We start from the raw sequence: 288,358 nt of genomic DNA on the forward strand, positions 1-288,358 counted from the left end.
CCAGAGAATCTAGTTTAATGGGTGCTGTACAGGAAGACTTTATTCTACAATACATTCTGGAAACAGCTGTCAAATGTTACGTACAGGTACTGTATAAAATAGATAAGTTTTATTGTATACATCGTGGTTCTTGGATATTATAAGTAGGATATTAAGAAATACATAGGAATGTGTGGTGGAGGGTGAACAGTTTTTTGTTTTTTGTTTTTTTACAGAATAACCTAAATCTAATGAATAGCTTTGTATTTCACTGCAGTTCAAAGCCGTCACTGCTGTACCTTCATCAGGCAACAGAGCAACCATGTAGTCACAAATACTGGCACATCTGTGTATGGTACAATAAAAGAGTGAGAATCATATTTCTCATACTGGTCCTTCTTGTGCTTCATTTTGGCTTTTATCTGTACAGTAATACTCTCTGTGCTTATTTGGTCCATGCAAAGCAGTGTACTGTGTGCGTTATTTGTTAAATAAAAATGAAATTCAAATTAGAAGAACACTTGTATTTTAGATAATTTAGGACTAATAAAATAGTATGAAATTAAACTCTGATCATAGCAATGAGTGGGTCTTGTGCTGTTTTCTCTGTGGAGTCCATCCTCCTAACTTGAGACAAAAATATTATTTACTTCAGTGCTTTTTAAGCGATGGTTGTTAGCATCCATAATCTACGTACAGTACCTTTGTTGAGTTGTGAGCTGAAGAGGTTGGCAATGGCTGTAATTCAAAGTTACAGCACAAATTTGGAAAGTTGGAGCCAACAAAAAAGTAAAAACAAAAAAACAAAAAAAAGGCTCTGAAACTGGCACCTCTTATCTACAGACATCTATTATATCAATAAAAACAATTTCACTCTAGAACACAGAACACTGCAGCTGGTTTGGAATGGCAAATTATGCATGTTTTCTACTGTCACTTACAGGATTCAATAGCTTACTTGAAAGGAAAATGCTGCTGTTTTGCTGCGTTGTAAGCAGTGCACATATTTGCCTGTTATACAGAGAGATTTCCCATTAAAATAAACTTTAAAAGAAAATATACCATGGGAAACAAACTGCATATTCAGTGAAATATCAGTGGCACCAAACGTATCAGTTGCCAAAACGTACGATGCTGCAGTTTCAGTCTATACAGAGGAGAGGGGATCTGTCTTCATTCAAACATTTCGTAATGACGCGTTTGCCTTACACGTGGGACCATATCAATAAGCAACCTGCAAATAAAAGCACAAGTGAGTTTAGGTCGAGCTGTAAGGGGAAAGCATACAGTTAGGGGAGTTGTATTAGGCACTCTCATGAAGGAAGGTTTATCTCTTCACTGCTGATCAGAGTGAAACCAGGCCCAGAACCAGCCCTGCCCAACCTTTAAGAAGCTGTGGGGAGGTGGGTTCTCCCTCGGAAGCATTCGAAATACCGGGTGTGCTTCTCTGTACTTTAGAAGATGTAAACACAAGGGGCTAGGTTATGGCTTAAAGCCACAGCCCAGTGTGGGAGTGGTGGGGGTGAGGAGCAGGATAGTGCTGCAGTGAGAGTCCCCTGGAGGAATTCTGGCTGAATCAGGGTTGGCTCTGCCAGCCTGGGAGAGGATGTATCCCCCTGTTAACACCAAGACTGCTTTGGAAAAAAATGTTATGGTGGAGGAGAATGGCAGAGACTGCACCCTTAGTGCAATCTGCTCATTGGCCAGAACTCACAGCAAGGCTTATCCCTCAGTGGCATGAACTGCCCCAGAAAGACATGGGAGCTTGTTAGCACTTCCCCCCAGAAGTGAGAATGACTGCGACCTGGCAAGGCAGTGCTCGCAAGCTGTACAGATGGAATCTGCTTGGAGTGCTGACTGGCCATGGCAGATCCTGGCCATCCAAAGCACTAGTGTGGATTTTTTTTTTTTTCACCACAAGGTCACCTTTCAGTGACTAGAAACTTTGTTCTCCCATAGAGTGCTATAGAAACCACACCATGGCCCACCTAGAAATTAGCCTCTCTCCCATCCACTTGAGGAGAGCAGGTTCTCAAACAATTAATAAACAGCATTCTTATCTTTCAGACACTGTTGCCTTCAATAACTAACAAGCTCTTGTGGTAACGTGATATGAGCTGCCATGCTACAAGGTCCCAGTGCAGGAGCTAGCTGCCAGAAATGTGCAGGTATGCACACGCTTTCCAAATGAAGACACACATTCTAAATGAGGATTGCTCTTGTTCATTAACGGGCAGGACATTTAACACTGTAGATCATGATGAATCACATGAATGTGCTTGCTAATGCAAATTACAAAAAGAAGAAGTTTAACTCACTTGACTCCATAGGCAAGTATTGTAAGTCCCATTAAAATTCCTATACTGCCATCCAGGTACCAGACAGAAGCATTGTGCTTAAAAACTTCTGCACTTAGAAGGATGGAAAATCCCATTACTCCACCTACAAGAGAGTTGAAACCTGGAAGAGAAAAAATAAGCCATACAAATCAAGGGGAAGCACTCAATCTCTTAGCTTCAGCTTAATGGCCTCAATTGTGAAGAGACTCTGTGGGGACAAAAGCCATTATACTGCACCTCGTAGCACAGAGGGCAGAGAGTCTCTGCGACTGTAGAGTAGAGGCCATTTAATGCTGTGCTGCATTGAGAAAGAAGGCACAGGTCTCTAGCACACACTCAGCCACAGCTTACTATGAGGCTCTCATTTGGGGGGGGGGGGAGGAAAATCAGAGCTGTAATGTTCAGTATGCCTTTATATCCTAGGACCTGGTGGTGCTTTTCATTTCCAGTATGAATGAGGTAACGTCCATCTCTTGCCATCGTCTCTCTTGTGCAGTCATCAGCCACCACTTTACATTCCCCTTTTAGTTTCCATTCTAAATCCTATTCATTGAGTCTCTTTCCTTGAGCAGCTTTGCCACTTTCAAAATATCTGTCAAAGGGTCATTCTATCTGAAAAGTGATCCTTTCTTTTAAAGGCCCCCTTATGGTTCTATATAGTTATTGTTTGTTTCTCATCAGCGTCCAGATTACTACTGGAAAAATGAACACACACAAAATCTTCTTTCTAACTTCACAACTTGCAAGCTCAATGTTTCAGGCTGGCATCTGTCTTCCTTTCATAATACCATGGATAAAGGTTCTGTAGGCCAAATAATACTCTGACAACTGTCTAGGCCTGTTGCTAAACATAGATGCCCTTAAAAACACACGTACAATCTCAGTGTATTCAATAGGTGTGGGCCTGTGTTAACTGGTAAGACATTAGTAAGTAACTTAATCAATAACATGACTCCACCTCACTCTCCCATAGTGTGTGCTGTACTTCTGTGACTTCAAGGAAGCAGAGTTGTCTGTGAATACACACTTGGAGCAGATCTGATGAGTATGAAAGTTCCATTTTTACATCATAACTTCAGAGAATTGCACTTTAAGATTTGTTTTTCTTTTGATCCATATATCCTGCTTTAATGTATATTGGCGCTTCGTCTTACAGCTGAATACATAAGAGAGTGAGTCTGCTCAGACTATTCCCCATACACATCAAAAGATCTGCATACCTGTCACTCCCAGTCAGCAGCTTTCAGGCTTGATAATGTACTTTTCAATCCAAATTTTTTACTTTTCTTTCTTTTAATGTACCAGGTTAGCCCTTCAAAGACCTTTCCTCTTTTAGGGCGTTTACTGTCACTCCTTGACATCCTGCTTTTTAAAAGAAAAAGTCCTTCCTCTTGCTGCATATTTGCAGTCACCTTTTTCCTCCCAGACTCACACTTCACTGTTTCACCCTTTCACGGTCGGTGGTTTGTTTTCTGCTGAACAGTGGCCTTCCACCACCAGCCCTCAAAGGCCAACTCATCATTCTATAATTTCCCACTGTTAACAAGGGTGTAACTGCGCTGGTGGTCAAAGTGTCTGTATAGATCAGATGGTGGCATCTGCCAGCACTTTAGATATCATTTTAGGCCTGCTTGGAGCAAGATTCGAAGATATATTGCTTTAAGTGCTCTAGTATTAGGAACAGTGGGAAACTGTAGGAAAAATAATGTGGTTCAAACACAGCCAAAGGCTCTATCTCTCTGCCTGCTGAAGCTCTTAGCCTAGTCTCTACCTGTTTTATATTGCACTAACTGCTATGACATCTGGGTGCCAACAGACCATAGTATCTAATACTCCCTGTCTATGGTACTCATATGGGTCCCATCTGAGTGCCTCTGAATCTTTATTGTATTTATCCTCACAGCACCCCTGAGGAAGGGAAGAACTATTGTCTCTTTTTTACGAGGAAATGAGGAACTGAAGCACTGGGGTCCTGATTTTCAAAGGTCTTTCAGCCTGAGAGACTAAGGGCACGTCTGCACTACAATTAAAAAAAACCATAGAACTGAGTCTGAGCCTTCATCATCTGACTTTGGCTTGGCTGTGGGGCTAAAAATATCAGTGTAAACATTTGGGCTTGGCTGTAGCCTGGGCTCTGAGACCCAACCCATTCATGAGGTCTCAGATCCTGGGCCACAGTCTGAGCCCAAATGCTTACGCTGCTCTTTTATAGCCCCACAGCCTGAACCCTCAGAGCCCTGAGTCAGCCAACCTGGGCCAGCCGTATCTCTGCGGCGGGGCTTTTATTGCGGTATAGACAATACCCTAAGTGACCTGCCCAACATCACACAGGAATTCTCTGGCAGAGCAGTAAAGTCTCAGGCTTGTCCCTAACTGCTGGGGCATCCTTTCTCCCCTTAATTTTTTGTTCATTCTCCTTGTTAATTTCCAAGGGCAAAAGGGAACTCTGATTAAAATTCTATGGCATGAGATAGCCTTCCATTTGGAAATGCTGCTTCCCTCTCAATAGTAAATAAACCCCAGTGCCTTGTATCTATCTCTCAAAGGAACCTGAGCAGAGTGGTTGTTAAGTGATGCTCTCTTATTATTAGAAATAATAAATGCTGTACAATGTAAAGGTTTTTTCATCACAGGATCTCTGAGCACTTTCAAACCACTGGCTGAAGCCTCACAACACTCCTGTGGCTGAGGTAACTGTTATAACCCCCATTTTACATATGGATAAACTAAAACATAAAGGTACAACTTGCTCAAAGGTCACACAACAAGTCTGTGACAGAACCAGGAACAGAACACAGGAGGGGCAAGCCCCATTCTCCAAACACTAGACTATCCTGTTTCTCTTAGTAATGGCCTTGCAGTGGAAGACCAATACTCTCAAAGAGAGGAACTAGGATCTGGGAGTGTTTTAGCTTTTGGACAAAGGATTTAATTTTTCTTTTGACGTTATCATTGCAGCCCTTTCCCAAGTAATGCAAGATTGTTCCCTACAAGCCATTTTCTAGTGTTTTGTCCGATCTATCTTTGAGTCCCAAGCAATTCAGCTTTCACTGGTTCCTTCTGGGAGACTGTGCCACAATCTAACACATCTCAGAGCCAGAGAGTTTTCCTTAAACATTCACTCTCTAAATTTCATCCCATCACTCCGCAGTCTACTATCCTATGTTCCATTCTTGTCCTTGTTTACAACCTTCAAGTATGGGCAAACTGTTAGGCTAATAGAAGATTGAAGAGAACATCACTACACATATTTAGCTCTTTAAGCTCTCCTACATCAGTCCTTCCTGCCACATAATCATTTTTGTTCTTTGAGCTTTCTCTTATTTCTCAGTGTCTCTCTGGTAATGTGTGGAGAGGGAGGTGAGATGGAATCAGTTCGAACTCTAATGTTCCTGAGGTTTGAGTTCTCAGTAGAATACCATTTGGGCTAACTGTTGTTTATTTGTGTTCACACAGATTTCAGCAAGACTGTGCTAGGTTTAAAAAAAATAGCATTTCCTAGTTCTGAATGTTCAGAGGTGGGATTTTCAAAAACGCTTAAGTGATTTAGGAGGACATGTCCCACTGACTTTCTCCTTTGTGTCAGGTACTCTGAAGTCACTTAGGCACCTTTGAAAATGCCTCCCATTGTGTTTTTGAGAATATGCTTGACAATGCTGACCAGATCTAGTTTACCAACACTTGGGGTCCGGACAGGAAGAAGCAAGCTAGGAAAAAAATGGTTGTTAGAGAACATCAGTGATTGTTCTTCATGACTGTAGCCCACATTGGCTTAGTAGGATTTATAGTATGAACCTGGAGCTAAGGAACTTTTAGGCCACAATTCTGCCCTGAGATCTGTAAGCCTCCAAATGGAAGGTGTATGGATATTTGAGGGGACAACTGGCTCCTTGGAATGTAATTGCACTTCGGAATTGGTCTGCTCTCTCAACCACAATGGCAAGGACACTGGAAAAAATTCACCTAAATGAAGAGAAATATAATTTGGACAATTCAACCCATGGCTATACCCAGAAAATATTCTGAAACAAGGCGCAGGTCTACACTACAGCCAGGATCGACGCTCTGAGATTGATCCATTGGCAGTCGATTTAGCAGGTCTAGTGAAGATCCGCCAAAACGACAGCAGATTGCTCTCCAGTCGACCCTGGTACTCTACCCCCAACGAGAAAGTAAGGTAAGTCAATGGGAGAGTTTCTCCCATCGACCCCCCACAGCAACTCAACCTAAAGTACGTTAACTCCAGCTATGTTATTCATAGGTCGACTCACCGCGGTAGTGTAAACATAGCCAAGGACACTTTTGCACAGACCTATATTGCCATGAACTCTATAGAGTGTACACGGAGTAGGAATTCTAATCAGAAACTCCCCTCTACTCACATCCTGACAGACTCATCTTACTGCAGAACACTGGTGCTCCTCCGTGTTGAATATACAGCAAACTTCCTATCCCACAGAGAGCTGTGAGGGTGAATACTCCAACCAGCTATGTGCCATTCTGTATGCACACAATTTGCTCTGGGATGATGATGTTGCTGACTACAGTTCTTGTGTCTGGTGGTTCAAGCTTTGTCATCTAACAGAAATACATGGAGAAGGAACTTGCTTCTCAGCATAAGGGAGAAATAATGATCCAGGGGCAGGATTCAAAGAACTGAAGATGTAAATAATTGAAACCACATAATAGAGAAAGAATTAGCCCTTCAAAAAAGTGAAGATAACAAATTAACACAGACAGGGTTTTTTGTTCCCTCCACAGGTTGTAGCCTGAGTTTGAGTCTTATATTACAGACAGTTAAATACCTCTCTGAAGTACATTTAGTATTTAGCGAAGAGACTCTTCTGAGTCTTGAGAAGAACTCTGGAGTGTCCAATGATCAGCTGCCAGATCATGAAGGTTGTATTAAATACTTCCCTTGAAGCACATCACTAGCTCACAGCCTCCTCCTACTAATACCTCAGGCATTTGAAAAGTCAGGCCTTGAGCAAATTGGCTTGTTAAACCTGTTGAGAAATGGATTTTTTTTTCATGTAAAGCCCTTCAACACAAAGTTAGCCATAGAAATGAAATCTCTCTATGCTCAGAACAAAGGTAGGTACTGTGACAGTTTAATCTGACATCCCTCACATGGATTCTTTCAAAAAAAAAAAGGAGGACTTGTGGCACCTTAGAGACTAACAAATTTATTTGCGCATAAGCTTTCGTGAGCTACAGCTCACTCTTGATAGAAACAGTTGACATGTCCCTCGGATAAATGATCTGCCTAACATTATGAAAGACTGACATGTCCAGCCTGTTCTCAGGGGGGGAAACCCAGCGTTTCTTGCCAGTGACTGCCATTCACTGTCAAACTCTCCCTTCCTGGGTAAGATTATTGTGTTACTGGTGGCAGAAGCACCAGATCACCACTGACCTCTGAGACAATTCTCAGTCTAGCTTCAGGCCAAGCCATAGCACAGAAACAGTGCCAGTCACACGCCTTACCAGCAGCAAAACAAAAACTGGTGAGGTAGGAGGAGAACCAGAAAGGAACAGATACACACAAGCCAAAGGAGGACAGGATTTTTGAAAATACCTTCTTACTGCCTGGAGTGGGGGGAGGGACTTTGACAGATAGCAGAGTAGGACAGAAGTCCAAAACACGTGTGGCAGGTAGGGGGCTCTTGCCCCTTCCAACTCCCTTTTGGTTCTCTGATTAGCTATCTATTGGCTGGGAAAGGGGGATGGGGCTAGTTGATTGGCTGCTGTCTGCCTCTCCTTGCCTACTTAAGCTGAGCTAGGGCTTTTCAAAAGCCTCTTCGTGTATATTTACACTGCAGTAAAAGACCTGCTGCATGGCTACAGCTGGCCCAAGTCAGCTGACTCAGGCTGATGGGGCTCGGGCTGCAGGGCTAAAATTGCAGTGTAGCTATTTGGGCTTGGGCTGGGGTCCCAAAGTTCAGGCTCCAGCCCAACCCCAAACATCTACACTGCAGTTTTTAGCCCAGCCCAACTCAGTTGACCCAGGCTCTGAGACTCTATACCAGGGGGTTTTCGTTGCTGTTCGGCTGTGCCTGGAGAAAGCATACATGTGGGCAACATTGCAAGAATCATGGGACCAGAGCCAGCACATGGAATCTTTTAGGTTCCCAGCTCCAGGATGCCAGGACAAGGAAGGCTCGAGGTGGCTTCTACAGCCAGGCGATGCAGCACCCAGAGGAAAGGTAGGCACTGTGGGACCACCCCTTCCTGCTTCTGGGGGCGCACTCTGGTAGAGAGGTCTCTAGCCTGTCATGGGGGTCAGACACTTGGTTCCCCGACCTAAAGGCACAGCCTGCTCAAAAAGTAGGAGCCCTGCAGGGTGGGTGGGTATTGATGCACCTTGCTTCCAGAGCTGCAGAAAATTCAAAACAGAGGAAGCTGCAGGGGACTCAGCAGTGCACCATTGCCCCTCCCTGCTGCTGGGAGACAGGGGCAAGGATGTGTGGGGTGGCTGCTGCTGCCATAGGAACATCCTGCTGCCAGGACTGTCCATGGTGCTGCTGCCCTTTTCCTCACCCTGCTCATGGGGGAGGGGGTTGGGGCACACGGGAGGCTGCTGATGGTGTGGCAGAGGGCATTTCAAGCACCATTCTAGGAGACATTCAGCTGGGACCTGGCAAGATGCTAAGTCCCCTCCTTTCCCTTATCTCATGGGGGAGGGTGTTGAGGTCAGGGGACAGCATGGGCCCTGCTCTCCACCCTCCACACCCCACCCCGCAAGGGAGGCAGCTCAGGACTGCAGAAATAAGGCATGGGAGGAGGATTGGGGCAGCTACTGCAGGGGGGAGGGGCATGGGAGTGGCCAGAGGCCTTAGAAGGGGTTTCCTCTCCTGTTCCCTTGGGGGTGAGGGCAAGTCCAGCCCTCATGGAGAACTGAATGGCAGCCTCAGAGATGGGCAAAGATTACTTTATGCCACTTTGTCAAGCAATCATGGACCTAAGGTCACTGCCCCATGGGGGAGACAGATTGTCAGTCTTCCAGGACTTCAGAGTGGATGGGGACCACTGGCAAGGGAACAGTGGTGAGGAGGGGAGCTGGAGGGGGACACTCTCTAGCCTGGATTGAGGATCAGAGTAGGACAGAGATTTCAGTGGACAGTACCCAGGACCTTGGCTGGGACCATTCACCTTGCAGCTGGCGGACAACAGATTCCAGGATTTTGCCCTGTTTGCCAACAGAGATCCACAGGTGATGCCCAAGCAACTGTGGACCCTTGGCTGCTGACAGTCACAGGAGTAGTCAGGAATGCAGTTGCCCCAACGACGGCCTGTGTGGTGTACCTTACTGAGTTCACGGAATCTAAAGCTCAGGAAGGACTCCAGCATCTGTGACCCCTCCCTTAGCATCAGGTGGTGACAGACGCCATGTCCTTGGTGCACTACGGGTTAGCTCCCTCTACTATATCGGGTCAAATAGTAGGACTGTCCTATTGGTGTAAGCTAGGTTTCCCAGGCCCATGTAGAGATTTCCTAGAGTGGAAGCTTTTGGTCCAGAGACCAAGGGCAGAGGAGGGGTGACAGGATCTGCATAGCCACTGATATTCTTTCAGAGTTACTAAATGGTTTGCCCAGGATATGCAGTGCTGTGAGGGAGGCCATTACATTCACGGCAGCATTTTTTGTGGCCGCCTTTGGTGCTTTCAGGGTAGCAGTGCCGCAGACAACGACAGACAGGTCCAGGTGGGCAGTTTAATTACCGAAGGTACAGTGTCACTTGTGCAGTGTTGCTGCATTTAAGGTTCTCTGAAGTAGATCACGATGGGAATGAGGCCTCAGTAGTGATATGGAAATATGCAGATGGATGCCTGTGCTCTGTAAGGGCACTCAAAGCTTTCCCAGCCAGATGGAACCAGGAGCCAGGCCCACGGTTTTTGCACGTGATGGTAGCTTCCTGACAAGACACCAGTTTGCTGCAGTAACAAAAAAAAAGCTTTGGCCTGCTGCAGTCTCAACCCAGTTAACTTTAGCTCATATTCTTTCAGGACTGGGGCAGTAGCATCAGCGGGCTTTGACTTTTGTTAGTTTCAGGCTATAGGACGCTAGAAATCAAATTGTTACAGAACTTTTGTCCACCCCTGGGGAAAGGTTGCTGGGACTGGCATTAAGTGTAACTAACCCTGTCTGTTTCTGAACCGAGGAGATATCCAAAGCATAGTCGATGTTTGAATTTGCAGACACTCTATAGGGCAATGGGCCTGCAAGAAGGTAGCCAGGTCAGCAGATGGATCACTGCTGGGCTTCCAGGCTGAAGCGGTACATATGCAGTGGGTTCAACAGGACAGGCATGCTGTGGGAGCAAGCTGCTTTTGGTATGGCAGATGGGACATGAGCTGGTCTTGGCACTCATTGATGCTGCTCGTTGATGATGGGTTGATTAAGCATTTGGGGCTGAATGTTGGTCAGGCAGCAGAGCAGGTGCATCATAATTGCACTGCAAGACTGAAGCCATTGGCCTTTGATGGTATGGCCAACAGGGCATGAGCTGGTCCCATCACTCATTGATGCAGGTAGCTGATGTTGGATTAAGCAATTGTGGCTGGACATTGGCCAGGTCAGCAAGTGGATTGAAACTAAGCTGCAAGGCTGAAGTCGTTTGCTTTCAGTGGTGTGACAGATCATGAAGCATGAGCTGGTTTCAGCACTCGATAGCCAAGCTACAGCCACTTGATGTCCTGATTATTCACCTGGACAGAAATAGTCCAGGGGACTGCACAGGATTAAATTTAGGGACTAGGATACAGAGGGTTGTGGAGCTCTTCCTACAAGGCACTTAATTTGTCTGGTCAGGGATGCTTGCAAAATGAGTTTGGTGCGGGGTTATTGAGCCAGCTCATGTCAACACAGCAAGAAAAAATGTGAACTATGAGGTAGCTGTGATCATTTTGAGAGTTTGGAGGTGGTGGGGTGCTAGCACCTAGTGATATCAGATACAATAGACCTGAGCTCTCTAGGAAGGGGATGGAGTTCATCTGTCAGATGCTGGGGCTGACATTTGGCTCCATGACCTCAGGGATTGGGTCAGGCAGGAGATGCACACCAGGAAGGAATATACGTTCTGAGACACAGACAGGAAGAGGTTATTAGGGATCTTTGATAGAGTGATTTTTGTTGACAAAAGGAAAAATCCAAATTTGATAACATCAGTAGACTTTTATCCTCTACACAGGCAGCTACTGCAAAAAAGAAATGCTAGCATAATGGTAATGTTAAGGTTGGCATATCAAACACTCAAGTCAGCAAACTACTCCAAATGCTCAGGTAGCTCTAGCACTGTATATTTCCTATTAATTAATATGATTAAGTATACAAGGTGTGTAAGGTGGATGAGTTAATATTGAGGATGAATCCCAACATTTGCCTTTTGAGTGCTTGATCTCACCATGCTGAATTAATACCAGTTCTGCATTTAATAAAACACAATATGCGCAAACATTTTTGTACATGTTCAACTTCAAGGGCTCGGTCTTGCCCTCAGAAATATGAACATGACTCTCACTGTAGTTGATGAGAACTGTGTGTGAGAATTTGATTCAAAAAGTTTGCTTGGCGAGGTTCCTGGAATATCCTACTAGATAGTGTGTTGTGATGGTAGAATGCCCCTGGTGGTGCTACATTTTGCATTATAATGTAGAAGAAAACAATGCATTCTTGATTGGTGATGCAGCATGATACATATTAAGTCTGAGACTACTGCTTTAGAAAAGTACCATCTATGTACTGTCCCACATGAAATATAGACCTGAGCTGTAGCTCACGAAAGCTCATGCTCAAATAAATTGGTTAGTCTCTAAGGTGCCACAAGTACTCCTTTTCTTTTTGCGAATACAGACTAACACGGCTGTTACTCTGAAAATAGACCTCTGAGTTATTTTCCTGAGCTGGCCACAAGATGTCACTCTTATTCCACAAAAATCCTGTACAACTGCATTCGTTCGGTGGTTGCATATAATATTTACCTGTTGAAGAATTAAATTTGATCTTAAAATGTCTCATTGTTTTCATTCTGTATTTTGCTATGTAATTTATCTCTTAAAAGAAATGAATGAACTGTTTTAAATGTCTGCTGGTGTTTTGTTTGTTCTGTTCTAGTCTTTGGATTTAGGAGTTGTTATGGTGGGAGCATGGGGCTGTTTGTGTTGGCTGGGAAAGAAATGTTTTCAGTACATGTCACTGTTTCTTGGTTCTATATTTTGTAGTTCAAAATCTTTAATAAATGCTAATGGAGAAAAAAATACAATTTGAGAATGAGTTTCCCTGAGCTCCGTAGTGGAAGTGTTATTTCCAAAGTCTCTGGGATGAAGACTTCACAAACTATATAGCACATACCATGTTTTCTCTACACATCATTTGTATTCCACTGCATGGTAATAAGACATTCAATCCCCTGTCATTCATCACCAATGAAACATCCTATGACAGTTAGGAGCTGGTGATAATAACTTCCCTCATATTGCCAGTGCTGAAGATGTGGATAATTTGTAATAATACTCCTATCGTGTCTTATGGCATTTCTATCACATCCATCACCATAGGGTCTCTAGACGCTATATTTTTTACACTAATACAATCATACTTTATATGGTGAGCTGCCCTCCTCTATACCTGTAACATGGGTGTTATCTTTGACCCAGCCCTCTCTGTAGATCATCATATCCAGGCTGTGTCTAAATCTTACAGGTTCTTTCTGCATAGCATCTCTAAAATTTGGGCTTTCCTATCCATCCATGTAGCTAAAACTCTTATCTAGGTCCCTCATCATTTTGCATCTTGGCTACTGCAACGTTTTCTTCTCTGGCCTTGACGAATGCAACCTTGAGCCACTTATATCCATTCAAAATCTGCTATAAAGATCATTTTTCTGGCTCCTCATGTTGATCATGTCAACCCTTTCTTTGCATTTTCAGTTGGTTCCCCTTTCTCCACCACCTCAAACATAAGCTACTTGTCTTCACTTACAAGGCCCTTCTCATCGTATCTCCATCCTACCTAGCGTGTCTCATACTTGTTAAATTTTCAAACAACCACGTTAGTGTTTCCTACCATGCTCCCCCTCATGCTCGGGAAGGGCAAAGTTACCTTGCTGTCTTCCTCCAAATCTCTCCTTAAAACTCTCCTGTGCCATGATGCTAACAAAATCTTGATATTGCCTGACAGGCTAGTATGCTGAGGCAATTGCCTGTCATACTGAGCGATATTGTCTCATTCTTTCCTTGTGCTCCCCCGGTCTGTCACATCCAGCTCTTGTCATGTACGTAGATTGTAAACTTTTGGGGGCAGCATTCATCTTTTTGTTCTGTGTTCATACAGCGCCTAGCACAGTGGGGCCCTGATCCATGCCTAGGGCTCATAGGCATTACTGCTATTCAAATAATAATTATAATATAGAATCATTCACCAGAGGATCCCAAAGCATTTTACAAACAATCATTTATACTCAAAAGAGTGACTCTAGAAATGGCATTGAGGGATTACATGTTTCTCAATGACTCAGTAGCCAATTACTGAGTTTACAATTGTAAAGCTGTCTACCAGCACTGCACACATGTTACTGAGATCTGAAAGTCAAACTTTGTTCTTTCTGGCTCACACATCTGCCTCGGTGATAAAGATTCTGCAATTTGTTAAAAATTCAGATGATGTGCAAGCCAGACAAGAACACTCTCCCATTGTTATGCTGACTAAGCAGTGTCAAGAGGAATTTAAAAAGGGGGGGTGGGGGCTGGGGGCAGTAAAAAATTTATATTTGTAACTAATTTTAAACAGATGTAACTCTAGAAACAGAAGATCTGTGGATGAAAATGGGGTTATTTTTACCTAGTTATTTTTTTCTCACTATAATTGTTCATTAAGATTCATGGGATCTCTGTATTAAATGCATTTCACAGATGAGAAAACTAAATCACAAGAGGATATGTACTTGCACACAGCATTTCAGTGGCAGAGCTGAGAATACAAACAAACTTATTGTTTCAGTCTACAAATAAGAGTCAAAGGACCATAGTTAATTACTTGTATGGAGGTAGAATCTGGAGGCCTCCATCTGCATCAGGCCCCCACTGTGCTACTTGCTATACAAATATAGAAGCAGAAATGCAGCTTACTCTGCTAAGCTTACAGTGTAAGAGCCTGTCTTGGCTACATGGGAAAGTTTCACCAGTTACACAGGTATAATTATACTGATATAGTTAAACCTCTATAGTTACATTGGTATAACTCCCCATGTGGGCACTCTTATTCCAGAATAAAAGTGTTATTTTTCAGTTTAGTTTAAACTCCTTTCATATGACAAGCTAAACTGAAAGAAACCACTCATACTAAGAGTGTCCACTGGTATACTGGTAAGTAATACTATATCAGTGTAAAGTCACACTTCAGCTTATATTGGTGTAACTTCCCATGTAGAAAAGCCCTAATTTGAAACAAGATCCATCAACAGAATGTAAGACACAACAGGATGGAAATGGGTAGGGAGCAGTGGGAAGACAGTAGCTTGCAGTTAGTAGTTAGATGGTTCCAAATCTGAAAATGTTTAACTAAGTAAATGAAACCCTCTGCCCCTGACTATCATTCAACCAAAGCATCCTTCAGTGCCTGATTTCTACAGGCATCACTGCAGAAGTGGATGTTGCGGGTGAAAATGGTAGTGGCCTTGTATATTAATTCAGAAAGATCATTCCATGCAGCATGAGAGAGCGAGAGAGAGAGCGCCCAATCCTGAGAGGCCACAGGCTAGGATCATCTGGGTGTATATATCACCAAATCAATTCCCTGCCATTGCAGACCCTCAGGCACTGATGGCACCATAGTCCCTGCTGATCACTGCTTGTGGTACTCTACAGTGTAGTCTCCAGAGGGCTGTAGTGCTTTGGTCTAGTTACGATTGTTGGGCTTGTGCAGGGGTATTTTGTGGCCTGTGATATATGGGAGGTTGGACTAGATGATCTAGTGGTCCCTTCTAGCCTTATACCAGTGGTTCTTAACCTGGGGTGCACGCACCCCTGGGGGTGCGAGATGCCCTTTCTGGGGGGGTTGAGACATGCCAGATTTTTTTAGAAGGTAGATCATCGAAAACACAAATTAAGCACAGGCACGTAAGTACAACTTCATCAGACCTATGTATTTATTAACATTATACATTTTTTAATGATTACTGTAATATACAAACAAAAATATATCTAGGTTTAAAGAACTGACGTACTTCAACGATTTTTGACAAGGGGTGCAAGAACATATTTTGATTTTTGATAAGGGGAGAGAGAACATATTTTGAGAACCAAAGGGGTGCAGGCTGCAATCAAGGTTAAGAACCACTGCCTTATACTCTGACTCTATACAGTATCAGGCCACTGGAACTCACACAGAAATCAGCTGGAGTTACAGGTCTGCACCTCGTCTCTGAATTTGGCCCATGGCATTTAAGCTCTTCAGAAAAGGCATCATGGCACCCAATCTGTTTTTAGTCTGCAAAGGGCTTTGCACACCTACAATATTTTGCTGGGTAAATAGTAATCATTTGTCTTGCTGGCATTGAATGAATTTAGATTTTAAAGAGCTATGATTATCAAATCTTACAATTAGCCTTAATAAGGAGCTACACCTCTGAGAGAGATTTTGCTGTTATGAAGAAAAAAAACGTTTCAGAAAGAAAATGACAGGTTCCCTTTGCTCTAATAAAGATGCCTGTGGTTCTACAGCATGTCATAGCAGGAAGTAAATTAGTAGGAAACAGAAAACTGCTAACAACTGACAAGCAAGGAAAGTGCTAAATCAGTGTCTCGATTGATGGCTAGCACTGTCTCCCCCTCATTATTTATAAATTAAAAATAGTCATCCTGCTGAAGATGCAGTTTAACCATACCTGCAATATCAACCTGCTACATTTTCTAAAATCCCACTAAAAGAGACAGAGACTGGGGAAATTATAGTTTGGTCCCCAATTCTTCTAATCAAAAGATGAGCAGGATCCAAATCAGAAGCAATACAACTAACACAAGGATATAATTTGGGGTAAGAGAGACTTCTGTGCCATTTCTGCCACGCAAAGGATTCATTCAAGACCAGGCTTCACAACAATTTGTCAGAAAATGACTATTAGTGAAAACCAGAAGTTATTGTGGGAAATTCAATGAATTTCCTGTTTTGAAATTAAAAAAAAAAAAAATAAGTTTCCATATTGTCAAAACATCCATTTTCAAACCAAAATGTTCCATTTTTGGTTTGAAACAACTTTTCATCTTAGAAAACTAAATTAATGTATGCGAAAAAAATTTAAAATGAAGTCAAAATTTAAATGAAATTTTTCTAAATTATTGAAACAAAATGTTTTGATCCAATCCCCTTAAATTGGGAGGATTTCTGATTCATTAAATTTTTTGAGATTTTGACTGATTCAGAACAGGATATTTTCCCCTAAATCTCAAATCCTCACAGGACAGGAAGACCGATTCTAATGCAACTCTGTTCAGGACTCTAACTGTAAGGATCCAAATTAAAGAGAGAGAAAATGTCACCTTTATATATATATATATGTGCAGGAAGCTCTGAGTTCCTGTAGCTCTGTGACTGATCCCAGAGACCATATGGAATGAATTCCATTGGCTTTAAGGGCTTTGAATATCTCCTTCCGTTTTAAAGTCTGTTCTATATCTGGGTGAGGCAGTTCAGGGAATGTCTACACTGCAAAAAAGAAAACCCGTGACAGTGAATCGATTGCTTTGAGCTTGTGGGCCTTGCACTACAGAGCTAAAAATAACAGAGTAGATGTTCCCTCTCAGGCTCTGAAACCCACCGAGGGGAGTGGTTAAAAATAACCCTGCACCAAGTCCACACTAATGCTTCCACCATTGCTAGCATTACTGAGCCTCCACAATGCTAGGCCATTGATAGAATATTTTTTATATAGACTTTGTGTCATGGCCAGCTCATGGGCAGTCAAATCCAGTAGTGGGAGTCAAAGTCTGCAGTCATGAGAGAGGAGTCAAGAGTTTGCTCAGTCAGGATGCTGGAGGATCAAAGGCAGGAGACAAACTGGAGATCAGAACCACAAGTTGATAACTAGATTCAGGCCTCATCAAGATATCAGGGGGTCAGAGGCAGGAGACAAACTGGAGGTCGGGAACCACAAGTCTGATGCCAGCAGTCAAGCCAGGTTAGAATGCCAGGAAATCAAGCCGTGGGAGAGGGAGCAGGAGCAAATGTAAGGGGGCACAAGGTACACACTCCAGAGCAGAGTGGAGCCCAGTTGTTCAGAGAATTTCCTGTTCCTGTTGCCAGTTTAAGTGGGCACAGCAAGCCAATCAGCTGCTCCAGGACTCTGGGGATGGAGACCTAGGGATGGAGCTTCACACTGGAGCTGGGCTATTGCCAGCAGTCTGCCAGGTGGAGGGTTGGAGCATGGCCGCTCCCATGAATCCTGCAGACCCAGGTTTGAGAGCCGTGGGCCATGACACATTGTAGACACGGTTGCACCTGATACACCTTAGTAAACCCAGAGTAACATCATTTACTTCAAACCATTTACCTCCAAGCAACGAGTTTCAGTGGAGTTCCTCTGGGTTTGCACCAGTGTGAATGAGATTAGGATCTGGCCTGTTGTATTGAAAATATTTTTTTTAAAAGACAATACAATTCTAAGTCCTCATTTTGAAAGACACATAGATGTGAACGTTCTGGGACAAGAGCCTTTTATCTCATTCATGTAAAACTCCCAGTGATCTGCCATCCATCTTTCATCTCACGTGCTTCCCAATGGGTGTTTCGGATGAGTAAAGCAAACAGGATTTGGCCTTTCATGAATGAAAATCTCCTCAACATTAAGACAGATGAGAATTCTATTTGCATACTAAGAATAAGCACTCAGTGGCTGGGGAGCTCATATGCTATAAAATAGACCATTGTCAAGGCTGTAGTTCATACTTTTGTAAGAAATGTAACATGCAAGGGACACGTTGCCTGTCAAGCATATAATATCACTGAAATAACTTAATTTGTTTACTCATTATAGACAGAACAGTATCCGAATCCTGTGTCCCTCTTGTCTTTCAATTGCTTCCTATGCGCCTAAGTGCCTTTGTATGTCACTTAAAATTAAGGGAAAACAGAGACCGTTTGCTTAAGTATACAACCGACTGCATTGTGAAAGTTGTAACCTATGGCAACCCAAATAATTATTTGGTATAGCAGCCTGAAATTCAGATTCTAAAGACTCGTGTAGTAGTAGAAAATGAAATACTTGTTGAATCAACTTTGACCAGAGACACCATAATGGTATGGTCTGGGGTCAAAGATGTGGGTTCTATTCCCAGCTCTGACTCTAATTTGTATGATTTGGGGAAACGAACTTACTGGTAACATGTCTCAGTATCATCATCTGCAAAATGAGACTAACACACACCCAATCAGAGAGATTAAGGCTTATTTCTTTTTTGTTTGTAAAGAGCTCAGAGATCCTCAGTGGAAGGTGCCATAAGATTAATACTACAATGTGAAATCTATAAGGAGCAGAGACCTTAACAGATGATGCCTATAAGAACTTGTCTGAATGACGAAGGCACATAATGCTCCCCTCCCACTGACCCAGTAGCTCCTTCAACGCCTCCCAGGATGTGGTTCCTTTAAGATTTTACATAGGAGAGACAGGTGGCCAGAAGCTGCTGAAAGCCACACCAGGGGGCATGACTTAATAACCTCAGCGGTCCCCATGACTTCATAGTTCTGGATTCAGTGAACAATCCTAAGGGATGTTAGGAGGGAGGTGTCTGTAGCAGGTCTGGGAGGTCAGAGTCAGGTGGGAAAGGAAGTAGTTAAGGGGAAAAAACATTCACAAAAGTGAGACATGGGTTAGTTACCAGGGATGAACTGGAGATGGATGGGGAGAGCTAAAACCAACCTCTAAATGGATAGGGGAGGGTTGCGGGGAAAACACAGAATGGAAATTAGCTGGCTGGAGTGGGATGTGGGGTGGAGGGGCGAGGGAATCCGTAAGACTAAAGTCTCCAGAGACAAGTGAGGCTCAACAGAAAGCTCCCGTACCCATTTAGGCCCACTAGTCTGTCAGTGACATTCAAGGTCAGTTTTTTCCTAATATCTAAACTACATCTCACTTGCTGAAGAGTAATCCCTCTACTTCTTGTCCTACCTTCAGTGGACATGGAGAACAATTGATCACCACCCTCTTTACGACATCCCTTTGCATATTGGAAGGTTGTTATCAGGTCCTCTCTGTCTTTTTTCAAAACTTAACATGCTCAGTTTTTTTAACCTTTCCTCAGAGGTCAAAAGAAAAGGAGTACTTGTGGCATCTTAGAGACTAACCAATTTATTTGAGCATAAGCTTTCGTGAGCTACAGCTCACTTCATCGGATGCATACTGTGGAAAGTATAGAAGATCTTTTTATACACACAAAGCATGAAAAAATGGGTGTTTACCACTACAAAAGGTTTTCTCTCCCCCCACCCCACTCTCCTGCTGGTAATAGCTTATCTAAAGTGATCACTCTCCTTACAGTGTGTATGATAATCAAGGTGGGCCATTTCCAGCACAAATCCAGGTTTTCTCCCCCCCCACACACACACACGCAAACCCACTCTCCTGTCAGTAATAGCTTATCTAAAGTGATCACTCTCCGTACAATGTGTATGATAATCAAGGTGGGCCATTTCCAGCACAAATCCAGGGTTTAACAAGAACGTCAGAGGAGGGGGGAGGGGGTAGGAAAAAACAAGGGGAAATAGGTTACCTTGCATAATGACTTAGCCACTCCCAGTCTCTATTCAAGCCTAAGTTAATTGTACCCAATTTGCAAATGAATTCCAATTCAACAGTCTCTCACTGGAGTCTGGTTTTGAAGTTTTTTTGTTGTAATATTGCAACTTTCATGTCTGTAATCGCGTGACCAGAGAGATTGAAGTGTTCTCCGACTGGTTTATGAATGTTATAAGTCTTGACATCTGATTTGTGTCCATTTACTCTTTTACGTAGAGACTGTCCAGTTTGACCAATATACATGGCAGAGGGGCATTGCTGGCACATGATGGCATATATCACATTGGTGGATGTGCAGGTGAACGAGCCTCTGATAGTGTGGCTGATGTTATTAGGCCCTGTGATGGTGTCCCCTGAATAGATATGTGGGCACAGTTGGCAATGGGCTTTGTTGCAAGGATAGGTTCCTGGGTTAGTGGTTCTGTTGTGGTCAGGTTTTCTAAACCTTTTATCATTTTTGTTGCTCTCCTCTGGACTCTCCAAGTTGTCCACATCTTTTCTAAAGTGTAGCACCCAGAACTCAACACAGTATTCCAATACTCCTCACCAGTGCCAAGTCAATGGAACAATTACCCACTGTTACTCACATATGATGCTCCTGTTAATTCACCCCAGAATTATATTACAACTGCATGACGTTGCCTCATATTCAATTTGTGATCCACTATTAACTCCCAGATCTTTTCAGCCTACCCAATCATTTCCTTTTTTGTATTTGTGCATTTGATTATTCTGTTCTAAGTGTAGTACTTTGCACTTGTCTTTATTGAATTTCATCTTGTTTTCAGACCAATTCCCTAATTTGTCAAAGAATTTTGAATTCTAATTCTATTAGCCAAAGTGCTTGTAACACTTCCCATCTTGGTGTCAACTACAAATTTTACATGCATATGCTCCAGTTCATTATCCAAGTCATTCATGAAAATATTGAACGGCACTGGACCCAGGACAGACCCCTGCTAGACCCCATGAGATGTATCTCACTTTGACAGTGAACCATTGACATTTCACAGAGAACTACTACTTGAGTATGGCGTTTCAACCAGTTTTGCACCCACCTTATAGTAATTTCATCCAGACCACATTTCCCCCATTTGCCTATGAGAATGTCTGTGTCCCCCGATGAGGGACTGTGTCAACTACAGCTTCCCTCCTATCCACCAGGCCAGTAACCCTCTCAAAGAAGGCATTTAGGATGATTTGGCATGATTTGTTCTTAACAAATCCATGCTAACAAATCCATGCTGGCTATTATCCTTTAGCTCCACACAAATTGACTGTTTAATAATTTATTCCACTATCTTTTCAAGTATTGAAGTTAAACAGACTGGTATATAATTCCTTGGTCCTCTTTGTTCCCCTCTTTTAATGATAGGTTCTATGTTTTGCCCTTCTCCGGTCCTCTGGAATCTCACCTGTTTTCCAGGAGTTCTTGAAGATAATTGCTAGTGATTCCAAAATTACTTCAACTAGTTCCTTGAGTATCCTAGGATGATTTTCATCAGGCCTTGTTGACTTGAATATGTCTAACATATCTAAATATTCTTTAACCTGTTCTTTCCCTATTTTGGCTTGTGTTCCTTCACTACAATTGTTAAAATTAATTGTGTTAAGTACCTGGTCCCCATTAACCTTTTTAGCGAGACTGAAGCAAAACAGGCATTAAACACTTTAGCCTTCTTGAAGTCATCTGTTCTGTATTGTGTAAGATACTAAATAATACCAGTGAATGGTGTTAGATTTCAGGTACCTCATTAGCCATGTGCTTTCATTTCAATATTTTGCCATGCATAGTTGCCCTTTTTTTCCTGAATCTTCAGCCAGTTCTCAATCCACATGATATTATTTGAATGATTTTGTATGAGGAATGAGATATTTTCTTACTCACCATCAGTTACCAGTGCTCTGCTTGTAAGGACCTTTCCCAACATAAATTTGATCACTGCCAAGATAGAGCAAAGGATTCCACTTAGAATGGAGACACTAAACAGAAAGTCATCCTGCAAGAGAAGAGGGTAGATATTAGTATGTCTTTCACACCTAGTTGGCCTGTATATTAAATGCCAAATTCTATTTTGAAATAGCTGACTTATCCAACAACAAAAAAGACTTTGAGTTATGATTTCCATTCCACCCTTTGCTCGCTCTGGTGTGCCTAGTTGCTTCATCACACATGGTTAGTGATGGGCCCAAGCACAAACTTTTGGCTCTTGAGCCAAACTACTCAGAGTTAGGGGATATTTTGATCTGGGTTTGACTGGAGGTTACTACTCATACAATGGTTAGACAAAGAAGCAATCTGTTAACTGAGTTACAAAGTCATACTGGCTTCCTTACTTTGGTTGATTTTGATCTGCATATTATTATTTTAACATCATTTCTGGGTGTACAATTTCCTATTAGTTAAAAAGGAGGGGGGCGGGGTGTACTAAGACCAAACCCTGGTGTCAATGAGGTCGATAGCAGTTTTGCTATCCATTATTGTTTTCTGCAGCTGAAGTCCTTGTCTCGCAATCTGCCATTGATTTTGCTTTGGCACTTAGTTTAAGCTATTACGACATCAATACAAATACATGAGAAACTTCTATTCCACACCACAAACAACTGAAATCCTTAGCCCATTGATAACTGCAACACAGTGTTAATAGAACTGTCTTGAATCGTGTGAGTCATCTCATCTCTGCAGCTTCTAGTAGTTCAATGTCAATGGGCCCCTGGTATTATGATAAAAATATTCTGGCACAAACCCTTACTGACAGCAACAGGATTTGGCATCAACTTGATGCATCTCACCCATGTTATCAGCAGAGGTAACTACCATGATGGAAGACATAAGGAAAGGGAAAAGGGGCTTTGGAAGGTACAATGGGCATTGGGAACAGAGCATAACATCTTTAAATAACTCACTAAGTGTAGTTGGGAATCATATAATTTCTATTCTATTTAGGGCTCTGAGATCGATCCACCGGTGGTCGATTTAATGGGTCTAGTAAAGACCCACCAAATTGACTGCAGATCGCTCTCCAGTCTACCCCATACTCTACCCCTGACAAGAAGAGTAAGGTAAGTCGATGGGAGATTTTTCTCCCGTCGACCTCCCGCAGTGTAGACCCCGTGGTAACTCGACCTAAGGTACGTTGACTCCAGCTACATTATTCACTGGAATAGACTCATAGACGTTAGGGCTAGCAGGGACCATTGTGACCATCAAGTGTGACCTTCTGCATGTTGCAAGCCACATAACTTCACTCACCCCATTCAGTAATAGACCCCTAACCTCTGGCTGAGTTACTGATGTCCTCAAATCATGATTTAAAACTGAGAATTCACCATTTACTCTAGTTTAAACCAGCAAGTGACCTGTGCCCCATGCCGCAGAGGAAGGTGAAAAACTCCCAGACATGTCTCCTGCTCCACCCACAAGCTGGCCTGGGTGGCAGTGGTGGCTCCAACTCCCAGGACCACTTGCTGCTTTGTTACTGTAAATAAGGTATGTGTTTAACATCTGTCAAACTATACACTGGACAGGGACTGGAGTGGAAATAACTGTTTTGTGATTTGTGCCGCACCGGTCAAAAAAGTCACAAGTCACCACTGCCTCCCAATGATTGTTGTCAGTGGAAATCCTTGTAGCGCTTATATCATAAAATGGGTTGGGGGAGACTATGTGAGGGTGGTCTGACTATATGACCAGCAGCATATGATCAGCTCTCAAGTAGCACAGCTCCACCAGTGGGAGTGAGAGTGTAGATTGGCCACTGGTATTGTACCCACTAGGCTGACATCTGTCTTTTCTCAAAGTAAGATTACACAGGATGTAAAAATGCCAGCAGGTGTCTGTATGAGAACTCTCACTGTTGCCAGTGCTGGGAAAAGTGTAATGAGGACAAGGCCTGCCAGGGTTTCAGCACTTCTCCCTGGTCAGTATGATACAGGGGTCTTTTCTGTCAGAACTACATATGCTAGAGTCTACAGCATGGTTTGACTGGCATCACTCTCAGCTACCATCCCTATCCATGGCAGTCAGGGACGCATGTTTAAATAGTTCTGATCCCCATGTGGGCACAGCCTAATTAGTTCTAAATGTTAAATTTAAACAGAAATGTAATCAAATTAAAAGGGGGCTACCAGTGTGCTTATGGTATGCCTTGGATTTCTTTAGAGATGAAGGAAATTTTCCTTATATATTCTGGGAGGAAAAAAAAACCCTTCAGCTGCTGATCCTAAATATAGATTGATATTTTCACCTCTATATATGTGCATTAATTATCATTCATTCTTTGATTAATTTCGTCAAATGTCCTGATGCTCAAGAAGAGAATAAACCAGATCTTATTTCTCCATTAAGGAATCTACATTCTTCAGAGAGTGAAATGTGCCCTAGCTTTGTGAAACTTCATCTACAAATGCAAAGAAACAATTCACTAAGCACTCAGTGGAGCAAATGCCGTGTCTCTCCTATATCACGCTCACCAAGGTAAGACCTAGGGCTGAGATAACACAAGCTTGCGTAACTGGAATTTTTTGAGGTGGGATTTAAGTTTAGTAGTTTGCTCAAGCCTAGGGCATCAAGGAGTTTTAGGAAGCTAAATCAGGTGGGCATGGCTTTGGGATACAAGATAGAACTTTAACGGGTTAAGGAATGGAAGGTCTTTATTTTTCAGGGCTGGGGCTGAGGTATCCAAAGTCCAATAGTCCCACATAGTCATTTTTAAAATCTTCTCATAATTTTAAGAGCTCTTCCTCTGTGTAGCTCTAAAGCTTCTCTTTCTCTCACCGCAGAAGTTGGTCCAATAAAAGGTTACCTCACCCATCTTGTCTCTCTTATATCCTGGGACACGGCTGACAACAATGGACGATATAATTTTAAGGACAGTTACAACCTTTTCCCACATAGGCACATGTTCCACAAGTGACAGATTTACTTGAACTGTCAGGAAAATATTTCAGTTACATTGTGGATTTCATGATCACCAGCTATGATCCTTTCAAAGACGATATACTTCCCATTAAAGCTTTATTGTGGAAATCAGTGAGTCCCTTTGCTTCTGTAGCTTTCTGAGGTTTTAGTAAGTGATACATTGTTTGCATGTCCTTGCTGCTTTTTCCAGCATTTGGGAGAACAGTGAACTTCAACAGTGCAGATCAACCACTTAGTACTTTATTTACAAATTCAAATGTATAATGTGTAATAATTTGCCACTGTATAGTCACATGACATGCTATGGCATAGGGTGCTATATTTATTCTGTTTCTGCCTTATTCTGCCAATTAGTGAGGAATATGATAAGAAGACATTTTTCTCACTTCAACCAGAATTCTTTCAATCTGGTAGTCAGATTTATTCAGTTTAGGAGTTTGTAGAAGTTATATCTGTCTGTTGAGAAACCTGCATTACATTTATATGTTATCCATGGATTCCAATAAACTGGAATATTACCGTGGTTTGGTAATATGACTCCAAAGGATTGTGGGATGTGACTGCAAAGAATGGTGGGATTAGGTTCACAATAAACAAGCGTGGCTCCTTTTAAGGATCTCAGGTGGCGAGAATCTGAGAATTCTTGGTCCAGGAGATATTCAAGTCTAACTATTCATTCAGAATCTTGAAAAATGTGTGTCTGATTCCTTCTATTATAGTGTTTGTTTTGTTCCTTCTGTGTCAGACCTGTTCTGAGAGAGGCTATGATTTGATGCTATATGTGTTTTGCAACATAAGGATGTGTAGCATAGGTTTGTGTCCTGAAATTCAATTTACTTTTTCTATGTTTTGTCATATCCCTGGTGCCTAAAATGTATTTTGCCATTTGTTATGACTGCCCTGTTGTGAGTTACTAATGTGATTGGAATTTGTCTAGCCAGTTTATTGGAATCCATGGATAACATATAAGTGTAATCCAGGTTTCTCAATGGACAGATATAACTTCTACAAACTCCTAAACTGAATACATGAATGTATTATTTCTAGGGGTTTCAGAAAAAATATTTCTACATACTTTATTTTTGTTATTGAACTATAGAACACAACTTAAGTACGGTTATAATTATTCACATAGTGCAATAGGGGATCTGATGACTGAGAAGAATTGGGATGTGAATTGGGTGACCAGATATGTTCTTCCAGCTCTTATTTTTATGGCAGATGTACAAAGTGAAAAATAAAAAACAGAGTTCCTGTTCCAAAGAGCTTAATTTAAACCCATAAGACACTAGGGACCAGATTTTCAAAAGAGCACAGTTTGCATATCAGTACCTAAATGAAATATGATAGTAGATGAAAGTTTTAAACAATATCCACAGACTGGCATTAGGTACTGTGGCAACTGAGTACTTTATAGATTAGATAGGTAGACTACAGAGAGAGGGGGCAATTTTAAAAAGTAAAAGGGTTTCCAATTCTAAATCCACTTTCCTTAATCCCTTAAAATGCTCCCTGATTTTCCAGGTGCACAATACCTAGAAATAGGAAGAATGAGGCATCTCTTGGCTCAGAGCTAGCAGGAGGGTTTGGCAGGTGGAAGAGGAGTCCGCTCAGGGCACCTATCTTGTAGATAAGACTGAGGAAGAGTTTGGCAGCTAGGATGGGAGATGAGAGTGCCAGTTTTGGGTCAGTAGGTGAGAAGGTAGCATGAGGGGAGTCAGCTCAAGTTGCTTGCTGGGAGATAGGTTGCAGTAACATTCAGAAGCTAAAATAAGGTGGGTTAAGACAGTTGACAGAGGATGGCAGGAGGGTTATGAAGCTGCTTTATGGGTCAGGGAGATTGTGGTAGGGTTTGGCAGTTGGGAGAAGTCCAGTGGAGTGATTTGGAGGGGGGTGTTAAAATGTTTGGAGTTATTGGCACAAGGAGGGATTCTTGCAGGTCAGTTGCTTTGGGGGTAGGGATATGAAACTGATGCATACTCTAATATGTAGTATCACAGGGACCTAAGAGTTAAATGTGTCACTCTATGGCTGTGAAATAATTCTCTTGCTAAACTAACTTGTCCTTCTCAGAAATGACTAGAAGAGAGACAATAATGGAGATCTAAATTAATAAAATAAGTCTGACCATCTGGCACCATGTCCCTTGGGACCTTCTCTCATCCCCACCTTCTTTGTACCTCTTGCCTTAGCATCTGAAAATCACAAAGGGGGGAGCGTATCTATGCAGTCTCACTGTTCATTTTCTCTGTGTTATGTTAATTAAAGCAATAGCAGTGAATAGTAACAGATTAAATTTTAGATGCTGAACATTCTCCATACAATGGAATCTTGTCATCCTGGTAAATAGAAGCTCTTTCCTTTTCCTCTCCCCTTGCTCCTATGTTGCTCTCCATTTTGTGTGTCTGTACCCACATCTCTTATATTTATTTAGAGAGAAAGTGAGTGAGCACATATCATTTCATATTTAAAATATCAGTGCACGCTTAGTCTGGTTCAGTGCTGGATGGCCATTCTCCAAACCACACAGGTGCAAGCCACACTGAGCACATTATAACAGTGAGAATCCTGTACAAAACAACCTTGTGCTGATGTATAATTGGAGTGACCCAGTAGCTGCCTTATAGGACATGGTTAGAACACTGATTCAAGGCTGGTTCATAAGGGAGGATATCTGAGTGCATTTCTTAGGGTACAGCCACACTGTAGCTGGGACCATGCTTCCCAACACAGACACTTGCCACCTCTATTCAAGCGAGTGCACTAAAAATGTGACTGTGTGGCCAGGGGTAATATGGACAGCAGCTCAGGCTAGCCACCAGAGTACATTCCCTAGGAGGCCAACCCAAACTATCATGCTAAGCCCCCCTCCACGGACACTACTATTTTTAGTGTGCTACTTGAGCACACATCTATCTGTCCACCCATGCTTGGGACGCATGATCCCCGCTGCAGTGTAGATGGACTGTCATTTCGGCATTTTAGAATTAATATTAACTTCTTTTAAAACATTGTGCTCTTTAAGTTGTCAGAGAGAAATTATTTCTAGGAAAGGGGAGCACTCAAGTCTTGCCCCTTGATAAAGCCATCCAGCAGCCCCCTATACTTTAACCAAGTGCACTTTGACCACCGGAATAGGTGAGAACAGGATAATGACAGTTGTGTGTCCACGCTGCATTTAGTTAAACTCAAACAACCTTAACAGTGACCATCTGTTAATTAGCTTAGTCCCTGCAACTTAAGCAAGTTTGCCTGTTGGGGGATTAGCTGTATCTTTACTCATATGAGAAGGGAAGAGTCTGAAGGAGGGAATGGATATAGCCTCAAGATTTCATTTCATTGTTGTTTGTCACTAGAGGGATTCCTTCCAAATGTTTTCAATGGGTCAGACCAATATGTCACCTCCGATGTTTCACTTCTGAGTAGCCTTTGGATTAGTAGTTGGAAGAAACTCCAATACAACCCCCCAGCCCCGTTTCTAAATTTAAGCTATTATTTATTTGTAATATTTATCTTTTCTGCTTCTCTCTAATTCCAGGTGTGATGAAGTGGGAATGTTCTTAATGTTTTCTCTGAATACTGTGTGGGTGTCTCAATTTCCCCTAGGCATTTCTTAATTATCTAGGTGGTGGAATAAGGGGATGTGATTGTGGCAGAGCCCTAGAGGGCCAGTGTGATGCTGTCTGCACAGAGAATGGTCGACACCCTGTCTCCTGGAAACTGATGGCCTGGGCCCCACCTTTGTAAAGGTGCCAACTGAAGGTGTTGGAGAACAAAGAGATCAGGTGGCCTCCTGGCCTGGGAAAGAGACAAAGGCCAGAGGAGGGGCAAGAGAGTTTCAATTTGGAGCTGGCTGGGGAAATGGAGGGAGGCCCAGATGGGGCTCTGGGCTCCCTGCCCCCCAAGATGGACCTGACTGAGGGGTCCTGTTTCCGGTACCTACAAGCTCTGTTTTAGACCGTGTTCCTGTCGTCTAATAAACTTTCTGTTTTACTGGCTGTCTCAAAGTCACGTCTGACTGCGGAATTGGGGTACAGGGCCCTCTGGCTTCCCCAGCAGCCCCGCCTGTGCGGACTCGCTGTGGGAAGTGCATGGTGTGGAAGGGGATGCTGAATGCTCCAAGGTCAGACTCAGGAAGATCGAATCTGTGTAAGCTTCTTGCCCTGGAGACAGTATGCTCACAGAGAGGAGGCTTCCCCAGAGTCCTGACTGGCTGCTCGGTGACTCCGTGACACCAGGCTACAGAATTTCTACCAGTTGCTAGTCGCTCACGTCTACACAATTGGAGTAAAACAGTGGCTGCCTTGCAGGGCACAGGTTTCTCTCCCCACTTTACTTTCAGTCCCTCCCACTCATTCCTGTCTTTGGGGTGTGGTGAGGGACTTCCAAGATCCTCATTTCACTCTCTGCTTATTAGTGTTGGGCAAACAGACCATTATTTGTATTTGGCTAATATTTATGTTGGGGGGAAGGTGTTCCTCTTGTTTGGACGATGTACAGACCACCTCCCTCTCACCTCCCCAAATAACATTGAATGGTGAAAGAACACCTTCTTCCCTCCAGCAGTTGGGTGTCTCATCATATAGAAGGGGTGTCAGGAGTAGGACAATCTTCCCCAGCCCCCTGGGATGGGTCAGATACACTGGGGCTTGGATCACCTTTTGCCAGTTCCTCCTGCAGTTGGAGTGCCAAGACCAGAATTGTCTTCACTGTCCCTCCCCGCACATGTGTCTATATATACACACACACACACACACACACACACACACCCCCACACACACCCACACCCACACACACACCCACCCCCCCCAATGGGGCTATTGCTTCTTTCTCCTTCCCCATGAGCTATGGGTCTCACCTCCTTTCTCCTCCTCATGAGGAGGCAAAAAAGAAAAGATAAGATTGAGAGGCATCCTGGTGGCAGTAGACCAAGCACTAGGAGCACATCAGCTCTGCCAGCTAGGGGAATACAGATGCTGCTCTTGATCTTATTCTTCTATTTTGTTTTTCCCTCATGAGGAGAGGAAAGGGGGTGAGACCCATCGGAACGGGCACTGGGAATGCTGCTGGCAGCACCAGTGGGGCAAACAACCTGAACTGAGCTGAATTTGTGGAATTTATTCATTCAAAATTCAGTTTGCCCATCGCCACTGCTTTACACACACACCCCTACTCCACCTGGTTGACCTTCCCTCACCTGAGGAGGGTTGGACATGGCTCCTTCAGGGGCCTGTCAATACAAGACAGCAGGACTGTTACAGGTAGAGCAATTTCCTTATGTGTTTATATTATTTTCGGCCTGAATGGTACATAAGCTCTCCAGCAGGGAGATGTGATAGATGTGAAACCTGGAAGTTCAAAAGACTGTATCGAAAATGTGCCAAACAAGTATGGACTTCTGGGACAATAAGTGTTAAGTGGATTTCCTGGGGAATTCCTAGGCAGAGATTATTAATGCAGATTTCCCCACCTCTCGTTATGCAAAAATCCAGCCTCTTGAAGCCTAAGGCAAGGGTGATTATCTGTTACAGAAAGCCAAAATCAAAGGACTGACCTGTATAAAGAAACAGCTGATCTACCCACCCTTCTTTCTGGTCTGAGATGGATATGAACTTGTAACCCCGGGGAAACCTGTAAACTTCCAGATGCTTGGTCAGAGTTGGAGTGATCTCTGTTAGCTTTTTAGCATGCATGTAGCTTCTTTTATTGTTTTAATGCTTTCCCCTTAAGAATAAATGTGCTTGTTTAGAAGGAGTTATGTGGTAATTTATAACTATGGACAATACACCAGTCATAGCCCTTGGCAAGAAAGCAAATCGCAGGCACTGGCCTTTTTAGGCTGTCTGGTGATATCACAGTATAGATCAGGGAGCGGTGCAGCCTTAAAATCCCCAGTCAAGATGGAGTGAGAGACAAGTGATGGCTGGGACCCAGAAGCCTAAAGTACATGCCCTTTGTGGACTATGGTGGGGGAATACAGGTGCAGTTGCACTGAAACTGTGACAAGGGTCACCAAACTGTTCCCCACCCCATCCTCTCCCTTTGTCCCCGTCTCCCTCCAGTTTTCTTTATTGCTAGCCCTAATCCCCTATTATCTGTAGATCTGACACCACTGCACAACTAATAACCACTCCATATAGAGTACCAAGAAATAAAAACACTACTGCTTCCATTTCAAAGACCTGTGGGTTTTTATGTATAAATAGTCATCAGTTTTCAATGCAAACATAAAAAAAACCCCAAATCCCAATCAAATTTTCACCCAAATAATAAATGGTTTCCACAAGCTCTCACTAATCAGTCTGGAGGGAGCTGCTGAGAATCCAGAGGGTCTGTCTCACAAGCTAACTTCAAAAGGAGAAGGAATTTTAATCACTTACGTTGTCAGAAAACAATCTGACAGTCCAGTGTCTGATTCAAGGAGGAGACGTGCATTCTCTTCACACAGAGATAGAATAATCTATTATTAGTACAAATATTATCTTGAGGTTGTCCAGACTTGCATATGTACTGTTGAAGTGCTGAGATGGGGCAATTCCATAGAATCAGAATATTCATAAGAAATAATACAAACATAATGTTCTGAATGCTGCTTTCAAGAGATTCTGTGGCCCAAGCCATAAATTTAGGAGCTACAAAGTCCAAGAAAAACATTTTTAGAATGAATTTAGGACTCATGAAAAAGGCTTAAAATACCTAGAGAACAAAATCTTCAGTTCATGAGACATGGCACTCCAAGCTTCCCCACTTTGCTAGGGTAACTCACCCATGGTCTATACCTTTTGACTTCAAATGGATATAAAATGCCATTTGAATTAATGTTTGTCTTTATATAAAGGGTCAACTAGTTGTCCAGCTGAAAGTGGATTGAGACCATCAATTCATTTCACACAAGCCACTAAACAGATCCTAACTTTTGTTTGCTTTCAGCATGGTCAGATTAGATCTGAAGTGTAAGTCTCCATATGCTATTATCAATCACTTGAGCCATCCAGTAATCAACATCTAGGAGAAATCTAAACCAGTCATGATTATTTATCAATAATGTTCTCAGTGCTTTACAGATGTGCAAGAAGTCATGGTCCTTGTCCCTAAGAGCTTAAAATCTACATAAAATACTTTCAGAAAGTTACTTGTGACACAAAAAGGGGAAATTCAACCTAATAGGCCAAACTTCTCTGTCAATCAAGAAATTACTTCCCTAGCTTCTATCCCAAACCTGGGGTAGAGAAAAAAAATTTGTGGTACTCTCTCCATGTACATAGAGCTGTATATATCTATCTCAATAGGCCTTTTCCTTCCTGGAAATCGGAATCCTTCTTCAACTTGTCTGATGGTCTTTAACCAGCTGGCTATCCCTGCCCATTGATCAAGCTACAATATTGCTGGCCTAGCACTTGTGATCTGTTGTTGAAGGAGGCTGAGTCAAAGTAGCATCCCAATTTGTTGGAGTTTACTCTGGAGATGGAGCAATCCACCCATTAAAGCCTCTACATCACTCCTATCTCTGTTTCCAACCCTGTTTGAAAAGTTTAACTGCTTAAACGATAAGCCTAATCCTTATCAGTTTCTGTTAATGATTAAACTCTGTCCAGGGGCTCTGCTGTCACCCCATGCAGAGTCCCAGGGATGGGGCTGGAAGCTGGGACCTCCAGGTGCGGGGCCAGCAGTCAGGACCCCACCTAAAACATGGGGGTGCTGCAGCACCCACCGCACCTCTAATTTCCCAGTTAAACATTTAACCGTGTAACCGATAGAATTTTAATCAGTTACATGGTTATTGTTTTTACATGTTATTTACATCCCTAGCTTGAATCAGTTTCTGCACTGGTGACAAACAAGTAATAGGAAAAGGAATTTCTTGCCTCCACATTTTTTTGGTTGCATCTATGCCAATAACCACCCATCTTGCTATTGGCCTTTGACGAGCTTAAATATGTCAACGTCTCAATGTTTAGGACATGTTTAGGTTAATCTGTTATCAGGCTGTAGACACAGTTCATCTTATGGATTTTCTCAAGGAGAAAGTTAACTTGAGAGGGAAGTACTAAATGCTACAGGAGGCCAAAAATCCTCCATGATTATCATTTTCCTGAATGAAGATAGGGCACCAAATCAAGAGGCCGCTCTGAGGGAAACCAACTCACGGACTGCCTACAAAGAAGGATTTGTCATACGTCAGCTAGATGACTGGATAATTTGATCCTACTTCTTCCCAAGACTGCTTTGGAGTCTCAAAAAACACCCCCAAGAGCACCCCGTTCCCCCCCCCCCCCCGCAAAAAAAAAACAACCAAAAAACCCACAGGTAGTTGATGACTTAAAAATTAACAGGGAACTGATGTGACTCTGTTCCAATGTGAGGATTTTAGTAATGATATGTGATCCTATTTATTATATACAAGTTGTCTGGACTTGGTCAGCCAAATAAAATGTATTTGTCAGATGCAAGAGCAGGAGAGGACACATTATTACCCCTTTTCAGAAAGCTACTTTGAGATCTATGGATGAATAACAATAGATAAAGGACAGGCAAACCAGTCCTGAAAAACACAAACCCAAACCTTCTGCTCAGATTGGTTACTATAAAAATCTTCTTCCCACTCCAAACTTAAAACACACACACACTTTCACCTCACCCTTCCAATACCTCCTGAACCTCTTCCACCCATCTCACCCTCCAACAGACTCCACCGTCTTTGCTCTCTCTCTGCTTCTCCATATTTCTGGAAGTGCTGAAATGCCACAAGAAAAGCATTTATGTTTATCAGGATGGCAACTTAACTCACTCATTCGCTCTCTATTTAGACACTCTTATGACCAGCACCACAGTAGCTACATGCCTCCCAAACATTAACAATGTTGTCACAACACTCCCAATGAACTGGGGAAGTATTATCATTGTACCACCTGGGCAACCTTTTGAGGTTCACCAGTCATTATTTTGAGAACTAGTCCCTGGGGACAGGTGTTAGGATTTTAGTTTTGTAACAATATTTGTTAGTTACTGTAATACAAAATATACTTTGAACCTTTTATCATTTTTAAATGACAATAACAATCCACACTTTTATCTAGTGCAGTGCATTTTCCAAGCACATTACAAATATTATCTAAGTCACCTTCGTACCAACCGTATGAGGAAGAGTAACTGTACTCTGGATTTTACAAATGGAGAAACTTAGAAAGAGAGAATCAAATTCAGCCCTAGCATAAGGAGGTACAACTCTCATTAGCTCAGAAAACATTGCTTCAACTTCTGCAACAGCTGAATTCAGCCCAGAGAGATTAAGTGAATTTCCCAAGGCCACACAGCAAATAAGTAGAAGAGTCAGAATTAGAACTCAGGAATTGCAGGTCTTTGGTCTACTACATTATTACTACCTCCTGTTCCTCTTTCATTTTTTGTTCAGCGGTATAAAGCATAGTTAGGAGTTAACTACTCCTACAAATGAATATTCATGTACTAAAATACAGGGGAGGAAAACAATTCTGATATGACTTACATGCCTTTTGTGTACAAACTGGATTATTTCTCCAATGTGCTATAGCAAATGACAGAAATATTGACTGATAATTGCTTACTCCTGCAAGAAGTTATCCTTTGCCATACTGATAAGGACATACACTAAATTTCATTGACACTACATGTGTTACACTATTATCTGGGAAAATGCAAACACTGACAAGTAGTAAATGTAAATTGATTCACAACCCCAGGTGAAATTAAAACAGTCTCTTCGCTAGTCCTTTTAGCCTTCTTAACAGACAAGAGTGTGTGGTATCAGGTCAAGTGATAACCCACTATTTTCCTTATTATTGCATTTTATTTAATTATATTATCCAATAGTATTTAATTATTAAAACAGGGTGACCCTCTCCCCCCAAAAAGACACGTAATTTCCATCAGAGAAGCTCCAAGGTTAAGTGCTAACACATTCAGAGACAGTGTTTCACAGCTCAGATCGAGTTGAGTTCTGATGTTTCTCATCTCATATTTTCAGTTCTAGTAGTTCAAGATCAAGAAATTGTTGCAAACTGAATAGGATTCCAGACACCATGACATCAAAAGAATGGAGTGTCAATATTTTTCCAACCACATAAATGAACACAGCTACTGAGTTTCCTTCTATTCTTTGGAGAGAAACATGGGCCACTGTGTAGGATCCTTCCTAAAGCTTTGAGATGTAATCCTCCTTTCATTAATGACACACGGATGATCACACTTCTATAGTCGGACACAAAAGCTAAAAACTAAGAACTAATGCCAATGAAAGTTAAATGAGGAGTGAAAATCTTTAGGTCTAAACATACGTATTAATTAAAATACTGTTGAGAGAGCATTATATTTATATAGATATATAACATGTCACAGTGATATCCATTTGATAAATTACATAACTCCTCACGTTATATATGTGGAGGTGTTAGCACTGGATAAACTACAAAGCCCTATGATAAATTACAGAACTATAATATGTTAGCACCTCCAGCAATGGTCAGATTTCAGTGTCCTAGGATGGATGTCACATGGACCACATTAGCACAGAACAAAATGTAGTGTTTCATATTGCGGTAACTCCAAAAATCAAAATACAGCAGCACAGGACCAAAACGATACACCAGTGAGCAGATTAAAAATAAGCAATACCTTTTAATAAGCAGCATAAACATATGTACTCTTGTACATATATATAGGCTTGGAAGAATTACATTTTTATCGGTAAATGTCAATTTCACTGTACTCACAACCCGATTGAAAAAACGTAATCAATTTACGAATAGGCAATGTAATAAAAATGCTGCTTGAGAACTTCAGAGTTTGATTTAAGTATATTTGCTTTGTGTATTTTGACATATGTTGACAATTTGTATTTTATCGGTGATAAAACTTTAACTTTTTAAATCTGTGTCTACTGGCATTTAAATAATGGTCTGACTCTCCCATGTAACTGTGAAAATTTAAACTGATAATCAAAGAAAGCTTAAAAATAAACAAATTCTGCCAAGCCTCTGTGTGCATGTATGCACACACACAACAATCTCTAAATCTGCAGAAGTAACTCATGCCTTTCAGTTTGTGCTTACAGCTCTAATAAGTGTTTTGGAGAGTGGATGAACAATACGTAGTAGGATCTGCTCTGGACAGGTCTCATCAACTTACTGTGTCCTACAAGCAGGGGGAGAGACCCGAAGCACACTTTCTGCTGCTCAACAAATTTAATTCCCCTAATAGTAACACAAGGGGCAAATCTCCATTTTGAGGCCATCTGTCACTCACAATTCTACAGTAGTGCTCCATTCATTGTGCCTAGGCCCACCACATGCAAAACTTCCATTGACTGTGATGGGAGCTTCAGCTGCAGGTTTCTGTCTGTTATTTATACCTCAATAACTGGAAAAAACATTCATTATACTACTCACTACATATACTCTATAGCACAGTCCTTGCAAATAGTCCTGGAGTACAAGTGCTTATGTTTTCAGCACTTGAGACAAATTCATTTCTGAATCACTTTTAAACAAACTTCTGTTCCCCAGAATAGTAACAACTTATACATAATTAATTTATTACCCAACTTTCCCAAAGGGCTATGTCATTGTTCAGTGCAGACTTTTTCGTATTATATACAGAACAACATACATTGCCAAGTATCTGAGACACACACACACAAAACCACACTCATTTACCACTTCAAATTCTGCCCTTCAGGCATTTCATAAGTAATCAGCGCACGGTCCCAGGCGCATTAGGTAAGGGAACAAAAAACCAGAAATATAGCATATACCAAGGCTTTGAAATGTTAAAAGTATTGCAAAAAGCCATGACCTCCATGGAAAGCATTCCACTGCAAGCCACTTCATGGGGTTTATTGTTGTTTATTTATCAGCTTTTGAAATCTCTAAATTTGCTTAGGAGTCTCAAAATACAAGTATAAAAATGGGGCAGATCATCCTCCACTGTAAATCAATCTAAATTGAGGATGTGGCACTCAGCACCTTACAAGATGGGATCCTGAAACAGGATATTTGCATTAGCTTATAAATCTGTCATTCTCCGAGGACTCGTTTAATCTTGGTTGGAATTAGCAAAGAGATAACTGAACTCTACGGCAGAAATCCATCATGTAACATAGCTAAAAAAATCAAGATTACATTTCCATCTAATCCAAAGCAAAATGCCACGCACAAAACATTTCTGCATGCGGCTATGTCAAGCAACTGAGGGATGACTCCTTAGTCATTGATACTTTGAAATCCATTTGTTCTTCTTTTTACTTAAAGCACACTATTAATTTTTCCCTTTCTGAAATCTGTTTCAAGAACAGGTCAATCCTTCAATGAAGGATCTTGCACATTCATTCTGAGGAAATGCCTTTTATCTTACTGGCACATTAAAAACTGATGAATGAAATGACCCATATTATACATAGCAGGAAATGCTAACCTTATTGCATGTATAATATGGGCATGACCCATATTATACATGCAATAAGGTTAGCATAATTATTTCAGAACAATTCAGAGGGGGCTGACTACCCTTTGAGGCATTTAACCAAGACAGCTTATAATTAACAAATTGATACATAATTATTTGATACATTTCTCATTCAATACTTGTTCATATCTTCAATTATTTGTTCTAAAAATTATGCAAATTGGAGTTGAGCTCAAAGAAATTATATCTGCCCCCTCCACTTTGTATATATAATCCTGACAAAGTCTATGTAATTTACCGTGTATATCAAAGATGAAAAATAAAGCTTTGTACTTCCAGCAATGGTTCAATCTACCATTTTTTTTCACACAAAATGCCATGCAAATTATGTCCAAAAGAAAAGTAGGGCTGCACATTCTGAACCTTCCCTGTCTTAAAACAGACTGACAATGATAGTTTTGTGCTCAACATTTGAACATGAAGGGTTGCATTTTCCAGTGGCAATATGGGGGTTTTAGCCACGTGATTCCCCTTGAAATCAGAATCATGCTGCTAAAATTTCACACAATGTTTTAAAAAGTTACCCTCTGCTCTGTATGACCTCTGCTCCAGGCAAGGCAGATCTGAGTATAAATTACACACACACACACACACACACACACACACAAAAAGCCATGCAGTGTAGCTCCCCTGTGCAATTTGCACTGGATTATATAGTCTGGATCGAATTTGGACCTCGTTACACTGGTGTAATGCCTCTGGTTTTTGTGGGGTTACTGGCCCTGCATGTTCTGCTCTCACATCACCACCGTAACTCCACTGACATCAATGGAACGCCAGTACAAGATTAGAATCAGCCCCAAAGATTGTATTCACAGTCACCATCTTGACATGGAATTGGATATTGTGCTGCTGTGCATGAAGGACGGGGCAGATTATGCTGTACCACTCAATACCTTTGCCACTAGAGCTGAGTGAATAATAGAACATTTTGGTGTGACGGCTGAACAGAAAAATCCAAAAAGAATTACATTTCAGGTCAACTCCAACTGGAAATTTTTCAGTTTTTCTTGCTGAAACTTAAAAAGGTAATTTCAGTTTGGGTCAAACAAAACATTTAGCTTGAACCAAAATGCAATTATTTTGAAGGGTTTTTTTAGTTTCATTTCATTTTCAGGTGTGTTTTAACCTACCCCCCCCCCTTTGTTTTAAAACAAATTTAGTCATATTTCAAAGTGAAACATCATTTTGAAACAAAAAGTTGAAATATTGCATTTTTTAGAAGTCTAAACAAAACATTTTGTCTTTTTTAGGTAAGTCAATTTTTGGTCAAAACTGTTCGCCAGATTTGACCCTAATTCTCTAATTGTATCAGGGAACCTAAAATGGCATTTTCCAGCAAATAAATTTTGCCCAAAAATTCACCCAGATCTAGTTGCCATGTAGATGCATACATTATAGCTCTATGAGGTGATAATATATCCACAAAATATAACAATATTGATACTATAAATCAGTCATATAAACTACACGTTAGCTGGTGCTCCAAGGAAGAGCAAACAAAACCTCCTCCTCAGGCATCACTATAGAGATACCAATATAGAACAATCCTCATCATCAGGACATGCTGGTGGGGACAGTTCATTCCATTTAAGCAGGTTTTCCATTAATGGAAGACACTGTTTCATTGTTTTGTTTTGGGAGCTGCAGAACTACACAGAAAACATATCTGTCCCTTGAAAAGGTCCATGCAGTTGGGAGGAGGAACTGTCTGCCCTGGGATAGGGCCTGAGCAGCTAAAGCAGAGCTATTAATATGAGCCAACGGATAGAATCAGTATTAGATTCAGGCACAGAAGAACTAAGCACCACTCGATCTGAAGTGGGGTCCCTATGAAAGAGGAGTAATTGCCACTAAATATTTAGAGTCCTGCAGCCTTTAGGCAAATCGCCCCACTGGAGATTATGGGCAGCAATATCTCTAGTGTAATGTTGTTCTCTCAGTCTCCACACTTTCCATTTTAATTCCTGGATTGCCCATATATTCACTTGACTCCTAGTGCCATGCAAATTCTCAGTGAATTGGTTGTACATGGAGAGCCTGAAATATGAAAAGACTTGCAAAGGAGAATTCCTGCCATATATTATAAATGGCCCTGAACAGTAAGAGAGAAATATCAACAGCATTGTTTTTTTGCATTTTAACAGCAACAGCTTTCCAGGTAAAATTCTTTGGTCTCTCACATTCTGAAAACTCCTAAGTGTGCGTGTGTGTATGTGTGGTGCTTGCCATATTATTAGGTGGCCACACACTCAACCAGCCTAGCTACATTTCCCTGTTGTCACTTTTATCTGTGTGTGTATGTGAATGCAGCACTCATGAAAGGCATCAGACTAATATCGCTAAAGAAGACTAGAATTCTTCAGTGAAACAATTTTTTCTTCAGAAAATGCTGATTCACTGAAATAGAGACAGACCGTCTGATTCCCCGCCCCCAACAGCTGGTGATTTGGGTGCTCGGCCCCAGGCACAGCAGGGACTTGAACCCAGATCTCCCAAATCTTAGGTGAGTGTCCTAACCAGGCTATTGGCTATTCTGGGGTAGGTGTGTGTCTAGTGTTTTCACTCCAATGCAAAACAAATTTTAAAAAATCACATCCCCAAATGTTGGGAGATTCATCCCTTTAGGGCACAAACATTTTACAACCCCACTTTCAAGATTCCTTATTTCTGATGTAAAGAAGTTTCAAAAATAAAAGCGAGGAGACACCAAATTTGTATGAATGTAAGGAACTTTGAGACTAATATAGGTGACTTCCCTTGAACTGAGGCCCATTTGAGAGAGATGACCCTAATCTAAAAGCATTACTTCTAGTCTGTGTGATTTCCATGCCAGTTCACTCTTTGGGCTCTCTTATCTAATTGGTTTTTATACTGTAGACATTTGCCCACAGAGAAATATGCTAACCCTTCCAAATTCATTTGCCATAGACCGCTATACTGCCATAAGATGGTTATTCTGCCTCTTACAGAAGCCTCCCTGCATGGCTTGCTGCTGTTACGTACATCCAGGAGCATATATTTAGATGTGAATATTCTTTCTAATTAAAGGAAATATAATACTTAAGCCCACCAGGGCTTGCTCTACTCTTGATGAGTATGTAACTCCCAATAAAGTATTGCATGTAGACTTTTAATTTAGTGGTTTTTGCCCAACCACAAAGAAGTTTCCATAGAATAAAACCCCATGTAGACCACTTGTGTTTTTAAAAGTGTGGAGAATAGTTTGAGATTGTATTTTGTAGTTTCCAGGCCTGCCTCTATCTCCTAGTTAAAGCAGGTGGCCAGGGTGCTGATCTGATGATGTGGGGGGAGAGGAGAAGTTGGCAAAGAAACGCCCCGGGCAAATTTTTAGAGTAACATTGCACATGTCTATGTGCACACCCACATTGCATGTGTGCAGGGTTGGAAGCACCCAAATCAGGTGTGTTCAGAGAGCTGTGTGTGCACCCAATCCTAACTTGAGCATGTGCACTGGGCTGTGGGCTTGTTCAGCTGTAGATATTTGGGCCAGTAAAGGCTAGGAAAGCTCTTCTGCTGATAGAAATGGTGCCCTCCGGCTCTCCCATTGAGCAGCCAGTTTGGACAGACAGGGATGTGGGGGACTGACTCTGAGTGCTGTTGGAAGGGAGGAAGCACTGAGCTGAAAGAGAGGGCTGCTGGCAAAGGTTGCTCTGATAGGCTGGGCGGGCTTCTGTAGCTGCACTGAAAGCAGGGAGGAGGAGAAAAGCTTTTGCGATGCCCATGGTGGGACAGCTAGAAGAGCCAGCTCTTTCTCCCAGCGGAAGCTAAAGCATGCTTCCCTCACCTGTTTCTCTCCTGCCACCTGCACGTGTCTCTGGATGTGGAGGCAGGAGCTGCAAAACAAAAAATGCAATCCCCAAATATTTTTCCACTTTAAAAACAATACACCCAAGTTGGTTGGGTCTTGCGCTGTGGAAACATTCTCCTCATTAAAAAATGTACCTAGGCTAGAGAGACCTCACTTGAATACCATCATTAAGGTCCAAACCTACTCACTTTACATCAGCTCCTACAGCCCTCAACAGGAGCTTTACATGATCAAAGTGAGCAGGATTTGGCCTGTAATGTTAATGTGGGTCATACTTGTACCTCAGCAGGAGATTATACCTTACAGTATGGAAAAAATATCACATTAAGACCATGACCCTACAATGGTGTCTACACAGGCAGGCCCCTTCCCCTGCTGGAGCTCCACTAAATATAATAGGAATTCATGAGGGTGCAGGGTCTGCCGTCCTGCAGCCCATTGCAGGACTGGGAACTAGGAGAGCATCATAAAGAAAAGAATGGTCTTACCACTTCTGGGAGCAACTTCATCGCAAGGTCATGGATGGCTTTGACCACTATACATACAGCTGAAAGAAGAAATATCACACCCAAGATGACACAGGCTCTGAAAAGAAAGAAAAGTTGAGAGCTTATTTGGAGCTTTCAGACCTTCTGATTAACAACACAATTAATGATCCTTGATATGGAGGAGCTAAAGAATGAGGGTTTGGATTAAAGGCTGGAACCAGAAGAGAATCCCAATTCCTTTTCACTTCTTAAATGCTGGACAATAGTTGGAAAAGATTTGGCAAGAATAGCTCTGACTCTGTGTGGACAGGCCTCTCCAGTCTAAATCCCCTTTCTTACTAGAGGATGATGGGAAGATATTTGGAGGATCTAGATGGTAACATCACAGGAACCTGACACCTGAGCTGCAGTTGTCTCTTCTCCAACTTGAAGGAAGAGAAGATTATGAATCCCAACTGGTAACCAGAAGAGCGATGTTTCAGGTTTTATTATCTTACAGGATGTCCATGGATCTAGTAATGCCTAGAAGCCCCAAACAGGGATCAGAGTCCTATTGTGCTAGGTGATGCACAGAACTAAAGTACAAAGGCAGTCCCTACCCAAAAAAATACAATCTTGTTGTATGCCAAAACAAAACAGGTGAAGAAGGCAAACAAAGGGAGCTAGAGGGATGAAGAGAGAATGAGGCAACAGTGAAACAAGCACGTTTTGAACAGGAAGTAGTCATAGTTCAGACTTACAATGCACACAATGGCCACTCCCAATTTCAAAGCAAGAGCAGAGACAAAACTCCTATTTCTGATTCAAAAACACAGGGCCCCACCTCTTTGAATTGGAAGAGACTCGCCTTCTGCAGTTAGTAGTATAGGGCATGGACACACAGCTGATTCCTTCCAGTAGAGGAAAGTGGTGCACCCAAATACTAATCCATCCATTACAGTATCAATACATTTATAGCAATACTCAGTTTGATTCTCTTGGTAAATCTACTTTATTAGAAGTATTCTGTAGTCGGTACATAAGAAGTATATAAAATACAGCAACAGCAAATTTAAAACAGTACAATATTTAAAACGCTAAATATTTGTAGAAATCGGATTGCTACAAATATATTTTTCTTTAAATTTTGCTAAAAGAAAGTAGCAATTTTCTTTGTCCGGTATTCAGTGTCTTGGCACCTATCTGTTAGAACAATCTGAGGATGCTATAATTAGAACAGCACTGTGCTACTATTTTTAACAATTTAGACATCAGCCCATCTGGCAGTTTGGCAAAACATGTTACATTCACATCAAGCTCGGTTTAGGGACTGCAATGTGATTGCATTGCTCTGCTAAGGTCAAGAAATGCAGGTGCAGCAATGGGGTAGATGCAGCATTCCAGCACTTCGTTCACTAACATAAGCAGAGGGCCAGATCCTGAAGTGCACTGAGGCCACTTTCCACCACCCCCTTGACAATCTCTGGCCACTGAAACTTTGAGTAAAGAATGCAGTGAGGATCACCTTTATGCCAGGATGCTCCTGCAGTGGTCCAGCGCCAACAAAGAGGCTCGTATGTCACGCATCCTTCTTGCTGATGGGGTAACAGGGACTTGGTAACTGGAAAGGAGGACACAACTTTGCTACACTAGTCCTGGAGTAGGTGTTCGGCTTTTTCAGGTGTTTGCAGCCTGGGGTAAGTTGAGCAGGCCCTCTTAGTGTGCTCTACCACAGTACATGGTGGAAAGTGTACAACTGGGCGCTTTACCCCACCTTTGCACACCACTCCCAGACGTCTGCTTTGTGCATTTTAAGAGTACCCAAGATCTGCCAGTAACCTTTAGGTAGAGGAATAAGCAAGTAGGATGGATTCTATGCAGATCTGGAGCACTAGGTGGTCATCAGCCTGCATGGTTTTACACTGACAAGTCTGATTTCCAGAGGAGATGTAATAATGAAAGCAAAGCAGATCATTTCCGAAGGGGAGTGAAGACTTGCAAAGGAGAAAATAGAGGGACAGTGAGACATCTCATCACGGGTTTTCTAAAAGCTCCTGGTTCAATAGTTGATTAACTCTCCTAGATTGATAATTTCACTTCATCGGAATGAATCAGTGAAAAGGAATATAATCAGGACCTTCTACACTCAGTATGAGGTGGAAAAGTTTTTTTATTTTCAATATCACCTTCATGTGTAGTTTTAGATATTTTATTTCATAATTTAGCATTGATGTAAGGTGTCTCACATTAAATAAATCCAGGAGGTAGGTACCATAAGTGTGATTGTTCACATTTCATGGATGAGGAAGCTGAGACCAGGGACCAAATTCTACTCACATAGGTGTAAAGAAAGAGTTGTGTCATTTATTGAGAGCAGATTTGGCCCACAGAGATTGAGCAACTTGCCTAAGGCCACCCACTGAGTCAGTGGCAGAGCCAGGATGGCACATCTTTATTTCATGCAGGACCATGCTGCTGACTTTTTATTTAAAACAAAAGTTAGGGGGAAACTTTTATTGTTATTCCTGACAGGTTAAACCCCAGCCAATATAAATGCATGTGCTGGAATCAATTTGCCCCTGCTACTCTAGACTGTAAATTACACTTCCCTGTATCAATAGGCACTGCTCCACCCTAGGGGATTCTCCCTCAGGGAAGGGGATATATTGTTTCTACCATGCCTTCCCTTAGTAGTTCTGGGGAAGGCACTTTTAACTGACACCAAGGGCTCCACAACACAGAGACTGCCTAGCGGGCTCACTGAATCAGTGCATGCCTTGGCCACATTAGCTGCATCTTTTTCTTGGCCAGTGTTGCCCAGTTTGGGGTTGTTCTGAACACTGCAAGTACTCTCACCCCAACTCAGCAAACCCAACTCCCAGTGCCTTGTACCATTGGTTATACCAGGAGAAGCAAACACAATGTAATCTATCCTTGAGCTGTTTGTCTTGCTCCCTGGAAAACCTGTGACCACTGGTAAGTGGTGCATGACTTGGGATCTTAACCAAACTGTTTTGAACACATATAAAGGTTCAATTGAAACTGTGTCTAAAGATTTGGGTTGGTTATGATTGTGTCATAAAAGATCCCTCTGCTTCTACTTAAATTGAAACAGTAAAAAAGAAAAGGAATACAAGGGAGAAATAGTGGGACAAAATGGGTAAGAGATGTTAATGACATAATAATTAAAATGTCAGTAGCAGGGAGAAATGTAGTTTTGTCTGTTGGTTTGAGTCAGCATTCAGTCATCTTATTTTGCAAAGATAGTATATCGGCTGTGAGACTCTGCAGCCATACAAAATTCATGAGTATCTTTACGTGTATAGTACAATACTTAATGGCTAAAGTACACCTCTCTCTTCTTCCTGAGTACATTAATTTGTCTGCAACAAAGCTATATCATCTTCTTTGAACTACCCATTTGCCAGGAAACAAAATCTTGTCTAGACTAGAAATCATACAAAATTCCACTTAAAGAAAAAAATGTGCAAAATGAAGAAGCCTTGAAAAATTAACACAAATTTTTAACTGTAATACAAAATAATAGTACTGTAATTTTACTCGTTTACTAGCTTTATATCTATTTTCAAACCATCCAAACTATAAAAACTATAGTACATGTTAACTCCCATCTGCTAACAATTATTTGACTACTTTGCAACTAAATAAAATGTTTCCAGATACTAGTGCAGTCTGCTAGTACTAAGGTGCTAGGCAAATACAATTTCATTGGTTCTCTATTATGAGTCTGGATGAGCCAGCTCACATTACTAAATAATTGCAAGCCAGATGGGAAGTTGTCTACAGAAGTACATATAAAAAGGTACGTCTACGTGGCATTCTCTTTTTGGTTGTGTGCAGAGTACATATATGGCTAGCCCCACTAGCATGGATATAACTAGCAGTGTAGATGGTGATGCACCGCTTGGGTGAGTAAAGACACTGCTGAATCCTCTGGGTGTATGTACCCTACAGGATTCTCTACTCACATAAGTACTGCCTGCCGCAACTACACTGATACTTTTAGCAGTGTAAAAAGAAAAGGAGTACTTGTGGTACCTTAGAGACTAACCAATTTATTTGAGCATGAGCTTTCGTGAGACTAACCAATTTATTTGAGCATACAGACTAACACGGCTGCTACTCTGAAACAGTGTAGTGTAAACAGTCTTTAGCAGTGTAGTGGCACACTGCCTCCCCACTGCTGGAGTCTTTCGCCACCACAGGGAAAGACTCCAGCAGCTGGGAAAGACGCCATCACCAGGGAGACAGCAGGGAAGGACAGGCAGTGAACCTTTCCCTGCCACAATGAAAGACTCCGTCAGAGGGGAAAGGTTCCAGAAGCTCCCTGCAGTGGGGAAAGTTACACACCACCCTGTGGACAAAGTCTGCATTTCACTGAAGCATGTAATTATCCACACCCTACACACTGCCGCAAGAGGCATGCAGTGTAGACATAGCCAAAATGTACAAAGGAGGATCACTGCAGTTCTGAGACTTGATTCAAAACCTACTGAAGACTTTTCATGGGAGTTTTTCCACTGACTACAATGGGAATTGGACTGGGCCCACAGCAAATAGTAGCGCTCTCTCTTTCTCTCTATGTGAATGCTCACAGAAATTAGTATATAGCGTAGTGATATTGCCCAATGAATCTCATCCATAGCTAGTGTACATATTCCCCAGCAAAACAACTTTAAGAGTGGGCAAAAGTTCTGAAGAATTGTCGGTTACTTCAGAGAATCACCTCATTTAGAATGTTGAATTTAAAAAAAAACTTTTCAACCATTTGAAAGGCAGGAAACTCGGAATTAAAGTTCAAATAAAAAAAAATGTTGGAAAGTCAGAGCATTCAAGATCACCACCACACTGTGTGGCTGACGTGGCTTTATTTGTATTACATCTGATTTTTGAATCTTTGAATTGTCTCCCCTTCTTCATGTGTGTTGAGCGAAATGCTTAACCATTCTCCGTGATATATAGGAACCATTTTCCTCAGAACTGATCAGTGTAGTCACCTCTGGGGAAGGAGCGCAGCCCACACGTCACACCACTTGATGGAAGTGCAGTGAAAAAGCATACCATATCTAGCTGAATTGCCAGGAGAGCTGAAGAATTGAGGGTAATGAATTAGCCGTGCTGAAATTCTGCCCTGTTACTGGGATTAATGCTGCTACCTTTCTTGCTGACATTAATGCTGCTACTCTTCTCAAGAGTGTCATGGCATTTTTAAGGACCTTAGTTTTTTCTCTCTTCTGTAATAAACTACCAGCAGCATAGTGCCCTGCTCCCACACTCAGGTATTAGTTCTGAACAGTAGACACTCAGAGGAAAGAGTTCAATTTACTGAATTGCTAACATTACTTCTTGCAGCACCTATTTTCCCTCAGAAATCTTCCATCCAAATATTAACCAGACATGAACCTGCTTAGGTTGAGGTGTGACAAAAGGATTTTTAGAACATTGACATTTTTTAAAAGTAGCAAAAAAACATTGCTCTAACATTCTTCCACCTATCTACTACTCAAACCAATAGCTCTGTAGTGGGAAATGACTTGAGTGTAACAATGGCAGGAGTCTATTATGATATTTAAATATATCAGATGTGAATAGTGATTGAAAAGCATCTTCTTTCTTGTAAAAAGTCCTTTACCATATATTGATGAGCGAGATTCATGGAAGTCTAAGGAAACCATGAGGGTCATTTGAATCAATAAGATGCATTTTACAAATTCTTTAAGTCTTTAGATTAAAAGTCAATGAAGTATGGTTTTATTTGTTCCTTTTAAACAAATACATAACGGAAATTCACACAAGGCAAATTAAGTTTAAAAATACATTCAAGGCCAAAAAAAGCAGGGTGACTATTGTAAACTGTATCCATTAAAATATGGACACAAGGCATTTGTCTGTGCAAGTTACACAGTGTGAAATATGTCACTGTCCCCACAAATGGGTACTTATGTTTACAATTCCCAGTTTAGGAACTGATCCTGCACGTTTTTTCTTGAGCAGAATTCCTATTGATGTCAACAGAGGATCAGTCCTTTCGTAGGTGTTGCACAAGCATGGCTGCATTTTAAGAGGTCAGGTCTGATATCTGGACCCTAGAAGTCCTACTTAGCAGGATAAAAGTCTGGACATTCAAAGGTAAGTCTGGGAATTCTGTTTTTAATGTGCTGCATTATCCTTAAGTATTGCAGTTGTCTACAAACAAGAAGTGATGCTCATTACCATATGCAGGAGTTAGAATTCCAGGATATAATGGAATATATTAAGGATGGAATTTCATCCTTAACTCCTGATTTTATTTGGTGTTCTTAATTTGTTTCATAGAATCATAGAATATCAGGGTTGGAAGGGACCTCAGGAGACCATCTAGTCCAACCGCCTGCTCAAAGCAGGACCAAACCCCAACTAAATCATCCCAGCAAGTGCTTTGTCAAGCCTGACCTTAAAAACCTCTAAGGAAGGAGATTCCACCATTCCAGTGTTTCACCACGCTCCTAGTGAAAAAGTTTTTCCTAATATCCAACCTAAACTCCCCCACTGCAACTTGAGACCATAGCTCCTTGTTCTGTCATCAGCTACCACTGAGAACAGTCTAGATCCATCCTCTTTGGAACCCCCTTTCAGGTAGTTGAAAGCAGCTATCAAATCCCCCCTCATTCTTCTCTTCCGCAGACTAAACAATCCCAGTTCCCTCAGCCTCTCCTCATAAGTCATGTGTTCTAGTCCCCTAATCATTTTTGTTGCCCTCCGCTGGACTCTTTCCAATTTTTCCATATCCTTCTTGCAGTGTGGGGCCCAAAACTGGACACAGTACTCCAGATAAGGCCTCACCAATGTCGAATAGAGGGGAACGATCATGTCCCTCCATCTGCTGGCAATGCCCCTACATATACATCCCAAAATGCCATTGACCTTCTTGGCAACAAGGGCACACTGTTGACTTATATCCAGCTGCTCGCCACCGTAACCCCGAGGTCCTTTTCTGCAGAACTGCTGCCGAGCCATTCTATCCCTAGTCTGTAGTGGCGCAAGGGATTCTTCCGTCCTAAGTGCAGGACTCTGCACTTGTCCTTGTTGAACCTCATCAGATTTCTTTTGGCCCAATCCTCTAATTTGTCTAGGGCCCTCTGTATCCTATCCCTACCCTCCAGTGTATCTACCTCTCCTCCCAGTTTAGTGTCATCTGCAAACTTGCTGAGGGTGCAATCCACACCATCCTCCAGATCATTAATGAAGATAATGAACAAAACCGGCCCGAGGACTGACCCTTGGGGCACTCCACTTGATACCGGCTGCCAACTAGACATGGAGCCATTGATTACTACCCGTTGAGCCCGACAATCTAGCCAACTTTCTATCCACCTTATAGTCCATTCATCCAGCCCATACTTCTTTAACTTGCTGGCAAGAATACTGTGGGAGACCGTGTCAAAAGCTTTGCTAAAGTCAAGGAACAACATGTCCACTGCTTTCCCCTCATCCACAGAGCCAGTTACGTCGCATCCACAGAGCCAGTTACCTTGTCATAGAAGGCAATTAGATTAGTCAGGCATGACTTGCCCTTGGTGAATCCATGCTGACTGTTCCTGATCACGTTCCTCTCCTCTAAGTGCTTCAGAATTGATTCCTTGAGGACCTGCTCCATGATTTTTCCAGGGACTGAGGTGAGGCTGACTGGCCTGTAGTTCCCAGGAGCCTCCTTTTTCCCTTTTTTAAAGATTGGCACTACATTAGCCTTTCTCCAGTCGTCCGGGACTTCCCCCGATCACCATGAGTTTTCAAAGATAATGGCCAATGGCTCTGCAATCACATCCGCCAACTCCTTTAGCACTCTCGGATGCAGCGCATCCGGCCCCATGGACTTGTGCTCATCCAGCTTTTCTAAATCATCCCGAACCACTTCTTTCTTCACAGAGGGCTGGTCACCTCCTCCCCATGCTGTGCTGCCCAGTGCAGTAGTCTGGGAGCTGACCTTGTTTGTGAAGACAGAGGCAAAAAAAGCATTGCGTACATTAGCTTTTTCCACATCTTCTGTCACTAGGGTGCCTCCCTCATTCAGTAAGGAGCCCACACTTTCCTTGACTTTCTTCTTGTTGCTAACATACCTGAAGAAACCCTTCTTGTTACTCTTAACATCTCTTGCTAGCTGCAACTCCAGGTATGATTTGGCCTTCCTGATTTCCCTCCTGCATACCTGAGCAATATTTTTATACTCCTCCCTCGTCATTTGTCCAATCTTCCACTTCTTGTAAGCTTCTTTTTTTTGTTTAAGATCAGGAAGGATTTCACTGTTAAGACAAGCTGGTTGCCTGGCATATTTACTATTCTTTCTACACATCGGGATGGTTTGTCCCTGTAACCTCAATAAGGATTCTTTAAAATACAGCCAGCTCTCCTGGACTCCTTTCCCCCTCATGTTATTCTCCCAGGGGATCCTGCCCATCAGTTCCCTGAGGGAGTCAAAGTCTGCTTTTCTGAAGTCCAGGGTCCATATTCTGCTGCTCTCCTTTCTTCCCTGCGTCAGGATCCTGAACTCTACCATCTCATGCTCACTGCCTCCCAGGTTCCCATCCACTTTAGCTTCCCCTACTAATTCTTCCCCATTTGTGAGCAGCACATCAAGAAGAGCTCTGACCCTAGTTGGTTCCTCCAGCACTTGCACCAGGAAAGTCATACTATTTGATGTAGGCTGGCAAAGTTACAATATTGCTCTATAATAACTGGATATGTTTGCTCAGAAAGGCTGGAGTGCTAAATATTTCTCTTTCCCCTTATTTTTAAGTCTCTCGAAAAGAAATTAAAATCTAAATGCACCATATTAAATGGTGGAAAAAACAAACAAAAGTGCATTTTCTTGTAAAATATGGGAGTAAATCATATTTCTTATTTGGTATGTTAAAATTTAAACTCTTCACTTCGTTTTACCCAAAAATAAAGGTGTTATTCCTTTGACACAGCCTAAGTAAAGAGACTGTGCTGTGTTTATTCTGCAGCCCCTCGTGTGAAAGTTAATATATGAGCAGCTCACTGAGCAGTCAACAAATCATTATGAGCCCAGGATAATTTATCACTGCAGCTGTGTCAGGTAACGGCAAAGATCTAATGAAAAACCCATGAAGCTGAGTTAGCTTCATGTGGTCTCTGTGGCCTATAGAATGTAGAATTCTGAAAGGCTTGGATATGTTCTAAATTGGGGACACAGAGTGCAGGGACACAAAGAAACAGTTTAAAAGAAAATGCACATTCATAGTTTGCCAGGCTGGTTTGCTAAAATGACAGAAAGACAAGTTTGTTGGAGTCTTTTAGGAAACAAAACAGTTTACAAAATAATATAGTTCAGAAAGGACGAGCCAAGAACTACTCTCTGAAACGCCAATTTATGGTCAGTTTTTCTGCCAATTACAGCTCAGGAGAGGTTGAAGTTAGGGCTGTCAAGCGATTAAAAAAATTAATCGCAATTAATCGCACTGTTAAACAATAATAGAATACCATTTATTTACGTATTTAATTTAAATAAATTAAATATTTAAATTTAATTTAAATAAATATTTAAATCTTCATTTAATCTTCAAGATAATATAGCAATTTTCCCTTCTAAAGTACCTCGTTATATTGTTGATCACTTACTCAAATGAGTAGTCTCATTAGAGCCAATGGGATTACTCACTTACATTAATAGTGTTCAGTGAGACCTGCAATGATTTGCTACAATTTTGTAAAGACTTGTAGATACCCCCACAAGGAAACAGGCAAATCCTGCTATAAATTACACCAGAGTAAATTTGGAGTAACTACTCCAGTGTAAGTGAGAGCACAAATTTATCTGATATAGTCTGACTGCTGTGAAACACCTATTGCAAGACTTTTCCCTACCTAAATATCATCCCACTGGCTTTTTGGCAAATTGAATGCACTGACACAGTGCCTAACAGGGTATATAATGAAGCCCTTGGTAATTACTATTCACAAAACATTTGCTTTGATAGCAGCAGATGTGTTGCAACACAATTAAGGTTTCAGAAAAAACGTAGCGATGCATCTGAATGCAATCTGTATAAATGTTTTACTTTAAACTCGCCAGTTCATGGATACTGTTTTAGTTTTTTTTCTCCTCATGTACTGAGTAAGATGTCTTTCATATACTGGAATCAATTTTATCAGCATTCTTCAGGTTCATTAGAATAGTCACTGAACCGCGATGACACCATGTGGAATAAAACAAGACTGTCGATATCAGTCAAATTACTCTCTGGCTTAGTTAAAATACAAAGTGCCTAAAATGCTATTTTAAAATCTGTCAGAAATACACAATTTTTTTCTACATTCATCAACTGTGTATATGTAAGAGTTACTGCTATAAACAGAAATGTAGTTCATACAAAACACAATAACTAAAATGCTCACAGGGATTTGTTCTGTTCTCTACCAGTTTCAGATATTTGTATTGTATCCTGAGCATTAAGGTAATTCACAGCCTTAAAGACATATCCTAGACAGTTCTGTAGAGCTTAATCCCGGAAATGCCATTTGTTGTGCTTATTACCAGGCTAAGTCTCATTGAAATTACTCCTGATAGTAAATAATGCTCGGTATTTTCTTTATTTCACACACAAAACCATAAAGGCTACACATTCATCATATATAAGAAAGCAGTTGTGAAGAAATAGCCACACTGGATGCATAACCGTAGCAATATCTGATCAATGTGATCACTACATGTTGACTGGTACTGTAGATGTTAAGTCTGCTTCTGCTCTGTACTGGGCACATTTGGAGTTCTGGTGTGATTTACCCTTAATTTTCCTGTCCTACAAGATCCAAAACTTGCTTGCCTTACTTAAGTAAGCAGTTCTATTAACTTTAATAGTACTACTCAAGTGGATATGACAAGCAGAATTTGACTCAAAGTAACTATGAACCACTAATGTTTCAGATAGTATTCTTTTTATATTGCAAACCCTCAGGATAGAGACTTTATCTGACATGTTTGCATGGTGCCTGGCACAAGGGAGTCCAGTTCCCAGTTTAGGGCCTCCCCAATGGCTGCTGTAATACAAACAAGAGAGAACAGTCTTAATTCCACAAGTGCTCGTTTTATTTTATTTTTTTAACTTTCACCAGACTGATTTATTCTTACTTATTTTTAATTCTGCCTGTCTCTTGTTTGTAAGGATGTTCACATTTTGTACTTTCCAGAGAAAAAGTTGTATTTCTAAAACATTTTTCTTGCTTTTGCTCCTGCAGCACAGCCTCGCTATCTCTCCAGGTCACATCAAGAAGATCTTTCAGTAGTAAAGGTTCATAGCCCAAAGAAAGAGAACCGTTATAATCGTTGGGGTGCTGTTTGCATTGCTGGCAGTAAGGATATTGTGTTAAAACTATTACTTTGCAGGGAACTGAAACTCAGCAGTAAAAATGTGCTCCAAGCCAAAGCGGGGAATCGGAGGTCTATGCCCAAGAGAAATATGGGCTTTTTTTCAGCAAAGCTGACCAGATCATTTTTATGTTGAAGGAGTGCAAAAAGGTAAGATGTAGGATTTTAGCTCTCTTATAACCCATTAAAAGAGGCCATGGGTACTAAGAAGAGGAAAAAATGAGAGTTAAATGATGGAACTAATTAATTTGGAAAACAACTAGTATGTATGTATGCTAACTCCTATTTCCATAAACGTTGCAAGGACTTCCATTTTATTTTTCAGATTGACTGAGGGAACATGTGCGTAAGCTACACTAACTCAGCAGACTGCTGAAAAGTCGTCGCCAAAACAGATTTTCATTGGGTCGGTCATTATGAAGACCTTTCTTTTGTGTCAGAGTAACAGCCGTGTTAGTCTGTATTCGCAAAAAGAAAAGGAGTACTTGTGGCACCTTAGAGACTAACCAATTTATTTGAAAGCTTATGCTCAAATAAATTGGTTAGTCTCTAAGGTGCCACAAGTACTCCTTTTCTTTTTTCTTTTGCGTGTCTTCATTTCTGTACTCATTTATCTTTCCAGTTCTGTATCTTTGTCTCTTTTTCTCATTTGTCTTCCATGGCTACCCTTTCTGCAGGAGAAGCAATCTGAACCTCAGGTATTCTGGCAGTGGGAAGTGTGTCAGGTTAAAATAACTCTGGTGATAGTGGGCCAAATTCTCTGCTGGCACAACTCCAAAGATGTCATTGGAGTAAAGCCAGCAAGGTATTTGGTCCAGTGTTGTCTCTATATCAGCTACAACTAAGCCTGCAACACTGGGGCAACTGATCTGAAGTGTTAGTAGACGTCCGGGCTGGCTTTCAATTACCCACATGGAGCTGGAATAATATCTAGCCCCAGCTCAAACACCTTCCCAGCTACATGTGTTTTTCCTCTTCTCTCTTATCATTCCTACTAGATGATACACTGCAGCTCTTCACAGACCTTTTTTTAGCCCTTATGTTCACAAAGACTTTATTGTGCAAGAAGCTGAATTATCATTTGCAAGGTGTTAAGCTGCTTCAGCTTCCAATGAAGGCAATGGAAGTTGAGGATGCTCAAAATCTCAAAGCATCGGGCCCTATGTTTGTATCAGCTGCTCCATTGTTGGCCACTGTGTCCCTCTGAACTATTACTGAATACTGTGTCTGTTTCTCCTTAATGTGCCATTGGTAGGTGCTGCTAATAAGATGAATCATTGTACCCAGCAAAAGACCAGTGAATTCAAGCAGCATATATGTAGCATCAAATGTGAAGGTGCTTATAGATGAGTATTGTATATTGCCAGTTTGTAACACACACAGTGAAATTAAAAATGAATTATGTGAGAGGCAGCCAGCCAGTTTAAAAGACAATGAACCAGTCCTGCAGTTATTATTTAACATTAATATTACAATAGTGCCTAGAAGCTTCAGAAAAGATAGTAAGGTATGTAGTCCCTGCCATGAAGAACATGTGTCAGGCTTTTGTGAACTGCTTATAGAACCACATGTGATTTTGCTAATTATTTTTTTAAAATAGACATGAAAACATGATGCAGCTGTTAATTAATAATCAGTCTTAGCTACTAGTTCTGTAATACTGCACATTGTCTCTATGCAGAGATGATCTATTGCTAGCTATACTCTCTTAGTATGGCTTTTGCAACTGTGAAGGCTGTGGAATCAGTCTTTTAAGCCCAGCTACTCTACTAAAGACTAAATTACTGTGTAATGTTACACATTATGGCAGTGTGTGCACAAGATGATGAAATGTTTGCCTGACTCTGAGTTTCCCTGCTTTTTTCTAATTGTGTCACTAAACCTTTATGTCCTTAACATGTTTTTGTCTGTTTAATTATACAAATACACTGCTTGGTTATGTCTGTGATTTATATTACATTACTGGATTTAGTTACCAATGATGATTTGAAAACCAGCCTACGCAGAATCACAGCGGTTCAGAATTTTTGCACCTGCACGGGAAGTGTTATTAGGGAATAATGTCATTTTAATGTGCATAGGAAATATGTGGGCTTACTATTCACGGTATACGTTCCAGCGTCTAGCTCCAACTGTCAGCGTCTGGATCGGCAGTGTTTCCAATCATCACCACCACTCATTGAAAAATCAAAGTCATGAATCAACATGGACCCGCTTAAGTAATTTTAGAATTAATATTGAAAACATAGAGCTGAAGAGTGTCTTTTTAAAAAACACACCTTCCTTGATATAAAACAGACCGTCTAACTCGTATTATAAAATGGAGTCAGTATAATCTATGGTGCTGACAAAATGCTTTTACAGCATCCTTTAGAAAGTGGAGAGGGGAATGGTATTAATATCTGGGGAATCCAATTTAGAGATTGGCCATGTTGGAAATGTTATAGGCTGTATGTACTTGATTTTTTTATTGGCTCTGTGTTTCTAAATTCCTCATGAAAATGGAGATGAAATAGGGCCATCAGGGACCATAAATTATTAGACTTTTCAGCTATTTACTATCTGCTGATAAAAGCAGAGAAACATTTCTATAACTTAATAAATTTTGAAAAAATCTGTACCGTATTTGCTCATGCCAGATTTGTGCTCTGTATTGTTCTATCTATGGCTAGTCTGCCTTGCAATCAGCTGCGAGGCGTATGAACATCTGCTCATTGTGCCTAACCTTACTGCAGCTGAAAGGGGTAACAAGGGGTTCCTTTCAGATCCCGGAAATTGAATATGAGCCTCATCAGAATTTTTGTAAGATTCTTTTTCACTGAAGGTTATCAAGGCCACACATATATATGAGAGAGCAAAGAAATAACAATAAAACAAATGCAGCAGACCCTGATCCAAACCCTGTTGAACTCAAAGGAAAGACTTCAGTGGGCTTTGGATCAGCCCCCAGTAAATTCCTAGCCAAGTCTACAAGATTTCTAATGCTTCACTTTTTTAAAAATAGACTCTTACGATATATAAAATATTTAATATGTGTTTGGATTTTGTAGCTGTATGTACAGGTGTGTGTGTGTGTGTGTGTGTGTATGTATGTATTATATATGTATCTCTGTATATGAGAGTAATCACATGATGGCTTACAGGTTTTTATTGGCATGAGTAGGAAATAATAGATTAATGCATGAGTGATAAAACAGGTGATCCACAGAAATGCCAATAAAACCTGTGTATACTATTGTGCACCATCATGTATTTTTATGCCACCTATTTAACAGAAAAGATAGAAACTGTGAATAAGTTTTTAAAAAATTATATTGCTTAAGCTAGGTTGAGTCCAACTGTCCAGGCTGAAGAGAAAGGAAAAAGTTATAACTAATATTGTTAAATATATCTTCTGTGAATCAAAGCTCGGTGATTGTAAAGCTCAATATGTTGCACCCCACTAGTGTTAATAATAGATGCTCAGTATAGATAAAAAGCTCCCCAATTGAATAAGATGGGTCTCTAGTCCAACTATGCTGGGAAATATCCTGCTCTTAAGCTAACTATGACATTTGTCGAGAAACAAAAAAGGGAATAATGAAGAGTGGGTAGGTAGGAACTTCTGATTTTGTATTTGTGGGCTCTGATTCTTCAGGCTTTGGATATAAATTGGTCTGCATTACCACCATGAGAAGTCCATTAACATCAGCTGGTCTGTTCACAGTGGTAAGCACTATTCAGTGCTACTGTTTGCAGTTGTGGGTCATTAGATCTTAAGTCAAAGCCACATTCATGGCAATTAAGAACTAGGCAAGAACTGAGGAGTCTAGCTGTCTCTTGTTAGCTATTCTGTTTTGTAGAAAATCTTCATAAATTTGATACTTTTCCAGGTGATCATTCAGCCAGTGTATTAGCTCATTACAAGGTGTTACTCTTCTACACACAGAGATGTGCCCTTAATCGTGGCTGGGTGTGGATTTTGCCATCTGTGCATCACTTGTTTGTCACATGCACAGCACAGCTAAAGTAACCCATATTTTCTGTGGATGAGACAGATATTGTAAATGTTATGATTGAATTTAACTGATTCCTTTCATACAATAATATACAAACATAACTGTTCATTTGTTAAGACTGAAATATATATGATAGACCCAACTTGCAGCTCAAATATTACACATATTGCAGGGTCACTGGAAACTTTAAAATATAGAGCTGGGCATTTTTTATCTCCTCCTAAGCAGAATATGATCCAAAAATTCTGAATGTGTCCCAACCGCTCCGATGTTTTGGGATATTTATTATTTGTGATTTGTTTCATCACATTATTTTAACCAGTTTTCAGTTCCCTGAACATTAAACTGAAAATATAATTAGATCATTTTTTAACAACTTGTCTCCAATTATGTACTTGTCACAAACCTCTCCTTTACCTCATATAAAGTCCTAGTAGGCTGTCAGAATGATATCCGCTTTTCTTCCTGGCACAATAAGCAGGAAGCCAATGGAAAGAAAAATCAGAGAAACAGAGAGCTATTTCTTTGCATATAGGTTGTAGCAGAGCAGGGCCATTGGGGAAAAGGTTCTCTCAAGATCAACCAGCGGTGGGCCCCATGGATACTGGATTCTCATTGGTGACTGCAAATAGTAGATAGCTCTTTTGTGCAGCACAAAAAAAGCATAACAAAATCCAATGGTTGAAAGTTGAAGTTAGATAAAGTCAGACTAGAAATAAGGTGCAGATTTTTAACAGTAAGGGTAATTAATTATTGGAACAGCTTACCTAGGGATCCAGTGAATTCTCCATCTCTTGCAGTCTTAAAATCAAGACTGGACATCTTTCTAAACAATGTGCTATCACCCAAACAGAAGTTATGGGCTTGATTCAGAAATTACTGGGAGAGGATTTTTTGCCCTGTTTTATGTAGGAGATCAAAATAGATGAACATTAGTGGTTCCTTCTGGCCTTAAAAACTATGACCCTACTTGTTCTCTAAAGAAAATCCCTGGGGTAAAGATTTGTTCCAGTGCTTAACTACCCTGAGAGTTAGGAAGTGTTTCCTAATGTCCAACCTAAATCTCCCTCACTGCAATTTAAGTCCATTGCTTCTTGTCCTGTCCTCAGTGATTAAAGAAAACAATTTATCACCCTCCTTTTTATAACAACTTTTCACATATTTGAAGACTATTATCATGTCTCCCCTCACTCTTCTCCAGAGTAAACAAACCCAATTTTTTTCACTCTCCTCACAGGTCATGTTTTCTAGACCTCTCATCATTTTTGTCACTCTCCTCCAGACTTTCTCCAAATTGTCCACATCCTTCCTGAAAGTTGCACCCAGAACTGGACATAGTATGCCTGTTGGGATCTTATCAGTGCTGAGTAGAGTGGAAGAATTACTTCTTGTGGCTTGTTTACAGCAATCCTGCTAATATAGGACTTTATTATGTTTACTTACCCAAAAACACAACCATAAATACTTTATAACGTGATAATGTCATGACAATGCCAGGGAGTCATAGATTTTTACAACCCCAATGGATGATTATGCTCATCTAAGCTTACATCCTACATAACACGGGCCACAGAATGTTACCAAATGATTCCTGTATCAAGCCTATAACTTCTGGTTGAGCTACAGAATATATTTTAGAAAGATGTCCAGTCTTCCTTAAAGACTTCAAGTGACAGCAAAGCCACCACACATCCCTCGGAAAGGGTTTCCAGTGTTTAATTAACCTCACTTGACAAGAGATCTAGATCACTCTGTGGAACTGACATGTCATTATTTACCACTCCACCAATTTTTGTGTCCTCTGCAAATTTTACCACCAATGATTTTACATTTTCTTCCAGATCAGTGTTAGGGATATTAGATAACACAGAAAATGACTTCATTTGTTGACGGTTCCCCATTTACAATAACTTTTTTGAGATCTATCACTTAACCATCTTTTAATCTATTTAATATGAGTTACACTGATTTTGTATAGAACTGAATGCTGGGTGGTACAAAGGCAAATACCTTATATAAGTCTAACATGTATAAGTATATTATGGCAACACATTTAGCTTTTCCTATCTCTATCTGAAAAGATATGTCATTCAGTGTGACCTCAGCTGTGACAATCTGTCTCAAGAAAGAGGTTTTCATTTTGGGAAATAAGCTGGTATCATGCTCACAAATCTGAACCTGCCAAAGTATTCTATCCTCCACTCAGGTCTTATATACTGAGTGATCAGCATGCCAAGTAGTTGTATATATGCCTCTGAAACTATTTAGAAAATGAGATATTAAAGATCATTCAAATCGTGTTTTCTTTGTTTCATTGTCTCCTGAATCACTCTGTCTCCTAGCTTTCCACTTTAAATATACTCCTTTACATCCTGTGATCTCAAGTGCATTTCCATGTGGGAGCTGCTAACACCTTCTCTTGGCCTAACACTAAATAGCTTTTTTTAGCTTAGATCACGCTGTATGGGAAACATTTTTGTTTTATGAAACTAAAGGGATTTTTCTGCCTGATCTTTCATAGCATCTCAGTCTGAGTCACTGAGGGTACATCTACCCAAAACAAAAACCTCAGAGCAGCGAGTCTGAGAGCCCAGATCAACTGATTTGGGTTCATGGGGCTTGAGCTGCCGGGCAAAAAATAGCAATGTAGGTGTTCCTGCTTGGGCTGGAGCCCAAGTGCACCGGTGGCGGTGGGAGTAAGGCTCTTAGTGCTGTGTGATTTCACAGGGAGCTCTGGGATACAAACTCCCTTTTACATTTTAAAAAGTCAAAACAGAACTATATAATAATTGCGTTGTGCCTCAGTTTCCCATTTGTAAAATGGGAACAATAGTACTTCCCTGCCTCACAGGGATATTGTGAGAAGAGATACAGTAAAGACTGCGAAGTGCTCAAATAATACAGTAAAGGGAGCCATAGACCAAAGGTAGGAGCTAGATACATAGTAAGTAGCTTGGAAGGAGCAAAACTAATAAACCGTTCCCCAAAGAAACTAGCTGCTGATGAGGAAGCAGACAGCACGGGCGCATGAGATCCTGGGAAAATAGCAAACTGGTGCTATGCCTCTTTCCCCACAGACCTCCGACCATTTCAGGGGAGGAGGGGCAATAATAGCAAAGTGTGGAGCCCGTGGAGTGGGGTCCTGAGCCAAACATTTCCAACATCAAGAGGAGCAATTGGTTTGAGTCATGGGTGTGTGATTCACTGATTGGGTTGTAAATTCCTGGGTTTTTTTAAAGTATTTATTCAATTACTTGGTTGCACAGTAATAATTTTTCCCTTCTAGTGCTTCAGCTCACATAGGCTAGTATTCCCTAAACTGCTAGTGCAGCTTGCTAGGCACATAGTTATTCAAGCATCTGGATGGAATTGCAGGCTTCTGGCATTCTTTATAGGTGTTCAACTGTATAATATTGGGTCTATCGGCAGAGCAATGCACATATATCCCCTTACCACAAAGCCTATAAGCTAAAGTTGGCCAAAGTACCCTCACTGCCAATGGCTTCATTATACTTTTACTGTCTTGGGCTTAGTTGGCTAGAATTTGAAAGAAAAAGAACTATTCATTTTATTTCCTGGATATCAGCTATAATTGATCCTGAGAGATGCTGAGCACCCTCCATTTCTCTGGACATTTATAGGAGTAGAGGGTGCTCAGCATTTCCCAGGATCAAGCCCATTATCCTGAGATTAATTAATATGAATTGTTGAAGAAGTGGGACATATGTTGTATGAAAGGCATCATTTAGAGTGCCCCACGGGGAATACAAATAGGAGTGATGGACTGAAATTAAGAAAAGGGGAATTTAGAAAACTAAGAAAGGAAAAGGCTTCCCTTGTGGTGAGATCAAGACAGTAAAATGGTCTTGAGAGGAAATGGTGGAAGCTTCATCACCTGAATCATTTAAAGTTAGTACAGACACAACACTGGAAAATACATTGTACGAAGCAATCATAAATGGCCAGAGGATGGAGTAGATGACTTCTGGGTCTTTTCTCTCTCTTACATCTACAATCCTTCAAAGGTTTATAACTGGGGATTGGTACGTTCTAAGTGATGGTCTATTCCCCTTCCTTTCCCTTTTTCCCCTCATGAGGAAAATGCAAGGAATTGCAAAGACCCTTCTTTATCAGTACTTTTAGTCTTCTTGTTTCTTTAGATTACCAATCTTTTCCCACTTAACCTAGTTATTTCAATCCTCTTTTTTCTGTCTTTGACTTCCTGATCATTTGCTTTCTTGATGACTTTTTCAGCAGCTCTAATTTTCCTTGTACGTTTATATGCAGCCCAGCAGGTCATGCTAAGCAAATCAAGAGCTAATGAATCATATACTCAGAATAATTCTAAGACACTCTTCCAGCTGTCTAGCCTTTCCTAGTGCTTGTATCTCTTCAAGATCTATCACTTCTTCAATTAAAGCCTATAAGGCTAGAGCCTAATTAACAAGCTATTTTATCTGACTGACAAACTGGAAAAATGATAAAAGGACTAAACAGCAAAAATGTACCAATCATGGTCCTATCAGATATGCATTTTTTCTCAGTGGTGTGCTGGACAGACTAAAACTCAGTGGCTGATATGGCTTAGAAGCTCATAAATTTAAATCTTTTTGGAAAGACCCAGTTTCTGAGGATACCCACCATATTTGCAAGGTCCCCTGATAGAATTAGAAAATAATTGTAATTTTTTCATTATAATTTACCAGACACACAATGTACCCATCCACCCTTTCCCATGATGATGAAAAAACAAAATAAACAAAGAAAAAAACACTAATGATATTTTATTAGAGGAGAATTTTGTGATGTTGATTACATGCTTCAATTTATCACGCCATCTCTATCACAGCATCTTTAGAAAAAGTAGAATCCAACAGGTAAGTTATACTGCATTAAGCAGCAACTATACATGAATGATTGCAAAGATGTTCCGTATCCATTTCTATTCACCTGTATACCTAATCATTGTTGCAAGAGGTTTTTCTTGTCTTCAGAGAGGAAGTGAACACTGTAGTGGAAAGTGTGAAATCTTCTGAACTAAACTCTGTATGTCAAATTTTAACATCAGTTATAAAACTACAACCCCATTGAAATCAACAGGATTGCATAAGTTTAACACAAAGCAGAGTTTGGCTCAGTAAACAGAAGAAAAATGATAGCCTGCTATTGTTTTTGTTTCGTGCTCTGCTATGGAACGCTTTAAAATTTCAGTAGGCATTGCTTTTCATCTGTCTGTATTTCTGGATTCTTTGATTACACAGTTATTTCATGTTTAATTGTTTTAGTACATTTATTGAATTCCTTCTGAATTATGGCTGGAAGCTGAAGACAGATAAATTCAAATCAGGCAAAAAAAAAATTTTAACAGTGAGAGTGACTAACTACTGGAGCAAACTATCCAGGTAAGTGGTAGATTCTCGATCTCTTGATGTCTTCAGATAAAGACTGGAGGCCTTTCTAGAAGGCTTTAACCAAGTTACTGGACTCAGTACAGGAGTAAGTGGATGAAATTTAACGGCCTGGGATATATATATAGGCATATATATAGGCATATATATATATATATATAGACAATTTAATGGTTCCTTATGGCTTCATAATCGATGAATCTATAAATATGTGCAGGGCTCTTCTCCCTCAGTATTTTTTGCTTATGCTTTTTAATCCTTTGTGTCTTTAATTTGTCTCTCACTAAACAAAAAGTCAGCAAGTTTGGACAGTTGGGACTGGATCTGCCAAACACTGACCACTTGGGTTTGATCCAACGCCTGTTGAAATCAATGGGCTGATTTCAGTGGACCTTGGCTCAGCCAATTTGTACAAGTCTCAAAAACAGTATTTAGACCACATAGAACTGTTTGCTAGCTGCTGCTAAGAAATTCAAGTGAGTGAAGAAGAATCTTCGAAGAGGTCAATACACACACACACACACATTCACCAATGTGTATTTAATTCAATTACTTACAAGAGTAGGTAGAGCTACAAATGGAGGCATGCCAATAAAGGGCTGAATCCTTCTCACTTTACCCAGGAAAATAGCTCAATTCCTTCAAAATATATGCATGAGTAAGGTGGTCAGAAATAGTGCAAAAAGAGTCAAAGAAGTTCTGTGTAGGCAAGTGCCACCCTGGTGAGACACACCTGTGGCTAAGCATGCTTGAACATGAATAATACGCCATATAACTTGAGCGCTCACATGAGTTTCCAACTTTCCTCAGAGGGCGGGGGCATCAACTAGCAGAAGGACATACCTTACAAAACTCAGGAGTCAAATTTCCCTATTGGCACACGGACACACAGAAAAACAATTGCTACTGCTTTTCAGGATGGTAAAAGAACAAGAGCCATTATGAGCGTATGAGGCAAGGGCTATTTATAATAGCAATAAATAACCTGCAGGGCCCCCTCTCCCCAGCGTGGAGGAAAAATCATTTCATACATAATCTTTCAAGATTAAATACAACAGGAAATTAGAGATGTTCCTAGCAGGAAAACCTGACACCCGAGGAGTTGTCTTTGTAATATACAGCTGCAATTGACCCTCCTGCATGACTATAATATGATGATTCTCTGCCAGTTCTAGGAGCTACAGAGGGAAATCACAGAGATAACCAGATCACCCATCCAACAATACAAATGTTAAAGCTATGGCAACGTTCTTTTGCTTAATATTGATGCCATCATGTAACATTAGATGTCTTGCTTTAGAAGGCATGACCAATAATCCCATCCCATTAGTTTGGTTTTAGTTAAAGCATAGGAGTTACCCAAAGGCAAATTAAAAATAAGTATTAAAAAAGCAAAATATATTTGCCATTTTGCCTGTATACATCCCTAGCTTGAAGACATGCTGATTGTTGTTTCATATTGAGGCTTATTTATTTTACAAAGCATTTTATAAGGCATACTACACTCATACTAAAAATTTCTTAGATATGTGAACTAAATACTGAAGGGAATCTCTGAGGATTCCATAAAACCAAGGCATGCCAGAAATGTCTGGGCAATAAGTCCAGATGTATGCAGGAAGATTAATTTTAGTCACCTGTTTCTGAAGGTAACACCTCAAGAAAAAAAATTTATAAGGCTTTTCAACTGAAGAGCTCTGTTTAGATCTAGAGTCCTATGCTGTGCTGGGCTAAGGAGCTTCTGGGGCCCTCAAAAGCCCTCCAAAGAGGATAACTGAGATTTCTTTCTAAGGCCCACTGAAACTGGGTTTAAATTTTCATTGCTTTTTACAGGCTGAGGCTTTTCCGAAAAGCGGAAGAAGAGCCAAAATATACAAACACAAAAAATGCTCTGGCAAAAAAACCCAATAATTTTCTCCCATTTTCAAATCGTCATCTTTCTCTCTCCAGAATATTGTGTGTGAATAATGTTTTGTGTCGCTCTGTTGACACTAAGCAAAGTTCAGTCCTGGTTTAAGTGGGTGTTGATTTTTATGAATATGTACTGCAGCCCTTTGTGGCCTTTAGCTGCAAAAAGGAAACACTGCCAGTGTAGACTTTTACAGCTTCTTTTTGCTCTGGTAGCCTGTCACATAAACTGGAGTTTGTGTATTTAAAGAACGCTGGTCAATACTTATTTAGATGCCTAAGTATGGAGTTAGGAGCCTAACTTTAGGCACCCATTTTTGAAAGAAATGTGCACTATAACTAGTCCATAGGGTGAAATTCTCGCTGATGTGCTGTGTCAAACCATAATTACTTTGTTAATCTTTACTGAATCTTCTGCAATTGTCACATGCATTGACAATGGGAACTCCACATTGTCAGCCAGTGCAGAAGACACAGTGGGAATCATCACTGTGACTGGGTGCACTGCAGATTGGAAAAAGGAACTTTGTCCATACTGTTCATGCCAAAACCATTACATATACACACTTCAAATCCTTACAGCTAGCTACTGCAAATATGCAGGTGCTAATTTTTTTGTTAAAATTACATGTAGATGATGAAAAACGCTTAGTCATCACATCAACAGTAGATGCTGCTAAAAAACAATTTGCATGTGTGTTTGCATAGGGTACAGTAGTTAGATTACATAGTTATCCACCTATCATTTGGCTAACCCAGGCCCAATCTCATCAGGGGTTATGCAACCTCAACTCCTAATGATGTTAATGAGAGTTGAGGGTGCTCAACTCCTGAAAGATCAGACCCCAGTTTTGTTATGGTGAAAAACAAGTATAACATAAGCATCAAATACTAGAAACTCTTCCTAGTGTGAATAATGAGTTGAGTGGGAAACAAAAGATTTGCAAATTCAATGCTGGTTGCAATTACAGATCATCTCACATGATCCTTCAAAGAGAAACAAATAGAGCCCTTATCATCTTAAATGAAATGATGACGTGGAACCATTTTCATGGGGGGAGGTTGGTTTGAGTTCGGGCTGCAAGTTTGTGACCATAAACTGAATAAAAATAAAATGAAAATTTATTGGCATCTCGAATTTTTGTCCTTTTCACTGCTATAACATCACGGCTTCATCGCAAAGGCTCTGCAGTCTTCTGTCAGAGTGAAAAACAGGTAAGTTTACTTACATGTATTCCCTGTGTGCAGAATGTACAGCAGCTGCATTGTTGTAACGCCAGAGAACTATCACCGACGACAAAACGTCCAGGATAGCATCAAACTGAAAAGGATACAGAGTCAATTGCTTTTGTGGGTTATTAAGGTGTACTTTAGTTAAAGCAACGCATCTGTAATCATGCTGCAAGGCACAAAGCAGCTCCAACTAAATCATTTTAATGAAAGCAGGATTTACATTCATTTAAATGATCTTTAGTCTTTTTACTGTGTATCATTACACAATGGTGTATATCAGACAGACTTCACCCAGTCAATCAAGGAAAGAGCTTTGTCACCAGCATGCAGAGTTACTTGGATAAAAAAATAATTCTTGCAATAATGTGGTCACCACAATATTTACAATACTAATATATTTCTTGTATGAAGTCTAAAAGAAAAAGGGCACCTGTCTTTCAGTGACTTTGCAAAGGAATTTCATCTAATTTCACTGTACGCCACATCTTTAGCAAAATCTTCACATTTGCAACACTTAAAAACATGAATTTTTTTTACTGGTTTCTGATACAGTGCCATCTCAGCTCAATACTGGCCCATTAAGCATTTCCTTACTCTCTGATTTGAGTTAATTTATCTTTCTTCTCTATGCCCAGAATAATTCACACACCCAACTCAAATTTTTCACAGAAACAGTCCCACTTTCAAGTTCACAAAAAAAATACAAAATGTTTGACTTTCATGTTGTTTTTCATTTAATTGGGAATGTTTTCTCTGCAGATAATCTCTATTGAGAATATATTAGTGTTCAACTGCAAATTGAAAAATAGTAGCAATTTTTAGAGACCAAAGATCACATCCTGGCTCCAGTGATGTCAATGGGAGTTTTGACATTGACTTCGATAGGGACAGGATTTCACAATTGAAGTTGGGACCTCAGATCTACACCTGCATGAGGGATAAATATGCTGCAGGACCTTGAAATGGAAAATTGGTTCTGGTTTGTAATACCTCTCCCTCTTAGCTTTTTCTATAATGTCCATCAGCATAAGATATGGTTTAGCATTGATATGGATGCCTTCATCTGCTGAGATTGAAAGCAGACCACCCCAACACTTTTACCTATTACTTCAGGTTTAAACAATGATCTTTCCGGTGAGTCACTGATTTTCTTTTACTACACCTTGATGCACTCCTTGGCTAAGAAAAATTACAGTGAGAGTTCAGGTATTGCATGCAACATAACATCTCACTGTGAAACATATTTAAATTGTAAGATTACTTACAGCAAATCCAAATGATGATGCACTGTACCTCATTATGGAGACAGCTAAAAGAAAGAAAATATTATTTAGCATAATTTAAAACGTCTTTTGGGTATTTTCTTTCATCTAAGAGGAGAGTTGCACTTTGAAAAGAAGAAAAATGCACATGTACACAGAAAACAAGTTACAGCATTAATTACCTGCAAAACCAGCTTGCAGGAATAGGCCGTGCTTCTTTCAATTCGCATACAAAGACATAGGGGAGGCCTACAGCGAAGGCACAACATGCTATAGGGTACGGTGTGGTGAGCCAGTAAGTGGTCCTCTTTCTTCCAAGATGGCACTGGGCCAATGCCCAAGTATGACATTCAGGGGCGCTGTGCTGCTGGGAGTGCTGCCCTTCAGATGAGGTTGTGACCAAAGCTGTGCAGGAACCAGAATTTCTGTCCCATAGAAACTTTTGCATTTGCATTTTTTTTAGTTCCAAATCAGAGTGAAAAGCCCCAAATGCACAAATTTTGGCAATAAATCTATTTTAGAAGAACCAAAATAGAATTTTTCCAAAATTTCTGGGCTGGTGGGTAAGCTAGCTTCCCAGCTGGCTGCTGGACCAGCTTGTTGGCAGAAAAACCATGAAGCCAGCCAACCTAGCAGGGCACCCAAGGAGCCAGGGAGCTGGCCAAGTGGGAAACTAGTTGCCCTGCTCCCTGGACAGTCTGAGGAGTCCAGGAGTCCCCAGCCACCCAGCTCCTGGGTACCAAGGGACCTCAGAAAGCTGGGCAACCCATCCACCAGCTTGCTGGTTGGTGGGGAGACTAGTAGAAAAACCACGCAGGCAAGTTTCCATCAAAAGTTGGTGGGTCCCTGTGAAAAGTGTTGATTCCATTGAATCAGCATTTTCCTGTGGAAAACTTTTTTTGGAAAATTTTACCCCAGTTCTAGTTCTGACCACCTGCAGCCTTTAAAGATCACATGATGCTTGTTTCAAGCACAGGCATGTCTGTTAACTCTTGTATCCTGGCCACACTGCAATTTAGGTATTTATATTCTGCCTGACTCCATTCAGTCTGCAGTGGCATTTCCTCACTTTCTGATGTAGAAACTGTTGGGTACTGACAGCAGGGTTGCCAACTTTCTAATTGCAGAAAACCGAACACCCTTGTCTCCCCCTTTCCCCCACCCCTTCTCCAAGGCCCCGCCTCTGCTCACACCATCCCTCCCCTCAATCGCTCACTCTCCTGCACCCTTGTTCACTTGCTCATTTTCACCAGGCTGTGGCAGGGGATTGGGGTACAGCAGCGGGTGAGGCCTCCAGGTGGGGGTGCGGGCTCTGCGGTGGGACTGAGGATGAGCGGTTTAGGGAGCAGGAGGAGGCTCTGGGCTGTGACCGAGATGTTCAGAGTGTGAGAGGGGGCTTAGGGCTGGGGCAGGAGGTTGGGGTGTGGGAGAGGGTTCCGAGCTGGGGCTGAGGGTTGGGGTGTGGGAGAGGGTTCCGAGCTGGGGGTTGGGGTGTGGGAGAGGGTTCTGAGCTGGGGCAGGAGGTTGGGGCGTGGGAGCGGGTTCGGGGTGAGGGCTCCAGGCGGCGCTGACCTCATGCAGCTCCTGGGAAGCTGCGACATGTCTCTCCATCTCCTATGCAGAGGGGTGGCCAGGGGACTCCATGTGCTGCCCCACCCGCAGGCACGACCCCTGCAGCTCCCATTGGCCATGGTTCCTGGCCACTTCCCGGGAGCCACGCAGAGCCGGGCACGGAGTCTGCCTGCCCCCCTGGCACTGTGGTCAACCAGACTTTTAGTGGCCCAGTCAGCTGTGCGGACCGGAGCCACCACGGTTCCTTTTTGACTGAGCATTTCGAAAACTGGATGCCTGACAACCCTAACTGACAAAAAAGTATCTGCTGCATTTCAGTGTTAAGTGATCCCTCTACTCTGTAGTTTATAAAATGTTTCTGGGATCTTTCCAGACGAAATGGAGTAAACAAATATGAAGTACTGTATCATTATTTATTCGTTATACTCTATAAGTAAACTCTATATAGTACTTCCTGTGGACCAATATGCTTATTTAATCATAGAATCATAGAATATCAGGGTTGGAAGGGACCTCAGGAGGTCATCTAGTCCAACCCCCTGCTCAAAAGCAGGACCCATCCCCAATTAAATCATCCCAGCCAGGGCTTTGTCAAGCCTGACCTTAAAACTTCTAAGGAAGGAGATTCCACCACCTCCCTAGGCAACGCATTCCAGTGTTTCACCACCCTCCTAGTGAAAAAGTTTTTCCTAATATCCAACCTAAACCTCCCCCACTGCAACTTGAGACCATTACTCCTGTCCTCTTCCACCACTGAGAATAGTCTAGAACCATCCTCTCTGGAACCACCTCTCAGGTAGTTGAAAGCAGCTATCAAATCCCCCCTCATTCTTCTCTTCTGCAGACTAAACAATCCCAGTTCCCTCAGCCTCTCCTCATAAGTCATGTGTTCCAGACCCCTAATCATATTTGTTGCCCTTTGCTGGACTCTCTCCAATTTATCCACATCCTTCTTGTAGTGTGGGGCCCAAAACTGGACACAGTACTCCAGATGAGGCCTCACCAATGTCGAATAGAGGGGGACGATCACGTCCCTCGATCTGCTCGCTATGCCCCTACTTATACATCCCAAAATGCCATTGGCCTTCTTGGCAACAAGGGCACACTGCTGACTCATATCCAGCTTCTCGTCCACTGTCACCCCTAGGTCCTTTTCCGCAGAACTGCTGCCTAGCCATTCGGTCCCTAGTCTGTAGCTGTGCATTGGGTTCTTCCGTCCTAAGAGCAGGACCCTGCACTTATCCTTATTGAACCTCATCAGATTTCTTTTGGCCCAATCCTCCAATTTGTCTAGGTCCCTCTGTATCCTATCCCTGCCCTCCAGCGTATCTACCACTCCTCCCAGTTTAGTATCATCTGCAAATTTGCTGAGAGTGCAATCCACACCATCCTCCAGATCATTTATGAAGATATTGAACAAAACCGGCCCCAGGACCGACCCCTGGGGCACTCCACTTGACACCGGCTGCCAACTAGACATGGAGCCATTGATCACTACCCACTGAGCACGACAATCTAGCCAACTTTCTACCCACCTTATAGTGCATTCATCCAGCCCATACTTCTTTAACTTGCTGACAAGAATACTGTGGGAGACCATGTCAAAAGCTTTGCTAAAGTCAAGATACAATACATCCACTGCTTTCCCTTCATCCACAGAACCAGTAATCTCATCATAGAAGGCGATTAGATTAGTCAGGCATGACCTTCCCTTGGTGAATCCATGCTGACTGTTCCTGATCACTTTCCTCTCATGTAAGTGCTTCAGGATTGATTCTTTGAGGACCTGCTCCATGATTTTTCCGGGGACTGAAGTGAGGCTCACTGGCCTGTAGTTCCCAGGATCCTCCTCCTTCCCTTTTTTAAAGATTGGCACTACATTAGCCTTTTTCCAGTCATCCGGGACTTCCCCCGTTCGCCACGAGTTTTCAAAGATAATGGCCAATGGCTCTGCAATCACAGCCGCCAGTTCCTTTAGTACTCTCGGATGCAACTCGTCCAGCCCCATGGACTTGTGCACGTCCAGCTTTTCTAAATAGTCCCTAACCACCTCTTTCTCCACAGAGGGCTGGCCATCTATTCCCCATGTTGTGATGCCCAGCACAGCAGTCTGGGAGCTGACCTTGTTCGTGAAGACAGAGGCAAAAAAAGCATTGAGTACATTAGCTTCTTCCACATCCTCTGTCACTAGGTTGCCTCCCTCATTCATTAAGGGGCCCACACTTTCCTTGGCTTTCTTCTTGGGCCTGATTCTTCCATGCTTACTCCCACTGAAGAGCAACATTGATTCCTATTTGCAGAGTAGGTCAATACAAATTAACAGGAGAAAAGGCAGCAGTGTGGGTCCTATGTTAAAAGAAAGTTCCTTTATTCTTTCTAGTTAATATTAACAATAAAGCTAAACAGTGGGACAAATTTACTATTTTTTCTAAACTCCAGTAAGAAATAGAATATATCCCCAGAACCATGGGGCAGGAATTTACATTCATAATTACCATTCACTCTAATGGGTCGTCTTCTCTTGCTGCATGAATATCCAGTGTAAGTGACAATACTTGTATAAGAAGTGTGGGATTAATGGACTGAGCACAGGCCTTAACGCCAGAAGCTCCCGTGTTCTAACCCCAGCACTGACTATGACTTCTCCTCAGCCTGGAGAAAATCACTTGACTTTTCTGCCTCAGCTTTCATATCTGTAACATAGTGTTTTTATTTAGGCTTTTATTGCAAGTCTCACCATATCTGGCATTTGTCTGGCATGTTGTTTGTGAGGTTGGAGGTGGCAATACTGTAATACTTATTGATCTGCCAGAGGGCTCTCAAGGCAGGTTAGTTTGTGAAATATTCTGAAAATTTTAAATTATAACTATTAACAGTGTTAGGAGTGTTAATGAAATTTTAATGATAATACATTTCACAGAAATACCATGCATAATAGTTTTAGCAAAGTAGGGGCACTAGGTGGTTGATTTTAGCTGCATTTGTAAATTACCAAGGCAACTGTCACAAAAATGGACATCAACCATAGAAAAGAAACTTTAAAGATTTGGAATCTTAACATTTTTGCACCAAACATGATGTATGTTTTCTGACCACCAGGAGTTTTAGTAAGGTTATGAATAGCTCTACTGATACTTTACACTGAACCTCACCCCACTTGAAATGTACCTTGGCTTAAAAAGTCAGTGAACTTGTTGTGAGCTATGCTTGCGAATGTTCGGCAGTCATAGACTGTAGTCATTTTCACAGCTTAGAAGAGGGCAAACCTCTCCCCCAGATGACTGGCTTGCCTCATTCCTAGACTAGGCCCTGGGTACAACATCATGGTGTATCTAAGGTAAGAAGGGAATTGTCCTGAGGCTTGCTGGAGGTAGGAAAAGAATAAACAGAGGGTTTGGCCTGCTGTAGAGGGTGGAAAGTTGATTGAGGAAGAAGTGGACAGCTGTGGAGGGTTCCCACTGTAGCTCTGAGCTCATCAAAGGCGAACCTGCAACGGGCCCTGCAAGCTAATTTGCAGCATCCAGCTGATGAACCAAATCCTGCTGCATTTTTATAGTCCTCGTTTTCTTCTGCCGTGATCTCTTTTAAACAAGTGTCTGCAGCATGAAAAGGTAGCTAATTGCCCCTGTGCTATCTGGTCAACCATCAGGAAAGCGTTCTAATTTGTCCAACAGTTCTGAATGGAGTGAAACAAGCTTAAAATGTGTTTATTTAGAAACTGACTAAGCTAATTTCCTTTAGGAGGAAGGAAAACTTCTCAGGATTGTTTGGGGAATAAAATAACTCTGAAGAGGTGTAAGCCCAGCCTTATCAATGACATTTTCACTCTGTGACTTGACACAAAAGCAATACCTAATTTTCAGTATGTCATTAAAACAAGCACTCATTAGCGCAGCACCTGGAAGAGCATAGATACTTTTAACTATTCCTCCCACTAAATATGCACCGTAATTCGGTGGGTGGGGGGAGGTGTTATTTGTAAACACCAATCTGGGTGACTTTTAAAATGATTAAATAGCCACTATTTTTAGATCATGATTTCTCCCTCTACATACTCCACTTCACTTCCTAGTTGAAAACAGGGGCTACATCTCTCCATTATGACTGCTGAGCCAGAACCAGACCAGGGAAGCAAGGCTGACCTGTAGTGGGACACAGTACTGGCAACAAATACTCATTTAATGGTTTTTCCTGCCTGTGGATATAATCTGTGTAATGCCAATGCTTAGGTTACATGAACAAAATATAGGCACACACACACACACACACAGAGTTTTGTAGATGGGTGTGTTTATATTATACAGCCCCAAGCTACATTCATTTCTTTTCTCTGTGCAGTTTTTTTTAACACTGCTCCATGCCTGCAATGATCTTCCCATCCCAGCTGACCAAGCAGGCATCTTCTTATTCTAAATCAGATTTAAAACTAATTAATTCCATGATGCTCCCAAAAAATGATTTTAGGAATTCTACCTCCTATTATCCCCACCTCTGGGATGTTCTGTGGGTCCCTTCTTGTAATCTAGACACAAAGGAGATCTCCAGGACAAGAATTGTGTTTCTTTTTGTTTAGTGTACGGAAATGAGCACATCATGACAACCACAAAATGTATTAGTGTGTGCTTACACTTTTCGTATTGATTTCAGTTTTCTCCAGTTACAACAAGCTCTACGCACATAACAAAGACATAGTATGGAATAAAATAGCTAGCACTTAAGAAAAACCCTTAATAAAATAATTTGGATCTTATAAAAATATTAAAAGTAGACCTCCTGACAACCCTCCTTGACCCAAAATAGCCTCTATTCCATTTATTCCCTGATGTCCTCCCCACCCATACAGGAAAACCCTTGGAGAACATGTAAATCTTGTAGTATGTTTTGAAGGAGATCAGATCCAGGCTCTCATGGCAGAAGAAGAGAATTATTTCCAGAGGCAAGAGGTCCTCACCAAGAATGCCCCTCTGTCTTCATCTTCAGGTTAAAGAAGGGAGCTGTCAATTCGAGACCAAATGATCCTAACTGCAGTGTGGTCTTGTACACAGAGAGGTGTGGTTGGAAGTGGCAAGAGGTGGCAAGTGGCTGAAACCTGAAGAGAGCGAGTGAGCGTGGGTAGGTGTGCGCCTGCCCACCTGGGCATGCATGCTTACAGACACATTTCCATCAAACTTCAGAAATACACGTCATTTTAGAAACATGAAACCATAAGCAAATGAAAACAAACATTAACTCAGGGATGACCATGTTAAAAGCTCCCCTTGCTTTTCTGCTGGAGACAGAAATTGATATACTTCCAGATCTTGGCAGAGCCTGAGGTGCTAAAATGCAGCTGCAGGGTGGAATGCTAGAATAATAAAAGTAGCAATCAACATCTTAAACAGCTGAAAAATATTTTTTATTTTCTTTAATTACTTATTGGTTTTCTAATAGCAATAAAGGCCCATTTGTCATTTTTTCCAATCTAAACAATCAATTAGAGCTAAAGCACCCACAGCTTTGCCTCAGGCCTATTAATACCTCCAGCTGATAAGTAATGTGACCAACAAAGCTCAGCTAATAAATCACCATGGCTTAGTTAAAATGCATGTCAAAGAGTTTAGTGGCTATGGCAGGAATGATAACTTTTGCATTTCCATGTTGTAGATCCAGCAGCAAAGGTAGCCGCAGGACTCCCATTCCATAAAATGGCACAGATCAGATGATGGGTCCTGTTCTGTGCAATGAGGAGGAAAATCATAAATAAATATCTAGTGACGTGCTCGTCAGCTGTGTATTGCAATGGACTGCTAGCTGGGTCATCTCTGTCCCCTTGCCACCAGAGCACAAACAGTTCAACTCCCCAGCCCCACAGATCACACAGGATCCACTGGAGACACAAGGCCATTCTCATAGAGGTTTTGTGCATCCATATTGATTCTGGTCCCCTTTAAGCCCACCTTTCCCCTGGCAAAACAGCTCTTATTGAACTGCATAGCCAGAGAATCCATCACCAGTAGGTGCCCCCTCCCCTCTTCTTTAAGGTTCCCTCACAAGGAGGAGCTTCACACAAAATCAGTCAGGGCTTTTATTTTTAGCACAAATATCCCAGGACGCTAGGAGTGGGACAATGAAAGTATCATGCACCCAGCCCTCCTGGACAGACTTCCATGAGATCTGGGGACATAGGAAGATGGTGTCAGAGAGGTGGCTGACTTTCTCCTGCCACACAGGATGGGGGAGATCTGCCTACAGCAATTTCCCCTTCATGTGTGGATTCTGGCAGGACAATCCCCCCACTATGATTTCTTTAGAATTAGCCTTCCTGGGAGAAGCAAGTAGGTGTCAGGTAAGAGAGGTCCAAAATATAGGTTCTTGCAAAAAGGTTTCTCTACACCTAATGTTCATAGAAATGGGGAGCGTGGCTCTAGCAAGACTGTTGCAGGTAACCTCTGCCCAAGGAAGGTGGGGAACTACTTCAGTAAACTCTGTGGGCTTCTTCACCCTACTCAAGTCTGCCCTGTAGCTTGTCTTGGACCTTGAAGAGCATGGTCACACTTGTCTATATAGATTATAAATTCTTCAGAGCAAGCACCAACTCTCACTATGTATTTGTACACTGCCTAGCATGATGGGGCCCTGAACATGGTTGGAACTCCTAGACACTACTGTAATGCAAACAACAAACAAGATCAAGCATCCAAAAAAACAAACAAAAAATTGGTGTGTAAATTCATTTAGAAAAGCGTTCTTGTTCTTGACATATTTTTGGGACTCTATCTAGTATTTAATAGTAAATTCAAATGTCTTTTCCAGGGCAAACATGAAAAGAGCCAGTATATCCTCAAGAGCTTTGCAGACTCAAGGTGCGGATGAGGAATAAGTGAACTTTAGTGAGTGCTGTTAAGTTTCTCAGGACCATCTTTCATTCCCGGACTTTTGAACTGTTAATAGAAATCTGAAAAAATATTAAAAATATAAATTGTATGGGGCAAATCATCAGCTGATATAAACTGTCATAGCCCACTGAAGTCAAAGGAACTATAACAATTGAGAGTTTGACATCAGCTGAAAATCTGTCCCATCTTCATTACCCAAGCAGTGAATCAGGAATTGGTGCAAAGCTTTTCTCTGAGTCTAATCCAAATAATTCTTTTCAATTCCCTCACATATTAACAAAAAGGGCTAATTATTATTCACTCCAGGATTTTAACTCCTAAATCCTTCATCTGTGTTCCTATTGCACATTTTTATGACTCTGTTTTTCTTGTTTCTTATAGCTGAACATAAATCCTCACCTAATCCAGTTTGAGCAGTATTTTTGCAAGTTTTCAATTTGTTCAATTTGTAGCTGCTGCAGTGAATGATGGTTAAGCGATAGCCCTAGGGATTGAAGTCTAGTTGTCCACAGAATGGTTATCACACAGGTAGCAACAGTGCATTGACTCTCATCACTATACTTCGGTGCTGACCTGAAGTGGCCACCTTAAAGACTGGCAGGTTAGATAGTTCAGTCTGCATATGCCTAGTTAGGTTTTGGTCTCTCTCCTGAGTCTGCTACAAAGAGTGCCAACTGGGATGGAGATTTTTGTGATTTTGACGACTGAAATGAAGTCACCACCAAACTCTTGCTGTTCTTACTTGTTATTTATAGAGCACCAGTTCAGTGGTAGCCACTCTAATCCACTTCCTCTTGATGCAGATAGGGTTAGAATCTTTATGCTAAAAGATGAAATGTTAAGTATGTCTTCTGAATTTTGTTTTTGCATTAACTCTACTTTTGTTTTCGTGATAGCAACAGAGACCAACAGCACTGATTAAGGGCAGGCATAGCTCTGACAGGTGCAATCTTCCATCACCTAGCTCTGCCACTAGATCTTAATCTTTGCTAATCTAATCCTGCTCTTCTTTCAGACAGAGTGTGCAAGGCATCAGATAACATACTGGCTTTGTGATGTGGACTGTTCGACTGAAACCAAAAAACTAATTTAATTTGTGATCTAAATATGGACCAATATTCAGAGGCAAAAGGCTAATGATTTAGCCCATTGTTCCATCTAAAAACTGGAATGCTAATGTATTTAACCATGACAACAACAACTTCTTTAAATAACAGGGGGGATGTTATTGAAATTGTTACCAATCTTGGGGAAAGTGGCTAATACAAGTATCTGCACATCACTAGGTAGCTGTCTCTCACAAGAGACGAACAACAAAGGTCACTGAAATGTTACTATTTATCACGGTAACCGAAAAAGGTCAAGTATTTCCTCTTAACCATAGTCTTTATTTTGCAAAGAAACTAAAGCCTGTCTTCTAAGTGTATTATCAATCCCATTATTATGATATGTTCATTTCTCAATGAATTAAATAACCTAAGCAAAATACCCAACAGATACTCTTCACACCTAGAGGCAAGTTCTGCCCCAGTCAGACACCTACAATGACCCTAACCTAATTAAATACAGATGCCTTCATAAAATGTAATAATTAGATCTGATCAGATGGTTAAAAAAATCAACCCTGATTTGTGAATAAATATGGATTTAGGTGCTTAATTTCTGGCACTCCAGTTGAGAAATTTTGGCCTAGGTCTTCTGATTTCCATTCCTATTCCTTAACCACAAGATCATCCTCCCTCTTTCTAAAGTGAATGTAGAGTTCTTAGTTAAAATTTAAGGGCTGTTAAAAGAATATGATTTACTCAACAAATGTTGCTTATTTTATTTGAGAGCTACCTGCTTATGATGCACTTTTCTCCACCTGCTTATTTAAAATGTTCGAGTCAGAGATTCCTTGCCTCTCCTTGTCTTTCAAGCTGCTATATTTCCATGAGAGAATTTTTGCAAACATGCACAATACATTACTATATTTTGGTTTTGTATTTAACAGTTTGAACAACATATTTTCAATTTTCAGGAATTTCGAAGGCTCTAAACTAGATTCATCCCTGGTGTAATTCACTAGGTACAATATAGCTCTATAAATGAATTTAGCCCCTCATCTCAGCCTGCCCTTAACTGGCAGACATATGCTGTTAAACATTTTTAAATGACCATTGATTTAATGGACATTCAAACCGTCAAGGGGGGTGGGGGAGAAACACAGCAATGGGATAAACCTTCAGCCCAGTCAAGCAAGAGACAAGCAAACATCACGTACAGTACAAAGCAGCGAAGCATGCAGAACCAGTCATAAAAGCATCTAAAAATGCTGAGGTCCTCAGGGCCAACTGTAACTAAAAGATGTCCATCCTTGCTTCTAGCAGGGCTCATTTCAGAAACTTGTTGAGTTGGGAACAGCTCTTGCAAATACTAAAAATAGCGAATTAGTGAGTGGCTAAATATAATGGGACAAAGCCATTGTACAGGCCTTTAACTCTCCTGGTAACCAACCCCTAATCATTCTAAAGAAATAGCATTGCTTAGAGGCAGGAATAATAAATCAATAGTAAGCTTTTTATTTTAAGATTTATATTAACAACCAATTGCTGAATTTTGTGCCTCTAAGATTTATTCTTTCTTCTTTTCCTTTTCCCTCCATTCTACTTTTTCCTCTCCTTTCTATCTTGGTGTGGTTCTTTCATTCTTGTTTTCCCTTTCTCTTTCACTCCTTCAACTCTCATTCTGTCTTAGGTCTACTTCCTACCTCCATCATACACAATCAGCCATTCCTTCCTCCCCAACCAATCTTTTTGCTTATACTTAAGAACATAAGAACGGCCATACTGGGTAAGACCAAAGGTCCATCTAGCCCAGTATCCTGTCTTCTGACAGTGGCCAATGCCAGGTGCCCCAGAGGAAATGAATAGAACAGGTAATCATCAAGTGATCCATCCCCATTCCCAGCTTCTAGCAAACAGAAGCTAAGGACACCATCCCTGCCCATCCTGGCTAATAGCCATTAATGGACTTGTCCTCCATGAACTTATCTAGTTCTTTTTTGAACCCTGTTATAGTCTTGGCCTTCACAACATCCTCTGGCAAGGAGTTCCACAGGTTGACTGTGCATTGTGTGAAAAAATACTTCCTTTTGTTTGTTTTAAACCTCCTGCTCATTAATTTCATTTGGTGACCGCTAGTTCTTGTGTTACTTTTCTCCTCATCCTCCCTTTTACCTGGATCTCTCTCTCCTCTTTCTTTCTCTTCACACCCGAAAAGAGGATGATGTATGTGCAACATAAAGGCCTGGTCTATACTGCTGCTTAAGTCGATGTAAGTTACGTCACTCCAGGGTGTGAAAAAATCATCGACCTCCCGCTGACTTAGCTTCTGCCTCTTAGGGAGGTGGAGTACTGAAGTCGACAGGAGAGCGCTCTGCCATCAACTTATGTCTTATGTTGATCGCAGCAGTGCCAATTTAATGTGCCAGTGTAGACAAGCCCAAAGATTGTATCTGGTGATGGGGGTTGTCTTGGGAAAGGAGGCTTACTGCAAGCTGGTCAGGAATTTTTTGATGAACTGTGTTTTTCACCAAAAAATGCTGATTTGTTGAAATCAAAACTGTTAGCAAAACAGGGTCAGTTCCAGTTAATCTCCAACTCAAACACTGCCTGTAAATTTCAAACCAGAAAGTTTGTTTTTCGAGTCACACAGAGTTTTCATTTTGAAATGTTAGAGAATTTAGCATAAAAAAGGCTAAAGAAAAACAAGTCTAAATTGAAACAGAGTATTTCAAAATTATTGAAACAACATTTTGATTGAGATGAATTAAAAATACTGGATTTTGGTTCGCAAAATTTTTTGAGATTTTGACTTTTTTACCCAATTCAGGATGGGGGACTTTTTGATATCTCAAACATTTTCAGATGGGAAAATTACTCCTTACCCAGATCTAGCATCCTGGAAAATGGGAGGCTGCCAAAGGAAGCAGAGCTGGGTAGAAGTGGAGCTGTTTTAGTTACTCATCTTCTATTGCACTGCCCTAGCGGTCCCGTCCCTGCATCGGCACGTCCCACAGGGGAACAAAACAGATGTGGCAGCAGAGTGGGATGGTGCATCCAAGGTGCAAATCCCTGTACAAGTCTATATCTAGCAATGTAAAAACAAGTTAGTGGATGTGTGCCTGGAAGGTAAATCAATGGCCTGATACAGAAAATATAATGTCAGAGGTCCCATCAATCAGCATGCCAGAACTCCCTCCATATACAAAAAACCTCTTCTGAGACACTTCAGTGGATGCAACATTGAGAAATATGAAGTTGAGTACAGGAGAACAGTAAAGCTTGCATATCAGTCTCTCCAGCACAGCTAGTCTCATCTACATGAAAAGCCACATGTCTAAGGGCAGCCTATTTGAAATGGGACAAGCACAAGGTAGACAGCCCCAAGGCAGCTGTGTCAATAGCAATTTCCAGAGCCACTCAAGAGTTCATAGTTGATGGAGCCAGAGCTGAAACTATTATAGTATGTACAGGTACAGTGAGTGCACTGTATAGGTGATTCTGAGGAAGAGGATGAGCACCTCCTGCTTAATATTCTGCTGTATTTTTCCTCACAAAATGCTGCTCTTCCAGTCTCATAAACCATTCTTCTGTCTTCAAGTGATGGCTGCTGGGAAGGGGAGGGAAGAGAGGTTCAGAGGAAAGACAAGAAGATGGAGCATGTATGCCTTTCAGAAAAGGGCAACAAAAATGAATAGGGGTATGGAACAGCTTCCATATGAGGAGAGATTAATAAGACTGGGACTTTTCAGCTTGGAAAAGAGACAACTAAGAGGGGATATGATAAAGGTCTATAAAATCATGACTGGTGTGGAGAAAGTAAATAAGGAAGTGCTATTTACTACTTCTCATAACACAAGAACTAGGGGTCACCAAATGAAATTAATAGGCAGGAGGTTTAAAACAAACAAAAGGAAGGGTTTTCTTTTTCCACACAACGCACAGTCAACCTGTGGAACTCCTTGCTAGAGGATGTTGTGAAGGCCAAGACTATAGCAGGGTTCAAAAAAGGGCTAGATATGTTCATGGAGGATAAGTCCATCAATGGCTATTAACCAGGATGGGCAGGGATGGTGTCCCTAGCCTCTGTTTGCCAGAAACTGGGACTGGGTGACAGGGGATGGATCATTTGATGATTACCTGTTCTGTTCTTTCCCTCTGGGGCACCTGGTATTGGCCACTGTCAGAAAATAGGATACTGGGCTAGATGGACCTTTGGTCTGACCCAGTATGGCCATTCTTTTGTTCTTATGAATGGCTCAGTCTTCTCATTCCTCGGTTGAATGTCATCAGGATACTGAAAGCATGACTGCCTCCCTCCCTGTCCTGTTGCTTCGTGAGACTGGTCTCTGGAGAACTACATGAAGGATATATATTGCTAAATGGATCTACTGGAGCCATCTCATCCTCAACCCTCAGAAAGTAGAAGTCTTAGTGCTGGGTGGAGAACTATCCCTATGAGAAGCCTCTCACTGCCCCTTGGTATCTTTGTTCACTGAGGAGTTGCTCTAGAAGTAGCAAATCAGGTTCAGAACTCTGGCATCACTTCTGATGAGGCCTTGCCCCATTAAAAGCCCCATGCGTTTGGACATGGAACGAAAGTGCTTTATTTTAATTACTCAATTTGCACCAGCTGCAGTTTCATTTCATCCAGTGACATGTGCCTAAAGACCATCAGGCTTGATTCATTCTCTCTTCTCAGGGCTGCCTTATCACTTGCAGCTTGTTCACAATACAGAATCATACAAGTGTAAGACTGGAAGGGACCTCCAGAGGTCATCTAGTCCAGTCCCCTGCACTCATGGCAGGACTAAGTATTATCTAGACCATTCCTGACAGGATTTTTTTCTAACCTGCTCTTAAAAATCTCCAATAATGGAGCTTCCACAACCTCCCTAGACAATTTATTCCAGTGCTTAACCACCCTGACAGTTAGGACATTTTTTCTAATGTCCAACCTAAACCTTCCTTGCTGCAATTTAAACTCACTGCTTCTTGTCCTGTCCTCAGAGGTTAAGGAGAACAATTTTTCACCCTCCTCCTTATAACAACTTTTATGTACTTGAAAACTGTTCTCATGTCCTCTCTGTCTTCTTGCCTCCAGACTAAACAAACCCATTTTTTTCAATCTTCTCTTATAGTTCATGTTGTCTAGACCTTTAATCATTTTTGTTGCTTTTCTCTGGACTTTCTCCAATTTGTCCACATCTTTCTGAAATGTAGCACCCAGAACTGGACACAATATTCCAGTTGAGGCCTTATCAGCATCTGCGCACTGGTTCAAGCTATCATGGTCACATTATGAAGCATTTAATATGGACTGACTTTAAATCAACACAGATGGTTTTTAAACCCTGATGGGTTTGAATGCTACGTGCATTCAAGGCTCACTCCTTGATTTTCTTCCTGATGGTTATGTGCACTTATCCACTAGTTGCTTTTTAAGATCCCTCCACTGCGTTTGAAGTCGGCCGGCAATCATAGTTTGCTACAGTGTGCACAATGATGTAAAATGTCTCTCCTTCTCGTACTCTCATTTTGTTCTTCATTACTTTTAAAATAAAATCTTAAAGCATTTTTATCCCCAAAGGTGTTTCCAGAAAAACCACAGTTGGACTTGCATTTATTACCTTCCTTTTCAATATCTTTCTTTCCAATTTTGACATTGGACCCCCATCATTTCTTTTTATGTTTGTGTTTTAGGAGAGACGTACTCTATTACAGCCTCTGTTGTTCAGCACACCAGCTTCATGGTGGTGGGGTGCTCTATAAATAACATTATTACTATTATTTTCCATCTGTCCTTTTTTTTTTCTTTCTTTTCATGATACAGGAACACATGGACAGAAGTTGACTCTCTACAAGATAACAGACCTGGGCCCAGAGTAATGGAGTTTGTATATTAGGCATGTACAACAATCTGAGTGAGAGAATGAATAGTGCTAATAACTTGTACAGGGATGAACGTGGTCTGCATCTGAGAGCCCGTATTTCTTGAATGAGCTGGCCAATAAAACTAATGAAACAGCGGAATCTGCTTAATATGACATTTATACTGTGCTTATGTACATACTAATCAGAAATGCAAGAAATTAGTGACAAAGCTGCTGTGTAACTTGTCTCCTGAAAGGCAGGATAGCTGGGTTTTCCCCCTACTAGGGAAAGGCTCTCTAAATCTTTTTATGACACTTAGACCCTGATCATGCATTTAGAATACATGACCAGTTAAGTTAACTACATGTGCATCCATTTTGAAGAGTAAAACCTACAAAAGCATATAACAGACAGTCCATCTCTCCTCTCAGTTACACTGGGACAACCTCAATGATTTTGAATGCACAGGTATAAATAACAGCAGGTGTACTCAGGAGATAGGGTCCCTTGACTTAGCCAGGGCAATGACATTTCAGCCCAGCATACTATTAAAGAAAGTTTTCTTTTGCTCCTAATGGGATTGTGCACTGAAACTCTAGCTCCAGATGCAGCTGTGGCAGAATCCCAGCAGCACTGGAAGTGCCTATGACTTAAATTATTTAGGGCAGGCTCTGTAGTCTGAACCAATGATGAATCATTTATCCAAAGTGTGAACTAAATCCTCCTTTCACATACTACAATGGCAGGCTCTTGTGTCACAGAGGGGAATATATGGTATTTTGCTTTTTATTATCCTTAAATAGAGCAGATTCAGAAAACATTGTTCTATGATGACAAATCTAGGTTGAGAAGGTTTTTGATGCAACAGAAACATCATACATATCGGATCAGTGCCATTACCTACAGGTATCTTCATCTAGGCTTTTAGTTCCAGACTTCTTGATTCAGAGTTCATTTTTTTACTTTGTCCTAACTTCTAATTATGGTTTTAAATGTACCTTATGTGTTAAATATTATTTATATGCAGCACTATAGACACAAAGAATTTAAATAAGGTATCCGCTGTTCTGTTACAAGGACTAAATACTTTTAAAAAATTATAATAATTTCCTAGTGTTCTAAAATCTAATTATCAAATTGTCCACATAATACTGGATATCTCAATGATATAAAAAAGAGAGACAGACTTCTGAAGTGCCAGTAATGAGCCTGTCATTGCTTGATTCTTCAGCTACAGAGTCTCTCAAACTCATGCAAGTGTAACAATGCTGTTTTTCTACAAGTCTATATACAGGGAGCCAAGTTCTGCCATGACTTATATCCTATGTAGCTTGATTGACTAAACGGAGTGTATAGGGTGTAAATCAAGACAGGATATATTCAACCTTGTCATTTACCACATATGTCTGAGTATAATAAAAACCTGCCTTTTGTAGCATGCACTTTGTTTTGATTCTGGAAAGCTAGTGAAGAATACACAGACATATTAATAGAAATTTTTGTCATTTTTAGAAAGCATCTGATGTCCAACCTACCCAACTAGCATGTTCTCAGTCTGTACAACTACTCCCATCACTGAAATCTGTAGGTTCCAGGTTTCATTATGCTAATATTCTGACAATTTTGTACCCCAGATACAGTTCTTTAAATAACATGAGGCCAAATTTAGCTCTGGGGCAAGTCTACTGAGGCTGGATGTCTCCTAGAGTTATTTAAAGGTATCATAATTGGTGGGTTTCTATTGTGTGTAAGAATTTAGATACAGATTCAACAAAACCCTAAAACACATGCTTAAGTGTCATTGATGTCAACATTAAGCATGCGCTTAAGTGCCTTACTGAATTAGGCTCTTGAATGTAAAATCCATAATTTCCCAGTATGAATGGTTACAAACTATATACATCATTCCACTGAGCCCATGGTTATACAGACACCTTTGTAATTAAAAACAAATATGAACATGCCAAGTATTGTGATGCCTTTTATTCGACAAGCATATGAGCTCTAATATATAAACTTGTGATCAAAAGAGTCTCTGTCTTACTATGACCAGTGTGACAATAATAAACATTTTCAAAGGGAAAGGGCAGAGAGTGCACCTATAAAACCCTACAGTAAATGGCTCAGGACTTGGCTACATGAAAGAGATACTCCCCAGTGCTACTGTGACAATACAGCTCAGTGGATCACTCAAGCTAACATCCCCTCTGGTTTAAAGATAGGATACTGTGGCATGGCGTTCTCTCTGAAGAGTCCTCAGAACTGGACTCAGACCCTTTGTTCTGACCAAGCTTGGTCGTGATGACCTTCAGGTGACAAGGCCATTTCTATTTTGCTGTCTTTTTTAGATAGAGCAGTGTGAGAGATATGGAATCGTCTGAAGCTAGATGTTATATTTATGAAGGGCTTGACTCAATGGGGATTGTACATTTGGAGGGATGTGATTCACTTTGAGGAATATCAGCTAGTCTTTTTTTAATTGATATTTATTCTTTAGTTGTGTATATTTCAATGTTTGCCAAGAATTTTGGTAGGTGCTTCAAAAATAAATCTTAATTATAACTATGCTCCTCATTTTACAGATGAGGAAATTGAGGAACAGAGAGGTTGAGAGATGTGGCAAGGCCATTGCCCATACCATAATTAAGAAATAGTAACAAGTTTCCTGACTCCTAATGCCATGCATTAAGCCACTTGCGCATGCTGCCTCGGAAGAGAGACTGCAATATAGCAATTAGAAAAGGGGATTAGGAGTCAGGACAGTTGTGTTCCATTCCCACTTATTATATTGACTCCCTGTATAAGCTTTGACAACTCCTTTAATATTTCTTTGACTCCATTTCCCCCATATATAAAGTATCTTGAGACCCTTAGGTTCTATATTAGTGGGAAATATTTTTTACCATAAACAAACTAGTATATCTGAAAAGGTGGTCATAGCGCAATGAATGATGGTAGGTATCAATAAAATCCTGCCATTTCTGCACTGTTTGCTTTTACTGCAGTATTCCTTATATTTAAAATAGAGAATAACACAAATACCTTGGCAAGTTTAACAATAATTTGCACTTTTATGATATTTTGCATGTTCAAAGCACTTTTTTCTAACATTTATTAATTAATACAAACTTTAGCTACTGTGAATGGTACATGTCAACATTTTAAACGGTACCCAGTTATAAACCTTAGTGAAATACCGTTCATATCTCAAATAAGAGCAGTTTCCTGGAAGTGTAATTAGGAATGTTCTGCATATTCTTTAAGGCATTCCCATAGCCTAGCAGCTGTTAAGTATCATGTCTTCAATCCTGGAGCATTTCAAAATTTTCTGAAAATCAAAACACGTTCTCCCTTTGATGATGAAATTCACCACTACTTGCATATTTCACTAAGTGCTGAAATAGATCATAAATGCTAAAAATTTATCCTGTTTTGCAGTTTAATTTATGATGTTTGTATAATCAAAACTAAGTGATTGGGAAACAATATGGCAAATGAAATTAAATGTGGATAAATGTAAAGTAATGCACATTGGAAAACATAACCCCAACTATACATACAATATGATGGGGGCTAATTTAGCTATAACTAATCAGGAGAAAGATCTTGGAGTCATCATGGATAGTTCTCTGAAGACGTCCACGCAGTGTGCAGCGGCAGTCAAAAAAGCAAACGGGATGTTAGGAATCGTTAAAAAGGGGATAGAGAATAAGACGGAGAATATCTTATTGCCCTTATATAAATCCATGGTACGCCCACATCTTGAATACTGCATACAGACATGGTCCCCTCATCTCAAAAAAGATATACTGGCATTAGAAAAGGTTCAGAAAAGGGCAACTAAAATGATTAGGGGTTAGGAACGGGTCCCATATGCAGAGAGATTAAAGAGGCTAGGACTTTTCAGCTTGGAAAAGAGGAGACTAAGGGGGGATATGATAGAGATATATAAAATCATGAGTGGTGTGGAGAGAGTGAATAAGGAAAAGTTATTTACTTGTTCCCATAATATAAGAACTAGGGGCCACCAAATGAAATTAATGGGTAGCAGGTTTAAAACAAATAAAAGGAAGTTCTTCTTCACTCAGCACACAGTCAACCTGTGGAACTCCTTGCCTGAGGAGGTGGTGAAGGCTAGGACTATAACAGGGTTTAAAAGAGAACTGGATAAATTCATGGAGGTTAAGTCCATTAATGGCTATTAGCCAGGATGGATAAGGAATGGTGTCTCTAGCCTCTGTTTGTCAGAGGGTGGAGATGGATGGCAGGAAAGAGATCACTAGATCATTAACTGTTAGGTTCACTCCCTCTGGGGCACCTGGCATTGGCCACTGTCAGTAGACAGGATACTGGGCTGGATGGACCTTTGGTCTGACCCAGTATGGCCGTTCTTATGTTCTTATGTAACGTGTAAGGTTATATTATTGAAAATGAATGGTCTTAATATTTCATGTGGCTAATGCAAACCTACTACTGCTCTTCTCACCAGCATGTTCTAAGTTCTTTGCCAAAGCTCATTTTCAGATTGCTGAGCCCATTGTTACCTCTTCAGACCAATTGTAGTGGGAGTGATATGTGCATTGGTCAACACTGTTAAAGCTGACTAGTGATTTTATTTTGGGTGCCTCACTTTTTGCCAACTTGGGATACCTGAAAGGGTCTGATTTTCAGAAAGTGCTCACACCTGCACCCTGCTATTTTATGGTATCTCAGTTGGAGTATCCAAAAGTTAACACACAGAATAACTGCAAAAAAGATCTATTACAGACCCAGCATCATAAAAGTGCAGATTCATGATATGGCCCTCAATAGAGGATATGTCATAGACAGACTGATACTGCACTTAATATTCCAGTTGGATTCTTATGTGATGAGCTCTTTCCTCCCTCAATTTTATCCAAAAATCCCACAGGTGCAAACAGGAAATCTGTCAGGAGAATTTAAGGTAGACTAAAGTCTGAGATGCTTTTGCCCAATACCTCTCTTTGAATAACAGGTATTTGTGACTTGGAAATCCAAGTTCACAACCTAGCTTTGAGCCCAACTGTGACCGGTTTCTGCATAGGTGTGCAAGGTGGATCAGAAAGCACAAGAAGCTCCAGTGAAAGGGACAGCCACAATAGCTGTTCCTCCTAGAGCCCATAGGCAGTGCAGAAGCAGCCAGGTACCATCCATTGGGATTATACAGCAGGCATGCTCCCCCATTTGCCTTGGAGCTCTGGGAATGACTGGTTTCTCTCCACCCCTGGGGTGGTGCAGTTCCTCACCACCTCTTGCACTAGCTAGTGGCTAATACTACAATTGAGTCCTTTGCTGTTGATAGAATTAATGTAACAGTGGTCCTTACTAACACAAAGGCTGACGGCTGTTTGGACATCGTGATGAAAAATGCGCTGAGTTAAATTTACATTTCTCCACAATGCTTTGAGGAACACACAAAGAGTGAAACACAACTCACTAAGAAAGGACCAGAGGAAATTCACTTTCATGACATTTAGCTTCATATTACATGTTAGTAATTATCGGAAAGAAAATATCTCAAGCTTGCACTCTTGCCCTAAATGTCAGTGTCTCTTTTTTCACCTAATCACAAGCTCCCTTCCTGCTTTAAATGGCAAACGAGGAATGCACCCCTGTATTCACATACTACACGCTATTATAATAATCTTTGTACAGAATATGTCTTATAAGGTATCTTTGAAAACTAATAATGTGCTGGTCAATAATATCATGGTGAAATATGGCAACAGTATATGTAAGGTTATGAACATAACCTGAAATCATGACTCAACTGTGTTTACCAGACAGGTCTGGGGAGTGGGTAAACATGTTTCTCAAAGATAAGGACAAGTTAACACCTCTAACCAGGTGCCATAAAAGCTGATGGGCCATCAGCTATCAAGTGGCCATTCTTTGGCATGCAAGGGGATCAGGAACAAACAGATCTGCATCTTATCACACAACAGCATGAAATCTCTTTCACCACCAACCTCCTTGTCTCTGTCCTCACAGTGGGAATGAACTTTAAAGAGGGGTAAGCTCAGAAACATGCATTTCAAAGAGTGACTTAACTATAAAAACGAGGGGCAAATCCACCCCAAGTTCTCTCTCCCTACCCATATGTCTCCTAGGAAGACAAAGGAAACAGCTATTGGACTTTGGGAGCAGATCCTGACCTGAGAGTTTGGTCAGCAATGTTACTGAAACATGTGGTGAGGGACTTCACCTTAAACCAAGTCTAGTTTAAGTTTAGAAAGCAGTTTATCTTTATTTTTGTTGTAACCATTTCTGACTATAATGCCTCATCACTTGTACTCACTTAAAATCTCTCTCTTTGTAGGTAAATTAACTTGTTATATTCTTTAATCCAGTGTTGTGAATTGTTTGGGTAACTCCATTTAAGGTAGAAGACTGTTGTATGTTGATACCCTTGGAGGGGCAATGGACCTAACATATCTGGATTGTCCAGAACATATGTTTTGGGGGCAAAATCCAGGACTGAATGTGTGTTGGGGTCACCCTGCAAGTAGTAACCAAGGCTGCTGCAAGCCAGAAGGTGGCCAGTGTTTCCCAAAAGGCTCCTGGAGTCAGAGCTGCCAGAACAGGGCTGGAGCTATACACAGACGCTCAGGGTATAACCTGCATGCTACTTGGCTGTTTGTGAGCAGCATAGGTTTGGAGCTACAGCAGAAATGCACTGAGAGTTACCCCAGGTTGCAGGACAATTGGTGACACAGCTCCTGGCTGGTCTCAATTGCACCCCGGAATGTCATATGAGTTAATCCTTTTATTTTTTTTCCAAAATAGAGATTTTCTTTGTTAAATATTAAGTATTTTTTAGCTATTGAAAGTGTTTCCACAATCATAAAGAATTTTAAAACAGGATTTTCTTCATATAATAACCCTCAAACAGAACAAGACAGAGACTTTACAACTAGCCTTGAGGTACGGGTGCCCCACAAGGAAGAAACTGTCATGTTTAAAGAGCTCAGACAGTCAAGAATCTGGTCCAGGGATTTTAGTGTTCGAGAGATTGTCTGTGGTCTTGGTAAATCACTGGGTTCTCAGTTTCCTTATCTATGAAATAAGTATATTACTACCATAATAGATAACAAAAAGAAAAGGAATACTTGTGGCACCTTAGAGACTAACCAATTTATTTGAGCATAAGCTTTTGTGAGCTACAGCTCACTTCATCGGATGCATACTGTGGAAAGTATAGAACATCTTTTTATACACACAAAGCATGAAAAAATGGGTGTTTACCACTACAAAAGGTTTTCTCTCCCCCCACCCCACTCTCCTGCTGGTAACAGCTTATCTAAAGTGATCACTCTCCTTACAATGTGTATGCTAATCAAGGTGGGCCATTTCCAGCACAAATCCAGGGTTTAACAAGAACGTCTGGGGGGGGTGGGTAGGAAAAAACAAGGGGAAATAGGTTACCTTGCATAATGACTTAGCCACTCCCAGTCTCTATTCCAGCCTAAGTTAATTGTAACCAATTTGCAAATGAATTCCAATTCAACAGTCTCTCATTGGAGTCTGGTTTTGAAGTTTTTTTGTTGTAATATCGCAACTTTCATGTCTGTAATTGCGTGACCACAGAGATTGAAGTGTTCTCCGACTGGTTTATGAATGTTATAATTCTTGACATCTGATTTGTGTCCATTTATTCTTTTATGTAGAGACTGTCCAGTTTGACCGATATACATGGCAGAGGGGCATTGCTGGCACATGATCGCATATATCACATTGGTGGATGTGCAGGTGAACGAGCCTCTGATAGTGTGGCTGATGTGATTAGGCCCTGTGATGGTGTCCCCTGAATAGATATGTGGGCACAGTTGGCAACGGGCTTTGTTGCAAGGATAGGTTCCTGGGTTAGTGGTTCTGTTGTGTGGTATGTGGTTGCTGGTGAGTATTTGGTTCAGGTTGGGGGGCTGTCTGTAGGCAAGGACTGGCCTGTCTCCCAAGATTTGTGAGAGTGTTGGGTCATCCTTCAGGATAGGTTGTAGATCCTTAATAATGTGTTGGAGGGGTTTTAGTTGGGGGCTGGATTTGTGCTGGAAATGGCCAAACTTGATTATCATACACATTGTAAGGAGAGTGATCATTTTAGATAAGCTATTACCAGCAGGAGAGTGGGGTGGGGGGAGAGAAAACCTTTTGTAGTGGTAAACACCCATTTTTTCATGCTTTGTGTGTATAAAAAGATCTTCTATGCTGTCCACAGTATGCATCCGATGAAGTGAGCTGTAGCTCACGAAAGCTTATGCTCAAATAAATTGGTTAGTCGCTAAAGTGCCACAAGTACTCCTTTTCTTTTTGCGAATACAGACTAACACGGCTGTTACTCTGAAACCTGTCATAATAGATAACCAACTTTTAAAAATGGGACAAGAGAGTTCCCTCCCTCTAAGGATCAGTGTCTTAGCACAACCCAGATCAGTTGCAATTCATTTATTAAAATACTTTATTGGCCTCTGTATTAACAGGCTTGACTACACGATGAAGTTGAATGGCAGTGCTACAGTGGTATACAGGCAGTCCTCAGACTTACGACACAATTGATTCCTTACAATTGCGTCATAAGTCAGAACGTTGTAATTCGGAACCACAATCTACTCCATTGCATGATCAAGCGTCATAAACTCGAAACCTATGGTCGTAAGTCAAATCAGGGTGTCAATGCAGAAGCATCATAAGTGCCATTCATCATAACTCGAACGTCGTAAAGTCGATTACTGCCTGTAATTTCAAAGCAGAAACAATTTTATTCCAAAATAAAGTGTCCACATGGGGAGTTATTCCAGCACAGATTTCGAAGTATAATTATACCACTACAGTTCTGCCAGTCAACTTCTCCATGTAGAGAAGCCCAGAGAAAAATGATATACTATTTATTGTTCTAAGTCAGTTGGTAATTTTATATTTCCATACTATTTCTATGCTAGCTGACCAACAATTTCTAATATTTATGGCATTGCAGAAGCATAGTTCCTTGTCCAGTAGGTCACATTTGACCTGCAGTTCAGGGATCGAATACATTCTTGGAATTACTTTAAATTGTCATCATTTCACTTTGGACTCAAGTGGCGTATCTCGTAGTCCAGTCCAATATATTTACTATTATCTTTTATCAAAGTATACATTTAATTTACATTTCTATTTAAGAAATTAAAATGTACTAATAAGATTAGATAGTCCAAGTAATATCATGTAAAATGTACAGACAAATGTAAAGGAAGATTCAAGTTTAAATATGTAGGCATCAATCCTGCAATTTACATGTGAGCAGATTACTAAACCTGCACATAGGGCTCCGTGTGGCCACAGCAGTCCACTCATGTGTTGTAAATTGTAGGATTGGAGCATTTACAGCTGTATGAAATATTTGTTGCTGATCGCTTGCCAGATGAAACTCATTTTGTAAGGATGCAAAGGTAGCTGGTAAACTCTTCCGATATAAATCTCCAAGACGAGCAATCCTTGACAGTTCCCACTCCTCAGACAAAGCAACCTACCCTTCATTTTTATTATAGTATTGTTCCTGATGGAAGAAGTGTGGGATAATTCTTGTAAAGCAGTTATCACTTTTTGTTCCCTACTATACTAAAAAGGTGTCTGCAAAAGATTTTTAATCTACTGGACTTGTTCCCTCTTTTATGTCTTTATTATTTGTCTTTAAAATATCTAAAAGATGGGGCGTTTTTTTGTTTGGTTTGGTATTATTTTAGCCTGTGTTTTACCTTAGAAATATCAAGAAGTCAGCTCTGGCTTCCTTATTTTTTAGCACAGCTGCTATAATGCAGGAAACAAGCATTTCCAGTTTGCACAAGGTTAATAATGCATTTGTAGACATTATTCATTTAACTAATCCCGGCCACCTTCTATGGAGATAATTAAACAGACAATTACTATTCCTAGACATTTCTGCTAAATTAGTCAAAAGGAATGAGAAGGGGAAAAAAAAGAAATTGCCTGCATAGCCATTTTTATCCATATACAATGAAATATAACTTAAGCTGTCAGGAAAACAGAAATAATCTATCTGGTAGTTGTCAGTTAAATACAATTGCCAGAAGCAATTGCAAGCCCTTCAGGGGCTTCTCTCTCTAACAGTGTTCTAATCTAAGCAATTTAATGGTAAGGGCTGAAATATAGCAACCTGTCATCAATCCTATCTTATATATTATAATGCAGAGATACTCCGCTAACCAGGATCACATTGAGGAAACAGGCACATGTAAAAGATCACAATGCAGCTAGACATAGCTTACAACATTAGAACCAAGGTAGCACAATGAGTTAGCCTAGGGCACTAGTCCATTATGAGAAATTTAGGACAGAATGGAAACCTTCACTCTGAATTTAGTTTGTTCTGTGGCTTTAAATTAGACTCTGGCCAAATTTTCAAAAGCATCCTCTAATTTTCAATCTGAGTCTCTTTGAATAAGATCATCTACAAATCAGAAAAAACAAGTATCTAATCTACTAGGTTAAAGCAAGCAAATGCAGGTTTTGCGCACACATATTGAGAGGCTGCATGCAAATGTATTGCTTGAGATTTTTGTATGTGTTAATAGCTTTGTAATAGCACAGTAATAATTAAAAAATGGAAGACCTCCGTGGAAAAATGTAAGACTTGCCTGTGATCTAAGAATCATTTATGCACTGTAATGGCTGTCTTGCAGCTACTCAGTCATGACAATATCTATTAGTAGGGATCCTTAATCTGCAGATCACAAGACACTATATGCCATAACTGCTTCAGTTAATTAATTACATTTTCCCTAACTAAAAGATAAGCCAAATGAACCACATATCAAACTATACTGTATACTCTAGCTGTCCAATTTAAGCATGCATTCTAAAACAAGCTGTACTTGGCTGTATGTGCTCCATAGTAACTTTGAAAACAAAAGTTAGTTAGGGACCTCATTTATTGTGTTGGAAATTCTCTCACAGGAGGAGTTCCTTCACGTGAAGCATCACCATTTTTCAGACTATGCCGAGATTTCTTTGCTAAACAAACCTGTTATTAGCACAAAAGTGGATGAAGATAAAAATATCCTTCTAAATTGCAGGCCACTGGGAATTTTAAGGTTAACTCAGAATCAGAACTAAAATGAACCAGAGTTGTAATTAAACCAATCTTGCAGTGGGGTAGCGCATCTACCGTTAACACTAATGGAAAATACATCACTGCTCTCTCCAAAATATCCTGCTTTAATTTTTAAGATGAATTTGGGTGCCCAGCTTGAAACACCTTCAAGGTGGCTGATCTTCAAAAAGTTTTGATCACCCATCCTCTGAAAATCTGGTCCCTTTAGGTGTCTTAAGTTGGGCACCCAAAATCATGAGCCACTTTTGAAAAAGTAGGCCTCTGACGACCACCTTGAAAAAGATTTTTGCCAAATAATTAATTCTAAAGTCAGATGGACACTTTTAGTAGTCCTTCGCTGCACACACAAGCCTGAACAGAACTTCAGAATTTTGTTGTCAATCATGTATTTTTAAAAATCATACTATTTTCTCTGATATTAATAACACTTTAGATTGTTAAAAGTGAAAAAAAAATCTAATTTTACTTTCCCCTGCTTGTGCTGCTTATTTGCCCTCTGCATTTCTCTCTCCTTGCCAATGTCGATCGTTTCTAGTCAGTGTCTAGTCACTCCCTGGTTCCAGGCATTAAGGCAATGCTGCAATGTTTCATTTGCAAACACTTCATGGAGATGTTTCCTGATTTATTTTTAAAAAAGAAACAATATATAATGGAATTTTTTGAATCTGTGTTGGAGAAGTTTTATAAAAGCTTGTTTTTACAAAACCTAATTTGGGGGCCTGACAGTGTCCCCTTAAAATAATTACAGTCTAGAAGTGCGATACTGTCATAGTTTTTTATATTAACCAAAGATGTATTGCTTGCTATTCCCACTGTGCCAGGTTCGCTGCTTTCCTTTCTCGGTGATGAAAGGCTTTGAACTCGCTCAGTCTGTTGCACCAATGAGGCTTCAGCCCAAATCCCTCAATGACGTACGCACTACCATCTCTAGTGATTTCAGCTGCCTGATGCTTGATGAAGAAGAGATGGGGTTGTTTATTTGCAAATCCTTCAGTGTCAAAAGAGGTATTTCATATTCAATTACAGCTCTAATTACATTTATTTATTCACTGTTCGGTGACTGCTCCCCAGGTAAGCAGCTCTTAATTGTTAACAAGTTATTATCTGTTTTCCCTTTCTTGTTGCTAAGACATCTTTTTCTTTCAGTTGCATGATATCCTGAGCCCTGGGACTTCTACAGCACTTAAAGAGCAGTTTTTCAGCAAAGAAAAGAGAATATTGAAGCAAATTCAATGAGCCTGATTCTCCTCACACATGCACCAGAGAAAATCAGGAATAACTCCACTGAATTCACTAGTGTAAAACCAACTGAGTGATTGGAAGATAAGGTCCATCAATAATTCTTCACAGGGTCATGGAATTTAACCCTTTCAATTTACACTTCACTATCTGGATCCAGATCCTCAGTCTTGCTCGTGCAGAATCTCTACTGAATTCACCCCAAAATTCGCAAGAAGGGAAAAACACCATGCAGTACACTTTTCTATGATGCCATCAGATGCTACTTGTTCTGGAGTTCACACAGCAGTTTCAAAGGTCTTTAAAACAAAGTTTTAGACACAGGACATAGGACTTTTTTCAGGTGCCAAAAACTCTCTATTCAAGGACATTACCCAGTCTATCATGAACTACCATAATATTACACAGCCTACTATCCTAAACCAAGGACCAGATCTGCAGTCCTTATGCACACAAAACTCCCCTTGGTTTCAGTGGGAATTTTTGCTCCAAAGAGTTACAGGATCAGGCTCTGAGAAAGTGCAGTGGGGAGATGGTATTTTCAGAGGCTTCTTAAAATCATTACTAAAATAAAGAGTATCACTGCCATCTTGTTCAGACACCCTTGCTATAAAGGTAGACACAGATAGCTTCCACCCCACAAGTTCACTTCTCACTGCACAATGGACATTGCGGCCAACACACATGCACACATAAAGTGTGAGAGTGTAGTTGCATCATTTTAAAAGAATTTCAAGAACAGTATCTCAGGAAAAACTTCCTAACTGTAAGAACAGTAGGACAATAGAACAGACTACCTAGGGTGGTTGTGGAAGCTCCTTCACTGGAGGTTTTCAAAAAGAGGCCGGATATCCATCTGTCTTGAATAGTGTTTAGACAACAAATCCTGTATCTTGGCAGGGGGTTAGACTAGATGACCTTTGTGGGCCCTTCTATCCTGATGATTCTATGATTTATAACAAATAACATACAAGGTAAGAGGCCAGAATCTCAGCTGCTATAAATCAGCATAGCTCTCTTTACTCCTGGGGGGATTCTGCATCACTTCGCATATGCAGAAATTATGTCCCTGCAGATTTCTTTGTGTCCCTGCAGAAAAATGACTTTCTGACAGGGAAGCAAAGGGAAGCAACAAGAGCGGTCATGCGACCCTCCCCAGCAGTATGTTTCGGGTGCCCAGGGCAGCCGGCAGAGAGGTAAATCACTGTGAGGGAGGAGGTGAGGTGCGACTGGGGAAGATCTGTTGGTGGCTCCTACCCTGTGCCTGGCTCAGTTGCTAGCTCCGGCTGGGCAGGACAGGACGGGACTTCCTCTTCCCCTGCACGGCATCTGAGGCCGGGTCAGACCCACCCCCAGATTTCTCCCCCAGCTGCAGGAAGCTCTGCAAACCCCGCCCCCTATGCCCTGGTTTCCTGCACCCATCGCTTCTCAGCTGGTAGTGTTTCTTTGTACATGTGAGAAGGTGGGCAGTGGTATCAGTGCAAATGGAATGTGGGGAGCTGGGACTAATGGAGACTAAATAGAGAAAGGATCTGCAAAAGCTAAGACAAGATAAAAATCACACCTGTGACTGAAAGCCCTTAAAATAAAGAAGGAAAGTGTCATACTAAATATAAAATATATAAACTAGGATTTTCAAAAGAACCTAAGTGAATCTTCATCCTTTTCCCATCCCTTATGCTCCTTACAATATTGCAGACTTAGTTTATTTTTGCAGCGCAGACAAAAAAGAGAACTGTCTGTGTCTTCCAAGTCTGTATCACTACTCAGAGCCAATCACCGAGTGGACTAGAATGTACGCTCTTCCTCATAGCCATGCATTTTTCCTTTGTAGTAATCTACTGCACTATCTAGCAAGACATCAGGTTGGCTAGCACAAAGTCTAGGAAAGGAATATGGGCAGGAGAAACCTACATGGCAACAAATCTCTCATCTGTGCTATTCAGAATTCTGGTCCACAAGCAATATTGCTTCTAGTTCAGATAACTGAGATGATGGTATATTGACTACAGAAACCCCACTCTGACAGCAGGCTCACAATAAAGTTCTGCAAATGACCTCAGCTGCTACTGAGCAAATTGGTTCAAAATGTCTAAGAACCTGAATTTTAAAAAAATGTAAGGACCCCTTTTATAATAAGGATTTTTATTTGTTGTTTGTTTCATATATACTACTTTACCCAAAAAAGTAAATTCTCTTCTCCTGTTGTGACAGGGTCAGGCCAGGTGGCTACAGGAGAGTGATAGAAGGCAGATATATTAGCCCCAGGTTAAGTAGGTCCCTTTCCCCTGGGTAAGGTAACAGGGAAGGTTCCAGAACTATCAGGAACTTTCTGGAAACAATTAAGGCAGATGGGCTGATTAGAACACCTGCAGCCAATCAAGAAGCTGCTAGAATCAATTAAGACAGGCAGGCTAATCAGGGCACCTGGGTTTAAAAAGGAGCTCACTTCAGTTTATGGTGTGCATGCGAGGAGTTGGAGCAAGAGGGGCAAGAAGTTGAGAGTGAGAAGGCATACTACTGGGAGACTGAGAAGTACAAGCATTATCAGACATCAGGAGGAAAGTCCTGTGGTGAGAATAAAGAAGGTGTTGGGAGGAGGCCATGGGGAAGTAGCCCAGGGAGCTGTAGCTGTCACAGGAGCCACTGTAGACAGCTGCAATCCACAGGGCCCTGGGCTAGAACCCAGAGTAGAGGGTGGGCCCAGGTTCCCCACATCCCTCCAACTCCCTACTTGATACTGGAGGAGTTGAACTGGACTGTGGGTTCCACCAGAGGGGAAGATGGATCAGCAGGCACTGCAGGGAATTGTTCTTTTTCCCTTTCCCCATGCTGGCCAGTGATGAGGCTGACCAAGTGAACGGCAGATTTGAGCCACGAAAGTGGCCAAACTGAGGGCTGCCGTGAACCTCTGAGGCGAGCAAATCCATCAATAAGCGCAGGACCCACCAAGGCAGAGGAGGAACTTTTTCACACTGTGTATAAGTGACCATGTATTTGGATTTTTTTAAACCATATTCAATAACAGAAAGAGAATAACAGCCCCATGACCTAGCTTGCTATGAAGTATAAGTAATAATGACACTGCTTCCTCTTCACCATAAGGACTTGTTCTGGTATAAATGGCCAGCCGGTTCCAAATCTTACAGCTCGAACCATGGTAAGCTTGCTCACTCAGATGATTCTTGCTAAGGAAACTAAACTGTACATATAAAATGATGGGGTCTAAATTAGCTGTTACCACTCAAGAAAGAGATCTTGGAGTCATTGTGGATAGTTCTCTGAAAACATGCACTCAATGTGCAGTGGCTGTCAAGAAAGCAAACAGAATGTTGGGAATCATTAAGAAAGGGATAGATAATAAGACAGAAAATATCATATTGTCTCTAACTAAATCCATGGTACGCCCACATCTTGAATACTGCGTGCAGATGTGGCCACCCCATTTCAAAAAAATATATACTGGAATTGGAAAAGGTACAGAAATGGGTAACAAAAATGATTAGGTGTATGGAATGGCTTCCAAATGAGGAGAGATTAATAAGACTGGGACTTTTCAGATTGGAAAAGAGTCGACTAAGTGGGGGACATGATTGATGTCTATAAAATCATGACTGGTGTGGAGAAAGTAAATAAGAAAGTGTTATTTACTCCTTCTCCTAATATAAGAACTAGGGGTCACCAAATGAAATTAATAGGTAGCAGGTTTAAAACAAACAAAAGGAAGTATTTCTTCACAAAATGCACAGTCAACCTGTGGAACTCTTTGCCAGAGGATGTTGTGAAGGCCAAGACTATATCAGGGTTCCAAAAAGAACTAGATAAATTCATGGAGGATAGGTCCATCAATGGCTGTTAGCCAGGATGGGCAGGGATGGTATCCCTAGCCTGTGTCTGCCAGAAGCTGGGAATGAGTGACAGGCAATGGATCACTTGATTACCTGTTCTGTTCATTCCCTCTGGGACACCTGGCATTGGCCAGTGTTGGAAGACAGGATACTGATAGATGGACCTTTGGTCTGACCCAGTATGGCCACTCTTATGAAAAAATCTCCCCCCCCCCCAACTTTCTGTCCTTTGTGCTATATTATGTTTCACTCATTTTAGGTCACAATTCTGCAGACAAGTCCATGTGGCTAGACCCTAACTTTCAAAGCATTCAGCACACAGACCTAATTGCATAGATCTAATTGTAGGATTGCAGCCTTAGTGTTTATTCGAAGTCTACAGTTTGTTTTCTTTCTAAAAACAAGGTGACTTATGAAGGATTCTTTAAGAGATATATAACCATGCAATGTAAAAGAGCTACTTGCCCTTTTTTCAAGAATCCACATAGGGTTTCAAGAAAATCTCAGTCAAGAGAAATCAGTAGCTCCCCAGTTATAAAGTCATCTCAAGAATCCATCTTACAATTTGTCAAATCAGCTGGGAAGTCAATGTTCAGTATTGGACTGTTCTGTATACTTTGTATTTCTCCAAATTTTATGTTGACATTCCCATTTCATAATCTGGTTTTGCCCCAATCCTTTCATGAAGAAAGAAAAAGAAAGAAAGAATGCAGATTGCCAAGAATATTCAGGAGAAAATTAATTTTAATCAAGATTGCTTATTATTCTTTGTACTGTAGTGTCATGATTCAGGGTTAGTTGCACCTTTGACCCCTTTTTTGGTGTTTCATGGGGTGTGAATACAACTGACTATCTAGCGAGCTCACATTCTGGAGCCATGAAAACTGCAGGCTGTACAAGCCTACCTGGAACCCTGGGTTATTACTCATGGAGCTAGCCCATACTGCAGCATATACTGCCATGGATTCACTGCCTCGTACGTGAGCAAGCTAGATTAAAACTAGCTCAGTTATGTGTACCTGAGCTGCAATCATACCCTATGACTGCAGTACAGACACCTTCTGAGTCCACGTTCCTCAGGTCTCAGGCGTCATATCATTACCTCTCCAAGAGTGGAACCTTGTGATTCTTCCATATCAAACCAGGTTCTGGATTACAGTATCCTGTGCAGTGACTGTGCTTACCCAGCAAGTCCAACTGGGCGTATCGCCTGTGGTTCTTCCCTTTGGGAGCTGTAACCAGCAGTGAACACAGTGACCCAAAACAGTCTTCTTAACACAGAATTATTCACAGATACACAGCATCCAAGCCTCAAAAGGGACCACTGTGTTCATCTAGTCTGACCCTCTCTAATACAGGCCACAGAACTTCCCAAAGTATTTCCTAAAGTATTGTTTAATCTTAAAGCATAACAAAAGAAAAAAGGATTTTCAAAACAACAAAAGGTCTACATAGATGTTTGTTTTACCTAAAGGCTTGCCATCCCTTGGCAGAGACTCGAGGCAGGTCTATCTTCCCAGACACCCCAACCTCTGGGATCTCGATTCATTTTAGTTCTCTCTCATTCCCATCTTCACCCCTATCCTTGAGGGACTTCCTTTTTAATACAATAGAACCTCAGATTTACAAACACCTTGGGAATGGAGGTTGTTCATAACTCTGAAATATTCGTAACTCTGAACAAAACGTTATGGTTGTTCTTTCAAAAGTTTACAACTGAACCTTGACTTAATATATTTTTGAAACTTTACTATGCAGAAGAAAAATGCTGCTTTTAACCATCTTCATTTAAATGAATGAAGCACAGAAAGAGTTTCGCTACCTTGCCAAATCTTTTTTTTGAACTCCCCCCACCCTTTTTTTTTTTAGTAGTTTACATTTAACACAGTACTGTAGTGTATTTGCTTTTTGTTTTTGTTTTTTTGTCTCAGCTGCAGCCTGATTGCATACTTCTGGTTCCAAATGAGGTGTGTGGGTGACTGGTCAGTTCATAACTCTGGAGGTTGTAACCTGTAACTCTGAGGTTCTACTATACAGACAAATTTCAGCATGGTAGTTCTGTTAGTCTGTATCAGCAAAAACAACGAGGAGTACTTATGGCACCTTAGAGACTAACAAATATATTTGGACGTAAGCTTTCGTGGGCTAAAACCAAGTGGGCTAAAATCAGATGCCTGGAGTGGAAAAAATAACAGTAGGCAAGCGTGTGCGTGTGTGTGTGTGTAAAGTACATGGAAAGATGGGAGTTGCCTTACCAAGTAGGGGGGTCAGTGCTAATGAGACAATTCAATTAAAGTGAAAGTGGGCTATTCTCAACAGAAGAATACCAAGGGAGAAAAAATCACTTTTGTAGTGGTAATGAGGCCAATGTAAACAGGGTGGCCCATTTTAAACAATTGACAAGAAGGTGTGAGTAACAGCAGGGGGAAATTAGTATGGGAAAATTAGTTTTTGTAGTGACCCATCCACTCCCAGTCTTTATTCAGGCCTAATTTGATAGTGTCCAGTTTGCAAATTAATTCCAGTTCTGCAGTTTCTCGTTGGAGTCTGTTTTTGAAGTTTTTTTGTTGAAGAATTGCCACTTTTAAGTCTGTTACTGAGTGTCCAGGGAGACTGAAGTGTTCTCCAACTGGTTTTTGAATATTAAAATTCTTGACATCTGATTTGTGTCCATTTATTCTTTTGTGTAGAGACTGTCTAGTTTGGCCAATGGACAGGGCAGAGGGGCATTGCTAGCACATATCACATTGGTAGATGTGCAGGTGAACGAGCCCCTGATGGTGTGGCTGATGTGGTTAGGTCCTATGATGGTGTCCGTTGAATAGATATGCGGTCAGAGTTGGCAGTGGGGTTTGTTGTAGGGATAGGTTCCTGGGTTAGTGTTTTTGGCATCACAGACAGCTGCAAATGTACCACTTGCCTAGAAGCCTCAGTCATGAACTACTTGGACCACATTGTGCTAGACACTGACTTCATTCTATCTAACCAACCAACCAACCCACCCTTTACTATGGGATGGATACTACAGAATCTTATGTGCTTCCTGGGAAGAAAATAGTTGAGAATGACTTGCTTCAACCTATTGTTTCATATTAAATGCCAACCATGTTTTTGTTTTACTACTATCAGCCAAAAGATAACTTGGACTCTACCCAATCCTTACTCAGGCAAATCTCTCACTGAAGTAAAATTTTGGAGGGATTAAACTATTGCCTGAGTAATCACAAAGGGCCCAACTCCATCATCAGTACCACTGATGCTCACAAATTAGGGTATTTCTCAATATGAATAAAAGCAGAAGAAAGAATGAACATGGGTGATAGTTACCTATGTTCAAAATTACCCACTTTAGTAAGTTTCATAATGATTTTTGGCACATTATTCCTTTTGTTAATAAATTTAATTTTGTGATGGCAAAATACCATGTTAAGAGAAAAATGCACTTTAAAATGTTATCCCTAGTAATACAAGCTGAACAGCATGCTAAAGTTCAAAGAAAGTTATGAATGATGTTTGGTGGAAATGCTATACAGCAATCAATGGAAATGATTTTCACTTCTTTATGTTATCATTAGTCTTTGTCATGAAACAACATGCTGCAGTAATTATTTGACCGATAGCTTTTCTTTTCTTTAATAAATTCTGCATTAAGTATTGTCAGCTTTATGCTGACACAAAGGAATGAGATGAATTCTTAGGTTTTTCTTTGAGAGAAATTGTAAAAACAGGTGTTGACATTTGCGAGCTATAATATTGAATATAAACCAGATGATTAATTTCAGAGCTAACTGTCTCCTCAGCTGCGATATAATACAATCCCAAACATAACATTTCATTAAGACAGATCAAAGGCTAGGAAAATATATGTATGAAACAAATAAAAATAACTTCATTGATGTTCACCAAAACTAAACATGTGCAATTAACACAAATTAAACTTCACTCTAACCATGTATTCCACTCCAGCTTCCAGAAACTTCCTCATCCCAGTCTACCCTACAAGGATTATTGCCTTTATATGTCCAATATAAGCTGCAGACATCCGCTCAGTCAGGCCGTTGAAGAAACACAGCACTACAGATTTCAAATTCTACAACAGGTAATTAATAGTACAACTGTTTTGTTTGTTGCGATTCTAGCGTCTGACATCAGACATCTTACAACAATTAGGCATCTAACTGCCACATCAAGATACACTACAGGAATCATTCAGATATATGCACAGATCTCAGAAATGTCATTTCAGTGTGGTTGCAATTTTTAAAAGTTCTCTCTTGCAGCCACTCTGCAGTGGGCATCAGTTGGGTTTTATTTATCAAAGCTGTGTTCACATCCAACAACATTCACACAATTCAGAAAAAATATACCTTATGTTTTAAAAAAACTCAGTGGAAAAAATTTAGACTTTAAAATTACTGGGTTATTTTTACAGTCAAGATATGGGGGTGGGAAGGAACCTTGTATAATCAAGTGTATAATTAGTAAGACTGGTCTGTTGGGATTTCTTTATAAAATATTACCCAGTCACCACCACCTTCTCTAGGTCACTAGCAAAGCAAGCCATGTTAACAATGACAGTGAAAGATCAGTCACCCTATGCTGCATCATGATATTTGTGTCATGAAGTTGCATCAGTATGTAATCATGTTGAGTTGCAGTGACTCAGTGTCCTACCTTATGGTTGCAATAACTTGATCAGAACATAATAATGTAATATTAAGGCATGGCACTGCCATTATTTTGTGACTCTGCTCTTCCATCCAGTGACAAAGTGGCTCTCTTCAAGGTTGAATATCACCTCTCTAGCTTATTATACCTGGTAATGCAGTGCACTTTGTGAGCGCATTCTGAGCCTTATCCAATACACATTTAAATCAACGTGACTATTTCCATTCACTTCAGTGGGCATTGGACCAGACACACAGCATATACCAGAAGCTTTTTTTAAAATTTTCAATTTGCAAATGTACTCTCCAGGTCTGACTTGATTCTATATGTTTTTCAAAATGTATTAAAACCCTTGCACAGTGAACTAACTGTTTAATTCATAGCTGAAGGCAATTCACTTTGAAGCCCAGGGCTTAAAGGTCTTCAGTTGAAGAGTCATAATTAATGTTATGGAATTCCATAAGAATGTGGAAGCACTTGACTCTTTCAGTATTACCCAACCTCTGTGTCTGGATGAAATAAATGTTTTAGTTATTTACCACAATCAGAAAATTCACAATTGGACAGAACTTCTGTTTTTTTAATAATAAAATAATAAATTAATAATAATTTATAAAATGACACCCAATAAGGCAGTTGGAGTGCTGTACAATATAGAGATTGTAAAAACTTTACAAAACAATAAGACAGAGAAATGTGGATAGAAAGGTCTTACTTAGAGGAAAGGCAAGCACATTTTCCAAAGACTTTTCAGGATTAATAATATGCCTATTATATCATGCCAAATATGAAGGTCTCTTTTGCGGGGGGGGGCATGCTTTAGTGTAAATGAAACCTATGCAGATGCAACTATGTAATTAAAGATATATTAAGACTGAGGTTGCCTGCAGAGTCTGTCACAGTATGTGCGTCATCTCCAAAGCCATTCGGTAAAGCCAGACCAGCCAAGTTCTTTCAGTCACATCAGGGCAAATCCCACTGTCCCAATGGCTTTACTAGGAATATAGATGGTCTTAAGGAAATACAACAACATGAACTTCACACCAAATTGTAACAAGGTCAGGTTAATCCTTTGTGTGAATCTCTCAAGAAAAACCCAGTTTAGAGAGAGAAAGTGAGTGAATTGTGTTAGCAGCAGGTGGAAAGAACAAAACTAAACAGAAGTTTATATTTGTTCAAGGACACATCTTCTCATTTTTTAAGAGACATCTCTGCAATGTCCTACATGAAACAGCATATACAATAAAAAAGGGCTAATCCTGCCGTGGATTGTATGGTGCACTAGAAGAAACAAAGGAGCGGACCCATAACAGCCGATGTGAAGGAAAACAGTGCAGGGTCAGACTTGTCAATTTTCATCCTGTCAAAATTCTGCATGCTCCTTTTTTACCATCCTTCATTTCCCAGGTCTGAGCCTTGTGCCCTTAGGAGGAGGGTGCTAGTTGTGGGCAGAAAGCAGATGTGGCTCTGGACAGGCCTCATTGCACCTAAACATAGTCCTCAAACTCTATCACACAACAGCCGTCCTGGGCACAAGCAGTACTACCTGGCCAGCTGTTGGAAAAACATAAGCTGGGCACCAGACCCAACTAGTAACGAGCAGGATGGGGGAATAAGATTGTCAGCTGCTTGGCTGAGTCTCCTTTGCCTCCTTCACATGCATATTTCCTCCTGTTTTTTAAATGAAAATGTCTCTCTAAATGAAGATGTGACTAGGAGAATAAGACACTCCTAGCTCTGACTCACTGAAAAACATGACAAAATAATACAGTAGATGTCAGCTCAAGCTTGGGCAGACCTAAGACTTCCGCTCCGTCCATTTATTACAGATCTCCAGCAGTTGCCATGACTACACTGCATTAAATGACGTTTGAGCACATTCTGAACTGCTCTTAGTTTAAATATGTATAAATCTTTTATATTCTTCATGCAGCTATTGTTTGTGTTTTGGGTCCAGGGTTCCTGTCACAAATGTTCTATCAGACAAATACTATAAGATTCAGCCATGCTGTATTAATAGAAAAAAATTAAAGATTTCAACAGCCATGCTCAGTTTAATGTCAATGTTTTTAGGAGTAGTAGAAATGGCCAGAATTGATATACAGTGTGATATTGAGTCAGGGAAGAGAAATCATGACAGGTTCAAGTTCAAGCTTGAGTTACGGAGGGCACATTGTTGAGTTGAGAAAGTGAGCTGACAGCTTGAGAAAAACATTGCTGGAGATAAGTGGCTCCTGCACTGAAGGAAAATGTGTCATCAGCTCATGTAGAGCACTTTGCACTGCTGAGAAGGCCAAAGGAGGCATTACCATGAGAAGTGGAGCAGTAGTGACTCAGAAGAATAAGAACAATAAACAGGATGACTGGTCTTGTGCCCTTCATTTCACAAAACTTATTGGGCTACATTTTTAACTCCATTATGCTCATGTTGGCCTTGGTTTGCACTAGTGGTGGTGAGACCAGAAGCTGCTCCTCTAGTTAATAGTTTTCTCTTGCACTTACCACCGGCTGAGCTTTTAGTAAAATTAAAACTTCACAGAAGTAGGAAAAAAATCTGACTCTTCAACAGTTGCAAAAAGAGCAACTTACAATTCGATACTATTGAAATTCTGCTTGCTGTATCACAGGCTCATTTGGAACAGTACTGTAAACAGCTCAGAAGCAAGGCAGAACTTATACTCATTTCCACTCCTTGGAAAGCAGTTTGGCTGCTCAGATATCCCTTTCTCTGCAGGAGCTGGTGTGTACAGTAGTAGGTTAGTTCCAAAACTTCTTTAACCAAATACTGTAAAAAAAAAAAAATTTAAAAATCAGATCTCTTTATAGTGAGATCTCAAATGCCATTTGTAATGAAGAAGTGAAATCCCTAGAAGTCCCTAGAAGTAAAACTTTTTATTTCTTGTCAGCCTTTTCTTGTCATTTCCAAAACAAATAAGGATTCAGATGGCTGATCAGTCTGCTCATAGGAGGGTTATGCCTGAAAAGGCAAGGTTGGTGTATGGAACTCTATGTGAACTCAGATACTGATAGCGGTGACAGCAAGTTATCATCAAAAACAGTTCTCTAAGCTGTAAGGCAACCGGACATGAATGAGTTTTGAGTTAGCATGATCTTTTCTTCACCTCAGTAGAAAATGATAAAGTATAATATTAGACCCCTCTGTATATTTAGATACATACTCATGTCCATTGGGTTAATATATTGATCCTCTGATCTGACTTTGTGCTTCAAATTTTCCTTAAATTATTTCATGGTTCTTAAATTTTAGAAATGACTGTAACTGATAAAAAAAGTGATTAAACACTGATGTGGGGTTTCCACTGACTTTGCTTATACTTCTCCAGATATAATTCTTGAATTTAATTCAAGATATTATTCAACAAATGCATTGTTTGGGTAAACATTTTCTCTCAGGCATGTGGAATTTGCATTGAAATGCATCGGGGTAACCTGGGGCTTGTGGTATGTGAAGAACACTATACTGCCATGTTCAAAAATTAGTTAGAATAAGGCCCAAATCACGGTCACTACACCAAGGTCAAGGAAAACTAAGAATAAGAGGACTTGCAGCTGTAAGAGGGTAATGGAATGGAATCCTCCCTTCACGGCTTGGAAGGGCAAGCCTGAAGAATGCAGTAGCCTCTATCAGAGTTTCTCCCACAAGGTGGGGTTAGCTGGTGGATCTATGAAGCCATAGATACACTGGTGACAGCCACAAATTTCCAGTGTGTGCCAGTGACGAAAGAGGATGGTTTCATAGTGCACGGAGCATGTGGACCTCCAGTGTGGACTCCCAGTGCCATGGCCTTTTCCTCCCGCATAGAGCAGAACTGCACCAGCGGTCTCTCAGGTGGCGATTGTCTGCAGACAGCGGAACCAGGCTATGCTCCCAAATGCATTATATTTAATTATGTCTCATACTGAATACGTGCATCTTCTGCTATATGATCCAGAGTAAAAGGCAGTGTAGGATGATGAGTTTTTAGCTAGCAAATATAAAGTAATGCTTGCTGTAAAACTGCAAAGACAGTACATCAGGTAAGATTATGCTCATGTTTAATTCTTCCCTGTGTTTTTTTATTCTGTTTTCCCTCCAAACGTGCTTTCGATGGCTGCTGTAGCATTTTAAGTAGACACAATCAATTCCCTCCAGAGCAAAGGCAAGTACTATAAACAGCACTGCATGGCTCAAGGGATGTTCAGCAAATGTGTTCAATCAACACTTGCGCCTCCTGGAATATAGGGGATGTGTCTTTACATCACATTCACATTTACATCACACACAGAGGGGAATTTAATGTGGTACAGGTAACTATAAGAGCAATGGGATGAAATTTAAAAAAGGGTAAATCTGTGTGTCTAGTGTTTGAGCAGCATGGCAGGCTCTTGCTATGCTACACGGTGGTTTGGGGGTATGGGTAAGGGGCAGACACATTTTAAACCATATTCTGATATCTATTTTTCCTACTACTTAGTTTACACCAGAAAACTTACAGCTACTTTAAATGTTCAAGTTACAGAGAATGATTGTGTGAAACTGGACATGATTGTGGGTACGCAACTTTAATTTCCTGTGCCAGAGCTCTTAATTCTATAAAATTATGTAAATTACTCTCAATGGCATAAAGTTTTCACTGATTAAATGAATACATTTTTCTATTTCATAACATGGATCTCTTCTTCCTGTGGATGAATAAAATATCAAACTTAATTTAATTATAATTGAAAATACCAAGCTGCTTATATGCATAAAATAAATTAGTACAGGGACTCACACACTGCTTAAAAGGTAATGTATCAGCATAGTGCTGGACAACTATTCTAGTTCCAAATATGCATTAAAGATTAGGATCCTTGCGAATGTGGCCAAAAAATATATTTGAGCTATGGTCCCAATCCTGCAAACCTTCATGTATTAGTAATTTTATTCATGTGAGTAGTTCCATAGACTTCAGTGAGACTACTGGAGTGTGTGTTTGTACGATTGAGCTCTTAAATTGTAAAAGTAAATACCCACTTCAGTAATGAGGCTGACAAAAAAAGAAAGATGAGAAAGGCAGTGGTTTATTGTCTGTATTGTGTTAATAATTGAATTATTTGGGTAAATATGGATCAGTTGTAATAAACTGATAAATGAGCCCAAAACTAAACCTCAGATCTAAATACCCGTTACATTTGCATAAATTTGAAATCTAAATCAGAATTTACAAATGTTAGAGGAAATATAATAGTACCTAAATCAGCTAGTCTAGATGATCTGCATCCTACAGAATTAAGGGAATTAGCTAGTGAATTTACTGTACCACTGACAAAGATTTCTGAAATAGGTAACATTTAGATATCATAATGACAAATGCCTTAGATTAGCAAAACAGATACAAAAAATTGGGGAGATATCAAAAGACTGAAGAAAACCAAATGTAATGCTTATTACTAATTTAAAAAGAAAATGCATACTTGGATGTATACTTGGAGTAATTAATACCTAGCTCTTATATAGGATTTTCAGCCATAGATCTCAAAGCACTTTACAAAACAGGTCAGTATCATTATCCCCACTGATTTTAGAGATGAGGAAACTGAGGCACAGAGAGTTGAAATGACTTGCCGAAGGTCACCCTGAGGCCAGTAATACTCATCTAATGCTAACATTGCAATGTTCAAAATAATGAAACATATTAAGAATAGGAAAAAAACCCACTAAACCTCAGAGGGTAACTGAACCAGGAGCAGATATATAAGGAGGACAGAAATTCTGTTTCACAAGGATTTTTGAGTTTTGAAATTTGGCTTTATTCCAAATCTGAACAAAAAGCTAAAATTTCAAAATTCTCTGAAAGAAAATTTAAAAAAAAAATTCATTTCAGATCTATCAAAACATTTTGTTTAAAATTTCATCATTTAAAAACAAAACATTGAAAGCTTGCATTCCCAAAATGTGAAAACAGGACATTTTGATATTGCTGTAACTTTTCACTTCCCCACCCTAACTTTTTTCCTGAAACAAAATTCTAGCAAAATCAAGTCAATTTCACAAAGCATTCTGATTTCTGGAATATGGCTTCCATTGAATTTTCTTTGACCAATTCTAACCACGAGCAATAAACTGTAAAGGTTACAAAGAATATACCTGGTGAATCAAACCTGTCTGCTTTTTTTTTTTTTTTTTACATAATTAGTGGGTGACAGGAATACAGACATCATATGTTTGCATTTTAATATAGTATTAAACTATTTTGATAGTCTGTGTTCCAAAATCATACTTGAAAAATGTATCTATGTTAGTTTGGATAGGAATGCTACTGCATGGATTGAAAACTAGCTAAAAGAAGGGAATCTTGAGTAAGGGGGAAGAGAATCTTATTTTACCTTTATTTGGCACTCGTGTGACTGCTCCTACAATACTGTGTCCAGGTCTGGTGTCCACAATTCAAGAGAGATGTTGATAAACTGAAGAGGGTTCAGAGAAGAGTTGTGAGAATGGTAAAAGTATTAGAAAATATGCTGTATAGTGAGACGCGCAAGGAGCTCCATCTATTTAGCTTAACAAAAAGAAGGTGAAAGGATGTCTTGATCACAGTTTATAAGTACATGCCTAGGGAACAAAAGTGTGATAATCATCTCTTCAATCTAGCAGACAAAGACATAACAAATCCCAGAGACTGGAAGTTGAAACTAGGCTGTCATGGGGCATATAGACCCCATTCAACCATAGCCACTAAAGCGTTAACAGGTAGACTAGCTATCTCCTCAGCTGTGGTTAATTGCTGGACCAACAACAGTGGGAGGATAAGAACCTTCAGATCAGAGAACAGAGATGGCTGCTAGAGAGACTACTGAGAGAAAACTCCCTCAGCAGCAGACTGGAAAAAAGCTGACCAGGAAATCAGACTTCCAGAGAGGAAGAATCAGAGAATGCAAGTCTGGAGAAGATCCTCAAGAGAGGTGAGGTAGGGAGCAGCAAAGGATTGTGAGAGAACAGTTCCAGCCGCTTAATGCAGGGTCCCGGAGCTGGAACCCAGATGAGTAGTAGGTCTGGGTTCCCCAACCATCTCTAGTAAAGTGGATAGTAAAATGCCTTAGAACAAAGGGGTCAAGACCACAGGAGCCTGGCATTATTTAGCCTTTGCTAGGGTCACAGGACTCCTGACCTATCAGACCCTTTATTGCCCCAGAAGGGGAGGGACTATAAATGACATAGCTGGAGGGCTGGGGTCATAGAGAAAGCCACCCAGCACAGAGCCAAAATGACTGTTGATGGAAACTGAGGCAGAGTCACCATGAAAACACACAGTTACAAGAGGGCATTGCCTAGCAAAGACTGGATTTTAGGCATGCATTTTTAACGGTGAAGGTAATTGACATATTGAGTTGCAGGAGATTCTTGGTGAGGTACTAAAATTATGTCCAGTCTTATCTGACATCTTTATTAATAACTTTGAAGGTCAACTGGCAGATGATAAACTGGGAGGAGTTACAGCCTCCACTGAGAACAAAGAAACAATACAGAGGGGCTGGAGAGATTAGAAACATGGGCAGAAAATAACGAAATGAGATTTGATTTGGAAAATTTAAAACAAACACATATGAGAAAAAGTAATCTGCAATTCAGATACTCAATAGGAGAAAGGAACTTGGGGAGCAGCAACACTGAAAGGGACCTAGGGAGATACTAGAGAGTAACTTAGACACAAGTTTTCAGTGTGACGTGGCTGACAAAAAGCCAGTGTAATTTTAGGCAGCATAGGCGAAGACATCATGTCAGGAAGCAGAGATAATAGTCCCTCTACAGCTTTTGTGCGAGTGCAACTGGAATATTGTGAGCAGTTCTGGGCATCACATTTCCTGCGAGATCAAATCATTGGAGAGAGTTCAGAGAACAGCAACAAAAATGAACTGGAGGGAGTGACCTATAAGGAACTAAATATTTACTGCTTCGCTAAACTGCAACTATGGAGGATTCATTATAAAAGTCTACAAATAACAACTGAAGGGCGTTACCATCAAGGACAGAGGAGAATTTAATGTGGTACAGGTAACTATAAGAGCAATGGGATGAAATTTAAAAAAGGGTAAATCTGTGTGATGTTGCACTCCATATGCTTTATGAAACTATGCCTATGAATATGACACAACTGGAATATGCTTTATGCTAAATACCCCTTGAATGGTGTCATTAGAAAGCTTGTAATCTACTAAGTGTGTTCATCCTATTTGTTTGCATGTATTATTTCTATATCTGGAGTTAGGAGAATAAGATATAAACTCGTATCACTAATGTAAACATATTAAGTGGAGGCCATTAAGGGTGCTCCAGAAACAGTCAACTGTAAATGGCCTTAGCTACTTGAAAGCCTTCCTGTGTACATGTGGGCCAGCCCATGGGAAATGGAGACTAGGGATCTACAGTGACATGTGACCATGTCATCTGATAAGGAAATCCATCTTAAATATGGTACTTTTCTATTTAGAAGGAGGGGTGGGGACCCAGAGAGACAAAAGATTCCCGCCTTGGGCCAAAGATATAGAAGGGGCTGGAGCAGGACAAAAGGAGCTGCCAGTCATGAGAAAACCCCTGCTTACCACCCAAAATGTCTGCTGGATCTAACAAAGACTGTACCAGGGGAAAGGATTGGACCCAGACTAGGAAGGAGTCTAATCTGTGAAAGAAGCTTATTGGAACATCTTTAAGGGTGAGATATTACCTGTAATCAGTTTCTTAATGTATTAAGCTTAGCCTGGCGTGTTTTGTTTTATTTTGCTTTGTGACTTACTTTGTTCTGGCTGTTATTACTTGAAACCACTTAAATCTACTTTTTAATACTTAATAAAATCACCTTTGTTTAATAAAACCAGAGTAAGTGATTAATATCTGGGGGAGCAAACAGCTGTGCATTTCTCTCTATTAGTGATATAGAGGGCAAACAATTTACATATTTACCCTGTATAAGCTTTATACAGAGTAAAACAGATTTATCTGGGGTTTGGATCCCATGGGGAGCTGGAGACAGATAACCTGTTGAGCTGTTTTTAGTTAAAGTCAGCAGCTTTGGGGGCATGCCCCAGATCCTGGGTCTGTGTTGCAGCAGGCTAGCAAATCTGACTCAACAAGGGAGGGTTATGGAGTCCCAAGCTGGCAGGGAAAACTGGCTCAGAGGTAATTTCAGCACATTAGGCGACAGTCCCAAGGGGATCTCTGTGACCAAACCCATCACAATCTGGGCTTATAATCAAGAAAATCTTCCTGACAATTAGATACATTAAGTTGTAGGATAGTCTCCTTATGGAAGTACTTAAAGACTGATCACACAAGATTCCAAAAAAATTAATAGGTTTCCCACACCCCCAATCTTCAACTTCTGTTTCTATTGCTGATATGGGACTCCATTCTACACATACCATCATTAACTAGCCAACAACTATTTTTTTTAAATCTAAATAAAGTCTCCACTATAAGGAGATATGACAAAATAGTTTATTTTATTAACCAGCATTACTTCCCTTTAAACTGGCAACAGCTTCTTCCCAAAATGTTACCTGTATTCCCTAATACCATCCCAACTCAAAAACAAAACGGATAGGTCATTTTTCTTCATTCATCTTGTATTTGTTCAACTATCTTTCTCTGTCTCATTATTTTAGTGGATTAGGGATTAATTATCACAGGATCTGAGCCCTGCTGACCTATCACTTTACATCCCTGAAATCCATTAAGGATATTTGGCACAGGGCCATTCTTACACCCAGGTACTTATGCTGCTTTTATTTCTCAGAGCTGAGTCTCATTTATGTCTCAAATTTCTCTGGTAACCTTCCACATTTGCAGAAGATATTTGCTGCTAATCCCCAGTAGTATTTCAGTAAAAAGGAGTAGTACATGACAAAACCAGTAGAGTACTCTTTTGGTAGACTCTCCACACACGCCAGGTGTCTGGCAATACCAATGCATAGAGATTTCTCATTTCCTCAGTAGCAATAATTCAGCTATTTAACCAGAGATATATAGAGAGAGAGATGTGAACACAACATACACTTATCCACATGATGCAGAGTAACTCTTCTGCTAAAATCTAAGGCATGCTTACTGTGATTCCTTTGCTAGAAATGAAGTAGTATCTCTTCTATTGTTACATTCATCAATTTAATTGTGAACTTATTAAGCGTGATATATAAAGATACAAAAGCTTGTCTTTGATGGATGTACAGCAAACTTCTCTAATATGTTTTTACATGGTGTGGTACATAGGACATTAGATCTGAGCAACTAAAACTGAAGTCATAGACATTGAAGTCAATGGCAGTTGCAGGTGCTCTTCCCCTTTCATAATCAGACCAGTAGGGGCCTAATTGAAAACTCATTGAGGTCAATGAAAAGACTCCCATTGACTTCAACGGGCTTTGAATCAAGCCTGGGGAAACATACTGCAGTCCTGAAAAGGGTGTAGCTTACTTCGTTCTGTGCATTCAACCAGCTACACTGGCCAGTACACCAGGGAAGGAGAAGCCATGGCTTTGCCTGCTCCAGATACTAGACTGATCCATATTGTCCATTTCCTCACATGAGTAGTCCCACTGGAGTCAACGAACCACTCATAGTATGTAATGTTAAGCTTGTGCTTAAGTCTGTGGACAGCTGGGGCCAAAGATTTCACTGACTTCAATGGGAAATTGTGTTTTAAGGATATGTGAGGAATCTGAAAAAACAAAAATTCTGTATATTCATCTGGAAGGAGAAATGTTTAGCTGGGAGGAAGGGAGGCTGACTCTAAAAGGGGGGAAATATCCCTACAAATAATAGATTCATAAGATTCTGGTAAAAAGTATTGATCTGTTACAAAGACTGTAACATATCTCAGATATTTTGTTATTAAAATCTTAATGGTTGCAAAGACACCGTAAATGCAACTACTCTACTAAAATATCATTGAGTCAACATGCAGTTTTTAAAAAAAACTGCATTAATCAAAATTATTCTCATTTACACAGACATCTCAGAATTTACATCAGAAAAAAAACTGATCACTCTTTGGTTAATATTAAGGGCTGACATTTCAGTCACTTCCAAAATTGTGCCTGCAAAATTTTGCAAGTGTACCCTGTTGTGCATGCCACGACACGCTGCACAAAATTTGTGTGTGCAAAAACTCCTATTTACATGCATCAAGCAGGTGGTGAGGTACATAACTATGCTATTTAAGCATGGAAACAGATTCACTAATGAGTTTGCTGGGTGCATTTTTCGGGGGCCACCTAAAAATCGGATACTGTGGGTCTAATCTACACTTAAATATGACAGATATATATTCTTAACTCTCCATGGTCCAAATGCAGAACACAATTGTAGAATGCTGACCCAAAGCGGCAGATCCTACCTGCTTTACACAAGCAAGTAACCACACTGGCTTCAGCAAGTTACTGAAAGCACGATTTGTGCAAAAATGGAGAAAATGAAAAAAAATAATCAGTACAGGAAGCTTAAAATGATGTTGGTTTCATTTCTTGAGAATTATTTTTTTCAATTGCCACTGTTTCATTACTCAATATTTCAGATGTAAATAATGACAAACATGAGAGAATTCTACATTTGCAGGGACAGAGATCGAGGTAAATTTCAGTCTAAATTGCAGGGAGTCCCTTTAATAAGTAACATTTGAAAAGTATATACCTGCACAATGTGTTATATGCAACAGGTATATGTGTAAGGCCCAGTTCTACAAAGACTTCCACAAATGCTTAACTTTTTGCACTGGGAGTAGTATTGCAACAGCAGTGCATACATTTGACAATGCATAAACTACAGAGAGAGTGTGTGTGTGGGGGGGGGTATCGGAGCCCTTTCTAACTATTATCTCTTATTATGTTATTCAGCCAGACTCCACAACCCACATTATAATAACTGGCACCTTACTCTGCAAGAACTTCCACTGAATGGGACCATTTTCAGAGTAAGGTACTTCTCATTGTGAGCAAAGGCAGCAGATTGGCTCCTCCCTTACATTTCTACATTACATTTGGTCTACACTTAAAAATTAGATCAACCGAGGTACCCTGCTCAGAGCTATGAAAAATTTTTCACTTTGTGCAGCATAGTTAGGTCAATCTAACCATGATGTAGATGCAGCTAGGTCAACAGAAAAAAATTCTTCAGTCGTCCAACATACCATCTCCTGAAGAAGTGGCTTAACTACATCAACTGAAAGGCCCCTTCCATGATGTACGAAGCATCTACGCTGCCACACTACAGCAGCACAGCTGCAGTATCATAGCTCTCCTGATCTCATGTAGACATACTCTAGGAGTCTGCTCTTTGCAGAAGCAGGTGCCATTTTGTGAAGCAGAGCTGATGCAACATGTTACAGGAAAAATGCACACTTTGTTCTCTCTAAGAAACTTTTCTTTGTCCTTTTTCAACTGGTTGTTTTTCCTTCATCTAATATAAAATCCATTCAGACAGAATGTATGTTGTTCATTTTTACATGGGAAAATGTAACGGGAATAATGTGTAAATTAAACATAGACTTTCGATCTAAACTTTCCATATCTTGGTTTTGTCTTGAAGCAGACACAGAATTTATTGTAGCTGTAAATTCTCAGTTTTAGAAAAGCAATAACAAAAAAAGCACAATAGTTCTAAAAATGTTAAAGTGAATTATTTATATTATAATGGATCTTTTAGAAAAGTTGTAGCTTATTATGCAAATACATATTTACATCATGTTCAAAAGCGTATATTATTTACATGGTAGACTATAATGACTTATTTGGAGCCATTAAAGTGCACTCTCTAGACCAGATCCTGCCTCAAATACCACAGCCCTACAATTTCCACCATTAGCATTGATATTTGTGTACACATAGCCAAGATCAGAATTTGGCCACTTGAGTTTTTACCCAACAAAGGACCGCGGTTCCTTCAGAGCCATTCATTGTACACACATGAAACATTGTAACCATTTTTTCATTCCAATGTCTTAATAGATCAAACACATTTCTGTAATTTTTATATTATATATATTTTTCAGGCCACACCATCACCTGGAGCAAATGATAAACCATGGAAGAGAGGAGTTTAAAAATGGAAATGCAGTACTAAGGCTTATATAGTGCACATATGGAAACACAAAGTTGAATGGGGGAGGAGGGTTACAATAAATTAAACACGAGGCTTGGAGCTTGTCTATGCGGGGACACTTAAGGTACATCTACACAGGGATAAAAAACCCACAAACACAGCCACTGCAGGCTTGGGTCAGCTAACGCTGGCTCACAGGGCTTGGGCTGCGGAGCTAAAAATCACTTTGTAGACATTTGGGCTCTAGTTGTCTACACAGCGATTTTTTTCAGCCTCTGAGCAGAGTTCCGTGAGCCTGAGTCAGCTGACCCAAACCAGCAGTGGGTTTTTGAATCATGTGTAGACATAGCCTTAGGAAACTTAATCCAAATTAATTAAAGGTGTATATTTAAAGTTGATTAGTTAAACAGCTTTAAACCTGTGTGGACACTCTCATTCAGAATTAAAGTGGCCTTAATTAAATTTAGCTACATGTGCATTAAGCAAAACTTTAAGACACTTTAATTCTGAATGACAGTGTCCACACAAGGGTTCAGTGTAGTTTAGTTAATTTGGATTAATTTTCCTAAATCCCCATGTAGACAAGCCTGTTGTCCTTTGCACTGAACAGAAGTAAATCTCAAGAGTGTCATTCTTGTATTCAAGTTTTAAAAGTTGGGATGGGGAGAGAGAATGGGTATATTTAAAAAAAAGGTCAGGAGTAAGCACAATACATATTATGCTATTAACTGTTTTGTCAGGTATTTTCTTCTTACATCTTAATCCCGCTGCTGAGTAGCAATAACTGGGTAGCTGCTCCACAGCATGCTTATTAATGCAGGACACCATAAAGCTTAAGTGTATTGACCAAACGGATGCCTGCTTTTAAATAAGCTTTTCCCTAATTGCTTGGATTTGCTTTGGGAATGCTGTAAATACACCAATGTACTGCCCACATTCATTACAGCCACACAATATGCTCACATTTATTCACCATCTGTAATATCCACAAGATCATGAAGGGCAATGTTAAGTTATAAAAAAAAAAAAATCTAGTGCCAAGAAGGTGCAGAGCCTAATCCACTCTTACCTAGCACCCTGTCTTTTGCAAACATGCAGAAAAGTGCAAACTCACTCTCATACATCCATTATGCTGATGTGAAGGAACTGCTTTGAAAGAGAGATTTCCTCCCTCCCCCAGATGTAAAAGATGAGCCCCAAAAAGCCAAGGGGGGGGGGGGAAAGGTGGTAGACATCATGTGGAATTGCTGATCAATATCCTACTCTTCCTTTAACTTTTATAAATGTTTCTTTTGTGGGTCTCCTAAAGTGATATTGCCAAGGACTGATGGTAATCATCCTGAACATCATCTCCACACTCAAAGTGAACATCACTAGACTGACTCCTGAACATATTTAGTTGAGCCCTAGATGTCACAGAAAATAAATTCATTGTCACACATAGTTACAAATGGTTTTGTAAGTTCAGTATCTATGGTGCCAGGGAGTTACCTGTCAGTATTCTACATTTCACAGAACCAGTGCAGGGATTTCTGAACACGGTGTCGGGACCAGTAGCGAGAGCACTGAGTCACACATTCCAGCCATCAGCCATAAAAGCTCTAGAGCCTATTGCTAAATCAGGAGACAAAACTGTCCCCTCAAGTCCATAGTATGTCATTAGTGCTCCTCTATTCTAGTCTCCTAATTTCCTGGACAGGCCCTTAGGATTCAATATGTTTGATGACCACAGCCACTAGTAATAAGAGAGAGATTCCATTAAACATGGAACGGTACAGGAGGTGGCTTCTCCAAAGATAATATGAGGCTACACTGTGGCCAAACAACCACATGGGAACCTTAAGGGACTTTCAACATCAAAAACTTGGAAGGAGGAGGAAAAAACTAGGGATCATAAATCTTAAACATGGGACCCTAGCTTGCCAAAACAAAAGACTTCCTATTTTACTGCAGTAGTTGAGCATGGACACAACTGTGGTCTTAAAAACTGAGTGTGACATCCTTACCCCACTTAAGTCAATGGAAAACTCCCATTGACTTCAATGGGGCCAGAGTACTTGCCTGCATTTGAGCAGTTCTTGGTCCTCCTGACAAAGCCTTTGAAATGTTGGTTGAGTGAGAGGAATGAATTAAAAAGACATTTTCATGAGTTTCCATGTCTGGCCATCTCTCCATAACATATGTCAACAGAGCTCAGATAAAAGCCCTTCTGCAGACCATCCCAGTTTTTCTGGATGAATAATTAAGTCTTTTTGCTAAGCCAAGGTCTATAGCACTCAATGTTCTCAGCAGTGCTTAAGGCAGAAACTCTTATGGAGGTGAACATAACCCTCAATGTGGAAAAAATTAAGCTTAGAGGGAACACTTGCCTTTCTATAATCATATTTGCATCTTTTGTATATACTGCCAAACTTCAAACTATTGCAAACAGATAGAGAGGTTTGGGTTGTTTTACACAAACAATGCATCAGGTCTGTGCAATGAATATAACACAAATTATTTTCTAAATATAAATGGGTGTCAGCCCTTCATAGTTTTCGCTTCAGTATAAATTAAAACAGATTGATGGGGGGAAATATTCTGCAGCGAGATAGTAAAGGATTCTGTGTTTATTGGTTGGACTGGTGGCTAGAGGTCAGGACTCTTAGGTTCTATGGCCAGCCCTTCCACTGACTCACTGAGAGACTTTGGGTATTATCGATATAAAATGTAAACCTTAAAGGGTCCCTACAAATCTTAAGTAAGGCTAAGGGATGGCCCCCTTCTTACATGACATCACAAGGGAGGGATGAGGAGTAAGGAATATCCTCCTCCTCCCTAGAATGCTTATGTAAAAGGGGGACCAAAATTGTAGCTACTACATTTAGGGGAGTGCAGGAGCTATTATCAAGTTGCTCCCCACAAAAGCAACTTGGTGAAAAGAGGGAAGATGGAGTGGAAAATATGCAAAGCTGGCCTGCTATATGTGTGCAGCAGGGAGGGGAGTATATATTGTAATGGGGAGGGGAGTATATATTGTAAGCCTTCAACTGTTGCATATTTCACTCACTGCAGTGCAGATGGGGAGTTTCAGGAGACACTGTAGGCTCAGTGCTACCCTAGAGCAGTGCAGCTCCCCACACACACGCACAGATTTGTCAATAAATGCCACAATTTAGTCCAATGATTATAAAGTACTTGGAGGTCTCTACAATTGCTGGTGCATTGCATTTTTTTCCATTGTTGTACAGTAAGAGAGTTATTTTGGGAGATTGTGTGTATTTATACAAAGTGCGTGTGCACACGCATACACACAGAGGCTTGGCAAGATTTTTATATAAACTGGAACTACTGATGTTTATTTTTAAACATTTTTTCAATTTTAATCAATTTAAATTTTCATACTTGTGCAAAATTATGCAGGGAGGATCAGACAATTATTTAATGACTGTAGACATTCAGATGCAAAAATTAAAGCTTCATAATCATTAATAAATTGTCAGCATCCAATGTCAAAAAAAGTAAATATACTTAAATCAAACTAATAAGCAAAGGAAGAAAAATGCTGTTTGATATTATTGATGGCAATATTTTTGTTAATTTATGTGTGTATAGTGAAATTGATATTTACCCAATATTTACTGATAAAAAAATTAATCTTCCAAACTTATAAGTACAGCAGTGGCCATTCTGTCTGATGTCTACTGAAATACATTTAAGTGGATTTGGAACTTATTTCTGAGATTTTTTTAAGTTAAAAATAATAAAATGAACAGTGAAATGAAATAATGCAGTGGAGACATGAGGAGAATAAAATCAAGACGTTTGAGATGTAATCCTTTCCTACAGGTCAGATCACTTTAGCTGTTCCATGTCCTTTATTAGCAGAGCAGTTTTCAGTTTCGCTGGTTTACTAATTACTAGTCTTACTGCAAGATGCTGACAAACTAAAACCTAGAAATAACAGTAAGATAGCACTAGTGTCTCAGGAGACCAATAATGTGTGTTGATGCATGATTCCAACATGAATAATTCAGAATCTTCCTGTCTGAAAACACTTTTTTTTTTTTTTTAAGATAACTAAGAACGAAGGAAGATTGTATTAACAAAACAGGATTAATAAGGACAACTGTAAATTCTGGGGTTTGTTATCCTGGTTCGAACATGAATTCTTTCTAGCTAAGAAAGGATGGCCATGTACTTAAAGGAAAGGGTTGGAATATCTGGGTTTGGTTACCAGTTGTGCAAGTGAGGATTAAATAAAGCAATTAGGAAAACAAACAGCAACTCAACAGACTAAAAAGGCAATTTGTTGTAAGTGGGATTCTAAACCATCCATTAGACCATCCAGTGTGGTGCTCCATTTTGTGCCACTCCACTGGTGAACGTGGCCATAAAACTGGTATATCTGGCTCTGGGAGAATGGCCCCAAAAGAAAATGAATGAGGAGCCAGGGCAGGAACTCTTACAATAGCTGGTACACATTAGTGCTGCCCTGAGGCCTCTTTGACTTGTTCCAGAGGAGTGGCCCGGCTCATACTAGCCCCAGAGTCATGGGATTACAAAAGAGAGCTTTACACCACCCTTACCACACACCTTTCTCTGCCTGCAGTTCTACTAGACCCTACATTCTGCCCCCATACTATGAAATTATCTACTATTTACAGTCAGCTGAGTGTTATTGCTGGGTGTTGGAAGATTGCTGTTTTTCCTCTTTAAATAGTTTTGTTTAGAACTGAAGGCACTTCAGAGCTTCTAGAGAATGACCTCATCTATGGAAACTACATTAATGGCAGTCAAAGCACTTTAAACTGGAAAAGAAATATCCTATAGCGTTTTGTAAGTGATTTCTTTAATGTTATCATGAGACTAAATCAGCCTTACTAAAATGATTGCTGTGCCTTGGCGGCTCTTTTTCCTATGAGTTATTTGTTGTTTAATCACTATTTAATGGTCATATAAACCAGTGTAAGACACCTCAAAGGAACTTACTGTGATTCTTGTTGTTTCAACAACACACACACACCTCATCCAGTTGACATGCGAGGTATGAAATCTGCCTATGTAGAATTCTGCAGTGGTAGCAATATTATGCAAAGCACCTTTTGGTGCTGACACAAGCAAAGCATTACCCAAGATAATTTGTTTGTTTCTGCAGCTCATAGCTACATTTAAAAAGCCTGGTGTTTTGAGATGGCATAAACTTAATTCAGGGTGAAGTGTGAAAGAATGTCTGATTTCTTAGTTAGGTTGTTTCAAAGCAGGTCTATACATATTTGTAATATTACTCCTGAATTAGTGAAAAATACTTCTTTTAAATTATTCTGTGACTGTATTTTTCTTATTTTTTTTTTTAGAAGTGATTCAGGGAGAGGACTAATATTTAGTGAACTCAATTACAATTTCTTATTGGAGGGGCCCATGAGGGCTATCATCAACTTCTAGGTCTCTTTTTTTTTTTTTAAATATAAATTACTATTTCATTACACTCGTTGATCAAACAAATATGTGCGTAAGTCAGAGTGCAAAGGAGACATTGTGCATAAATATAATATTTTTGTAAAGGATTCACCCTCTTTTTCAGCTGCACAACCAGCTTCTTATCTTAGACTATAACAGGAGGTGCTAAATATAATACTTAGCTCTTCTCTAGCACACTTCATCCAAGGACATAAAAGCATTTTACAAATATTTGTTACATAAGCTCCTGGTCTTGCACATAGCATTTGCTAGAACTCATACCAAAGTTCTACATGTGGAACACTTACAGGCTGAGCTGCAAGTCTCACAGCACACCTGTGGAAAAGATAGGCACCATGACACACATTTACTCAGCATTCCCAATACCCAATATTCAAAAAATCATAAGACTGGCTTAAAAATCGTGAGATTTTTAACACAAAAAAAAGTTGGGTTCTTTTTACATGTCTTCTGGCTTTAGTTTTTAGGATTCATGCTTTTCTCCACGACTATTAGGGAAAGAAGGAAAGATTTGCTTCTTACATAATCACGTGACTCCAGCAGATGAAGCTTTAAGGAACACACCAAATATTGTGAGAATCATGATAAAACTCATGAGTTGGCTTGGGGCACAGAGAGAGGTAGAGGGTTTCTTAACCACAAATTGGTGGCAGAACCATGACTAGGTCTCAAGAATCATTATTCCCAATATATTTTCTTTAATTACACCCTTCCTAGTGGCACTGAATAGTGCATATAATCTGAGTCTCAAAGGAACTCACTCACTCACTATGCAACAAATGAAAACATAAAGGACAGACAAGACATAATACAGACTTGAGACCTGATTCTGTAACCTCTGCATGCACGTTCCTGTCCCTGGGGAACTCCCCAAATGAAGCAGGAGCAGAGTCAGCTGCCAAAGGAACAAAAACGAGGTGATTAATTTGCCATTAAATGGAGATCATCAGTGCTCAGCCTCCGGTACGCACATGTGCTATTCCATTGACGTCAATGGGAGTTGTGAATATATATTAGAGGGCAGGATTTGACTAAGGATGGTGGAAATAGAATAAAATGTACTATAGAGACTACTGTTAAAAATTCATATAGGAGTTTGCCCTAAGCATTTGAATAAGGCAAAGACTTGAAAAAGGGAAATTGCAAGTCTGAGACAACGTAAATACTTTGTGTAGGAAAATAAGAGATGGTAGGAAATACCATATCAGGCAAGTATGGAAGGAGAGACAGAAAGAGAGGCAATACAGAGTTTTGTGGTTTGGGCTTGTTTTTGTTTTGTTTTGCTTCTAAAATAGTGTCCTGAATGATTACTCTAAAAGGATATTCCTTCCCAAGGGAAAAATCTTTTCATAAACAGAGAAAAAGATTTAGGCCCCAAGCAAAGAGGCACTAGGTATGTCTATACAGCAACTGGGAGGGTGATTTTCAGCACGGGTACACAGACACATGCTAGTGCACTAACAATAGCAATGTGGCCATGATGGCCCAGGCTGCCTGAAAACATACCAGAGGGCATTGATGGGATTGAACTCAGGTAGCTAGCCTGAGCCGCTACCCATCCTGCCACAGCTACAGTACTAAAATAGCTCAAGCAGAAATATGGTGTGTGGCTGGCTACCTGCACTGAGAAATGCTCTCCCAGCTGCAGTGCAGATATACCCACAGTGTCTCTGTGCCTCAGTTCCCCATCTGTAAAAAGGAGGATAACAACACTTTCCTAGCTCACAGGGTGGAGGGAGCATACGTGCCAAGTTTCTAATGTGCCGGGGAGGAGGGAATGGTGCTCCCCCCAGCCCTGCCACAGACCCTGCCCCCACTCCACCCCTTTCCCCAAGGCACCACCCCCACCTTGCCTCTTCCCACCCCATCCCATAACTGTGCCCAGCCCTCGCTCCTCCTCCCAGCGTCTCCTGCGCACCACAGAACAGCTGATCTGCAGCAGGTGGGAGGCACTGGGGGGAGGCGAGGGAGAGGCACTGACCAGCGGGGCTGCCAGCAGGAGGGAGGCACTGATAGGGGGGCTGCCAATGGGTGCTAGCACCCACCATTTTTTTCCCCTATGGTTGCTCCAGCCCTGGAGAACCCACGGAGTCAGCGCCTATGCAACGGGGTAGTGTTAGGATAAATATAATAGAGATTGTGAAATCCTCAGATACTACAGTCAACAAGCATTCTTCTCATTAAATTCACTGTTAGAGATAAGACTTTGATATATGGATGACAGGAGTTAACCAGATTTGGGAAGTCTTTTGCTAATAGGCTAGGATACAAAGACCCCAATATTAGTATTATAGTATTTTTGATTATCCTGTGCGTTTACTGGTTTCATTTCATTTTGTAATGTCTATGCAACAGTAAACTGGAAGACATAGCCTGATCAAAGATGTTTTTTACAATTGGTTATATAGCGTGTGGATTTTTTTCAAGCCTAACACTATAAGCAAAATAAAATCTTCCTGGTCATTAATCTATCCTGCGTGCAAGGAATTCTTATTGATTTCAGTGAGGATTTTGCATGCTGGGCAAATACCAGCTTGAATCCTTGATCAACATCTCCTGCAGAACCAGTACATTGACCTTGCCTATCTTGATTTTTTTTTCCATTGTCTTAAGACTTATGCTGTAGGATTGGACATGAATGTCAATAAATATCAAAGCCAAGCACTGAGAATAAAGCCCAGTTCCAACTTAAGGAACACCAGTTGGAATCAGAAGCAACACCACTCAAGTCAAGCATTTCCACCATGCTGAGATCAGAATCAGACCTAAAGACCATGAATAGAATACATTTTATTAATCTACTCTAGAATTGGGTTGCATCTTGCAAAAAAATTTAACTATGTTCAATCTGAACAAGCCAAAAATTAAAATAATTCCGTATTAAAGTTTACAGATGCAGGAAGTAAGTTAGAGAATATGTACTAATTGTGTTCTTTCATAAACAAATCTCATAGAAGCAGATATTCAGGTTAAAGACCAAGCTTCTGCTGCTTCTTTAAAATAAAGATGCAGTGTGACTGTGACAACCTGTTTGTACGCACAGGTGCCAATATTGCTTTTTAAATTACATTTAACTGTGAAATGTATCAGTTGAGTAACAGTTAAATAGATTCATTACAAGCAAGGGTCAGATCTTTATGTATCCTACACAGCATGATGAATAACCTATTTATACTTGCATGAGAAATTCTAGAATAGGACAAAGCTGAACAAAATCAAAAGCAACTGGAAAATGCAGTACTTTGCCCTTCTACAGGGCCTTTTCTCTGAAGATCTCAGAGCACAGTTCAAATGTTAATAATGCTTGGAATAATACTGCACATTACAGAATAGATTCTGTCCTACATTAGGGCAGCTTTGTGCCTCTCCACTGGCCCTCAAGCTCCCTTATCCAGTCATAGAGTTGAGGAATCCTTAGGTGGAGTAGAGCCCCAGCAGCTATTGTCCCAGGGGGAAAAGAGGCCAGGGCACTCCCCGATCGTCTCTTGCATTGTGCTGGAGTGCAAAGCCCCTTTTGTACCCCTCTTCCCTGAGCTGCCCAACCACTCCTAGCTGCAATTCAGGATCTAGTCCTGTACCTCCAAATATTAACTACTGTAAATTAATCCTCACACCACCCATATGGGGCAGTTAAATATTATTACCCTGATTTTACAAATGGAGAACAGACTTACAGTGGTAAAGTGACTTTCCCAAGGCTACAGAGAAATACAGTGACACAAACAGGATTAGAACTCTCAAGTTCTTGGAGCAAATCCACAGGCGGCAGGTGGCAAGGGCTAGAGTGGGGGGGCTCATCCGACCCAGCTAATCTCAGCCATCCTGCCACCCATGCGCACAGCCCAGCTCCGCAGGTGATGCCCTGCCCCCGGCAGTGCCAGGGCCATCTTGGCACCAAGCTGCCTGGCTGTCCAGCAGCAGGACACGCAGGAGTGCCCCGGCAGCAGGCAGCGGTGGCACAAGTCCACAGGGCCCCAGCATGGTGCTGTGGGCAGAGTCTGTCCCCACTCCCAGCCCCATTCCTAGTGCAGTGGCAGTAAGCAGGGCTGGGGCATAGGGACTGTGGAGAGAGAGAGAGAGAGAGCGCAAGACACAGGGAGGGGAGATGAGGGCTGTGGAGGAAGGAGCTATACCCAGCCACAGCCAACTGCAGCCATCAGCACTGCCACACAGCTCCCTGTGCTTTTCTCCCTCCCACCCCTCAAATAACCCCCAGTCCTCTGCTACCCCCACAGCCCCCCACCCATCTGACCTCCCCACCACACCAACTCCCTTCTCCTCAAACAAATCCATCCCCGGTCACAAAAACCCCAGGAAACATCACCCTACCTAAACCCTCCCTCCACTTGCCAAACCCCCACTATTGCCACCCCAAATCCTCCCCCACCACTGCTCACCATTCCCCCCAAGTCTCTTCCCCCCGCCCCCAAAATAATAAATCCACATCTTAAAACCTCCCCCACTCTCCCATCCCCACCGTCCTCAAACCACTTTCCTCCCCCTAGCCTCCCTCTCCTCCCCTGCCCACCTCACTGCTTGGCCATCCCTGCCCCTGACACCCAAGTCCATCTACCCTACAGATCAGCTCAAAAGCCCCCAATTCCTGGCTGCACCAACTCCCCTTTCCCTTCTTCCATTGCTCCAGTCCCCTAGGGCTCACCTAGGAATCCCTCGCCCCTTTAGCCCTGACATCAGCATCCCATCTTCATTCTGAAGTATTATGTGGGGCTGATGACCTTTTTTCCTCTTCTCCTCCTCATCTTCTTGGAGTGGTCAGCTGGCTAAAACCAACAACCCCATGGGGAGGAGCCCCAAACAGCATCTGCAAGCAGTGAGAATCGATTAGCTGGAGCAGAGAGCCAGGCTCAGCCCTCCTGTGGGGTGAGTGTAGGGCAGACTTGCCCTCCAATCTCCCCTCCCCTCCTTGCACCAAGCCACCCCTCCACACAGGGCCAGGATAGAGACAGCAACCCACATACACACATCAGAGAGTGGGGCCTGTCCGTATTACTCAGCCCCCTCTTCCTGAATATTTTCACCACTTGCCTATGGGTCTCAGTGAGTCTAGGTGGAATATGAGTTGATACAACTTACATTTTCTTTCCATCCCTTTAAGATGTATGTTAAACCAGTTTAGACTCCCTCTATTGGCTTAGACATAGACCTCTGAACAAATAAAAAAGAAGAGGAGAGCAGCAAGAAACACAGCTAAAAAAAAACATGTAAAGAAGGGTAAGCTAAAGTAGACTATATCTTTTAAAACTTACCTTTTTTCATCATCACCTGGCTCCCCTACATGTTAAATGACACTGACTAATTCTCACAGGGGTAGCTTCACAGTAGTCAGTGGACCTATGCAAATTTAAAGACCTGGTCCACACTTGAGGTGTAAAATCTAAGGGAGTTTTTGCCTAAAAGGGTCTATACCATGTTATACATCACTTCTGAATTTGACCCTTAACTCTAAGACTTTCACTAGACCACACCACCTCTCTTTAGGCAAATATGGACTAGATAATCCAATGCACAGCTCTTTATTAGAGACAGGCAACAAAGTTACAGTTGTGTGCAGTCTTCTCCAGTGTTCCTTGGGACTCCCAAACCACACAAATCAGATTATTCTGCTGTTAGCATCTGCAACTACTGAGATCTTCATTCAAATAGAGAATCCTTTCATGTACTCAGAAAGAGAATGACAGTATTTATACATTCAGGAGCCCGTATGGTAGTGAGCATTTAACAAATTTCATTACAACTAGGGCTGTCAATTAATCACAGTTAACTCACGCAATTAACTCAAAAAAAAGGAATTGCAATTAATCGCACTTATAACAATAGAATGTCAATTGAAATTTATTAGATATTTTGGATGTTTTTCTACATTTTCAACATTGATTTCAGTTACAACACAGAACATAAAGTGCACTGTGCTTACTTTATTATTTTTTATTACAAATAAGCACTGTAAAAACGATAAAAAATATTTTTCAATTCACCTCATACAAGTACTGTAGTGCAATCTCTTTATCGTGAAAGTGTAGCTTACAAATGCAGATTTTTTTTGGTTATATAACTGCACTCCATTATGTAACCAAAACGGTGTAAAACCTTAGAGCCTACAAGTCTACTCAGTCCTACTTCTTATTCTGCCAATTGCTAAGACAAACAAGTTTGTTTACATTGACGGGAGATACTGCTGCCTGCTTCTTATTTACAATATCACCTGAAAGTAAGAACAGGCATTCACATGGCACTTTTGTAGCCAGCGCTGCAAGGTATTTACATGCCAGATATGCTAAACATTCGTATGCCCCTTCATGCTTCAGCCACCATTCCAGAGGACATGCTTCCATGCTGATGATGCTAAAAAAAATAATGCATCAATTAAATTTCTGTCTGTACTCCTTGGGGGGAAAATTGTATGTCTCCTGCTCTGGTTTACCTGTATTCTGCATATATTTCATGTTATAGCAGTCTTGGATGATGACCCAGCACATGTTCGTTTTAAGAACACTTTCACTGCAGATTTGACAAAGTGCAAAGAAGGTACCAACATGAAATTTCTAAAAATAACTACAGCACTCAACCCAAGGTTTAAGAATCTGAAGTGCTGTCCAAAAATCTAAGAAAGACGAGGTGTGGAGCATGCTTTTAGAAGTCTTAAAAGAGCAACACTCTGATGCGGAAACTACAGAGTCCAAACTACCAAAAAAGAAAATTAACCCTCTGCTGGTAGCATCTGACTTAGATGATGAAAATGAACATGTGTCAGTCCACTCTGCTTTGGATTGTTATCAAGCAGAACCCATCATCAGCATGTCCTCTGGAATGATGGTTGAAGCATAAAGGGACATCTGAATCTTTACTGCATCTGGCATGTAAATATCTTGCAACGCCAGCTACAACAGTGCCATGCGAATTCCTGTTCTCACTTTCAGGTGACGTTGTAAACAAGAAGCAGGCAGCATTATTTCCTACAAATTGTAACCAACCTTGTTTGTCTGAGTAACTGGCTGACCAAGAAGTAGGACTTGTAGGCTCTGAAGTTTCACATTGTTTTATTTTTGAATGCAGGGGTTTTTTTGTACATAATTCTACATTTGTAAGTTCAGCTTTCATGATAAAGAGATTGCACTACAGTATTTGTATGAGGTGAATTGAAAAATACATTTTTTTTTGTTTTTACAGTGCAAATATTTGTAATAAAAATATAAAGTGAGCACTGTACACTTTGTATTCTGTGTTGTAATTGAAATTAATATATTTGAAAGTGTAGTAAACATCCAAAATATTTAAAATAAATGGTATTCTATTGTTGTTTAATAGGGATTATTTTTTTTAAAATCGCTTGATAGCCCTAATTACAACCATTATCTATGGTGTCAAAGTTTATCTTGTTGGCCTGTTTCTTGATTTTGGGGATTTTTTGATCATTTCTCTTTCTTGTTATATTTTCTTGGAAATATCAAGTCCTTAAGTAAAAAGATATTGAGAGTTTATTATTCATATCTAATGTCCCACACAGAAAAGCAAACAAATATGATCCTTTGTGTACTATTGGTTCCACATAGTTGAACATCATAGTCTGATAAATGCTGGCTGCTGCAGCAAGTCATGGTACAGTGAGGCCTATCAAGTCAGGAGGTAGACGTTAATCCTCTGAGTATAAACAGCCCTCATTCATTATCTACTTATGAAACAACAATGGTAGGACTGGAACCTTTCATCCACTCCACCCCTCCCCACACAGGCACAGACTAATTGATTACTTATGAAATAGTGCTGGTAAAGGATTTCTTATTCCCTAATGTACCGCTTAGTGGCTTTCTCCTAACCATTCTGTAAATGGGAGTTTGTCATTGACTTCAGTGGAGCTAGACTGGATCCTCAATTGTAGTTAAAAGGTAGGCCTACCTTACTCTGAATCATAGTGTCCACCTCTAAAGAGGAGATAGATAGTCTTCAGAGCTTGGAAAAACTATGTTCCTATGATTAACCCAGCTCTCTCTTGAATGTGAACAGTAGCAACATTCAAACAGCATAGCCCTGCTACTAAAAACCCCAAACCATTGGTTGCTTTGGAAAGGCAGTGTTAACCTAGTGGATCAGAAACAATTCTTCTGGCCAAAGCACAGTACATTCTAAATATACAATTTAAAAAAAATTCCAGACAGGCACTTCCCTTTCTAATACCAGACTTTAGCATTTATAACTGCATTTTAACAAAGCTTTTTATAGGCCCTGTACAATGGTAAAACATACAAATACTTATGATTTCCCCAGCTGCATTTCCTAGCTGACACTGGAAGCTGCATTTGCATTCTATTAAATCTCCCACAGACTGACAATAAATCTCTTTTCCTAAAATTTGCAAAAATAAATATTTTTCCAGGCATTTTGATTCTTCATCCACAAGATGTTTAATGGAAAATTGTGAGACCCCAAAAAGAAAACCAAATGGAATGAGGAGATTGAAGGTAGGTCCACATTTTCTTCACCTTGCTATATTAAAAGAGACATTACACTCAATAATTCACTGATGCACAAACCTTAATATCGGGAGGAGAGATTCTTTGTTTAGAAAATGGAAAGGGCTTTTGTTCTGCAATAGCTCTTCTCAGTACTCATGGCCTCAATGTAGTTTTCTGCATTTGAAGCAGCAAATATAATCTTTCCAAAAAGGTAAATATTGTGCATGCTGCAATCCGCAAAAGCAACTTATACGAACACTGAGCCTTCTGCAGTTGTAACTGACAAAAGCATTGCTCTTTGACTGGCCATTTGGTAGACTAAACCCCTCCAATAGCCTCAGTCTATCCAATCAAAAGGATAGCTGGCTTACTCCAGTCACCGGTTACACAGTTCACCCTTTTCAGGCTGAGGGCTGCTTGGTCTGCTTCTCAACATTGTGGGAGTAACTAGTTATTCCCTTTCTTCTCTGCTTCTAGAGGAGAGAGAAAAGGAAGGGGGCTCTCCTGGGAAGGCAGAGGAGGAGAAAGGTGGCCCTTGTTCTTTTCACTGGGAAGGCCTTGCAAGCGAAAGTGAAAATAAGGGATTAATAAAAGTTCTCATCTTTTCAAATCAAGAGATTGCTTCAAATTTTGGTCAATGGTTTATGATTGTTCTGATCTTATACAAATCCGTTTGCCCAGTCTTATTGGCCCAGCAGTGTGAGAGCCTGAGATCATGCTACCTTTTATAGTAAAAGGCTGCCTCCATAGTTATTTCATGAGTAAATGGGAATTTTGAGTCTATAATGAGGCTCACACCCTTAGAAGCTTATACTGGGTACCATCACCCCAGAATGAAAAGTTAGTACTTTTGTCTATTTTATTATAATGACATTACACTTATGTAATATATTTCATCCGGATGAGTTCCATGTTTTATAAATATTTAGTCACTGATTACATAATCTATATATACAGATTACTGCACACCCCAAAGAAACATGCCTACCACTAGAGTGGAATGCAGCAGATGTTCACCGGTATATAACACTGTATAAGAGTTTAGTACGTGTAATGATGAAGACTAACTTATTCAACTGAAATAATCAAGGGTGAATTTACAGAGATGGATTATAACTTGCCAAATTGTACTCTGCCACAAGACCACTATTAACATGCCTGCTCTTCCAAAGGGTGCCATAATATGTAATGAGTACAAGCGGCCAGGACATTAGTTTTGTGTTTCTATGTAGAGAGAGCACCTCCGGTAGCACAGTGACCTTGGATAGAATGTCAGGACATTAGACTCAGAAGGAAGAGTGCCACCCACTGAACCAGCACCACCCCTTGCTACAGCATCTAGATTTTCCTCTACAATTACTGCAGTAGCATTGGTGCAGCTTCATTGGTGTTGGCAACAGTGGAAGCACAGGTGTAGACCAACCACCAGTATTTTTACCACGGTCATCTAAATCTGCTTGAACCGCAGACATTTTAAAGAGGCATATAATATTTTCCTGAATCCTTGCTTGGGAAATTCCTCTGCTATTCATTTGTAGCCCACATACAAAAAACCCGTTTAACTTGCAAGTGAAATACTGTGCAGGGTGAGTATTAAAGTCCATTTGGCCAGAACTTCAACTGAAAGAGAAGTTAATTCAGTACTGGAATTGAAGAAATTACACACTAAAAAAAAAATTCACCAGTGTCAAATTATATAATGAATGTTCTCAACAGACTCTGTTATGCAAAACAGCTACAATATTATTATTAATTTCAAATGAGGTAATAGTCTTTACATCTGAGGGTCTAATAAGTTCAGCTAAATCAAATAATATTTTAAAGTTCCTGGTATATTTTAAGGAACGTAAAACTGAAAGACAGCCATGACTTTCATTTCCATCATTTTTAACACTTCACTTTTGAAAAGTTTCAGAGTAACAGCCGTGTTAGTCTGTATTCACAAAAAGAAAAGGAGGACTTGTGGCACCTTAGAGACTAACCAATTTATTTGAGCATAAGCTTTCGTGAGCTACAGCTCACTTCACCAGATGCATCTCTGATAGTAAACAGAAGTTATAACTTTATGGCATATAGCAGGAAAATGTATAAGGAAATCAAGTCTGATTGACATATCATGAATTCATAAGGAAATCTACTTCACATGGTAGCTTGGTCTGATGTAGTAGAGTTATTAATTTGTACTGTCAATATCATGTCGATTGTTTGATTTTTCTACCATCTTTAGTACAAAACTGGAACCAATTACACTTCTAATACAGGTGTGGTTTGCTGTTCTTGCTTTTTATTGGATATTGTGGGTGAGTAGTTCTACATTTGCCCTTTGAAGAAAAGTAATTTCAAATGCCTAGTTATTTTAAATTAGGAAAGTCATTACTGCAATAAGCATGTTTATGAATTTTCCTAAAGATTTGTATGTAGTATTTTAGTCAAAAATGCACATTTTGTCCCCCAATAGCATAGTTTAACTGTGTAACAGATATGAAAAAGATGTATTATTGTACAGGTGCAGGAATTTACACCAGCCCAATTACTGAATTATCTGACATTTGATAGGTATGTATCTTACTGCATAAAACTCCAACCCTGTAACTGGACAAGCACGGTTGGACCCTTTAGCCCACACAGGACCTCATTGTCTTCACTGGGGCGCCACCATCAGAGGCCTAAATTTATGGAGCCCATAAAACTGCACATAAATATATACGGTTATTAATTAACTGCATTACAGTAGTCTGCTAGCATAGGTGCTGGAACTAGAGGTGCTGGGGGTGCTGTCACACCCGCTGGCTTCAAGTGGTTTCCATCATATACAGGGTGTACAGTTTGGTTCAATGGCTCTCAGCACCCCCCTTTATACAAAGTGTTTCAGCACCAATTTGTTAGGCACCTTACAGACATATAGTAAGGGACAGTTCCCCAAACAGCTTACAATCTAAATAGATAAGATAGACAAAGGGTGGAAGAAGGTATTATTGGTCATCTTCTGGACAGCACATGACAGCTGTTCTCCAGGATGTGCACTGGTTTTAAGCATTGGTTTTGACCTAAACAATCAAATGGACTCGGACCAATTACCTGAGCTTCGTTCCTTATGATATGGAGTTGTGACCAGCAAAAGTGCTGATGTTAGATCTCCCTCAATATTGGATGCCCATCTTAGCTGCAAAATTCCTTGGGACAAATTCTTGTCGTCAGTGGGGTTTTAAGGGCTGTAATATTATTGCAGAATTTGGCCCAGAGAATGACTGACCTTCCATTTTCTATGTAAAGACACACGGGGACTTATGTTTTAAAGGCTGGCATCTGAACCTGAAATGTTTGTTTGTTTTAATAAGCTCCTGCCACAACCATAAACTTTCAACTTAATTTTTGTTTTCATTTTAAGAACATAAAATCACAGGCATCATGATGTGGCTTTTTTTCTATTTCACAGACTAGATTACTGGATACCAACTAGCTATATTTTATTGGACAACTTCAAGAAGGTTGTCTGATGTGTTACACAAGCAGAATTTGGCCCCATGTTTCTATTTAGCTCCTACCATTGTGTGCCTGCAACATTTACACGTTTTTCTTCTCCAACTAAAGTCACATAGAGTTTTGTATGCATAAAGACAACGGGCCCCTTACTGGCCTCTCATTTTATTTTCACTTGAGTGAAAACCATATTTTGTTGTTACTATAAAAAGCCTCACTACACTGTAAGGCCATCTTTTGCTGCTGCTGCACATGTAATTCATTTGTCCTTTAAACCCTTCATATAATATGGTTGGGGCCAAATTACATTCAGTTACACCAGTGCAACCACATTGAGGAAAGCAGGGTTGCATAGGTATCACTGGCAATAGAATTTAGCCCTTGGAGTTTAATTTTGCTATTTCACTGCCACTTTTGTGAGACTGTGCCCTCTGTCTTTTTATCGTAGATGTAATTAAATGTCCTGTGCAATATGTAAAATCAGATGTTTAAACGCTCACAAGGGATATCTGTTCACTTTTTAACTTTTACATGGTTGGGAAGGATCCTGAATATTAAATGTCAGTATGCGTCAAATGGCTCTTTGCCAATATAAATCCAGGCCCTTAACAATGGGAAAGGCCAAGTGATTTGGTATAGCACCTGGAAAAGAAAATATGAAGGCCAACATTTTCAACAATGACTAATGAATGTGGACGGCCTCCATTTTTGGGTACCCACGTTGAGACATCTTAAAGGGCCTGATTTTCAGAAAGTGCTGAGCATCCACCTCTGAAAATAAAAAGAAAAGGAGTACTTGTGGCACCTTAGAGACTAACAAATTTATTAGAGCATAAGCTTTCGTGAGCTACAGCTCACTTCATCGGATGCATTCAGTGAAAAATACAGTGGGGAGATTTATATACACAGGGAACGTGAAACAATGGGTGTTACCATTCACACTGTAACGAGAGTGAATTATTCACTCTCGTTACAGTGTGAATGGTAACACCCATTGTTTCACGTTCCCTGTGTATATAAATCTCCCCACTGTATTTTTCACTGAATGCATCCGATGAAGTGAGCTGTAGCTCACGAAAGCTTATGCTCTAATAAATTTGTTAGTCTCTAAGGTGCCACAAGTACTCCTTTTCTTTTTGCGGATTCAGACTAACACAGCTGCTACTCTGAAACCTCTGAAAATAAGTCTCCTTTAAAAGGCTCTTGAGTTGGGCATCCAAAAACGGAGGCACCAACAATCATTGGTCACTTCTGAAAAATCGTGGCCTACATTTTTATTATTACAATTAATTTCCACTGTTGGTGCCTTGCACAAGACACCATGCAAACATAAGAAAAAGCACTGACCGTCACTATGTGCAATATTTAAAAATTTCCCTTTCTGAAGCAACAGCTAAAAACATATCACGGGGAAAGAGACGTAATTCATTAATAGAAATCCACTAACTCAGTTGTTTGTGTAGTTTGCCTTTAAATGGTAACTAGTGAAAAGTTATATCAACACATCAGTGTAAATACTCATAGATCCTGATTCTCCTTTCATTTACACCACCGTAAATCAGGAGTAACTCCATTCAAGTCAATGCAGTTACAATGGAGTAAAAATAACGTAAGAGGAGAATCAGGTCCACATTTCCTGTCATTAGTCAGAAATGAAATTCTGTCACTTGCTTTCTAATCATTCTGACCAACAGATTGGATCTGAATCCAGACCTCTCATAGTTTGCAGGTGTTTGGGTGTGGGAGTTTGGAACAAACCATTATAGAGACAGAGGCTGGTATAATATGAAGTTCTGACTCAGCACTGAGCCATCCCGAAATTAGAGAGTATTTAGAGTGAGGGGTTTAGTTTGGGCCCGTCTCTAATCCAAACGTATGAAAGCTCACATTGTCTGTCATTTTCACTATTTAATGTGGAAACAGAATGATTTGATATGGTAATATATGCATGTCAGTTTCTTTCATATTTACATACTGGAGCTAATCTATGAAATCCTATATCAACAGCCTAGTTTGATAAAAATCCTACCAGCTGCAGAATTACCTTTATTAAGGTCATATGCAAAGAACTTCTCAAATAGAATTTGACTTCTCAGAATAGCAGCACATTTCACAAACTGGATTGGATGATTACCAGTGAAGGACCTCAGAGGATGTGTTATCAATTCTACTTTATTTTAATAGCTGTTTCTACAATGCCAAATCCCTAAATCCTTATTCAGTCCTTGTCTGCAAAGGGAGCTTCAACTTCAGAATGTTGACTATACGTTACATTTATGTATTAATATCTCTGCTCTGTTTATTATAACAGTCTTGGCTAATCTAATCAGGAAGACAAATGAACAGACTTTACATTCTTTGAATCATAAGACTAAATTAGACAAACGCACGCCTGGTAAAATGAGAGTTTTGTTTTCTGGCTTTAATGATATTTTAAGAGATCTCGGTCTGCTTGGGAGGAATGAAGCTATTACCACAAAAATCTGTATTTGTGCATTTTTAGGAATGAGATTTTAATAGCACAAAAGGAAAAGAAAAAAGCTATCGTTTTCCACAGCCACGGTCCCACTACAGATGTAATATTTCCTGTTCCTATATACTAAGGTCCCTGGCTTAGTGTGCACCTACAATGGGGCAACTACCTTAGTGAATAATATCAGCTGAGTTACATCAGGGATGAAATTCACCCAAGATAGTAAAGTTGCAGTTGCTGTTATGAAATAACCTTGATTTCCTTGTTGTTTGTGCAATCAAAATCTCACCAGTAAGTCAAAAACACTATGTCAATTCAATGCAATGGTATTTGTTTCTTGCCTTTTAAATAATAAAGGAAATTATGAGTAAAATTTTTAAAATACAGATTCTATAAGTATTTTGAAAAAAAACTGATCCTAATTGTACTTATTTATTTGTACTGTGCCCAGGATCAATTGCTAGGAATATATTACAAAAATTAAAACCAGCTCTTGATTGAACCCACTCCCATCCAAATTAAAAAATGAAGAGAAAGGCAGAATGAATATATTCATCTGGCATTGCTTGGTCTCCAACGGAAGCAAGAGCATTCCAGAAAAACAAATGCCACAATGGGCATGAGTAGTCTTGAGATTGTCTGGAGACCAGACACTAAGGGCCTTGTAGATATGAACCTTAAGGCTTCATTGATATCAAGGGTTTTATAAATTAAACGTAGGGTGACCATATTTCCCAAAAAGAAAACGGGACATCTCCAGCCACTCGCCCAAGCCCACCACCCTCCCCCAGACAAGGCTGCTGCCCATTGCTGGAACCCTGTCAACCCCCCCCCCCCCCGACACACACACACACACACACACCCCTACACCTCCCTCGTGAGGCTGTTGCCCATCAATGGAACCCTGCATGGCCCCTGGCTCCACATGGAGGGTTCCACTGATGGGCAATGGGGGGGGGCCCCACAGCATCTCCACTCACACACACCCCGCATGTTCCTCTACACCACACCCCACTTTGACAAAAGTGGGCATTTGTCATGTTTGCTCTTACCAACTGATCAAGTCGGCAACAGCAAATGGGACAAATGCCTTCTTTTGGGGAAAAAAAGTCAGGGCGGCCAGGAGAGGGCTTTAAAAAGGGACTGTCCTGGCCAAAACGGGATGTATGATCACCCTAATTAAAGTCTATAATGGCTTTATGGGCACTCAAGGCTTTTATAGCTCTACTCTTAGAACCAACACCTTCAACTGCACTCAGAAGCCAACTGGACTGCAGTGGCCTGCGCAGAGCTCAGAGGCAGGAAACTGCATTCTGCAGTAGCTGAAGCTTCTGAACAATCGTCAAGAGTAGGACATCTTTGCATCTGACATCAGTGGAACTACTCTTTGAGCTAAAGGAAAAAGCTGCTTCTATTGTCATTCCTATTTTTCAACAGTCTGGTACACAAAAGAGAAGCATATTCAATGAATTCATTTTTCCCTAGGAAGACTTCCACCCAAGGACCGGGCCAAGCCCTGTTTAGCTTTTCTATCCAGATGAAACCAAACAAACTCAGACAGATGCAGCTTCCCTCTTTCAACCATCCAGATGAACTTTCAGTAGCAACTTACTGCGACTTCTACAATTCATCCATCGCAAGGTACCTATGCTACACTATTACACACCTGTTATGCCATTACTAGAGTTTTATACCTGTAGTTTTAAAATATTATAAATCCCTGTGCGTTAATTCACCATTCACAGCTTAAGAACCCTGTCAGAGGGGTCAAATTAATACAGACATCAGGATCCAATAGCAACATGGCAAATGAGCAAGACATGATGCTGAGGAGTGGAAGCATAGTATTGTGGAGATGTACAGAGATTCTTCCTTCATGCCAATGGTCCATAGGATTTCCAATGTCTTTTCTCACAGCACTACAATCTATATGTGAATTTTGGCTATGCCCACTGCCCCTTTCAACAATAGCCTGGCACAAAGATAAAAGCTGGGCTGCATCATGCAAAGCTAAGCCCCAGCTGCCAGTCATCCTTCCCTAAAAGTACCTTCTTTGCACATGCTTATCACCATTAATGTCAGATTTATCAACCTCCTTTAAGGATACCATCATATCAAAGACTATGCAAATTCTGCAGGCACAAGCTCAGCCCACTGGAAAAGAATGTCTCACATCACACAGTGACCATTCCAGCTGATTAAGGAGCTGCAAAATTAGTTCTGAATGCAGCTCTAGCTAATCCCGGATGGAAGGATGGGGACTGCATTGCAGCACCAAAAAATGGGGATTGTAAAACAAAATTAGAGATTATTTTAGTTGCAACCACTGTCAGCATGCAGGGAACAAATCTCAACTTCCATCACCCTGCCTCCAAACACACACACACACCCCTCCCACAATTTTACCATCCTTCTCATGTCTCTACTTTTACAGATGCAGGTCTCATGCAGTCTCACTGCTGGTCCCCCTCTCTAACAGGTTTTTTATGTGCTACTGCAGTAGTGGTGCAATAAGAATGTACAGGACTCCCTGGGGAGAAAATATTATGAGGACTGAAAGAGAAATGTACAGGGAGAACTTAAGGACAAATCAAAAGGAAGCAGTAGGAAGGCAGGTTTCAGAGTAGCAGCCGTGTTAGTCTGTATCTGCAAAAAGAACAGGAGCACTTGTGGCACCTTAGAGACTAACAAATTTATTAGAGCATAAGCTTTCGTGGGCTACAGCCCACTTCATCGGATGCATAGAATGGAACATATAGTAAGAAGATATTTATTTATACACACATACACACAGAGAGAGAGAGAGAACATGAAAAAGTGGCGTAAGAGGCTAATTAATTAAGATAAGCTATTATCAGCAGGAGAAAAAAAACAAAACTTTTGAAGTGATAATCAAGATGGCCCATTTAGACAGTTGACAAGAAGGTGTTTGGATACTTAACATAGGGAAATAGATTCAATATGTGTAATGACCCAGCGACTCCCAGTCTCTATTCAAACCCAAGTTAATGGTATCTAGTTTGCATATTTATTCAAGCTCAGCACTTTCTTGTTGGAGTCTGGTTTTGAAGCTTTTCTGTTGCAAAATTGCCACCCTTAAAAGTCTTTTACTCAGTGGCCAGAGAGGTTGAAGTGTTCTCCTACCGGTTTTTGAATGTTATGATTCCTGATGTCAGATTTGTGTCCATTTATTCTTTTGCGTAGAGACTGTCCGGTTTGGCCAATGTACATGACAGAGGGGCACTGCTGGCACATGATGGCATATATCACATTGGCAGATGTGCAGGTGAACGAGCCCCGATGGTGTAGCTAATGTGATTAGGTCCTATGATGGTGTCACTTGAATAAATATGGACAGAATTGGCATCAGGCTTTGTTGCAAGGATAGGTTCCTGGGTTAGTGTTTTTGTTGTGTGGTGTGTGGTTGCTGGAGAGTATTTGTTTCAGGTTGGGGGGCTGTCTAAGTGAGAACTGGTCTGTCTCTCAAGATCTGTGAGAGTGAGGGATCATTTTTCAGGATAGGTTGTAGCTCTTTGATGATGCACTGGAGAGGTTTTAGTTGGGGGCTGAAAGTGACAGCTGGTGACGTTCTGTTATTTTCTTTGTTGGGCCTGTCCTGTAGTAGGTGACTTCTGGGTACTCTTCTGGCTCTGTCAATCTGTTTCTTCACTTCAGCAGGTAAGTATTATAGTTTTAAGAATGCTTGATAGAGATCTTGTAGGCGTTTGTCTCTGTCTGAAGGATTGGAGTAAATGTGGTTGTATCTTAGAGCTTGGCTGTAGACAATGGATTGTGTGGTGTGTCCTGGATGGAAGCTGGAGGCATGTAGGTAAGTATAGCGGTCAGTAGGTTTCCGGTATAGGGAGGTGTTTATGTGACTATCGCTTATTAGCACAGTAACGTCCAGGAAATTGACCGCTTGTGTGGATTGGTCTAGGCTGAGGTTGATGGTGGGACGGAAATTGTTGAAATCATGGTGGAATTCCTCAAGGGCTTCTTTTCCATGGGTCCAGATGACAAAGATGTCATCAATGTAGCGCAAGTAGAGTAGGGGCATTAGGGGACGAGAGCTGAGGAAGCGTTGTTCTAAGTCAGCCATAAAAATGTTGGCATACTGTGGGGCCATGTGGGTATCCATAGCAGTGCCGCTGACTTGAAGGTATATATTGTCCCCAAATGTGAAATAGTTGTGGGTGAGGACAAAGTCACAAAGGTTAGCCACCAGGTTTGCCGTGACATTATCGAGAATACTGTTCCTGATAGCTTGCTGTCCATCTTTGTGTAGAATGTTGCTGTAGGGGGCTTCTACATCCATAGTGGCCAGGATGGTGTTTTCTGGAAGATCACCGATGGATTGTAGTTTCCTCAGGAAGTCAGTGGTGTCTCAAAGATAGCTGGGAGTGCTGGTAGCGTAGGCCCTGAGGAGAGAGTCCATATAGCCAGACAATCCTGCTGTTAGGGTGCCAATGCCTGAGATGATGGGGCATCCAGGATTTCCAGGTTTATGGATCTTGGGTAGCAAATAGAATACTCCTGGTCAGGGTTCTAGGCACGTATCTGCACAGATCTGTTTCTGTGCTTTTTCAGGAAATTTCTTGAGCAGACAGTGTAGTTTCTTTCGCTAATCCTCAGTGGGATCAGAGGATAATGGCGTGTAGAATGTGGAGTTAGAGAGCTGCCGAGCAGCCTCTTGTTCATATTCCAACTTATTCATTATGACGACAGCACCTCCTTTGTCAGCCTTTTTGATTATGATGTCAAAACAGTTGTTCCTGAGGCTGTTGATGGCGTTGTGTTCAGCACGGCTGAGGTTATGGGGCAAGTGATTATGCTTTTCCACAATTTCAGCCCATGCACGTCAATGGAAGCAATCTGTGTAGAAGTCCAGTCTGTTGTTTCGACCTTCAGGAGGAGTCCATGCAGAATCCTTCTGTTTGTAGTGTTGGTAGGAAGGATTCTGTGGGTTAGTATGTTGTTCAGAGGTGCATTGGAAATATTCTTTGAGTTGGTGATGTAGAAAGTAGGATTCTAGGTCACCGCAGAACTGTATCATGTTCGTGGACCTGGAGGGACGAAAGGAGAGGCCCCGAGATAGCCCCGGCAGAAGAGTCTGTCCTAAGAGTATAGCTGGAAAGATTAACCATATTGTTGGGTGTGTTAAGGGAACTACTGTTGTGGCTCCTTATGGCATGTAGCAGTTTAGATACTTTAGCAGGAAGGCAGGCAATGTAGTCTGACAGCTATCAAACATCTAGCAGAGCAGGCTCACAAGATGATAGGTACAGTGGAAAGATCGTTCCTCACTGAAACTGAAGATCAGGTCTGTATAGCCAAGACTTTGCCTTTATAAACAAGTAGTAAAAAAAATAGTTTGAATGGGTAGTGAGGAAATAGGGAGGAGGAAATAGCAGGTGTTTGCGAAGGACTGTCAGAGTCAGATGACTAAACTGACAACCGGTCATTTATATCAAACAGGGATTGGCTAGAGCAGTGGTTCTCAAACTGTGGGTTGGGACTCCAAAGTGGGCCGCATCCCTGTTTTAATGGGGTGGAAAATACACTCCATAAATCTGATGAAGTGGGTTTTAGCTCACGAAAGCGTATGCCCAAATAAATGGGTTAGTCTATAAGGTGCCACAAGTACTCCTTGTTTTGTTTTATTTTTTTAATGAGATGGTCAACTGCTGAAACTGCAAAGGACCATATGGAACAGTCAATAATCAGAGTTCAAAAGGCCTTAAAAAGAATATAAAAGACTCTAGTAATACATTTGTTACATGTTAATTATACAACAATTGATCATTTAAACATGCACAAAGATTTAATGTCAAGATTTGTACTGCATCTGCTTCTAATTCTTAACAAATTTGGGATCTAGATACTATGATGAAAGATGTATTCCAAACACCTAAAATAGGTTGGACATAATCAATATATTTGTAATTATTAACTATTAATTGAGCATAAATACAATCACCATCCTGTTAAGACCAAGTTCTGTGCAGAATTGATTGTATTTATAATATGTGGGGGCAAATTCTGCTCTCCCTATTCTTGTCATTTGTCCCAATGAATTAAAGTGAAGGGGCAAGGAGGTGGTCCTTAATTAACATGTTAACAATGTATTACACAAAAAGGTGACCCATTGTTCATTCATTGTAGGGTAGCCAACTTCACTATGAAGATGAATAGTGTTTTTACAATTGTAATGGCATAATTTTTATAGACAGTACCAAATGAAAGTCTTTTCCTGAGATTACGTGTGTGCTGAATATTTACCATAGCTTTTTATTTATTTATATAATATATATATATATATATCTTTTTTAAAAAAAGATTACTTTTACGTGTACGTTCCTAAAGACAGCTGCTCAGGGACTATGTGAAATGAATGCCCTGAAAAACTTACACTCTAAGACCCCAATCCTGTAAACATTTACTCACCTGCTCACATGAGACGTTAAGCAGGTGCCTATTTGCAGGATCAGGGCCTCATTTATGCATTACTAAATACTTTCCAAAGAAAACAAAGGAGATGACTGGTTAAACAAGTAATTAGATGAGAGTTCGTCTTTTACGGTAAACTTTGTTTTCATGTTCTGTCATCACCTCAATCCCACACATTGAACTCTATTTGTTTTTGTCCAACTGATGTGCCCTATCTGACAACTAGGGCCAATTCCTCATCTGGTATAAATAGGCATAGCTCCAGTGACTTCAATGGATTGATGCTTTTTTATGCCAGCTGAAGAACTGTCTCCTCAGTTGTAAGCTAGGTCTTTTTTGTTACTTTCCCATACAGTGTCTAACATAATGAGGCCCTGATACCCAATTGGGGTTCCTAGGTGCTACCATAATCATCAACTTCTCATCCCAAAGCATGGCTCTAGGTCTGACTGACCTTAGTTTGCATTATTTTCTCTGGCATCCTATCATTTGCTTGTCTTCTACAGTGTCCCCACCATCATAATCATACCCACTTTCACATCCTACTCCACCATAATACAAAGAATAAATTATAACCCCCACCACCAGGTAAGGTTTTCAAATAAACTAATTATTCAGACTAACTTTAAAAATCATCATATTTCACAGAAAAATTGATATTTATAGTCATCTGTTTTTGCACTTATGAATGTCTTACAACTTTCATAAATGAAAGCTGTTTTCAGTGAAACACAACAACTTCTTGGTATTTCCTAAAATTAAATTAAATCTCTGAAAACAAGTGACTAAAAATAATATTAGCTTTATTAGCTATATTATAAGTAAGTCTGAATAACCAAAATTATATAATCACCTGATCTATGATCTTTATAAAACTTTCATAAACAAAACTCTTTGGAAGGGACAATAATCAATCTTGTTCTTCCAGTGCCAGTATGAAAAAAATTACATTTTGTTCTGCTTCCTGAAAATTCAGTAAACTCAGCTGTCCTACTTTCTCATAAAATGTTTATATTCTATAATGCATTAGATGCTGCTTTAAAAAAAAAGACATTTAAGTCAACTATTGTACTTGTTTTTCATATAAATAGCTTCAAGTAATATATGCTGAATTTTGCAGAGAACATTTGGTCAGATTCTAATAATCCCTCTTGGGAGCTGATACCAACTTCCAGCAGCAGGTCCAACATTGCAGATTGGAATAATAAAAAACATATGCTGCTGCAGCTCCCAGAAAATACAAGTCTATCTTTTCCAAAATGAAGGATGACATTCTGAGGATCTCAGAAGCCTCGTCTCCTAGCTAGAAGCATGGAGCTTTTCCTTCTTAATGAGCAGTAAACATTCTGGGGTCTAAACAAACAAAAACAAAGAAACAAAGGGAACTATGTTTTGTTTTGTTTTTTATTCACTGCAACATTCAGGTCCCATGATGGGTCTTGTTTTACCCATCAAATTAAATAAAGATCACTGTATTATTACGATAAAAAACTGGTAGTAAATGTGTTCTTTTAAAACAAAAAAAGTGCTGTTTAGTGCATTTAAATAAAGACACTTTTACTCAGCAAAAAATTAAAAAAATAAAAGAAAGCTATAACCCAGTTTTTCACATGATGAAAATGTTGAATTATTTTTTAATTCTCCATATGAAGATGATTACCAGATAGATGTAATTAAATTTGCCTCCCAGAACATAGTCTTATTAAAAAGATTGGGATTTCACTCCCAAAAATTAGCTTTGTGTTAGGGTATTTGACAGCCTAAGAGAAATTATACATCTCCCAACTACATTTCATCTTCTATCTTCAGAGCATTCCAAATACAAGCCTCAGGTAGGTCTAGACTTCTCGTGTTTGACCTCCTTCGCTGAAAGCAATCCACTGTATAATGATTTTTTTAATACTAGTCTGAAAAAATGAACAGATTTCCACATGCACAAATGCTAACGGGAATCAAAATATCCTGTATCTTCCTCTGACCTTCAGCAACCCTTCCTGCTGAAGAAAAAGCTATTTTACTAATTTATAAGCACCATGCAGACCCAAGCGGTCTACAAAGAAGTCACTCTACCAGTAATACAGATAATAAAAGCACAAAGCATCCTGTAGGATTTTGAGAAATTCTGATAGTCAAGAAAAAGGCTTAAAGAGTTTAAAATATTCCCAATACTCACTGAAGGCAGCCACTGCAAGAGCCAGTGTAACAACGATGGAGACCCATGAAACCCACAACGCCTTCTTTCTGTAGCTCTGAGCTTCATGAGGTTTTAGCCTTGTACTGCTTTCTAGTAAACCTGATAAAGGCAATACACAAAGCGGTGTGAACATTACGCCTTTAAAAAAAAAAAAAAAAAAACACACATACGTGTCAATTCAGGACCAAACAGATAATTTTATATGTTGTATATGGTACATTATCAGCCAAATTCTACTCACCTCACTGAATTCAGGTGAATGAAGCTAATAGGAGTGCTTGAGTGACCAAGGAGAATATGTTTTGGCTCTAATGTTTGCATTTCACCTGACAAAGTATTAATTGCACTCATCACCCCAGAAGAGCACTGCAATTTTCAGGTGACTAAAGGAAGGTTCATAGTAATTTCACTGGGTATGTCTACATAGGGATAAAAGCCCCACAAGCATGGCCATAGCTGGCCCGGGCCAGCTGAATCGAGCTTGTGGCGCTTCAGCTGCCGGGCTAAAAATTGCTGAGTAAACAGTCAGGTTAGGTCTGGAGCCTGAGCTCTGGGATCCTCCACCCTCACAGAGTCCTAGAGCTCAGGCTCCAGCCCAAGCCCACAGCAATTTTTCAGCCAGTGCCTGAGCCAGCTAACCTGAGCCAGCTGTGCGTTTTTTTTATCCCCATGGTGCTCACCAATACAAGTACACATGAGGGACTTGATCCTGCACCTATTTAGGTCAATGATAAAACGTTAACGGACTTCAATGGTTGAGGATTTGGCCTTAGTTCCAGAAGAGAGCTATAAGAACACAGGAAAACTTGTTTTGGAGTGTCAAGTTCACCAGGTTCACACACCTGAGAAGTTAACTTGCTAATCCATTAAAATACAGTGCTCGAATGGAGTATCAAAGCAGGAGCATATATACTTTAGGATCACACCACTTAGAGCTGAAAGAGACCTATTAGACCTGAAGAAGAGATCTATGTAGTTCAAAAGCTTCTCTCTCTCTCTCATCAACAGAATTTGATATTACCAAATATTGATATTATCCAATAAAAGATATTACCTCACCCACCTTGTCTCTCTTTTAGAGCATAACGTCTATCCTCCTGCAAAGGCATACAATCCCCACACAGAGGGACATGAGAGGAATTTAGGGCCTGATCCTGCTCTTACTGAAACCAATGCAGTGGGTGCAGAATTGGGTCCTAGATCTTAACCAATTTTTAAAACTGTTTTTGTCTTTCACTATGCTTTCATAAGAACGGCCATACTGGGTCAGACCAAAGGTCCAGAAAGCCCAGTATCCTGTCCTCTGACAGTGGCCAATGGCAGGTGCCACAAAGGGAATGGACAGATAATTTTCAATGTATTTATTTATCATCATCAAGTGATCCATGCCCTGTCACCCAATTCCAGCTTCTGGCAAACAGAGGCTAGGGACACCATTCCTGCCCATCCTGGCTAATAGCCATTGATGGACCTATCTTCCATGAATCTATCTAGCTCCCTTTTGAACCCCATTGTAGTACTGGCCTTCACAACACCCTCTGGCAAGGAGTTCCAGAGGTTGACAGTGTGTTGCATGAAAAAATACTTTCTTGTGTTTGTTTTAAACCTGCTACCTATTAATTTCATTTGGTGGCCCCTTGTTCTTGAATTATGAGAAGGAGTAAATAAAACTTCCTTGTTTACTTTCTCTAGACCACTCATGATTTTATAGACCTCTATCATATCCCCCCTTAGTGGCCTCTTTTCAAGCTGAAAAGTCCAAGTCTTATTAATCTCTCCTCATACAGAAGCCGTTCTATACACCTAATCATTTTTGTTGCCCTTTTCTGAACCTTTTCCAATTCTAACATATCTTTTTTGAGATGGGGCAACCACATCTGCATGCAGTATTCAAGGTGTGGGTGCACCATGGATTTATATAGAGGCAATATGATATTTTCTGTGTTATTACCTATCCCTTTCTTGATGATTCCCAACATTCTGTTCGCTTTTTCGACTGCCGTTGCACATTGAGTGGATGATTTCAGAGAACTATCCACAATGACTCCAAGATCTTTCTTGAGTGGTAACAGCTCATTTAGACCCCATCATTGTATATGTATAGTTAGGATTATGTTTTCCAATGTGCATTACTTTGCATTTATCAACATTAAATTTCATCTGCCATTTTGTTGCTCAGTCACCCAGTTTTGTGAGATCCTTTTGTAGCTCTTTGCAGTCTGCCTGGGATTTAACTATCTTGAGTAGTTTTGTATCATCTGCAAATTTTGCCACCTCACTGTTTATCCCTTTTTCCAGATTGTTTATGAATATATGTTAAATAGGACTGGGCCCAGTACAAATCCCTGTGGGACACCACTATTTACCTCTCTCCATTCTGAAAACTGTGGAACGCTCCCGTCTCCCCCATCCTAATCCCCAGCTAACAATTCAATTTAAATATCAGAAAAATAGTGATAGTTTTCTACTCCCTCTCTCCCCTGCTTTAAAAAGTTATTTTAATTTAAAATAAAAAACACCTTCTCACACACCCCCCGTCTTGTTTTAGCCCTAATTATGATACTCATTTAATTAAGGGCTGTTGTTTTTTTTAAAATATATTCCCTTTCATGAGAAACTGTAAAATCTGATCCAGTTCTGTTCCACCCATGATCTCTGGAATATTTTGTTTAACCAATGTAAAAGCCAGTCAGTCTTCTCCAGGGCTTCTTCCAGGGTGTCTGTCACTTTGTCAGAAAACACACATGTTTGAAAAGGGAAACTACTGTAGGGCTCTGAATTTGTAAAACTAGTGTAAACAAACATGAGAAGCAGCATAGTTTAATGTCTTGGAAATGGGATTGGGCATTAGATTTAGGATTAGAACTAGGAATTCCTATCACTAACTCACTTTGTGCTCTTGGGAAAATCACTTAACCTCACTGCCTCAATTTCCCCATTGGTAAACAGGGATAATATTTGCCTAGGATACCTCTCAAGGGTGTTGTAAGGATTAATTACTTAACGTTTGTACAGTTTTTTCACACATAATTATTAAATTCTTTATGTGCCAAATTTTGCCCTCAGTTTCATACATTCAACTCTAATTATCTTCAAGAGGAGCTGCACACTTATAGGTAAGAGAAGAATTTGGTCCTATAATAAGAGATCCTATTTCTTAATTTTTATGTTTAAATTGCATTTATTTTCAACACACATTTAATGCTTTTCAAATTACCAGACTGATAGCCCTCAAGGCTTTGATTCCTCTGAATACTCACAAACAGGTCTGGAATGGGTAGCAACAATACAAATTTCCCACTTAGTCTGCCTAGAAGGACCATTGCACGCAGATCAGAGGGTAATTCCTCCTTCATATCCATTCAGTACTAGTCTTGTCTGCTGCCACTGCCAACATTTTCAATGGTGGCTTTTCTGGGACTAACACCTAAAAACAGGTCTAGAAATAAAGATAAGATTTCATTATTCTAATTGTATAACCACAGAGAGAACATCTCTCCTTGTTTTTTGGCGTTCTTTTTTCTAGATGCGTTTAATGGTTCTACTTTAATGTCCAAATTCTGTCCAGATGTAAAGCTTTTGGCTGATTTTGGCTCTGAGGTGAAACAAACATGAGGTAGAATGACACATTCTTTAAATACATCATCCAATTCCCAGGTAACAGACAGCTGCAGCCATGAAGACCAAGGCATACAATAGAGGTTTATGAATCATACAGAATCTTAGCTAAATAAAAGGAAAAACATTCACAGCCAGCTCCTTTTTATCGCTAATTGTAATTCAAGTGCCAAGAGTGCTCCCCACAGCATAAGATTCAGCTCCTTAATTTCATAAAATAAAAGCACCCCTGCTATGAGAGCTACACTGTAACGTGTATGTTAAAAATGATTGGAATATTCTTGGTTAGCAGAATGTAACTTTTTTTCTCCTCCCTAAAATAAATCACCTAATTTTATTTATTCACAATTCTCCCCCCCGCCCCCGCCCCAGAAGCACCATCTCATTTTAATGAGTCCTAGGGGACTACATTCATACATACACACATATTCATGCAGCTACCAAACACACAGCATGAAAATCCTTTTACAAAAAATATTAGCTCATTAATTTACATACAGTAAACAGATTCATGAGAGAGAGCTTTTGATCTTTTCACTGCATGTTACAAAACAATGTTTAATTTTAACTGACCACAGCACATTTTGGACCATCTTTAAATATGACCTGCATTGCTACAAAATGACAAGCTTGCATCTATTGACAAGATTTCTCCACCCTGAAACTGAGGTGCTGAATAATTTTGCTGCAAACAATAACTTGATTTAGCACCTAAATATCCCTAAAGTAAAGATGATGCATTTGTTAAATGCATTGAATTTGGTAAATTTTATATTATGTTTCACCACCTAAACATACATAGTTCACAAAAAATTACTACATTAAATAATAATTCCAGAACACAAGATGTTTATGAAGTGATACCACATGCTGATTTAACAGAAGTTTGGTTGTTTTTTTTACTAAAATTGCATTTTAAAATGTCATGTTTGAATTTCTATGGTGGTGGGATTTTTAATAAAAAAAAATAAAACCCTACTGTATGATTACAATGTTAAATCAAGGGCCTGATCCAAAGTCAATTAGCGTCCATGGAAAGACTTTCATTAACTAAGGAAAGCCCTTAAAGAACCATTTCCCCCAAATACTTCAGTGACCTTTTTTGACTTAAAATGCAAAAGGATCCTTATAAGTACTTAAAAAATTACTGAAGCCAACTGCATTAGAGAGTCATACCTATATGACTATGTCTACATTTATGATTCATTGGAAAGAGCCACTGTAAAAAGTGCAATATTTCAACAACATTATAAATAAACCACAAAAATCATACTGAAACTTTTCCTGGAAATACTGGGGACAGTGAGACAGCTTACTTGAGTCTTTCCCCTTTAACCCTACTACAGGCCAATTTAGCTGGGGAGTCTCTTCTCAAAATCTCCCTTGATTTTAAAGGTGCCAGCTCTGACCATTTTATCACAAACCTCGTGACAGAGGGTCGGGGGGGGGGGGGTGCGCAAATTTTAAGTTTCTCTAGATCTCCGAATTCCTGCCAAACTTTTGAATTTTTACCATGGTCAAAATGGTTGATGTTTCCCATTACTTCCAATGGAACTAAAGCCACAAGCTGCCCTCTGTCAAGATGTCTACCATTTTCACATATTATTAGTAGTATTTTATTATGTATTTGTATTATCATAGCACCTAGGAGCTCCAGTCATGGATCAGCCTTTGGCCCTCAAAGCAAGGCACTCCCTAGTAAAGATGGGCACCAATTCTCATATTTTCGCCCAATATGACTGAAGCCCAGATCGACCTCAAGGAAGATGGTCATGCCGTTATACTCTATGGCTAGGGAACTGGAAAGGAACAGTGAAGAAAAAGGAATATGGGGAGGAAAGGGCCTGAGGAGGACTAAGGAGATGGAGGGAAATGTGGGGTACAGGATGGGAACTGAGGAGGTGCAGGGGAATGTGGGGTGCAGACAGTAAAAGGAGGACAGTAAAGGAGGGAGAACGAGAGGAAAATATAGGGGGAAGATGAGGGGCAATACACTGTGTGGGAGCATAGCGAGTGAATGCAAGTGAAGCACGAGTTGGGGCATGGAGGGAGACAGGACAGCGGTGCAGGAGGAGAATAGAGAGGGATAAAATGGCAGCTTCCTACAACCAGAAGATAGGCTAGGGTAAGCGGAGTGCAGTGAAGCCTGCATTTGTGTATGTGTATTTAAGGTTGAATTTTGAATCTGTAAAGATCACACACAGTTTAGAGGTTGGCAGCTTCTCCCAGAGAGTCTAATAAGAGGGCAGGTAAAAAAAAACAAACCACTATTTTTTAAATTTAATGATTTGGGGGGAGATCTGACTCATGATTTTTGAATGGTTTATTGTTGGCAATGGTGAAATTTGCACATTTGGGGGCACTATAGATTTAAGCACGGCCTCATGGCCCACCAAAGACCCCTAGAGAGCCTCCCCTGATGGGCTCTTGGCAGCTGCTGCATCAGCAAACAGCAGCCTTTCAATAGGAAGTAGGTTAGCAGAGACTCCAGCACTGACTGTCCCTCCTTGGAGTCCCCTCATTGACCCCCTCCCTTTTTAACACTGATTTACTTCCTTGAGGTACTTCCCCCCCCTCTCCCATTCATCTAGGGTGCAGCCTCTGGGACACCTCATCTCTGATTCCCTAGGCCTGACTGCATCCTTGGGGATTCTCCCACCCACCCCACTCTGTGATGGAAAGCGGTTAGATTGGCTATATATCTGAGCATCTCCATGACCTGCTTAGGCTGTCTGCCTCTCATCTGGAAAAGAAGTGCTGTTCTGAGGCTGTGGTGGTGGCGGCATGGGGGAAGGCATAGGAACAGAGTATATAGGGTGGGTCTTAGGAAGCTTCTGGGGACAGGCGGTTGGGGTAGTTATTAGAGGGGTTGAGGAGGAGGATTAAAGAGAGGGTTGCAGATACCAACCTTAAGCGAGTTGTAAAGCAAGGGACAGGTGCAGGGGGCATAGGGTGTGTACTAGAAGGGCTTGCAGGGGTGATGAAAGCAAAAGAGTTGTGGGTATTTTGAGGGGTGGGCAAGGATTACTGAAGAACGGTATGTGGTTTGGGGTCCGTTATGGGTGGTTCAGGGTCGGTGGTGGGTGTTAGGAGGCAATTATGATAATGGAGTGTCTGTCGGAGGGAACGCTAGGAGGCTGCAGAGGGGATATGGTGAAGGAACATGTGTTAGAAGGGCTGCAGGGAGTGACTGAGGGAGGGGTAAACATTAGGGAGACATGTAGGGAGTGATGGGGCACTGAAAAGGGGATCATGGGGGACAGCAGAGGTGCCCGCGGGGGTGATTGAGAAGAAAGTTAGATTTGGGAAAGGTTGCAGTGCGGTGATTTAGGACGGGAAAGATTATTATGGGGCTACGAGGAGCGACTGAGGGGAGGGATTCAGGGTGTGATGGGGGGGCCTGCCGGGGGTGATTTAGGGGAGTATATGGGGTGAGGGAGGCCAGGCCGTGGGGACGGGGCTCACCTCTGTCCTCCAGCCCTTCGCTGAACTGTCCGCTCTCCCCGATCCGGAGCTGTTCCTCCTGCTGGTCCCGGGAGGGATAGGGCGGGGCGGTCCTGGGGGGCTGCACGATGGTGAGGTCCGGGGGGCTGGCTGGGTCGCCCCCGGCTGCGGCCGGCTCCATGTCTCGCGGCGTGGGAGAAGGCGGCAGGAGAGCGTGGCAGGGCAGCGCGGAGCGAGCGGAGCATCCAGCACAGGGGGAGGAGGAGACTGGGCTCAGAGCATCAGGGGGATGGGGACAGACGGCAAACAAACTCCCCCGGCGGCTCCCTCCAGCGGCTCATAGCCAGGTGAGGAACCAGAACAGCCGCCCGGCTCTTCAGATGGGGCGGGGGGGAGGCTGCAATCAGCCCCCACCCTCCAGCAGCTGCGGGGAGGGCTGGAATTAGAGGCCCCGCCCAGCCCCAGAGAGGAGCTCAAGGGAGCTGCAGTGGGTGACCCCTCCTAGCGGGGTGGGGGGGTGGCGGCGCTGTAATCAGAGTGTCCGCCCCCCATCCCCCCAGGTCCCGGGCTGCATGGCGAGCGGACACCCGAGGGGAGGGGGTTGCTGCAGGCCATGCACAGCACCCTGCTGAGGGGGCGTCCCACGCGCGGCTGGGACTCGGCACCTCTCTGTGCCGGTGGGGCGCTGGAAAGGGGAGGTATGGGGTGGGTTGAAATCTCTTCCCAGCCCCTCTCGGGGCTGTTCTAAGGCTGTAACGCCCGGCCCGCAGGAGTGGGGTGAGAGAGCTGGGCTTCCCGTCGTTATTCCCTAACTCAAGCACCTGGATTCGAAGCTGATACCAGACTTTGCTCCGGGGCTCTTGGTTCTGTTTCCTTGTGGTGATTTGGTTTGGGGGGAGGGGAGTTTAGGAGCTGCCATTCTTTGGGGGGTCAAACTCAACAGCATTTAGGTGACTTTGCCAGCGAAATAAGGACCCACTGTTGAGGATTTCACGGCAACTGCTGCTGGCCAAGGAGGAAATTATCTGTACAACCGGCCTTCCAAACTTACCTAGACCCTACCCTTCCTCACCCCACATGCTCCCCTCCCCTAAATCATCCCTACAGTTCTCCATGTCCTCCCACAAAACCACCACAAACTTCAGCTTCCTTTTAGCCCTGTGAAGTTTCCTTAACATGTATTTCAGGATTATAATTATTCAATAACTGTTAGAAACCGCAGTCTTTTCTTATCAAGGGCAGAAGCTAATGCTCCTTACATTTTCAAAGCACTATATACATTAACTATTCCTCATAGCATAGTGAAGAAGGGAAGTGTTACTATCCCCATTGTACAGATGGGGGAAAAGAGGCACAGAGAGGTTAGTGCCCACGTTTTCAAAAGTCTTCACTGCTTTTGGGTACTTCACTTTTTAGGTGTCTAATGGGAGCTAGCTGGGGCAGGAGCCCAAAAATCAAATCAACCATTCATGAATGGGAGGGGATGGTATGCATGTATATAAACGTTGCCCTGAAAGACTTCCCCAAATGCACGTGGCAAGTCAGAGAAGAATTCATTAGAATTTAACGCTTTCTGGTCCCCAAGCCTGTGTTCAGTCCACTAGTCAGACACATCCAAGGCTGCAGAGGAACACAAGAAATACTGTCTTTTAAAAACCTCCAAGGAATATGGGGGAAACAAACTTTGCCAAAAACCAATAACTTGGTCATAGCTATTCTGTTTTACTTTTCTGGTTATTAGCAATGACTAAATAGAGATTTGTGCCCAAATAGCATTTTCCTTCATCAGTGCTGGTAATAAACAAATGTTGTGAATATGGAAAGGCAAGTAAGAGTTAAATGAGAGTTGGCACAAACACACACACAGGTTATATTTTAAGCTGCCAGAATCTAAGGGAGGTGCTTCATGCTTGCTGTAGTCAGCACTTTCATTAGAAAGAGAAGTTCTTTCTAATGGTTTAATAGGACCTGTTTGGGAATGTTTACTGAAATATAAATATCCAAATGGCCTAAATCTATATTATATCTCTTAATCCTGGATGCTAATCCTCAAGATGTATTCAACTGTACTTTAAAACATAATTTAATTAAATAGGAAAAGTATATTTCAATAAACATTAAGGGTTGTGATGCAAGCTGATATTTTTAAACTTTCATAGAAGCCTATGAAATTCTATTATTTAGATGAGTTACTTAATTGGTGCTTTTGCAGTATTGTGGGGTAGGGTTTTATATTAGGGGCTGTGGAGAGGGCTTGGTGTTCTTGGTTGTCTGAGCATGTTGTTCCCTTGCTCCTGCATCTATTCCAAGCAAGGTCCTGAGGTCCTGCATCCCTTCACCTTAATCTCCTTTTCATCCTTACTCCCTTGCAGTGCTCTTGCTCCAGTTGTGAGATCTGCATTAATATGCAAGACTGCAAGGCCCTATGTATGTTATTTTTCTCATCAAATGGGTATTTAACATAAAATAGTAACATTTTTATTATTTGGGTTAAAAGATATTCTTATACATATAAAATAGTCTGAGAGATTTTTCTAAACAAATTCAAACAACTTGATACAATGAAAGTAGGTGATTTTTAGAGGCTACGTATGCATACTTCTTAACATTGGAACCTGCTAATGTGAGACACAAACCATCGACACGTACAACGAATGACCAAAATTTAGAATACCTAAATTTTGTAACATCACACCATAAGCAATAGATTGTAATGTTTGTTTTTCATTAAAATCTGTTGTTAAGATTTCTCAGTTCTGCAATGTGCTGATGGTGAGCTGCAGAGGGTTGGGGGACACACCTTGCCCAGGCTGCTTAGGCCTTTGCCAGGTGGAGAGAGGATCCCAAAATGGGCTTCTTGTTGGTCATCAGGAAAGGGAGATTTGAGGAAGGAGTGGTGGTCCTGGCTCAGCTGCCCGCAGTTCAATTCATGCCCCTCCAATTCAAATAATGCTCAGCAGTACAACTTCTGCAGCTCCCTCTATCCTCCCGCCCCAGGACAATTATTTCAGGATCCCCTCCCTACTTCCCTAGTAAAATTAATATAGGCTTTCCCTATCTGCTTGGCTCCACTTCCACGGCTCCTTCTCTATCAGCAGCTCTGGGTCCTCCGCTCCTCTCTTCCTATCCAAGGAGCAGCGACCTGCAAAGGGAAGGGCACAGCTGCCTGAGAGAGGTGCATGATGGTGTTTGGTTGGGGGATGACAGGCCAGCAGCCTAAGACACCATTTTTGCAAGGAAGGGAGCAGAGTTAGGTAGAGCTGCTGGGCCTTTTCTGTTCTTTCCCCTACTGTAGTCTATAGGATGGTTTAGGTTAAGAAATAAATAGAAGTTAGGTTTTGGTCCTAAGTTAGCCTAAGTGGAGAGGAGTATGGGAAATGGAAGTTGCTAGTGTGAGAAAAGTCAAAGATACGTTGGAGACAAAGTTTTATGGGAAAGTAAGAGTTAGCAAGGACACCTCCCAGGGTTATGTTACTGTTATGTTTTGGTGTTTACTAGTTTAAGCAAGGTTTGTAATAAATATTTTTTGAGAATTATGAATTTTTAGTAAAATGTCTATTGAAGGACATTGGTGCAGAAGTTAATTTAAATAATGTGTAATGTAAAGAGCCAATAAGAAGGTGGTAGAAACATAATTATGGTAAAGGGTAGTTTAATATTAATTTGTATTATAATGGAATATAACAGGAATCGTTTTGCTAAATTGTGGGAGAGCTCCAATTAACATCCAAAGGGTACTTTTAGGTTCCAGGATTACAAGGCTGCACAGGCAGTCCTCGGACTTATGACACAATTGGTTCCTGAAAATTGCGTCGTAAGTCAAAACGTCGTAACTCAGAACCGCAGTCCAGTCCGTTGTGGGACTGAACGTCTTAAAGTTGAAACCAGTTTTCATAAGTTGAATCAGGGTGTCAATTCAGAAGCGCCGTGCCATTCATCGGAAGTAGAACATTGTAAAGTCGAGGGCTGCCTGTACTTAACACTGTTGTCACTGGACTGATCACCCATTGATCCACCAATTCATCTTGAGTGTGAGTGTAACAGTAGCATTTGTGTAGGTAGTAATTGCTTGCCTGTTTGCTTAGCTACTCATTTTTTTTTAATAAAGTTTGGTTGTATCATCAAAGTATAACCTAGTGGTCCTCTACTAAATAGAAGAGGACCACTAGGTTATACTTCTATGGTTGGTAGGATGGTTCTAGACTATTCTCAGTGGTAGAAGAGGACAGGACAAGGAGTAATGGTCTCAAGTTGCAGTGGGGGAGGTTTAGGTTGGATATTAGGAAAAACTTTTTCACTAGGAGGGTGGTGAAACACTGGAATGCGTTACCTAGGGAGGTGGTAGAATCTCCTTCCTTAGAAATTTTTAAGGTCAGGCTTGACAAAGCCCTGGCTGGGATGATTTAATTCGGGATTGGTCCTGTTTTGAGCAGGGGGTTGGACTAGATGACCTCCTGAGGTCCCTTCCAACCCTGATATTCTATGATTCTAAATATATTTTCTAGAGGCTCGAGCCTAAAAACTAAGTTGGGGAGGGTTTTTTTGCACCTTTACCTACATAATATTGATTGGGAACATTCCAACATAAAGGTTACACTGCCCATTGTGAAAGATGGTGTTGGCTCGGACTTTCTTCCTCTTTCTAGCCTCCCCTATCCACAATCTATCAGTAGCTCCTCTTTTCTTCACTGGCTTCTATGCTCCTGGGAGAATGGGGCAGGGTGCCCTGAGCTAGCCTCCTTCTCTGACCCTGGCCCGTGCTGCCTGAGAGCACATAAATGAGCTCCAGTGTAAGGTGTACTGTTCAATGCAGTATGTCTGAGAGCTCTGTGTATATAATATTTCTTCCATTCTTAGCCTTGCAGGTGCCTGTTTAACTTCCATCTTTTTGCCAGGGCTATAAATGTCCCTACAGTTCCTCCATCTCTCCTTATCCCCTCCATAAACCAGTAGTTTGTCAGTTTTGTTTTGTACTGGGTTGAGGGGGGTGAGATTCGGTCGGAAGCAGTTTCCTAAACTGCAGACTGAAGGATTTTTAGTAAAAACAGAGAGAGAAATAAGACTATAAGCCACTACAGCCTCTCCCTACAGGTCCTTTTCCCAAGATGCAATATTGCTTTGACATCTACAAGAAATCAGATAAATAGTGATGGAGAAGTACTTAGGAACACCCATCTAATGTAAAAAAAAAAAATAACACTTTGCAGATGATTTGAACCCCTCAAGAACCATGAACTGTACAATAGCTGCCTACTGTAGCCAGTATCTTCAGTATCCTCATTCTCCTTCCCTACTTCCGTTCTTTTGCTAGTAGCCCTCAATTGCTGTTGCTTGTTTCACATTAAGCTGTAAGTTCTTCATGGCAGGGGCTTTGTCTGCCTGTGTTTGTACAGCACAATGGGTCTCTGATCTTAGGGGTGGGCTGTAGGACAGGAAGCTGACAATGGGATGAAAATTTTATTTTAATTGGCTCTCTTGCCTTGATATTTTGCCACTGCACTTCCTACCCTGGGCTCAATGAGAGGGGAGGGGTTGTGATCTATTTTGTATTTACCAAAGCAAAATCCAACACATAAAGAAGCTTCACAGTTAAGTTCCTCTTCTCAAACAAGGCATCTCATTTAAATCATTGTGTATCCAAGCAAGCCATTAGGAAACAGAGCCTGACTCATCACTGTGATTGGGAGCTATTTCCCAAACCATCAGAACCCCTTATTTCTGTTGGCACTTCAAGGACATCATCTCCTCTGGTCCATGGAGGCAGTGTGTTTCAGTGAACAGGGCTTAGATCAGGGGGCTTATGACACCTGGGTTCTGTTCTCAGGTTGGCTGTCAACAGCTATTTGACTTCTGTGAGACCCCATATACAGGGACTGCAAGTTCTTCAGCAAAGGGAAAAGGCTTAACAATCAAGGGAAGGTTTTTTCCCTACTAGCTGTATTATTTAAAGGGCTTGTGTCTTGGCCCTCAAATATTCTTGATATTTCCCCCCATCTTTGCTGGCCATGAAGCAGGAGAATCCAAAAACAATCACAATAAATGAACCAGAAGCAGCCTCCATACATACGTGCCAGATAGACTTTGGGATGGCTTCTCTCTGTGGTTGCTGGGAGATTCAAACCCACTGTGACTACAATGCAGACTGTTTCTTAATAGAACCTTTGTTCACAGCTGGTCTTTCCTATGATCTTAATGGTATTTTGGTGTCCACAATCAGGTGATCTCAAACAGTGAAAGGTCACTTAGGTCCTAGCACAATAGCAACAGTAGCTGAAGATAAATTCTCTTTTTTTATTTAGTTGGATTGTTTGTTGTCTGCATGGGTCCACATTTTCTGAGGTTCTTTTTGGAGTGCTGCTTTCTTTCTTTTTATCCACCCCTTGATTTCATTGAAAGGACAAAAAAGTCTAACTCTTTTTCACTTGGGGCCCAATCCAACTCCCACTGAAGTCAATGGGAAGAGTCTTGCTGATTTTGATGGAAATTGGATCAGGCTCATCATTCCTATTCTTCCTAGAAGCAGACATTTTCCCTAAAAGTGTGAGTAATCTCTTGGCTGTAGAGTGGCCTATATCTCTGAGTTACAGTCTCTCTGTTTCAGTTAGTGTGTGTTCCCATAACACCAAGAGGAATTATAATGTGATGATACATTGTGCCTGGTTCAGAAGGAGAAGAAAGAGTGGAAGCACTTGAGCACTCCTGGTCTTTAATGTAAATAGTTACAGGTAGAACCAAGGGTGTGAACAGCAAAACATGTGCTGGTCTTTCTTTCTGACAATGATCACTACAGAAGTACAGAATGTTTATTATTCTACTTCACTTTAAATGCAGTTGAACTATATCCATCTTAACTGTAAACAAGCCCCAGACTAGCATTATATATTACGCTTGTTCAGGGTTAAATAATTGCATCTGTTCTAGATTTTACAGTAATTCCTTTTCTTTTTAACACAAGTGATTGAACACCTCTGTAGGAATTAGCAGAGCATAATGCTGCATTCAGAGACTCCTGAATGAAGGAGAGTGTGACGTTTGTTTGGCTTTTACTAGTGTTACCTAATAGATGCTCCACACTGCTCTATATCCTGAGTGCAGCATGAGACCACACTTAGGAAAAGTTAAGAGTACTCCACTAAGAAAGTGGATGGACTGGTTCAGCAGTAACAATTTGTGTTTTAAGAGGTAGCAGCAAAGGCAATATTGTTATCATTCAGCCATGTCCGTGTGCAAGGCCACGTCTCATGCATCTCCTAAATTAAGAAAAACTGCTTCTTTCTGGTAACCATGCATCCTATTTCTCTAAGGCATTGTTTTGCAGTATTAGGAATGCAAGTACAAGCTCTGTTGCTTTATTCCTTTGCTTCTGTCAAATGGCTCCAGCCTGACAGTCAAAGGAGAGTGTTCACTTGTTATTTACATCAATATGTCTCTGTCATCGGTCTACAAAAGCAAGTAATGATAGCATAGCCCATTCAATCCTGGAAGATATGTCTGAAGCAAAAACTAAGTATCAGTCCAGTTCCCAATAGACAGGAAGGCAACCATGCTGTAAAAATCACCACCACCACCACAACTGGCACTAATTGCTGTTCCTGTTGGCATGTTCAGTAAACAGGCCAAGGATTGAATGGGCCATAATGACTGATTTATCCTGTTACTCCTAGAAGTAGCCCCTTTGGGCCAAGATTGGGAACAGCATGAGGAAGTTTGCACTGTTGATGCTTATGCTCTTCCTGTTCTGTGGATAAGTAGAAGAGACTGAGGTTGAAATTTTCAAAGCTGTCTTGGGCAGTTAGCTATAGCTTTTCTATTAAAATTAATGGAAGAAATGTGTCTAAATCCCTTTGCCTGATTCAGTCTCCTAGGCCTGTTGGTCTGGCATTTAAATGTCACCAAATTTAAAAATAAAATAAAATTAAAAGAATATTACAACACAGCTATTAATCCCAGAAGCTGCAAAACAGATTCTTTAAATTACCCATTAAGGTTTCTGTGTCTAGATTAAGTTATTTGTTTCCTCCTGTATTGGTGTTGGCTTCAATATACTTAAGGCCTAAAAATTCTCTTTTCTTTGGCATTTCTTTTAATCTTTGCAAATAAATACAAAAGAAGGATGTGTGTTAAAGGAGTAATTGTGGACTAAAAAGGAACAAGTGTCTTTTCCTTCAGGATATGAAATGTTACCTATAACATGCACATCTTGAACTAGTGACCCTATTGGCATGTAGCACACAGTGACCTCTGTGTAAAATTGATGACAACTAATATCAGCTACCCACTCATTCTCCCTCTGTATGATATTGATGCTGCCTCATGCAAACAAAAACACCTATCAAGTGTGAGCCCCAAATACTGATAAATGCTACTGTACTAATGAAGGAAGAATGAAAATGCAAAGTGCCATCATAAAAAGAGCAGAGATCTAATGAATATGGGGAAGTGGCTGTTATGTTTGTGCTGTTTTGGGGTTTTTTTGAGTTTGGGTGTTTAGAAAGTTTATTTAGGAAGCTTTAACGGGTTTACAAATCATTGACATGTAATGTTCAAAAATAAAATATTAATCATTACAAGACTGAGTTTATTAAACATTTTGTTTAAAGAAACATTATGTGGTAATATGGTAATCAAATCTCTCTCTAGCAGGAAGTTACCATATTACAGAGTGAACCTCTTTCCACCACCAGGATTTGTTGCTTCTTATGATTTTATGAAATTGAGTGAAACTACTGGCTCCACTCGTATTTATCAAACCAGATGTGTCTATAAAATGTTAATATTAAAAAAAATTGACAGGTGTGCTGGGTTTTTTTGCAGGCAAATGTACTTTGAGTATTGGATAAATAGTAACCAAATATCTAAGTATCTATTTGTCCTCTGTCTGTTTTGCTGGGTACGTAACTGATGCATTGATTTTTCCATTACAATGGCCCATATTTTTTTGAACTATTTCTCTAGTTTTGGATTTGTTTTTTTTCTTCAGTGAGAGGCTATCAGTACTCTAGCAGTCCTAGCAGATGAAAGCTTAGATTCATTCTTCATTGCTCTGTGTGTGACCATTTCCACTAGGAAGCCCCAGAACAATCATTTGGTAATAAATATCCAATAGTTTGTAGTATCTGGTTACAAATCACACCCCAATACTCAAGAATGATAAGACATGTCCACCATATATGTATAAAATCTCCTCTTTCACCACAATCTCTCCAAAATTTCTCCCCATTCATCTCCCTGTGTTTTTTAACCTGATTGGTATGAGGCACCGTTGAAACAATGTCTTACAGAAATTTCCTTTTATTGTGGTATCAACTAATGTTGCAGGTCCTCTTTTTCAGTTCAAAGCCCTTCCGCCTAGGGTAATTTGTCTATCCAAATTTTTTTCCACTGTATCTCACTTGGACATTTCCTTCATAGGAACAACATTGATTTATATTAAATAGTTGCAATTTTTTTGTTTCCTAACCAACCAGAAACTGTACCATTGGGAGAGTGAGCAAGTTAGTTAGTTTTGAATAATAAATAAGTTAGAAAAGTTTCTTTGGAGAACAGCTGGCCAACTGTATGTATTCCATGCCCCTCCTAATCTTTAAAATACCTTTTTGTGATTTGGGTTAAAAAATCTGGATTATTTGAAATGAGTGTCACTGGCAAATGAAAAGGATTTATATCCATTCTATCCCAAACCCATAGAGTGCAGAAGAACTAAGGAAAAAGAATGAGGAGTACTTGTGGCACCTTAAAGACTAACAAATTTATTAGGGCATAAGCTTTCGTGGACTAAAACCCACTTCATCGGATGCATCCGATGCTTATGCCCTAATAAATTTTGTTAGTCTCTAAGGTGCCACAGGTACTCTTCGTTCTTTTTGCTGATACAGACTAACACAGCTACCACTCTGAAAGAATAACTAAGGGTCACCAAATGAAATTAATAGGCAGCAGGTTTAAAACAAACAAAAGGAAGTATTTTTTTCACACAACGCACAGTCAATCTGTGGAACTCTTTGTCAGAGGATGTTATGAAGACCAAGAGTGTAACAGAATTCAGAAAAGAGCTAGATAAATTCATGGGGAATAGGTCCATCAATGGCTAGTAGCCAGGATAGGCAGGGATGGTGTCCCAGCCTCTGTTTGCCAGAAGCTGGGAATGGATGACAGGGGATCAACCACTTTATGATTACCTGTTCTGTTCATTCCCTCTGGGGCACCTGGCACTGTCCACTGTCGGAAGACAGAATACTGGCCTATATGAACCTTTGAGCCGACCCAGTATGGCCGTTCTTATGAGTAGGCTTTTCTAAAGGATGTGTATACATTTCTGGAAAGTGTGGCCTTTTGTTAATCTGTAGTACCCTAGTAAAGTTTGCACTGCCACAGTTTTCTTGTTCAATAAAGACACAGTGTTTATCTGGATTAGAACACCCCCAAGCAGCTGTTACTTTGAACTATCTGTCTTGATAGCATTTGAAACCGTATACTGTAATATTTGAACTGTGTAATATTTGAAACCGCTAGTACCCCCTGTTTAATGGGTCTGTGTAAAGTATCTGCACTCATTCTCAGTGTTTTCTTATTCCATATAAATTCTCTCTATTTCTGCTAAAGTTATATCTGGGATGATTATAGAAAGATTTTGAAACAAAAAAATTGCCCTTGGCAGAATATTCATTTTGAGTGTGACTGTTCTTCCGAATCAAGAAATTGCATACATCCCCCCGTGCTCCAAATCTTTTTTTCATTTGCTGAAGTTGTGGTTTGATATTTGAATCATACAGCTCTTTTAGGTTGTTTGAGATTTGAATTCCCAGGTATCTTACAGAACCTGTTGCCTGTTTGTACCCAAATGTTTTCTAGAGGGGTAACTTCTCAGAGTCTGGCATATTTAGAGGTAGCAGTTCAGATTTGGAATAATTTACTTTAAAGCTAGTTGCTTTCCCAAAGTAATGGATTCTGTAGATACTGATTTTAGGGAATTGTTAGGGTTAGATAAAAATAATATTACAAGAGTAATGACAAAAATCAATTTCTATCTCTCACAGGAGGCTAAAATACAGGCAGATTTTCCTCAGAGCAGATGCCAGTGCCCTTCAGATTAATCAACTGGCAGGAGACAATTTGACAGGTGAAGCAGGCAACTTCTTTTCTTCCATCTAGACTACATATTCGTCATCACAGTACACCGATATTTCAGAAGCCTGCAAACTGCGAGTTCTGTACCTTCTCTCAAACCACAGGAATCCACTTTGTTTTCACATAATTATTTTAGAGAACATGCATTTTGAGAGATTTTTGGCGTATTTACAAAAAAGCAACACCGTTCGATTTATTGTAATTAATTTTTACAGCCTGACACTCAGACCAGGGAGTCTTATTTTCAGATGTCTGGCTCTTTCCACATAAGTATATCAGTATGTAAATGGGTATTTTGGGGTGCATGGTTACAACCTTCATTGTAATATGACTTGTCAGGTTGCATCAACTTCGAACCATGGTGGGAGCAGAGGGATACTATTTTTGTGGCAGTAAGAAAATAGTTTCTTTACAAAAGCTTCTACATTCAGAAAAGGTCAAATTCAGGAGGAAAGAAAAATCATTTCTAAGCAGGGAGACCTAGATTTCTTTATCATTTCATTTTCCAGGACATCTCAGTTTTACTCTAGCAAATTTTTAACCTGTAAATGTACCATTTCTCTTGAGATACAGCACATTATATAAAAGCAAATGTTTAGTTCCTCTCTTGTTGTTTGTATTAAGTCCATCAGCTTGGTACTGTTATCTTGTTAATTATGATTTTCTCCTCATTTATCTGGATTAACTCTCCATGCCTTTCCCTGCCTTCTCATGATTCAAGGGCCTGATCCTGCTTCCATAGAAATCAGTGAGGGACACATTTTCAAATTATCTTATATGCACACTTATGTAGCGTGTAAGCTCTTCAGGGCAGGGACCATCTCTTTGTTACTTGCCTGTACAGTGCCTAGCACAATGAAGCTGCGGCCTCTAATGCCATACTACAATACAACAACAAATAATGTACAAACACTGAATTGTGTACACTGGATGGTGGCAATACACAAAGATGAATTTGAACTAAGCATGCTGAAAATTTTGCTAGAACTGTGTGCAGCTGAAGTCAGGGCAGCCACACAGATTTTCATTACATGTACAATGCTGGGATTTTGAAATAGAGCTTCTGTGAGCCACTCATTCCTCCACCACTTTCTGAGACAGCTGCAGTTCAGGTCGCACTGCTTCTTCTCCTTCTTTTTCTTAATGGCTCCAGTAAGGTATACCTGTAATTGGGTCCAGATAGCTCATCACCTGAGCATAAGTGGAAGAAACTAAGGGGAAGGGGTGTTGGAAAGAGCTTTGCAGCATCTGGATGCTCAAGAACTAGGAAAACATAAATACTGGAACATGCAGGAGATAAATGGTTTGGCTGAGCCAGTCTCATTAAAATGCACTTTCTTCCTGAATTTTTCTTCCTGAATTACAGCATTTCTCCATGGAGGCCTTCCTATTTGGGCTAAAAAAAAGGGGGGATTGGGATGAGGCATGCTTTGCCATAGACTATCCTTTATTCCAGGCAAGCTCAGAACAGTAACACAACTGTGCTGTGTCTTCCATCCTCTGCACATGTGCTGCTCTGTAACATGGACAGAGGCACCTAAATGAGCTTGGATTGGAACTTTTCAAACATGTGCTGACACCCTGGAGCTGTTGGTGAGGTTGCCACGAGGGACAGAAGTAACCATAGCAAAGTTGGTTTTCCCAGGAACTTCATGACTAAACTAAGGGAGTGGACTGTAGATTTTTACCATCCTACAATACCAGACGAGGGAGAGAAGATCCTAACTTCTGTGCCTGTGGCAACCAGAGTCCTTCCAAGAAGCAACATGCAGCAGTGGCCACTGGTGCCTGAAGTATAACTGTCACTTAGTAATAGATAAATCCAAGAATTTTTTTTACATTGGCTCAAAAGCCTGCTTGGCTCTTATTTTAAATTTTTCTAGCTTTACTGTGGATGTGTGCCATTTTGGCCCATTCGCTTGGGGTTTTCACAGGGATTGCAGATTTGGACCCCTGCACAGCATACAGTCATTTAACGTTTCGTGCATTAAAATATGCTTTTACCAGACTTATTGCACTGTATTCTGTTTATCTTGCTCTGTTGATACTGTTCTGAAGATATTTCTTTAGGAACTCTAAACTGGCATCCTTTTTAAAATCTGAAAAGAATAGCAAGTAACATCATAAGTGCTGATAACACTTGAGAGTGTGATTTACGCACACAACACTCACCCACTGAATCTAATTTGTTATGGCTTAATTTGCACTTAATTTTCATTTAATTAAATGTGAAAACAACCTGAGGTATGTACCTGTGAGGATTTCTTTGAATTAATGAACTTCTAAAAATCAAAACAAGCTGACATCAGCCATGCAGAGGTTTATATCCAAAGCTAAATCAGGGTTTAGAAAAGGTTAGTAAAAATGTAATCTCTGCCTTACACTGATGATGCTGATAACTTACTCATGATGGATAGCACCTTTCTCTGTGGATTTGAACAAGCCTATTAATGGAGTAAGTAACTATTCAGTATGAATATAAGAATCTGGCCCCGTATATGTATCAACAATACATCACAAACCTATGTCATTTGACTTTATGTGTTTGACTCTAAAGATGAAGGCCATTCACTCTCAGATGCCTCAGGAGAATTACAGCGTGTTCTAGTTGGCAAGTCATATCAGGAAATTTCTCTTGAATTCTTTCTTACATGTGCCTGAAGATGCTTCCACTTCCAAAAAATAAATAAAAATAATTACTAAATAAATTAAATCCGATAAAAAACAGCGAGATTCTCTAGGGTCCATTTCACATTTTGCATTTGTAATTAATACAAGTTCACTGAGATGAAAGTTTATATCTGTTTTTGAGAACAAAATGTCCCTGAAATAGACACGCCTTTTTGAAGATTTTTTGGAGAAGTTAGAGAAAGAGCACTGATGTTCATTTTTAAGTATAATTCCGTATTAAAACAGTCAGCTGCCTAGAAGACTAATTAGATCATCAAACCCAGCCTGGACAGCTAGATGGATTCCTTGTATCTTTGCTTGTTGGTTTGCCACTAGATGGCATTATCTATTAACTGCAAGGTGAACTATACTTTTTGCCATGGCCTTAACATCTACAGATTAATAAAGTAAAACAAGGTCCCTGTGTTTGTTTCCTGATAAATGCAGAAGTGAAAGCACTATAGCTCAGAAGTCATTTGACATAGTTATGCATCACTGTAACTCAGTCAAGCCTTAACACATCCGATATGGATTTACTCAAAGCAATGAGAAGAAGTCAACTGTGGCAATCCCAGATGACCCCATATGTAATGCACATTTCCTAATAAATCCCTTCTATCCTCATTATTGCATTTAAGTTTTGGAAAAGAGCATGTTTGATTTCCAGTGCCAAAAGTTTTTACAGACAGTAGCTCCCTTGTTATATGACTGCATTTTAAGCATTAGGAAGCGTTGCGTTGTTTCACATTGAAGTCTAGGTAAAGATTCAGAGTTGAAGATTATCTTTAAATAAATAGCACCAGATATGAGCAGGTATTTCATATTCTCTATAGCTTTGACTTAGGAGGCAATGAATGAATTATCACGGGTATTGTAAATGTAGATGAGAGATTTGTTAGTGGGCAGTTATGTACCTTAACTTTGGTGGGATTGAACCAACGTTAGGGCAAGATTCCCATCCAGCCACAAACCCAACTGCACACTCAGCAGTGCCTACTGTACAGTGCTTCCTTCCCCAGCAAAAGAGGCTGCAAGCTTTATCAGCTGCTGCTTTCTCCAGACAGGAGAACAAGGATACAGGGATCCCCTACTGCATGCAGTTGTTCTTTCCTGCCCAGGGTGGGTGCTCTAGGGCAGTGGTTCCCGAACTTGTTCTGCCGCTTGTGCAGGAAAAGCTCCTGCCAGGCCGGGCTGGTTTGTTTACCTGCCACATCTGCAGGTTCGGCAGATCGCAGCTACCAGTGGCCACGGTTCACTGCTCCAGTCTAATGGGAGCTGCTGGAAGCGGTGGGGGCTGAGGGACGTACTGGCCACCTTCCTTGCATGCATATTTGTGAATATTGCATAACTTAATTAAAGCATTATTTTGCAAAATGCCCTTTGAAACTATGTCCCAACAGCTCTTCTCTAGTAACCTCCTCTCCACACCTTCTGTGGTCCTTTTTTATTTGTACCTGACTCCAACTTCAGCTCATTGCACTGCAGCCATTAACCCTCTCCATGAGAAGTAATGGTCTCCAAGTTCTGTGAACAATGCAAAATGAGGGTAGCTTACTGGGGAAAGGCAGGGATTTTCCTTTAAAAGTCATTTAAATGATGATGCTGTATTTGGCAAGAATAGTAATAAATAGCCTTTTGAAAAGAAAACTTATATCAGTGGGTCATATTCTGCCGACCTGTACAACTCACTGAAGTCAATAGGCTTGAAGGGATGTAACTGAGAATGTTTTGACCCAGTAAGCTAAATTCACACATGGTGGAAGTTAATTAATCTGAAGTCAGGGATGAATCTAGCTCTTTAAATATTTACAGTGAAATCAGCTTTCATTATAGAGCAACCAAGCATTGCAAGAAAGCTGGCACGGGCAGTTACGGTACCATTTCTAGCGGTGCTAATTATAAAGTTAGATACCTTTAAGGTGTGATTAATGTAGCATTATATACTGCCTGATGCAGCTAGTTGCATTAAATGGTCCAAGAGATCTTTCTCTGGACATTAGCTATGACTATTATTCTGTGAAGTAATTGACAATATTAACTGTGTATGTTTTCATAAATAATCTTAATTACCCATTATTGTAAACATCTAACTTCATATTTCTAAATTTATCATCAGTTAAGAGCAGAATGAATAGAAATGCTTAATCAACTTACACACACACACACACACACACATGTGCACACACACACACACAAATGGAGCACTGGGCACCTTAACCTAAGTGTAGAGAAATGAATAGGAAGGAAAATTACCACCGGATTAGCTTTCAGGTTAGCACTTATTAAACTCAAGGAATATTTCCAAAATACCTCTGAACAACATACTAATCCACAGAGGTCTCCCTACCAACACTACAGAAAGAAGGATTCTAGGTGGACTCCTCCTGAAGGTCGAAACAGCAGACTGGACTTCTACATAGAGTGCTTCCGCCGACGTGCACGGGCTGAAATTGTGGAAAAGCAGCATCACTTGCCCCATAACCTCAGCCATGCGGAATGCAATGCCATCCACAGCCTCAGAAACAACTCTGACATCATAATCAAAAAGGCTGACAAAGGAGGTGCTGTTGTCATCATGAATAGGTCGGAATATGAACAAGAGGCTGCTCGGCAGCTCTCCAACACAAGTTTCTACAAGCCATTACCCTATGATCCCACTGAGAGTTACCAAAAGCAGCTACAGCATTTGCTCAAGAAACTTCCTGAAAAAGCACAAGATCAAATCCACACAGACACACCCCTGGAACCCCGACCTGGGATATTCTATCTACTACCCAAGATCCATAAACCTGGAAATCCTGGGCGCCCCATCATCTCAGGCATTGGCACCCTGACAGCAGGATTGTCTGGCTATGTAGACTCCCTCCTCAGGCCCTATGCTACCAGCACTCCCAGCTACCTTCGAGACACCACTGACTTCCTGAGGAAACTTCAATCCATCGGTGATCTTCCTGATAACACCATCCTGGCCACTATGGATGTAGAAGCCCTCTACACCAACATTCCACACAAAGATGGACTACAAGCCGTCAGGAACACTATCCCCGATAATGTCATGGCTAACCTGGTGGCTGAACTTTGTGACTTTGTCCTTACCCATAACTATTTCACATTTGGGGACAATGTATACCTTCAGATCAGCGGCACTGCTATGGGTACCCGCATGGCCCCACAGTATGCCAACATTTTTATGGCTGATTTAGAACAACGCTTCCTCAGCTCTCGTCCCCTAAAGCCCCTACTCTACTTGCGCTACATTGATGACATCTTCATCATCTGGACCCATGGAAAAGAAGCCTTTGAAGAATTCCACCATGATTTCAACAATTTCCATCCCACCACCAACCTCAGCCTGGTCCAGTCCACACAAGAGATCCACTTCCTGGACACTACAGTGCTAATAAACAATGGTCACATAAACACCACCCTATACCGGAAACCTACTGACCGCTATTCCTGCCTGCATGCCTCCAGCTTTCACCCTGACCACACCACACGATCCATCGTCTACAGCCAAGCTCTGCGATACAACCGCATTTGCTCCAACCCCTCAGACAGAGACAAACACCTACAAGATCTCTGTCAAGCTTTCTTACAACTACAATACCCACCTGCGGAAGTAAAGAAACAGATTGATAGAGCCAGAAGAGTTCCCAGAAGTTACCTACTACAGGACAGGCCTAACAAAGAAAATAACAGAACTCCACTAGCCGTCACCTTCAGCCCCCAACTAAAACCCCTCCAACGCATTATTAAGGATCTACAACCTATCCTAAAGGATGACCCAACACTCTCACAAATCTTGGGAGACAGGCCAGTCCTTGCCTACAGACAGCCCCGCAACCTGAAGCAAATACTCACCAACAACCACATACCACACAACAGAACCACTAACCCAGGAACTTATCCTTGCAACAAAGCCCGTTGCCAATTGTGCCCACATATCTATTCAGGGGACACCATCACAGGGCCTAATAACATCAGCCACACTATCAGAGGCTCGCTCACCTGCACATCCACCAATGTGATTTATGCCATCATGTGCCAGCAATGCCCCTCTGCCATGTACATTGGTCAAACTGGACAGTCTCTACGTAAAAGAATAAATGGACACAAATCAGATGTCAAGAATTATAACATTCATAAACCAATCGGAGAACACTTCAATCTCTCTGGTCACGCAATCACAGACATGAAGGTCGCTATCTTAAAACAAAGAAACTTCAAATCCAGACTCCAGCGAGAAACTGCTGAATTGGAATTCATTTGCAAATTGGATACTATTAATTTAGGCTTAAATAGAGACTGGGAGTGGCTAAGTCATTATGCAAGGTAGCCTATTTCCTCTTGTTTTTTCCTACCCCCCCCCCCCGAGATGTTCTGGTTTAACTTGGTTTTAAACTTGGAGAGTGGTCAGTTTGGATGAGCTATTACCAGCAGGAGAGTGAGCCTGTGTGTGTATGGGGGTGGGTTTTTGGAGGGGGGTGAGGGAGTGAGAGAACCTGGATTTGTGCAGGAAATGGCCTAACTTCATTATCATGCACATTGTGTAAAGAGTTGTCACTTTGGATGGGCTATCACCAGCAGGAGAGTGAATTTGTGTGGGGGGGTGGAGGGTGAGAAAACCTGGATTTGTGCTGGAAATGGCCTAACCTGTTGCTCACTTTAGATAAGCTATTACCAGCAGGACAGTGGGGTGGGATGAGGTATTGTTTCATATTCTCTGTGTATATATAAAGTCTGCTGCAGTTTCCACGGTATGCATCTGATGAAGTGAGCTGTAGCTCACGAAAGCTCATGCTCAAATAAATTGGTTAGTCTCTAAGGTGCCACAAGGACTCCTTTTCTTTTTTCACTTATTAAAGAAATTGCTAGAAACCCAGTTCTACTTTGTAATAGAGTTTATGCTTCCTTTGTTGTATTGAACAGCACCTTATTAAGTTATCTTAATACAATGAAATGCTAATAGGATATGCTGAAATCCTTCACTGAATCTCAATTTCAAGTTTTTGCAGCAGCAGTGTTCAATCTGTGACCTCATCTACACTATAGAAAGTTGGCATGATCCAACTTGAACATCTCTAACACACCTTATGTCCACTCACCAGTGCTCCCAATAGCGCACAAATCAACATTTGGATTAGACTTGCTTTGAGCAAGGCTTACTACCATGTGGTCCTCTATGGTGCCATTCTGCAGCAGGATAGGGTACCCCCTTCAGATAGGGGCTAGGAGAGCTCCCTTTTCCTCCTATATGGCATGCAGGGGACCAAGGAGATGGTGCCACAGACAGTCCAGCAGAGGCAGCAGTGATGGCAAGAGGTCTAGAGACATGGAGGCTGGAGTGGAAAAGGCTGCTTATTCGGGAGAGATGGGGGAAGCTAGAGACTGACCTGGAGCAACAGAAGTTTGCTGACCAGGACAAATGCTACTGGCTCAAACAGCAGAAGACTGTTTGTAAAGTCACACCCATGGAACCCAAGAGGAAGGATATAAGGAATTACATACTCAGGAGCTGGTAGGCAAACAGATGAACCCCAGTGCTCTGCTTGTGACCAGAGTCAATATAGGACACCAAAGAAGGTCCTGGGACTCCGACTATGGGAATATGGCAGGAATGTTGGAAATAAAACCGGGGTTTTAAAACCATATTCAGGCTTTTATCCAAGAAAGGCAGAGAGGGTGAATCAAACTCCTTCAGCTGACTCCCAACATGTAGAGGGAGCAGTGAGCCAGAATGCAAATGGGGTAGCTGATAGTAAGAAGTGGGGGTAGGATCCTCCCAGCGGGTAACAAAGTAACCAATTGCTTAGACAGCCAAGAAGGAAAGGGAATTTCTTCCCCCAATCTGACTGCATGATGGTCTGTAAAAATGTAAGAGTCTGAGACTGGTGGGGAAGGAAATGCTGCTTGCTATGACTTTGATGCTTCGTGTGTCAGGAACAAAAGGCCAACACTCTGAGAGTGTGGTTGTGTGTGGGTATAGGTGTAGTGGGGGTTCAGAAATCTTCCTCCTCCCCCCCACCCCAGTAGCTGAGGTCATGCCACAGGGATTCCCAGTCCCTGACCTCCAGAGAGGTGGGATGGAGAAAGGATTTGGGCTATGGGGAAGAAAGTTTATTATATGAATTATAATTTGAAATTATAAAAGGTATTAACTGTCATGCCAGCCAGGGAATGAACCTGTAGGTTCCTCTAGGATGATGATCAAGCACCCTAGTGACATTCACTTCTGTATGGAGGGAGATGTGACCAATTCTGTAATTGCATTCATGACCTTTGGTGACTATATTCTATTAAATCTATGAATGGTTTTGTATGATTGTGTTCTACTCCATGGGGGATGCTTACCACAGCTCCAAGAGGAACTAAAAACAATGGAGGTGATGAAGGTGAATCACTGAAACTAAACAAAGGGGTATCACCCCCTGGAGTGATTTTCATATACTGGTTCAAGCTCAGTTTTCCAGAGACAAGGAGACAGACAGAGCTTTTGGTATAAAAAGATGTGCTTGAACTGACACAAGGTCTTTCTTTTGAACCAGAAAATGGATGGGATCTTCTGTCCAAGATGAGCTTCCATTTGTGGAAGGGTTGGAAAGACTTGGCCTACTAGGGCCTCATGAGACCAATGTGTGACTCCTGGGGATGACAGCTGCAGTATTAAACCTTGAAAATTCAAATTTATAAATATATCTTTAAAAACCCACATAGTTGGGAAGCTCTCTGCTCTGCCTGGTGCCCAGGGCTGTCTTTCTTCAGACATCAGTATCCCCATTTTTTCAGAAGTCCAACCCATGAGTCACTACTCCACATTCAGAGCTAACAACTTGCAAAATAAATACCATGAGCCAAAGTTTCAACTCACAGGGTCCCTGGCAAATGCTCTCCTTGGTGAGTTGGAGTCACAGATGCATAGAGAGCCTGGAACATGTGGGCTTACTCTCAAGGAGACCTTGATGATCAAGGAAGAATTGGAGCCTAATCAGCACTGCCCTAGGAGAATTCATGAAATGTACACATTCCTTTGCACTGTCCTAGAGGCTGTTCTGGAATTTTTCTTTCTGCAACAGCAGCAGCTCAAGTGCAGTATGCTTCCACTGGTCCTTGGTCTGCAATTGCACACTACCTTCCTTTTGAGGCAGGTCAAATCTACAGACCTGAACTTAGTTAATGCTGCTCTGGGCATCATTAATTTACAAGAGCTTTTCCACCAGAAAATGTGTAGGTTTCACAGGGTATGTCTATGCTGCAAAGTAACCCCAGGGTTTTTGGGACTCGAGTTAGCTGACCCTGGTTTACAGAATTCTGGGCTTGAGCATCTACACTGATTGTCAACCCTATATTAAGAATTTTCTAACCCAGGCTCAAATCTAGGGCTCTGGCATCCACACTTCAGCACACAGACCCGAGTCAAACCGGCCATTTCCCAAACTCCCTAGCAGACTCACAAAATGAGGCCACTGTAGCTTTCTGACATGGTGCATTGTGAAGAACTTGGCAGTGCATCCTGCACATTACAGGAAGTCTGAACAGCCCAGCTCCATTCCCAGTTACCAGAACCAGCAACATGGAGGAAAAGTTTTCAAGAACTTCTCTTGCTTTCGCTTTCACTCCTGTGTCCGGAAACAGGCAGCATTTCCATGGGACACTCGTGGTCATTTTGGTGTAATTTTTTGACCCATCAAAGGCACCTGACAGAACTCATGATGGATCAGGAGGAGGAGGCAGCAGAGGAGGAGGAGTACCCGGGCAAGGCAGACTCAAACTGGCTGAGTTTGCTCATGACACTCAGTATAGCTGCTGATGCCCCCGAATAGATTGGCACTTCTGACACAGGGCCACAAGCACCGACTGGTGGGATCACATAATCATGCGGACCTGGGATGACCAGCAGTGACTCCAGAACTTTCACATGAAGAAAGCCACATTTCTGGAGCTTTACAAGCAGCTTCCTCCAACATTTCAGCGTAAACTAGATGCACACATGAGGGCACCCTTGCTGGTCCAGAAGCGGGTTGCTGTAGCCATCTAGAAGCTCAGTAGGTGTAGAATGGTTGTTAAATGTGTTTTTGGCAGATTGAAATCCCATTGGAGAGGTCTACAGACACATTTGGATGCCAATCTCATCAGTGCTGTCTGCACTACCATGGCTTGCTGTGCTCTTCGCAATCTTTGTGAAGCCAGAGGTGCACCATTTCCCTCTGAATGCACCTATGACAGTGAGGGGCTGCTGAATTGGTACACTCAGCCAGAAAGTCCACCTACCACAGCTGGAGTTGGATGTATCCGGGCAACAGAACTCAGGGATGCTTTGTGCGCCCGCATTATGGACTTGCATGGCTCAAGGGAAGAGGGGGAATAATACCTTTATGAATGTGCTTCTGGAGGGGAGAGGATGCTTGAGGAGGGATGGGGGCTTGATTGTCATGCAGTGTACTTATGGATGACTGGCCACTTATGAAATGGGGATGGGGGATGATTCACAGTATGGATTCATATAAGGAAGTGATTGAAGTGAATTGATGTACCTAACCATATAGAGGAATAGTGTTAACTTACTAATTCCTAATTGTCCTTTTTCATGTGTTTACCTTTATTATTTTAAATACATATTATTTTAAATATGATGTGATGCAGTGATAGCAACAAACTTTGTTGGTGACATAAAAAGCTTTGTTTATAATATGTATTAGAAAAGTACAACATTGACCCATTGTTAATGGCAGCTGGCCTACCTACCACACCAAAATACTAGTAACAACCGGGGACGCTGGAACTGGGGGGCCATGGCCCCCTGGCCTCCCACTTTTTACCAGACGTAAGGGTGAGTGATGGGGGGAGGGGACGGAGAGGAGAGAGGAGGAGGCGGAGTCGAGGGATGAAGGGGGCGGCGCAGGGGCTTGAGGAGAAGGGGCGGCATGGGAGTGGAGGTTTGGGGGTAGGGGCAGCATGAGGGTGGAGCCTCAGGAGGGAAGGTGCAGTGCAGGGGGAGGTGCAGTGCTTGTGGTGGTTCGGGCTCCTGTGGCCCCCCCCGGCCCCATTTTTAGGGCGCTTCCGCTTCTCCTGGTAACAACAGAATCTTTCCCCCCAAAAAAGTACATGAACAAGTGCAAACAGTGAAACTGTGTACAAGACAGAAACCCCCATGTGTCGTGGCCTTGATTCTCCTTTCCCTGTCTCCCAATCTCCTAGTACTGAAGAAGGGAGGTGGAGGCATCCATAGGGGAGAGAGTCAAAGATGGAGGACTGCATGGGGCTAAGTTGGCCTGCCCAGCCACTCATGGGGCCCGACTGTATGTCCACCCAGCCAAGCTGTTTCTGGACTGCATCTGATGGTACCATGCCGGGCACTCAGGCTGGGATGTGGGTGCAGCAGAAGCTAGTACTCTCGCAGCCATTAGTGATATCAGCCACTCAAACAGTTCTCTCTGCTGAGCTCTGTCCTCCTCCCTTAGCCACCGTTCCTGTTTCAGGAACTGCAAAGGTAGTGCCTGCTCCCATGCGGAAACCTTGTCCTCAAGCTATGCAGCCAGCCTCAGGCTGTCCTCTTGTCTCTCGCCGTGCCTTTTCTCTAGCTGTAAGTCCTTCTGGTTTTGGTACTGGACCCGTTTGTTGGTCCTGTCAAGAACTTCAACCATAAGTTTATCACAGAAATGCTTCCTCTTGGAACGGTCAGTGAAGCTACATTGGCCCAGCCTTGTACTGCAGTATGGGTGAGCTGTGGAGGTACTGCAGCCAGTAGAGATCACGGGGCCTGGAACAGGACAAGACACAGAGCATTATTGTCTCAAACAGCTCAGTGCAGAAACACGGAAAAGATCCTTATGGAATTTCAAGGATATAAAATGTTACTTTTCCAAGCTGAAATTCAATACATTGTGAGAGGGATGTTTTAGTCCACAGAAGCTCCCAGAACACAGTCTGGTTAATCACAATGAAAGAAGTGCAGAGACAATGGTATGTTAAATATTCAGAGCTGTTTCTTGATTTCTAAAAATTGCAGATCTTCTTGGGTTGGGAGGGACAACTGTCAGTGGCCTTGCTACAAAAGATTTTTCCAGGGCTTCCACATTTTGGAAGATATAATAGTTCTTGTGGTGCTCGATTGGCAAAAGGAGATGTTATTCCAAGCTGCTGGTGAGAAACCGGCAGCATATGCAGCCAAAGTATTCAAATGTATAGTGACTGAATAGCCCATCTGTGAGTGCACTTGCCTGCCTGGTCAGCTACCCAGGTGGCCCTGGAAAATACACCCTTCTCCAAAATGTGTTTCTGCTTCCGGAAAAGTTTGCATCTCTCAGTACGAGGGATTGGGTCAGAATTCATCAGAGAATCAACAGGATGCAGCATTAGCTTTCACATTAGCCAGCTGTGATTGCATGCAGAAACACAGAACTCCACAGCCATCCCCTTACACAACTGCCTGCCCCAGCACATTTCTGGATAGATTTTCAAACCCTCGTCAAATTTAGGACAAATGCTTCTGTCACCTATGGACTGCATAGATTACATGTACCTGAAAGGGGCTAGATTTTTGCATGGAACACATTTCCATCTCCCACCCCACAGTTCACAGTTTCCAGGAGTCTCGTTACGGAGCAGCGTACTTACAAGAATGGCAATGTAAGGTTATTATTTTTTAAGAAACAGGAATGCCCTAACAAAAATCTGTGCCCTTCCAGTAAAAATTCACTTTCAAGGCATTTTTACTGTCTGCATTTCCTGGTTTCCATTTTTAACTCCATGTGGTGGGGGGCAGGGAGCCATGCTGGTGGCATACAATCTGCCATTCGTGGATGCACGCTGCTAGCTGGGGCTTCTAATAACTTTTGCATTGGTTCTTAGAATGGAAATCCCTTCCATTACTGTATTGATAAACATTATAATGGAGCCAGAAACTTACTAGTCTCCAGGTGGCTTCTGTTCTGACTGTGTTTGCTGCAGGCTCCACAGTGGGCTGTTCATCAGGGGAGCATCAAACAGCTCCTCCAAGTACAGCCCCAGGATGTGCTGCTGCTGCTCCTGCTCCTTTGAAACCAGTTTCGGTAACAGAGTCACTTCGCTGACCTCACTTGTTGCCTGCTGCTGGCTCCCATCATGCCCTACGCTGGATCCTGGAGCCAGCAGGGTACCATTCCAGATGATCAGGTCATGATGCAGCACCATTGGTTCCATTCTTAGAGCAGCACCCAGCACTCAGTTAAACTCCTCATAAAACAGGCAGGATGTTGACAAGTTGCCGAAGGTCCAGTTCTGGTCCCTGGCTTTCTTGTACTCACTCATGACACTTAATCTGGTCCCTGCACTGGCCGCTGGTGTGGTAAATTTGCAGCAGTGCCAATTGTTATTTGTTGGTATGCGTGATCATTCCTGGTATTCTTACTGAAGTCCACTGTTTTGCTGGCCTCGCACCTGAGATTTACCAAAATCTGGCTGTGCTCCAGTTACCATGAAGCAGCATGCTTTGAAAAGGGCTTGTTCTAGTCAGTCTCCATTGCCAAGGCAGAAGGCTCTCTGATGGTGTGTTTGCAGCTCAGTGGTCAGAAGACAACGAAAGAGTTAACACTGATTCACTGAGCTGCTGCAGTACACCAAAGGAGGTTGCTTCTGTTTTCACTCTAGTTGATTCGAGATTCTGGGGATAAAGAGGACAAAGGAATCAGGCCCTTGGGATTGTGGGATATTTTTGGCAGACTCCCAGGATGTAAGTCGAAGGGGCTGTGTCTAGACTGCAAAACAATAGAGCTTGAACCCTGGGTCCTGGCTTGATATGCACTCGGACCCTTCACCCCCACAGGACCCTAGGACTGAGCCTGAGTCTGAGAGATTTGTGTGTAGATGGAAGGGGGGGTTGGGTTCAAGCTTGAGTCTGAGCCCAGGCTTACACTGCAGTGTAGACGTATCCACAGGTTTCTTCACCTCGCTACCACTGGTTGAATCTATCCTAGGTCAGTGGTGACCACAGTATTGCCAACCTAGGAGATCAAAAATCATGAGATTAGCCAAAAAAAAGTTTCTTTTTAAACACTATATTGTCTTTTTTCAGTCTGTCTTGATTTTTTACTTCTCCCTGCCCTGCGTGTGTGAGAGAGAGCGAGAGACAATTGGTATTGCCCACTCTCCCAAATGTACTGGAGAAGGTGATTTTGGCCTGCTGAAGGAGCTCTCACCCTCACTCAGCCTGTCCCCTCTCCAGTAATTACGTTCCCCCCTCAGTTCCGCCAACAATCTCAAGCCAAGATCAATTGACACAGTGCCACCAAGAGGATATGCACACCATCATTGCCAGGAGGCGGTGGAGATGGATTGGCCATGTGCTTCAGATGGAAACTGATTCCATCACCAGAAAAGCAATAAGATGGGTACCTGAAGGCAAGCGAAAACGAGGCTTCCCGAAAACAACATGGCAAAGAGCTGTGGAAGCGGAGCTGAAAAACCTGGGGCACAGCTGGGGAACCGTTGAAAGACTTTCCAGAAACAGACAGGAGTGGAGGAGCTTCATTGCTGCCCTAAACACCAGAGGCATAATGGGAACATCATGATGATCAGTTCCGCCCCTGACAACCTCCCCTGCGCACCTCACCTCTGCTCCTCGTGCTGTTCCTCATCCCCCTCCAGGCTCAAGGGGACAGATCCAGGTGCCCTTCACCCCTCTCTGCTGCTCCCCAGGCCAGGTACTACAGGGATGCAGAGAGGTGGGGGGAGGACAGGCGAAGCCACCCTGAGCTGCTGGGCTCTTCAGCTCTCACCTGTGAGAATGGTTCAGATTGTTGAAGTGAGGGGGAGGGGGAACTCCTGTAGCAGCTCTGGTTGGTTGCTAGGCCCCAGGAGGCAGTCAAGTGGGGTAGGCAGCCACTCCGAGGACTCAAATGCACTTGGTCTGGAGCTTCTAGTGTCTTCATGAGCCTGGCTCCAGCCCCAATTGTGTCACTTATCAGAAAATCGTAAGAGTTAACAGCACTGCAACCAAATAGCAGCTGTGTCCTGTCTGAGAGGAGTGGTGCTCTTAGCCCAGTTCTTGGTGAATACATGTCCAGTTCACAGACAGCACTGTCACCATCAGCACCCAGGGACACCCCTGATGGCAACTGCAACAGAGAGGTCAAGGCTCCAATGGAAATGACACCTCAGTTACTGACACTCTCAGAGACAGTCCCCCAGGGCTGTGTCTACACTAGGTGCATTCTGCCAGGATAGGTACAGGCTCCAGCTGGTAGCACCAGAAGCTGCCAAAGCAGAGGCTGCTGTCCAAGGAAGGGGAGGGGGTAAAATGGGACCCAGCCCTCTCCTCAGCACACCCTTGTATCCAGACTGTGCACAGGAGACATGCCACACACACATACACTCTGGGGACATTAGGACCTAGGCAGTAGCTCTCTTCCTTACTCTCCCCACCCCCGACCACTATGTGGCCTTGGGGGAAAACTGCAGAGAGCTGCCAGCCAGAGACTCCAGCTGATAGGAGCAGAAGCAGTCAAAGCAGGGACCTTTGGACATTCCTGTCAAAATTGACTTTCTCTGCCCCATGTCACTTGGCTATTTGCTCCACACCTCCCCTCCCTCCTCATTGTGTTTTCACCTCTGCTTCACTCCAGACCTGCCCGCATTACCCTCTTCTCCCCTCCCCTGTCCTGCCCTCCTCCTTATCAACTTTCCTTCCCTTTTCTTTCCATTTAGCTGATCCCCTACAAACTAAATCCACTCCCCCTAAAATTGTGGCACTAACATGACATTTGCTACCATCACATTGATCACTCTGGTGGCATGTTACATCCCTTCCCTCATCTGGTGTCTGTCTTCTCTATTTAAACAATATTGTCTCATTGTTTCCTTTTAGTCCCCTGTCCATCTATCTATATCCATCTCTTGGCCTTGTCTTATACTTAGATTGTAAGTTATTTGGGGCAGATAGTCATTTTGTTTTGTGTTTGTACAGCACCTAACGCAACGGGGTCCTAGTTGCTAAATTAATACAAATAAATAATAAGTATGGGTGTAGGCAGTGTTGTAGCCATGTCAGTCCCAGGATATTAGAAAGACAAGGCGGGGGAGGTAATACCTTTTATTGGACCAACTTCTGTAGGTGAGAGAGAAAGAGAGTGAGAGAGAGAAGATTTCACAGAGCTCTTCTTGCTTCAGCTCATCTCTCTCACCAGTGGAAGTTAGTTCAATAAAAGGTGTTACCTTACCCACCTTGTCTTTCTAAAAACTACTGGTTATACTTATTTCACATTTTCAGTGTTTTCTCCACTTAATGATGTTTAATGAATGCTCAAATTCTGGAGCACAAATTGGCACACTCAAAATAGAGCAATGAGTCTCCAACCCAGTGTGACCTGGCCCAATTCTAGCCCTTCACATGAATACAAGTGTCAGACAAAGAAGTGTTGACAAGAGACTGATCTTTATTCCCTGGTCTCAATCACATAACGTGTGTCAGTGTTACAAAAGGTTATACCCACAGGGAAGAGGTTGGTACCCACTGAGTCCAATAGCTGCTGCTAGGCTCTGAGAGCTATTTCCACACTCCCTTTGAGATAACCTCTCTGGAACTTGGCTCCAGGCCATCTAGTGGTCCTTGGTGACAGTGTGGCCTAATGAATCAGAGCATTGGTCTAGGACTCACCTGGTGTGTGTGGGTGTGTGTGTGACCTTGGGCAAATCACTTCACTGGAGTGCCTTGGTTTCCCCATCTCTAAAATGGGGATTAAAATACTGACCTTTGTAAAGTATTTTGAGCACTATTTAACAGCTAATTGTTAATGTGCTCTACACTTCCAAGCTTCTCATTGCAGGGGGTACCCTAGAATTCTACCAGATTCTGAGTCTTCTGCAGGCATGGAAGAAGATTTGGCCCTATTAGCAGTAAGCTAACTTCATGGGGAAGGTTTGCCTATTTGATATTGTGCAAAAAATAAAATTCCAGACTCTTGCATTATTTTTAAAGGTGACATTTACAAGATGGACTCACCTCACAGCCTCAGGGACTATGTGGTCTTTGATGACAGTCTCAAAGGACCGATGCAGTCACCGGGAAAGCCAAGAAACAATGTGTTGCTAAGCAACTGCTACCAGCAAGCTATTCTATACTTATTCATTTAATTTCTAAAAGGACAAATTTTCTAAGTAGCCTCAGCTTAGCCACCAACAGTGCACACACTCTTAATCAGTTGCAATGGTCTCCATGTGTGTAAAATAGCTGATTTGTACACACAAACCAGGTAGCTAGACATCAAGGTACTAAATTTTAAGGTGCCAGTAAAGAGCATGCAAAATTGAGGGTTCATTTTTAGAAGCTGGTTTGCAAATTTGGCACAGAGGTCTTTGACAAAGGCCATCCTGTATTTGTGTCTTTTCTTTCAATTTCACTTTTACTGAACGGTTTCAGAGTAACAGCCGTGTTAGTCTGTATTTGCAAAAAGAAAAGAAGTACTTGTGGCACCTTAGAGACTAACCAATTTATCTGAGCATAAGCTTTCGTGAGCTACAGCCGATGAAGTGAGCTGTAGCTCACGAAAGTTTATGCTCAAATAAATTGGTTAGTCTCTAAGGTGCCACAAGTACTCCTTTTCTTTTTACTTTTACTGAAAGTGACCAATCTTGATACTTCAGATGAGTGGCAACACTTTCTCAGCAGTTTGATTATGCATGTTGATGTTCCTGATGCATGAAGATCTTTTGTGTCATTATTCCCTACACATATGCCAACAAATTTCCTTAGGTAATGAAACAAACGCAAAATGGGAATCTTCAAATGCCATATGGAGGATATTGAATCTCAGATCCGAACACTCCTTCAAAACCCTGACTAAACTGCTTTTTGAAAAGAGATTAAGCACAGTAAATCTAATTCTGCTGTCAGGTACAATGATTGTCACTGAAATCAGTGGGATTACTCCAGATTTTTCACCAGTGTAACTGAAATCAGCCCTGGCCCCTAACCGTTGTTATCTGGCAAAGTTATCCTGAAGAAGACTTTTTACCTCAAAGAAGTCATGAATAGAAAAGAAGATTGTGCAAAAAGAACATATGGAAGCTTCCGCATTAATCAGGGGGTGCAGTTAGTTTTTAAAGACTTTATGATGCCTCACGGAAACTTTGAGAAATATTTAGAAACAATTCTGCTTGGACAGTCTGCATTTTGAGTGTTTCTCTTTTCCAGTTTTTTCTTGTTTGCACAAAAATGCAGTCTTTATTCTGTAAGGGTGAAATGCACTCAAGTTCAGAGCCCTCACCCACCCCAGAGTATTATGCAATAACACTTGTTGAGAGTTACTGACCTTGATGAAGTGGAACTTCATGCTCACGTTGGCCCATAATATAACCCTTATATGGTGCATCTTTCCTCTGTACTGGGATGAATTTCACCCGAGAAACTTGGCATGGTGCTGGGGAATCAAGCCCACTGTTTCTCAAAGTTTCCCTTGAGGACTTAGCTGCTTTTTAATGCACATTGCAAACCAGAAGTTGTTCAACAGCAGTTCACCTGTACACAAATTTGACTCCTATAACGTTGCCAAGGTCTCTGAGACCTTTGGCACAGTGCTGTGCTGAGTGGAGCAAATAAAAGGATTCACCATTAAGATACATATAGTAGTCCCAAAGATATGTCGTACTATCATGCAGAAGAGACGCTTAAATATTTAATAGCTATGAAATAAATAACAAGCAGCTCTGAATTACAGGGTCATTTTCCTTTTGGGAAGTTCTGGTGATGTCAAACCACATGGAGGTTCTGAATTCCAGTCCCAAGCTCCCTGGGTTAGCAGAACCTCTCTGCCCCAAGGCCTTATCCTGTTCTCTGACCAGCACTTGGAAGTTGTCAAGATCAGCCCTCTATGATGAACCATGATATGGTGCCTGAGGTAAGCAAGAAAGAAGTTCCTTGACACTCCTCTAAAAATGAATAAATATATCACATGCTTTTTATTAACACAAATGTAAGAAGCTGTACCCCAGCATGGAATTCTAATTCTACAGCAACTTGCATTACATGACACAGAAAGACAGTTGTGATCTAGTAGTTATACATAGCTGTTGAAAAAGCACCATAATTTATGATCTTGTGGTAAGTGGGGAAGTGGGATACTGGGAGGAAACACGAGCAGAAGCAGGCGAGAGGGCAGGGTTCCTGCCTCATACTGAGAAAGAGGGACAATCAGTGAGTTATCTTAAGTGCCTATACACAAATGCGAGAAGCCTGGGGAACAAGCAGGGAGAACTGGAAGTCCTGGCACAGTCAAGGAATTACGATGTGATTGGAGTAACAGAGACTTGGTGGGATAACTCACATTACTGGAGTACTGTCATGGATGGATATAAACTGTTCAGGAAGGACAGGCAGGGCAGAAAAGGTGGGGGAGTTGCACTATATCTAAGGGAGCAATATGACTGCTCAGAGCTCAAATATGAAACTGCAGAAAAACCTGAGTGTCTCTGGATTAAGTTTAGAAGTATGAGCAACAAGGGTGATGTCGTGATGGGAGTCTGCTATAGACCACCGGACCGGGGGATGAGGTGGACGAGGCTTTCTTCCAGCAACTCACGGAAGTTACTAGATTGCAAGCCCTAGTTCTCATGGGAGACTTCCATCACCCTGATATCTGCTGGGAGAGCAATACAGCGGTGCACAGACAATCCAGGAAGTTTTTGGAAAGGGTAGGGGACAATTTCCTGGTGCAAGTGCTGGAGGAACCAACTAGGGATAGAGCTCTTCTTGACCTGCTGCTCACAAACCAGGAAGAATTAGTAGGGGAAGCAAAAGTGGATGGGAACCTGGGAGGCAGTGAGCATGAGATGGTCGAGTTCAGGATCCTGACACAGGGAAGAAAGAAGAGCAGCAGAATACAGACCCTAGACTTCAGAAAAGCAGACTTTGACTCCCTCAGGGAACTGATGGGCAGGATTCCCTGGGAGAATAACATGAGGGGGAAAGGAGTCCAGGAGAGCTGGCTGTATTTTAAAGAATCCTTATTGAGGTTACAGGGACAAACCATCCCGATGTGTAGAAAGAATAATAAATATGCCAGGCAACCAGCTTGGCTTAACAGTGAAATCCTTGCTAATCTTAAACACAAAAAAGAAGCTTACAAGAAGTGGAAGATTGGACAAATGACCAGGGAAGAGTATAAAAATATTGCTCAGGCATGCAGGAGGGAAATCAGGAAGGCCAAATCACACCTGGAGTTGCAGCTAGGCAGAGATATTAAGAGTAACAAGAAGGGTTTCTTCAGGTATGTTAGCAACAAGAAGAAAATCAAAGAAAGTGTGGGCCCCTTACTGAATGAGGGAGGCAACCTAGTGACAGAGGATGTGGAAAAAGCTAATGTACTCAATGCTTTTTTTGCCTCTCTCTTCACAAACAAGGTCAGCTCCCAGAGTGCTGCACTGGGCAGCACAGCATGGGGAGGAGGTGACCAGCCCTCTGTGGAGAAAGAAATGGTTTGGGACTATTTATAAAAGCTGGACGAGCACAAGTCCATGGGACCAGATGCGCTGCATCCGAGAGTGCTAAAGGAGTTGGTGGATGTGATTGCAGAGCCATTGGCCATTATCTTTGAAAACTCATGGTGATCGGGGGAAGTCCCGGAAAACTGGAAAAAGGCTAATGTAGTGCCCATCTTTAAAAAAGGGAAGAAGGAGGATCCTGGGAACTACAGGCCAGTCAGCCTTACCTCAGTCCCTGGAAAAATCATGGAGCAGGTCCTCAAGGAATCAATTCTGAAGCACTTAGAGGAGAGGAAAGTGATCAGGAACAGTCAGCATGGATTCACCAAGGGCAAGTCATGCCTGACTAATCTAATTGCCTTCTATGATGAGATAACTGGCTCTGTGGATGAGGGGAAAGCAGTGGACTTGTTGTTCCTTGACGTTAGCAAAGCTTTTGACACAGTCTCCCACAGTATTCTTGCCAGCAAGTTAAAGAAGTATGTGCTGGATGAATGGACTATAAGGTGGATAGAAAGTTGGCTATCTTTGAGAAATATGTAGAAACAATTCTGGATAGAAAGTTGAGTAGTGATCAATGGGTAGTGATCAATGGCTCCATGTCTAGTTGGCAGCCGGTATCAAGTGGAGTGCCCCAAGGGTTGGTCCTCATGCCGGTTTTGTTCAATATCTTCATTAATGATCTGGAGGATGGTGTGGATTGCACCCTCAGCAAGTTTGCAGATGACACTAAACTGGGAGGAGAGGTAGATACGTTGGAGGGTAGGGATAGAATACAGAGGGCTCTAGACAAATTAGAGGATTGGGCCAAAAGAAATCTGATGAGGTTCAACAAGGACAAGTGCAGAGTCCTGCACTTAGGACGGAAGAATCCCATGCACCGCTACAGACTAGGGACTGAATGGCTCAGCAGCAGTTCTGCAGAAAAGGACCTAGGGATTACAGTGGACAAGAAGCTGGATATGAGTCAACGGTGTGCCCTTGTTGCCAAGAAGGCCAATGGCATTTTGGGATGTATACGTAGGGGCATTGCCAGCAGATCGAGGGACGTGATCGTTCCCCTCTATTTGACATTGGTGAGGCCTCATCTGGAGTACTGTGTCCAATTTTGGGCCCCACACTACAAGGAGGATGTGGAAATATTGGAAAACATGCAGCGGAGGGCAACAAAAATGATTAGGGGACTGGAACACATGACTTATGAGGAGAGGCTGAGGGAACTGGGATTGTTTAGTCTGCGGAAGAGAAGAATGAGGGGGGATTTGATAGCTGCTTTCAACTACCTGAAAGGGGGTTCCAAAGAGGATGGCTCTAGACTGTTCTCAGTGGTAGCTGATGACAGAACAAGGAGAAATGGTCTCAAGTTACAGTGGGGGAGGTTTAGGTTGGATATTAGGAAAAACTTTTTCACTAGGAGGGTTGTGAAACACTGGAATGCATTACCTAGGGAGGTGGTGGAATCTCCTTCCTTAGATATTTTTAAGGTCAGGCTTGACAAAGCCCTGGCTGGGATGATTTAGTTGGGGATTGGTCCTGCTTTGAGCAGGGGGTTGGACTAGATGACCTCCTGAGGTCCCTTCCAACCCTGATATTCTATGATTCTATGATCTTCCCTAGAACTCCAGATGGAGCCAATAGTATTTGGCAGACAGTAAGCATAGACAGGGGGAGCACAGACTGAGCTAGTAGTACTAAAATTATAGAGAATAAAGGATAGTCCCAGCCAGCGTCAGAGAGCCTGAGGGTGAATGAGTGATATTGTGTAGACATACTGAATGAGGGAGGGAGGATAAAATAAGCCAGTATTGTGACCAAGCCAAATAAGTAGGAGCACAGCTACAGCCACAATTCTGCATTCCCATGAATTTTTATAAAGTAATATTGAAGGGACTCTGCAAAAAGGAGAGGGAAGATGAGAAGCACAAATTTATCCACTAGAGGCTGCATTTTATGCCCTATTTATAAAATCTTTCAGAAGAGGAAAGAAGGGAGTTTAAAGTCTTTGTTTTTCTATAATAATTAACTTTTAAATTTATAAACCAACTTTTATTTCAGACTCTAGATCAAAAACTCCATTTGTACTGCATGTATAAATACACAACTTCACCTCACTCTCCACTGTACAGTAATTTATGTAACAGCACTTCCTGAGAGTCATTGACTTTACATTACTTTGCAGCTCCCCTGAAATGTTGGCTCCCTGATTGGTTACTGTATGTAGACAACCTGATAGGACGGCAGATGGACTTAAATAACACCCTAAGTTAACAGCAATCTGCTATGCCAGGGAGTACAGCGAACTCAAGGTTAATTAGAAAACATCTTTCTTAAAACAGTAATTCTCGTGTGATCCTCCAAAGATGAAAATTGATATTCATAGTCACATTCTACCTAAGGAATGGCCTGATCTAAAAGAGGTAATAAGAGGTTAGATATTTGGTGCAGTATTAGAGCAGCCTCTATTGTTACCATTGTAGTTTCCGATATATCAAAGTTTTTATTGCTATACAAACATCTGTTTTCAATGGTTTTTTTCTCTGATTTGGGAGGATTTAAGACCCTCATCCTGCATGACTTGTTAAAGAAAAACTCCCACTGAGTAAGAAGTGAAGGACTGGGCCCTATTTCAAACAGTTTGAGTTTGTTTGTGCTTTCTAATTCCACATTAATTATGACTTTTGAAGCTCTATAAATCAAAGGCCTACTATGCTGGTTGCTAAATTAAGTTAGATGGGGTGGTTGCAGATTTCTGTATTTTTATATATTGCCTAAACAATCTGATGTTTTAAAGATTTACAGTTGTAAAAATGCTGAGCTATTAATTCTGTGTTCTTAATAAAACAGTTAACCTATTAGGAGAAGGTTTTCAAAGACATAAAGGATAGTTAGGTGCCCAAATCCCATTGACTTTAAATCTCCCCGTTAATTTGGTTTGTATTCAAGTTTTCTTAAAACATGTGTAAAAGAAGCATTAGGCAAATAACTAACAATGAATAGGACTGAAATCACTCTGTGATTCAGCCTGCATCCACTGAAGTGAATGGGAGTATCACCATTGATGTTAACGGATACAGGATCACCCTTCCTGTGTTTGGCTAAAAAAAATTTTTCTCTAAATTTTTTTCCTTTTTTTAACTATTCCTTCTTTTGCTGGAACTTTTTAATCTATTGGACAGATTCCGTATATTGCACTCTAAATGAAAAACTCAGTTAATAAATTCAAATACTGCTCAGAATAGAGGGCAAGTTAAATTGTTTTTAATATTTGCATTAGAGGTAGTCTAAATCTTATAAGTTATTGATATTGTAAATTCAGAGTCTCTTAGTAAATCCAAAGTGCACTGTCAGAAATAATTCCCTAGGCTCCATGTTCCATAGTTGCAAACTACCTTGGTGGTGCAGTAGGACCCAGGTGCAGGAGGGAGAACTATTGGTAACATGTTTTTCCACATACAGGCGTGATCTATTCCTTAACCCCTCTCTGTCTCACTTTCTCCATCTGTAATCTGAAGGCACGGGTGCTTTGGGGATTCCTTAGTTAATATTTTCACAGTGCTTTGAAAATGGAATGTGCTATAGGTATTACTGTACTAAAAAAATCTAATTATTTTGATGTTACATATAATCAGATTGTTTAATTTAAAAAATATAGACGTATTTAGTTCTAACTCAGTTTGTAGGATAGCCTTAACAGTGTTGAACACTATGGAATATATTTTTATCCTTTTTTACTAATTCTGCAGCAATGTAGAGAATTAGTAAAGTCACTTTTTTAAAAAAATCACATAATGAAACAATATAATTTCTGAAATTATTTTCTGATAAAACTGTGACTTTGTATGATCAGCTCCATTAAACAAGTTGAGGGTAGGTGATTTTTAAAGCTCATATATTTCCATTTGAGGCAAGCTAGCAGATTAGTTAAGAGAGAGGATGAGAACTGAATTAGCTGCTTTTTCCCCCCTGACCCCCCAATAGCTGTTTTAAGACCCTTATTCCATTCTATCTTCATGGTAGTTAAAATGAAAGACTACTAGGCTTTTGTCTGTCAATGATATGAAACCACTTTATCTCATTGTGCCTATCTTTTGACTGCAAAAGAATACTGTGATTTCAACCTTGCTGTTAGGCACCAGCCACAAGCTGAGGCTCTCTTTACACTGTGGGTCTCTCTTCCTTTGATATACTGAGGTTTCAATTTGTTCCTGATGACAGAGATTTCAAAAGTAGTTTTTGCAGGTTTGTTAGCTCTGTGTTTCTGTGAATGTTAAGTACACAGGGTAGCAGAGGTTGAAGGTTAGTCAGAGAGGGACAGAAAACTGCAATTTATTTATTCAAAAATGAGTAGCAATGGAACCTGGAATTAAGAATACATACGTAATTATTTCTTTAAAACTGTCAACGGTAACAATAAAAACAACTAGAAGTCCGATAGCACCTTAAAGACTAACAGATTTATTTGGGCATAAGCATTGCATCTGAAGAAGTGGGTTTTTTACCCACTAAAGCTTATGCCCAAATAAATCTGTTAGTCTTTAAGGTGTCACCGGACTCCTTGTTGTTTTTGTGGATACAGATTAACACAGCTACCCCTCTGATACTTAACAGTAACAATAATACAGATAGAACTGATTGGAAGCTAACATGTTTTCTGATCCGTTAGCTCTGTCACATGCACATGCAGTACTATCTTATAATTTTTACATTAAATTGTTGGCATCAGCATTACTGGATCTTGAACCTAAGATCATAGAAAACTTTGTGTTGGGTTTGTTCACCTGTGAACTTGGAAACCCGTAACATATATGTAAATCATAGAATCATTAAAATTTAGGCCTGTAGAAGAGGTCATCTCGTCTAGTCCCCAATACTGAGGCAGGACCAAATCGACCTAGACCATCCCTGAAGTCCGTAGCATCTTTTTGCTAACAGTGCAAAGTGGTACTAGTCTTTGTAAAATGCTCCTTAAGCAAACTGACTATAAACAAAATAAAAGTTGCCAAGCTCTTGATCATTATCTTGAAAAGGCAGAAGATTTGTGGCGAGAATATGGGATTTCACCTATGCCCTCCAACAATAAGAAGTGGCTAACATCTCACCGTTATGCAGAAGCTTTTCATAAATCATTGGAGATTCTGATTATTCCACAGAAAAGAGTCTCTTGACCATGGGAAAAAACAGTCTTGAATCAATAATGCCAAAGTTAACAAAATGTCTTTTCTCTTGCTAGGCTTAGGGATTTGAAAATCTATATCCAAATAAGCTAGAACTTTAAAAAGGCAGTGAAGTTTAAATATGAAGCCTCACAGAAGGCTTATAAATCAGACAGTTGAAAATAAAGAGCCAAGTCTAATATCAGCACCAGAATATAGAAGATAAAGTAAACCCCAAAGCTATGCAGTATAATTAGTGATGCCTTGTACTGGAAGAGGTCATATTGCAAGGAAAACTTTCTCTTAAACTGGTTAGAACTGCTTTTTCACTCCTCTTGCTGAATTCTTTATAACCCCAAATGTATGGGCCAACATTTTCAAAAGTAACTAGTAATTTTGATGGGTTTCAGAGTAGCAGCTGTGTTAGTCTGTATCCGCAAAAAGAACAGGAGTACTTGTGGCACCTTAGGGACTAACAAATTCATTAGAACATAAGCTTTTGTGGGCTATTTCTATTTCCCCACATTAAGTATCCTCACACCTTCTTGTCAAGTATCTAAATGGGCCATCTGGATTATCACTACAAAAGTTTTTTTCTCCTGCTGATAATAGCTCATCTTAATTAATTAGCCTCTTACCGTTTGTATGGCAACTTCCACCTTCTCTGTATATATATATATATATATATATATATACACACATAATATATAATCTTCTTACTGTATGTTCCATTCTATGCATCCGACGAAGTGGGCTGTAGCCCACAAAAGCTTATGCTCTAATAAATTTGTTAGTCTCTAAGGTGTCACAAGTACTCCTGTTCTTTTTTTAGTAATTTTGAGTAAGTGAAGTGAAAAAGTGATCAGTGAAATGCTTGAATGAGGAGTATGAAATGCATCCAGTTAATCCCTGAGGGCATGAGGGGGAAAGCTGGTTAAAAAAAAAATAAATCATTGACTATTTGATTTATTGTCTATGTGGTTGAGCTGTATAGTACTTCTGTTATCTGCACAGTTGCATAATCATAATTAGGAGCTGATCCAAAGCCCATTGAGGTCAATGGAAGGCTTTTCATTTATTTCAGTGGACTTTGGCTCGCACCCTATGTGTCCCTGGTAAAACACAGTTTTCATGGTATGTAAATTTAAATTGGTGTAAATAAATATATCAACATACCACAGTCAACCGCATCTCTGGCTGAAGTCAAAGGCCTTATTTATACTTGAAGTCAATTATTGATTTGCCTGCCTGCATAGGATGTGCAGGATCATAATGTTGCTTATGCTGATGTGTTAATGAGTCCATAATGTTGCTTATGCTGATGTGTTAATGAGTAATTGTCCAATTTCGTGCGAAATGTTACTTTATAGAAAAAATAGGAAATTCTGACTCTCTATCATCATATTTCATTATTTTATATCATTTCAAATCTTATAATTTAAAAAAGTAAATGAAAATAAACTTCTGGTGGGGGGGGTTATTTTTAATTCAAAGAACTTTAAACCTCTTTGGGAGACTCAATGGACATGTAACTTGTATCTTTTAAGCCTGTCTCTCCTGATTAAATATTAATAGGCAGAAGGTGGTGACCTTCAGCCTTGCTGCTGAATCATGGAATCTGAAAGGCATAATCAATACATCTTCATGCTAATGATTAACAAATTGCAGTTTGCTAGGATCTGTGCTGGATCATTTCTCATCTCTTATTTTCCTTCACATACTTCATTTGGTTGTTGTTTCTGTCCTAAAATACTATTCTGTACAGTAAGGTACAGCCCCAATATAGTAAGGTACTTAACCATGTGAGTCAGGCATCTTAAAATCAGTTCTTAGACACATGCTTAGGTATCTTAATGAACCAGAGGCTAAAGGTTCAATCTTGCAAGTGTACTAACCCAATCCAGCAAAACAGTCAAGCACATATTTAAAGTTAAGCATCTGAATAGTTCTACTGAATTCAAAGAAACAATTTATGTACTTAAAGCTAAGCATATACTTGGGTGTTTTGCTGGACCACAGGGTGATCAGCACCTTGAAGGACTGAGCCCTAAAGAGGATTATGTTATGGCCAGATCCTGTGAAGCTCTGTGCTCCCTCTACAAGGTGCTGAGCACCCTCAGGTCAGCACCTTGCAGGGTCCAGATGCCAGAAATTTTAATGAATTTTTGCCATTAAATCAAGGAATATGTGCTAAAGTCATGCACAAAGGAAAGCTTTTGCGACTATAGTAATTGTGAAAGTTCACGAGCTGATCTTACTGGCGCTATGCAGTAATTGGCTACACTCCAAAAATAATGCAAATGTTCAGCTTTCTAGATATGCCCTTGGGTTTGGAGTATTCATTTGTGGTTTACGAATGCCTGCCTTTCTTAAGGAGAAAAGCATCCTAAACAATTCAAAATGACATAAATACTTGGAAGTTTGTCTTATATCTAATGGTAAAATACAGTTTTTCTTATCAATCTTAATAACTGTCTAAAGTGGCAAGATGTTTGGAAACCACTGTCAGATTCCCACACACATTTCATCAAATGTTCCTGTCAGATTTTCTATCTATACTGTTCGGTTAATTTGTCGTGTAACATTTACTGTGTAACCATTTTATTAACTTATTCTGGATGGGTGTGGGGGGAGACTGGCAATTCTCAATTATTATTACCTGTTCTGGATATGTATTCAGAGCTTCAAGAAGCTTTCTCCAAACCCAGGGTATTTAACTGAGGTTTTCAGGTGAAAATCTCTTAACCTTACCTAACTGAATCTGCCATACGTACATCTCTGGAACAGAAAACACTGTGCAGATGAAGATAACATCATTGTGAAGAGTGCTGTGCAAATAGCTAGTTGGATGCTAAATGAGGGTATGTGTAAGGTTATGTGGATGAAGTACAGCTACATAGGTGCATGTAATACACACCACATATGACGTGGTTTCTCCCAAACATGGAGGCATATATCCGGTGTTAGATCCTCAGATGGTGTAAATCAATGTAGTTCCACTCAATTCAGTGAAGCAATGCTAATTAACATCATTTGTGCACCATAAGTATGTAAATGCACCACCCTTCCCAGCTGCCTTTCATCAGATGAAACAGTCCCACTTTTGACAGCCTAAAAAAGACGTGGTTTTGCATCCACTTTTAGCTAATAAAGCTCTAAAAGGATATTAACTATGAAAATGAATCAAATTCAAGAAGTCAGTGGAAAAGACTCTTAAAAGGGGATGAGTCTGTCTTAACTACTTCTTAGATGACTATCTATGGTACCTAAGCAGCTGGCATTCCCACAGAAAGCTATTGTCTCTTCCACACTGCTGCAGTGGATATTTTTGTTTTATTTATTTTATGTTAGTTCTTCTCCTCCTCTTCTTTCCTTTGTGACTCTTTGAGTTTCTTTCTTGCTGCTTACTTCTCCCTCCTCTTTGTCCTATTCTGGGTCCACCTGAGGGATATGCTGCTATTTGGAAGCGAAAGGTTTATCCATGAGGTTCATCTTGCACCTGGATCTGTCTAGCTGCATGAACTGAGCCTTTGATTTTCATTCCATACCACTGTCTAATCACTGGTCTTTTCCTTCTCCCTTCACAGAGATATGGTTATGGCGGATGGGTTCAACTGGACCACTATTGCAAGGTACGCTGGTTCTCATTCCCTAAGGCATTATTGTGGTGTCAGCCACCTGTACCCTTTAAAAAGTAGAGTGCCAATAAGGTTGATGGCCAATGTTTACCTTACTGTGTCATTAAGGTACACCTTTTTAGGAAGCAAGATTACTCCAAACACTGAAATATCACCATAGATCTTTCTGTTAAAGGACTGAGATAGGGTATAAAATGACCTAACAGCCTTCTAATCTCAATTTGAAACATTATCTAGCAGTTTTCATAATTACCTCAGCCTAATTTAGTAGAACCTCAGAGTTATGAACTGACAAGTCAACCACACGCGTCATTTGGAACCAGGCAGCAGCAGAGACGAAAAAAAAAGTAAATACCATACAGTACTGTGTTAAACGTAAACTACTACAAAAATAAAGGGAAAGAAGCATTTTTTTCTGCATAGTAGTTTCAAAGCTGCATTAAGTCAATGTTCAGTTGTAAACTTTTGAAAGAACAACCATAACCTTTTGTTCAGAGTCACGAACATTTCAGAATTACGAACAGGCTCCATTCCTGAGGTGTTCGTAACTCTGAGGTTCTACTGTATTCAGAATGGGTAGCTCTAAAAAACAGATTTTAATAATAAAAAAGCATAACTTAGATCAAATTAAAAACTTCTTTTTCCATAGAATCACCAATTTTAGAACTTAACCTAAAAATTGACCCAGGTCTTCTGACATTATATGGCTGTCTAGAAGGAAAAGAAAAGGAGGACTTGTGGCACCTTAGAGACTAACAAATTTATTTGAGCATAAGCTTTCGTGAGCTACAGCTCACTTCATTGGATGAAGGTGCCACAAGTCCTCCTTTTCTTTTTGCAGATACAGACTAACATGGCTGCTACTCTGAAACCTGTCATTATAGGAGGAAAAGAAAACACAAATGGAACTATCTAATCATATTATTATAGAAGTTAAAGAACTACAACAAAGATCTTTCAAAAAGAAGAAAGAGTAATTCATTCCTCAGCTTTATAAGAAGGAGAGCAAAGACAGAACAGTGGTTTCAGTCGGAACAGTATGCATCCTTTTGGAGCCATACTGTACACGGAGCTGTGTGCATAATTGATTTTTCAGTTCCGTGGCTAAATCTGTGCGAAGAAAGGTAATTCCATTTTCCAGAGGATTTTGTTATTTCAAAATCTGGCTTTGTTTCAATTTTCAACAAAACCCCCATAATTCTCTCCAAATAGGAATGAAGTTCTGAGACAGTCTGCCTTGTAGGCTGCTGCTGACCGTGGGAGCCTGGGGATCCCCAACTTGCAGGCAGGCAACCAAGGAGCCAGGTGGGCTCCAAGACACTTATGTGGCAGGGAGTGTTTAGTCAGAATGTTGTCAAAATCAAACCATCTCTATAGGACATTTTGGTTTTGATAAATTCGCAAATTCCATTGAAAAACTCATTTTTCTGATTTTTTTTTCCAACCTGCTCTAGCTGTGGTGTATATATCCAGAACCTGCAGCAGGAGGTAGTGCAGAAGTGACCTGCCTCAGCAGGGGATACAGAATGCATTGTATCTCAAGATGCCGCTAGCAGCACAGAGAGAACACATACGCTCCCTTCTAGGATGAGCCAGCTCCCTTCCCAGGCCCCCAGCCTTCTGGAGAGATTAGCATTATTAATGGAACTAGCCTGGAGCAGTCCTGGCCCGCAGTGGAGCACAGGGACTGCCAATCCATCCAGCCCCCTCAGGTTCACAAGGAAGGGAAGGTTCCTTATATTCCCTCCTTATGCCTCACAGACCTGTGCAAAGCTAGCAACAATTGACCCCTTAACATAAAATTTAAGAATAATTTGTTGGGAATAATAATAAATAAAATATTTTATAGCACCATAAGTTTACACACAAGACACAAAGCCTGCCCTGAGGAGGTAAATAATACAGGACAAACGAACACAAGCAAAAAGGCAAGCTAACACTTCAGGAGCCTGATCCAATTGCCCAGTGAAGTCAATGGAGCTTTCCACTGACTTCAGTAGGTGCTGGATTGGGTCCCAGGATTTTATTATGTTGAGAAAGAGTGGGTGCTTGAAGAAGTGGGATAAGGAGGATGATCGAGTACACAGGGAACTGGACTGGATTTAAGAAACTTGTATTCAGTTCACATCACAGCCACATACTTCCTGTGCGGCTCCTGCCTCAGTTTCCCATATCCCTGCCACACAGAGTTGTTGTGAGGATACAATCTATTAATGACTGTGAGGTGCTCACACTGTGATGATGCATAGGTAGTTAGCTAAGGAGGGATCCGAAGAAAAGGAGGAGGTATCTAGTGGGTAAGAATAGGAAGAATTATTTAGATACAATGAGCAGCAAGACACAAGATTCACAGTTGAAAGTGCAAAAAGGAGAGATGTCCTTAGTCCAGCTAAGAGCTTGAGCACATGCTTTACTTTAAGCATGTGCACACTCCCATTTAAGTCAACTAACTAAAACCAGTTACATTGGCAGTTTAGGTGGTGAGTTTAACAAGACAGAGTAAGAGTTAATCTGCTCCCATCTTCTGAGGTTCAGACATGACTTCCAAATAGGAGCTCTGAACTGAGAGAGAGAGGGATGAGTGATATTTGAGTGACTAGATGTACACAACGACACAAAAAGAATAAATATCTAGTGCTTGGCATTTTCAGGGTGTTGCCTCAGCCTTCAGGTTTAGTCTCATGAAGACAGTAACTGAGCTGCTCTGCTTTTTTAAAAAAAACCCAAAACTCACTCCCATGATTCTCACAAGAATTACAACTAATACATGTGTAATGTAAAACATAGATTGAGACTTTCCAAGCTACCTGATGAATTTAGGAATTTTCCTATTAATCTTACTAGATTTGAATAATACTGATCTTGGGACAAGAACCTGTCAACCCTCAAAGTGATAATTGGGAATTCTTAAGTAATCCATATAATTAATATATAATCTATAGCCCGGGCTCCATAACGGGAAGTGGACATCCAAATCCCTTGGCACCTGGGAAAATCACAGCCAATGTGTGTCTGTGTGTGTGCATGTGTGTGAGCACACGAGTAATGAAAATGAGGAGTTTGATAAAATGCAACATCTGTTTATTACAAGAACATTCCAATGTCTTCAACATCACTGGGATTATAAACCATGGAATTTTTTAAAGATTCAGTTGGAATCCTGTGGCAAGCTAGTAGTAGCAACGCTATGGGCTATCCAGTGCTGCCTCTGTCAGAGTAGGTTGGATGTTACTGTCGTTGGGAGGGAATAGAGTAAAGTCCTTTGCACAAAACTGGAGCAAGGGAAAATGTGTTTTAGGATGAGAGGAGGAAAAAGCTTCTCATAAGACTCGGTAAAAAATAATCAAACCATACAAAAATTAATTATGTATTTTTTCAAAGGAGTGAAATTCTGAATGAAACTGTTGAGCCTAATGATGGGAAACTTTGCCATGTAGCTCAATTGATTTTAGACAATTGATTTTTAAATCTGTCTCTTAATTTCCACATAGATTTGTTAAAGCATAAAACACCAGGTGCTGTTAGGAGATGTCGTACAAATCTTAACTTATGTCCTAGGTAAATTGATTAAGCCTTGAGAATAGAGGTCTCATAGTACCTTGTCTGATGGCTTCTCTCTAGCCATTGCTTTGGAAACATGAACAATTTCCTCAGGATCCATGTGTTCATCATTACTGCAAAACCTCAGAGAATTGTTTCCAATTAACTTTACAAAATTACTACATAATTTTGTATTTTAAAGGTGCCTGCATCATGTGTATTTTAGTGGTAGTGCCCAGAGACTGTAGCAATATGTCTGGATTTCCAGCTCTCATTTTTTTGTTGGGCCAAATCTTGCTTGCCTTCTCATATGGGTAATCTCATTGATCTGAGTGAATTCAGTCAGGTGAATAAGGAGAACGGCAGTTTGTTCTGTAAATCAGGCTTTTCCTGAGTTTATACACAAATATGAGGGTTCAGGATTGATCAGTGGCACACCCGTGATCACAGAAAATTCAATTAACGCAGATGAAAGCAGCAATCCCAATTCTTTATAGCCTGGCACTTAGCTTATTAGAAACTCTTTCATATTGCATAGCCTAATATTGCCTGGAAAGGGTTTCTTTTTATCTTTTAGTATTTATGTATTAACAGCAATAGGTCCCTTGGTGAAATTTAAAATCTGTCTAACACTGTTTTCAGTATTAATAGAAGAAAATACATATGAGATCTTTAAAGGCTAGCAGAGTCTGAAGAAAGAATTGAAAGGCTACTGTGCTCACTGAAATACTCCCAGTGGCAACTCAATAAAGGGCACGTAGTCTATTTTTATATGACAAAATCTTCAGTTCCGCTGGGCCTTTCCCTTACCCCCAAATATCATGCATATTACACAATAATCAACAGTGGCTTGATACTGAATTTTTGAAATTATTGGAATGTATGCCTAAGAGACCCCCTTCTATTTGGAAAATCAACTCTAACAGACTTTAAAGGATTTTGCCAGAGGAACAGGACTGTGGAGCTGTAATTACTGTCTATAACATTGGGAGTCATTTTCTCAAACTGTGATCTTGCTGCCAGCTCATTCTGGTATTCTGCCAAGGTGGCACAGACAGGGAGAGAGGAAAAAGAGGCTTTAAAATATTTATCAGGAAAATATATTTGTGAATGATGTATGAAGCTAATAACAAATTCAAGGTTAAAAACAGTCTGACTCCTCATAGAGAGGAGACATGCAACTGAGTATGCCTGCCGCAACGAGTGTAATTTTATTATTTTAAGAAATTTTATGTCTATGTTCATCACAAGGAACAGTCTGAATTAACTGTTATTTTATATTGCAGAATAGGTGTACAATGAGTGAAATTCACCTCTCCTCCAGGAGTGTCAGTCAACTGATTTTGTGTGTTGGGGGAGGAAACTAGATGTGGGTTGGAGAGAATGTGCCCCCTCATACTGGAGCAGGCTTTAGGGATTCATTGCATCTAGCTGCCATCCACTGTGCTATTCCTCCACACCCTTTACAGAGGGGTTCCCAGCCACTAAATCAGTGTAATCGCAGATCCCATCACTCCTCGCCCCCAACATGTCTGCTCTACACCCATGCTTCCCTACCACACACAGGTGGAATCTGCAGGGTCCAGACACAACTTAATCCAGCTGTCTGCCTTAGCTCAACTTCCATGCATTCCCATTACCCAACAGAAGCAGCTAAGAGTATCTCTGAACTCTCACCTTGCAGGTATTGATGAGTTACATCTCATCAATTCGTTTAAGAATAAAACAATAGGAAAATTGACTGTTGCAGTTGCTTTTGGGGTTGAATCACTAGCTCTAATAACATATCCATAAGACCATGTGACTATGAACAGTTGCAACATTCATTTTCCTGGGCTTGATTTGACAGGACAGTGACTACACAGTGTCTTTGGCCCATTATCAAACCAATCAAAAATTAAAGTCAGAAGTGTTGCATCGCTCTCTCTTCTCTCAATTAAAGGAACACAGTCAAAGTTAGTGACCTTAGTAATATTTTGACTTACATAACCCTGAGAGGGCTTTGCATTAAAACTGTACTGCTATAGTTCAGGTAATTGTTTTATATTGGATCTTTTCCCCTGATACGAATGCTTCAGTATTCTTTTTTTTATTTCTAAGAAGAAAATTCAACCTGCAGTTCAATGGGGCTAATTCTATCTCAATTGTACAGGATGAATCTGCAGAACTCTACTGAATTTATGGAGTTACTCTGAATTCTCGCTGGAGTTACTAAGATCATTTTTGAGCACACTCACTTCCAAAGGAATAGGACAAACCTGACAGCAGAACTTGGCTCATGGTCAATAAACAGCACTCATAAGCATCACTGTGATGTCAAACTCAGGCGCCTGAATGATGGAGGACAAACTTTAGTTAAGGAAAATGTTTCAGGATAACAAAGGGTATTAGCAACAGAGAGAGGATTGTTTTTAAATTATAAAAAGAGTCCTTGATATTGTCCTTTTGCATTACAAATGACATTTCTAAATATTTTTTTGGATTTTTTTTTCTATTGAACAAAAATGAAGGGCCTGAATTCTAGCACTGGATGGGCATTGGCAGCCTCACATACTTTTAACAGAGTAGAATTTAGGCCATAATATCTTGATACAACTGTATTACTGTAATAAAAATTTCATTTCACAGGGGGAGGCAAAAATGATGAAGGAGGGAAAGGTTTTCAGAGTTATCCAAGAGAACTGCTGGAATCCAGAGGTTCGGGTTAAAGAGATGAACAAATCAGGTAACTCCAAAAATGAAATAGACTAATCATAAATCAGATAGAACAACTTAAGCTTTCACATCAAAGTGTTTTATAATAATATTAAAATGAAAAGGTTTTGCAGAGTTACAATTAGTTTAAATCAATTGCAAGTCAGTGAAAACTAATACAGTTTACATTTGGACTCAAAAGAGACAGATTCTACCTTTCAGTACCTTGCTCCAGAAGTAGCCAAAATTAATTTCTGTGCAGGAAGGTACAAGTTAATATGAGTATGGGTGTCAGAACATGGCCTCAAAAAGGAGAATATGCATTCCTGATTTTGAAAGTGGCCTATAAAGGAGAAAAATGTGTTTGAGCTCTTTCTTTGTTTTTGATGATGTATTTAAAATAAATGAACTTTCTGCCAAGTTTTTTTTTTCCTGCTTGTTTTTGCATTACATTGTCTACCACGTTTTTGCTGGAGGACTGTGAGTAACTGGAGAATTAGTGGAATTATGTTATCAGATGAGACAAGAGGCCCTGATCCTGTAAGCAAATGCCTAACTTTAAGTTTGGCTTCAAAAAGACCACTCGTGTGCATCATTAGGCACATGCAATTATCTTCAAGAACTCATAGAGAACGGGTGAGGTCGCAGAGAACTGAATAAGGGAAAACATGGTATCTTTCTTTAAAAGAGAACAAAGAGGACCTGCGGAATTATAGACAATCAGTCTAAATTAGATATATGGGAAGATACTGGAACAAATTATTAAACAATCAATTTGTAGGCACTTTGAGGATAATAGGATGATAACAAATCTATATTGGCTATTACTTAAGAACAAATTACGCCAAAGCAACCTATTTTCTTTCTTTGGCAGGGTTACTGGGTGGGGCAGAAAGGAGTATATATGACTTATTTTTATTTTAGTAAAGCTTTTGACAGTCTCACAGGGCATTCTCTTAAGCAAACAAGGAAAATGTGGTCTAGATGAAAATACTAAGGTGGGTGCATAATTGGTTGAGAAACTGTACTCAAGGACTCCTCGTTGTTTTTGCTGATACAGAGTAACACGGCTACCAGTCTGAAACCTGTACTCAAAGAGTATTTATAATGGTTTGCTGTCAAGCTGGAAAGACATATCTAGTGCAGTTCTTCATGAGTCATTTCTGAGTCACATACTGTTCAGTATGTTCATTAATGACTTGAATAATAGAGTGGAGAGTATGCTTCTAAAATTTACAGAGGATGCAAAGCTAGTTGCAAGCACTTTGAAGGACAAGATTAGAAATAAAAAAACCTAAATAAATTGGAGAATTGTTCTGAAATCAACAAGATGAAATCCAATAAAGACAAATGTGAAGTACTACACTTAGGAAGGAAAAAAATCCAATGCACAACTACAAAATGGGAAATAACAGGCTAGGCAGTAGTACTGCTGAAAAAGATCTAGGGGTTATAGTAAGTTACCAATGAAATATGAGACAAAATGTGATGCCGTGGCAAAAAAGAAAAAGTCATTCTGGGTGTATGAACAGGAGTATCAATGACTGGGACGTGGCTGGTAGTGTCTAGTGGTTGGAGCAGGAGTGGTGCCTAGTGGTTGGAGCAGGAGTCGGTAGTCAGGAATCAGATCTGAGGGTCAGGACTGGGTTATGTGGAATGAGTCAGGGCAGGGGCAAGGCTGGTCAAAGGCAGTAGCAGAGCTGGAGCAGGACTGGGAACAAGGCAGGAGCAGGAGCTGGAGTTATTGCAGCCACAGGTAAATGCTTTGAGCAGCTGCTGAACAACTGCTGATGGGCTTAAGAATCACTCTGCTGATTCTTCTAGCTAATCAGGCAATGTACCCAGTCCGGAAGCTACTACAGGCCAGCTGTGCTCATTAGGCTGCCTGGAGACTGGTTATAGTGCAGGCTCCGATTCCTAACAGTACCTGCCCCCTCAAAGGCCTTGGGGGGCAGGTTCTCAGAGTATGTCTGGTGGAACTTTTGCAATAGGTCCAGGGCATGGATGTTCTCTATTGGTTCCCAAGACCACTCATCCAGACTGTAGCTTTCCCAGTCCACCAGATGCTGGAATCTAACTAACCAAGGGTGAGGATTCAGTAGACCACACACTCCTCCTGTCCATGGACTGTTATGGGGGTCGGTGGCAGGTTGGATTGGCTTGGGTTTGGATTTTTAGTGCAGGGTTTTTTAAAAGTGACATATAAAAGAGGGGATGGATCTTCATGCACTTGGGCAGCTGTAACCTGAAGGCCACTGGGTGTACCCATTCTGTAATCCACAAGGGGTCCGTGTATTGGGAGTCTAATTTGGCAGATACAGAGTTCGATTTAAGGTTCTGGGCAGAAAGCCACACCTTGTCACCTGTGGCCAGATTGGAAAAAGCCTAATGATCCTGGTCCATATGGTGTTTATAGGCTTCTTTGGCAGACTGCAAGTGTTCCTTGAGCTCCTGGTGCATCTGTGGTAGGCAGGAGGCTAAATCCGCTGCAGCCAATACTGGGGAACTCGTGGGCCAGTCTGGGTGGAAGTGGGGGTGAAAGCCACAATTTGCAAAAGAATGGGTTATGCTGGATCGAGGCATGGATTGCATTGTAATATGTGAATTTGGCATGGCGCAGCAGGGGAAGCCAGTGGTAACTCAAAGACCAGTGAAGATACCCCTCCAAGATTTGACTGACTTCCTCTGTTTGTCCATTACTCTGTGGATGATAGGCAAGACAAGGTGAGGGGTTCAATACCAAGGAGTCTGAGAAATTCCCACAAGAACTGGGGACCCAGGTTCAACACAATGCCCGGCAGTAACCCAACGTAGTGAAAGACATTTTCTAGGAAGAGTCAAGCCATCTCCATGCAGTAGGAACAGTATGGTGTAGAATGAAGTATGCCATCTTCGTTATAAGGTCCGAAAACACCCAGGATTACCAAGTGTCCCTGGGATCATGGCAGTTCTACAATGAAGTCCATTCATATAGTAAACCAAGGCTATGGAGGTGTGGACAGAGACTTATGGGTATTGATCATGAGTTCTCGGTATGGGCACAGAGGTTGCAAGACCTTATATAATCCTTGATGTAAACTTGTGACTTGGCCACCAGAAGCTCCTTGAGACCAGATTCCTGGTCTTGAATTGGCCAAATTGGCCCAGAAGTGGCAAATTGCGGCATAGTTTCAATACCTGAAGCCTCGGTTGTCCCACTGGAACATAAATTCAACCCTTGTGATAGATGAGGCCATTCTGTAGTCAGAACTCGGATTCTGGTCAGGTACGCAGATCGTTCAGGGTCTCACGGATCTGGGTTGCAAACAGGTTGTTGAGGAGTAGGGAGTGGATGGAGGATGTCAGTTCTGCTGTAGTCCATCCCATTGACAAAGTTGGACACCTTGCATATAGTGGCAGAGGGCTCTTCACCAGCTTTGAGTTATTTATTTTTCCAGGATAGGGCATCCACCTTTCCGTTTCTCACCCTTGGGTGATAGGTTGCCACAAAGTCACATTGAGCAAGGAAGAACCTGCAGATCTAGCATTGGTTAAGGCATCTAGCTGTCTGTAAGTACTTCAGGTTTCTGGGATCTATTAGGAGTTCGATGGGGAAACTGGGCTCCTTCTAGGAGGTGGTGTCATGCCTTGAAAGCTGCTTTAATAGCCACTTGAAGGCATGGGAGGGGGAGGAGTAGGTTGTGGGGGCCCACGTGTCAAGATAATACTGCACCTGTTTGAGGCATCAGCCTGGATCTTAAATGGTTTAGTGGGATTTGAGTGAATCAGGATGGGTACTCACGTGACAGTGAGCACATGATAATCATAGAGTTCCTGACTTTCTGGGAAAATGAGGATGTTGTATACCCCCAGAAGTCAGGAACAACTGATAACCATCCATTTTATAATAGCCAATAATATATTCGAAGACTGATATTAGCACCTGCTCCCAGTCTTCTTTTCTCAAGACTAAACATACCAATTTTTTTAGCTTTTCCTCATTGGTCAGGTTATCTAAATCTTTTTTATCATTTTGTTGCTCTCTCCAGTTTGTCCACATCTTTCTTAAATTGTGGGACCCAGACCTGGACACAGTACTCCAGCTCAGGCCTCATGAGTAGAGAGGAACAATTACCTTCTGTGTCCTGCATGTGACACTCCTTGTCAGGGAGCAGGACCTGCAGCAGAGTCAGTCACTGAATAATCTAACGAGTACAGCTGGCCTGTTGTAAACTGCCTGATTGATTGGTCGGAAGAGTCAGCAGACCAGCTCCTAAGCCCAGAAGCAGCAACAGTTCAGCAGGTTTCAAGAGTGGTAGCCATGTTAGTCTGTATCAGCAAAAAAACTGAGGAGTACTTGTGGCACCTTAGACACTAACAAATTTATTTGGGCATAAGCTTTCGTGGGCTAAAACCCACTTCATCAGATGCATGCAGTGGAAAATATGGTAGGAGGATATATATACACAGAGAACATGAAAAAATAGGTGTTGCCATACCAACTGTAACAAGATTAATCAAATAAGGTGGGCTATTATCAGCAGGAGAAAAAAAACTTCTGGAGTGATAATCAGGATGGCCCATTTCAAATAGTTGACAAAAAGGTGTGAGTAACACTAGGGGGAAAATTAGCATGGGGAAATAGTTTTTACTTTGTGTAATGACCTATCCACTCCCAGTCTTTATTCAGGCCTAATTTAATGGTGTCCAGTTTGCAAATTAGTTCCAATTCTGCAGTTTCTTGTTGGAATCTGTTTTTGAAGTTTTTTGGTTGGAGAATTGCGACTTTTTGGTCTGAAATTGAGTGACCAGGGAGGTTGAAGTGTTCTCCGACTGGTTTTTGAATGTTATAATTCTTGACATCTGATTTGTGTCCATTTATTCTTTTGCATAGAGATTGCCTGGTTTGGCCAATGTACAGGGCAGAGGGGCATTGCTGGCACATGATGGCATATATCACATTGGTAGATGTGCAGGTGAACAAGACTCTAATGGTGTGGTTGATGTCAGCAGTTGAGGTCAGCAGCTGCTCAAAGCATTTGCTTATGGCTGCAATAGCCTCTGTGCCTGCTTTTTTCCCAGCCTTGCTTCTGCCTTATTCCAGTCCTCCTCCTGCCTTGTTCCAGCCCTGCTCCTGCACTTTTTTTATACACCACAAAGAAGCAAACTAAAAGAGTCAAACACATTTTTTTTCTGCTTTGCAGGTCACCTTTAATAAGCAGTGAGTTCCTCAAGGGATAATAACGACAGGCCATATCTTATTCTTGTTCCATTGATGGAGGTGCAGCTATGGATTTTAAAAGACAATTTTGAGTAAGAAAGATTGAGGGTAGATCATGGCCCTAAAAATTAGCCACCAAAAATGAGACAGTTTGGGAGGGAAGATGCAAAGAGTTTCTCTCAGTTAAAGAAAGCTGGTAGCCAGCAGGGTAAGGTGTCATTAACTCAGGTAATTTAGGCCCTGTAATTAGATCCTATTTGTGAAAAGCTTTACACAGCAACGTAAGAACTTTATCATTGATAAGAAATACAACTGGTACCTAGTGCACCAGAACAGCAGTTAGATCACATGATCATACCTCCTGGCTCCAGTCAGAATACAAGATGGTGTATTAAAATACTTACTTAAATGTAAACTGCAAAGCCAATGTTAAAACTCAGTTAACACAGTTTTATCACATCACAGTTTTATGCCACAGGCCACACTAGCCAGGCTGTGGGTGACACTGAATTCAAATATTAATTTTAACTAAACTTTCTTTAATTCCTTTCCCCTCTGTGAAATCTTCTTGGTCCTTCCTGCCTCAGTGAAGACATAGCAGAATGTATCACTCTATGTCATAACACATACCATGGATTGCAGTGAGATGCTGGCCGTTGCAGATGTACATTCTGGAATATCAACAGTCAACCAGGATGTATCAAGAGGATTTCAGAAAAGTGTGGGGGAGAGGGAAAATACTTTTTCAAAAAGTTAAAACTCATTTATGTGGTGAGTAATCTCCCTCGTTCCCTCACAGTGTGGTGACCGGGAACATTCAGCACAGAAATCTCTCTCTAAGTCCATTTTTATATTTGCTTTGCAGTTTGCCTGTCCGCAAGCTGGAATGCCAGAAAGTAAAGCATTAATGCAATCTCTCTGTCAGAAAAGGAAAGGAAAGACTGAATTCTGGAAATGATCTTAAGGTGGTAGAAATCTGAATTTACTGTGTCAGAGAAATAGATGATTCTGTTTCCCTTTAACAATCAGAACACCAAGGCTCTTAACTATTTATAGTTGATGACTGAATATCAGAGCCACAAAAGGAAGAGGAGAATGAGGTAACAGATTTAAGATAGTGTCAGGAACCAGCGATTCATAGCTCAGTTTTTGTAGCAATTAATATTTAAAAATCCTTGGACATCTGTGCCCCTATATTTAAGGCAAGCTGATCAAACAGTGGAAGCAGAGGAAATGATCTTCATGTGAATCACATAAAAAAGGAAAGTTGGATAATTAAATGCAAAAAAGCAGGCAAAGGCTGAAGATTAATGGTCCCTAGGGACACTGGGAAAAGAATGGCAAGAGAGGCAAACTGCACACAATCAGATGACTGTGATCACTTCCATACCAAGTGCCGTTCCTGCTAAGCCTATATCATAACATTCCAAATGACCAGTAGTATCAAATGCTATGGAACTATGCAGCAATACATGAGCCAATAAGACCATCACCAGTACATAGGAAGAACCCATTCACCATGTTAACCACTGCTGTTCCAGCAGTTGAAACCCTCGCTTGCAAGCCTCTAATAAACTGTTCTGAGAAAGGTGATTAAACAGTTGTTTGATTGCATCCTCTTCAAACACTTTAGCAGGAAAGCATAAATAGGAAAAAGGCAAATAAGTGGCTGGACACTAAAATATGGCTCTCTTAAGATGAGGGCTGTAATGGGATTTAACCATTTTAATGTGATTGGAACAAGACACAATAATCATCTGTTTAAGGCATGGGAAGGGTTCCCAAATGTGCTAATCAAGTGTTCACTGGCACATTGCTGGAGAATGTAAATGAGTCAGGGATCAAGACCTTTCTGTTCTCCCACTATGCAGTACAGAAAGGAGCAAAATGCCAAAAAATCCATAATGTGTCTGTGTAGAGGGGAAAATTTGCTACATGGGATGTTCCCTCCCACCCTTTCCCTTCCACTCTCCCTCCCTTCCCCCCAACATTTCTGACCTTTGGAAAAAGCCCTTGTGTCTCGTCATCATTTATATGAGAAAAGAGACATGGCCAGAGCAAAAAGAGGATCATTCTTCCTCAGAAGCACTGCAGAAGGAATACAGTAAAACATGGAGGTTAATGTTGCTTGAAGCAGAAGACTGGAAATTAGCATGAACATTTGGGGCGCAAATGAGAAGTCCGTGGGAGCTGAGAGCACTCAGCACCATGCAGGAGTTGCTTAGCATGGACTCACCTCCCTACAAGCGCTCTCTACTGAAAAAAACAACCATGTGGGGGACTCAGTTACAACACAAGAGCTCATGTTTGAGGAAACAAGGAGCAAAAATGCTGCTCATTGAAGAGTGATTCACTAGAAAGTGGGTTATTCTTTAGACTTAATCTGCTTCCCAGAGGAATCCAGATTCAACCTCTGTCCCCCCAGTGTCCCTTTATTATGTAATAATTAACTGGTTAATTATTACATAATAAAGGGACACTGACAACTTAAAATTCACACTTCAGGATGAAAATGATTTACCTGCTGTAAAGTAACTGCAAGTAATATCTAAGATTACTATAAGGAAAAGAAATGAGAGGGGGAAAATATGTTTTCTCTATTTTTTTCCCTATCTGCTTAGTATGTATTAAATGGCACCTTGCCTACAGTCAGTTTCACTGTTTCCCTGACATAGTGAGTAAGGCCCCAATCCTGCAAGCACTTGCATATGCTTAATTTTATACAAGACTTTGCAAGACCAGAGTCAGTTTTCCCTGTTGTTTTCATGGATCATTAATACAGCAATAAGAAAGAGAAAGTCACTGGAAAAAAATTAGGAAAAACTTCTCAGGGTGATTCTGAGGCAGATGTAGTTAATGAAAATAATTGTCACTCATTTTTTTTAAACTAACTGATTTCAAGGTTCTGTTAGTGAATGCAAAGCTTCTGCATTTGTTATAATAAGCTTTGTTACCACAAAGGGGAGCAAAAACAATATATATTATTTTCACTGTCTTAAGTGGGACCTTCAAAGATTTTTTATATGACAAAATACATTTATGGAAATCAAGATACATTTATGGAAAATTAAGTAAAATGAAAGAAAGTCAAGAGTGATAAGCATGCACAAGTATTTAAATTACTACCAATAGATTAAAGCAGGGGCTCTCAAACTTCATTGCACCACGATCCCCTTCTGACAATAAAAATTACTATATGACCCCAGGAGGGGGGACCGAAGACTGAGCCACCCCAGCCCCACTGCCCCGGGTGAAGGGGCCAAAGCCCCAGACTCAGCGGGGAGGCCTGTAACCTGAGCCCCACCACCCATGGCCAAAGCCAAAGCCCTCAGTCTTTGGCTTCAGCTACCGGCGGTGGGGCTTGGGGTACGACTTCAGCCCTGGGCCCCAGCAAGTCTAAACCAGCCTTGGTGACCCTATTACAACGGGATCTCGACAAACTTTGAGGCCCCAACCCACAGTCTGAGAACCGCTGGATTAGTGTAACAATAGATCACACACACCTAACTGCTGCTCTGGGCTTTTGTCCCTGAACTGAAGTGATTCTAAAGAAAATTGTTATAACTGTTCCACAAATAACATACAAAAATATTTTTTAAAAGCCAAACACCAATTTTTATACTCCCACATTTATGGCACATGTATGTATGTAACCAGAGGGTTATATGCTTCTTCTGGGCAGAGAAAGCTCATTCCAAGCATCTGTGACCCACAGCAATTCAAATCCCATACAAATGCCCACTTATGTGACAGCTGCCATCTTGGCCAACATCAGAGATTGAACTGGGGACTGGCAGAGCTATATGGATTGAGCTAAATAGCTAGATCCTGTTACGAATAATTACTGTTCACTCATAAAAGTACTTTCATTTGGGCATATGCCCAGTTTTGCTTGATGAGCTAGACTGATTCATCATATTAATTATTATTTTCCCCATTTTGGGTAATATTCTTCCCATGAATACCTCATGTACAATTCCCATTGTCTTCTATAGCTGTGGTTCTCAACCTTTTTTCATTTGTGGCCCCTAAAAATTTTTGAACGGAGGTGCGGACCCCTCTGGAAATCTGCAGACCCCCCAGGGGTCTGTGGACCACACATTGAGAGCCACTGTTCTATAAGAAAAAAGAAAAGGAGTACTTGTGGCACCTTAGAGACTAACCAATTTATTTGAGCATAAGCTTTCGTGAGCTACAGCATCCGATGCATCCAATGAATTAAGCTGTAGCTCATGAAAGCTTATGCTCAAATAAATTGGTTAGTCTCTAAGGTGCCACAAGTACTCCTTTTCTTTTTGCAAATACAGACTAACACGGCTGTTACTCTGAAACCTGTTCTACAAGACACATGCGCCTTTATACAGTCTGTCCTCTATGAACATATCTGCTTCCCTCAGATTGACTGACAAATCTCTATAATTAATTTGTAATGCATGAGATCAAACTATGATCAGACCTAGGACAAAATCATAATCTGCATTTTCATATTTAAAGACTTTTGTTCTTCTATGTAGGAGTCACTGTACAAGCCCTTTCTACAGTTCCTGTAATGTTCAGCTATTGGGTAAGTCCTTGCAAACAAATTTTGTAAGTCATAGATACTATAAAATTCAAAATAATAAAATCCACACTGCCTGTGAGTTAGGCAGTTCAGCCAGTCACCAGAATAATACAGCAAAGCTGCTCTGGCAGTGGAAGAAAGGCCAGCAGAGTAGCATGGCAAAGCTGCTCCAACAGGAGCTGGAGGCTGCAGAGCTCCAGTCTGGAGAACATTTAATACAAATGGGTGAGACAGCAACAGGAATTTAGGAAGAACAACAGGAAGCAGGGAGAGAGCCTTTACAGAGCATGAATCTAGGACTGGGGTGTATGATATAAAGGAAAAACGGACAAGTTCTGATTCATTGGGTTGTAAGTCTATCAATAGATGTTTTCCCATAAAAATAAAATTTCAAAAATTGCCACAGGGAAATCCACCTTCTTTCTACTGCGGTGAGGAAGAATGCACTTCCTTCATGCACAGCACTGCAGAATTAGCCAGGTGCTTTATGAGGGATTTCTAACTTCCTATGAAGCATCTAATGAGCCATTTGTCAAGTCATGTTTGGATGTAAATCATGAAGAAACTGATTTGCCCACAGGAGGGTATCTAGGCAATTTCCATCTTATTGACATTGGAATGCATAGATGAAGTATTAAAAATATGCTTTAATAGAACAGATGCATTTACAAAAAAATTTCCCTTTCTTTTAAATATCACACCCCCAATATGGGAAAGCTATTGGTCCAGGAAGCTCTGAGTCTGAAATTACACCTCCCACTTAGTAGCACAACTAGATGGGCAGAATGGATTCACAGTTATTTCAAATGAGTCAAACAAACAAAAAAGGGTTTCTAAATGGTTCATCCTAGCAAACAATGGGCTAGATTCATCCCAGGTGTAGCACCCCTTGACTTCAACAATTTAACATCAATGCAGTTACATCAGGAATTAACTTGGCCCATTTCCTATATGTATCTAGCAGTTCACAGCAATCGTGCTGAATGATAATACATAAAAAATTCAGTTACAGATGTCCTACATAAAAAATTATTACAGCATAACCCATAAATTAACTGTACACCTCTAGTACTTTGTGTAGAATGACATGTCCCATATTCTACACTGAAATAAACGTTTGTTTGGTTTTTGTTTTTTCCTTGAACATACCCTAGGAAAAAGTGGGGAACCAATTAATTTGTATAATATAGTTCTCCCTGGGTGTCATGACTGCCATATTAGAAATAGCACTAAGAACTTTTTAAATTTTACAGATCTTTTGTTCATGTTTACTCTGTAAAATTCATCATGGTCCAATGTCACACATTTCCACCTCCCTTCAATCCATTCTTCCCAACTCCAGCAATAAAATGGTAAATATTCAGGTATGTTAAAAAGAAAGATAAAAAAAGAAAGGTGTAAAGTTTCGATCTGGATCCCAAAGACATTAAAATTGTGGGGTAGTCAAATCTAAGGGGTTGGTTTGGCCCATTTTAGAGAAAAAGGCCAGATGCAAAATCTACATTTGGGTTTGGATCCAAAGTTCCACCCCACACAAAATTTGGAGGACTCAGGGATTTTACTTAACACTCATTTCTAACTAAAAACCTAGGGGAACACCTATGGAAAATATAGATCAAGTACACACTTCACTTTTTACTTGGACTCTTTGGCATTTACCCCTTGATAAACAATGATTGGTAATTTTAAGTGTGAGCAACATGTCCATTATAATACTACCAGAAGAGCCTTTACAATTCCTCACCATGGGAAGTCTTCCACACCAATTATTTCATTCTTGTTCAGCATCAATAACATTATTTGGACACTAGACTAACTCTATGATCAAACCTGTGCAGCAGTAAATAAGCTGAGAATTGAAATCAGGGGTGAGAGAACTTGCTTTGCCAAGGATTCACTTGAAACTCCTGGCTTCTATGTGTAGAAGAGAATTCTCCATCTTTGAGCAGAGATGTGCTTGAACCAAATCCCCAGATACAAACACCCCCCGTTGAGATCTGGACTCAAAGTTTGTGGTCCAGGTCTGGTCTATGGGGTGCATTTTATCTGACATTCTCCTATTTGCTGCTTTTCTTCTAGTGCCCCGTTCTGCCCTCTCAAAATGTAAATTACAATCATTTTACATTCCCACTGAATGCCAAACTGGGGCAAATTTACACCTACTTATGCTTTGTGTATAAACTGGTAAGAAAATGGATGTAACTCACTTTACCATTTACATCACCACTCAGTTCTGCCCAGAGATTCAGCTGGAAGATACAACTTCTTACACCAGGTCTCTATTTGCCTTCTGACAGGCACATGAGTGCTATAGAGATTCTCTAAAAAATCCTGAGAGCATTAGCAAATGAGGCCAGATTCTTCCTTGCCTTATACGCCCCTGAGGGGTAGAAGGAAAAGCAACTAATGCGGGGTATGCAAGATTAAGTAGACCCAACTCATCAATCCTTCCTCTACGATTTCAAAGAGGTCTTACACCTATTCAGAGTGACTAGTGGTGAAGCAAAAGCCTTGGTTCAAGTCTTCTCCTTGTATTGTTTGCTGTGACATTTTTTCTTGGTGATAATTTACATGCAATCTTTTGGGTTTCTTCCAACATCTGTCAAGGTGATAAAATTTTGGAACTACATTTTAATTTACTCTTCTTCTTTATATCATACCAGGCCAAACCTGAGGATACTTTAGATCTGTGCCAATTATTAAATAATGACTTAGCTGCTACAGTAAAAAAGTACCCCAAGAGGTTTACTGGCCTTGGCACATTACCTATGCAAGCACCAGACCTGGCTGTGAAGGAAATGTATCGCTGTGTGAATGAGCTTGGCTTTCCTGGGGTACAGATAGGATCTCATATCAACGAATGGGACCTGAATGCACCAGAACTGTTTGCTGTCTATGCTGTGAGTAAACATTTCCTAGTTTACCCCAAATAATGTTGTGATATGAAATTGTAACTAAATAAAAGACATTGGGAAAAATTCAGCTGTCAGCTACACTAGTATAAATCCAAATATTTCAATGGAAATCATCTAAATTTACAGTAGTATATCTGAGAGCAGGATTTGGTCTAGAAAATCTGTTCAATGTAGCTAATTTTCTTTAGGCAATGAATGATCATTTACAAGAGACACTCATAAATTTGCTCTAATGACTGGGGGAGACAGTTAATATTGAATGTTATTAATTTGCAAATAAACTAACATAATAAATGTTAAAAAGCAAGGGTAGTACATTTCAAAGGTACTTTGTCTCATCCGGCCCCACTAAAGTCAATGGGAGATTTTACCATTTGTTTCAATGGACACAGGGTCAAGCCTGTAGATCCAATTGAGCACTCATGGCTGGACCCCATATTCTTTACTCACCCAAGAATATCAGTTGGGAGTGTGCAAGGATTTGTGCAGAATTGGGCTTTTATTCAAGCAGATTCCCAATGATGCTCTTTGAAGCTATGTGTGAGTAAGGCGGGCTGATAAGTAGCTATTTGACAGGTTTAGCTTTAATTATGTATGGTAATTCATCATGAGATACCAGCAAATGTTCTGGAGCATATTTTGTAAAATACATAATGAAATCATAGACATATGAGACCTCACTGTAGGTCTCACTCCACTATTGCTGGAAAATTAGGAGAGTTGTCACTTTTTTGGTTTGTGAATGAGGGAGTATGTGACAATTAGTGAAGTGTGAATTAGTCCTATGATTATTTTTGTGTCCAAGTAGAATGAAATGGTGAACAGTTTAAGGCTGGGAGTTTCAAAGTGACCAAAGGGAGTTATGCATCAAATTTCCATTGACTTTCAATGAGATTTGGGCACTTATCAACCAACAGCTATTTGGAAAATCTGAGCCTCAGTCATTTAATTTTTGTAATGTATCTAAAATATTTCTTAGGTAGCAAGGCTTGATCTGAAGCCACCTGAAATATTTGAAAAGATTGTTACAGACTTCTATGGGTTTTGGATCAGGCCATGATAACCCTGGAATCTAAGTGCCACACAGAATTGAGTAAACATCACCAACAATTCCAAATTGAGTTTATAGATTACAAACTGAGTTTATAGATTATACATTTTTTAAAACAGTGTGAAGTCCAGATGGGCACCATTATTTGTCTAAATTACTGTATTCACATTTGGGGACACTGTACACCTTCAAATCAGCGGCACTGCCGTGGGTACCCGCATGGCCCCACAGTATGCCAACATTTTTATGGCTGACTTAGAACAACGCTTCCTCAGCTCTCGTCCCCTAATGCCCCTAATCTTCTTGCGCTACTTTGATGACATCTTCATCATCTGGACCCATGGAAAAGAAGCCCTTGAGGAATTCCACCATGATTTCAACAATTTCCGTCCCACCATCAACCTCAGCCTGGATCAGTCCACACAAGAGATCGACTTCCTGGACACTACGGTGCTAATAAGCGATGGTCACATAAACACCACCCTATACCAGAAACCTACTGACCGCTGTTCCTACCTGCATGCCTCCAGCTTTCATCCAGACCACACCACACGATCCATTGTCTACAGCCAAGCTCTACGATACAACCGCATTTGCTCCAACCCCTCAAACAGAGACAAACACCTACAAGATCTCTATCAAACATTCTTACAACTACAATACCCACCTGCTGAAGTGAAGAAACAGATTGACAGAGCCAGAAGAGTACCCAGAAGTCACCTACTACAGGATAGGCCCAACAAAGAAAATAACAGAACGCCACTAGTCATCACCTTCAGCCCCCAACTAAAACCTCTCCAACGCATCATCAAGGATCTACAACCTATCCTGAAGGACGACTCATCACTCTCACAGCTCTTGGGAGACAGGCCAGTCCTTGCTTACAGACAGCCCCCCAACCTGAAGCAAATACTCACCAGCAACCACTCAACAGAACCACTAACCCAGGAACCTATCCTTGCAACAAAGCCCGTTACCAATTGTGTCCACATATCTATTCAGCGGACACCATCATAGGGCCTAATCACATCAGCCACACTATCAGAGGCTCGTTCACCTGCACAGCTACCAATGTGATATGTGCCAGCAATGCCTCTCTGCCATGTACATTGGTCAAACTGGACAGTCTCTACATAAAAGAATAAATGGACACAAATCAGACGTCAAGAATTATAACATTCAAAAACCAGTTGGAGAAGACTTCAGTCTCTTTGGTCACTCGATTACAGACCTAAAAGTTGCAATTCTTCCACAAAAAAATTTCAAAAACAGACTGCAACGAGAGACTGCTGAATTGGAATTAATTTGCAAACTGGATACAATTAACTTAGGCTTGAATAGAGACTGGGAGTGGATGGGTCATTACACAAAGTAAAACTATTTCCCCATGTTTATTTCCCCCCCCCACCGTTCTTGTCAACTGCTGGAAACTGCCCACCTTGATTATCACTACAAAAGGTTCCCCCCCTCCCACTCTCCTGCTGGTAATAGCTCACCTTAAGTGATCACTCTCGTTACAGTGTGTATGGTAACACCCATTGTTTCATGTTCTCTATGTATATAAATCTCCCCACTGTATTTTCCACTGAATGCATCTGATGAAGTGAGCTATAGCTCACGAAAGCTTATGCTCAAATAAATTTGTTAGTCTCTAAGGTGCCACAAGTACTCCTTTTCTTTTTGTATTTAATCAGTATACATTCTGTATCTAATCCACAGGTTATTATAACTGTCATCTTGAAACTGATTCATGGAGGTTATTTTTCAGAACTCTCAATTTGCTTGAGAATTGTTAGTGCAACATCTTGATGGCTTGTTTGGTTTTGTGGTTACACACAGTCTGTTATCAATCTCTACCTTTTGGGGATGCTTAGATCAATCAGTATATGTTGGAACATATACAGGAAGTTACCTCCCACAGTAATTAGCACCACATGCAGAAACACCCTTGGAAAGTAAAGATGATGAAGGAAAGCTACATTTGACCTTGAGCTGTATCAGTTCATCAAGCCACTTACTGAGCTACGAATTTTTGTTTAGGAATATAATCCTGATCCTTATGGCAACAGTTACGATTCACAAATCACAAGCTTGCATTTATCCACAAATTTTAGCTTTATTTACTTGTGTAAGCCTAGTTAATCACAAATTGTTCAACCCTGTGATTGTATCTCCCTTACAAGAAACACAGTTCCAGACATACATGTGACAAAATAGAATTATTAAGATCCCCATTAAGCACATGAGTAGACCTGACTACTCGTGCTTAAAATTAACGATGTGCCAAATTCACTCAATCAGGGCCCATACGCTGTACAATTCCTGTTTTCTTTTCTAAAATTACCAGCAGTTGAAGTCCCAGTCTTCAAGGTTTGTGTACTGTTTGGGTTTGTTTGTTTACAAAGAAATTCTCTTTAACTCTATATTGTATAGAAGAGCTGTTCAAATACTAAAAAGAAAGGGAGGGAAGTTAAGACCAATTTATAACAAAATAAAGACTAATTTATGGGCACTACTTACCACAACTATGTATAACCTACCGTGTCATTTACATGTGTGTTAAATTATGTAATTAATACATTAATATTATTTTATCACATTCCTAATAAATGAACAGCACAGCATGCACATATATTCATTGGCAAGAGTTTGTGCTGATGGCAAACAATTCAGGTTGTCCTTGCCAATAAAAGCTTTAAACCACACCACACTATCATATAACTTGCTGTGCTCCATATTTAACTGAAAACAAATATTTTAGAAATATAGAGCCTTTAAATAAATATTGGTACTATTTGTGTATCAATCCACACGTAAAGTCAGACTATCTTAACACCATGGGTCCAACTGTAAATTTTTTAAATCTTTAAAAATTATCCAAATTAGTTTTTCTGACACAATAATGCTGCAATTTAAAGATCTCACATCTTGTAAGCTACTTAGGCTAAGATAAGAATTGTATCCTATTGGAAAAGAGGGAATTCCCAGCTTTTCAATGGGATAAGTCCATTATTCCCGGAAGCTGCACAAGGTCTTGGAATGTTAAATGTAGTCCCAGTGGAGACGGATTAGTGGGAAGAATGGAGCTTGATTTGTAGCCCTCAGGACTGGATAGAAACAGTTCTAAACATGAATCCATGCAGTGGGACAGATACACTTCCCACAGTAACAAATGTTGCCAAACACAGCAGACTTCAGTTCTATAGGCACCTCTATCCAGTGCTCTGAGAATTCACTCCTATGTGCTAAACACAGTCAGGTAGAATGTTAGTTTGCACTTAGTTTAACTTTGCAGTAAGACACAGATACAAATAATGTGACAAGCACTTTTGTACCAAACAATTAAATTTGAAGAATGCTTTTACTTAAATGACAAAATGTTGTTATAAGGGCCCAGTTCTGCAGCCCTCAAGGAGAATTTTGAATAGGAGTAAGGACTGGAGTAAGGATCAGGGCTGACTGGGTAAATACCACCATCCTCATAAGTGCAAGATCTCTTTCCAGGGGCTTGTCTTAACTAGAAAAATTACACCGAGTTAGAACATGACCTAGAGCACAACTAGCATGGTGTTGAGCACAACTCTGCAGGCAGTGTAGATGCAGGCAGTCATGTTCAACACCACATCAGCTGGTCAGTGTTAGTTAACTTGAGATCGTGCTCTAATGCAGTGTAGTTCTCAGCAAAGACAAGCCTCATGCTGCTGCTATGGTGGGCTTTGAGGGCATGCTGACTATGTGGATCCACTGGCTCACGCATTCACACACACACACAGGGAATGGGAATGGGAAAAGGAGCATAGCAACCAGGGAGGCCCTTCGTGCCCTGTAGTTGTAGGAGGGCCATGCCACAGCTTTGAGGGTGGATTCTGTATGTGCCAAGCCCACTTACTCAGAAGCGGTGTGAGGGCTACAACTTGAGCCTAAGTGAACACCTCCATTTTTGGTCAAATCTTGTAATCCTTTCTATGAATTATTTACAGCAAAAGCAAAAAAGGCCTTTTTAACAGTATTGCCTGGAGCATACATACATTTTGGAGTTAATTTTTCTACTGTTAAGTCCAGATAATATTTTTTTCCTTTTCACCAAAGGCTGCTGAATTATTAAACTGTTGTCTGTTTGTGCATCCCTGGGACATGCAGACAAATGGAAGGATGTCCAAGTACTGGCTTCCCTGGCTGGTGGGTGAGTATATAATTACAGTACTTAATCTTCATTCATTACCTGTCATTAGCTGCAACACATTATGCCAAGGAGACAATTGCAAATGTATAATTGCATGAGAAAGACTACATTACTTTTCTGTCAATCATTTTTAAAATCAGACACTGCCATTAGGTCATCACTATAAACTTCACTGGCTAAACTTTATATATCTATAATAATATCTGTATCACTAGAATTTAAGGGGCTTGCAACAGCCTCTAATGTTCTCTTGCCTCCCAGAGAGCAGATGTCCAGGAACACCTCTTCTGCCTCTGTAATGAGAAGGCTCCCAAAGGGAGCATGATTAGAAGACAGACAAGTGGAATTAGCAAATGACACACATTAATTCGTATAATGCCCTCTGAAACAAGTAGACTAGGAAGGGGATATTTTGAATTTAAGTTCATTTCAACCATAGCTGAAACAACATGTGCTCGAGGCTCCTTAGAGGTATAGGCAATAGGGAATTGTCTGGTTTCAGTGTTTTCCACATCTGTCAGTTAAATTAGAGTTGCAGTCCAGCAACAAGTAACAATGGGTAAAATTGTGACAGTCTCTGGAAGATTTTAGGCCTGATTCTACTCTTACTTACTCTGATTTAGCACTGTGTAACTCAATAGACTTCACTGGAGTTACTCCTGATTTACACCACTGTGACTGAGAACAGAATCAGGCACTTTAGCATTATCTACACTAGAACATTTTGGTGTTGCAGCCACCACTGCACTTGTGGAACACCTGATCTCCATACATGAAATTTTTAGCAAAGGTGCATAATTGTTCACATCACCACTGTGCTTGCACTGGGTTACACTACATTGGCCATGTCTATACTAGGGCCTTTTGTTAACACTGGTTCAGATCCAATGTGAGCTCTAGTGTAGATGGGCTACCAGCTGCTTGCACTATTTTTAACACCATATCAGATAACCTTACTCAGTGCAGGTCTATTTGACATGGTGTTAAAAAGAACTGAACATTGTTATATTTACTTACTTAATGAGATGCAGTAACCTAAAAACACATTCTCATGGTACTTATGTAGAGCTTTACATCTTCAGAGCGCTGCACAAACATTGAGGACAGGTTTCAGAGTAACAGCCGTGTTAGTCTGTATTTGCAAAAAGAAAAGGAGTACTTGTGGCACCTTAGAGACTAACCAATTTATTTGAGCATAAGCTTTCGTGAGCTACAGCTCACTTCATCGGATGCATACTGTGGAAACTGCAGAAGACATTATATACCCAGAGACCATGAAACAATACCTCCTCCCACCCCACTCTCCTGCTGGTAATAGCTTATCTAAAGTGATCACTCTCCTTACAATGTGTATGATAATCAAGTTGGGCCATTTCCAGCACAAATCCAGGTTTTTTCACCCTCCGCCCCCCCACATAAACTCACTCTCCTGCTGGTAATAGCCCATCCAAAGTGACCACTCTCTTTACAATGTGTATGATAATCAAGGTGGGCCATTTCCAGCACAAATCCAGGTTTTCTCACCCCCCACCCCTTTCCAAAAACCACACACACAAACTCACTCTCCTGCTGGTAATAGCTTATCCAAAGTGACCATTCTCCTTACAATGTGTATGAAAATCAAGGTGGGCCATTTCCAGAACAAATCCAGGTTTTCTCAGCCCCCCCCCCCCCCCAAAAAAAAAAACCACACACACAAACTCTCTCTCCTGCTGGTAATAGCTCATCCAAAGTGACCACTCTCCCTACATTGTGCATGATAATCAAGGTGGGCCATTTGCAGCACAAATCCAGGTTTTCTCACCCCCCCCACCCCCCCAGACACACAAACTCACTCTCCTGCTAAACTTGGCAACTCCTTTCTGAGTTGGGTGTTATTTTCCCCGTATCATAGGAAAACTAAGGCAGAGAGGCTAAGACCCAAATTTTCAAAGTTGGGTGTCTAAAGTTAGACACATCAGTGACCTGATGCTTTAGAGGTGCTGAGCACCCCCAACATCCATTGACTGGTTTAGGCTCCTAAATTTGTCTTTAGGTGCTTAACTCTAGGCACCCAACTTTGAAAATTCTGTCCCAAAGGCAGAGAGAGTCAGTGTCAGAGCTGAGATTACAGCTCAGGAGTTCTTAGCTCCTAATCCTGTTTTCTGACCACAGTTTAAGAACTTTAACTGACTAATAGCATTGAGTGCTTCTCTGATAAGAAATGAAGCTATACAGTTTGTCATTTGCACTGTAACTGTTAACTTTGGCATTAAGTATAGATTTTATTGGGGGAAACGTCAAGCTGCAGTGTGATGTCTTATGTCATGAAAAATTTTTCTTGTTGTTAGGCATGCCAGGGGAAACAACCATTGCCATTTGCTCCATGATTATGGGAGGAATTTTTGAAATGTTTCCTAAACTGAAAGTTTGCTTTGCCCATGGAGGTAAGTAGTTTGCCTCAGAAGCCACTGGTTTTGCTGGGTATTACTGAATGGTTCTGCTGTTTGATTTTGTCTGTTATCAGAGCAAATTCAAGCATTTAATTTTATATTATTTGAAAAACAACACTCAGTAGAAATATAAAGTTAAAATAAAGACATAGGCCTATCTCAAAAGGGATGATTTAAAAAGGAACAAGTCATTTTAAAGGTGATTGTTAAAAGGAACCAGGCCTTATCATTCCTAATGAATCAGTTTAGTTCAAATGTTCCAAAATAACAGGGTTTTGTGGTCTCCAGTTTCCAGTGGACTTGTGTCCACATCACAATACACCATTACAGCTGTCAGTAATTGGCATCTTTGTTGATAGTCTGAGCAAAGAAACCAAGGATTGAAAAGTCCTGGAGACTGAAGTATCCACTTTTCTCTAGAGATGACCCATGTTGATCAGTGTTGATATCTGGGTTTGAATTCACCAGTATGACCTACTGACCCTTTTGGAAGTCAGTGGGAATTTTGTATGAGGAAAGATCTAGAGTGAGGCCATGGTCTGTGGGTTTCTTTTGAAATATGCAGATTGGATAACAAAATTTATCACAAGCAATCAAAAATGGGTCATGCAGCCTTTGCGTAATGCTTCTTGGTAGCTTCTGCTATCTGAAAATAAGCTTCTCTTTGGCACCCTTAAGAGACTAGTTTTTTGACAAAAAATGTTCACTCAGAACCCAAGCCAGATAAGTCAATGGCAGTTTTGAATACAAAAGGTTGCAGAATCCAGTCCTTGATGTTTTGATATGTCACTGGGGCTCAGGATGACCACTCAGCAGATTTGACCGAAAGGAGCTGCTCTTGTAAGAGAGAAGAAAGAAAAGGCACACAATAGGAGCAGAGGGAAACTCAGAAAAGCTTATACCAATAAAGGAAAGCAAACTAAAATGCAGGTGACAGATCGCTGTTTGTAGAGATTACAAAAACTTTGCTCACAGTGCTATTCTAAGCTCTCAAATATTATTGTGCTCCAGTGACAAAGGCAGAAATGCCAATGTTGCAGTTACTTCCACTTGTTTGTTTTAAGTGCCATTTTATATCAAGGTTTTTTTAAAATAAGGTAAAAATGGAAAAAAGATAGATGGCTCTTCTAATTAGAGCTATGATTTTTGCTCTCAGGATTGTGTCAGAAAAAAAGACACGTAGCCATATCTGATATAAATAATGAAGCCCTCCTGGCTAACCTTATACTCTTTACATTGAATAGCTGGTATAAAATCTATGACCAGGATAACTCAGCAGTATGGCTCATATTGTCATATGGAATCTGGTGAGCTCTAAAGATGTGCATCTGTTTTCTGGTGTATAGTTGACCTGGCCATTTTTCTGTTTTGACATCCAATGGGAAGCAATTTTCTTTTGAAATTATGTTCTTGAAGAGAAAGAACAGACAGCTGGTGAGGAAATGTAAGGAGGAGAAGGGAACAGAAACACTTTCGTCTCATGGCAAGAGCTAGCACATGTCACTTGAATAATGGTTGTTAATGAGTATATTTGGGGTGTGGGTATTCTTACAAATTTCACCCACACACCAAACTCAGTTCTCTTGAGATGCAAAAATGAGACATTAAAACAAGGTGCCATACAAGTAGGATTTTCAGATCTTCAGAATCTGATATTCCTTTTTTTCCTTGAATGCTTTGCTCTGTGGTGAAATTGATAACAATACTGATATTAAAATTATTGTTGTTCAAGCTTCAGTGTTTACACTCATTGATATGGATAGAGGAACTTCCCAAGGACCAACAGTTTCAGGTTGTCTACTATCTGAGACAGGCATCACTGCTTCAGTTTACATTGGGTTCATATTTCAAAGATTTTCCTTAAAATCATAAGGACTAAAGATCCAGCCTGGCATGGTCTAGGAAACTGTAAAGTTAAATCAAATATCAAACAAACTGAAGTGGAGAGAAGATATACAACTGTTGGACATGTATTTTATCTATGTAGTAATCAGGTATGTCTATTTCTTCCCTCAGTGCTTGAAGAGTTTACTTGCATTGACCAACAGGGTTCTTACCAATGAAAGCCCAGTAATTCTGTCCATCAAATCTTGTAGTGCTTTCACTTATCACTGTGCCATCATTTAAAATTGCCTCCATCCTCCCACACAACCTATCTCACAATATGTAGCTGACAGTGTCTTCCAGAGGTGTGTCTATATCAGCCAGAAAAACAATGGATGAATTCCTGGCCCCATTAAAGTCAATGGGACCAGGATTTCACCACACAACTAGCAAAAACTTGTGTGGTGCTCCCACTGCTGCTGTAAACACAGTCTTAAGACCGTACAGCTACTGTAAGCCGGCTGTGAAGGGGAGATAGTGAGCAATGCAGTGAACACTCTCGCTACCCAAGATAAGCAGACAAAATCATCTCCACTATATCCCCAGACACTGCTGGTCCAATGAGTGTGCTTCCCCGCTCCCCTCACACACACATATACCCCTACACACACACACACACACACACACACACACACACACACGTCTCAATCTCTGGTCAGAAACACTGTATGCCAATATTTAGCCATTGATGTGGCTCAATTCTTATAATGTTGGAACCAAATCTTCTGCTGGAGTAAACTGGAGTTTCTCTATTGACTTCAATGGAACAATGCTTATTTGCACCATTTTATTACATTTTGTGCCTGGGGTTGTTTGTGATTAAGAATTCTTGCTCACTCTTGGGTATTATAGGATACTAATTTCTGTATAGCTGCACAATAACCTCTCTCTGTGTTGACAAATTAGCTTTGTTCCTTCCTGTTTTTTCAGGTTTTGTAAATCAAAGAAATAATTTCCACTTTCAATACAATTACCTCTTTGTAGGTGGCGCTTTCCCATATACAGTAGGGCGTATTTCCCATGGATTTAATGTGCGCCCTGATTTGTGTGCAGTGGATAATAAAGTTGATCCAAAGAAATACCTCGGTTCATTTTACACGGATTCACTTGTCCATGATCCTCGAGCCCTAAAGCTGCTAATTGATGTAATAGGAGAGGTGAGCTGGATTATTTCCTAGACTATATGGCTGATAATGCCCAGGTGAGTCATACTGCATTCAGTTCTTCCTTGAGGAACTCGAGTGGGAATCTTATCATGCTTCAAATATGGACATAAATAGAAAATTATTTCAGGCACCTTTTGGCAGCTAGATACTTCCAATCCAAGTGGCTGGTTAGGATCAGTGGTGCAAGTAGATTTTAACTCTTACCAGTATGGTACCAACCCCCTGACTCCACCCGCCCTCACAAAAAATGTTCTGAGACTAGAGCCCTGTGTATATACAAATTTATACCCATGGATGTGAATATCAGTAAATAGAAATCGGTATCCACTGAACCGCAGGGCTCTCCCGGGAACCGCAGCGGTGACAGGAGCAGAACATGGGGCCACCGCTCCCAGGAGCCAGTGGCCCACACTAGCAGCTCCTCTGTCTCAGCTGTAGCCTCCCCCAGCCCTTCCACGCAGCTGAGTCTCCTGTCTGGGGTCTGTATGGCCCCACCGGAGGACAAGGCTGGGGGCTGGTTTGGGGACGGTACAGCCATGCCAGAGGAGCTGCCAGCACGGGGCAATGGCTCCTCGGAGCAGCAGCCCCATGTTCTGCTCCTTTTGCCACTGCAGTTCCCAGGAGAGTCCTGCAGTTCAGCAGATACCAATTTCTATCTGCGGATATCCGCATCCATGGGTATAAATTTGTATTCATGCAGGGCTCTACACTTCATTCTTGAAATATGTCTTTCCGGTATAGCATACCGGCAATAAATGTCTTAATGGTACGGTGTACCTGACTGTACCGGCTTACTTGCACCACTGGTTAGGATCCAGTCGTTATTTTTCAACTGAGATTGGCCCTTCTCAAGACATACTTAAGGAAGGCCATTCATAGTGGAAACTCGACCATTTCTTAACAAGTCCTCATTGTATAAAATTAATCCTAATATTTGACATATATAAAGTATTATTAATTTGCACTTACGAAATGCCTTCCATCTGAAGATCTCAAAGTAGTTTACAAAAGTTAAGCCTCTGAACATCCCTGAGAAGTACACCATGTTTATATCTGAAACCATTTTTAAAAGACAGGTTTCAGAGTAGCAGCTGTGTTAGTCTGTATCCGCAAAAAGAAAAGGAGGACTTGTGGCAACTTAGAGACTAACAAATTTATTTGAGCATAAGCTTTCGTGAGCTCTTTTTGTAATGTAGGTGGATCCAAAGGGATCAGAAGTGCAGGTGGATGGATAGAATTGGTGCACAAAATATATTAACAAGGTACAAAATACCATATCTGACTAAACAGCAGGTGAAATCCTGGTCCCATTGAAGTTAATGGGAGTTTTGTCATTTACTTCAATGGGACCAGGATTTCAGCCAGTGAATATAAGCTCAGAACCTCAGCTGGTCTAAATCAGCATATCTCCATGAAGCCAATAGAATTATGCTGGTCTTCATCAGTTGAGCGTTCTGCCTCATAGAGTTCTAGAAATAATGGGCCCAATACTTCAAATTTTTGTCATCCTTGTTCCCATGGATTGCGAACAATTCAATTCAGTAAGAACACTCACCTGAGTTAGGCTGCTTGCTTTGTTCATAAGCCATCACAAGAATCCCAAACCCAAAGAAATAAACAAAATCCCCAAGTGTTTTCATAAAAACACTTTTATTTGAGAAAAGCAAATCGTATTTCTGCTTGGGAAGCAATAGGCTGGAAAATCACTAAAGGGAATTCAGGTGGAAATCCTGAATGGCATATTAAACAGAACAGAATGCTAAATATTTTAACTGTTATGGTAGAAAGGAAAGGAAAGGAAATATTATAGTAGCTGCCTATTTAAATAAGAGTATGGGACAAAAAACCCAAGCCTGAACTGAAATGTCCCAAATACTAGTGGGACTGAACAGTCCCTTCCACAGGTAAATCTGCAGAAGATGGCCAGATGATGGAATCTCTCAGTTTTCTCCCCAGTTACTCTATGGGGTGCAGAGTTTGCCTTTCCCTGGAAGCAGGCAAGAGGATAGCATCCAAACTCCATGAAACCTTGGATCTATATGGGGATCAGCAGGACCTTAGAGCCATCCATACAGAAGGCCTGTGTCACTGGGCTGTGGATCTCTGGAACCCCCACAAGGCTTCTGCATCTGGCAGGGGACTCCCCACCATGGAGGGAAACTGTAAATACAGGTTTCACAGTAACAGCCATGTTAGTCTGTATTCGCAAAAAGAAAAGGAGTACTTGTGGCACCTTAGAGACTAACCAATTTATTTGCTCAAATAAATTGGTTAGTCTCTAAGGTGCCACAAGTACTCCTTTTCTTTTTGTAAATACAGTCTAATCCTTCTCCTTCCTTGTCCCAGCCACTGCTTGCTCCCTCCCCACACATTTCACTGGACCCTCACAGTGCCCTCCACAGGGAAGTGGGGGTTGCTTCCACAAGGGCCCCTTCCACATACAGATCTCAGAGGCACACCGAGGCCAATGTTTTTCTACCCACCATCTAATACTAAAAAGCTAGTTAATTACCCACTTTCACCACTAGAAGAAAAGGAGTCCTTGTGGCACCTTAGAGACTAACCAATTTATTTGAGCATGAGCTTTCGTGAGCTACAGCTCACTTCATCAGATGCATACCGTGGAAACTGCAGCAGACTTTATTTATACACAGAGAATATGAAACAATACTTCCTCCCACCCCACTGTCCTGCTGGTAATAGCTTATCTAAAGTGAGCATCAGGTTAGGCCATTTCCAGCACAAATCCAGGTTTTCTCACCCTCCACCCCCCCACACAAAGTCACTCTCCTGCTGGTGATAGCCCATCCAAAGTGACAACTCTTTACACAATGTGCATGATAATGAAGTTAGGCCATTTCCTGCACAAATCCAGGTTCTCTCACTCCCTCACCCCCCTCCAAAAACCCACCCCCATACACACACAGACTCACTCTCCTGCTGGTAATAGCTCATCCAAACTGACCACTCTCCAAGTTTAAAACCAAGTTAAACCAGAACATCTGGGGGGGAAGGGGGTAGGAAAAAACAAGAGGAAATAGGCTACCTTGCATAATGACTTAGCCACTCCCAGTCTCTATTTAAGCCTAAATTAATAGTATCCAATTTGCAAATGAATTCCAATTCAGCAGTTTCTCGCTGGAGTCTGGATTTGAAGTTTCTTTGTTTTAAGATAGCGACCTTCATGTCTGTGATTGCGTGACCAGAGAGATTGAAGTGTTCTCCGACTGGTTTATGAATGTTATAATTCTTGACATCTGATTTGTGTCCATTTATTCTTTTACGTAGAGACTGTCCAGTTTGACCAATGTACATGGCAGAGGGGCATTGCTGGCATTTGTGACTTTGTCCTTACCCATAACTATTTCACATTTGGGGACAATGTATACCTTCAGATCAGCGGCACTGCTATGGGTACCCGCATGGCCCCACAGTATGCCAACATTTTAATGGCTGATTTAGAACAACGCTTCCTCAGCTCTCGTCCCCTAAAGCCCCTACTCTACTTGCGCTATATTGATGACATCTTCATCATCTGGACCCATGGAAAAGAAGCCCTTGAAGAATTCCACCATGATTTCAACAATTTCCATCCCACCACCAACCTCAGCCTGGTCCAGTCCACACAAGAGATCCACTTCCTGGACACTACAGTGCTAATAAACAATGGTCACATAAACACCACCCTATACTGGAAACCTACTGACCGCTATTCCTACCTGCATGCCTCCAGCTTTCACCCTGACCACACCACACGATCCATCGTCTACAGCCAAGCTCTGCGATACAACCGCATTTGCTCCAACCCCTCAGACAGAGACAAACACCTACAAGATCTCTGTCAAGCTTTCTTACAACTACAATACCCACCTGCGGAAGTAAAGAAACAGATTGATAGAGCCAGAAGAGTTCCCAGAAGTTACCTACTACAGGACAGGCCTAACAAAGAAAATAACAGAACTCCACTAGCCGTCACCTTCAGCCCCCAACTAAAACCCCTCCAACGTATTATTAAGGATCTACAACCTATCCTAAAGGATGACCCAACACTCTCACAAATCTTGGGAGACAGGCCAGTCCTTGCCTACAGACAGCCCCGCAACCTGAAGCAAATACTCACCAACAACCACATACCACACAACAGAACCACTAACCCAGGAACTTATCCTTGCAACAAAGCCCGTTGCCAACTGTGCCCACATATCTATTCAGGGGACACCATCACAGGGCCTAATAACATCAGCCACACTATCAGAGGCTCATTCACCTGCACATCCACCAATGTGATTTATGCCATCATGTGCCAGCAATGCCCCTCTGCCATGTACATTGGTCAAACTGGACAGTCTCTACGTAAAAGAATAAATGGACACAAATCAGATGTCAAGAATTATAACATTCATAAACCAGTCGGAGAACACTTCAATCTCTCTGGTCACGCAATCACAGACATGAAGGTCGCTATCTTAAAACAAAGAAACTTCAAATCCAGACTCCAGCGAGAAACTGCTGAATTGGAATTCATTTGCAAATTGGATACTATTAATTTAGGCTTAAATAGAGACTGGGAGTGGCTAAGTCATTATGCAAGGTAGCCTATTTCCTCTTGTTTTTTCCTACCCCATTCCCCCCCAGATGTTCTGGTTTAACTTGGTTTTAAACTTGGAGAGTGGTCAGTTTGGATGAGCTATTACCAGCAGGAGAGTGAGTCTGTGTGTGTATGGGGGTGGGTTTTTGGAGGGGGGTGAGGGAGTGAGAGAACCTGGATTTGTGCAGGAAATGGCCTAACTTCATTATCATGCACATTGTGTAAAGAGTTGTCACTTTGGATGGGCTATCACCAGCAGGAGAGTGACTTTGTGTGGGGGGGTGGAGGGTGAGAAAACCTGGATTTGTGCTGGAAATGGCCTAACCTGATGCTCACTTTAGATAAGCTATTACCAGCAGGACAGTGGGGTGGGAGGAGGTATTGTTTCATATTCTCTGTGTATAAATAAAGTCTGCTGCAGTTTCCACGGTATGCATCTGATGAAGTGAGCTGTAGCTCACGAAAGCTCATGCTCAAATAAATTGGTTAGTCTCTAAGGTGCCACAAGGACTCCTTTTCTTTTTGCGAATACAGACTAACACGGCTGTTACTCTGAAACCTTTCACCACTAGATGTCTGTGCAGACCTCTCTAATTAATAGATTGTATGGCTGGCACAGGGATCTTTTTACTAGACAGAGAAAAAGAGCAACAACATGTAAGAAGCAATTGATTACAGTTAATTATGCATTCTGGGCACAGTCCACAACCCATTGAAGTGAATGGGTTTTTGGATCAGGGCCTCAGTCAGGATACCCACCACTTGTGAGTCCTTTACTCCTGCATGCAGCTCCCCCACAGTGTCTGTGCAGTGTAGACAGTCTTACCATACAAAGATGCCCACAAGACTTAGCAACACGATAGCACAATTAATCACCCAAAATAATATAAGGAGAGTTCTATACACAAAGCTGTACATAATAAGGCTACTGTTCCACTGAGCGAAGACAGAGTGAAGACCAAGTAGCTTGTGAAAGTCACCAGAATCTAGAGATAGATATGCAGTGGGAGATGTATGAAAAGTCCACAATGACAACTGAAACCATGCAACCTAGATTTATTACAAACAAACAAATCCTCACGAGGCTGTTTGTCAAAAGCATTGCTAAAAGCACAGTGCAATAGAGGATCAGCCACCTCCAACGGCTTTACTGGATATAACTTTGAGCAGAATTTCCCCAACTCTGTCCTTGTTTATAGGCATGTTATGGCAGTCTCAGCAGAACTGAGAGTCCTACGGCATGTTTGGCACACAGATATTCCCCATCAGGCTCAGTGCATGTAGGTTGTGAGCTCTCTGGAACTGCAACTGTCTTTTTTGTTACTTATCTGTAAAGTGCCTAGCACTGGGACTCTGATCCTAGCTTGTGGCTCTCAGATGCTACCATACAAATCATAATAATATTACATGTACATTCTATCCAGGCTTTTCTACTGTACTTTGTGATACTTTTTAGATCCAGGTTTCAGAGTAGCAGCCGTGTTAGTCTGTATTCGCAAAAAGAAAAGGAGTACTTGTGGCACCTTAGAGACTAACAAATTTATTTGAGCGTAAGCTTTCATGAGCAGCTGGTCAAGTCTTTCTCCTCGGTATTTTCAGCTCTATTGGGACAAACTCACCTGATCTATCAACACATAGCTACAGGAACAGAGCAACAAGTCCAGGAGACCCCTCGGCTGCGTCCTTGGATAATATGGGAAACAGTTTGGAAGGAGTTACAAGCAATGCTAGATCTCTGGGTAGGAGAAGAATCTCACCGTGAGTGGAGGGGTCCTATATTGCTGGTACCGAAACCAGAGGACACAACACGCTTATCATTATATCCAAATTTAATGCATACCCAATGTCCACGGTAGATGAACTGTTGGAATGCCTAGAAGCAGCCAGATATATCACTACCCTGGATTTTACAAAATGATACTGGCAGATCCCTTTGATGCCTGAGTCCTGGGAAAAGCTTTACTAGTTTTGCACCATGCCCTTTGGCTTCCATGGGGCTGCAGCTATGTTCCAATGATTGATGGACTGAGTGCTGTGGCCACACAGAGAGTAAGCAATGGCCTATCTTTATGACAGTTCTTGATAGCTAGAACTGGAACAACTGCACACAATACGTCACTCCTTGCTGGAGATGTAGGACTCACAGCAAACCCAGCGACATGCAAGGCATAAGAACAGCCATACTGGGTCAGACCAATAGTCCATCTAGCCCAGTATCCTGTCTTCCGACAGTGGCCAATACCAGGTGCTTCAGAGGGAATGAACAGGACAGATAATCATCAAGTTGGGGGGGGGAACCACCTTAGAGTCAGCTTCTGCTTTTGGTGAATAAATGGCAGCCTCAGTGCTGCTTTATGTTGTATAAGTTTGTAATGGGCCTCGTAAGAGCAATTACACCCACCCCATTTAGCCCTGGCATGCCTCCCACACTTGAGAGGACCAGGAGCAGGTGATAAAGAGTCAGCCACACCAGCTTTACACTACTTGGGAATTCCCCTACACAAGGGACTCCTCAGCCAGAGCAGCACAAATGGCATGAAGGGGAAGCAAGGAGTGCTCATGGGTTTTTTCAGAAAACTTTTGATAAAATGTCATGAAACATTGTGGAATCCAAGCTTTGCTTGAACTAGTTAAACACATAACAAATTGAGATAATTTCTATCAGGCATAGGAGGTAGTAAGTGAATATATAATAAACTAGACAGGCAGGCTTCTGAAGGAGATACTAAAGGCCAAATGCTGCCACTCTTACTCATGTTGAATCACTTCTTTCTCCATGAGTAATTTCACTGATTCCAGTGTGATTACTTACAGAGTAAGGGGGCTGAAATCTGGACCAAAATAAATGGCAGCTTGACTTCCCATTGCAGTATTGCCAAACCCAAGCATTGCAAAAATTGTCAGACCCCCAAAATCACAAAATTGTCTTAAAAATCATGAGGGTTTTTTTAAATAACAAATGTTGGGTTCTTTTTCAATGTCTTCTGGTCTGTGCACTTTTAAGGTCATGTTTTAAAACTTTTCTCTGCATTCATATGGTGTTGGGAATTTACTTTTTTTTTTTTAAATGAAAGCTGAGATTCTCACATAATCACTTGTCTCCAGAAGCTGGGACATTTAAAACCCCCCCACCATATACTGCAAGACTCACAATGAAATCATGAGTAAAGCTAAGATTTTGTCATGGATATTTTTAGTAAAAGTCACAGACAGGTCACAGGCAATAATGAAAAATTAACAGAAGCCTGTGACCTGTCGCTGACTTTCACTAAAAATATCCATGATAAAATGGGAAGGGACTGTGGCAGCTGCTAGTGGCTGGGAGCTCTCTGGCCCTCACCACCCATGGGGGCTCAGAGCTCCAGGGTCCCTCTGCCCCCACCCATGGTGGAGGGGAGCTGCAGGGCCCCCTGCCCCCTCCCCAGGGATGGGGATCTGCGGAAATCCCCCACCACTGCCGCAGTATGGAACTGCGGGAGTCCCCCTGCCCATCCTTCGGCAGAGAGGAGTTGTGCGGGTCCCCTTGGCCCCCATGGTGGAGGAGATCTGTGCGGGTCCCCCTGCTGCCATCGCTGTGGGGACCTGCCCCCTGCCCTGCCATGGTGGCCAGGAAGCTGCGGGGGTATCCATGCCCCACCGCAGCAGTGGGGAGAAGCGGGTGTCCCCCTGCTGCCGCCATGGGAAACTGCCAGGGTCCCCCTGCCGTCACTGCAGTGGGGAGCTGCCTGGCTCCCCCTGTGCTCCCCGTGGCGGCCAGGGGTTGCTGGGGTCCCCTGCCATCGCCACAGTGGGGAGCTGCCGGGGTCCCTCTGCTCTCCCTGTTGCAGCCAGGGACTATGGAGGTCCACCTCCCCAACCACAGTGGCCAGGAAGCTGCAGGGATCTCCCGGTCCCCCGCAGTGGCTGGGAGCTGTGGGGGTACCTGCTGTCTTAGGCGGTGGGGGTAAGCTCCCTGCTGCTACAGGAGGCGGCAGGACTCTGCAGCTCCCAGCTGCAGGGGCTGAAGTCACAGAGGTCTTTGGAAGTCACAGATTCTGTGAATTCTGCAACCTCTGTGACAAAATCGTAGCCTTAATCATGAGCACTAGCAACACAGTAAACGTAAAATTAATGCATGGTGTTCAAAACAAAAAGAGAAATGACGTGATAAGGGGCTTGGTATGACACTGTAGGTTTTGCAGATGAAGGTTAGTAGTAGGACAAAGAAATCTCCAGTGCATAGCCAGAAACTAGGCTGAGAAGGCATCAGGTGTGTGCACAGATATGCATAGACATAACTTAAATGTATTTGGGGGACAGCCATCACCTGGAGTCAGAGTGTATTATGCTGACTTGGAGCCCTTAAATATTAAAAACCCAGAAACCGCTTTGAGTCATGTATCTTTAACTCCAGCCCTCCAAAATTCCCTGTGCACGTTCTCAGTTAGTCAGAACCCACAGCATAGGTCAGTTAACTCTAGTGGAGGACTCCAGAGGTACATCTGTTAGGTGGAAGGGGAGCAGGCAGCAATGCAAGTTGCAGCAGCCTCCCATCCACCAGACAGCATACAGTAGGCCAAGGCAGAACAAGAAGCTGGGCAGTGCTGGCCAGGGGCATCACCAGGCTGGCCACAGAATAAAATAGTTCAGTGCATCCCCACATGACCTTGTACTGGTAGGCTACTACAGGGCCCTCAGAAGAATGCAAAGCTGCCTCCTCCCAGCCAAAGCCTCCCAGGTGCAGCACCTCTGCTGTCTCCCTTGGGGTGAGTCCTGATAGGAAGGGGCACAAGGCTGGTGCCAGGAGGTATAATTGTGCACCAGCAAGAGTAAACCTGTATCTTTCTCTTTCCTCAATATATATTTGTACTATTGAAGCCCTGTTTGAAGATCACTTGTTTCATATATTGACAATCTCTTTCATAGAATCATAGATTTTAAGGTCAGAAGGGACCATTATGATCATCTAGTCTGACCTCCTGCACAATGCAGGCCACAGAATCTCACCCACCCACTCCTGTAACAAACCTCTAACCTATGTCTGAGCTATTGAAGTCCTCAAATCGTGGTTTAAAGAATTCGAGGTGCAGAGAATCCTCCAGCAAGTGACCTGTGCCCCACGCTGCAGAGGAAGGCGAAAAAGCCCCAGGGCCTCTGCCAATCTGCCCTGGAGGAAAATTCCTCCCCAACCCCAAATATGGCGATCAGCTAAACCCTGAGCATGTGGGCAAGACTCACCAGCCAGACACCCAGGAAAGAATTTTCTGTAGTAACTCAGATCCCACCCCATCTAACATCCCATCACAGGTCATTGGGCATATCTACCGCTAATAGTTGAAGATCAATTAATTGCCAAAATTAGGCTATCCCATCGTATCATCCCTTTCATAAACTTATCAAGCTTAGTCTTGAAGCCAGATATGTCTTTTGCCCCCACTGCTTCGCTTGGAAGGCTGTTCCAGAACTTCACTCCTCCGATGGTTAGAAACCTTCGTCTAATTTCAAGTCTAAACTTCCTGATGGCCAATTTATATCCATTTGTTCTTGTGTCCACATTGGTACTGAGTTTAAATAATTCTTCTCCCTCCATGGTATTTATCCCTCTGATATATTTATAGAGCGCAATCATATCTCCTCTCAGCCTTCTTTTGGTTAGGCTAAACAAGCCAAGCTCTTTGAGTCTCCTTTCATAAGACAGGTTTTCCATTACTCAGATCATCCTAGTAGTCCTCCTCTGTATCTGTTCCAGTTTGAATTCATCTTTCTTAAACATGCACACAATATTACAGATGAGGTCTCACCAGTGCCTTGTATAATGGTACTAACACCTCCTTATCTCTACTGGAAATACTTCGCCTGATGCATCCCAAGACTGCATTAGCTTTTTTCACTGCCATATCACATTGGCGGCTCCTACTCATCCTGTGATCAACCAATACTCCGAGGTCCTTCTCTTCCTCTGTTACTTCCAAGTGATGCGTCCCCAGTTTATAACTAAAATTCTTGTTATTAATCCCTAAATGCATGACCTTGCACCTTTTCACTATTAAATTTCATCCTATTACTATTACTCCAGTTTACAAGGTCATCCAGACCTTCCTGTATGATATCCCGGTCCTTCTCTGTATTGGCAATACCTCCCAGCTTTCTGTCATCCGCAAACTTTATTAGCACATTCCCTCTTTTTGTGCCAAGGTCAGTAATAAAAAGATTAAATAAGATTGGTCTCAAAACCGATCCCTGAGGAACTCCACTAGTAACCTCCTTCCAGCCTGACGGTTCACCTTTCAGTGTGACCCATTGTAGTCTCCCCTTTAACCAGTTCCTTAACCACCTTTCAATTTACATATTGATCCCCATCTTTTCCAATTTAGCTAATCATTCCCCATATGGAACCGTATCAAATGCCTTGCTGAAATTGAGGTAAATTAGATCCACTGCATTTCCTTTGTCTAAAAAATATGTTACCTTCTCAAAGAAGGAGATTGGGTTGATTTGACACGATCTTCCTTTTGTAAAACCATGTTGTATTTTGTCCCAATTACCATTGACCTCAATGTCCTTAACTACTTTCTCCTTCAAAATTTTTTCTAAGACCTTGCATACTACAGCTGTCAAACTAACAGGCCTGTAGTTACCCGGATCACTTTTTTTTCCCTTTCTTAAAAATAGGAACTATGTTAGCAATTCTCCAGTCATATGGTACAACCCCTGAGTTTACAGATTCATTAAAAATTTTTGCTAATGGGCTTGCAATTTCATGTGCCAGTTCTTTTAATATTCTTGGATGAAGATTATCTGGGCTCCCCGATTTAGTCCCATTAAGCTGTTCAAGTTTGGCTTCTACCTTGGATGTGGTAATATCTACCTCCATGTCCTCCTTCCCATTTGTTGTCCTACCATTATCCCTAAGCTCCTCATTAAAGACTGAGGCAAAGGATTTGTTTAGATATTGGGCCATGCCTAGATTATCCTTAACCTCCACTCCATCCTCAGTGTTTAGTGGTCCCACTTCTTCTTTCTTTATTTTCTTCTTATTTATATGGCTATAGAACCTTTTACTATTGGTTTTAATTCCCTTTGCAAGGTCCAACTCTACCTGGCTTTTGGCCTTTCTGACTTTTTCTCTACATGTTCTGACCTCAATAAGGTAGCTTTCCTTGCTAATCCCTCCCATCTTCCACTCCTTGTAGGCTTTCTGCTTTTTCCTAATCACCTCTTTAAGATGCTTGCTCATCCAGCTTGGTCTACAATTCCTGCCTATGAATTATTTCCCCTTTCTTCGGATGCAGGCTTCTGATAGTTTCTGCAGCTTTGACTTGAAGTAATTCCAGGCCTCCTCCGCCTTTAGATCCACAAGTTCTTCAGTCCAATCCACTTCCCTAACTAATTTCCTTAATTTTTTTAAGTTAGCTCTTTTGAAATCAAAAACCCTAGTCACAGATCTATTTTTGTCTATCCTTCCATTTAGTTTGAACTGAATTAGCTCATGATCGCGTGAACCAAAGTTGTCCCCTACAACCATTTCTTCTATGAGGTCCTCACTACTCACCAAAACCAAATCTAAAATGGCATCCCCTCTTGTTGGTTAGCAACTGCTTGGTGAAGGAATCCATCAGCTATCGCATCCAGGAAAATCTGAGCCCTATTATTATTACTAGCACTTGTCCTCCAGTCTGTATCTGGGAAGTTAAAGTCTCCCATGATCACACAATTCCCATTAATATTTACTTCATTAAAAACATCAAAGAGGTCTTTATCCATATCGGATCCCGGAGGTCTATAGCACACCCCAAGCACTATCCCAGGGGAGGCTCTAGTAGCTTTCTTCCCCAATGTGATTTTTGCCCAGACACTCTGTCTTATCCATTCCATCACGTCTTGTTTCTTTACAGTCTACCTCATCGTTGATATACAATGCTACTCCACCACCTTTGCCTTTATTTCTGTCTTTCCTAAACAGCACATACCCTTCAATACCTGTAGGCCAGTCATGACTACTATTCCACCATGTTTCTGTTATCCCTATAATATCTGGTTTCACTTCCTGCACCAGTAGCTCTAGTTCCTCCATTTTGTTACCTAGGCTCCTCGCACTAGTGTACAAACATCTTAATTTTTGCTGTTTAGCCTTGCTCACATTCTTTACCCGATTAGGCACAGACATTCTTCCGCCAGTATCACCTATTAGACTGGTATGTACACTACTCTTCCTCCTTATGTCCATTCTCCTAACCACAGCTGTATCCTTTCTTACTTCATTTTCTTCCCTCTCAATGTTAAAATCTGGCATGGAGATTACCTGGACATCTCCCAACCATCTCCCCCAGATTCCTAATTTAAAGCCCTCTTGATCAGTTGTGCCATCCTCCAACCTAGAAGTCTATTTCCCTCCATACTCAGATGAAGTCCATCCTCTGTCCATGAATGCTTTCCAGTGGCCATACATCCCAAAGCCCTCCTTATAGCACCAGTGCCTGAGCCATCTGTTGAGCATCATAATCTTTTCACACCTTTGTTGCCCTTCTCTAGGAACAGGCAGAATCCCACTGGTGATCACCTCAGCCTCAATTTCCTTAAGTGTCTTCCCCAGCCTGGCATAGTCTCCGTTGATACATTCCAGCGAGAATCTAGCTGTATCATTTGTTCCCACACGAAGGACAATCGATGGATTCTTTCCCACTCCCATTAGGATCCTCTTCAGCCTCATGTCCACATCCCATATCTTAGCACCTGGCAGACACCCTTCTGTTCTCTTGATCAGCTCTTGTTACAGACCTGTCTGTTCTTGTCAGTAAGGAGTCCCCAGTCATGTAGACCTGCCTTTTCCTGGTGACGGTGCGATTCTCCAGTCTATCCCCTGTTCCCTCTGGCTGCAAGTCCTCTCAATTCCTATTGTCCCTTGCAATCCCCTGTAACCCATCCCATGTCCTTCTGGGGCTCATATTTTGTGTTATCTCCATTGACTCTTGCCCTCTTCTTATAGGACTAGCTGCTCTTCTCTTCTTCCTTGCCCTCTCACCTTCAGTGACCACCTGCTGTGCCCCTTCTTCATTTTCCAACTTCGCAAACCTGTTCCTGAGCTCTATTTCTCCTTCACTAGCCCGTCTTCTCCTCTGCCTGGTTCTCTTAGTCATATACTTCCACTGTCCACTTTTCTCACCCAGCAGTATCCCCTCAGAGTTCTTCAGTCCTGCTTCCATCTGCAAGTCTGAGCTTTTCCCTTCAGCCTCCTCATGTCTTTGCTCCATCAACCACTCGAATCCCCTTCTAAACTCAACCAGAGTTTCCACCTGCATCTCCAATCCTCGGATCTTTTCTTCCATCAGCTCTATCAGGTGGCACTTCATGCAGACGAAACTCTTTTCGGGTACCCCATCCAGGATCATGTACATGTCACAGCTTCTACATCCAGTCATCTTCATTGTGTCTTCCACTGCTTGGGTCACTACCACTGCTGCCTCTGTATCTGTCATTGCCTTCTCACCTAAGTCAAATATCTTTTCCTCCAACAGAACTCCCACTCAAACTTCCCTGTTTACAGTTCTGTTTGCTGGCTCCTTTCTCACATAAAGTCACTAACTGAAAAAGAAGAGCCTGATGCTCTTTCAGATTCTGGTACTTTAAGTTTCAGGCCTTCTATTACTGTGAAACAAATTATGTTACAGTTACAGTTCTTTTGAGTAAAAATGTCCACTTAGGTTAATCACCAGCAGTTAGGGCTGTCAATTAGCCACAGTTAACTCAAGCGATTAACTCAAAATAAATTAACTGAATTAAAAAAAATAATCATGGTTAATTGCAGTTTTAGTTGCACTGTTAAACAATAATAGAATACTTATTATAAATAATAGAATGTTTATTATAAATATTTTTGGAAGTTTTCTACATTTTCAAATATATTGATTTCAATTACAATACAGAATACAAAGTGTACAGTGCTCACTTTATATTACAAATATTTTCACTGTAAAAAATATAAACAAAAGAAATAGTATTTTTCAATTCACCTCATAAAGTGCTATACTGCGATCTCTATCGTGGAAGTGCAACTTACAAATGTAGATTTTTTTTGTTCCATAACTGCACTCAAAACCAAAACAATGTAAAACTTTAGAGCCTACAAATCTACTCAGTCTTATTTCTTCTTCAGCCAATTGCTAAGACAAACAAGGTTGTTTACATTTACGGGAGATAATGCTGCCCGGTGAGAACAGGTGTTCGCATGGCACTTTTATAGCTGGCATTGCCAGATATGCTAAACATTCATATGCCCCTTCATGTTTGTTTTGACCACCATTCCAGAGGACATGTTTCCAAACTGATGACGCTTGTTAAAAAAAAACGTGTTAATTACATTTATGACTGAACTCCTTTGAGGAGAATTGTATGTCTCCTGCTCTGTGGTTTTACCCGCATTCTGTCATATATTTCATGTTATAGCAGTCTCAGATGATGACCTAGTTGTTCAACTTAAGAACAGTTTTGCTGCAGATCTGACAAAACGCAAAGAAGGTATCAATGTGAGATTTCTAAAGATAGCTGCAACACTCGACCTAACGTTTAAGAATCTGAAGTGTCTTCCAAAATCAGAGGAACAAGGTGTGGAACATGCTGTCAGAAGTCTGAAAAGAGCAACACTCCAATGCAGAAATTACTGAACCCAAACCACCAAAAATGAAAATCAACCTTCTGTTGGTGGCATCTGACTCAGATGATGAAAATCAACATGCATCAGTCCGCACTGCTTTGGATCCTTATCAATCAGAACTTGTAATCAGCATGGAAGTATGTCCTCTGGAATAATGGCCAAAGCATGAAGGGGCATACAAATGTTTAGCATATCTGGCACATAAATGCCTTGCAACTTCCACTACAACAGTGCAATGTGAATGCCTGTTCTCACTTTCTGGTGACATTGTAAATAAGAAGCGAGCAACATTATCTCCTGTAAATGTAAACAAACTTGTTTGCCTTAGCGATTGGCTGAAATAGAAGAAGGGCTGAATTGACTTGTAGGCTCTAAAGTTTTATATTGTTTTGTTTTTGAGTGCAGTTATGTATCAAAAAAAAATTCCACATTTGTAAGTTGCACTTTCACGATAGAGATCGCACTACAGTACTTGTATGAGGTGAGTTGAAAAATGCTATTTCTTTTGTTTTATCTTTTTTACAGTGCAAATATTTGTAATCAAATATAATAAAAGATAAGCACTGTACACTCTGTATTCTGTGTTGTAACGGAAATCAATATATTTGAAAATATAGAAAACATCCAAAAATATTTAAATAAATGGTATTCTATTATTGTTTAACAGTGCAATTAAAACTGTGATTAATTGCAATTTTTTTTAATCTCACAATTAATCACGATTAATTTTTTTAATTGTTTGACAGCCCTACCTGATATCTATGTCTTATTTAAAGCAGAGCTGCAATATTAAGTGGATCTATTCATATGTCAAACTACAAATCCTCAGTGGGAAAAAGGATTTACGCCATACTCTTAGATAATTAATAAATAACATCTTCAAAGTGCTTTATAAACATTAACTAATGAATCCTCACTATACTTCTGGGAGGGTGGTGGCTGTGAATAGGCATTACAGTCACCATTTTATAGACGGTGATAAAACCGAAGCACAGAGAAGCTGATTTGTCCAAAACCATTCAGCAAATCAGTGGCAGAGCTACAGTATTCTCAGAGGTCCTTATTTATCTGCAGTTCATCAGATCAGTTCATTGGCAGTACAGTGATCAGCTGTAAAATACTTTAAATCAGAGGAAACTAACAACAAAAACTAAATTGGGATAGTTTACACCAAAGATTCTAGAGAAAGAGGAACAAAAACCAGCATGTCAGACTTTCTTCTGTTCTGGCTCAAATAAGGAACCTTAAATAAAAATGTAAGAATCTCCCTAGATTGGCTGATCTTATCTGACATGCTAAATTGAATTTCATTCTCCTTTCCAAATAAATCCATCTACTAATATTCTAGAGTATCTTATGCTGCACAGAGAAGAAACGATGTTTCTCTCCCAGGTGTGTATTCTGGAGCAGAAAATGTCCCAATATCAGTAAAACATACTGTAAACCAAGTAGCATCCTGAGGTGTTTAAATACACAGACCCTAATACGTTTCTCATGTAAACTGTTCTCAGAAATTGTATTAGCAGAAAAAAATGGTATATATTCTTCTATTCTAATCCAACCCCAAGGTTTTTGTAGCGAAGCAGATGTACACATACAAAATACAACCAATTTGCAGATTCTACACTTTCATATATCTTCTTGTATAGACCCCAGGGTGACACCTACTGGAGACAGTAAAAATAAGCAGCATTTGGCAAATAAGCAAAAGAAATCCTGTCCTAAAACACCTGAGAACATGCTTCATAACTTTGTTTTAGTACTGCCAACCCCAAACATTCAAAAGTTGTGGTTGTTGGATTTAGTATGCAGATGCTGGGTGGTGCTGATGGCCTGTGATATACAGGAGGTCAGACTAGATGATCTAGTGGTCCTTTCTGGCTCTAAACTCTGACTCTAAAAATATATGCAGTGTTGTTTTAACCGTGTTGACCCCAGGACAGAGAGACAAGGTCAGTGTGGTAATATCTTTTATTGGTCCAACTTCTGTTGGTGAGAGAGACAAGCTTTTGAGCCTACCTAGAGCTCTTCTTCAGGTCTGGGAACCTAATTCAGAGTGTCACTGCTAAACCAATCTTATTACAATAATCTGTAACCCACTAACAACACACACACACACCCAGCTGCTTCCCTCCCACCTCCTTTTCTTCCTATGACTGGAGGGGTGTTAATCAGCCACTTCACATTGAATGGTCCCCTGATATGTGTTAACTGCTTATGCTAAAAATATCTGTTACACCTTGTATTGAACCGTGACACTCTAAGGCTATGTCTACACTAGCACTTTTGTTGGTAAATTTATTGTCAGTCAAGGTGTGAAAAAAACCACCCCCCGATGAACAAAAGCACAGGTACAGTATGGACAGCGCTATGTCGGCGGGAGACACTCTCCTGCCAACATAGCTACCACCGCTTGTTAGGGGTGGTTTAATTATGCCGGCGGGAGAGTCAGGAAGGCAGTAAGTTTTCACTTGGTAGAGTTTGTGTGGACAACATATAGAACAAACTGGGGAAACCATCTGATCAAAAAGGTGTTTTAAACAGCCTAGTTAAAATTCTCTCCCCATCTCAATTGCACAGTTTTTAGTCTCTGGTCTCTTACAATGTCCTAATTCCATTAGTTTTCCAATTACCACAGAATCTTTCAAGGTACACAAGATATGGATTTCTAATGGGAAAATCAAGCAGAAATAAAACTAAGCTTTTTTTATGCTATCCTTTCAAATGTTCTGTACATACCATAAAGGAAATAAACCCATCTTTTCCCCTTTACAGGCAACTTAACTATGGGACCACATGACCAAGAACCGGTCATGACCCCATTATGAATCAGTGTATCACAGTCAACCCAGGTCAGAACCCAAAGAAGATGAGCATTGGATACTTTGTTTTATACATTTCAAGGCAATATCAGATTACTTCAGTTAACCAAACTAGGAAGGGTTTCATTGTTCAACACATTCCTGCAAAGGGATATATGTTCTTTCCATATGCCAAGGATTTACATGTTGAACTTTCCATGTATCAAGATGAAAATACACCCAAGCATAGCTAGCCCTTAAAATCATTGTTCTTGGGTTCAGTCAATCTCCCCCCTTCTATACAAAAATCAGTTCATTCAAAATTGTTTGTACAAAATAAAGGAAACCTTGGGAAGTGTTCTTTTCAGGGTTTGGGGTTTTTTTTAGAGAACAAAACTTAGAATCTTAAGATGACTGAAACATAGATACTACAGAAAATCTGTGCAGCATATACTCATCATTGTATACTGTTTTTAAGAACCCCACAGAGGATATGCAGCTTTTTTATTTCATTATGAAATGCCCAACTTGTTTCTCTGTTTGCAGGACAAAGTTCTTTTGGGAACAGATTACCCTTTTCCACTGGGGGAACTAGAACCTGGAAAACTGATTGATTCTATGGAAGAGTTTGATAATGGACTGAAGGTACAATTCTTTACATTTTTTATTTCAGTTTTTAAGCTTCCATTTTTAGGGCCTGATCTAAGGTGCTAAGAAGTCAATGAGAGTTTTCCATTGACTTCAGAGGGCATGGGATCAGCCTCTTAGTCTTTAAGAACCAGTTCCCCACAGCACTGAAAGCACATGCACATGCTTGACTTCGATAATACTTAAGTATGTGCTTAAGTGCTTTGTTGAATAGGAATAGACTGCTGAATTAGGGCCTAAATGGCTTAGGAAAGCTGTGAGCTATGCAGCAAGCTTCTACAATACACTCCATAGTGAATCAGGAAATGAAGAGTGAACAATATGGCAGTGTGGAATTGTGCAGCCAAGGAAACAAGGGTGGGGACCCCAGAGCCAATATGAAGACACAGAGCCTTGTGGATCTCTTGGAATCTGTTCAGCTCTGTAGGAATCTACCAGGTCCCGAGAGTGGAAGCAGATCTCATTTTGTGGGACAGTTAGGGAAAACTCTCTGCCCCACCCCCATAGACTGATATGGGGGAAATCCTCGTAAGATCATTTCATGGCTCCCGCATCCCAGGCCTCCTCCAGCAGGTAATTCCACAGAAAGAGATGTCCTGAAACATTATTAATAAAAACCTGTTTCCAGACCTTAGGTGTTAACATACACAACAGTTGAAAGTTTCTCTATAAAAATATACATTCTTTTACAGGATAAACTCAAAGCTGGCAATGCTCTGGCATTTTTGGGTCTTGACAGAAAACAATTTGAATAACCTTAACAGAGACCAAATTTCAGCGATAATATTGTATCCTTTTATATATTTGTGTACGTATATACACATGTGTATTGCTACCATATCAATGTCAAATAAAATCTACATATAAATGATAGTATTTACTGGTATCCTCAAAGTAAAAGCAAGGGCACTAGAAATCCACATGTGGGAATTTCTGTGTCCTAAGGATTTAGGTTGTACCTGCAGATTTTTGGGATCCCTGCTTTTCTACAGAGATTTCATTTCTTTCAATTGTGATGATGATAATCTTCTGAATACAAATCAATGCAGAGTTATCAGTACCAGGTTTCTTGAAAAAACAAATAGCTCAATGAGAGTTGTGAATTTCCCCCATTTATTTCAGCTGTTAACTATGAACCCTAATGATCACAATGTAAATATTAATACATAAATAATTGACAGTGTGATTCAATGTTCCATTCACTTAAAAGGGTATTCTTCATGAATAAAGCTGCATGTTTTAAATGTGAAAATATATTAATGGTTGTTTCTAATTTTTTATTTTATGTTTTTATTCTCAGTCTAGAACACCTTCCCCAGCTGACAAAATTATTTTCTTTATCTAGGATGTCCCAGTTTTCTTGGATGGTGAAGGGTAGGTTGAAACCTGGGCTTTCAGTATTGCTGGGTGACTGCCTGGACAATCTCTTCCTAAAAGTATTTTTAAGTCGTCGGAAAGATAATGCTTTGCCCTTATTCTTTCCCCTTTCATTTGCTCAGGTTTCAGTACACTGCTACTTGTGATGTCATAATCTCACTAGTTCTCTAGTCTTCCAGAAAATCTTCCAGGAGAAGCAAGACAGACAAGACCTGAATTCCTAATGTAGCTGAACACCTCCACCCTACTTTACAGACTGAACCTGAAAGATGATATCTATGAGAATTGCTGGTGTTCAGCATCAGCCTGTGGTGAACTGCAAACGAAAAAAACTGAGCTTGCACCTGTTTTTGCTTCTTTGTAGTATATGAAAAAGCCTGAAAGGCTTAGAAGTCTTTTTTAAGGGTAAGGGTTTTTTTTTTTTTCCATTTTTTGCTTACTTTACACATTAGGATTCAGGTCTTATCTATATTATTTCTCTGAGAAGACTCTATGGAAGAGTACAGAAATTCAATGGGAGCTAAGGGTACTCAGCACCTCTTAGTAGACACTCAGCACCTCACAGCACCAGGCCCTTAGATAGATACATTCCAGGGTCTAAATTAATATCCTATGAAGGAATTTAGATGCCTAAAATCCCAGTTTTAGGTGACACAGTGATCCACAAAATCTCCACTTAGTTATTGCCTAACCCTATAGGTGCCTAAACTCAGTAGGTGCCTACGTTTTTGCAGTAGAAGTTCCCTAGACCTAGGTTTTTGCCTCTGGGCATGTGCACTCTGCCTCATTCCAGGCACCTGGACAGCTATCTCCCACCTAAACCCCAGGTCAATCCACAAAGCATGGGAGGGTAAACATTCCTCTCCCAATCTTGGTGTAGGGTCCAATCTGGAAAGCATGCTCAAAGGCTGCGTAACTTCACACAAAAACATCAGGGTAGGGGAAGAGAAGGAAGACAGGGACTTACTTTAGAACCTTTAGTCCAGTGGTTATGGTACTCATTCAAAATGTGGGAGACCTCCTGTTTCAAGTTTGTCCTCTGCTTGATGAGAAGGGATTTGAACAAGGCTACTCGACCTCTCAGGTAAATTCCCTAGCTACTGACATATAGAATGCTTCTCATTTTCTCAGACCCAATTAATATGTAATTAAAGTGGAACAACTTTAAAAAGAGCAATGTAAAAAGACCCACGTGAGAATATCTAGTAGTCCAATGGCTAGGTCACTTACCTGATAGGTAAGAAACCCCCATTCCGATCCCTTCTTCTCATCAGGCAGAGGGAAGACTTGAAGCAGGGGTCTCCTACATCCCATGTGGGTACTCTGCCACTGGGCTAAAGTATAAGGGAGGCAGTTGCTGCTGCTTCATGAAGTTAGTCAACACGTAACTACACCTTGCAAGAAACAACTTAGGCACCTAAGCCACCTGGCTCCAGAAGAGGGGTGTCTGGCTGTGGATTGTTAGAGATAAGGGTCTCCATGCATTCCAGACTTAGGCACCAAACTCTGTGAGAGGAGCAGGGTTAAGGACTCACTTCTCTCATTGGCATCTGCTATTGACTAGCTTAGGTGGGTTCTTGCTTAGCATGCTGGCTTTTGTGGATCCTGCTCTTAAGCACCTCTCTTACCATTCAACTTATGGGGAACCAGGGCACCTAACTCAAGCTTTGTGGATCACATTGTTGTTCCAGTAATTTTTCTAGGCACCTAAAAGGCAGCACTGCAACGCCTACATCCCTTTGTGGATCTGGGCCTAGATGTTTATGCATGAGGAAAAGGAAGCTACATAAAGTGGCTTCAGTTAAACTTAATTGCACTCAGTCCAGCAAGCCCTTCAATGGAAGTTCAGTGAGTAGAAGGCACAGAAGACATTGTCTTTCCTGTCAAACTCTCCTGTAAAGTCTGTAAGTATCTAAAGGATAAATTCTTCAGTTATTTAAATGTTAGATGATTTCTCCACCAACTTGTTTTAGTTGAACTTCAAAGTGGAGAAAGGATGGCTTAATTCTCATAGCAGTCCCTTCCTCCCACCCTCCCCATAACCTTTTTAGCTTTGCTTCTTACAGATGTTTAAATAGACAAGGTGGGTGAGGTGATACATTCTTCCGTTGGTGAGAGAGACAAGCTTTCGAGCCACACAGAGATCTTCTTCAGGTCTGGGAAAGGAAGTTCCAGCTTCATAGCAAAATGCAAGGTGGAACAGATTGTTTAGCCTAAGTGGTTAGCACATATTGTAAAGGACCATTCAAATGCTTAAATGGATTTAAAAAATAAATACATCTTAACTGCTGAAATATTTTTAAAATCAGATTCATTCTCTTAAGCAAACCTTGATTTGCTATGTAATTAAAATACAATGCTTAGGTCTTTGGGGACTACAGCTCTATATTAGTTAAGCATTATTATGATTTATTATTATTGAATACAGCTCTACTTTTTCTTAGTGCCTTCATTTCAGATTTTGCAGTCAAGGGCATATTCCCCTATTCATCTCCTATTTGTATTAATTTATATTTTACGGTGATATTGGTGTGCATGGCTCTTTAAGACAAATGAAAAGACCCCTTCCCCAAGGGGTTTACAATCTGAATTATACCATATACCTACAATTACATATTCATGGAAGAATATACCAAACTCTCTACCACTGATTTTCAAAAGAATGAATGTAGGTGGGTTAGCCAGGTCACAACTGAAGTCATACAATTATTGTAAAATACACTGCACATATTGATTCAGATTCTTAAAGGCAGGAGTTTCCAAAGACTCCAGTTTGAAAAGTTTTGCCCACAAGTATGAAAGCATTGATGAGGTTCTAATTACAAACACATATCACTGTAGTTAAAAATAGCGTCTGGAGCAGCTGAATCTTAAAGATGATCAACAACTAGGCCCAGGGCCAGTTAGAGACAGAAAGATTACGTCATCCAGTTCATCTCTGTCATTGGAGGATTCTTGCCTATTCTACACTTACTAGTGTTCTGTCAAGTAAGTACTGGAGTATTTAATTGAACTAACCAGAACACAGTTCCAGGAGTAAATATGAGACCAAAACACATCAGAATTCCATTGAGATGTGGTAGCATGAAGAGACTCCTCCAACTCTCATTCTGACCAATGATGGTCTGCACTATATAAGAACTAGATATTATTATCATCGGTAACGTATCTCCATGACATAGCCTGCCTCTTTTCCCCTCCCTCTCTACAGCTAGAATCTCTACCTCCCCCAGTCTCTCATGGCAGGCATCATAAGGTGCCTCAGTCAGTTTGAGCACAGCACACACTGAGACCTGTTCTCCTTCCTAGTCCTGCTGCCCCTTTGCATAAATCTCTTCCTCTTCAGGTCTTGCTGTTCATGCTCTAAGGAACAGAAAAGAGGTACCACTAGTGGGTAGATCACTGGGACAAAAACAGAAAAAAAGTATCATCAGCAGGGTTGGAACTTTTAGATCCACTGCATAGACCACTGCCTCTTGAACTACTGGAAGAATTGGGCTGCTTGTGGTACTGTGATGAGTACAGCTATCTGCCAAGCAGCTGACCTGGGTTTGATTCCCAGCCAATTCAGTAATGAGTTTTAGGCAAGGGGGATGATCCAGTGGTTAGGGAACTAGCCTGGGATTCAGACAATGTGGGTGCCATTTCCTTCACTGACACAGACTTCCTGTATCTCAGTTCCCATTTGGAAAATAGCACTAAGAGAGGAACTGATAGAAATAGTAGGTTGTCATCTTCAGTGTAGACCAACAGAGGCAAAGCAGACATTTTCCAGTTGGTTTCACAGCAGTAGTATAACCTTGATAGTATTAATCACCATATATTTTTGACAGGTTCCCATGCCCCATTTAGGGCTTATGTCCCATCCTATGTCTCCATTTCCTTTCGTGTATAGGTCTCATGCCATCAGCTATTTTGAAAGGGGTTTTTTTATTTTATCTTTTTGTTTGGCCGAGGGAAATGTTGCATGCTTGTGCTTTGGTATGTTTGGCTGGATATTGTGAGAGCTTAAAGGAAAGGAGTTTTTTTTAAAAAAAGCAAGATTTTTGGTTAGGTTTAGCGATCGGCCATTTTGAAAGAAAAAAATTACGATTATTTTTGGACAGAGGAAATGTGTGCTTGTTTTTTGAAAAGTTTAGAGAAAAAGCATGAAAGACTAGAGGCTGGTTATGAAACATTTACAAAAAGAAAGATTTTGGTTAGGTTTAGAGGAAAAAAGGAAATAAAAGTTATTAAATAGCAGACAGCAGCAATAGTTTTAAAGGTTATGATAAAAAGATCCTTTTTTTATAATTAAAAAAGACAAGAGAAAAACAAGTTATTTTGAAATAAAAGAGGAAAATACAAAGGTAGGCTAATAATATAGCATTTAAAATGAGTTATTTTGAAATATTAAATAAAAAGTAAAAATATAAAGATAGGTTATTACGTTAAAAGAGAGCACATGATAGAATAAAGGGAATTTTAACATTTATTAAGCCTGTGTTTAGTGCACAGGCTTGTGTAAACGTGGAGTTTGATGTAAAGATGAGTAAGCCCATGGTAAAAAGATGATTTTTGTTGGAATTAAAAAATAATAAAAGAGTAAAAAAGAATTTAAAAAACAGAAAAACTTAAAGAATAGAGGAACATTCTGTGTCTAGTGACACAGGCTAGTGTAAGAGTGGAGTTTGTTGTAAAGATCAGTAAGCGCATGGTAAAAAGATATTTTTTGTTAAAATTAATAAAAACTTCAGAGAAAGAGGAGATTATAAAAGTAAAAAAGAATTAAGTTGAAAGAAAGCAGATGACAGAAAAAAGGGAATTTTAAATTTTTTATAAGCTTGTTGTAAAGATCAGTAAGCACATGGTAAAAAGATTCTTTTTTGTTAGAATTTAAAAGGAATTTAAAGAATAACAGGAGTTATTTTAAAATAAATTAAATATTAAAAGAAGAACTATAAAGGTAGGTTGAGAGAGGAGCATTTTAAAAAGCTTTAAAATATTGAACAAGAGGAAAATATAAAGGTAGGTTAGAAAAGAGCATTTTAAAAGTTATTTTGAAATATTAAATAAAAAAGAAAAATATAAAGATAAATTATTAGGTTAAAAGCAGATGGCAGAATAAAGGGAATTTTAACATTTTTTATAAAGTGGGGCTTGGTCAGTAAGCACATGGTAAAAAGATCCTTTTTTTAAGTGAGTACATTACATGGTTGAGTGAGTGAGAGAAAGATCCTTTTTTCTGTTAGTGAGAGAGGTAAGTATAGAGGAGGAGAGGGAGTGAGGGAGAGAGAGAGAGAGAGGGGAAAAAAGCAATAACCTTACCCTTGTGTCTTCCCTGCAGAGAGAGCTCCCAAGGCTCACAGCCCCTCAAGCTAGTTACCTCCGCCTCTGGGTCAGACCAATCAGAAGCTGTTCTGCCTCAAAAACATTTTCCTAAACCAATCCTATTGTCCCAAGATTTTTAGACAAGAGCCATCTCCCTCCTCTCCCCTTGCTACCACCCCCCCTTTAACTGCCTTATTCTTATCTAAAAAAACAAACAGACCCCCCCCCCAAGCATTTTTCCCACCATACAGCGCTTTTACATAGGTGCTTTAATAAAACTATAAGCCCTTAGTAACAAACATTTTTTTAAGGTTTCAGAGTAACAGCTGTGTTAGTCTGTATTCGCAAAAAGAAAAGGAGTACTTGTGGCACCTTAGATACTAACCAATTTATTTGAGCATAAGCTTTCGTGAGCTACAGCTCACTTCATCGGATGCATACTGTGGAAAGTATAGAAGATCTTTTTATACACACAAAGCATGAAAAAATGGGTGTTTACCACTACAAAATGTTTTCTCTCCCCCCACCCCACTTTCCTGCTGGTAATAGCTTATCTGAAGTGATCACTCTCCTTACAATGTGTATGATAATCAAGGTGGACCATTTCCAGCACAAATCCAGGGTTTAACAAGAATGTCTGAGGAGGGGGTGGGGGTAGGAAAAAACAAGGGGAAATAGGTTACCTTGCATAATGACTTAGCCACTCCCAGTCTCTATTCAAGCCTAAGTTAATTGTATCCAATTTGCAAATGAATTCCAATTCAACAGTCTCTCGCTGGAGTCTCTCTGGTCACGCGATTACAGACATGAAAGTTGCGATATTACAACAAAAAAACTTCAAAACCAGACTCCAGCGAGAGACTGTTGAATTTGAATTCATTTGCAAATTGGTTACAATTAACTTAGGCTTGAATAGAGACTGGGAGTGGCTAAGTCATTATGCAAGGTAACCTATTTCCCCTTGTTTTTTCCTACCCCCACCCCCTCCTCAGACATTCTTGTTAAACCCTGGATTTGTGCTGGAAATGGCCCACCTTGATTATCATACACATTGTAAGGAGAGTGATCACTTTAGATAAGCTATTACCAGCAGGAGAGTGGGGTGGGGGGAGAGAAAACCTTTTGTAGTGGTAAACACCCATTTTTTCATGCTTTGTGTGTATAAAAAGATCTTCTATACTTTCCACAGTATGCATCCGATGAAGTGAGCTGTAGCTCACGAAAGCTTATGCTCAAATAAATTGGTTAGTCTCTAAGGTGCCACAAGTACTCCTTTTCTTTTTGTAAACATTTTTTTAAAGTTTTTCCCTATGTTTTTAGTGAGGACAATTTGAAGCTGCAGCAAAAGCGGCTTTTGTTAGTCAGTGAATTAGTGATAAAGAAGGCTGTTAGATTACCAGAACATAGAGATAAGAAGTTTGTTTCTTTTCCAACATTTAACAAATGCAAGTAAAAGTTATATTAAGTTTTGTAAAGGAATAAAGTTCTCTTTTACAATCACTTGAAAAGAGACGCCTTTTTGAAAAAACATCCCTTTATTTATAGCTGATTTAATAAAATATGAGCATGCAGAAACACCCCAGGGTTAAAACCATACACAACCAGTTTATCAGAGTAATTTATAGTAATAAAAAAAGTGTTTCCCCTACACTTTTGCTAACATGGGTTATTTTTAGTGAGGACAATTTGAAGCAGCCTTTCTAAATTAGTGGATTAGAAAAATAGTCTTGTTTTTCAAAGTGGTGTTCTATCTGAAGAAACACCCCTCCATTTAACACTTGCATGTGTGATTCAATAAAAAATGAGCATGCAGAAGCACCCCAGGGTTAAACCCACAAACCCTTACTAACAAAAAGTTTTTAAAAGCTTTTCCCTATGTTTTTAGTGAGGACAATTTGAAACTGCCTTTCTAAATTAGTGGATTAAAGAAGACTGTCCCCCCCCCCCACACGCTTTTTAACAAATACAAGTGAAAGTTATATTAAGCTTTTCTTTACTTAGGAATTTTAGATTTTTGTTGATTAGACAGTTTTTTTAAACTGTTTAAATGGACTTAATATATAAAAGAATACAAAAAGATAACCAAACAAAAACAGCTTTAGCTGTAAATTGTAAAGAAAGTTTTAAAAATTAGGGTACAGTTAAAACCCCCATTTTTTAAAGTTTAGATTTATATAAAACACAAGAAAAAGCTCAAATCTCTGTTCTTATCTAAAAAACTTTCTCCCCCTCCCCCCACCCTGTGACAAAAGCTGGACAGAACATGAACAATTTAAAAATGCCCTTAACAGTATGCTTTTTAAATAAATTCTTAAATAAACATCTTTTCTAACTTATTAAAAATGTAAAATAAAAAGATAAGCAAACCAAAACTGCATTGCCTATAAATTGTAAAGAAAGCTTTAAAAACCAGGTTTCAGTTATAACCCATACCAATTGTAACTTTTTAAAAAACGGTTAGAACATAGTATGAAAAATTTTAAAAAAAACCCACAGTAAAACACAATAGGCTTGTATAGTTGCTTTATATATTACTTTGATTAAAGGAAACAAATGTGTGGGCTTTAAAAGCCACAGCAACCTGAAAAGGCCCCTTTTTAACAACGTAAAATAAGAAGAAAAAACATTTTAGGTTTTTTAGTAATAAGTTTAATAGGGGTTATTTTTGAATCAGCAAGTTTGTATTAAAAAGCTGTTTAGTTACCATTAAACAAGAGCCATGGCCATGAAATTAAAGAGAACAGGGTGTAGATTTTAAAATTTCCTAATTACAGAAATGTTTTTAGCCACATTACCACTTATATTTTTTAATTAATGGTTTAAATAGCCTTAATATAAAGAAAATAAGAACTTTTTTACAATCAAAGTCTGAAGAATTATGTAGTAATATACCCATTTCTTTTTTCCTATAAAAAATGGCCCTCAGACACCCTGGTTTTTCAAAGAATTGCCTTTTTAAATTTTATTTTTTTAGGGGACCCCAAACCCTTTTTTTCAACTGGTTTAGACCTATAAATAGAGAGAGAAAAATGGATATTGCAGTCAAAGAAATATTGCTGACGCAAGACTTTTACCGTCATGGGGAGCAACAACATGGGTAAGAAAAATTACTATTGTATGTGTCACCATGGTTTTATGCATGTGCTTTGTTTAGTCAAAAGTTAATAAATTTTTTCTTTTAAATAGAACAATACCTTTTTCCTTGAAATACCGGATTCCGCACTAGAAGCTTTAAGAAATGTTGGTAAGATGTTTAATATGACATACAATTATGGTTTATTTTTAAAATAAATGATTTTAAGCCTTTTATTATTTTTAAATCTAGAACAAGATGGAAGTCAAAATGAACAGATAGTTTTTCCTGAGATTACAAAAGATGGTAGGAGTAGTTTTTTTTATTAAATATATGTGTGATAAAACGGTTATTGGAATTAGTGTACAATTTTTTCCTAGGGGTTATGCATTGACATGTGTATTGTGGAGCTATGTAATGTTTGTTGCTGTTAGTAAAAAAGAAGTTGCCTTTGCCCCAAAGGTCTTACTGTGAAAAAAGTTTTGCTGGCAGTTGTTGAGAATTTTGGAGTTGTACTGTACCCGTGTGGTGTAAGCGGGAATAGTGCTTTTTTAAAACGTATTTGAACACAGTTTTTCAGCACCATCCCTACAAAAAGTGTTTCGGCATCACAGGATGGGTTATGTTTACAGAACAGACCCGTTTACGCATGGTAGCGCCATGCCTCCCAATGCTACCTATTTAATACGCGAGACTCGTTAGCACACAGTACAGGAACTTGCTATGCAGCGCTACGGATTTGTTCACTAACTCACTGACATAGAAATCGACAGGCAGTGCGGAGCAGGAACGTGTTGTACGTCTTCACCACCGACGTGGGGGAAAGGGCAGAAATGTTAAAGCGCTGCCACGGCAGCACTTTAACGATGGTCCTTTGCCGCAGCAGTGCTGGGCCACCAATGGGGCGTGGGGGCACAGCAACGTTAAAGCGCTGCCACGGCAAAGGAACCTGCCCCTACCCCTTTTGACCCCCGGTCCCCCCCCGGCCACTGACAGGCAGGGGGGAAAAGGGAGCAGCTGCCCCAGCGCCAGCGATTTAAAAGGGCCCGGGGCTCTGGATGCCGCAACCACAGCAGCGGCATCCGGAGCCCCAGGCCCTTTAAATTGCCACAGGAACCCCGGGCGGCGCAGAACAGGCAGCCTGGAAGGACTGGCTGGGGGATGCTGACCCCTAGTCCTACCCCTTCTGCCCAAGGCCCCACCCCTTCCAGGGGCCAGAGCCGCCCCAGCCCCGGTAAGTGTCCTGAGTTACTTTCACCCGTGTGTAGTAATAATAATGTTTTTATTAGATTACACATTTGAATTTATATTCTTGCAAAGAGCCATTAACAGATAGGCCTGCAGTATTTGGGACGCTGTGAATACGTATATAATCCTAGATAATTATACATGTATATATAGATATCTTAAGATATTTCAGCATGGCCCTCTTACCCTGCGGTCCGTTAACACGCGGTCGTGACGGCTTGACTCCTGCCATCCGCACGTAAACGGGTCTGTACTGTAAAAGCTTTTGAAATATATGTCTGGGAGATATATTTGTTGCTGTTAGTAAAAGGAACATACAGGATTATGTGTTAAAAACATTTTGTTTACGTGTACTGGCAGACTTATCAAGTGTTAAGAAGAAGAAATATTGAAGGAGCCCTCGCTTAAAGGGGCCAAGAAATTTCCCTCTGAACCATCTGCAGTTTCCAGGGGTGGGAACAAGGTGATCAGACCCCTCTGATTTTGAACAGCCCTGCACATCCAGAGCCAAGAAATCTACCTCTGAAGCAGCTGCAGCTTCTAGGGACATTGGTAAGCAATGCAAAGGGGTCAAAGCCTCTAGTTCTGAATAACCCAATGCCTTTACAGCACAGAAGGAATCAGCTTTAAAAAGGGTAAAGACAAACAACCCTGTAGCAGCAGCGTCCAGGGGTTGGCGTGAGCAGGGGCAAGGGGTCAGTCCCCCGATTCTGATCACTGCAGAACCGTTGCTACAAATAACCTACCCACAGGTCTTGCTGCATCAGTTGTTGTTTGTAATGAGCTGTTTAGTGTTTGCACATCTCTTAAGCATTTCATAGATAAAAAGTTTTCAAAGCTAATTCTTGAGGTGTTTCAAAACCAACATTCTCCACACAAAAGGGTGGTTTTAGACCAAAAGACAACAGAAACATGTGCACTGTTTGTGAAGGTGGAAAGCATGGTGAAGGGGGAAGGGCGGGTGTCACTAAACATGAAACCTAAAAATTTAAAGAGGGGTTAGGGAAAAAAGTGGGAGAAATCTAAAATATTGAGGAAGCTTTTGGCAAAGAAACTTTAAAAAGCCAGAGCTCTTTTAAGAAAATGACCCACCAACCAAAAAAGGGAAATGGAGATAGACTCCCCCCAACCACCGCTTCTGAAGGTGCAAATTCTACAACTACTAATACACCTCCTCAGGTGTATTTGGAATGTGTGAGACACTGGATAAGGCCCCAAGAGAATTTAATGCTTATGAATATTTTCTTTCGCTAATTTGGACAGAGTAATGGGATTTACAGAGGCCATGGTGGCTATAGACACCACTATTCAAAATTTGCTAGATGATAATAATCAGATGGGACCTGAAAATTTTGTACAGCAGAGCTTAGATCCCCAGGGCTAGATCACCCCCTTTTCTCCACGGAGATCCTGGGAAGATTTAAACACTATAGATTTTTTTAATAATGTCATTACAATGTTGCAGAGTAACTCAGAGATCATGAGGTCTGGAACTCAAAGAAAGCATTTAATTGATTTAAATAACCAGGGTAACCACCTGTGTTTTGCCAGTAGCATACTGGGTTTCTGATCAAATGAAAAACTTACAGATGCCCAACTATTAGAGGGGGCCAGATATCTCCATCAGGAGCTGGGCTTTCAGACCAAAAAACGATTAACTTTACAGACATGAGCTCTTTTCAAGAGCATTTAAGTGCAACTATTAAAGTAATGGATCATGAAAACTGGAATTGATGCTTTTTTACAATGGATGGGGTACATTACCCCAAAATCCTTTTTGTTCAGTTACATGACAAACATTATTACAGTATCCTAAATATGGAAGCCTTTATAGGAGCACCATATTTGTGCAACTACTGTCTCGCCATGTAGTCACAAACATCAAGACACCTGTAAAAACCATGCTGTACATGTAATAGCGCTGAATGCCTTGAAGAGCCTGATTAAAAAAAAGAGATGCCCCGCTGTAAACTATTTTGCAGGTCCGAGGTCTGTTTAGAAAGGCACAGCGTTCTGGCGGCAGACAGTAAAGTTGAATGTAAAACTAGAAGTCTTTGCAATAAGTGTGGCTTCTACGATGTTAAAAATCACAGGTGTAAAAGCAAAAAGCATTCCCAGTGTTATCAAAAGACAAACAGCATATACGGTCACGAGTGTTATATGCGTAATATCTGGTCTTCAGAAGTGGGGAAGGATTACGTGTTTTATGATTTTGAATGCATGCAAGAAACGGGGGTACATGTGCCAAGTTATGTTTATGCCTTGCATTTAGAAAAAGAAACCAGCTAGGAATTTAAGGGGGAAGAATGCGTCAACAAATTTGTTCAAACCTTTGTAGATAATTGCTTTAAGGGGATACACTTTTATCGCTCATAATGCTACAGATTACGATTGCTATTTTGTCCTTAGACAATTGATTAAAGAAAAAATGGCTGTCAGCCCCATAATGCAAGGCAGGAAACTAACGTGTGTAACGGTGGTGGACTTAGACATCAGATTTATAGATTCTTTAAATTTTCTTTCCATGAAATTCAGCAAAGTTACCCAGGGCTATGGGGTTTGAGAGAGTCAAGGGGTATTTTCCACATTTTTTTAACACAGCTGAAAATCAGGACTATGTGGGGCCTATGCCAGGGTTAGAGCACTTTGGAGTAGAATACATGATGCCTGAAGGAAAAAAAGGAATTTCTGAACTGGTACCAACACAATCGCCAAAATGAATTTGATATCCAGAAAGAACTGCGCTATTGTTGTTAAAAAGATGTTGACATTCTGCGAGAGACTTACGATCGGTTCAGAAAATAAGTCATGAAAATGTCAAAAAAAGATTGTTAAAAACCCAGGAGAAGATAATGAGGAGGTGGTAATTAAGTGTATAGATCACTTTCAGTACCTTACATTAGCATCGATTTGCATGGCCATATACTGCTTTAATTTTTTAAAACCGCGAACCATAGTCCTTCTACCATTAGACAATTACCACAAGCAGCAGAAGAGATATTCCATGCCGGCCATGCAAACTTCATTGCATGTAGACCACACAGAGAACATTTACATCCAGCATGCTTTGCAGAGTAGAGAGTCTAAAGCGGGGTCCTATTTTTTGGACGGTTATGCCGTCATAGCCTGTAAACCTACGGCCTTTGAATTTAATGGCTGTTTTTTTCACAGATGCCCCGTCTGCTATTGTGAAATGATCACAATCCGTTCCTTAATGTGACCTATGGCCAGCTGTACCACTGAACCATGATTAAGGCTGAATTTTTTTTTAAAGACAGGGGTTTGAGGTAAAGACCGCATGGGAACACGAATGGAAGGCTATGCTACCTAACGAAAACTGGGTGGGGGCTTTTTTATGAGGAAAAAAAACCTATCACAGCCTTTGGTTCCTAGAGACGCACTTTACAGAGGTAGAACGAACGCCATCTGTCTTTATTACAAACCGCAGCCCGGAGAGCAGATTCATTACTACGATTTTACCAGCCTCTACTCTTTTGTTAACAAGACTAAACAATACCCAGTAGAGCACCCCGTTATTGTGTACGAGGATTCTGGGGAAATAAGACGGTACTTTGGTATTGCCAAAGTTAAAGTGTACCCTCCAAGAGTCCTGTATTTCCCCATTTTACCGTACAGAGTCGGGAGTAAACTAATGTTTCCCATGCGCCCTTTGTGCAGAAACAAAATAAAAGGACCCCTGCATACACAGTCAGGAGGAGAGGGCTTTAACAGGGACTGGGTGCACGATAGAGCTGGTGGAGGCTTTAGACAAAGGGTACAGGATCGCTGAGATTTATGAAGTCTGGCACTTTAACTGCTCTTCAGATACCTTGTTTTCAGACTACATTAAAACGCACCTGAGACAGAAACAAGAGGCCTCAGGGTTCCCTCACTGGTGTACGGACAAGTTGAACCACCAAAAAAACCAGTACATTAAAGAGTATCGTGACAGAGAAGGCGTGTGCCTGCATCTAAACAAGATTAAGGAAAACTATGCAAAAAGACGAATCTCTAAGCTGTTTTTAAATTCCTTGTGGGGAAAATGTGATCAGCGAACAAATTTGACTAACACCAATATAGTGACGGACCCCGACGAGCTCTTCAAGTATGTCTTTGTACCTTATTATGACATCTCACCATGTGAGTTTATCGACGATGACACAGATGTGGTGTCTTGGAAGTATGCAAAAGAACACTGCACCCTTTCCAGCAACACTAACGTGTAAAGCATGCTATAAACAACTGCTTATGCCAGGCTAGAGGTCTATCATCTGTTAGGTCGTTTACAGGAGCTTTAAAAAAATTCTGTGATTCTATGATTTTTTGTGAGTAAAAAGGGGACATGGAACCCTCCCCTCGGTGACTATATAGGGGATTTGACCAGTGAAATACCTCTAGATGAATGCATTGTGGAGTTTGTGTCTGCTGGTTCTAAAATATATGGGTACAAACCGTCCAGCGGTAAGACCTGTATGAAAGTAAAAGGGATCATGCTCAACTCAGGGAATAGTGAGAAAATTAATTTTGAAACCTTAAAAATCCTCGTCTGGGATTACCCCACAGGAGAGGTCCCAAAAGAAATTGTGCTACAACTGCCAGGGATAGTAAGGGTAAAAAAAAAAAAAAAAAACCCCACACACGCTCGTTGATAGAAACAAGAACTTTGAAAAAAAACCAGAAAGTCGTTTATGACAAAGAGCCCTCTAGGTGGATTTTAAAACCTTGCCATACAGGAATTGATTATGAAGAGCCACATTCAGTTTGTTCACCCCTTTTCCTGTTTGCTTTATGGTCCTTTGAATTCTGGAAAAGGATTTTATATAAAGCAATTGTTAGAAAACCGCAATAAGCTGTTATTGTGCATGCCTGAAAATCTTGTGGGGTGTTGGCAACCATTGTATGAAGAGTTGTTGCAAAAGTTTCCATGTATTACGTTTTTGGAAGGTTTAGCTGATACTTTTAATGATGAAGTTATTTCCTAGTAATAAAATGAATATAGTTATTACAGACAATCTAATGGAGTCTCCTTCTGAAAGTGGTAAAATTGAGAAAGCCTTTACAAAATACATGCACCACAGGAACCTAAGTATTATGTACATTGTGCAAAACATGTTTTGTCAGGGGGAAAAAAAAGCCTAACGATTAATTTAAATAAGTATATGGTTCTTTTAAAAAAAAAGAACAAAAAACCCACATAAACTGCAAATAACCACTTTGGCCCAGCAAATGTACCCTGGTAAAACACAATTATTTTTGGAGGCTTTTGAGGATGCTACCAAAAATCTCTATGGGTACCTGCTGGTGGATTTAAATGCTTCAGTGCCTGAAGCTTTCAGGTTAAGAATGGGCCTTTTCCCCCTGACTGACCCTGTGTATACACCTTAAAAAAAACACACCATAAAAATTAGTTATTTTTATCAAACCCTCATTTTTAAAAAGAGCATCCCCCTGACAATCATGTCTAGCCGCGTGCAGAGAAACCTGGCTCTTTTAAAGATTCCTCAAAGCCAAACCGCAGCAAAGGAAAGCTATTCTCTGCTTGGCTTCTGACAACCTTGTAGCGACCACCTCAGAAATAGCGCTCAACACGTGAAAAGGAAACGTTCCTCTGAAACCCCGACAAATAAGCGTACTAAAAAGAAAATGGGGGATTATTAAAAAGCTGAGTGATAAAAGGGTATCCCTCAAAACAAAAAAGCTAATTGTAAAACAGGCCGGGGGCTTTATCGGTCCTTTGTTGAGCTTAGCACTCCCTCTGCCGTCAGCCCTTTTAATTAACGGATAATGGAACATGCTGAAAAATTGTACCTCGTTCCTAGCTATCAGAATAAATAAAATGCGCCTCTAGTGGTGAAAAAAAAGTATCAGAACCATCATCAAAAACCGCATACACTTCCATGTTAACCACAGAGGGCAGCACCGTTGCAAACCGAGTCTCCGCTCTCATGTTTCCAGTTTTAAACAAAAAATGATGATTGGCGCACTCCTTGTCTGGGGTCAGATCAAAGGCGTACAGTGTGTAACCCTGGGCAAATTCACAATGATCCGTCAAGAGCGATCGGTCTTTTACATATTTCCCAGTCGCCTGCACGAGCTGGATGTACTCCCTCACGCAGTTTCCATTCTCAAAATCGGGTTGTAGGGGTTTTGCTGGCACCTGTTCACCACCCACATACAAGGCCAAAGTTAAAAGGGTTTTTAACACAGCTGCAGCTGAAAACGTCACTATCGATAAACCCAATTATGAGCTTCTTGGGTAACTGTCCCAAAAAGAAGTTTTCCTGGTTACTGACATGACTGCCAGCCTGAATGCTAAACATCTTTATGCCCACCCTGTCTACTAAGTACTTAGCACTGGCAGTCATCAGAACTTCCACATGCCCCAAGCAAACCCCTGGTGTCACTTTCACCCGTTTTACAAACAGGGACACTGAAATAATATGCACTTAATATGCACTGGCATTCCCGCTCATGAAGCAAAAAACATCTTTGCTATGCGTCAGTTTAATTTTCAAGTCCACGCCATTCAGCAGCAGTTTTTCGTGAAAAAATAAATCGCTGCGTAGAGGCCCCAAAATATCCAGCTTCCTGCTGCCAGCCATTAGTCTGGTCCGGCGCACAAATCCCTCGTTACCTGCACCATCCAAAATGGTGCTTTCATGGGCCCCTGCTGTGTCTTTATAAAACCCTCCCGTTGAAACTGCGTAGCAAGGGCGTCATGGCTGTCATTCAGAATCAGCTCTATCAAGGCTCTGTAAGGGTAACAATTGTTGCTCTGACTGATAAGATGGTCGCCTCGAGTGACATCCAACTGGTTAAAAAGGTGGCGATGGGATTGTTTGTTATGGCAACCCAGGCGTCGTCATCAATATCTGAGCAATCTTCTTTTACCATCTTGCAGCACACGTACAGCAGCATGTTGTTAAGGTGTAAGTAATGATTCCCGAGTCCTGAAATAAAAAATTCTAGAGGGGCATTCACTGTTAAAGTGCCCAAAGGAGGCACTGCTACATAAAAGCTATTCTCTATGCTAGTTTGTGTGGGAGCTATTTGAAATAAATCGCGTTCTGATTTGGCACATTCTTCAGAGCCACAATGAATGAAAGCCATTTTAAAATATATCCTTCTCCTGAGGGCAACGCTCTGCTTCCTTTTCTTAGAGCGCCTTTTAGGTTTATGGTGGAGGCATCTTCTGGCAGCTTTTTTTTTTTTTTTTTAAAAGGGCCTAGGAGGCCCCTCCCACACCCAAACTCCCGCCCACACCCCTCACCCTCTCCTGTACCCCTACACTCTGCCCCAGCCTGGAGCCCCCTCCTGCACCCAGACTCCATCCCAGAAAGAAACTAATATAACACCTGTTCTAAGGTAAGAAGTAGGCTATTTTGAATTCACTTAACTATATTCTACATGTTTTAAGACTGAAACGTAACCAAAGAAAAGCTTTATGTTAATTAAAAGGCAAGTTTAGTACTGCGTTAACAGCCTCGATGCCATAATGGTGAGCCTTTGTTTTAAATTAGGAAAAAGATTTGTATACAGGGGCTCCACAAAATCTAATCACCCCCGGCCCACAGGAGAGTTAACCGAGCCCTGCCCCCAGAGGGGGCTCCGGGGAAGGGAGCGGCTCCAGACCAAGCCCGGGAAGGAGGCAGGAGGACGGCTGGGGCTGAGCCTGAAGGGCAGCGGGGGAGGGGCGGCCGCTGGGCGAGCCTCAGGGTTGGGGTGAGGGAGGCCTGCTCCGGCCGAAGAGCGGGCCGCGGCGCGCACACACCCCGTCCGTCCCCTGAATCACACGAAGCCGCTGCCCGCCGCAAGTCGGTGAGCGAGTCAAACGGTGACGCAGCCCCGCTCCCCAACCAGCGCGCGCGCCAGCGGCCGCACAAGGGAGGAGAGGCACGGTGGTACCTCATTTCCGCCCGGATCCGATCGAGGCGGGACTTTTCTCAGGCTGCGGGGGAAGGGGCCGGCGTTGAGGCGCGGGGTGGAGTTCTTATTCCCGATCCTAGAGTGGCTCCTCTCCCTGCGCCCCACATCCGGGGCGGGCCACTGTACTCTACGGTGCCTCGATAGGCTTGTCCGCCTATCTATGGCAACCTCATAGACAACGTAACACGGCTTTCCTTGCGGCGCTCTCGCCAGACTCTATGGTTTTAGGCGGCTAGGTGGAATCCTGGCGGGGCCCGGGGCCCGGAGTTCTCGCGAGAACTAATATGGAGGGAGAAGAGGGGCCTGGCGCCGCGGCGGCTGGGCCGCCAGCGGGCGGGGCCGGAGGAGGAGGGGGAGGAAGTGTCATGGCGGCGGCTGCGAGCGGGTCTGGTGGCGCGGGCTCGGCGGTGCGGGGTGGCGGCTCCTCCGTGTCTGCATCGCGCTGGTTCTTCAGCCGGGAGCAGCTGGAGAACACGCCGACCCGGCGCTGCGGGGTGGAGGCCGACAAGGAGCTCTCGTATCGGCAGCAGGCGGCCAACCTCATCCAGGACATGGGCCAGCGCCTCAACGTGTATCCGACCGGGGAGACCGGGCCGGGCTGGGCGGGGCGGGGCGAGGCCTGGGTGGCAGCCTCATCCGGCAGCTCAGCGCGTAGGTGGAGGGGAGCCGGGGCCGGCCTAGGGGCCGCAAGGCACCAGGTCCGGTGTGCCGAGAGGTACCGGCCGGGAGCCGGAGAGTGCCGGGGGCCTAGAGAGGAGGCGAGCGGGGGCCTGGCGCCGGGAAGGGAGCTGGGGCCTCGGTGTGGTGGAGGGGAGGCAGCGGGTGGGTCTGGGGGCGAGAGTTGTTGGCTCATCTCTCTGTTCCCGTATTACATTCTCTGAAACTCCCGGCTGATCCAGCCCTCCTCGGGGAGTGGGTCTGAGGCGTTATAACGTTCCCCAACTCTGTGCTGCCGGGTGTTGGGGACGGGGGGGATTGAAGGACATGCTTCTCAAGGTTGGGTCGGGATTCTTTCCCCCCATTGATATGGCTGAACTCCAAAGTTGTTCTCTCCTTTGGCTTTTGCAGCTACTTTAACATTTTTAGTCCCTTAAAGCCAAACTTCTTCTCTCCCACCCCTTGAAATACAAAGGAGAATGACATTTATTGAAGTTGAATATAGTGTTAGGAGGAAGAGCTGCATTTTAAGACCCTGTGTTTGTAGCTTAATTTTAGTTTATTTTCGACCATACTCCGGAAGGGCTCCCAGTTGTCTTACTGAGGGCTTGTCTACACTATGCAGCTTTTAGCGACAGGGCTGTGTCGACACAGCCTTGTTGCTAAGGGTATGTCTACACTACCCGTCGGATCACCGGGCAGCGATTGATCCAGCAGGGGTCGATTGATTTTGTCTAGACACCATAAATCGATCCTCGAGCGCTCTCTCTGACTCCTGTACTCCACTGAGTTGAGAGGCGCAGGCAGAGTTGACAGTCGACTCACTGTAGTGAAGACACCGCGGTGAGTAGATCTAAGTACGTTGACTTTAGCTACGTTATTCGCTTAGCTGAAGTTATGTAACTTAGATCAATTCCCCCCCCCTCGCCAGTGTAGACCAGGGCTAAAACTCGCATGTGTAAATGCGCTCTGTCAGTATTTTCTCTTTTTGCCTACTAAATACTTCCAGCCCCGTGAGTGGCATTAGCTTTGTCGGCAGGAGACCACTCCTGCCGACAAAGCCACATTCATGCTGCCACCTGCATTGGCAAAACTTTTGTCTTTTTGGCTTTTTTTAAGTACCTGTTAAAGACAAAAGTTTTGTCGACAATGTTGCAGTGTAGACAAGCCCTTAAAATTAGTCTCGCTCTCTCTCTCTTTCGTTTAATCCTAAAGCCATTATTCTAAACTTTTTCTCTTGTTTCAGAGTAGCAGCTGTCTTAGTCTGTATTCGCAAAAAGAAAAGGAGTACTTGTGGCACCTTAGAGACTAACAAATTTATTAGAGCATAAGCTTTCGTGAGCTACAGCTCACTTCGTCGGATGCAACAGACTGTAGCTCACAAAAGTTTATGCTCAAATAAATTTGTTAGTCTCTAAGGTGCCACAAGTACTTTTCTTTTTTCTCTTGTGTTTTCAATTATACCTTTACAATTTCCCTCATTTAAATTGTCATATAGCATGATTGTAGACTTGGGAGTTTTTTCGTTGAGTATTAGGTTTTGTTAGAAGTACTGTATGTATAAACAATAGTTATTGTTCACAGGAAATGATCTGTTCCATTTCTCTTGGAATTAACATCCAATTACTATAAAAAGTTTTTGTTCAATTTGATTTTACAAGCTAGGATTCAGTGGGTTACAGTAGTTAGAAAAAAAGACTCTTAGCCTGCATAAACTTGTATAAAGGATACTTGAAAGAGTTATTTTAAAATGTTCAATACAGTAAAATTGTTCCTAGCAAGAGGATGCAATGTTAAAATGTTATCTGTCTAAAGATAAACCCTGAATTAGGGAGTCTCCTTCCAATGAATGAGATATCGTAAGTCTGGTTTTACAGTCTATGTGTTTGAAACAAATAGTAAATGTACCTTCACACCAGATTTATACTCTCAGTTTATTTCTGCTTTATTAATTCAGTTATAGCTTTATTTAATAGAATAACATAAAAAGTATTTGTAGTAGGTAGAATTTCAACTTTATTGGTTATACATTGTTTGTCTAGATGTGTAAAATTTCCTTAATCCCATCTTTCAGATCTCAGCTTACAATAAATACTGCAATTGTTTACATGCACAGGTTTTATATGCATCATTCCTTCACAAAATTTAATAGAAATGTAAGTACTGACTTTTATACTCTTAAACTATACTTGCACATAATTTTGAGGCAACAGCTGGCATAGCTTTCACATGTGATGCTGTCAGCATGTACAGTTTCATTGTATTTTAGAGTATTATAATTCTAGCTTCAGAATATGGTTTTAGAAACATTATTTGTAGTACTCTGATTTCAAGTGGAGACTATTTTAACAGGTAGTAATTAAAATTTAACTTCTGCTGTGTTCCTAAACTAGAGAAATAATGTGATAAACAGCAAGAATACACACTGACCAATCTTCTTGATTTTTCTATTGTAGATTTGTTGGTTAAACTCTCTGTCAATGTAGTTTAAAAGTCTGGGGATATGGGTAGAGACCTGTGTGGATACAAAATTTGTATCCGCATCTGATCTACAAACATGGTCCGAGGATATCTGCATATGCAGATATAAAGCTGATCTCCGCAGATTTGAAGGGCTCTAGATATGGGAACAAATATTACCTGATGCAGTTATGGTTTACGTCTAATTTACGTATACAGTAGAACCTCAAATTTATGATCACCTCAGGAATGGAGGATGTTTGTAAAGCTGAACAAAAAGCATTATGGTTGTTCTTTCAAAAGTTTACAACTGAAATTTGACTTAGTACAACTTTGAAACTTTACTTATGCAGAAGAAAGATGCTGCTTTTAACCATCTTAATTTAGATGAAACAAGCACAGAAAGAGTTTCCTTACATTGTCAAACCTTCTTTTAAACTTTCCTTTTATTTTTTTAGTATTTCACATTTAACACAGTACTGTACTGTATTCGGGGGAGGGGGGGTTGGGGTTTTTTTTGTTTTTTTGGGGGGGTCTCTGCTGTTGCCTGATTGCATACTTCCAGTTCCAAGTGAGGTGTGTGGTTGACTGGTCAGCTCATAACTCTGAGGTTCTACTGTACTTTGATTTGTAAAAGCCATGGTCAACTCGTATAACTCTTCACCTTCGGTAACTCAATGGGCAGATACAGTAGATGGAAAAATCTCAAATCTGGCCTGGAAAGTAGCTCTTGCTGTCTTGTATGTAATTTACTGGTGAACTGGATGTTAAATCTTTAATAAAAATTCTGTTTGTGTTTGGATGTTTCTGTAACCAGTTCTGTTTGGAATATTTTTAAAAACTGGATCATGTGAAATCTCAAGCCTGTTTTTCCTGTCAGATATATTAGATGTGTTGGTAAAAAATATTTGTTCAGTGCTTATGTCTTTCATCATTTGAAAATAGATCTTTTGGATTTGTTTCCTCCCCTTCCTCTCCCTCTTCCCCCCCCCTCCCCATAAAGAATAGTCAATGGTGTAAGGAGGTATGTTTAATGGCGTGGATGGTCTCTCTGAGCCCTGGCTACGCTGTAAAAATAGTTTAAACACTGGTGTGAAACATAGTTGAGACCCAGGTGCATTAAGATTTTTTTGTGTCTTGATGGTAGAACAAGAAATAAGCCGTATAAAATGATTGGACTACAAACAAATTAGCTAACCATGATAAATTATTTTTGCCACCTAGGAGTCTTTCAATTTGCAGCAAGCTGGTTATCAAATAGTTAGAGTTTTAAACCACGTCTACAAAAATGTTTAAGGCTTTTTATTATGTCTTGTACCTGGACTCGCTATTCTTCTTTGTATGAATGGAGAAAATCTGTGCTACAACCATGTTAGAGGGCTACGTATTTATTTTATTGTGATATGTATCTAGCCTGAAATGAACTTCTTTAAAATAGCTTTTTATTCTCAGGGCAAGAATAGTGTTAAAAGTTTAGGACACAAGTGTATATCTATCAAAATCATGTTTAAATACGATTAGGTTATTTTGCATGGACAAGCCCTTTAAAGGTGTTTTTGGATTAATCCGTCAAGGACAGTAAAAGGTTTGTATTACATCACTTTTTCTCATTTTGATAGATAAGTACATAGTCTAGTTCAGCAGTTCTTAAACTTCATTGTATCGCAACCCCCTTCTGACAACAAATATTACTACATGACTCCAGGCAGGGAGCCTGGAGCCTGAGCCTGACGCCTGTCACATAGGGGGGCAAAGCCTGAGCACTGATGCCCTTGGTCTTCAACTTCAGCACAAGGCGCCGGGGCTCAGGCTTCAGCTTCGGCGCCAGGTCCAGTGAGTCTAACGCTGACCCTGATGACCCTGTTGAAATGGGGTCACGACCATCTTTGGGTCACAACCCACAGTTTGAGGACTGCTGATCTAGTTGGTAATCCATGGCCAATTGAGTATAATCTAATGAGGCACCCAAAGGTTACTTTTGTGACTGTGGGCAGTTTATGGCCCTCCTCATTCAGGCAGAGTTGATTGGAGTGGAGATTTGAGTTTACATGATGTTTCCACAGCCCAGACTGGTGTAGCCTAAAAAAGAAATCCATTGGGTGGTAAACCAAGACGCATCTAGCAACCAAGGCCAGCTTTGGTAGTGACGAGAGTTTTCAGCACGGGGGGGGCAAACTTTTTGGCCCGAGGGCCACATCTGGGTAAGGAAATTTTATGGCGGGCCATGATTGCTCACAAAATTGGTGGTTTGCGTGTGGGATGGGGTGAGGGATAGCTTTCACATTTCTGGGGTGGGGCCAGAAATGAGGAGTTCAGGGTGTGGGAGGGGGCTCTGGACAGAGGCAGGAGGTTGGTATGTGCGGGGGGGAGCTGGGGATGAGGGGTTGGGAGTGAGGAAGGTGATCTGGGCCAGCACTGAGGGGTTCGGCTGGTGGGAGGGGGATCAGGGCAGGGGGTTGGGGCATGGGAGGGGTTGGGCGCAGGCTCCAGGTGGCGCTCTACATCAAGCATCTCCCAGAAGCAGCGGCATGTCCCCGATCTGGTTCCTAAGTGGAGGCGTGGCCAGGTGGCTCTGTTTCCTGCCCTGTCCGCAGGCGCTGCCCTGTCCGCACTTCCCATTGGCCATGGTTCCTGGCCAATGGGAGCTGTGCGGGCAGTGTGAAGAGTCCCCTGGCTGCTCCTGTGCATAGGAGCTGGAACGGGGCATGCTGCTGCTTCTGGGAGCTGCACGGAGTGGGGCAAGGCCCTGACCCTCCTCCCTGGCTGGAGCGCCCGAGCGGAGCAAGCCCCGGACCCTGCTCCCCAGTGGGAGCCTTAGGGCCGGATTAAAACACCTGGAGGGCCGGATGCAGCCCCCAGGCCATAGTTTGCCCACCTCTGCTTTAGCCACTATATTCTACCTTCAACTGGACATTTTTCTATACAAAAAAAGAAAAGGAGTACTTGTGGCACCTTAGAGACTAACCAGTTTATTTGAGCATAAGCTTTCGTGAGCTACAGTGAGCTGTAGCTCACGAAAGCTTATGCTCAAATAAATTGGTTAGTCTCTAAGGTGCCACAAGTACTCCTTTTCTTTTTGCGAATACAGACTAACATGGCTGTTACTCTGAAACTAGTCTATACAGTCACTTAGTTCTTAGAATTGCTAGCACATCTGTAACTTGTAAGCAGAGCTGCATTAAATTTCTTATGGGTCAGTTCTATGCAGCCTTCAGTTTCAGAAAAGCTACATTTATGAAAGGATAATGTTGTAACTTATTAATTGAACTAAAAGTTAAAAAGCTAGCACATATCTTTCAGAGAACTTATACGTGTGTCTCCAAATAACTTTCTGTATTTGCTATGAATGTTATGTTAGACAGTGGTTTTTATATTTGTATTGATGCATAGGCATCAAATGCACTGCCTCATTTTTTCTTTTCCTATTCTTTTAGGGTGAAGGGAGTGGTCTCAAAGTGAATGTGAGTCACTTTTAAATTCATACTCCCAGGCCATCTGGCAGGTTCTTTGTAGACAGGGCAAAGGCCAAAGGCTGTTATGAATACTTAGTAAATGTTATCCAAATCTTCAGAGTGCTTGGCCAGCTGAAAATTTAACTACTACATTCATTTACTGCAAGAAGAAACTAACTGTTAGAAATTAAAATTGTACAAGGTACTAATGATCTTAAAGCTAAAGCCTATCTGACATTTTTTATCGAATATGCATGTCTAATGGTTCTTCGACTTACATTAAAGCTAATGCTTACTCATGAAAACAAGAAATAGGAAGCCTGGGGATAAAAATTAGCTGCCAAAAGTTACAATAGGTTGAGTTGTGGCTGCAAGAATCAATTCAGATTGTAAGGCTTAAGCCTTCATTCCCTTTTTATTGGTAAACTGAATTTCCTTTAACTATTCTACACTAAACTTATGTATTTATTCCTTAAGTACCACTTGATTATGCATGTAAGTAGATCATGCAAATACATACATATTTATAGGCAAAAATCTCTACTCCATGATGGCCATTGCTAAATGTTATAATATAAGATCTAATATAAGATCTGCTGAAAGAAACTATTCACTGATACATTTTTATTGGCTCAGTTCTGTTTCTGCAGTTTTCAAAATGATAGCAACTTTGTAGTAAATTCTTAAAATCTTGAAGGAAGTCAGAATGGCTATCTTGCAATGGTTTCAGCAGTAGTTTCAGGTTAGGTTTTGTATATCCTGGCATTGAAGCAGCATAACAGCCATTTTTAAACTCTCTAAATGTTTGTTTGGTCAGTAGAGACCAACCATAAGTTTAATAAATTTTTATCTAGATCCATACTCTACCTTTAGAACAGTAATAGCTAGTTTTCACTGGTCAGGCAAACCATGTAGAAACGAAGTTTAGCATGAAATTTATCATTAGTGCAGCTGATGCTTTCAATGTCAATGTTGACAGAGACTTGACTTTTGGTTTGCTGGTTAACTATTTTAACACCATAAGGTCTATAATCTTGTTAAAAGAAGATGCAGCAGACACACAAGTCTGCAAACTATTCCCATAACAGGTTTAAAAAACTGTTTCATCATTACATTCATACGAGGCATCAACTGTAACTTGGCTTCAGTTTTGTATTAATTGGAGACATCGTTTTTGCCTGTTTCCAAATGCAGAAATGAGAAGAGAACCTTGGCACAAGGGAAATGGGAGGTAAAACACCCAAGATGCACTCTTAAACTTGAAACTCTTAAAACACTCAAATCACTTTGTAGAAATACTGTACCAGATAACCAGGCTAAGAAGCATCCAGTGCACTTAACATATGATGCCCTGTCATTGTTTAATTTCACACATGTTAGAATCCTGGTAAAGTGCCTAAACACTAAAATGATGGATTGGCTTTATATAAATACTTAAGATAGACTGTAGGTGTGATTAAGCTGTTCTTCCTCCTAATTATTGCACTTCAAAGAGTTAAAATATTTTGATACCCAATTATGGAAGTTCTCAGAGTATTCATAGCTTTGGCTGTATTACTGTGATTGCCTTGTTGATTACCTTCCCTCCTTCCCCCCCCCCCCCCCCATGCACAATCTCATAACATCTCCGTGGCATGTGAGGCAATCATGGGAAAGTAATATTGTAAAAGCAATGAATGTTTTTAGCAGTTCTTAATGAAATTTGGCTGCTGGAAATGCCAGAATCCAACTCTGTGGACCATAGTTTGAAAAATCTAGCATAATCTATAACCACTTAACTTTCAAGATCTGGTTAAACATTAGTACGTCCACACTGTATTGAGCTTGAAAACAATATATTAATAGTCTAGATGTTTTTGTCTTTATCTAATATGCTTTTTTTAAGCTGGCAAAACTTTTTATCGAGAGAGCCTTATGGACAAGGTCCCTGCAGTAAATTATGGTCCATATTGGAGATGAATTCTAAGACCATTCCATGCGCCTGCAATCCATCATGTAGGCTTGACAAGACTATTATTTAATCACAGTCAAATGTTCCAGCAGGAATGCCCTGGAACTTCATTGTGTTTTGCGTTTTCCTGCATTAAAATAACTCAGTTAAGTAATTTGTATTTTTGTTGTTAGACATAAGCATCTATTTAAGGCCGAGCCTATTGGTGACCATAAAATCTTACTTTTTTGTTGCTGTTCTAATGAATTTGTGCTTAAAAATATTTGACTGTTCTTGATATTATTTGACTAGTCAGTTGGCCATTTATTTTTGGACTAGTCAAATATCCAACCCGTCGTCAAGAATTATTTTTAAAAACACAGTGTTGTACCTTTTCTTTTATTTCCAGTGGGATTTGGCTCCTAACTGCCACAGCCACTTTTGAAAATGGATTTACATTTAGGCATTTTTGGAAATTTTACTTTATAATCTGTCCGGAGGAGTATATCCAGGGCAAATGCTTAAATTTATTTAAATTGTTCATTTTGTGCTATCTTAAAAATGGTGGTGTTTCCATAAAAGAAGGTTGCAACTTTCCTGTCAAGTTCAAGTCTTCGCTGTTCAGGTTTTCTGGCATAATCACATCAATTATGCTGTATTTCTGTGTCAAAAATTATTGAAGCTAATATCAAAGAGCTGCTGGAAGACCTGAAACAGAGGCTTAAATTATTCTTGTGGCTACATTTTGATGACTCTCAAATGTCTCAAAATAAAATTAACTACATCAATGTCCGCTCTTTCACTTCAGTCGGTTAAGCTCCATTCAATGGCACAGATATTGAATCATCTGGAAAGCCAGACTTTTCTAGGCTCTTTAGATAATGGATCCTTTTTATCTTGACAACCTTTACATTTTACTTCTAAAGAACTCTATTTACTATTTTAGCCAAAGCAATAACTTGTTTCATACTATTTTAACTTCAGAAATTTTGAGTCAAATAAAACTGTACACTATACCAACCACTTATTTGCAGCATTGATTGAGAACTTTTACACTTATCACAGTTCATATGAGAAACCATCCAGTGAACTCAATGCTGAAAACTAAAAGGAGCTAGCCAACTTTACGTAAACCTAAGTTTTCAGAAGCCCTGTTCACCTTCATAAGTTCAGGACTCCACACAGTCCCATCTCCAACAGCCAATGAGTTGCTTTCCAGTAACTGGTAACTCCACTTATTTCCCCTTCCTCATTGATGCTTCTAGGCCAGTGGTCCCCAAACTGTGGGGGACACAAAGGAATGTTGTGGGGGGGGGGAGGAGGACATGGTGGGGCCCGGGCCAGGCCCCACGGCGGAGCATGGAGGGAGTGTCACCTGTTCCTGCTCCTGGCCCAGCTGTAGCCCTGGCCCTGACTGCAGCTGTGTTCCCAGCCATGGCCCTGACTGTGGCCTCACTCTCGGCTCCAGCTCGGAGGTCCTGTGGGGGGCACCAGGTAAAAAGTTTGGGGAACACTGTTCTAGACAGTTCTATAGTTTACTGCCTACCCATCAGAATAACAAAAAATGTCCCTATCACTTCCATTTTAACTTTTTGAGCTAGGTAAGTTTAAGATTGAAATTAGAGCCTTAAATTCTTAATATAAAAACAAAATATGTTCATATAAATATTTCAGTGACATAACATCAACAAATATCAGTGTTTTCACAGCCCTAGGTACTCAACCCGTACAAGTACATTTGTAAGGAAGACAGCAGGTTTTAAATACCAAGTGAATGACTATATTTGGAGAGCCATATCTACATATTTTAATAACTGGCATTTCCAGAAATGTGAACACTGAGATTTTAAATCAGTTTAACAATGATGTTCTCATTGAATTACATGCTGCACAAAGAGCACAGGCATCTTCACTTTTTCTGTGGAATTGTCTGTTTTGATTGACGGTCAAAAATGGGATTCCTGCCACCTGCCAAAATCCTCTTACACCATTTTATTAACCTTGTCTCCAGAGTTCTTTAAATCTGAGGTATATGTTAACATCATGCTGTCTTAAACTTAATGTGATATTTTTTATTTTTATTTTTTAGAAAAGGCATGAAAGTATTTTCACTTTGCAGTAGATGATATTTGCTACTTTCTGTACATACTGTAGTGGCTGTATAGTAACTGATAAAACACGCTTTTAATACGTTATTTTAGGTTTGATTAAACTTGACTGAAGTGAAATTCAGAAATCTTTATTTTTCTCCTCACAGAACTCATTCTCAGACTTAGTCATCTTTAAGCCTTTTTTATTTAGATCATCCAAATGGTTTCCTTTTAAAACTTCAAGCTTGGCATACTTATAGTCTTCAGTGAGGAGTTATATACCGCTAGAGGTAATGATTGGTGAGCTACTGCTGAGAGGCTACCTACCCTCACAAGTGAGTAGTTAAAATGAAATATTTAAAAATTCATCCAGAAGGAATTCTGCACATTTTCCTGATGGTTTTATGATGAGTTTGAGTGACAAATCACTTGCATTCCCCTTATATTTAGGCTATGTCTGTTTTCAGTTGTATTAACTAGAGTTAAGACTGTATCAAAAAGTTCAGTATAGACAAGGCACAAGACTAATAAGGATGGCAGTTCTAATGACAGATACCTGATGCTGATCTGTCCACGAGGAAACTGAAACTAACCCATTTTACTTAAGCTAAGAAACAGCTGCAAACGGTGATTAAATTGTTAAAAAGGAAGGCCTGAGAAGATAGAGCTCTCTTAAACATTTGTGCTGTTCCAACTCTTGGCAGTTTGACCAGAATACTTCCTGATAATCAGGTTATAGCTGCAAACTGAATGCCCCTTTCTTATTACTTAAATGGAAATTTTTTTTAAAATGTGTCTTCTGATAAAAGGAATGTGAGCTCTTTGTATCTCACCACCTAACCTTAAGTACCTCTATTATGCTCTAAAGTGAAAGGTATGAAATAAAATATCATCAGAATAAAATTTTAAGTATTCATGGTAGGTGGATCTCCATTTAGGTAGCTCAGCTGTCCTTGGTATCTTGAAGACTATGTGTTCCTCACTGACATGGTATGTCTGAAGTTTCAAGGAAGCCATTTCATATCTGAATAAGTATCTTCAAAAATGGTTAACTTGAGTAACAATACCAAAAAACTCTAGCTTAGACAAGGCCATGGAAATCAAGGATTGAATGGACATGGAGATCTCTCACCTTTTGGAAGTGGTCCTGTTCAGTAAAAGTTGAGGCACACTGAGAAGTTGATGGATGGAGGAAGCATTCTAATTCTGTACCTGATATTTGGTTAAGTAGAATTCCAGTACTGTCAGTCAGACATCTCTCATAGAATTTCAGTGGAAATTATTGGAGAAGTAACTGCTTAACAATTATTTGATCAAGGGAGACTTGGTCACATAGAATTCTCTGACAGAGACAGGGATAGAATCCAGATTTCCAGGGCAGCATTCAGCTCCGTTAACCATGAGACCCTCCTTTCTCTTTGTGCAGTCCCTTGGTTCATTCACTGTGGACCTTTCAACTTCTGCAACAAATGTCATAGGGCATTTATAGACAACAGCCTCTTTGCTATCCAACCCTGTTTCATATCCAGTGCACTGAATGAGGCAGGTATCTGGGTGGGGAGGAAGGGAATGTGTGATCATGTAATTAAAGGCTGTATAAAATGAATGTGCACAAGGGGCCAAATTAAGGTTGCCTGTACAATCTTAATTAGACTCATAGAATATGGCACTTCCTAATTTTTGAGGGCTTGACTTTGCAACCTTAATAATGTTCTGTTAATGTAGTTTGGCTTGTAATTTCCTATGTTTTTAAAAAGCAAACTGAAAAAACAGATTCCATCATATAAGATATTGACACCCACATAGTTCATTAGCAGCATTGGAATCTCTGCTCCACCACACAGACCTGTGCCACTTGAGCTAATGGAGTAGCTGATGGCAGTAGTAGGATGTCATCCTTCTATGTGGACCAGCACTTAAAGGGGGCTGAAAAATGCACATTGCCAGTGGGTTTCCACAGATACTTACTGTTTGCAACAGAATGGTGAGATTCTGATTTTTAGGGTTTCATTCCAGCCTCTCGAGGGAAGTGTGCTGTAGTGGACAGAGACTTTTAGCTGTTCTCACTTCTCTGCCTCATCTCCATCTCAGTTTCACCCCTTCTGCCTCATCGCTTCCAACCTGTTTCTTTCCCAGTTCTATTCTCTACCCTGGGCTCCTCATCACAGTCCCACTTCTGTTTCTCAGGCTTCTCATTCCAGTCTTCCTGCCCAACCAACCCTAATACCTACCCTCCAGGGGTCTCTGCCAGAGTCCCAGTCTCCCACTCCACTCCTGTCCCCCTGGCCTCCAGATTCCTTGTCCAGTTTCCCCATACTTCAGCTCCTTGTCAAATCTAACACTTTCCCCATGCTCGCACTTCTTCTTCCCTCACCCCATCCCTCCCCATCTCAGAGTCCCAGTCTCATCAGGTACTTTGTTTTAGTCTACTCTTTTCCCTCCACCCTGGTCCGGCTCTTATCCCCTTTGCATTTGAGTCTGGTGTCTAACACATCCACATTGACTGGGTACCAGCAAGAGGGTCACTGAAAGTACAGCAGGCACAGGTTCCCTGCTCTTAGTTCTTGTGCTTGGCCCAGAATAGCAATTGCAAGGAAAGTCTGGCTTTGTAACCCTGGATTGGAACATGCTCACCCATGCTGCTGGGATGGCTCACATACCTCTGGTTATACATAGGAGCTGTGAGTAGCTGGAGTGTGCTCAGTACACACTGAATCTTCAAGATTTTAGCTGTCTTTGTGATCTGAAACTTTTCAAAAATTATGACTGGGCCAAGTTTGAGCAATTTTTCACAAGAACAGCAAAAGGCACTTCCCTAACACACAATGTACCTCCTGATAATTTGCAAGTTCTTATTCCAGAGCATGATAGTACTCCTCAAATAAAAAGGACACCAGAATTTTTTTAAATGACAGAACGTTATTCTGTAGTTTGGTTCTCAAGTTTCTGGCTGAAACTTTCAAAATAAATTTAGCTTGAGGTAGACGCCTGAAATAGAAAACTCAATTTAAGTGGTTCAGGTTTGAAGGTTATAAGTAACTGAAAACTGGATTTTACAGAAAGTGTAGGGCAACCTTAATACCTTTTATACATTAAAGTATAACATCAACAAATTTTAGTGAATTTTTGTTGCAAGAAGGAAAGAGAACTTAAATGTGAAATGCAGCTTATTTGGGGAAATAAAATATTAAATGCTGCAAGTAAATATGTCCAAAGAACACTGAATCAGTTTCCTTTTTCTTAGGGAGCTGTGTAACCAATTGCTGCCTGATCCAGCTTTAGCGAGGAAACTAGGTCGGGGTAGCCAATAGGCAGACCATGGCCAAATCCAGACCACCAGAGGTTTTTGAACAGACCCCAAAATCTTTGTATTTCTATTATAATTATTAATTATTACTTTCTCTGGAGTCTGGATTTGACTATACCTTGACCAAGAAATTTGGGCCTTGACAAAAAATAGGCTATCCCTGGTTTAGGTTTCTTAATTACATATTTCTGTAGCTCAAAGGAGGCCACAGATTTGCTGTTTGTGTTCCTTTTAGTTTGCTAAACTTTAAGGTTTATAGAAAAATTAAGAGAAACATTAAGAGGATCTTTTTGTTAATGTTAAGTGGATCAGTTGAAAATATATGCTTCTAATCAGAGGGCGACTGATTTCAGTTGTCCATATTTTGTCCACTTTTATAACAAGAAAAACAAGTATTTGATTTTTGGGATATCCCCCATCTTGGCTCAATGGAAAGGGCTACAATACCCATTGACAGTGTAGAGCAAGTAATTTCATTTGGGGTTTTTGTTAAACTATGACTCCTGTGAAGATCCATTATAATTAAGGGTGCGAATTTGTCACGGAAGTCACGGATTCTGTGACCTCCATGACTTCTGCAACAGTTGGTGCTCCTGCCTCAGGGGCAGCTCACCAGCTGCTGCTGGGGCAGTCTCGGGCCACTGTGTTCCACCCTCCCCAGCAGAAGCAGCAGAGTTTGGGTGTGGGACGGGGCAAGGGGTTGGGACAGGGGACAGGGTGAGGCAGGCTCTGAGCAGCAGCGGGAACTGTGGCCAATGGGAGCTGCGGGGGCAGTGCCTGCAGGCAGAGGCAGTATGCACCGCAGAGCATGTTTTAGTCAGGGGTATATAGTAAAAGTCAGGGGACGGGGTCATGGGCTGTGAATTTTTGTTTACTGTCCGTGACTTTTACTAAAAATACCCGTGACTAAAACGTAGCCTTAATTATAATTCATATGTGCTTGAGCTTTGTATCAATATGTAGTTTAAAATGTTTGTTGCTACAATAGATAACATATGTGTAATTGACACTCAATGGGCAGATTGTTTCTTACTGTTGGTCTACATAGAGAAGTTGTGCTATAACTTCAGTCTGCTTTAAAATGGATAAACAATTTGTAAATCCTGGATGAATGCTCTTAAATCCATTTAGTTATATCAATTAAAATTAAGCTGGTGTGACTTCTGCAGCTAGACAAGGCCTTATTTCTTTATCCTGTAAATTTGTCTTGGTTGACCATATTATAATCTTAACTCTACAGTTTTAACACAATTTTATGTAACACTTGATTCCTTTTTGGAATAGGAAGTGAAAGGTTTCCTTGCTACAGAAAAATGAGTTGGCAGACATCTTAGAATTAACTCTTCGCTCTATTGTTTGCCTGAAAAATGGGAGTGGCAAATACAAAATGCACTTTCTCAAAAGATCGGCTCCTTTTAATTTTTTTTTTTCCAGTTTAGGAGAAATAAGATCCTATTTTGTACTCTGATCCTGAAAACTGACATCTAGGAACTGGGCTATAGAACAGTGCCTCTGTTTTGGCATTGTATACAAACATTAAAGAATATTTTTATTGAATTTTACAAATACTGTGCCAGTTATGGCAGTCTGCATTGAGGTGTTATTGGCCCTTTCAGTGGGTGTATATCATTTATCCTTCCCCAAAGTAATTTGTATTCAAATATGCATTACTTGTTGATGCAACTTCCAGTTCACGAATCATGGTGTGCGTAATGCATCCCAGGGACTCGTTTTGTGTTAAGTATTATGGGACTGTTCCAGGTCGGAGGTTCTCCTGTGAAATCATTGATCTTGTTATCATCTTATACTTCTGATCCATTAGCATTCTGATTGCTTGCCAAGTTTCTGTGCCAAATAATGTTTATGCTTGCTTCTGACAGTCAATAGCTACTGGATCTTCCTGGGACTCTGCTTCACCTTTTTCATAACAAAAGATAGTATCAGAGTTCACTCAGTTCTGAGCTTAATCTTTACTTGAACGAACTGTCTGAATTTAGTAAATTTCAAAAGAAATATCCTATTCTAACCTGTCTCTGGAAAACTGTTTTACCTGTGAATAGTCACATAGGCTTTAATTGCAGAAGGGACCGTCATGATTATCTAGTTTGACCTCTTGCACATTGCAGGTCACAGAACTTCACCCATGCACTCCTGTGATGGACCCATAACCTCTGGTCAAGTTACTGAAGTCCTTGAATCATGATTTAAACTTAGACTTCAAGTTACAGAGAACCCACCATTTACTGTAATTCAAACCAGCAAGTGACCCATGCTGCAGAGGAGGTGGAAAAAAACAATCCAGGGTCTTTGCCAGTCTGACCTAAGGGAAAATTCCTTCCTCTCCCCAGATATGGTGATCAGTTAGACCCTGAGCATTTCAGCACGACCTACCAGGCAGACACCTGGGAAAGAATTCATTGTAGTAACTCAGACCCCTTCCCACCTAGTGTCTCATCTCTAGCCCTTGGAGATATTAGCCTCCAGCAGTCGCAAAGGGGCCACGTGTCATTGTAGGCCATATCATATCATTCCCTCCATAACTTTATCAAGTTAAGTCTTGAAACCAGTTAGGCTCTCCCCCCCGCCCCCATTGCTCCCTTTGTAGGGCTGTTTCAGAACTTTACTACTCTGATGGTTAGAAATCTTTATCACATTTCAAGCCCAAACTTGTTGATGGCCAGTTTGGATCTTTTTTTCTTGTGCCAACATTTTCCCTTATCTTAAATGACCCCTCTCCCTCCCTGGTGTTTCTCCCTCTGTTGTATTTAGAGCAAGCAATCATGTCTTCCCTCAGCCTTAGTTTGGTTAGTCTAAACAAGCTAAGCTCCGCAAGTGTTCTCTCGTAAGGTAGGTTCTCCATTCCTCTGATTATCCCAGTATCTCTTCTCTGCACCTGTTCCAGGTGGAATTAATCTTTCTTAAATGTGGGAGACCAGAATTGCACACACTATTCCAGATGAGGTCTAACCAGTGCCTTGCATAATGGTAATAACACTTCTCTATCTCTACTGGACTTACCTCGTCTGATTCATCCTAAGATTGCATTAGCCATTTTCATGGCTGCATCACATTGGTGGCTCAGTCATCCTGTGATCAACCAATACAGCCAGATCTTTCTCCTCCTCTGTTGCTTTCAACTGATATGTCTCCCACTAATTGATAGAAATTCTTGTTAGTTCCTGAGTGCATGACTTTAAACTATTAAATTTCATCACATTTCCATTATTCCAGTTTTCAAGGTTATGCAGATCTTCTTGTATGATAGTCTGGTCCTCCTCAGTATTGTCCGTACCTCCCAACTTTATGTCATCCACAAATTTTATTAGCACACTCGCATTTTTTTGTGCCGCGGTCATTAATGAAAATAAGTAATATTGGTCCCAAGACCGATCCCTGATTAGCTCCACTAGTAACCTCCCTCCAGCTTGACAGTTCACCTGTCATTATGACCTGATGTAATCTCCCCTTTATCCAGTTCCTTTCCCTACATTTTAGTTCTCATTTTAATCCCCATCTTCTCAAATTAACTAATTTTCCATGTGGAAATAAGTCAGTGCCTTACTGAAATCCAAGTAGATTTGATCTGCTGTATTTCCTTTGTCTAGAAAATAACTTATCTTCTCAAAGAGAGACATCATTTTGATCTGGTACAATCTGCCAGTTTTTTCCAAAGTACCGTTTATCTCTGTATTCTTAACTACTTTTTCAAAATTTGTTGCAAGATCTTTCATACAATTGAAGTCAGCTAACAGATTTGTAGTTTACTGGATCACTTCTTTTCCCTTAAAAATAGATAATATATTAGCAGTGCTCCAGTCAGAGGGTACGGACCCCAAGTTTATGGATTCATTAAAAATCCTTGTTGTAGGGCTTGCAATTTTATGTGCAGGTTCCTTTAATATTAATGGATGGAGATTATCCAGGCCCCCTGATTTGATCCCATTAAGCTGTTTGAATTTGACTTCCATTTTGGATGTGGTCATTTTCTACTTCCATATCCTCATATTCATTAGCCACCCTTATCTTGCCCAAGCTCCTTGTAACCCTTATTAAAAACTGAGGCGAAGTATTAATTTAGGTGTTGGGCCATGCTTGGTAATTGCAAAAAGTATCCCGTCCTCAGTGCTCTAGCCGTCCCACTTCTTCTTTACTTGTTTTTGTTTTATTTATAGGCTAAAAAACCTTTTACTATTGGTTTTAATTTCCTTTGCATAGTCCAACTCTGCTTAGCTTTTGGCAGTTCTCACTTTTTTCCTATACTTTCTGACCTCCAAGAGGTAGCTTTCCTTGCTGATCCGTCCCTTCTTCCATTCCTTGTAAGATTTCTGCTTTCCCTTAATAACCTGTTTGAGATCCTTGTTCATCCAGTTTGGTCTGGAACCTTCGCTATGAATTTTTTCTCCTTGCTTGGGATGCAGGCTTCAAATATTGTCTACAACTTTGACTTAAAGTAAATCCAAGCCTCTTCCACGTTGAGATCCTTGTTCTTCCCTAACTACTTGCCCTAATTTATTAAAGTTTTCCGTTTTGAAATCAAGGAACCTAATTGCAGACTATTTTTGTTTATCCATTTAGTTTAAACTGAATTTGGCACATGAATTGCTCAAACCACGATTTTCCTCTACAACCAGTTCTTCGGTGAGGTCCTTGCTACTTACCAATATTAAATCTAAAATGGAATCACCTCTTCTTGGTTCGGTGACTATCGATGAAAGAATTTGTCAGCTATCTGTCAGAATTAATTTGGCCTGAAACATTTCTTGATCATAATATAGTTTAATTCTTACAATTTTTTCCTCTTCAGCTGAGTAGGAGAACTCTATCATACTGAAATTCAGGTAGAGTAACTGTCTTCATTTTTTACTCTTGAATATTGTTTCATCTCTTGTATAGACTTTTTGCAATTACCAGTTTCCCCCCCATTCATGTAACTTTAGGTCCTGCTTGCACTAGAAAAAAAATTTTTTCTCAAAACTAAAAAATTATCCTCTCTTACAGATAATCTCTCCTACTGCATTGTTTTTGGCTGCGAAAGTGGAAGAACAGCCACGAAAACTCGAACATGTTATCAAAGTAGCACATGCATGTCTTCATCCTCAAGAGGCACAGCTGGATACAAAAAGTGATGTATGTGGAAGTGATACTTTAAATCTAATTGTAATTCTTCTTAAGATACAGTTGACACTTCAGATGAGTTGCTGTACTAGGTTCTTGACTGGATTAATGTCATCTGCTGACTCTAGAAGACTCTTCTATGCTTAAATCAAATAATTTGTCTGTTTTGTAACGTAATAGCATAGCCATTAGTGGACCTATCACCATTACTTAATATTTCATGCAGACTAAGACCTCTAATTCCCTTTTTAATAGGACACTTGTGCATGTAATAAAAACTTTTCTATGATGTAACGCATTAAACTTTTGTGATAGAAGTTCAGGTTAATCTTGATTAACATATCATAAGAACACAGTATCTTTTATATCCTTATGTATTTTTTAATACCATTTTAGAAGCTGAGATGTTTTTCTCTACTTAGCTACAGTAAAACCTCAGAGTTATGCACATCTTGGGAATGGAGGTTGTTCGTAACTCTGGAATGTTCGTAACTGAACAAAAAACATGGTTGTTCTTTCAAAAGTTTACAACTGAACGTTGGCTTAATACAGCTTTGAAACTTTATTATGAAGAATGTTGCTTTTAACCATTTTAATTCAAATGAAACAAACACAAACAGTTTCCTTACCTTGTTAAATCTTTTTTAAACTTTCCCTTTATTTTTTACTAGTTTACATTTAACACAAGTGCTGTACTATACTTGCTGCTTTTTTTATTTTTTTGGTCTCTGATGCTGCGTGATTGCATACTTTGGGTTCCAAATGAGGTGCGTGGTTGACTGGTCTGTTCGTAACTCTGGTGTTCATAATTCTGAGGTTCTGCTGTATTGGAAAAGGAAATTTCTCCATCCGACAGCAGTTATACCTCTTTTTGTAGTATACAGTACTTATTTTCATGCTCAGTTATGAAAATAGTTCTCAGATTTGATTTATGCTACCATTCATTGAATGGCTAATTGCCTTTGTGATCACAGACAAGTTGCAGTTAACTGTTTTTAAAGTTGAGAATCCAAATGTGTATCAAGATATAGTAAATCAAAAGTAAGTAAATTTGAGGTCTTAAAGGAGGTCTTTAAATGTCACCCATACCATTTCTGTTTGAGACTTTGGTAAGCACAATAAATTTCTCTAGTAGGTCTTGACAGTAACTTATTTTTTTACATTTCAGGCATACCTTCAGCAGGCCCAAGAACTGGTTATACTTGAAACAATAATGCTTCAAACTTTAGGTATGTTATTTTAAATGGCATTCAGCCTGCGCAAGAATAAGGTCTGCATGCAATCAATTAAATGTACAGTAACTCCTCGCTTAACGTTGTAGTTATGTTCCTAAAGAATGCGACTTTAAGCAAAACGATGTTAAGCGAATCCAATTTCCCCATAAGAATTAATGTAAATAGCGGGGGGCGGGGGTTTTCACCACACAAATTATATTATATTTTATTTTTATATGTGTATATATAAACTTATACTCTGTGTGTATGTATATTATTACGATTGAATGTTGGCTTAGTACAGCTTTGAAACTTCATTATGAAGAATGTTGCTGCTTATGTATATACACACACAGACACACACAGTATAAGTTTTAAACAAACAATTTAATATTGTACACAGCAATGATGATTGCGAAGCTTGGTTGAGGTGGTGAAGTTAGAGGGTGGAAGAGGGTGGGATATTTCCCAGGGAATGCCTTACTGCTAAATGATGAACTAGCATTTGGCTGAGCCCTCAAGGGTTAACACGTTGTTAATGTAGCCTAACACGCTACAAGGCAGCACGAATGGAAGGAAGGGAGACAGCATGATGCAGAGAGACAGAAACACATACCCTGTGTGAGAGAGACGCATTGCCCCTTTAAGTATGCTGACCCCACTCTAAGTACACTGCCATTTTAAGTAAATCAGGAAGTTGAGACAGCAACTGCTGCCAGCAAGCTTCCTCCGTCCAGAGACTCGTGTCTCCCCCCTGCAGTATGGATGGGATGAGCCAGGGGAAGGGGGACACTGATATTAGCCCCCCTCTACACACACACACCCCCACACCCACCAAGCAGGAGGCTCCCAGGAGCAGCTCCGAGGCAGAGGGCAGGAGCAGCACATGGCAGTGGGGGGGAGGGACAGCTAAACTGCTGGCAATTGATGCACAGGGAACTTAGGGGAGCGGGGAGCTGATAGTGGGGCTGCCGGTCCACGCTGGTTCCAAGCCCCCACCAGCTAGCTGCAACGGGCTGCTCTTTCTGCAAGCAGTGGACCAAGCAGGCGGCTGCCAAACAACGTTATGAGGGAGCATTACTCAACTTTAAACGAGCATGTTCTCTAATTGTTCAGCAATGAAACAACGTTAACTGGGATGACTTTAAGTGAGGAGTTACTGTACATCTATTAAAGTGGATCTCCAATAACGCAGTATCATTGGCCTTTAGCTGACCCTTTCTGTTGCAATTTACTTTAACTGAGAAAAGGATATTTGCATTGTAAGCATGTATGCTATATTAAGTTGGACAAATATTACTTAAATAGCTATTATTGCCACACTTTGGGAGGTTAAAATGTGCAGTGCCTGTTCAAATAGGTTTGGCACTAAAACCAATATCTGAACACAGATCGATGCATAATAGTATTTTTGTTTAACTGCCGAGTTGCGTAGAACTCAGTTTAAGAAGAAGAAAAACGAAGCTGCAAGGCAACAGAATTGTACCTGATCTAATGTTCTTAAAGTTGAATGCTAGTAATACTGTGGATAAAGTCTATTTAAAAAAAAACTCCAGAGAACAAGTGATCTTTTTAATAACTTTTGGCATTTCAAAAATTGGACAGTTATTTTTAATTTATATTTATGTTCATTGGCTGCAGAGGGTGGGGTTTGATACATCTAAAGATCTGGTAGGTCTTTCTGTTGTACAAATGTACTGCAGTTTCTGAAACATATTCCTTAATTTTTCAGGTTTTGAGATTACCATTGAACATCCACACACAGATGTTGTGAAATGTACGCAGTTAGTGAGAGGTCAGTGATCTTCAATAAAATGATTTATGAAGTGTCACCCAGTGTGAGTAAATATCATTGGCACACCTGTTTCCCCAGTTATATATTACCCAAAGAGCACTCTTTAAACTGATGTATTTCAGGTTACTAAAAGCCAGATCTTGAAAATTCTGCTTTAGATGTTAGTGGTCTGCACAATTCAGAAAAGTATATAGGATTTCCATGATGTGTCTACCAATTGTTAGTTCTGTCCCTTATTTTTTTTCTGTCACTCTTCACTTCTCATTCCATGGCCCTGTCATCTCACTCTTTCCTTCCATTCTGTCAACTGACAACCATAGGAGTAGTTATAGGTGGTCTCCTGTGGCTGATACTTATATTTGGAAGAAGCAAGTCCTCATTACTTTACTCCTGCCCTTTTCCAGAACTGCCAAAAGATATTTAGGATGACAGTTCATGATTTCATTCATAAACAAGTGCTTTTCTTATAGTATCTGTTGCAGAATTAAATACATTAGAGGGCTAGTTAATTTGAATCTGCAACTTTCTACACATAAAGCTCTTCTATCCATGCAAAAGCATTCTGTGTCAGTGTTGAGTTCTGCTTTGTCAAGGCACACATCAGCAAGCAGTGGCTGGCAGAGTACATAGGAGGTCTGCCACATGCAGACACTTGGAGAGATATGTGAATGATTCTATAAATAAGAACAATGTCTCCATAATCTGAGTTTTATTTTATTTGAATTGGAGTGGTGTTGGCAAGAAATGAAATAACCTGTCCTCAGCCAGTGATTGCATCCTTATGTAACGTTTTTCCACTAGCGTGGCTATAGATAATAGGCTATTACTCTTTATAAGCCTATATATTAAGATGTCTATAATGTGTTCTGTGCTGAAATTGGTCGACAAGGTCTTGGTATGGTGTTAGTATTTTTTTTTCAAAAGTTCCATATAAGAACCTTCTAACTGGCTTTTACACTATAGGAATGTAAAAATTAACTATAACAGAGTCTACAATAGTCCTATAACTCAAACATAGGTTCCTTTTTAAGAAAAATTTTGCAGTAGATTATTCCATAGTCCTGTCTGTCTTGGTTATTTCGTTCTGAAAATAGAGTTTGAGTGGGTTTTCCATACATAGTGTAGGAAGAAATTACTTGGATAAACTTACTATAAATATACTTATTCTTCTTGTGCAGGTTCCTGGGATCACCTGCATAGTTAGGGTTGCATTTTAAAAAGGCACACAGCTGATTTTCTTTAAAAATAGGGGGCACTGGTATGACTCTTGCAAAAATTAAAGTTTATTTTGGAATTGGGGTGTGGCTGAAAATTCACTTTGACAATCCTGTGTCTCAATGACAGACTCCTTAAAAGATTTATATCAGTCTATAGAAAAATTGCTGGAAGTTGGTTTTGAGTAGATCTGGTGCAACTGATAGGTTTTGTGTGTGGAATTTTTTCCCCCATTTAGGGTAATTTTTAGTTGTTACTTGCATATGACTTGGACATATGCAAGCCTGATTGTGTGTATATAGCGCCAGTCTGTTCCATCAGATGAAATCTACATCAAGGGCTACATTTTTCTGTCACTTTATCCTGCAGTGGGGGTGATTTTTGTGCGCAGCTGTTAAATAAAATCTTAATCAGCAGCTTCACTTCTGCCCTAGCCTTTCATCACTGCCTTTAACCGCCTTTCTGCAAACTCTCCTTTTATGTAGCTGTCCTCTTCTGATACAGTCAGCTATTACACCAGACTTTCAAAATGACTAATGTTTCGGGGCTGGGGGTGGAATCTGGTAATGGGGTGTGTGTGTGTGTGTACAGAAGAATGGATTGAGGGGATCAGAATGAAGGTTGTAATGTATAGTCTGTGCCATATACTTGTAAGAGGTGTGCTTATAAGCAGAGTATGTTCTGTGAGGTGGCTAAACTTTACATTTCTTTGCTTTTGTCAATGTATTCTCTGCGAGGGGGGTGTCTGCCACTGTCTGAACTTACAAGACAGCATGCTGACACACACTCTGCCCCCAAAACACACGCTCTCTCTCCCCCCACATACACACACCACACTCCCTGTCACACTCCACACACATCCCATTTGAAAAGCACGCGGCTGCCACTTGCACACTGGGATAGCTACCACAATGCACTGCTCTCTGTGGCGTTGCAAGAGCTGCTAATGTGGCCATGCCACTGTACTTGTAGCTGACAGTGTAAACACATGGCAGCATTTTCCCTGCTGTGGTCTTTGAAGGCTGGTTTAACTCCCAGTGCTCTACATCTGCAAGTGTAGCCAACCCCTTAGTTTAGAAGCACTGTCTCCAGGAAAGCCCTTTTAGAGTATTGTTAGTATAAACAAATCCCTATTTTGGGGACATGCTGTCCAATAACTTCCTAAAAAGCTCTTTCAGATGGGTGCAGGGGAGAAGGGAGGCATTGACAAAAACTTCTAGTCACAGAAGAAGATCTACAAGGTTAGCTGAGGCATATCCATACATTTGCCTTCCACAACAACCACCAGAGCAGCCAGACAGAATTCTCTGGTACCTCAGACTTATGTTTTGCCTAAAACTTGATTTCTAATAACATGCCTCACTAAAGATGGCGCAGATTCAGCAGAAAAATGGTTTAAGAAATGCCTGTCTTGTAATAACAAATTTCCTATCCCAGACTCGTACTTCTTTCCTAGATGCTTGGGTGAAGGGGACTTTATCCAGTCACTGCCATATCTGCCTTACACTTACAAGCTGCCCATTCAAGAATGGAGTTTCAGATTTTATCCATGCTGATGGAGGCCCTGAGCTTGCTTCCTTTGGGGAGAAAATACCCAAACACTAAAAAGCCTTTTAATCTAGTGGAGAAAGGCATAAGAAGAACCAGTGGCTGGAAGCTGAAGCCAAACAAATTAAAATTAGGCACTGAGTTTTAGTCATGAGGGTGATTAACCACTGGAATAAATTGCCAAGGGAAGTGGTGGATTTGCCAAGAGTCTCTCAAAATCTTCAGATCAAGAATGGATGCCTTTCTGAAAGATGTACTTTATCCAAAGAGCAAGTGATTGGGCTCAGTACAGGGATAACTGGGTGAAGTTTAATGTGCAGAAGCCCAGATAAGGTGATCTAATGGTGCCTTCTGACTTTAAATTCTCTTATATTTGAATCTTTGAAAATCCAGCCTTAGAATGTCTAAGTCTGGGGCTAAGAAGGTATGAACATTCTGGTAGGTGGAAGATGGGAGACATCAGACTGATCCACGTCATTCTTCATCAGTGTTAAGAAACTGACAAGAAAGAGGAGACAGGACCACAATTGCCTGTGAAGTCTGGAGACAGTGTATCTGTAATGACCTGGCAGTAAGAAGTTCCCATTCCAAGGAGACTCTGGTGTTGAAAGGGAAATTCATATTCATAATGGCAAAAATTAAATTACTGGCACCTGTGCTAGCTGAGAGATCAGAGGTGAGAGAATATTCCTCTTTCCTACTTCTGAGACTATCACCTAGGCCCTTAATTTCTTGGTGCCAATCCAATCTGGTGTTCAGAGGTTAGTTCTGATTAACTTGAAGGGGGGGAATTGGTACACTCATTCCCATCTCACGGACCTTTCTTGATGCACCCGAGCAGAAGCCCCTCACCAATTAATCCTGCATCTACACTGGGACATAAGGTTCTCCTGAAAATGAACATTGAGAACCGGGGACTTTGAGTTTGACCTAGCTGCCTTGTGGGAGACCTGCCGCTGTTTCACCTTCATTGCCAGGTATCTTGGGATAGCCATTGTCCTTACTCTACTAATGTGAAAACTGCACGGTCAAAGTCTGTACGCCTTCCAAACCACCAGTATAATCTGCTCAACTGTGGTTGAATCTGACAGAGAAAGTGACCCTCTAGAAGAGGCGGTAGATCCAAATATATATCTTTTCCAGGGGATGTCAAGACAATTCAGCTGATGTTATGTGAGGTGGGAAGATTTTAAGTAAGTTATATCCTATCACTAGTAGAGGAAACCCTCCCATTCTGAACCTTCACCTCAGCTTTCTACAGTCCTCTTTCGAAGTCTAGTAGTCTTTGGCAATCAGACAAGACTATTCACAAACCTTAACCCTTGTACCCGGTCTTCTTCCAGTCTTTCCCCTATGTATCAGGTGTTCATCAACACAATCCTCTTCCTAGGGTCTGTTTGATCTTTTCCCTTTGACCAGAGGATTCTAATAGCTCTTCATTCTTAAGTGCAGACTTGCCCATCTGGATCCATCTCTTTCTGGGGATTGCTTGAGTATCTTCCTCTCCTTGGGATACCAGGAGAGCTTCCCTACTCAGCTTCTACTCTCCAAGTACTTCTTGCAGTGAATCTAGGTAGCTCTTCTACCCTGATTGTCCCAGGAGGTTGTGCTCCCTCTGGGGCCATAAGTTCCCTAAATGTCTGAGTCCTACTAACAAGCAGGTTGATGGCACATATTCTTAAGAGGATCAGCACACTGAAATTTTCTGGGAGTATAATTAAATATAAGATCTCCCCAGAAGCACTGGACTTTCAATTGACTTGTCTTCAGGAAAAGGCTCATAGACTGAAAATTGGGAACCACATCAGGTGGATAGGGTTGCTGTGCCCATTAACAATGGATTCAGTAATCTAATCCTGCCAGGGATTTATGGAAGACCCCAGACTCTTGGAAGGTAGATTAATTGTACCAGGTCCTGCCTTAAGGGTTTGGTTACTTACATCAAGTATCCAAGCCAGTCTTTCATGGTTGATTGTGCAACGAAGGATTAAGATACACAGCCCTGCCCCCGAGTGATAAAGAATGATGAGAAACATATTCTTGGCTGGAAGTCATATTTATCTGCCGTCAAACAGATGAGTAGTAAACTATCATGCTCTCTTGATTTGCTCTGACTTTTATACCTTTGGCAAGGTCATTGCCTTGTTGATACGCCTTCCACTTTTTTGCACATTTCTCAAATAATTCCTGATCAGCTCTAAAGGGTTAGTTAAGGGTGGAGTTCCAGCCTTTAACTAGGTTTCTTTGCTTAAGTGAGATCGCACTAAGCTGCATTAAAACATTGTCCTTGTTTAAAAAGTTTATATGAATACCTTGGACAGTCTTTCCCTGTTGTGGCTTTGGTTTGTTGAGCTTAAACACCTGTATCCTGGTCTTTGGTAAACTTCATTTGATTACACAAAAGTATGTAAATCGAATAAATTTGAAATCTTAGTTACAGAAGTCTGTTTAGTGCTATGAGTGCAAGCATCCCATTAATGTGGACTTATATTGAGACTGAAATGTATAATTTTCAAATTGTGATTTTTTTTGCCTAGTTTCTTGCTGTTCAACTTAAAATTATGTAAAACAAAATTGTTTAAGTAACCATTACATATTTCAGAGTAGCAGCCGTGTTAGTATGTATCCGCAAAAAGAAAAGGAGTACTTGTGGCACCTTAGACTAACAGATTTATTTGAGAATAAGCTTTCGTGAGCTACAGCTCACTTCATTGGATGCATTCAGTGGGGGGGAAGAAAAACCCCACTGAATGCATCCGATGAAGTGAGCTGTAGCTCACGAAAGCTTATGCTCAAATAAATTTGTTAGTCTCTAAGGTGCCACAAGTCTTCCAATTCCATATTTGACAACTATCATATTTGTTGCACTGGTAGCTTTTGGCAGTCCACTCTTTCTTTAATATAAAGTCATACTGATGAATTTATGGTATTTCATCTTTCTTTAACTCAAATATGCTTCAGCAAAGTTGTAGTATTGTAGAGAAATCCGTGAAGATGGCTTATTCTGTACATTGATAAAAACTAACAAACCTGCAGTCTTGTTTAACCTTTCCGTTTTCAGTTATGTTTCCTTATGAAAGTGTCAGGGTTTTTGTAGTAGAGCCCTGAATATGCTTCCCTATATCTTTTTGGGAAAGGCTACCAAAGAAGTTTAATTTTGAGAAAATAAATTTGGCACAGAACTACTAAAACAGATTGAAAAAGCTAAGTATGTAGTACAATTCCATCAAATGTCCGTTTATTTTCTATTATTGTGGATTAGCAAAATATATGTGGGGAAAACAGGTCCTATTCTCTTACTACTTCTGTCAGATTCACTGATGTAATCAACAATGGATTATGGCATTGCCCAGCCCTAGCAAAAGGCATAAGCCTGGTTTACACA

General features: G+C 40.9%; 3 protein-coding genes across 11 annotated transcripts in view; 2 read left to right on the top strand and 1 right to left on the bottom strand.

Annotated features, from left to right (window-relative positions):
* Positions 1 to 1,152: 1,152 nt before the first annotated feature.
* Positions 1,153 to 152,106, bottom strand: TMEM163 (transmembrane protein 163). Its single transcript, XM_077830606.1, has 8 exons — positions 151,947 to 152,106; positions 144,843 to 144,962; positions 67,023 to 67,066; positions 65,754 to 65,845; positions 41,846 to 41,942; positions 21,995 to 22,106; positions 2,298 to 2,439; positions 1,153 to 1,213 (listed from the first exon to the last, which is right to left on the bottom strand). Exons 1-8 carry the CDS (start codon positions 152,104 to 152,106, stop codon positions 1,153 to 1,155), a joined length of 828 nt encoding a protein of 275 aa, XP_077686732.1.
* Positions 152,107 to 186,532: 34,426 nt separating this feature from the next.
* On the top strand, positions 186,533 to 242,011 carry ACMSD (aminocarboxymuconate semialdehyde decarboxylase). The gene is made up of 10 exons (XM_077830241.1): positions 186,533 to 186,589; positions 192,913 to 192,957; positions 199,132 to 199,228; positions 208,912 to 208,961; positions 211,622 to 211,858; positions 217,014 to 217,107; positions 219,438 to 219,533; positions 222,408 to 222,580; positions 241,155 to 241,253; positions 241,949 to 242,011. The coding sequence occupies exons 1-10, from the start codon at positions 186,533 to 186,535 to the stop codon at positions 242,009 to 242,011; spliced, it is 1,011 nt and encodes a 336-aa protein (XP_077686367.1).
* Positions 242,012 to 259,532: 17,521 nt separating this feature from the next.
* Positions 259,533 to 288,358, top strand: part of CCNT2 (cyclin T2) — a 44,136-nt gene continuing 15,310 nt past the window's right edge. For 3 of the 9 annotated variants that reach the window (XR_013347575.1, XM_077830598.1, XM_077830600.1), the window contains exons 1-5: positions 260,553 to 260,761; positions 262,922 to 263,003; positions 279,085 to 279,213; positions 280,370 to 280,430; positions 282,148 to 282,210. Coding sequence is in view for 8 of the 9 variants with exons in the window: in XM_077830598.1 (XP_077686724.1) it covers positions 260,556 to 260,761; positions 262,922 to 263,003; positions 279,085 to 279,213; positions 280,370 to 280,430; positions 282,148 to 282,210 (541 nt within the window). In the remaining variant the exon portion in view is untranslated. Of the gene's footprint in view, positions 259,630 to 260,474; positions 260,762 to 262,921; positions 263,004 to 266,741; positions 266,769 to 266,943; positions 266,962 to 270,719; positions 271,115 to 278,884; positions 278,925 to 279,084; positions 279,214 to 280,369; positions 280,431 to 282,147; positions 282,211 to 288,358 lie in introns of those variants that run through there. The other 6 variants (XM_077830596.1, XM_077830599.1, XM_077830603.1 and 3 more) reach the window with 6 other exon arrangements.

Source organism: Eretmochelys imbricata, chromosome 11 (genome assembly GCF_965152235.1).
Source record: "Eretmochelys imbricata isolate rEreImb1 chromosome 11, rEreImb1.hap1, whole genome shotgun sequence".
NCBI lineage: Eukaryota > Metazoa > Chordata > Testudines > Cheloniidae > Eretmochelys > Eretmochelys imbricata.

Excerpts from the sequence above, each read along its gene's own strand:
- TMEM163 (XM_077830606.1), bottom strand. The coding sequence starts at position 152,106 with ATGGAGCCGGCCGCAGCCGGGGGCGACCCAGCCAGCCCCCCGGACCTC. Across the intron at positions 41,943-65,753 it reads TCTGCACACAGGGAATACAT|AGCCTGTGTCATCTTGGGTG; the intron begins GTAAGTAAACTT and ends CTTTCTTTTCAG. Across the intron at positions 1,214-2,297 it reads ATACTTGCCTATGGAGTCAA|GTTGCTTATTGATATGGTCC; the intron begins GTGAGTTAAACT and ends TTTTATTTGCAG.
- ACMSD (XM_077830241.1), top strand. The coding sequence starts at position 186,533 with ATGAAAATTGATATTCATAGTCACATTCTACCTAAGGAATGGCCTGAT. Across the intron at positions 217,108-219,437 it reads CTGGCTTCCCTGGCTGGTGG|GCATGCCAGGGGAAACAACC; the intron begins GTGAGTATATAA and ends TCTTGTTGTTAG. Across the intron at positions 241,254-241,948 it reads AGTTTGATAATGGACTGAAG|GATAAACTCAAAGCTGGCAA; the intron begins GTACAATTCTTT and ends ATTCTTTTACAG.